Source organism: Onthophagus taurus, chromosome 6 (assembly GCF_036711975.1).
Source record: "Onthophagus taurus isolate NC chromosome 6, IU_Otau_3.0, whole genome shotgun sequence".
NCBI classification, from domain to species: Eukaryota; Metazoa; Arthropoda; class Insecta; order Coleoptera; family Scarabaeidae; genus Onthophagus; species Onthophagus taurus.
Window position 1 is genome coordinate 14226077 of NC_091971.1, and position 227301 is coordinate 14453377.

Below are 227301 nucleotides of genomic sequence, written 5' to 3' on the forward strand. Positions count from 1 at the left end.
GTTAAGATTTACATCTGACGATGTAGATGCAGCGCAGGAAATTTCAACAAAACTTGTCGATTGTGACATCTTTTACATAGGACAAACAGGCAGAAATCTGAAAACAAGCATACTTCAAAATCTAATTCAGCGTTTTTCAGACATATTACCGAAAACAACCATAAAACTAGCTTATATAATATGAAAAGTCTTAAAATATTGACTAAATCGAAAGAAATGGATATGTGAGAGGAAGTCTACATAAAAATAAATGAATAAAATTTATAAAACAATATAACTGATTTTAATAAAAACCGATATTTTTTGAAATTTCGAGTCAGGGTTATTTTGGAAAAACATGTCAGAAAAGGCGAATGTGTCTAAATTTGATGAAACCAGCAAAAGATTGCGTAACATAAGTGATTCCAAGAATACAGAAACTTTATGTCCACCGTACACGTAGACATAACCACAAATGGACAGTTGCCTTTCACAACTCTGAAAAATTATACCTTCACAAATTAATACAAGAGTATTAATACAAGATTAATACAATAAATCAAGCATCACCTGAATGTTGAAAGAATGTCAAAAAGTACATCATCAAGCCAAACCAATTTAATACATGACGATCATTTAAAAATGTTGTACATTTGATTTTGCAAAAAATATACAGGGTGTTCCATTTAAAAAAATTACATTTTTCAAATTTTTTCATAAAGGACACATGCAATGGTTTTTCTGTTTTCACTGCTGTAATCGGCAGAAAAAATGCAACTAGTTTACTTATTTAACCGATTTTGTGCCTCCATTAATAACCAATGGTGCGCACTTAATTTAGAACAGGCTTTGTTGTATATGGATCTAGAAAATCCTTCCGAATGAATCATCCATCCTACTCACTATATCTAATGCGGTTAACAACCTCAGTTTGGATTTGAAAAGTAGCTACTGGAAGATTCCTACAGGACGACTCCTACTGGAATGGACCTAGCCGATTGCAAAACATTGAAAGATTATCATACAATTGATCATACAGTAGATTTTAACAATACAAAAATAGTTGACATGAATAGCAACTATTACCGTTAGATGACCATAGAGGAAATTTCTTAAAAGTCATAAAAAACAGGAAACAAATGATGGGGTTATATTGTATTTTTACTGTTACAGTTTTAAAACATATTTGACAAAAATCTTTTTCTTGTCAAATTTGAGTTCTTCTTTCAGTTCAGGCATTTTTTAAATAATTACTACGTACAGCTAATTAAGCACAAGCATAGATGATACAGATAACAGAACACTTGACAATTAACTAGACATTAGACGATATGGCAGAACAAGAAGTTTAGCTAGACTTCAGGGAATTCGCCATGGAATTACATGACTTATTGCACGGTTGCCGAATTATATCGTAATATACTTAGTTTTGCGTAATTTGTGTAGAAATGAAATATCTCATAGTTGCTTATAAAATTCAGCAATAAGCATAAGGAGTATAAAAATTTATCTTCATATATCGAAGAAATAAGTTTGTCAGTTGAAATAAGTCTGGATGTAAAATATTATTATTATTTGTATTTCGACGATGAATATCCGACAGAAAGATTAAACTAACGCCATTTGAGGTCAAGGGGATTATTACATCTAGGGAACATTAAGTTTTGCAGTCTATATCGGTCCAATGATTTTATTACCAACAATGCCGCACCAGAGATTAACTGACCAAGGTTTTTGATGATCAACTTGTCTTAGCCAACGAGGATTTTCGTGTGACCAGTAGTGCATGTTATGACGATTTACTTCGCCGTGATTGGTGAAACAGGATTCGTCGGAAAATAGTGCATTGAAGAAAAAATTTTCATTCAATCTTAATTTTTTCATAGCCCAAGTACAAAATTGCACACGCTTTTCAAATCATCGCCATGTAATTGTTGGTGTAGAGAGACATGATACGGATGAAACTAATTAAGTTTCAAAATCCAATGTACACTCGTTAACGAAATGCCTGAATCTTTTGACAATTGACGGCAACTTACATGAGGATTTCATGTGAGTGTCATTACTTCATTCGTAACCGATCTTGCACGTGTTCGTTTTTTTTTTTCTCCACGTTACCACATTCCAGAAATTTTGTAACTATTCAATATAAAGTTTTATTACAAGGCGGTCTTTCTCCAGGAAATTTTCGAACATAAATGCGGTGGGCCTCAGTGAAATTTTCACGAGTTTCGCCGTAAGCTAACATATTTTCTGAATTTTCTGTGGAGTAGAGAAGTGCTCAATTTTTGCTTTGATCAGAATGATTTTATCGCTTGAAATTTTTATCCCACGTGCAAGTTAGCGCACATCCAACCAAGGTTTATTAATTAATTTTTTTTAATTGCATTTTGAAACATGTTATTTTGTTTTTGTTGATATCTTCACAACGGAGAGTTTAAGAAAAAAATTTTTTAAGAAAAAAGTAATCAGTTTGTCAAGTTGCTTAAGACTTTGAAAGAAGAAAGTATATGTGCCATTTGAAAAAATAAAAATGACGTCAGAAGGGCCTTTAGGCAACCCTGAAAAAAATTCTGTTCATGTGTACAGGGTGTCCCAATTTCGATGTCCGCATATTCCATCTCCGAAACTAAAAGAGATAGAAAAAAAGTAGCTTACATGTCATGATCTCGTTTTCCGAGAAAATGCTAATGCCGAAAACTCCGAACAGCTATCGTCTTTTGTTTCCACCCTATCGGCAAAAACTGAAAATTTTGCAAATTTTGTTGCAAAATTTTGCAACAATCGCGAATATCTCACTTATTATCAAAGATGGAGTATTAATAAATAAAACATTATATGGGCAACTTTTTACGAAGAATTCAGTGGTGTAGGTAGAATTTTTTTCCCATCTTCTATTTTCGAGATTTTAGACGTAACTTTATTTTTTTAAATGGAAACCATAGTTGGCTATGACTTAAAATAATTTGTTATTTTCTTCTGATAACAAATATATATAGTTTGTGGGGTATATTTCTTATAGTTATTGAATAATTAACAAAAATTCATTTTGTTCCATCTAAATCTAATGTATGTATTTAAAAGTTAATGTTGCTATGGTGATAACCATACATACTATGATGGAATATAATTTATCATTTTGTTTTGTTCTTTCTAAAACTATTGTATGTATTTAAAACTTAATGTTGTTATGGTGATAACCATACCATGAGGGAAAGCATTGTTTCCAATTATTGCCAAAGTTTGTAGCAAGGACAGTAGAATCTAACAGGACTGCTACATCCATTGTATTTTTGTAGTCAACTACGGGTTGGTTGCCCGCACTCTACGTCACACTATTTGCCACGCCTGGTAACTGTCTGTGTTTTTAGAGGTTATATGGTAGACATTAATACGTCTAAAACATAAAACTTCGAAACTAATATGAATACATCTAGGATATAACCTCTAAAAACACACAGCAAACGCATAGACCATAACAACAGCTGGTCGTGGAAAATGGTGTGGCGTAGTTTGCGGGTAGGTTGTCACAACAATGGATGTAGCAGTCCTGTTAGATTCTACTGTCCTTGAGTTTGTAGTAGTATTGCTGGTGCTCCGTCATATTGAAAATATATCATTTGAAACATATTTAGTGGCAAATTGTCGACCAAAGGCTCAATGTGCTGCCTTAATATATTGAGGTATTTCCCTGAGTTTTAGTTTTTATGGTAGATACTATATGCCAAAATTCTATTATCTAAAAGGGCACACCATACATTGAACCCCAATCTTCTTTGAACACTCAGAGACTTCATCGGTCCAGATAACATTTTGAGCAAATTATTTAATATTTCTAAATATCATCTACAAAATTCTAATCTTCGATTTACATCTCCAGCACGTGGGGAGATGTCCAAAGCTTCAGCAAATTGCTGCCGCTTTGTATGGTTTATACTTATTTTTCTTTCATATTCGGGAGCAGCGGCTTTTGGGTTTTCTTGTTGCAATTTCTCTTGCAGGTCATTTTGGTATGTTTTTGCATGTGGTTTGGGGAAGGACCAAATATCTATTAAATTTTCTGCTAACCGACTGAAGGTTCTTACGTGCGGTTGTCTTCTTTCCGGATATCTTGTGAAATAAAATTCCGCGGCTAACGTCGCATTCTTATCTGATAACATATAGCATTCCATCATGTTACATTTTTCATAATTTTCGAAATTCATTGTAAAGTTTTATTCAGTTTTGTTATACTTTGATACTTAACATGCTGGTGCATCGTACCAGCACATAATGCCAGAGTTGTTATCAAATTTTGAAATACAAGCATTGGCAATTATTTGATACATTATGTTCCATCATAGTATGTATGGTTATCACCATAGCAACATTAACTTTTAAATACATACATTAGTTTTAGATAGAACAAAATGAATTTTTGTTAATTATTCAATAACTATAAGAAATATACCCCACAAACTATATATATTTGTTATCAGAAGAAAATACCAAATTATTTTAAATCATAGCCATTTATGGTTTCCGTTTAAAAAAGTAAAGTTACGTCTAAAATCTCGAAAATAAAAGATGGGAAAAAAATTCTACCTACGCCACTGAATTCTTCGTAAAAAGTTGCCCATATAATGTTTTATTTATAATACTCCATCTTTGATAATAAGTGAGATATTCGCGATTGTCGTTTTTGCAAAATTTTCAGTTGTTGCCGATAGGGCGAAAACAAAAGACGATAGCTGTTCGGAGTTTTCGGCATTAGCATTTTCTCGAGAAACGAGATTCTTTTAGTTTCGGAGATAGCCTATGCGGACATCGAAATTGGGACACCCTGTACAATGTGTCAAATTTTTTTGTGAAACTTTTTTCGATTCGAGTTTTTGTTGTTGAGATATAAGCATATGTCGTTTTAAATGAAACACCCGGTGTATTGTATAAATGGCAAATTAAAATTTTTTAGATACGAGTCGTTTCGTTTCGTGTGAATACGAACCGATTCGCAAAGAGAGTTTAAGAGAGAGCGAGTCACGTGGCAAACACGCTCTCGAGCAACAGATTATTATGTTTTTATCGCCACGAGTTACACGTGGCAACGTGGCACGGAATGTATAACACCAAGGTTGGGATAAAAATAGAAAATCTTTATTATAAATAAAACCACTTTTTCGCGCGGGCCCGTTCACAAATAGAGTTCTCGGCCCCCTATATCGGAAAGTAAGCGGTAGTCGTCGTCGGTTCTCGGGTTGGTTCATGAACGACGCGTCGTCGTCGCGACGCCAATTTGAATTTCGCGCTAAGTTCGAGTTAAAAAAAACTTGAACTTATACCGAACGACGAGACGGTTTCGAGGTAGAGATGGTTATTTTTAGATTTATGGTTATGAATCAATTATATTTTGACGGTCACGTAATAATAACCATTTACAAAAAAAAATTTTTTTATCTTATTTTTTAACGTTTATATTTTTGGGTGGGTGCTTAAATTAAAGAAGAAAAAAAAAGAAATTTGTTTTATGTGTATGTATAAAGGAGTCCTGGATTTATTTTTGGTTTAGATTCCAAAATAGAAATTCGTGTTCCTATAGACGGCTCCCTTTTGTGTTTATTTCCGTCGGCCGGTTACGGATTTAGTGGTGTTCTAATTTTGGCCTCCGCGCTCGACGCCGTAACGTATTGACTTTTCGTAAGAGCCGATAAAATCGTTTATTTTCGAGGCGGATGCTATTAATAACGATACCAAGCAAGCGTCGTCGAGTTGTGTCTGGTTTTGCCAAAATAAAAGCTTCCCTGAAACGATACCCGTTTTTGAAAAAACATCATTATCTTTTAAACAATATTACCTAATACCACTTTTTTTTGTAATAATTACAAAAATAATTTAAATTTTAATCATTTCAATGACTTTATTAAGTATTTTCACTTTTTGAGTGCGCAAAAATTAAAAATTAAACGGTAGAAGCGAAAATGGCAGTAGCCGGATAATGTCTATAGTTAAAAGTCTATTATTAGGTCGTTACTAAAATAGAACTCGCCTATCACGTAACGTTATACTGCGAAAAAAAGCGAGAGAACAATAGAACGGTTTAGATTATTTTGTTCCTAAAATAAAATATAATTTCATGTATTAATACTCGCTTACATTGTATCGATAACGATTTATTTTTTATTTTATAGTAATGAGATTATCATATCTTGATATCTAATTGATATAATTAAAGGAATCAATCTTTTATTATAGACGCACTTTGTAATTTGAATTGTTTCGTGGAAATTATAAGCCTGTGTAAAATCAATCAAATAAAATAGCATTAAATTGGATTCGATGAATAAAATGTTTGTATCGCTTCAAAAATAGGTATTTACTATCTTGAATAATTACTAATAAGATAAGTTCAATATCAGCTATGATTCAGTGGAGGTAATATCATAAAAAATATATGTAATAAAAAAGTTGTTTTAAAAGCAACCGGCTCCTTCACCAAATGCTTGCTGAATTTAATATATAATTACGTTATAGGATAGGCAATTCAAACAGCATATGTGTGTAAATTTATTACAACGCGAAATTTATTACACATTTTTTTAAATCTTGAAACTAAATTAGACACTGTCACTCTTATGTCTTTATATAGCTGAAAGAGGTTTTGTTGAAATTATTGTATCATCCTCATCAGATAGAAAGTGAGTATGTGTTAGCTTTGTAGCAGCTGTTATAATTATTATTGATTCTGGTATAAGAAATCGCACTAAATTGAAGATAGAGAACAATGTATAAATAGCAGAGCTGGGCAAAATACTTCCCACAAGTATTTTAAATACAAAATACTAAGTACTAAATTTAAGAAATATTTAAAGTATTAAGTACAAATACTTTCGATAAAAAATATTTTAAATACTAAGTACTCGTGTAAAGTATTTAAATACTTTTCAAAATACTTTTTCAAATACTCTCTAATTCATTTGAAAAATAATAAAATGATTAATAAAAAATAAATTAATCTGTTGTTTGAAATTGGGTCAAAATCAATTATTGTAACTTATTAGTGGTACACTTTATTAGCTTTTAATAACGTCAACATTTCAAAATTATTATCTGATAGTCCGTGTCGTCGCGGCGTATTAATCATCGTGGCAAATGAAAACAAACGCTCCACTGCCGCAGAAGATGGTAATGGGGTATTATATTTTAAAAATATTTTCTTCATTGCTGGATAATCATTCAGCATCTTAATATCACATCTTTTATCTTGCAGATAGTTCAATAATTGGATTTCGTTATGTCCCACATCTTTATTTGTTCCTCGTTTTTCGAATTCAAAAAAATCATCCTCTTCACTGCCAGTTGGAGAAGAGTCCATTATTTCAAAATTTTCTTCATTTATTAAATTTAAAATCTTGGTTTTTATTTTATTGCTTTCTTCTTCCACCTTTTTATCTTCAATCCCACACAGCCATCGCAATTTAAACCTAGGATGTGATACAGCCGCAATAGTGGCAGTATCACATTCTAGGTTATTGAGGGCATCTATGCATCCCCTTAATATCAATCCAACCTGATCCAGTAAAAACAATAAAAATCCATAGAAACAGCACTCTTCCCCCTAAAACATCATAACTTAATAACAAAAATAAATTTACTGAATAACTAAAAAGTTATCAGAACGTTTCTTTGGGTGAATTATAATCTTTAACGTATTTAAATCTATAATTCACATGCCATATTATATTTTTATTCACTTTCGATGAAATTTTTAATATAAAAATGAAAAACATTGCAATTTCATAAACTTATCATTCATAAAATTCATGTATACTGCTTATCTGCTTATGTTGACGTATTGCTAATTCTGCATCCTTAAAACTAGAATTTAAATCCAATTCTTTGAACAAAACCGGCAATTTTTCTTTTTCTTTCAAAATTTGTGTTATAGAGTCATACAAAGAATTCCATCGTGTAACTCCAGGTGTTGAAAGCGCATGTCCCAACACCCCTTTTATAACTTCAGCTGATTTTGGCCTGTTAGCCTTATTCCACAACAAAGAACATTTATTAATGGCGTGAATATTTCTGCTGCGTAATATAGTGTTTTTCTGTAAAATATTTTTCATGTCGGTAGTTGCTATGAGGTTTAAGGTGTGACTAGCACATCGAAGATGACGAGGAAGAATTATATTAATATTATCCTGATCATTCCTATCGCCTTCGGATATATATTCGAACTGGAGAACTTCATCATCTTCAGCACCATCATCTAAAATGTTAGGTCATTCTGTATTCTACTGCATAAAACAGGAATTAACCAACATACCCATATCATCAAGTTCCGGAGTTACATAGCCAAATTCCTTAAACGCCTTGACAAAATGACTTCCATTGTCAGTAATTGTGCTGACAATATTCTTATAATTTAAGTAAAACTTAATATTAATTTCATCTAATGCTTCAGCAATCCGGTTAAATGAGTGGACACCTAAAAAAATAGGAATTATACAACTAGAGAGCACTATCGATACACAAACCTTTAAATCTGCTACACGAAAGAGCAGCTGATCGACGTTCTAAGTTGTCATCAATCCAGTGTACTGTTACACCCAAAAAGCCATTGCAAAAAATTATTTTGAATACTTGTTTATGCATCAAGGGCATAATCTAGGGGCCTTAAAAGACGTTTATGCCCGTGGTACATACAACATTTTATTTTATTTTGGTTCGAAAAAATTTAAAAAATAATCAATTATTTCTAACATAACGTGTGCAGATAACGTAAACGTCTTTTTGCGGTTATTCAAGCCATAAACGTAAAATTCTCAGTATTTACTCGTTAATAAAATCTGTAATAAAAAAAAATCTTACCTATCACTACAGCGATCGTTTATTCAATTTAACAATTTCACTACTGGTGTACACGAACTCGACACAGCAACACACGATTTGTGACTCGTCTCAGTCCACAGTCGTCTCGTCTCAAACTACGATTGCAAATTGCAAGTTGCAAGAGAACAACTAGCAAATGATATTACCGACATAACAAGTAAACCGAATTCTAATTATAGTTTTCGTTTGAACACGTTCAGACTTGCAAATCTAACAAGTATTTTGGAAATGAAAAATACTTAAAATACTTTTCAGATTCTTAAAATACTTGTATGACATTTAAAATACTTTTTTAAGTATAAAATACTAAATATATTGTCGAAGTATTTTAAATACTAAATATAAGTACCAATTTTACAGAGTATTTAGCCCAAAATACTTTTGATACTTAAAATACATATTTTAAATATAAGTATTTTAAGTATGCCCTGCTCTGATAGATAGTAGTAACATTAAGTTTTTGCTACAGATTCACTTTCAGATTATATTGAGGTTATTATTATTCAGCGTATGGCATATACAGGGCGTCCCGCAACGATTGTACAATACTGCATCAAGGTATTCTCTGATCGAAAACAGACAAGAAAAGTCTAATAAACATAGGTCCGAAAATGGACCAATTTCGAGATATTCAAAGTTTTAGTTTCATAAGCTGACCTATTGTAAACATCATTAATTCTAACGATTTAATTCTAATTATATGATTACCATGGTTACGATGGTTAAGATAAAGTTTAATAAATAATAAGATAATATTAAGTTAATTAATACAGTTCATTAATAATTTAACAAAACAAGTAACAAAGATTGTCGAAGAAAATCGTTCAACCAGCATAAAAACAACGAATATTTAAGAAATTGGAAAAGATTCATGTCATAATAAATGTTCAATATGCGCACCATTTACTTCTAAACACAAACGGATACGTTTTCTAAATGCATTTCTAATGCGTTCAAAGATACCAGGAATTTGTTTTACTGTGTCAAATGCGTTACTAATTTTGTTCTTCAAATCCTGCACATTTTGAACGTCTTCAGAATAAACAATTTGTTTTAAATGTCCCCAAAACCAAAAATCTAACGGATTTAAATCTGGTGAACGAGGTGGCCCTCCTCGGCCAATCCACTTATTGCCAAATCTGTTATTTAAGTATGCTCGAGTAGCGCGTGCATAATGTGCTGGTGCTCCATCGTGCATAAAGTAGCAATACTCTAGAATTTGTTGAGGTAATTCATCAAATGCCTCTGTAAGGTCATTTTGTAAAAAATGTATGTCAATCTCTTTGGAAGAAAAAATGGACCTAATAACTCCAGCCCATACATTAACACTGAATCGCCACTGATGATGAGTTTCTAGTATTGCATGGGGATTTTCATCGCTCCAAACGTGCGCATTATGAATATTAAAAATTCCGCTTTGAGTAAATGTTGCTTCATCCGTAAATACAATGTTTATGGGAAAGTCGACGTTTACTACCTCTTCCTGTATGGCCCACCTACAAAAAATCTCTCTTTTTTCGCCATCATTTTCTGTTAGAGCTTGAACGGTGTTGTAATGATAAGGATAAAGCAACTGCTTCCTTAAAATGCGGTGAACGGTTGTTTTGTTAATGTTTTCTTGTGCAGAAATTCTTCTAATGCTGGTTGAGGCATTTTCATCGACTCTTCTCAAAACTGCTTCTTCTAATTCCACCGGCCTTGTGTAATGTCTCTCCGTGGAATGGCTGTGGGTTACGCTTCCCGTTTCTTTTAATCTGAGAAATAGTCTGCTAAAGGTGTGACTATTAGGCAATCCGTAAACAATACACCATATCCGCCATCTCTTCCTTGGAGTAATTAATAGGAGCCATACTTAATAGTTTTATTACATTAAATAGTAAAATAATAATTTCGTGAAGTATTATTATTTTTTTTTGATTAGACAACTTATCGTAATCATAGTAACGACTTAATTATTATAAAAACAAATTTAAATTCATGATGTTAACAATATCAACTTATGAAACTAAATCTTTGAATATCTCGAAAATGGTCCATTTTCGGACCTATGTTTATTAGGTTTTTTTTGTTTATTTTTGATCATAGAATACGCTGATGCAGTTTTGTACAATCGTTGCGGGACACCCTGTATAAAACACACAATACAATTGTAGATAGAACTCAATTTGACTAGCTAACCAAGAGTTCGGGGTTTAGCATCAAAGAAGTCCCTCACAATGTGCTCCGCAGTCACACTGAGATGATGGCAGCACTCCTCATTTGTGGAGGCTACCACCATAGACAGCTTAGGATCAAACTTCTCGACTTTGCAACGACGAGTCAGAAACTGCTGAACACATACTGAGTGGTTGCATCGCCCAAGACACAAAATTTTCGGTAAAGTTCCTACCGACATAAAGAAACAAGACCTTGGAGCAATACTTACGTTCATCATGGACCTTCATTTGCCCTAAACCTTTATATCACAACAGACTCTATGTTCCCTACGTTCTTCGTTGAGCAGGACTTTGGTTTATTCCTGGTAGTGGTTTAGCCATCCAGTCTTTTTCCCACTTAGAAGTGATGTAGTTGTTTCTAGCCAAATGAGCCAGAACAGTTGGCAGTTAGACTAATCTAAGGATCTCCTGACTAAAGACACATGGATCCACTCAAATACTAACTGGACCTGATCAAGGCCATATGAGAAAGGATTTAGGAAACACTCTCCGGATTTGCGGATCTTAAAATATCTTTCAAAAATCCTTCGAGAAAACAACAGAGACGTAGCAGTAATTCAAGAGACCCACACAGATAGCCAGCAATAGCTCGGAACTAGAGGTAAAATAGCATGATATGACATCTTAAGTGCAATATATTATAGTGGTTATAGCTGCTCCGCTTATACAGGTGTCCTACGTAACTATAGAACAGTGTAGTCGTACAGTTTTTATATTTTGATAGGACGGGTAAATCATTCGATTTAAAATACTTTCAAGATGACCGCCACTTCCAGTCCACCGGAAGTAGACCATAAATTTGTTATTTTAAATTATACGCAAAAATATGGTTTTCAAGTTATTTTGATTTTAATTTTTTTTTTTGGAAAATTTAACCAGATTTTTTAAAACCCTATTTCTCCGCCAACATTTATTCAAAAAAGCTCTAAATTGGCACGATTATCAAAGTATCTTATACAGACCGGTCAAAAATTGAATTATCGTTTTTCCACATTCAATGGCAAGAAATTCGAAAATTTTAAATGGCCCCATACTTTATGACGGAATTTAATTCTATACAAATCATCTATAAACATTCTTATATCTATTTATTGTAGTTCTCCTCAAATAGGAAATTTATCAAGACATGCACAGTATGCAGGAAACCATTTGGTTTTTTTTAAGTTTGGCCACGGAATTTTGACAGTTGTTCATTTATGTTTGTATTTTTGTTTTCATTACATTTGACATTGATAATAGGCCTAGGTACAACAAATACACAAAATTTGGACAGAGCTGGTCTAAATTATGGTCTAACGAACATCTAGCAGTAATATTGAGTTTTTTGGTTGCAGGAGGTTCTTATCATTTTCTTATGTACAGTTTTAGGACTACAAAACAACTTTCAATAACTATACCAGAGATTTATGATTGAACGAACAAAATTGCATCAATGTCTTGAATTTCCTTTGTTGAAATTTTTGAGGACTTAGGAGTAGCAGATCGGGTGGTTGAATTACCTAGAGAGATGCATGCTGGTTGTATAGGTGTCCATGATCTCGTTTTTCGAAAAACTGCGAAATATCAAAAACTCCTAACAGCTATCGTCTTTTGTTTTCATACTATCAGCAAAAACTGAAAAATTTGCGAAAACGACTAATGCGAATATCTTCACTTATTACCAAAGATCTAATCATAAATATATCGAACTCAGAATACCATACTATATAGATATGTCTACTTATCTTTTTTCCAATAAGATGTATTTCTCTCCCAAAGAGGGTATGACGGCACCATTGCTTTTTACCTTGCTCATCAATGACTTTTCATTAACTTAAACGAATTAGATATTTTGTTTGCTCATAATCATTCTGTTGCAATAAAGGCAAATTTAATTTCACAATTTTCAATGAAAATTTCAGTAACAATACTAACACTGTGATGTTAATAGGAGGACCTGGGCAATTTAGGAAAATGACTCTCAAACACCCTTCACTCCTGCTTCAACGTGACATAAGACGAGCATGCTGAGGGAGCTATTCGCTTCGTATGGAGGGGCGCACATTTCCTAACCCTCAAAATATGTTATTCTGTGCATAAACTGTCGGGACTCTGGTTATTAGACTTTATTCTCCGTATCGCAATACACCAGTTTAGTCAAATAAACTCTTCTTATTATCGTTCTTAATTAGTAAACAACAGGAGCAGACAGAATAATTGCTTATTGAACTTTGTTTTAGATATATTTTATATTCATTTAGCAAACTGGCAATTTGTAGTTACCTATGTGCTGATTATCTGTTATCTAATTACAATCAAGCAGGTTTATTGCAACCATATCAGCTATAAATTACATATAGATATTTCCACAAGGATCCTTCAAGAAATTAATTTTATAGCGAATTTTAAAATTATCGATGAAAATTGCAACATCGAAAATTTTATCACAACTTCAAATATTGTTTTCTCAAAAACTAAAAGTTATTTTTCAAAAGGTGTTGGTTCATTGGAAAGAGGACACTCTTATTAACACTTTGGAAAATTTTCATAATCATATTCCAAGAAATGGATTTTATACGAATTTTTAAAACTTAATCGGCGGAAATTGCAAAATTCGAAAAAACTGTCGATCATTTCAAAAATTTAATTCTCAAAAACTAAAAATGATTTTTCAAAATGGCTTGTTGCATTAAAAAGAGGATACTTTAATTAATAATTGGTGATATTTCCACAAGGCTCCTTCAAGAAATTAATTTTATAGCGAATTTTGAAAATTATCGATGAAAATTGCAACATCGAAAATTTTATCAAAATTTCAAATATTGTTTTCTCAAAAACTAAGTTATTTTTCAAAACGGGTTGGTTCGTTGGAAAGAGGACATTTTTATTAACACTTTGGGAAATTTTCATAATCATATTCCAAGAAATGGATTTTATACGAATTTTTAAAACTTAATCGGCGGAAATTGCAAAATTCGAAAAAATTGTCGATTATTTCAAAAATTTATTTTTTGAGAACTAAAAGTGATTTTTCAAAAAAGCATTTTGCGTTAAAAAGAGGATACTTTAATTAATAATTGGTGATATTTCCACAAGGATCCTTCAAGAAATTAATTTTATAGCGAATTTTAAAATTATCGATGAAAATTGCAACATCAAAAATTTTTTATCACAACTTCAAAAATTGTTTTCTCAAAAACTAAAAGTTATTTTTCAAAACGGGTTGGTTCATTAGAAAGAAGACACTTTTATTAACACTTTGGGAAATTTTCATACTAATATTCCAAGAGGTGGATTTTATACGAATTTTGAAACTTAATCGGCGAAAATTGCAAGATTCAAAAAACTGTCGATCATTTCAAAAATTTATTTCTCAAAAACTAAAAACGATTTTTCAAAATGGCTTGTTGCATTAAAAAGAGGATACTTTAATTAATAATTGGTGATATTTCCACAAGGCTCCTTCAAGAAATTAATTTTATAGCGAATTTTGAAAATTATCGATGAAAATTGCAACATCGAAAATTTTATCAAAAGTTCAAATATTGTTTTCTCAAAAACTAAAAGTTTTTTTTCAAAACGGGTTGGTTCGTTGGAAAGAGGACACTCTTATTAACACTTTGGCAAATTTTCATGCTCATATTCCAAGAAATGGATTTTATACGAATTTTTAAAACTTAATCGGCGGAAATTACAAAATTTGAAAAAAACGTCGATTATTTCAAAAATTTATTTCTCAAGAACTAAAAGTGATTTTCCAAAACGGTTTTTTTCAAAATAGAATACTTTAATTAATAATTGGTGATATTTCCAAAAGGATCCTTCAAGAAACTAATTTTATAGCGAATTTTGAAAATTATCAGCAAAATATATATTTGCTTTATCAGTCAACTTCAACAATTTCATGACATCTGGCTCAAGATAATGTTGGGATCTGCATGATATCACAGTCACCAATTGTGTTATAGAATGTGTACATCACTACTAGAAGGTTAAAAATACTGAAACATCGATTGAAAAACGTCTATTTACTTACACTTTAAATATCGTATAAACCACAAAATTCCTTAATTTTAAAGTTAAAACTCTTATCACTTAATACTGTTGAAAATATTGTGCTCTGTTTGTCTTTACATTGGAAGTGATGTTACCTGAAAAAAAGAACTTGAAAAATGAATAATAAAAATAATATCTAAATATAACACCAGTTAAATGCAAATATGTGAACTAAGTAGTACTATTACAAGTTTATGTTTTCATGAAATATTACAAAGTACACAAACAATTTAAATTAGTAAAAAGAAAAAAAAAAGAAAAACAAGTTATTATTAAACGTTTATATTAATGAAACTGGTTACAGTATTTTATCGAAAATTTATCCTCATCACTTTTTTTTTAATCTACTTACAATAATAACAATGTATTGGAACAATTTGAATTTTAACACGACCATACAAACATGTAGTGGGCGAAAAAAAACCTTAATTAAGAAAACGGGGACAAACGAATAGCAATCAGAAAAAGAAACGAATTGAAAAATTAAGTTAAAAGAGGACAAGTAAAATTGTAACATTGCTGAATTAAAATTTTACAAGATTCTCTTTCAGTATTGGTTAAAAATAAATTAATTTTATACAGGTGTCTTAAAAACGCATACATCAAAAAAAAAAAAAAAATAAAAAGAAAAACTAAATAATCGTATTCAAATCGAGAGAAACTATCAACTACATCGAAATTTTTATTTCACTTGCGTCGAGGTAGCGTTTACAATATTTTTTTTCAAGTCTTTCGTTTATAACGTCAGTTCAAAAAATTTTTTTGCTCAACAATGTACAATAATTAAATTATATGAACAGTATGTCTTTGATTATTTTTTTTTTGAAGTCATCTGTAATAATTTTTATTAGTCATGTTTAGATGAGACAAAACTTTTAGTCGATACCGTACATATTTTTTTTGTATGTACAAAGCTATACAAAAAAATAAAAACTTAAAAAATTTCTAAATTCTATTTCTAAACGATACACATATTTATTTAAACGAAGTCAATTCCTAAATAAATTTGTAATATAATGTGATGTATTGTTGTAACTCTGTGTTGTTAGATATTTTTTTAAAAAATATTTAACTGTATGAAATTAAAAAATGTGAATGAACACACTGTATATTAATAATTTAATATCAACCACATACTGTTTTTGTTGTAAAAAAATATTTTTTTGCCTATTTCTTAAAAATTAACATAGATTCATGTAATATAAAAGAAAAAATCACATTTATAGGCTAGAGAATATTTTTTTTTTTGTAATTGGGATTAAACACATAACGTATTATTACACACACACTTTTTTTGTTGTTTTTTTAACGAGTAGAGAGCTCAAAATTTGTTCGATATGTTGTATGAGTATCAAAAACAAACAAAAAAATACATACAGAAATAGGGTCATTATCGTTATTAGATATATGATCCATTTAAAAATGTGTTTTTTTTTAATTCTACGACGATTGCACTCTTATGAACTATAAAAACGTTTCATTTTTACCTACACAACGTACGTATGAGTTCATTTCTTAACTTAAAAAGGAAAGAAATAAATTTGTGTTTTGACAGTCGTACTAATTAACACTGGCACACAGATTCTTAGTTTACTTAAAAAAAAATTGTTGCAAAAACGAAAAATAATAATAATTTGCGGTCTGGAAGAAGAACAATTTGTTTCTGATTATATAACAATTTTTTTTGTAGTCGTGAATTATTTAACTTACAGTATAAATAATTCAAAACTATTTTAATATTATTATTAATTTTTTGTTGTTCACGGCGTCTCCACTAGAAGTAATAATTAATAATAATCCTTTTACTAATTATAACTTACTAAAAACTAATATATATTTTTAATATTATATATAGATAATATATAATATGTATCATTTTCTTCTTCATATCTTTATCGTAAAATTGTCACAAAACGTTATGCGTTTTTTTTTGTTTTAAATATTGTGCATATTCTTTTAAATGTTCGCTTGTTATCTTGTTTTTATTTCATTTGTTCAATCTCTTAAACACTCTACACGACGACGACGAAAAAAAACTATAATATAGACGTATATTTTATAATTATATAATATAGATTACTTTTTAAACCTAAAAATAACCGAAAATGAATAAAAAAATCTTCGATCCGAAAGTTTTTTTTTAACTATTTAGCGAAAATGACTCGAATTAAGATCTTAAATGTAATAATTAGAAAGAGAGAGCTGAGTTAGCGGGGCTATCACATGGGCGAACGTTAGTGAGAGACAATTACAATTAAAAATAATTATAAAGAGAGAGTTTACAGCTCTTTGGCTTGATTCCTTGACCGTACCCGGTCCGTACTATTTTTTTTTTTAAATTAGTTTAAATTTACTCATCTCCTTCTTAAAAAAAATCTTTTATACTTCTTTGTGCTACGCATTGTGCATGTTTATCTTCACCTCCATATCTTTTTAAAAATCGACGAATGAGTATTTTTTTCTCTTCTTACTGTGTACGGCATAGGCCGGTGCTTCGAGATATGTTTTTTTATGCTTTTTTTATGTTTAATAAGGTGCGAACCTATTGTAACTACTTCTGTAGACAGCGGCCTAATACAAAAAATTAATCATTAATTGAAATAACTTCGTTTGCGGATTTTTTCTTACCCCATAACCTGCCATGGGACCTATACCATGACCTAAATATGGGTCTGCATAGTCTCTACTGTATCCTGCGACTGTTGCGTATCCCGCCACTGGTTGTGCGGCCCCATAACGAGCCGCCACTGCTGTGTATGTTGCCGCGGCTGCGTAACTTGCTTGTTGTGCGGTCGATAAAGGTGTTTTTAATAAAGGTGCTGCAGCAGCCGCTGCCTATTAAAATTAAATAAATAATAAAAAAATTATTATTTATTATTAAATATAATATGGTTACAGTAGAAAATAATAATAAAAGATGTACAAAAAGAAAACAAAGCAGTTTATAACCATTAGAGAATCATACGAGAATCCAATTCAAAATCAATAATTAAAATTAATAATCAAATACCACAAAAGAAACATTATACACCGTCGCTCCCACTCTATTAGACCTGTTCGCGACTTTACCGGATTGCTGGAAATACCGGTTTATCGAGCGACATCTCTCAGGATTGTAAAATGATAAGACATAGAGCAGTTACATTACCAAGATTACACTTTTGTGGCTAATGAAAAATTAAAAAAGGAGACAAGTCCTGCTTATGATAACTATCGTCCAATAGCACTCATATTGAATCTTGTAAAAATTCATGAGAAGCTTCTACACAAGGGCGTCGCCAGAGAGGGGCAGAGGCCCCCCCCCCTGGAGGTAGATTAAAAAAAAAAAAATATAAACACAATAAATATACATCTCGAGTACTGAACAACTATCGAATGGGATGGCATATTATGATCTGGAAACCAAGGAAGTTCAAGAAGTATTCCTCGGATTCGTCAAACTTGATGCTTTGGATGCGAAATGTATTGCAAAAGCACTAGATGAGTTTTCGGCAGAAGAAGATCTTGATCCGGACAAATGTGTTGAAAAATGTTGTTCGACGATGTCCGGAAAAGATGGTGGTGTGCAAGCAATCCTACGCAGAAAATATAAAAAAGCTTTGTGCTTTCATCAAAGGAAGGTGCCATCAAAGATATTATTACATTTTTTCAAGAATCAGTTTTGAGACGCAAATTGATACCAAATATTTCCAAGCTTTGCGAAACAAGGCGAAGCGAGAAACACAAAAATATTAGTGTTTTTAATGAGAATTTTCCTATTATAATGGAGGCCTTTGAAACCTCGTCACGGAAAGAAAATAAGAATAAATAATGCGACTAGAAAAAATACTTATCAGCTCCATGCAGCAGCTTCTAGACTTTCGTTTATTCTCAGCTTTATTTTGATAGCCAAATACTCGGCTATGATGGAACCTGTGGTAAACGTGCTCCAATCCGTAGCTTTAAATGCAGTTAAGGCATCCCAGCACATTATTCGCCTTTTGGAATTTATAGAAAACCACCGTAAAGGTCCAGAAAACGTCACAAATGGAATTATTAGGGACGCTACTATCGTTGCAGAAAAACTTGGACTAGAAGAAGACAGGAAGTCCTTGCCCCGTATTGCTGAGAGACAACAACATCAGAACAACCACCCAGCAGCAAGCCCTTCAGAATTCTGGCGGAAGTCTTTAATAATACCATACTTAGACTCGATTATTAATTCTTTTGAAGGTCACGTTTCTGAAGAAAACACCCCGCTATTTTCCTTATCTAAATTACACCCAGCTCGTAGAAGCTGGTGAAGTCTTTTCCCAACTTTACAATTTATCAAATATCAACAACGAAATCGAACTATGGAAAAAACTAGGGCAGGATAAACCTGACTCAAAAGACTTAAGTGTTGTGGATGTCATAAAAGATGCCGACATTTTTTTCCCTGAAACGAGAAAGGTTTTATAATTTTGGTCACTTTACCCTGCACGACATATACTGTTGAACTATCTTTTAGCAGCTTGAGGACAATAAAACCTGACTTAGAAGCACTATAGCAGAATGTCGTCTCAATGGTCTTCCCATGATGAATGTGTATAGGAAGCATATTTTTGAAAACTTTGAGGGTTTTATTAATAATCTGGACCAATTCGCGAAGAAGCCACGAAAATTATGTTTTAAATAATTTGGTGTTATTTTTCAATTTTTTTGTCGTGCCCCCCCCCTGGCCCACTGGCTGGCGACGCCCTTGCTTGTACACAATAAAATTATAAATTATTTAAACAAATATAATATATTGTAGGAGAATTAAAATGATTTTCAGAAGAGAAGATCCACCGAACTTGCGATGTTTCAACTGTTGGAAAATATTATCTTGGGATTAAATGGAAAACAGGCCACAACTGCATTGTTCATGGATCTTACAAAAGCCTTTGATAGTGTAAAGGGTGGTTCAAATTCGATGTCCGAATAGGCTAACTTGGAAACTATAAGAGTTAGAAAAAAAAGTAGCTTACATGTCATGATCTCGTTTTTCGAGAAACTGCTAATGCCGAAAATCTCAAAGCTGTATCGTCTTGTGTTTTTCCCCTAGAGGCCAAAATTGAAAATATCGTAAAACCAACAAATGCAATTATATTGGTTATTATTATAGGTGGAGTATTATACCTAAGACATTATATGGCCCCTTTTTTACAGAGAATTTGATGACTTGTGGACTGTGCGCTGAAGAGAGACTTCGCCTACTCTCCTGGAATGAGACATGTTAAGATGTTTATTAACATCGCCACTATCAAACTCGGGAATATCTTAGGTCATGCCCGTAGCAGCAAAAGTTCTAATGGATGTCTTTACTGGGCACTGCCGATTAAAAGCACACCTCAACTTCTTGGGTTTAGCCGACGATGTTGAATGCCGACTATGTGCGTAGGAAGCAAAGACGGTTGAGCATGTTTTATGTCACTGCCCTGCCGTTAACCATATCAGATTCTCGATTTTTGGGTCGCAGTTTGTCTCCCCAACGGATCTGAATGACTTTTCACCGAGGAAGGTATTAATGTTCGTTAAGAGCATTGGACTGCACGTTGAAATTTGATAACGATATCTATAGAGGTACAATAGATCCTTAGGGTCGCGGTGCAAGGTTGGTTTGGTCCGCTTACCCGATATGTAATAGTCTATGTAATGTAATGTAATGTAATGTACTGCTCTTTCTGACAGCTTATATGTGTCTATTACTTTAAGTTTTCTGCGTGTATTTCACTATCATAACTTTAGGTTTAACTAATAACAATGTATTTCCGTTGAGATAATAAAGATTATTATTATGATTATTATTTAAGGTTTCTTCTTCACTGATTTGAGGAGTTCCACGAGTTTCGACGAATGCCATAGCTTCCTCCAACAGCGTTGTAAAGTGTGTTTTTTTACTCGAAAGAGTTCACTAGCTTTATTTATTTATTTATTTCTGTTGAAAGTCAGTCACATCACAATCAGCGTTTAATAAGTCTTGAAGAAAGGAGCTTCTATAAAAACATTTAAAATTTTGAATTACCCCTTGATCCATACGATGGATCAATGAAGCTACATTTAGAGGCAAAAATGTTGCAAACATGTTGCCAGAAACCAACTGTTATTGCTATAAGAGCTTTGCAGTTATGTAAAAGAAGGAGCGCTTTGCTATCTTCTGGCAGCTCATGTTTTTTTAAAGTTATCCTTGACCTGTGGGACAAAGCGGTGTGAAAACCAGTGTTTAAATAATGCGGCAATCATCCAGGCATTTTGTTGGGCATCGTAATTACCAGGCTACATTTTAATATTATACAAAAGCTGTCAGATGCATTAGCATATAGTCACTATCAACCTATCTTTGTTTTTCTTAAAATCCTTAGCTGACTTTGCTTCTCGTCCAGATAAAGTTGAAGTTGGTAAACAACACCAAAGTAGGCCCCATTATACATTTGAACAGCTGTCAATTCGTTGTCTTTGAAAATTTTGTCAAATTCTTCCTTTTAGTGGTTTGGGAATTCTTCATTTGCTGATTTTGTCTCTTTCATGACATTAAATCTTTGAATTCTATGCCGAATATTTACTATTTATTTGCTGTTAAATTTGTACGCAAGAAACTAGTGTTACGCAGGACTTCTACTAGGCCGGCTTGATCAATCTATATGGTCAAAATTACAGTTAGCAAAAATGAAATGCGATAAGACTATGCTATCGCACCATAATCGCTTAGTAATTAGTAACCCCGATTAGAATAAATAAGTGAGCTATAGGTCTCTTCTGTAGGCTTTTATTATTATCCAAATCAAATTTTAAACTTTCAACCAATGTTACAGCGAAATTTTTCGCAGATTTACTAAATACTAATTGCTGTATAAGTGATTTTGGACCGAATAGCATTATTTCTGTCTTATGGCTTGATGTGGAAGCTTGTCCATCAAAAATTGAACCAGCCAAATCGTCATTAATTCTGACACATGCAGTGTACACCTCAGAGTCTGAGGAAGTATAATAAATCTGCGTTCATTATATTTTTAAAATGACTTGTGTAGATGTTATGCAATAGGGGGGATGGATAATATTGATCCCAGCGAGCATCCGACTCTTACCAATACAGGATGTAAAAGGCAACCATCTACTGTTACTTGTCTGATAAATAATTTATCTGGAGACTCAACCCTGTATGATTTAATATTGAATACAACATTTTGTGACTCATTCTATCGAAGGCTTTACCTTTCCTTTATCAGATTCCCATCAGACAAAGCTGTCATATATGACCCGATATGAAGCTAGATTACACCTTACGTAATAAATCATTTCTATAGAAAAATTCACTTAATTGAAAAAAAAAAATGATTAATTCAAAAAAATTAATAAACTAAAAATGCTATAAAGATGGTTAAAAATAAAGTAAATTCAGTTTTTTTATTATTCCTTTTACTATCTTTTATCATCCATCCTCTCAAGCTCGTCAAAAATACCCACGCCCACTCCAATCATCAAATTAATTCCAACCCCAAATGAAAAAGTAAAAAGAGGGTGGCAAAACCAGGATCCAACTACGACAAGATTTACAACCCAACTTCAATTACTGCTCCTCCATAAACCAATAGCCATAACGAACGTCCTTACTCTAATTAACCTTATCCCCAATTAAATCCGAATAATTAACTCCTTAGGCAACAACAACAACTCTCAAACTCCACCTAAAATCCAATTATCTCTCTGTTTCAGCATCGCTGTAGTTCTCTGTCAAACTAAATAGTAAAGGTCGTATCGAATCCTATAAGGTAGGTAGGAAGGTGCTAGAAGGGCGTAGGCGATACGGAATTAAAAATCCATACAACGAGAGGGGGAGAGGAAAGAGAGATGAGAGGTTTGCAGCAGCAAGAGGGTCGAAGGATTGATTTCTGCGGGGGCTGCCGCCGCTTTTGGGCGGATGCTCAACGCTCTCCTCACCTGTAGCCTGTAGTTCGGGTCGGCCGCATGCGCCGCTAGGAACGGGTCGTAATAGACGCTTCCGTCAACAGGTAGCGTGTTCAGCACGGGAGTGTACCCGTGCAGAGCCCCGGCCAGGGGCGTCGGGTGCCTTGCGAACGCCGCGGCTGCAGCCGCCGCAGCGGCAGGGTATGCTGCTCTCGCTCTACCACGTTGAATTGCTGCCACACCCCTTAGTGCCGCATCCGTCCATTGAACGCAAACAGGAACTGTACAAAGAAAATAAAATTTAATTCAAAAATAAAATGGTTAAGGAAAAAGTATTGTGAAATTAGAGCTAATTGTATTTAAAATAAGAAATTAAGAGGGTATTTCATGTTTAATGGAGAAATATTGTAACATCATGTTTTAGTATACCTATCAATAAATTTTCGAAATTGATTATCGCCTTTCAAAGTAAATGATATTAATTCTTTTAAGTATGTTAAAGAATGTCAAAAAAGTGGAATAAATAGTAGATTATTCAACACTTTTAGCATTATCTTTATTGATGTGAGACTTATCATAAGAGTTAATGCTATAATTGCCTGCATTAATTTATGAGCCTCTTAGTTCACACGTTATGTAGTTAGTTATGCAGGAGATGACTTCGCTGACTGTAAAACGTGAGATGAATATTATGGTTTTTGCCTTGGCGGAGGAAAGAGGTGTTAATGAAGATGATTGATAAGGTTGCAATGATATATTTGAACTGAAAGTGTATAGGTTGGGTAACTTAGATTTTATGAAGGCAGTGATATTTATTATCAAAACTGTCGGTACAGACTTTATTTGAAAAGCTGGTTGCTTTCGATGAATGTTTCTAGTATACATAACTACATACTGTGTTAGGTAGTGTAAAAAAAGTCCTAATTAAAGTGCAAGAGATTTGTAGAAATTTGTTTTTTAAATAGTTTCATACATGAAGAACATTTTTCTCTTAAGACCTCATATGCCTTATGTCAATGAAATGATATTAATTATGGGAAATTTTAACATGAAAGTTTTTGATAGAAGTTAATTGTTCGAATAAATATTCTGATAAATGTATTATACAGGTGTTTCACGTGTCAAAGAATGACCATTGAAGAATTTTCTTGTTTCAGTAGTTGAAAAACTGTTGGGTAGCTTACTCGAGTCATTGCTGATAAACGCCGAGTACTTAGTTCAGGATTATCAGCAATTCGTCCTCCTGATCAACAGTCAAATTTTTAGGTCGTCCCACATCATTTTTGGGCTTAAATTGTCCAGTCTCTCATAATCGACAAAAAATGTTACTGAAAGTTTTACGATTAGGTAGAACTCTGTTTGAATACATGTCTTGACATCTTCGAGCAGCAGCAAGGCAGGAATAATTTTCTAGTGCATAAACACAAAGCATATCTCGCATTTCAAGATTAGAAAAATTGTTATGACGTAGCATTTTCACTTAATCAACTTGTTAAATTTGTCAACTATGAGAAACAACCAATGAAAACCAAAATGTGTATTCAGACCAAAGCCTGAACTTATTTTTAATATGTCGTACCCACTTAATATCATGAACGCATTATCATTTATCTAAATGATATCCAGAAATGATTAAAGTGACATTTACTGATCATGATATTGGAAATAAATGTAATATTTAAATTTTGTTCATTATTAATTCCGCCAGTGACGTAGAATTTGAGTGTTGGCCAACCCGGATATCTGTTTAAACTATTTTTAGTCACAAATCCTTCCGAACTTCGGAAAATTCCACCATAAGAAGCATGTAATAATACTATATCGCCATGCCAAATTTTATTTTCATCGTACAAGTAGATTAGAACTTTGAAGATCATCTCAAAAACTGTGCGATTTTGAATAAGGCTATTTTTGGTCAATGGTCATTCTTTGACACGTAGTATCTCCAGTTAAAATATTTCCCATTATTAATGCAACACCCTGTATTATGATTTGGCTGTACCTAATCCTTAGAATCAAGCACCTCAGAATTTACTCTAGGCATAGGCATACCTATTATATATTATGTGATTTTACTTTGGATATTTGAGATATAATTTCAAAAAAAACTATTTTTTTGAGATTGTATCGGTATATATTGATTAGTTACCACTTGAAGCGTATGGATATGACAGTAAGGATATGGTTAATCATTTGTATAAGTTGCTTCTCTCAAAGATGTTGATAACAATAATTCACGGCATAGTTTTTATTTTATCTTATTTTATGCAGTATTATATTTGCAGTGTGATTTAAAATTCATGATCTTACATGATTAACAAGATTAGGCGCCGATAAATTTTTTTTAGTAGTTGTAGTAAGTAATTTTTCTTCTGAGGTCTTACTTTAGTCATTTATCGTGTACAAACGCTATCATCTATCCATCTATTTTGTAGAGCATCCAGGTGGAGGGATGTTATTGATTGGGGCTGTAAACAATTGTACACAATTGGTGCTTTTGCTCAAAGTAGTTAATTAGTTAACGTTGAAGCTATTACTTTATGTAATGGTTCAAAATGCATGTGCATATGTTGCATATATGTTCCCCAAACAATATTTACTATAGAAGCTTACGAAATAGCTGATGCAGTTAGTTAATCAGTATTATCCTGACGATAGTTTCATACAATACAGTAAGGCTAGATACGCATTAAGGTGGGATTAATACGGCGATTTAACCATGCGATGGATCATATTTTCATGGGTGTCATACAAAATATTCTAATAAATCGATGTTGGTTTGAGATATAACGTATAATGATAATCTTTCGGAAAACTCTACCCCTGTTAATTTCAAATATATATGGAGTGTATATAGTATGTATACATAGAAGTATATGCATAAAAGATAGCTGTTTGTGTATTGCAGAGAGATTAACTAATCCTCTCACTTAATATCTTCTCTATGCTGACAATTTGAAAATATTTGTTTTCATAATTGTGTTGAACGTTTGAGCAGCTTCGACGTTAGCACATGATTAAGTTAACAAAACCGTTCCATAAAGCATTGTGTTTTTATGTCCATAAACAGCTTTTTTTTGATATTTTCAGTTTCAATTTTTTGGTATTCAATTACGTAATAGCTTTGCAACAATGCTGGATTTGTGGGAAATTACTACGCCAGTTAATTTGGTTTATAACGAATCGTAAATTAAACCTGCCTTTTTAAAATTTTAACTACACGCAACAACCAATAAAAAGCAGATTAATTCAATCCATAATCAATTAAGTAATCCATCTTCTCCATCATAATCTTTCTCCATCAACTTCAAATGGTTGCTTTGTTAGAAGCCCTACAATTGTTATAGTTGTTTCTACTAATTTATTGTACTATAATTCGTTATTATTTATTATGGTTAAAAAAATGTTCACCGTTTAATTAAACCCATCGACATTGGTTTTAACACTTCAAAAGAAATTTAATACATCAAAGTTTAATTAATTGAATCACAAATCCTATCAATTCCGATTCCTTACTGAAATCAAACACATCTTCTTTAAATACTCTCTCGATTATTCCCATGAAGTCAATCATTCGATTGAACGTAGTTATTACCTGCTCACATCGGTATTTGTAAACCACTCATCCTCCACAGTTACTTCACTCCACACAGCCCCAAGAAAAAAACTTCAATGATTGGCGTCATTGTGGTAACTACACACAATTAAATCTAATTACAGTCCCATATCGTTATCCCTTGTCAGACGTACAAGATATAATCTATCTTCTTAGAACTCAATATGGGAAAAAAATTTTTGAAACCATCAGTTATAGAAATGCAAAATATTTTAGTAAATTACATCTTGTCAGAGATGATAGGTTAATTCTCGTTGCAGATGAAGACATGCACCAACTATTATTGAAAGATATTAGTACTTCATTTGATCTAATTGAATTCTGTTCGAAGAAGAACACGTTATGTTAAGACGTTAAGACACTGTCCTGTCATATTATCTCTGCCATATTATGAATTTTTGTATGGAGTTTGATGTTTTCTCAGATTAAAACATTATTTTAGAAAGTCTAATCGGAAAAATGTTTTACAACTAAACGATGTTCCACCTCTTAAAATTTGGTTTAAACTTTCCAAAAATCTTAGAAAGATTGGATGGTAACATTACCTGCTTTGCTTGATGTAACTAGCAATATCTGAATTTCTCCCTTACACAAGTCTTCCTTCATTTATTCAATAAAATTTTTCTTAATGTCTCTGGCCTGTCAGGAAACCTGAGAGCAACCTTAGGTCCCCTTTGCTGAGGCATAAAACGCTTTGGTTCTTTTTTTGACGGAGTCATCACACTCTTCGCTTGTCTGTGTTCTGGAAATTTTTTCCAGCGCAAAGTTAGCTTTGAGTCCTCATATGTATTAATCTCCTTTGACCAGATTATCTGCCTTTTCATTGCCCACAATGTCTTTCTGACCTGGACCCACCATAGGGCAACTTCATTACCCCTGGAGAGTTTTTTCAGGTTATCGGTACATTCTTTCACCAGTGCGTATTCATATGTGTAGATCTGATTTGCTTTTAGGGTGGCCCGATGTTAAGTGTTACACAAAGCTGTATTCTCGAATAATTGCTTTATTTCACTTCTGTATACGAAGTTTGTCTGTATTTATTACAACACTATAAATGTCATTTGTACATATCGATGATGCCCAGCTTTTCTTTGTGTCAGTTATTATCTATATTGAGATGAAAAAAAAATGCGGCTTGGTAACTTTTACTAGATATGCTGCTCGATTATCCCTCTCTATAAACATCCATAGGTTGTTCTTTTTAGTTGAGAGTGAGATTTGGAGGAGTCTATCTCCAAAGGTATCTTTGAAAAATATAAGGTATGTACAGTGTGTTAATTAATTATTGTATCCGACGTCATCATTGCAAGTATGCAACCAATATCGCAAATCGCGTATTGCAATATGCATACTGTGATACTGGTTGCATACTTGCAATGAAGACATCAGGTACGGTAATTAATTAACACAGTGTAGATCCACTATGATTCAAAGATACCTTTGGAGGTGTCTTAATACATCGAATGATTCACTCCTTAAACCATTATTTTGCTAGAAATAAAATTTCTTCAGGGATCAAATTAATATGTGAATGAAACGCGTTGATGACCTCAATAAGCCGTCTACGCGTCGCTTCGTTACCAATAGTTACCTTAACTTAACCGCCATTTTAATATGAAGATTTGCAACGAAGACATATTGGCGGGAAAATAATCAACTTTAGATTTTTTTTCTATAAACCTTTCTGGTATATCTGATGCAATAAAAATTACAAATTGATGGAATCAGAGTTAAAGTTACGTTATAATCACAACCAAAAACTTGACTTTACTATAATGTTTTGTGTTTTTCATCCAAAAAGTTCAAAAAATCCAACCTCGTCATCCACAAATCCTAATGGATTGATGCAAACTATTAAAGGTGAAGATTTTTGAATTTTGAAACGTTTGAATTGATCAGATAACTCCAAATTTCATCTAAAAATACAATAATTCTTGTGATACTTCGATTTTACGTTTAACAAAAGATATAAGCTTCCAAAACAAAATTAGGATTAATATATTTTGAGTAAATGTTGTTTGAGGTACCACATACACCACAACATTTAACAATTAATGTTGTATGGGATAAGTTGTTGAATCGACTTAATGAAACACCACCATATTTTAGTTCTCAAATACACCAATAAATTTACGCTATATTTGACATCAGAGGAATTTCGTCTTTGGAATAACCGATTACTAGATCGGTCACTGTTAGAATTATTCCTTTGAAGGAACACCAAAGAAAATGTGTATACTGAACCGGTGGACTTGAAGTAATTCTATTGATTTGGACATTCTTATACGAGCAAAAACACTCGCGAGTACAGAAACGTCGGGATCTTGAAGAAGGACGCATTAAAGATTTATAAATCTTATCTTTATTCTATTTTGATACCATTTTTTTGTTGTTATTGCTGTTAATATTACAATTTCTTTTTTTCTCTTTAAGTTGTTTCATTCATATTGATAATCGCATGATGCAAATCGCATTAATTAATAAGGAGATAGAAGTGTTAAAAATGGGTTGGGTTGGGCCATCATTATTTCAATTTCACTTTATGTCAAATATTTAACACAATTTCTGATACTAGATGCTACCCTCAGCAATGGCTTAAATCTATCATATCCGACTACATAACCTAAAGGCCAGAACTTGTAAAGTAAATCGACTCATTAATCTTATGATATTCTAAAAATCTTCATTACTTCAATAATACCTAAATAGGCACAATTTAGGTTATCAAAAACCTGAACATAGACCGGAAGGACATCAGATGCATCGAAATTCTTTTTGGGCATCAGTATTCTGATCAGAATCTTGTTAAATTTCTACTCATGGGTAGCATTTCGAGAAGCACTTGATAATGCTGAGATTTGTATGACACAATCTTGATTGCTGACAACTTGGAAGGGTTACAACGGTTAGTCGATGTAGTGGAAGAAAGTAGCAGATCAATGGGCATGGATGTATATGTTACCGGCAATTTCCTGAAGCATTTTTGACCAAGTCCGAAATAACTTTTAATGTCGGGGTTTGCCTAATATGCCACTAGGCAAACTTAGATGTGCCAAATGAGGCTCAGACAAAGTATGAAAAGTGTAAATTAACTTCGGACTTTGCCTAAAGTGGGTCATGCAAATTTTAGTTTCACGTGCTTTCCTTGTTAGTGATGAGCACGACGCACTCTGCAAATTTCAAATTGTCGACGATCAGTCATTCCCTTACTGCGGTTGAGTGTACTTCGAGCTAAAAGTTTCAAAATGAGAAGTGTAATAAATGCAACCGATTGTGTGCCTTTTAAAAACCAAAACGTCAAAACAGAATTGAGATCTAAATTTATGGAAAAATTGATAAACATGAACAAATACATTTATAATTGAAAGCAAGCAACGCTACCAGGAAATTATTAAAGAAGTAGAAGCTGCAAAGAAAGCAAGTGAGAAATCTACATTACAATATCGTCGCCTTAAACATACGATGTGCTACGTTTAGGTGATAAAAAAGTTAAAGACAAATTACTGACGTAAAATATTTTGTTACAAATGACGATCTTTTTGACGTAATTCACAACGCTCATCGTGAATGTGGGCACGGTGGAAGAGATAGAATGATAAAAGCGCTAGGCTATAAATAAACAATAATTTTCTATTTACACCTCTGAGAAGAAATGCTCATATTGGAATTCCACTTGTGGTCCTAATGCAGAAAGTTTTGGAGGATCAACTCCGTTTCCTGATGCAGAAAATACTAAAAGAACAACTCCTGCCCTTGATGTTGATATGGCAAAATTGGAACCTGTTTGTTGCATATGCGAAAAAGAAACTTCAGGAGTCCACAAGTGTTATAGCTGTGCGCAAAATGTTTATGTCATCTGTGCCCAGAGTACAAGTAATACCAAGGAGGGTTACAGAGCATCAGTTTTATGTCTTCGCTGTGCAACAAGAAAAACGATGACTTCAAATCAAGAGAAAGCTGTTGAAGGATTGAAAGAGCAAGCAGAGAAAATGAAATTTACATCCAGTAAAAAGATTTCTCCGATTGAGGTTGGAACATCAATTACTGTGCCTGTTCCAAGCCTTGATAGGAGCAAAGGAGATGCGCGAAACTTAATTGGCGTAGTTTTGGAGACAACAAATGATGGACTCTATAAAATTGGAACCAAGAAAGGAATTATTGCCCCGCTGTATTCGAGAAATCAAATTCAAGCGTGTAAAGACGCACTTTTGAAAATTCAAGATGTCCCAGAGTTTGAATTCTCTCTGCGTCAGATTATTAGCCAAAACTCTGCCTTCTGGAGTCAACTGTTTTTGAAGTGTAAAAAATGTCAAACAAATTTATGCAAATGTAAGAGGGCTAAAGTGTTTTTCAACTCGAAATGTCACGATTCAAACAAGTAATGGTTTACACAGTTTCCCATATAATCTTAAGTATTTTATTTTTTATATGTATGTTGTTCCTTTTTTTTTTATTAACAAAAATAGAGTTGTATTGATAGACAGCTTGTTGATAACGCTGATAGCAGTAAACAGTGTTTTGAATGTGCGCACCCTTAATTTGCCTAACCCACTTAGGCAAAATCCGAAGTTAATTTACACTTTTCAGACTTTGCCTGAACCTCATTTGGTACACCTAAGTTTGCCTACTTGCATACATTGTGTGAATTGCCTAGTCAATCTTAGGCATGCCGGCGTAACGGAGATTGCCGGTAACATATACATAAAGAAGACCAAATTTATGATAATAAAAATACCTGGAGACATGACTGTTTGAAAATTGGCCCTGGGACATGCATTTTAAAAATTCAGGCTTCGATCTTAACTTGAGATTGAGGTTCGTGAAATATTACGAATGATGATTCTGTACGGAGTGGAAGAGTGGATCTTATAAACAAGTGCAATAAATAAACTGGAAGTATTCAAGATGCTGCAGAATACAGAAAATATAGTCGAAAAGAAGATTTGAAGATACTTCGAGGGTATTATCTCTATGAAAAGTCGCTGATAAGTATAGTATCAAACCTGGAACTCTGCAACAACTTATTGAAAAGTTTAGAAAAGCTCATCTTTTAATTTATATGGGTTGAAGTATGCTGCAGAATATTTGCTGATTTGCAGCAAGATACATTATGAATTATACTTGTAACAATTTATGACATTATAAATACGCAAAATATTTGAGATTCAAAATCATGGAAAAAAATAAACATGTCGGAAAAGATTGATTTTGAAACAGGAATCAAAAAAGCCTAAAAATACAAGTCCAGCAAGAAACTTTGCACCTAATAAAACCGCAATGGCTGAGTTTTTTGACAGAATTGACATAAAGATCATTTTAATCTCCCATATTAATAATTATACTTGTAGCAACTTATGACATTATGAATACGCAAAATATTTGAGATTCAAAATCATGGAAAAAAATAAACGTGTCGGAAAAGATTGGATTTTGAAACAGGAATCAAAAAAGCCTAAAAATACAAGTGCAGCAAGAAGCTTTGCATCTAATAAAACCGCAATGGCCGAGTTTTTTGACAAAATTGACATAAAGATCATTTCAATCTCCCATATTAATAATTATACTTGTAGCAACTTATGACATTATGAATACGCAAAATATTTGAGATTCAAAATCATGGAAAAAAATAAACGTGTCGGAAAAGATTGGATTTTGAAACAGGAATCAAAAAAGCCTAAAAATACAAGTGCAGCAAGAAACTTTGCACCTTATAAAACCGCAATGGCTGAGTTTTTTGACAAAATTGACATAAAGATCATTTTAATCTCCCATATTAATAATTATACTTGTAGCAACTTATGACATTATGAATACGCAAAATATTTGAGATTCAAAATCATGGAAAAAAATAAACGTGTCGCAAAAAATTGTATTTTGAAAGAGGAATCAAAAAAGCCTAAAAATACAAATGCAGCAAAAAGCTTTGCATCTAATAAAACCGAGTTTTTTGACAAAATTGACATAAAGATCATTTCAATCACCCATATTAATAATGCATTATTTCTTGTCCTATCTTTATATTATTCAATTTTAAAATTTAATGCAACAATTCGTTTTAAACTCATCTGCAATCATAATTTGGCATTCTACTTTTAAAGCAACTCATACTTTTCATTTGAAAGACAATAATCATTAATCAAATACAATCTCATTCATTAATTTGATAACACCTACAAATGAATTACTTCGAACAACATTTTTCTCTTAGAATATTTCAAGTTTCAATTGTATGTTAATGAAACAAATAATGTAATTATATAAAAGCGAAGAAAATTGCTCTAACAAATCTACATATAATACCCTTCTCCAAAAACAATACAACCAGTTATTATTTAGCAATTACTTTTTGCTTCCCTCCGTGCAATTACTTACTAGTGCATTGAATAGGTAGAAAATAATGATTACCTGTTGGTAAAGCTGGAGGTTTCTTCGTCTGTACTCGCGCTGTGGCGTTGTTTACCTAAAATGGGCGAAGAAAAAAAGGGGAATGTTAGTTGGTGTTCTTTTTCAATCTAACGCGAGCATTCGTATTTTAATCTTTGATTTATTAACAAATTGATTTAAAAAAATGAACTTTGTAATACAAATACTTTCGTTAGAAGATACTAAACCTAATAAAATAATAATTAAAACGAAAGGTTAATTCTTAACCAACATTTTTTAGTATTTAAAACATTCTAATTTAACATTTAAATCAAACAATCTTGTATATATGCATTAGAAAACATTGTTGATTAGAATTACCAATTCGTTGCGTAAAATCTATTGCACAAGCTAATTAATAAATTAAAAATTTATACAATTCAAATTTCTTAAGTGCTACTTCACAATTTATGTTCTTCTTTAAATTAAGTTACAAATCAAAAAATTACAATAATTGACTTAGAATATTACGTAATATATAAAGAAAGTACATTTTTGTCATTTTTTTTTGATTTTAAAATATATAATAAGTAAAAAAATTTGTATGAAAAAATGTACTTTTAAATCTTATTTTTAAAATATAATTGAATAGTAAATTTGTAAGAGATTTTTGTTTACAAGAAATCTTGATTGTTAATGTTGCTACATATTCACACCCTCCAAGTTGAAATAAATTAAATCAAATAAATAATGCTCTTATAAATTTACATAATCAAAATATCTCCTTAAAAACTAAACTTAAAATCTAAAATATAGGAAATATACTTTCGAGTAAAGGATTTTAGGTAAATATTAAGGTTGAACGTGTAAATTTAGGTATTGTAGTTTTGAGTGTTATGTAAAAGTGGATCTTTAAAAAAAAAATGATATTTGTGTATTAATGTGTTGTAAGTGATAGAGTCGGGGGAAGATCGTGTGAGGACATTAGTTTTAAAAGAGTTAATCGTTAAAAATTACGCATAAAGAGTAACTTGTATATTTTTTGTTTTCTTTAAAAATTAAATTCAATATATTTCGGCACGGCGAGTGGTCGGCGTCCCCCTTATTAAATATATTTTTTCTATTTTAGGGGGGCGCCGGCACCTCGCCCGCTGGCCTCATCCACTTACCTCCTCGGCGTGCCCGTGAGTGCGATTGACAACAACATTTCGAGCGAGGAGGAGGAAGAACTGACTTGTCTGACTGACTATTCGGTTATCCACGAGAGCGAGCGAGTTCGTTTTTCAATTGCATTCAATCACGTGTATGCATTCATTTTAATTCGGCCCGCGGCTCTCTAGAGAATCGCAACAATTGGAGGAACACGGTCAGAACTCAATATAATTATTTATTTTTTTTATAATCAAATAACATTTCTTTTAAACTGTTTTAACCTAATTTTATTTAAACCGGGGGGGACAATTTTATTTAATCGATTTCTTTTTATCGAATATTTGTGTTTTGTGTGTCTTACATTTATCGCCTAAGTAAGGTTCAACTATGTTTTTGGTTTTCTCTTTTTAAGCATGAAATAGAACCGCGTTAAATTTGGTTAAGTTGTACATATTAATCGCATAAAATGTAACATCAACTTATAAAATCATGCATTAAACTTTATTGAATAGAATTATGTAATTTGGGTTATCTATATTAGCTTGCACTACTTTATGTGTTGACTATACATTTTGATTTTTAACAGGGTTCTATTTGCATGTTTGTTTTTCTTTTTGATGAATGAGAGATGTAAGTGGTAAATAAGTTTTTAAATATATATAGTAAAATTATCATTATCATAATAAATATATATATATAGTATGTATAATTGTAGTGTGTGCGGCAAAAGAACGTCAAAACAACACGTGTGAAGCGGGAGGGTGTGCTACCGGTTAGTCACTAAAGCCAAGCCACACGAGGTTTTGACCTTGTTTTACCGGGGAGGAGGGACAGGCCAGTGCTACACGTAGCTAATATAAAGTCATGCACACCTCTATCTTTCTTCCCTCAACCACGGTGCCGTGAAGACGGTCTCGTGCTCGCTCCGCATCAGAACTATTTGCGAACGTTACAAAACCGAACCCCTGCATGCAAAGACAGACAGACATGCATTATAAAAACAGCGAAAACTCGTGCAGTAATAATAATAATAATAAATGACACAATAATAATAATAATAAATAGTAGAGGGCGAACGAATCCCTGTTAAAATCGCTACAAATCCAATTCCAAAACCACCACTTCTCAAAATATTATTTTTTGACAACTTATTTTTAATCAACTACAAAGCCCAAAATGTGCATGAAGTTTTAATGAGTTAGGTTGGAATCAGATGAAGATTTAAAAGGGAAACTTTCGCAACTCAAAAAAGTGTAACCAATTCAAAAAATCGGTCATATCAGTAGAGAGTAAATGATGCCAACTGAACGGCGGGCGGTCAATAAATGGCGGCGATGACGCATTGTCAGTATCGTAAAAAAATTAAAAATAAAAAAATAATGATATGTAGTAAACAATGTGCGGTTCTGAAAAGGGGTCGTATGGGGGGCAGGGTTGATATATGGAAAAAACGTTAGACGACATGCGTCTACAAGCCTTGCTCCGTTAGAGAAATCAACAAATTAACTCAAAAACCACTACGAGGTCGGTTAAAGCCTAATAAATAATGTTACTGGAGGTACTTCTCATTTTTTTGTTTGTATGGTAAAAGGGGTTGTGTGGATCTGACCGCTGAAAACATTCCATTTACAATTTTTTTTAGTCGGATACATTAAATATCAAAAAAAAATCATCAATTTTGATAAATAAATTAAGTATGTGTTAATTAATCATTGCAAGTATGCAACCAATATCACAATGCAATGCGCATCATACGCAAATCGCGTATTGCAATAAAAATCCTGTGATATTGGTTGCATACTTGCAATGATGACGTCGGGTACGATAATTATAATTAATTAACACACTGTACTAGATAGATATTAGAGTTTTTTTTGATACTTAAATGATCTAAACACCCATTAATTTTGTTTGGGTAATTAATATAAAAAACAAAGCATCCATCCATCCAACGTATAAATCCATCTCCTAACTATGTACACTACCACCCAATCAGTCTCATTTCAATTCAATCTTACACGCAAAAAACGAGAATGGGAATTATAACGAGAGAGCTATGAAAAGATTCTCAAAATGAAAATAAAAAATTAAAAAAAATATATATAAACAAATAAGTATACCGGGGGAGGGGAGGAAACGGCGCAGCCCTGTGCAGCCAAAAAAACAAACTTATTAACAACGCACTTTCCAGCGGCTGCCCTGTAAGTATTACTTTTTTTAAGGGACATATCACACACACCAACGCAAGTTCAAGTCGCGAAACGTTCGTTTTCTTCTACAGCGAGCCAATAATAATAATATATATTTAAATGTATGCCAGCCTGACACGAGCACGGATAAGATTTGGAAATAGATACAAAAAAAATTGGGGAAAAAAGAAATTTTGTTAAAAATAATAAGAAAAATAAGTTGCGGAAGGTGTTAAAATAACAAATACTCTTATATTTTTATATGTTTTTTTTAACTATAAAATGCTTCAATAAGTATCCTTATAACTACCTAGTTAAGTTATTAAAGTTCTACTAAAAATGTTGCATAAAATCATAGAAACTTTAAACCAATTCACCATTTCAATTTTTAAGCATTTTACAGTATTGTTCTGCATTTAAAACAAATTTTGAATCTAAAACTAAAAGCAAAGATTTTTTTGTAGTTAAGCAAGGCGAATTAAAGATGTAATCAAAACAAGCTTTAATATTCCTGATACTATTGCAAACTTTGTAAGCTGTACACAATCACAAATGTTAAAAACAATACTTGATGAGTCTAAGCAGCTAAAACAATTAGAAAAAGCCAAAGAATTTTTGACATCTCTGTATATGTTTAGGAAAAATTTCTATGACACATTTGCTTTATAAATAAATTTTATGAATAAAATGCAATTTCCGTTATTTTTGTTTGGAAGTTCCACTTATATGAACTTTTTTCTGTTTAGAATGATGCGTCGAAAAAATGAAGACATTTTCAATACCATTGCTCAATTCCTTTCAAAATATTAACTGGGATAAACTGTCGGAGTTGCAACTTATCGTGTTGGGGTGTTGGTTATAATAGCTGAAGACTATTGAGAGATGATTATAAAAGGACAGTGAGCCCTTATTATATAACATACTGAGATACGATTACGTCCCAAGAAAATGGTCACTTTCTTAACAGATATTTTTGAGCATGTGCTAAAGTTCAGTCCACAAAGACATTATGTGGATATCTTCAGACTCTTCAAGGCTAACAGAAAAGAGGAATTGTAATTGTAGAATCTTTTTTTTGTCTTGATCATAGTAGATATCTTGAGAGTAGAGGCAGATTAAAGCAATAATTACATAATTTGGAATTTGAGTAATCTATCTGGGTAAGGATCTGTATCTAGTTTTTGTGGATCTAACCGCAGCCATTGATAGGGTACCAAAAGAAGAAATATGGCAAGCCTTACACATTAATATGGCTAAATAGAGAAATGTTCGAAAACTTTAATATTTTCTCCATGTAGTGTAGTTTGAAATAAGGGCACAATGTGAGGCCACTACTCAGTTTCGGATCATCTAATAGGCAATTGCCTAGGACCCTGAACTCGGTTGGGGCCCTCGAAGATTCAATTGATCATAACTAATCGTACTTAATAGTCGAACAAGGGGAAACCTAATTCAATTTTTGTCTAGGGTGCTAGTTATCATTATTTGACACTGCCACTACTATTTGCAATATTCTTGGATCAAATAATTAAGAATTGTAAAGTAAAAGCACAATAGGTTATTACAGACTAACACCGATGAAGACGTTTGATCTAGCCTAAGCAGACGATACAATGGTGATATCTGCAAAACCTGCTTAGAAGAAAGGCAAATGCAAATAAATATTGGAAATATAGGATTATGCAGATAATGAAAGGAGAATAAGATTAAAACATAAATATACAAGTAAACGGGGATTGGATTACAAACAAAACTGTATGAGATGATTTAGAACAAATACCTGTAGTGAGCAAAATAGAATACGAACAGATGATGTAATTAGGATAAAGAGAAATGGAAATTTCCCCAGAAGAGAAATGGATAATATAGGAATAATTGCAAAACAGAAAAAAGTCAGGTCAAAAATAAAATGGGAAGATAGTGTAGAAGAAATAGTGCACAACAGACGAAGAAATATACAAGAAGTAAGAAATAGAAACATTTTAGTAGATGGATAAAGGATACCAACAACACTCCAACGCTATAATAGCGCTTGAGGGAAATGATAAAGAAGAAATCTGGGCCAAACGAGCCAAAAAGAATTTTCTGCCATCATCGTCTTTTGAAATCTTGATGACAAATGACCCGAAAAAGTATAGGAATAATTGCAAAACAGAAAAGAGTCAGGTCAAAAATAAAATGGGAAGATGGTGTAGAACAAATAGTGCACAACAGATGAAGAAATATACAAGAAGTAAGGAATAGAAATATTTTAGTAGATGGATAGAGGATATCAACAACACCCCAACGCTATAATAGCACTTGAGGGAAATGATAAAGAAGAAATGTGGGCCAAACGAGTCGAAAAGAATTTTCTGCCATCATCGTCTTTTGAAATCTTGATGACAAATAAACTGAAAAAGTGAAAGCTGTCATTAGTAGTCTCATTGAGAAAGAATTTTCTCTCTCCAGATTTGGGAATTATAGATAACTTTTGACAAGTCTAAAACATATATATTTTTTTTGAAAATATAGCTTATTAATTGTAATGTTGTTCTAAAAGTGACCCAAATCTGGCAAAATTGGTCGTTGTGGTGTTTAGGAAGTGTCCACGAAAATTGTTCTTCTAGATTTTCTATCAACATTTGAGTAGTGCAAAAGAAATAGGTATTTCTGCTAGATATTTTGGCTCTGAATTACAAGATGATTTAAATAAGTTTAGTCAGAAAACACATAAATATTGCTTTGCGTCAGTACAGAATGTTCAAATTTGGAAATCATGTCTAAATTTAATTTTGATCTAAATCCTGAACGGTATCTATGACATTTGTGAAGCCAACCTGCAGTAAGGTTGACTAAATATGACTAATCACGTATACTATATCCAATAGTCTCATACTATAAATTATAAAAAATATTCAAAGCAGATGTGTCTTTTACGAATTGGGTTGGGCCATCTCCATTCAAACCTTTAGCAGCCATAAAGAGATTTGCATTGCCAGATTTATCAAAAACTCTCCTCAAAAATTATTTTTTAAAAGAGATTACTTTGTCTAACCTTCGAATAATTCATATATTTTTATCTTTGTGATCTTTTTATTGACTTCTTGGGCATCTGACCAAGAGGTGTATTTCAAGTCTCACTTAATGTTAAGTTAATTCGTATCTGTTAGGACGCACCTTTAGACGGTAATGATCATGATGCTATGGTTTAGTTCTAGTTGATAGCTTGCTTTCAGTAAACAAGTTGAGGTCTTTTTGGCCAATATTCTTTGCAAAGTCGTCGCGAATGATATGAATTCTGTTTATATCATCAACTTCATATTTTTAAAATATTTTTATACAAAAATATAACATAACGGTTGCTTATAGCTCAATTATTATATTATTTATAGTCGAACGGAAGTTATGAGACAGCTAATAGCTCGTTCTCGTTTAATAGAACCAACCAAGAAGACGTCTTCCAAAGTATAATACCACCCTAATATAAATTTATTCCCTACTAAGAAAAGTGTCACGTTCTCAATATAATTGGAGTACTTCTGAGAAATGTATAATATAAGTTTAAAGTTAGTTACTTTTTCATCGTAATTTTGTTTAAATTTAAAACATATATATACGGTGTGTTAATAAATTATCGTACCCGACGTCATCATTGCAAGTATGCAACCAATATCGCAGCAATGGTATTGGAATACGCAAACTGTGATATTGGTTGTATACTTGCAATGATGATGTCGGATACGATAATTAATTAATACAGTGTACTTTAATGATGAGTTTTAAACTCGAAACAAGTTATATTATTATTTTAACACCTTCTCGCCGGATTTGATGAAAACTAATATGAATAAATATTAAAAAAATAAAAATGACAAGAAAAATAATTCAAAAACAACATATTAGAAAACCCAAAGAAAAAAATAATAAAATTAAATGGAGAAAAGTTAGGGTAAAAACCAACCCGTAAAATAAAATAAAAAGAGTTAAATGTTTCCATGCACGTATGAATCGTGCTGCTCCTACTCAAAAATCGAAAACTCAACGTAATATACAATGTATATAGTAAAACGTGGTTGCACAGCTCCTGATTCGCATTCGCAACGGCTCAATGTATAAAATAGTAATGGTAATCCTTTTTTTCGGATTCATTATTTAATATGCTCTGTCAGTTTTGGTTGCAAGATTACGTTAGGACATGTAGACACTACGCAACAATCCTTTTTAAAATGCCGAACGTACACTTAAACAAACTTATCAACAAGTTACAAGTGAAATTTTCATTATATCACACTAAACAATAAAAGAAATTATCATTAAATTATTTTGTAATCCAATGATATAATTCTAATAATAAAAAAAATTTAATGTAGTTTGTTTAATGTACGTTGGTTCTAATTTTTTTGGTTTAGCTGTCGCACGCCATTCCAGAAACACAAACCACACAAACTCAAATGTTCCAAATATACACATTTTTAGTTGTCTAAAAGAAAAGGGGGGTTGTAATTGTTGGGGCTTGTTTATTTTTTGGGGAGGTGATCACGATCGCGTGGAAAATTCGCCGATGATAATGGCTTAATACGAAGAATTTTTTATCAATTAACCGCGGGAGAGAATATGATGTTTCAAAAAAAATATATTAACCAAAATAAGAAAATATTTCTTTGGTGTATTAATAAAACCGAACGTAGGCGAGAATATGTACAATTGGGAGAAAAAGTAATTAAATAATGAAAATTATAAATTAAAAAAAAAAGAACCCATATTGATAATAATAATAAATGTAATTAAAAAAATGTATGTTTAGCGAGTTAGCCACATTCTCTAATAAATAATGGTAAATTTTATTAGTCACTATTTCGTAATGTATGTATAAAAAAAAATAATAAAATATAAATAAATAGGCGAAGAAAAAAAGGGAGAGAAGAGAAAAAAAAATAAACGAAAAGATTAACTAAAAATAAATTTAAATAAATAAAAAAATAATTAAAATAAAAAAAGGAACTAAAAACAAATTGTTATTTGGTGTGTAAATTCCTACGGTTTTTGAGTGAGAACGATAACGAAATGGTTTGTTTTAAGTGATAATAAATCTTTTTTTACGGGGAATGTTTATAGACACCCTGATAAATAAAACACAGCTTTGTTTTTTCCGCGATAAATAATTCTCTCAGTATGTTTCTAAATCTTTTCAATAATTTTTTTCTTTTTGGGTTAAATTGAAAATAAAAAAAGAAAATGAAAAAATGTTTATATAAATTTCTTTTCGTAAAGAAAATGTATTTAAATAGTAAAAGACACGTACCTTTGATCCTCTCTCATTAAATATTATTTCTACATCTAATATTGGGCCGAATTGCTGCAAAGAAAAAAACAGAAATTACGTTAGTACTTTAAACATTTATAAATTTAAACTTTACAAGCTATAAAAAAAGTTTTTGGCAACCGATAGAATTTTTACTCGTTTTATAATCGCATATTCTCGTCGGTTATTGTATGCAAAGCTTATTGCATGACTTTTAGCTGTTTAATCTTTCAATGTTTATATAAAAAAAAAGATTAATGGGTGGGTCAAATCGATGTACTTGTATGGTTAGTAACATTTAATCGATATTTGGTATAATTTTAAAGGAAAATATCGCTTAAAAGTTATGTTTATACATAATGATAGAATTAGTAGTTGAAATAAATATTGATTTTCATATTTATAGTTAAAAATCTAATATTAGCTTACATATAATATGTAAGTTTAGGTGTAAAACACAAATTTAATTAGAAAATTCGATCAAAGATCTGGAAATTTCTCTGAATGAGCTGAACATCTTTGACGTTTTCTTACAATCATTTTGGAAAACAGTTCTTTTTTTCGCATTATAGTTACAACGGGTTAACTTTCAAAGCATTACCAAAAATGGTATTCGAAACTAAATGATTTTAGTAAATGTCCGTCTTTAGTTTGTTGTTGCCAGGTCTCACTGGTTTGTTTTCTGATGGTCCAATAAAGAGCAAAACAGTATAAACATCTCTTTCATACTACTTTGTAGCTTTTCTCATAAATTCCATGACACTCAAAACCTTATTTATTTCATTAATTTCCCCCCATATTGGTCATCTCATCACCAGTGACACACGTTGGCTTCTTAACTTTTTCGATTTGATTCATATCATTGTAAGTATGTAACCAATATCACAGTATTTTTATTGCAATACGCGATTTGCGCATGATGCGTATTGCACTGTAATATTGGTTGCATACTTGCAATGATGACGTCGGGTACGATAATTAATTAACACACTGTACATAGAGTTCATATATCATACAAATGTGGGCTGGAGTGTTAATTGTGTTACCTCAATATGGTTTTGTCAATGTAAAAACTTTCAACATAGTAACAATAAAGTTGGAAAGTATACAAAGTTGGCAAAATACAGAAACTTTAAGCAATGCGTCATCTTATGAAAAGTAGGAATCAATAAAATCCTTGGTCCAATAAGCATTTTACTAACAATAAGAAAAGAAATCCTCATGGCAACATATTTTTACATCATCTCAACATATTACGGATTATTTGCTACAAAAAGACAAAACATAAAAACGTTTGCAACAAAAACCTCAAAGACTTGTCCTTCAATATTGTCAATTTAGCAATTTTTGTTACTGAAGTCATGTATCTTTAAATCAAGATCTTCTATCTATTTCATTTTCTAGCTTGTATAACTATCTCACTCAACTGATTCTGAAGAGTAATTACCATCTGCGTCATTATGTTGCAATTTTGAAAAAAAAATTAACTGACGTTCAAATCATCACGTGATTAACGCCACTATTCATCTGAACTTTATGAAATCCTTAATAGGTGTAATCAATAAACCGTGTACTATTTGCAAAATAAGCGCGTATGGTGATAGAACGTGCCAGCTGAAAATAAAACGAGGGAAGGGTGCTAAATCTGGGCATTATTGATCATTTTATGTTACACATTTATAAAACGCTTCCCGTTCCAAATATTCCATCCAACCTTTCAACCGAGTTATGTTGCATCTGAGGGATAAAAAATTATACAACTCTACACGGAAGGGTGAAGGTGTGAAAGAAACGTGCATCTAACTTTTATAGAACTAATTAAGTTTAGTCAAAGATTTTAGTTCATCTTTCATTCTCAACTGGCGCTTTCTGAAATCTGTATTTGTTTTTATACGTTCATGAACTTTTTAATTCTAAATCCGTCATTACAATTCCAACATGTGTCTAAAGAAATAATTTTATACACTTCTCACTCTATATCGATTATTGTTGTAAGCTGTGTACTATTAGGCCTGTTTTGGTTTTGTAGTTCTGAACCTTTCTGTGCATACTATTGCATATTATACGTATGTGCAGAAGCGTTCAGAACTATTCAGAACTCTTGAACCAAAACAGACCTATTATGGGTTCATCAAGAAGATTTTTGACAGTCAGTCTCGCATTATGAAATGGATGATGTCGAGGTTGCTAACCAGTTATCGAAAATTTGTGATCTGTTGACCATATCGGCACAAAGTGGCAAAATATGGAACACACTAACGCCTGATCAAATTACTGACGTAAAATATTTGTAATACCAACGAGGGTTACGAAGCATCAGTTTTATGTCTACGGTGTGCAACAAGAAAAACGATGACTTCAAATCAAAAAAAAGCTGTCGAAGGATTGAAAGAGCAGACAAAGAAAATGAAATTTAGATCTAATACAAAATTTCCTCCGGTTGAGGTTGGAACATCAGTTACTATGCCAGTTCCAAGCCTTGAGAGGAGCAAAGGAAATGCGCGAAACTTAATTGGCGTAGTTTTGGAGACAACAAATGATGGACCCTATAAAATTGGAACCAAGAAAGGAATTATTGCCTCGCTGTATTCGAGAAATCAAATTCAAGCGTGTAAAGATACACTTTAGAAAATTCAAGACGTCCCAGAAACCATGAAAAACATTGTTTAATATTGTTTATTTTTAAAGACATGTCTGTTTCCTGAATTGTTTGATAATATTCATTGTATTAGTTCAATATTTATTTTTTTATTCATATGAAGGCACAAAAATGAAAATCCTGTATCTGCAATATTAGAAATATTCGAACAATTTATTTATAATTAGCCAAGTTTGTTATATAAATAGATCATAATATGCATGTGTCCACGAAATGCTAATTAGTTTTAAGGTCGATGTCCATTCAAAATCTACATACTTAACAAACTCGTCTATTTAAAATAATATACCTTACGGATGCCAGAACATGGCATTAGACTTTTACCTGAGGAGAAAAGGTTTTTGAATGGAACAAATTTTAGTATTGCTAAACCTTTACTCAACAACAGGCTCAACATAATATTGATTGCCATTTTCATTAAAATAAGCTAGTTGAAGAATATATGAACAAACCAGCATCTAAGAAATATGTATCTGGAAAAATATGGCGCAATTCATCGAATTATTAGAATTCGTATAGAAAGTTATATTATCTCGATGCTGCCAAGCCAAAAGGGCATAAACCCCAAAATGGTTACCTTTTTAACATGATTTTTAAATCTGCATCCAACAGTTATCAAGAAATATCAAGTAAATGTTGTTTATGCCGTTTTGGCTTGGAAGCGTCGATTTATGTTCAAGAAAAAAAAACATGACAAATAGCTATGCTGAGAATGCAAAAGAACTTTATGAGTTCAGTGAAACCATCTGTTTTATGTCTCAATATCACAATAGTCTGTCAGATAAGATCTCAGAGTTTACTTACGCAACATTTAAATTTGTGTCATAAAAGGATATACTGGATTAAATTGCGTCTAATTATTTCTTAATGGTAAGCCAATTAAGACATTTCAAACTGTCAATAACATTATTTTATCTGATACTGATCGTGAGTGAGATTATATCTATTCACAATAAGTTCGCTATCACTTAATGACATTTCAATCGTTAATATCAACATTTGAACCTTAATTATTGACACTTCTGAACTGCCAAAGATAATATTTGAACTTTCAAGTAATGACATTGAAATTGTAAATCAATAATATGTCAATAATCCACTATCACTGTCACTTACGTTCAAATATTATAAGGAGAATATTTATAAGATGGTAACGATGTTAAATATATAAGTCTGGCAAAGATTAGATACTTTGAATGAGTTTAATATTTGTCAACTTAACTAAATATAAACACAAACCAACTCACAATTAGTGGTAAATTGTTGTTAATGATAGCGATATAAGCGACATCTAACGGTAGAAAGGAGAAACTGTTACACTGTTAAGTTAGGTATAAGACGAAATAAAAAACTTGTCAACTTGGTAAAAACAAATTGTTGTATGTTTTATAAAATAAGTTGTAATAAAACCCTTTAAACAAAACAGTTCAGTGAAACAGTAGTTTCTTGTGTATTTGAGGACCATAAAAGAATCCCAGAAGAACAGGTTATGGACCAGAACGTAACTAGTGGGTGTTTATGGATAAACAAATAACTGAAGAAACGGAAGAGGTTAAAACAGAAATGGTTGCAGAGAATTTTTTTAGTAACGTGCCAAAATTAAAAGGTAGAATAAACTACGACGAATAGACATTTGATATACAATATTTTTTAATATTAGATGGATTGGATAAATGCATATTAGGTACAGCAACTGACGAAGAAAAAATTTAAAAAGCACAAGCTAAACTCATTTTATTCATTGATGGAAGCAGGAGTGTTTATAGAATTAATACTAGGCAGCCAATGGATTAGAGGCAATATATTTGAAAAATTTATTAGGTGAATTTCAAGATAAAAAGACTGTTGTTCTGTATAATGATTGTCAAAGTGCTCAAAAATTGATAATTAATCCTATATTTCATAAACGTACTAAACATATTGATATCAGACATCATTTTGTTAGAGAAGCAATCTCAAACAGGTTGATCAAAATATTGTATATGCCAACTGAAAAAATACTTGCTGATGTTTTAAAGAAGGGAAATTTATCTCAAATGGTTAAAAGTTATCGAAAAACTGTCAATATGGTATTTGATCAAAAAAATCAACTCAAAATATAATTTAAAATTTGACTTTTTTCACAGACCTAATTCTGATAGCAGGATGAATGATACATACATCAGCAAGGTCACAATTTTTAATAGAAATATCACTAATATATATTAATAGAAATTTTCTTACCCCAAACATGGCTCTTAAATCTGGATCCCTAAATCGAAACGGAATGTTAGAGACATGAAGCCTCTTTGGTTGATTTTTGGCGGGATCGGCAGTGGTCGGTGCCGAAGCGGAAACGGCGACGACTCCTGCGGCTGCTGCTGCTGCCGCAGCTGCTGCGACGGCGGCATCAGCCGCATCTTGTGTCTGCGTTTGAGAGGGCGGCGCGGACGCCTGTTCTGGTTCCTGGGGTGGCTGTTGTTGGTCAACCGTGTACGGCCTCGCCGGACTGTTGACCTGCTGCTGATCGGCTGTTGCTGCTGCTGCTGCTGCGGCGGCCGCTGCCACTGCTACAGCCGCCTGCGGCTGTGGAGGAGGACTAAACGGCGCTCCCGTGGCTGGAGGCGGCAACAGAGGTGCATCTTTTACTTCGGCCGGCTTAATCTCGCCATTTTGTGCGGGGAAGCCTGCCGGCGCGGCTGCCCCGAACGGCGCACTCATCCCCGTTTGCACCATGTGCTAAAAAAAAAAGAAAAAATAATAAATTTTCCATATATAAAGTAAAAAAGGATCAAATGAATACAGATAACACCATTAAGACAAATAATTTTCAGGAACAAGAAGTATATTCCAAAAGGAAGATAGAAAACCAAACACCACATAAACACAAGTTTTCTTTTCAAACACTCCAACGGGAATCGCACCCGAGACCCCTCACTGGCAAGCTATCGAGTATCATCCACCAAGACTATCCCAGCGGGGTTTCCAATGTAAGAATAAATTAAACATTTTTCATCAAGTTAGTTGGCTCGCAATACATTCAACTTGAAAATTCATGCAAAAACACTTTCGTATAGACAACTTTCTTCACGAATAATATTTCATATGCGAAAAGGTTCTTAAATCATGAATCACTGCGCTTTTATTTTAATCTGATTCCAATTTAAACAAAAAACTCTCAATCCTCAAGTATGTGCTACATATTTCATATTCATCATCATACATTATTCATTACTTTTCATTTTAGGCTTAATGGTGAAAGCTAAGATGAAGTGTAAAAGGAATTTTTCAAATTGAGCGATGAAAAATGCAACTTTATGAATAAATTCAGTTTAAATTTATTATGTACACAACCATTCTTTTCATACTAGAACGAAAATTTATTCGAATCTTCATTCAACTTAACTCAAGTTTACGATGTACGAAGTATTTCTTAACGTATCAATATTTGTGGTTTTAAATACCACTACTTTTCTTCACTCTATTTTATTATTTATTTTTATTTGAACATAGAAGTTTTTTTGAAACATCCTCAACGTAATGCACTTAATATAGTAGACGTTTCCTGTAGCAAAAACGTATAAAGCAATCATTTACCGACGACCTTTAACATCAAAAGACCGGTGTCAAATTGGATTTTGGTGACGGTACAATCGATGGAACTGGTCCAAGTACTTTAATAAATGCATGGCTCCTTCCTCTTTCCCGTAACGATCTTGGCACTGGGTTTAGAGCAATTCGTGTTTTTCCCGTGTACGTGTCCAAGTAACATAATATGAACGATCGACCAAAGAGAAAATTTAATTCAACTCGGTATTATCAACATATAAACAATTTTAGCGCTTTAATAATTTAGATAAAGTTTTTTAATTCCCTTTGTTTTTTATGTGGCGAGTAAATTAAAAGACAAGGTCTAACCAATTAATTTTAATTTACTCCTCGAAATGAAATGAAGTAGTTCGGATGAGATGAGTCGTTTCCTGGTTGCACGTGCGGTCGGAACCTCGAAACGTTTCAAATAACTCATTTATAAACAAAGTCATCAATTGTGCAGGTGTGTACTTAAGATAAAAATAAAAAAAATCTTTTGATACAAACCAAAATTTCCTTTTTTGTTTATTTTTTAATCCGCCTTGATACTTTTATTGGAGCGTTTTACTGGAAATAAACTGAACACCACACACTCATCACGCTACTAGTGGAAAGCGCCGTTTTCCGGTCGAGTTAGCGGTTCGTTTGGCCGAGAAATTCGCCTTCTAACACCGGTTCACTCTCGGACACTAAATTCCGAAGAGTTTTACCTCAACCGTTAACAACGATCTGGAAAACACCTTTATAAAACGTATTTTATTCGAATTATAGGACGATGAACGATTATATGACCAAGCGCTCAGCTTCTGCAAATATTTACTTCTTTGAGATATGAATAGAAAACGATATTGATTACGTTTTTATACACAACGTTTTTAAAAGATGGCCAATTTTATTATGAAAGTTGAAATTTTAGTTTTTTTTTAAGTCATAGTACTAAAATAACTTCAAAATTAAAAGTTTTCATTACTTTCATTTCAAATCATGATTTTACTTTACTAACGACCAATTTAAATTAATCTGGAAAAACAATAACCAATTCAGGTTGCTATCGAATAATGAGAATACACTGAATGTCAAACTTAAAGTCGAGGTACAAAATTTTAGATTTATGTGACATTTATCGATTTAGTTAGGTTCCTTCCATCGGGGTAATACTGTTGAAATAAACAAAGTATATGAGTTTGAAAACCGAGCTTTAAATTGCCCTTGAATTATTAAATGAAAAATCAATTATACTAGAATTTGTGTTATGTTCATAAAATAAAATTCGTAAAAAAGTAAATTGGTAATATTTGTTATAACATTTCTAATGCTTTTGTACTTGAAAGTGTCATAAACAATAATCTTTGGCAAAATGGATGGTTGAATTAAATTCACTTTAATAGTCCACCTTGAAAACACTTGGTACAAAAAAAACTGTATTTGAAATTAGCTGCCTATTTCAATTGCATACCAATTCTTACATTCCGTAATGAAACATAATAGCCTTATACAATAAAAAGTTAACAAAGCAACTAAATTACTTTTTAATTTAATTAAGAACCAAATAGATCTAATTGCGTTTATAAAAGTTTATTTTTCCCGCTTCGATGTGACGTCATTCCGCCGAATCCCCTTCACTAAGAATATCCCTGATCATTCGTATTTGTTCTTTATGTCCACTGTGGCAGCTAACGAACAGTAACTAATGCCCGGTTAATTTATTCCAGAAGTGTTCCAGTTCAGTGATCGCAACCAGTCCTGAAATTCCACTGGAATAATGTGAACCAGCACTACACTGCACTGAAATGCACTCATTCCAGTGACTGGATTGAACGGTCTACTTTTTCTCCCCAGCTTGCCCATTCCATAGTCAATCCAGTGTTGAATACGTTGAACAGTGATCACGCAGCATTATTATTTTTTTAGAAACACGCATTGTTGTGATTTCATAATTTCATGATGAAGTTAACTGAAAACATCAGTTACTTCTTCTAACAGTAGTAATAGCTGGAATAATGTAAACAATATGGTCTAGTCCAGTAATGGACTGGTTTAACTCGCTGGATTACTTGATTGGAATAATGTAAACCGGGCATAACAGTAACCAACCCTTAACTAAGCAACACATAGCCACCTAAACAAAGTTATCAATCAGTATGTTTAAAATTTGCAATATGCAACAACACCTTTTCATTTGTTTCCTTGAAACAATGCCATACAAACAGACATAATAAGGTTATTTTAAACTATTCTTATCACTAAAGAAATAATTTCATGTGAAAAAGCTCTTCTTTCATTGATGACTTAATTACAATGAAGTTATATTTTAGTGCTAATAAACGTTTTGAAATTAATTTAGTATTAATTTCGTAATCTAGGCATTTGGTACTAAACATAGGGAAATTTTGCTTAGGTTCAAGGAAATTTTTCCATCAAAAATTAGCAATTCTAACTAATGGCATCAGTTGTTGGCACCGGTTTGATCAACTATAGGATTGGTGATGAACTCATCAAATTTAATTCTTGGTGCATCTGATGAAAATACAGAGAGACAGGGGGGGGGGGTACACATCATGTATTATAGGCCCCATACATCTGCAAAGAAATTGCGCAACAATCGCTGTTTTTACGTCTTGTTTTTGTCCAAGACCAATAATTCACCAAAAGTAGTGGGATCCATTCGTAAATAATTTTTATAGTCTAATGGTCAACTCAACTTAAATTCTTTGAGATTTGCGTGGCTAAAAAGTGATCTTTTCTTTAACCACTCTTTTCTAACACCATTTTCTGACGCAACAGCAATTATTATAGCTAAACATACTGCTTCGTCAGACGGCATGTTTCCATACCTACACAACAAAAGCAACCGAAGTATGTATAAAATTGTGTACCCATATACTGGTAACCTTGTTTGCAGAATAACCTGTTGTGCAACGTCAGTTTGCGCACTTTTTGCAGGTGTATTAGAACCAAATGCGTCAATACAAGTTGTGGAAAAGTCGACAACAGTTGACAAGATCAACAGGGAATTTTGTTATGTCATGTTTTGAGATGAATTTGTGTCACACTGAGTTTTTTTGAAGTTGTTGAATGGAAGACTACATGTAGAAAAGCTCACGCTGCCAACAAGTTGGCAGCTTATAACATGTAGAATTGATGTTTCAAGACAAGACAGCTCATGCTGCCAACAAGTTGACAGCTTATAAGATGGTGAATTGATGTCACAACATAAGACAGCTCATGCTGCCAACAAGTTGGTAGCTTATAAAATGCTGAATTGATGTCTCAAGATAAGACAGCTCACGCTACCAACAAGTTGGCAGCTTATAAGGTGTAGAATTGATGTCACAAGATAAGACAGTAACAAGTTGGCAACCTCTAGATTGCAGAATGAAAGTCTAGATATAGTTTTCTTTAACCACTTTTTCATCTATACTCTCTGCGCCCTGTTTCTTTTTCTCACATAATCTTCTGACGCAACAGCAATAAAATTGTTACAGCAACACAAGCAACTGAAGTTTGTATAAAATTGTGTACATTATATGGATAACCTTGTTTGCAGAATAACCTGTTGTGCAACGTCAGTTTGCGCAATTTTTTTGCAGGTGTCTTAGAACCAAATGCGTCAATGCAAGTTGTGGAAAAGCCGACAACAGTTGACAAGATTACCAAGGAATCTTGTTATGTCATGTTTTGAGAGGAATTTGTGTCACACTTAGGTTTTTTGAAGTTTTTACTTCTATATTTATACACAAAAAATTGAAATAAGATATTCGCAAGAAAAATAAACGCAATATTTGGCAGTTACTGAAAATGTTACTAGAAATTAGAAAACCAACATAAATTTTATAAGAACCCTGGGTTGTAAACATCAACAGAAACCCTAAAAATTTGACTTGACAAAACTTTTAGAAAAAAAACCGTTGTTTGTCAACGGTTAAAGATAACGGTTGTTATTCATTTTAATTTATATACTGTTATTTGCATCTGTTTTATTGATTTGTTGGATATAATTCTTTGACATTAATAGAAAAATTCTTTTCCTTAGATATTCAATGTAAACGAAAAACTTTTACGTTTTTAATTCCTATAGTATTTACCTACCTAAATATAGCCTATATTTATTGTAAAATTTTTGCAATATGTAAGTCATGCATATCTATTCCACCATCATTAAAGTCACCAGAAAATTGCTGGTGAATAAGCGGGCTCTCGATTTATGTTAGAATCGTGGTTCCGAAAATACACCACGAATCTGACACAAACCAATAAAAAGATGAAAAATATTCAAATGTATTCTCGCGTGACTTTACGCGTACCTCACTGACAGATCGTATAAGCAGAAGAAAATGTATGTGATATAAAATAAATTTGAAACAAATTTTGTCTATACCAAGGTAATTTTTAATATTTGATCCAATTAGTAAATTTTTGCCGCTCGCCCTTGTTACTGAATCCATACACCAACTAATTCACTAAATTAATTAATTTCAAAATCAGATTTAAGGATGCAGACTTAATGCACAGGAAATTACAAAAAAAACAATTTCTTTCAGAAACTTATTGATGGAACTATTCTAAGCACAGATTAAAATTCTGTATATGTATCAGAACAGTTTAAGACAAGGTTTCAAATTTAGTTCTAATGTGTAAGAAATTTATAAAGTATTTTTGACATATTCCATGCTACATAATACCTGACAAAAATATCTTTCATTTCTTTATTGTAGATAATGTCCTCAGGTTATCAACCACTTCTTGTTGATATTGACTGTGGAGAGTACGCAGCCAATATTTTTGAAAATTTGTGCAAAGGAAAATAATATCAAACGTGTGATAATAAATGCAATGTAGAATGGTATCTACAGAAAGCAGAAAAAATTATTATAATCGTAAGCTAAAGTTTTAAAGTAGTAGGTAGGACTACCCCAAGACGTTAGGTGTTTATGGCCATTTCAAAAATCTTTTTTGTAATTCGCTACGGTAATGGAAGCTATAACAGTACTCAAACGGGTACTGTAATGAGACTCCTTACAACATCCGATGCTGTAATGAGATTTTAGTAACATTTTATGGAACCAGTTCAAGTTGGTGACATTGGGTCATATATTTTTCTAGTTATCAATGTGACAATTTTTGTCTATGGATGTTGAAACGCGTTCTTAGCATCGAATACAAGGTCCACAATGATGAGGACATTGACTCTGAGCAATTTCTCTTATTTTGGGAAGTGTACATCAAACATTTTTTTCAGGTGAACATATTTTGTGTTTTGACAGTTTCTAATTGTCAATTCAAAGTTTCTGTTTTCAAGTGTTCCAGTGTTACCAACTACTACATACCTATTTCCCTACATTGCCAAAATTTACTTTATTTTTGTTAAAAAAAAGTATAAAAACGCGAATTACAAAAAATAGCATAAAAAACACGTTTCATAAGACTTAAAGCACTCATTCATTAAAAAACTCGTGGCTTCGCCACTCGTTTTTCAACTTGAATTCGTGCATTTCAAGCGTGTCTTACGAAACTTGTTTTTTAATATACTATTATAGGAACTTTATCATAAATTTATTAAGTTCTTAAGTGCAAATTAAATGATATTAAATAATAACTCTTGTATAATTGTTGAAATTTGATAGATAACTATAAGGTCAAATCGTGAATCTGGATCAAATTTAGATATTAATCTAATACTTTAACTATATTCTGCCACTTGTAATTTGTTTTACAGATTCCGGAAGTATAGACAAGTACGCGCAACTTACTCACGACCATAATTTTATTTGTAGAGTAAAACTGTAACTTTTATGAATTGTGTAAGGATGGAAAACTGCGTCAAAAAGTGGATAATAGCAAAATTGTCACCAGCAACATTGGCAAGTGTGATATAGGACAGATTTGGTATTTTTGCATAACAAGTCATCAAGAGGAGTTGTGTACTGAGAATGGTCTGAAATTAACTTTACTTAAGTTAAATACCTAGGGGTAATATTAGACAGTAAACTAAACTGGAACTCACACTTAGACAAGGTGAAGAAAAAGGCCATCATGGCAAACCAGAGCTGCCACAGGCTCCTAGGTAAGAACTGGGATCTCAAACCACGAATTGGGCCTACCTAGCAATAATCAGACCATGATCGCCTACGCCTCATTGGTTTGGCGTCCAAAAGCAAAACATAAAACAGCACAATAACAACTGGCACAAATCACTCAACTTGATGCAGGGTAACCTCAGAAGACACCTCGAAATCCTCAAGGACCCATGTCTAAATCACCTGATTGAAATTAAAACGGACATTATACCGACAGATTACAATTTCAACCAGCCGTTTAAGGTCATATTTAGAAGCAGGGATGATTGGGCGAAGGGTGGGCCTCAACTAAAAAGAGGACCCCTAGCCTGGTACACTAATGCTTCAAAGACAGTTAGATCCGGAGTATGTATGGGCATCAGTGGACCAAATAGCCACATTAAACTACCCCTCAGCTCGGACATAACAATTTTCCAAGCAGAAGTTCTTGCTATAAACTTCTGCACCGCTTTGAACCTACAGAAAGGTGCATCCATAAACATTTTCACAGGCAATCGGACTGCTTTAAAGGCAATTCAAGCCTGTGTGACTCCGCACTAATCAGAGAGTGTACCAGCAACCTGAGAAAACTCGCTAGGGGCAATAATGTTACCCTATGGTGGGTTCCAGGTCACAGCAACATTGAGGGCAACGAGAAGGTAGCGAATACACCCTTCATTGGACCCCAACCTAGTTGTGGACTACAAAAAAGCCACCTAAAACAAATATTCAACAGTTGGGAGGTCTCAAAGGTAGCCTCCTTACGCTGGAAAAAACTTCCAAGTCACAGACAAGCGAAGAGTATGATAATTCCGTCGCAAAACAAAACCAAAGAGGTTTTATGCCTCAGCATACGCCCCTAAAATGCCACCTCTTCCGCATTAAACAAGCTGAGGATCAAACTTGTCGACTTTGACAAGTAAGAAACAACAACATGTACTGTGCAATTGCGTCGCCAGAGGCCGTCTAAGACACAACATTTTCGGTAAAACTCTCCTGACACCTACCGACATAAAGGTTCAAGACCTCAGGGCAATACTAAGGTTCATCATGGACCTACATTTGCCCTAAACTTTTGGAGGGCTAAAGTTACAATAGATCTAATAGGTCGAGAGGGGCCCTCAGTCCCGCAGCAATAATAATAATAATGGTCTGAAATTGGTTTTAGGTTAGAATAGAATAGGTTAGATTTTTCTCCGAATAATTTCCTAAGCAAACACGAATTAATTCGTATTGCTGAAAAACTGTGGCGTCTTTCAATTTGACCGGTTAAATTCAGTTAAATTCTGAAAATAATAAAAACAAAGGCTATATCCTCACTCAGTTCGTTGGAACGTTTAATACTTTTACAATCTTTTCACAATCAAATGCGTGTATGCCGGATTAAGTTAAAGGTGAAACAAGCAGCAAAATTTTTTTAAATAAATATTTCTTTTTATAATAACATTGCGTGTAAACACAACTATGGGCCAAACTATGGATAATTCACTGTACTTATCTTAAACATACAGATGTTTGACTTTATAACTACTTAAAGCGATGGCTTAAGAGATCAGTTTTAACACATAGTGTAATAAAAAAGAAAACTATCATGTCTAACAGATGCGGTAACTAACTCTGCATTTGATAGCACTCCGTGTTTCAATTTCTAAAATCATTTTTATTGTTGTAATTATTTGTGATTTTTATTTTTTATTGTTAAAAATAAATTGTAACAATAAACTTCAACAATGCAGTTTCACCAAGAAAATTAGGAAGTAATAGAAAAAAGAATTATGAGAAAATATATAAACTTCTAAATCAGGATGTTTTTAGGTCTACAACTAAAACTAGAACTAACGTTAGACCTAGAACTAGAAAGTTTCGGATTTAGCCTTGCGTCTTCAGACGCTTTCAATTTTTTTTTTGATCCAAATGGTTTTAATAATAATAATAATAATTTAGATTAAAAATTTCATTTTAATTAAATGTGAATCGAAAATAGTAGATTAAAACCTGTCTCATTTCCATTTTAATGTCATTCTAGTTCTAAACTTAAGTAGATATTTAAATTATGTTGAAGATTTTCTTTAAATTTTTTATCTTTAGAGCTATTCTCGTATCTATTATAGTTTTCAAGATATCTAGTAATATTAGATAAATTAATCCTGCTTTCTAATACTATTAACAAAACCGATTTAATATGGGTGTCGTAAACTCTAACATTTAACATTTTAATTAAGTTTAAAAGTTTTTGAACTCCCAAAATCTTAAAGTTAGTTTAAAAACAAAGTTAGCATTAAATTTTCATTAACTTGTAAAAGAGTCCTAATTGAAACCTTAATTATATAATTCGTTTACGAACTTTTCAAAGGCTTTTTACACCAAGTAACCATCTTTTGGCGACGTCATAGACGTCTGGTTCATCAATTAATTCGTTCCCACGGCTCCCGAACTCCCTGGACATATAAACGGGGCCGTTGTTGTTGTAGGAAATCTTCCAGATCTCCTCCTCCCGTTTCTCTTGCGTATTCGAGTAAACGAGAGAGGATCCTCCAATCGAGAAAGACACCAAAATAAGCACCGGTTTTTTTATTTCACTCCCTGTGGGTGCCGTTCGCGTAAATATTTTCGTTAAAATCCAGCTGTACGCGGCATTTTAATATAATTTAAGTCTAATTTCCTGCGTCTTAAAGTTTCTTTCAACTTTTTTTTTATATATAAAACATATTTTTTCAATTTTACTACTTCTTATATAATTTTCCGATTTGAATAATTAAATATCGATCGGAAGAAGCTTTTCATGTCATTGAAACTCACCTAAAAATAGTTAACACGTTTTGAAAATGAGGTTAAGTCGATCATGATTAAAATATTTTTAAGAAAATTCATTTTTTTACTCGATTTGAATAATTAAATATCGATCGAAAGAATAAAACGTTTCATGCTAAAAGGCTATTTTATAAGCGTAAGCGTTTTGAATTCATTAAACGAATTAATCCTTTTCATAAAAGGCGATGTATATAAATGGTTTCTCATTGAAATTGAAATTCTTCTTAAACTCAACAACTCAACGCCCTTGAGTAAGTAGTAAGTTTATCATTCGAAGGTTTTTATAATTGAATTATTTCCCCCCCATCCCGCATCGTTGTGATGCTTATAGAATACGTATAATAAATTTGCTTTTTTCCTTTTCGTACTTTTTTAGTGGGTTAAGGTCGACAGATGCGATGAAACTTGTTAAAGTCGTTGAAACATTTATTGTTTTTGTATGGTAGGTTAAAAACCTTGAATATTAAAAATAAAATTATTGATACAATTGGATTCTTTGTTTAATTTTTTTTGGTGTGGAAGTGGATTAAGTAAATGTTTGTGTAAAATGTAAGAACGATATTTAAGTTTTAAGAGAGTTGTTGAGAAAATGCACACGTTTAACACTCGTCGTGTTGGCTTGCACACACTGGAGGGCTAAATACAGTTATTCTATTTCGGGAAAGTACCTCCTTCGAATGCCGTCCGTTCATTGGACGCTCTAAATACGGATTCTGGAATTTCCAGGGGTGAATCACCCTTTAGGTTTAACACAAAGAAGTACTAAATATAATTTGCAAAAAATATATATAAAAAGAAATTTTTAGACGCCTAGTTATCACAATGTTTGTTTTTATTGCTAAATTATCACAAATCGTTTTATTTGCCTATCTAAGCAATTATCCACTAAAAAGGAAAAAGCACTCTGTTAAGATTTTTAAAATAGCATGTTCCTATTTTTGGAACTTTGTCAGTTTTAGTAGGAAAGTACGGGATATTAATTTGTATCTTAATGTAATTATGTTGGAGCGATTCCATAGAAAGTTAAAAACTGCTATTTTATCAAGAGGAAACAGCAAATGTTGGAACATTCGTTTTGATTGGTTTTAGGTCTTCCTTAAAAGAGGACTTAGGTTGTTCCTCAGCTGAACTTGCTTTTGGTCAACGATTACGTCTTCCAGGAGAATTTTTAGTATCATCTCATGATCTAACTGACATAGATCCTTTATTAACTTCTGTCTTCACGTACTGTCGTACTCATTATTTTGGGAAAAATCGGAACATTCTGTTGTTGACAACTAACCATTTTCTTTAGGAAGACTGTAATAGCCGCTGATCAACAACTATCCAAGAATTTGTTATGGGCAAACAATCTCTCCTGTATAAAACAATCGAAAAATGTGATATTCTGATTTTCCAACATGCTCAATTTCCACCTTTTCCGGTTGAACTGCATCTGTAGAGATATCTACATCCAAGGCTAGGCAAAATACGTAACAAAGTATTTGAATAATAAAATACAACTTATCACACAAAACAGAATTTGAAATACAATATACCTGATCACCATTGTGGTATTGGAATTACTAATACATGAAGTATATGTATATAAAACCTGCAGAAGAAAAATAAATGTACCACTGGAGCAGGCGAGCAAAGGCTTGTGTTGAATCTTACAATTATTGATTTTACTAACTGATAGTTATTCAAAGAGTCTATGTAACTCAGTATTTGACTGCTTTTTGTCAAATTTATTCTTTACTTCCAGCTACTCCTTGGTTCTTGGATTTGATCAGCTGCAGTTCCCATTGCATAAATACACAAATTTTGAATTCTCTTTCTCTCTAATTCTGATTCGTCAGGTAACTGCAGCAATGGGTTTCTTGACCATATAAAATTCTGTTAATATTCAAATTCTATCTCTTCAAAAGTAGATAAATTAAACTTATTGTTTAAATCATTTAATAGATTTGTGTGTTAAAAGCTAAAAAAAAGCAAAAAAAGATCTCGAAAAGAAAACAACAACTATATTCCACTATCTTCATCCCCGTGGTGCTGTACGGGTGCGAACCTGGCAATTAAATAAACAAATTGAGAACCGGCTGCTGGCAGTTGAAATGGATTCCTGGAGAAGAACAGATGGCAAGACTAAACAAGATCGAGTGTGAAATACCGATATACGAGAGATGAACAACGATTGTCGACAAAGTCTAAAGAGGACAGCTCCAATGAACGGCCACGTTCAAAGAATGGGTCCATGAAGAATCCCGAAGAAAGCGATGCAATGGAGTCCAACAGAAAGAAGAAGTAGGGGATGCCTAAAAACGACATGGCCATCGGGGATAAAGAGATGGGGCCGGAAATTTTAAAGGCGTAAAGCTGGGATGATGAAATCGATTGTTGCTAACATGTTTAAAGTATGGCTTACACAGTGTAAGTGATTTGGCAACGAAATAGAGTTTTGCAAATTATTATCTTCAACATCAGATATACTGATAAACTGAAAATCTTGAGCAGCACTTTCTGTTTATTTTGTATCTGCATCTACGTTCAAATCAAGTAAAATAAAAATTTTACTTAAAATAATGACGACCAAATCAAAAATCTGAAGCGGTACTCCAAACTCAGCAAATACCTTTACAAAATTAGAACCATTATCTGTTATTATTGACACTAATTGTTCATGTTTAATACCATAATTCGAAAAAATATTAAATAAGATTTCAGCAATCTGTCATAGGAGTGCTGCAACGTTTCGTTCGAATTACAAAATACTTGATAATATATATTTGTAATACTAAATATAAAATACGGGTTAATTGTATTTGAAATCCATGTAATTCAAATACTGCCCAGCCCTAGCTACACCTTCATTCTTTTTCCACTGTAATAATTGTTTTTTTGTAAACGGTTCTGTTTCATCAGATTCTTCCTCACTGGTATCACTTTCATGTAATTCTACTTCACCAGCTATTTCTTGTGGTGAACCCAATATCCTGAAATTTTCATCGTCAATTTTTTCCTCATTGCTTTGAATTCCTTGAATCTGGTGGAAGTAGCACACTATCTCGCAAATTGTTTGATGTACACTAGTGGTGGAACGGATATCCGGCAACTATCCGACCGGATACCTTCGTTATTAATTAAAGTATTCTCCCGTTAATGCAAAAAACCGTTTTGAAAAATCGCTTTTAGTTTTTGAGAAATAAATTTTTGAAATTATCCACAATTTTTTTGAATTTTGCAATTTTCGCCGACTAAGTTTTAAAAATTCGTATAAAATCCATTTCTTGGAATATCAGTATGAAAATTTCCCAAAGTGTTAATAAAAGCGTCCTCTTTCTAATGAACGAACCCGTTTTGAAAAATTACTTTTAGTTTTTGAGAAAACGATATTTGCAATTTTTATAAAGTTTCGATGTTGCAGTTTTCATCGATAATTTTCAAAATTCGCTATAAAATTAATTTCTTGAAGGATCCTTGTGGAAATATCACCAATTATTGATTAAAGTATTCTCTTTTTAATGCAACAAACCGTTTTGAAAAATCACTTTTAGTTGTTGAGAAATAGATTTTTGAAATAACCGAAATTTTTTTCGAAATTTGTAATTTTCGCCGATTAAGTTTTAAAAATTCGTATAAAATCCATTTCTTGGAATATCAGTATGAAAATTTCCCAAAGTGTTAATAAAAGCGTCCTCTTTCTAATGAACGAACCCGTTTTGAAAAATTACTTTTAGTTTTTGAGAAAACGATATTTGCAATTTTTATAAAGTTTCGATGTTGCAGTTTTCATCGATAATTTTCAAAATTCGCTATAAAATTAATTTCTTGAAGGATCCTTGTGGAAATATCACCAATTATTAATTAAAGTATCCTCTTTTTAATGCAAAAAGCCGTTTTGAAAAATCACTTTTAGTTCTTGAGAAATAAATTTTTGAAATTATCGACAATTTTTTCGAATTTTGCAATTTTCGCCGATTAAGTTTTAAAAATTCGTATAAAATCCACTTCTTGGAATATGAGTATGAAAATTTACCAAATAATAATGTGTAATGTGTTAATAAGAGTGTCCTCTTTCCAATGAACCAACCCGTTTTGAAAAATAACTTTTAGTTTTTGAGAAAACACTATTTGAAGTTTTGATAAAATTTTCGATGTTGCAATTTTCATGAATAATTTTCAAAATTCGCTATAAAATTAATTTCTTGAAGGATCCTTGTGGAAATTATTAATTAAAGTATCCTCTTTTTAGAGTTGCTTCGTGAGTTAAATCAGCATTAAAAGTTCATTTTGTATCTTGGATCCAAATAAGTTAACATATCTTATCAGCTTTCTTATTCATTTCATTTTTATTCAAATATTGCAATAATGTGGCAATGTAGGGTATCACACCAGAAATGGGACGCTTCAATTTTCTAAAGAGCTGGTGAGTTCTAAGAAGGTAATATCCCCAAATCACTATTTACACTTTTAGTAACATGTAATCCATGCAAAAGTCAACAGAAACAAAGAAATTTCAAAACGTTGGCCTATAAAAGGTTAATCACTTTGTTTTACATTAATTGGCGTTGAATGCGTAAATTTATAAACAAGATATCTATACGAGATAGTAAATAAACTTAAATTAAGACATGTATAATATTTTCCTTTTTTTCTACTTAAAGTTGAATCAAGATATTTATTTATTTTTAATTTCCGGTGTTCATCTTTGAATGTTAAATAATTTATATTCAAAACATAAACCATGAAAGACTTATCCGGGATATTGAATACACAAAAAGAATTATAATTAAGTATGCTATTAAAATAAAGAAAATGTACAACGCAATAAACCTATGAGGTCGTGTTAAAAAAAAAAAGAAATAAACGAGAGAGTATAAATTGAACATGTGAAATATTTAATGTTGATGTAGTTTGTTATAGTTTTAATCGTGTGAAATTGGATTCTAATCGCATATGTTTTGCGGTACATCTGGCGAATTATCGTCACAGTTAAACGAAGCGTAAGGTCACATAGCGAAATTATAACGTAACTGTCGCTGCCGTCGTTGAAAAGGGTCTCGTTTGGGAATCAAGTGTAACCAGACCGAAACCAATCACACTAAATTTATCACTCTATTTCTAGAACGTTCCACCATACACATTTTATTACAGGCGTTTTATTACATACAATTTATTATACACACTTTTCATTATACACTAAGTATTCAAATCAAACGGAAATTACACACCAAAGAAAATAATAAAGCTCTTAAAATATTCCACCTAACACAAAACAAGTTTATACATCTTTTATTTTTGTTTTTTAAAATTTTTGTTGTAAACATTTTATTTATTTCGTTTTTTAAAGTTTGGTCAGAATAAAATTAACATAATCCTCGATGGAAATAAGACGGCCTTGGGTATGGGACAATGCCAACAAAGATCGCGAGAAACCATCGTCGTGAGTTTGTGGATCTCGAGAAAAGATTGTCGAAGATGACTACTACTTAGAATCTTTTTCTCAACAACTTGCCAAATACGTTTGACTGATGCGTTTTGTGTATCGTGTTAAAACTCAAGGCGAAACAGACTCAGACAACAATAACGAGCAAAACTGAACAATGAACTATTTGTAACAGGAAGGATATAACAGTTCCAATAATAATAGGTTAAAGTTAATTTGCCACTACCTGAGATTTCTAAAAAAAATATTATTTCTTGTTAAAGGTAAATATTTGTTACCATAGATGCAATTGTGATTATTTATTTAGGGGAGGTGGTGGTGAAAACTAATAAAGAAAGGTGAAAAAATCAGGTAAATTCTAAATCAACAAAATAATACAAATATTTCAACATCAAAATAATGTTAACATAAAGAACTGTTATCATTTTTCCTGATAACAACTAGAACCCATATTTCTTTAAAAGTATTATATATTACATTATAAACAACAAGAACGTTTTGAAAATGATTCATTGAAGATATAAAATAAAATGATTCATTTAAACTTTTAACGAAATATTTCAAACCAAAACAAAAATTCCGTTAGTGTTAATTATTCGAACATTTGTATACCATGTCTTCAATTAAATTTGCAATGATAATTTTCATGCAAATAAATAAAAGACGAGAAGCACAGCCTTTCTAATTCCGAAATTAATGGTTGATTTCAACCGATTGAATCCCATTGATTTGATTAAAATTGTTTTAAAGACATAACTTTTAATCGTTGCTTAATGTGACTTGGACTACGGTCAAATCTACAAGAGAGCTTCAAATAAAATACAATCTAAGTCACGAATTGGTGAAGTAATAATGTTAACAGGTAATTATCTTGCACCTTCGGTCCATTAGCTAAGATTTATTTAAGTTATAAATATGTTTGAAGCGGTAATCTAAGAATAGGGGTTTTTATACGCACATATATCATTATTTGAGTATTGTTCAATATATCTGCAGCTTCTGCAGTTAAAATTGATCCAGTCACTTGGCAATTTTCCCACTTTTCCATTCTTAAATTTTTCGAAATTAATAAAGATTTACACATTATACATCATAAACTATAAATCAAAAATATCTAGGTTAAGAATTTGTGGGAGCTCATCAATTTCAACCTCTAATTTAATCTGATTTGCAACAAGTGCATAAATATTTATTTGAACGTATTGAAAGCTTTATTTTTTAGTTAAATTGGTATTTGGACCGCGTTATACATCACTTGACTAAGCGACATTTTATCGTTTTTAGAGATTTTCATGCTTTACTGGTAGGTAAATCTTAGAAAAAATTCAGAATACCGAAAGATCTAAAATACTATTTGTTTTAAAGGATAAAGCTAAGCGCTAATCACGTTATACGATTTCAAGTCCGACTTGCATATTATTATTGCACTAAAACTAGAACTAACACTAGACCTAACAGTAGAACTAGAATCATTCGGGTTTAGCCGTCTTGAGAGACGTAGGACTAAATCCGAATGTTTCTAGTTCTCGGTCTAGTGTTAGTTCTAGTGGCAGTGGTAGGTAGCACTAGTTAGCATAAGATATTACTATGTTGTATATTTTTATTGAACTAAGACTAGAACGAGAACTACAAACATTCGAGTTTAGTCGTGAAAAAAACTTTCACTTGTCAATGTCTACTTTAATTTTATTATATTCGTAATCTTCATAAAATAACCTTTAAAGTGAGTCCAAACTTGACGCATTTATCTCAAAAAACCAAAAAGTTCAAACTTTCAACTTTATTTTAACATATTTGTCAACTTCATAAAAAATCCTTTAAAATGAGTCCAAACTCGGCATATTTAACTTTAATATTAACGGAAATACAATCACTTCCGGTTTGAAACGTCAACGTCAATTTTGACATATTTGTCATCTTTATTAAAAAACCTTTAAAATGAGTCCAAAGATGACACATTTATCTCAAAAAACAAAAAAGTTTGAATTAAAAAACATTAAACCCTAAGTTAGCAACAATGAAGGTAGCAATTTAATATTTAAATATTAATACCAACCTTAATTTTTTTTATTTAATTTTTGTTTTTAAAAAATTAAGAATATATCAATATAACATTGACATTTCAAACCGGAAGTTTCTTATATCTCGAGTAATATTGAAATTAAATGTATCATGTTTGGACTCATTTTAAAGGATTTTTCACGACGATTACAAATATGTCAAAATTGACGTTGACGTTCTTAACCGGAAGTTGACCATAACTTCATTAATATTGAAGATTAATATGTCGTGTTTGTACTCATTTTCAATAATTTTTGATGAAGATTACAAATATGCCAAAATTGAGGTTGACAATTTAAACCTGAAGTTAGTTATCATATAATAAAAGTTTTATAACTGAAGTTAATCTAGTGTTAGTCACTTTTCCGTACTTCATTTTTATTTTTAACGTGTTTTTTAGGTCGTTTCACGTTGATTTAAAAAAAATGGTCGATTTTTAAGCCACATGATGATTCTTGAATTTTTCCCAAATTTCTTAATATTTCTTTTGTTAAAAAAGAGTGTGCTTAAATTTTAACCTGCAAACTTGTAACACTTTGTCCTTAATTTCATTTTACAACTTTTTAAACTTTAATTTTGTAAATTAGTAACTAATAATCTGATTTCGACTTTCATATGTAAACTTTTTTAACAAAACAAAAAGAAATATTAAGAAACTTGTTTGTAAAATGGATAAGATGAGAGATGTTAATCTATTTTTAGAGTCTCTGAAGATGGCCAAGGGCCGAAACTGGTTAGGCTTAAATTCCATATAAAATAAAAACCAGTTTAAAAGTACAAAATCAAACTCTAGAATATTTTCTTCAAAAATTTTTACACGAATCGTTATCATTTTGTCTCTAGTTTTAGTGATTAAATTTATGCCACGACTTACAGAAACACTCTCTATAATCGTAAAACGTAACGAGTGACCAAGCGGCTTCTGTGCTTGTGATAGTGATGTGATAACAATTTTCAATAGTTTGAGCCAGTCTATTCTGAGAAGTATTATATTTTTAGAGAGATGAAAACGAAAATCTCGTTTTTCTCAACATTATTTATTTGTCGCTTAGCCAAGAGATGCATAACGCGGTCCATTTCATATGTTTTCATTCCATTTTTTGTGGATTACCAATTAAAGTTAATAACAATTTCATTATTCATATTCGTATACCTACTTAAAAATAACTGTATTATCCGATTGAACAAAACACCACATTGAATTTCCTACCTTCAGTTATTACGAAATTTATTATAGCATAATTGTTAATAATTATGAAAATTATAGATGATTAAAGTTAATAATATAGAAATCCTTGTTGCTGTATAAATACATTAAATACAAGAAAAATAAAATCGCTTTTATTATCAAAAATCCCGCGGAATTCAAATAAAAGAAAAAGATGGACCAGTTCAATCCAAAAAGAATGTTTCGATTATATTTTATATTGGTTACTGATTATTTTTTATTTCCAGCTTTCCTTGTACATCAGACGAGGAAATTGAGCATTTACTGCGTACTATTGAAACTGAATGGATGGGTAGTTATAAAATTATTTCCCTACTTATGTCATTCCATTACTTGATGTTACTTTGATATCTGGATAATAGACTTTTCCGATCGAAAAGATATTAGGCGACCAGTATCTTTTCCATTCTATCGAAAATTACCATGAAACCGAACAACCTGAGAATGTGTCAGAAAAATTCACTCTTCTACTTGATGCCAACATCGTCATATCCAATTTAGTGGAATCAAATTGTTGGTCTTCGTGGTATTAGTATTTAATTTTTTCCTTTTCTGTTATAGAGTCGTTGAGTATCTTATGAAAAACTCACTTTTTCGTCTATGCCTGGCTAAATCACTCTGGTGAAAATCATGGATTTCGTGCGAAGAGCAATGGATGATTCAAAACTAACTGTTGTTGTACTCCTTAATGTTAATAAAGTTTCTGAGTATACGCGTTTTATTAGTCACCTGATTTAAATAATATCTAATCTATCTTGCAGGATGTATAAACAGGAGTTTATCCTTCTTCTAGTTTGGTGTGCATATTATGGTGTTAATAAGGAGAGTTGCACCATTTTGTAGTACAATGGGCTAACTTGACGTTAATCTAAACAAAACTTCCCAGAGGTCGAGGTGCAGAACTGAACAACATTTTGTACCGAACCCGATGACAACCAAGTTTATTGTTTTTGGTTCTAATTTTCTTCTAAACAGATCATATTTGGGTGATAAAGCTGCTGTATTGAATGGTGTCCAAAGACATTTCTCAGTCTACCTGGAACCTATACGTCATTCTGAATTATGTTTTGACAAGACATTTGCTAATGTGCCCTATTTATTATGATTTATTACAATCTTACTGCTTTATAAGATATTAACTCACAATCTCATCACTTAAGTGATCATTTCTAACCCAGGGGAGCCTAAGATATCTCAGATTCATTCTTCTGAAGCTTTGGACAGATGGTATTTACTCAAATGTGTATTCCACTGGAGTGCTTATCCATTTTTTTGCTAACCCATACTCCCAGTTGGTTTAATATGAATATTGAACAAAAATAATCCTGAACATTGGCATAGTTAATCGATGTTGCTTGTATTGATGCAATTTCTTTTAATTCAAAAACGTTTAGTAATTATTTCCTGAAAATATCTTGATATGAATACATATCTTTTAAAGGTTACTTTCCCTTAGCGTTGGAAGGACATTCCATTAACGGATCTATTTTGAAGACTAACGCTCTTGGGTGTTATGCAAATTTGTTCCCTATTGTATCACAACGACACATTATTTAAAAGCATTTAATATGATGAATCAATCTTTTGTTGACCACTCTGTACTTCATTGGTCTTCAGTATGCGACAATAGAATTTCTGTTACATTAAACAAAAAAAAAAAAACAACGAACTCGTTCTTAACCAACCCAAAGTCGTAGATCTTTCAAATAAAAATAATAGGTTATAGAACACATAATTATATACCTACTTCTCTTTCTGTCAATTATAGATTTGAATTCATAAGACGACCTTGGATTCGCTTAATGCGAGAGATAAAAGACGGAAAAAAATAAGTACTTCTTCCACAAAGATACAATTAATTTACTAGCGTTAATTTACGTCTTGTACTATAAATTATATATTCATTATAAATCATAAATTTAATTAGAATAAATTCGATGTTCATCCATTTTATTATCCATCCATCAACAATATTTTTCTAGCAACAATATAATATGTAGAATTTAGATACTGTGAGATCAATATACAAATCGTAATGTTGAAGCATTCATTTGCATTATCAATGTGGTCTCTAAACATGTGACTAAAATCTTGCCTTGACATAGATCTTCATCAATTACTAATGTATGGTTTTGTATATTTGGGCAAAATGATGTAAGATGCTGCACTAAGTAATCTGATCCAGTACATGTGGCTTTTTTAATACTCGTTAGCTTCTAGGAAGCAGTATTGATGATTTAGATGTTCTTTGGTGGAATACGTGTGATAATAGGTAGGAATTATCGCCAGTTTTATATCGTATGTTTGTTCTATAACACATTCTTCAATATTTTCTATATTCAAGTAATTTTCTTCCAAGAGCCGTTACCAGTCACTTTTAAATTGTAGATTCTTTTTTCACCTTACGTTTTACTTCTTCATCTTTAATAGCATTTTTACATCAAAACATCTATTTGATCACAACAATGATCCCAATCCCAACGATAACCCAAGACTTTAAGTTCCATCATCTGCAAATTATGTGATGTCTTTACATTTACGATAAACAATATTAGCTAGTACTGTATCCTTTCTCATATTTCACGTTCAAAACATAACATTTTTCGACCTAACCTTCTACATTTCAAATACAAAGCTATTTTGAATATTAAGAGTTATATTTAGTATTCCCAGTAAATAAACTCAAACCTGACCACGTGAAAGACAAAGACTTATGCCAAATACCTGCGAAACAAAACCCGATAACGGACGGGTCAAGATAAAAACAATAAGTAAAAATATTAAAAAATACAATTTCAGGTAAAAAAATGTTCCCAGATATTCTTGAAATATGGTCACTTTAAAAGTTTGGTGTCACATTCTTAAGATGATAAACATCTTATTTAAAGTGAAAATATATGAAATAAAATGATTAATAGTTTTTAAATGTGTTTAACGCTAAATGGAGATATAATGTTGTATAAAGAGAGTTCTTGGAACTACTCGAATGGAATAAGTGTGGTTGATCAACAGATTGCGCCAAGCTCTTTCAATCACATACTTGAGTTTTTTCAATGACTCAATTTGTAATTCAAGAAATCATAACAAACCTGATGATCAACCTGATGCAACTGTTTTGTCGCGGCATTATTGAGTAACAAATGTTCTACAATCACTCAAGGATATACTTGAAATTGATTTTGCTAAGAATTCAACTTCAACGTTATCATTAGGAACAATAGTTGATGGTCCATTATCAATCTAAATGCTGATTCATTCGGTGTCATTCATCCATTTGAATGGAGGAATACATGTTTGTAATTGAAAGATCCCTGAGCTTAGTTCGGTTAAATACCATGATGAAATAAATTCACCTATTAATCATCGAGTGTTCCTCTGTGCTCTAAAATCCTCTTATCCTAGAGTTAGGTTCATTCAAGAATTCAAAAGGGTTACAGCTCTATTATCACCATATGCTTTTCATTCATGAAAACATTTTAGATATTAACTTTTGGTATTATTTTGAAACACCCCGATAATTCTTTGACTAATATAATTAAAATTTCTCTGTTAATATATCTCGGGAAGAATAATCCAATGTAAAATGTTTACACAAAATATTTATCTTGATTTTGTTATTTGTGAACTACTAAATTATTCAGTTAATAATGGTTTGCGGGTTGAAATACGAATTCTTGCGTGAAAAATTTATGACGTCTGATTATTTTGTTGCTTTAAATGATGTTAAATGATTTAAGTCAAAACTGTAAGGGCTGGTAATACTGTAAAATTTTAGTAATGTTAATGTTAAATAATTGTGAAATTCAAAAGTATTCATCTAAAATGGTGCAGAAAAATTTGTTATGAATGATTAAACTAAAACTAGAATTAGAAACTTTCAGGTTAAGCCGTGCGTCTTTTGAAAAAGTGTTTAACATTTCAGATACCATGTTGTAAGTTACAATTTGTAACTTTCTTCAGAAACAAGTTCGAAGTCTCTAGTTTCAGTTTAATTAACACCGCCCGTGAAAGCCTTCGTACTTGTTATGAATGAATTTGCAAAACTTAAGCCGTTGGTTAAAACGACCATTCCTAAAACAGTTTGTTTAAAAATTAAGCAATGATTAGCACTTAACTAGTCGTATGGGATCAAATAGACGCGAGCATATAAAGAGCTCGTATTAACTTGCACTTGAGATTATATAAATTTCAAAAAATTTGAAAAAATGTATCCGCTCCATATACACTTATAAAAAGATTTGAAGGCATTTTTGAATCTTTTTCCTTTGGCACACTGATGAAAAGAACAGGGGATTCCCGGAGTTGTAAAATATATACATTTACACAACAGTAATGCTATTTGGTTCATAGTGCGAATCATTTTATTAGCAAAGCTTATATTATTGTGCGTTCCGCCAAAATCAATCAGCTAGTGGTAATAAAGTAGCGAAAAGTCGTGTAACAGTTCTTTTCTGTTGCAACAAATCAAAACCACGCTCATTCAAAGGAATAAAGACCAAATACCTTGGCATTTATTGGATGGCTAATAAAAAACCATGGATCACTGCCGTAGCTTTTAATGAATGGCTCCATAACTGCTTTGTTCCTGATGTCAAAAATTATTTAACTAATTAAAGGGATTGCCGTTTAAGGTTCTTCTATTAATTGATCATGCTCCATGTCATCCTCCAATTTACAACACGAAAATGTAAAGATTGTTTTTTTACCGAAGAATACAACTTCCTTATTACAGTTGTTAGATCAAGGAATCATTTCAAGTTTTAAAGCACTGTACATTAAGCTAACTGTCAGGTTTGTCTTATTAGAACAAATGGAGAATGATGAACCTCTTACTCTGATGGATGCTTGGAAGAAATTTACAATTTTAGATTGTGTTAAGCATGTTAGACTTTTATACACTCAGATCACACAATCAACAATCAACACCTGCTGGAAATCAGTATGGCCGGATGTTGTTGAAAGTGAAAATGATGAATCACCAATAGAGCATGAATATTCGCAGATTACTGAGTTGGCTCATACCATAGGAGGAGAAAAGTTTTAAGATTTAGCTGAGGCAGATATTGAAGAAATAATAGTTGATGAAGAACTGAATGAAGATGATTTAATTAACATGATTCGTGAAGCAAGCAAACATGATGAACACAATGATTCAGATGAAGAGCAATCTGAACCAGTTGTGTTCACAGCAAGAATCATAAAAAAATTAGTAGGACTTAAATTGGGAAAAAAATTGGGCAACCATTTCATACAATTTGACACAAATGTTGATCGAGCTCTCCAAAATGCTTAAATCAATATGAAGAAAGTATAAAGATTTAGCAAAAGAAAGCCTACACTATTGTGAATTACGGGTTTCATGACAAAGTCTTGTCAACCTGAGACCTTACCTAATTCGTCAATAATTGAGCCAGAATCGCATCAAGAAAACTCAAGTAATGAGAGTGACATCATACCTACCAGAAAGAAAAAATTGATAGTTCATGAAAGTGATGATTTTTTGTTCCTAATGTAAAATAAATATGTTGTTGAATTTTGTTCCTCATTCCTTAATTTCAATAAGCACGGCTTCCTGGAATTTTTAAATTAGCATCTATTTTGACACATTTAGGTTATACGAAAATGTAAGTTTTGTTTCAACATTTTTTTCTCAATATTTTTCCCATCTAACCCAACAATTATTATACATTATTTTAAAGAGAAAGCTTTGAGCTTTAATTTAGAATAAGTCTCATTCCTTAATTTCGATAAATAGGGCTTCCAGGAATTTTTAAATTAGCATCTTTTTTGACACTTTTAGGTTATACGAAAACGTAAGTTTTATTTCAACATTTTTTTTCTCAATATTATTCTAATTCAACCCAACGATTATTATACAGCGATTTAAGCAGAAAGCTTTAAACTTCAATTTAAAATAAGTTTAATTTCTTAATTTCAATAAATACGGCATCCAGGAATTTTTAAAAAAGCATCTTTTTTGGTTATACGAAAATGTAAGTTTTGTTTCAACATTTTTTTTCTCCATATTTTTCCAATCCAACCCAACAATTATTATACATCATTTTAAAGAGAAAGCTTTGAGCTTCAATTTAGAATAAATCTCATTCCTTAATTTCAATAAATACGGCTTCCACGAATTTTTAAATTAGCGTCTTTTTTGACACTTTTAGGTTATACGAAAATGGAACTTTAATTTCAACATCTTTTTCCTCCATATTTTTGTGATCCAACATAACCATTATTATACATCATTTTAAAGAGAAAGCTTTAAGCTTCAATTCATTTCTTAATTACAATAAACACGGCTTCCAGGAATTTTTGAATTAGCATCTTTTTGACAATTAGATTATTTCTCAATGTTCTATCAGATTTTCGTCGTTCTGTAGCTACAGTTCTGATAAATATATATTCAAATTTACTGCGTCCACCAAAATGTCGTAGTGCAAGTTCAAAAGAAGGAAGTGAAAATTGTTCTCCCAAAGCTAGACCCCACTCAAAATCAAAGAAAGAACTGTTTTTTTGAATATCATAATGTGATTTAGCAAAAGCAACTGTTACTTATTTTCTAACGTAATAAAAACTGAATACATTGTTATATTAGCAATAAAAGTTTTTGTATACTGCAACATCAATATAATATATTTTAATGCTTGATGGTACTCTCAAGTACCATTATCCTCCTGGAATGAGGGGATTGCATATTTTGCTAAAATCGACTCCAAAGGCCTTTACTGACAATGAGTGTATTTTGATAGCGGTTTAATTCTGTCACAAAGTTTCAAAATTATTGACTTCTTGGGACACAAAGGGTTAAAACATCACTGTAATGTCAAAATGACGTTTCCTTACTAAAAATGACAGGTTTAAACATTAAAATGAGTCAAAGTGACATTATACGTCAAAATATCCTAACCTCTAATTTAAACGTCAAATTACAAGTTTATTTCCAGATTAGAATTTTGACTGATTTTCTTTTTATTTTAAGATAAAAACTGTAGTATAGAAAATTCTGATCTTTGTTTCACCAAATTTTTAAGAAGAAATTTATATTTCCAAGGTTTTTGGATTCAAAAATAAACATTATCTCTTTTCAAAGATATTATTTAAGCAACGTTAATATTTTTTGCAAATAACATTTAGAAAAAAACATCAAGCTAGTACTATAACAATTTCTTTTACCGAAACGAAACCGATAAAAAAATTGTTAATCTCCCGAGGGGTTATCGTCTTCTCAATCCGACCTTTGATTATTTATTTCTGCATTTATCATTATTGGTTGTTCCAGTTCAACATACCCATCCCGTACGTACACACAATCAAACAACAAATATTTTCTCTTTCTTTTAACCTTAAAATTATTAACGTGAACAAACAAAAAATAACGTTTACTAAAGAATTAAGCACACACATTAATGGATCCGAAGTTGAAATCGTAAATATAAATTAATTATTGCGACGTGTTCATAATAGAAATACCGACCTCGCCCTCATCATGCGCAAAAAGGGTAACACCCCGTGAAGGGCCACGACAACGAGATCTTGAGGGTGAGCGAGATGGTGAGGAAAGTAGGGAGATGGCGAGAATTTCAAGGGAGAAAAAAAGAGACAAATTTCGAGCGAGCGAGAAGAAACGATTTTGTCTTCTAAGAATTTGGGCTTCCAGACGAAAACAGACCAAAAAAAGTATTCTCTCTCTCAGGCGGTATTAAAACGAGATGGGAGTAGCGAGAGAAAAACGTAGGGTCGACGGACCAAACTCACCGGGCCCAGGTCCCTTTTATTATGAAAAAAGGAGAATATTTTTTGACAGGCATACGGGCGGCAGATGCGTTTTTCTTTTTGTTTTCTTAAACGTTTTTGAGAGATGAGATGAAGATTCTCGATTGTTTCAAGAGGAATTAGTTTATAATGAAAATAACGTTCGGTATAGAAAGGACGCAACGAGTTAACCAATTAAACGGGTCTACAATTGGTCACGTTATAAATAAAACACGGGGGGAGTAACGATGATGTTGATCTCTCCCAAGCTGTGCGGGAGGCGGCATTGTTATAAACGTTAAAAAAAAACGGTTTGAAATTGGCTTGGATCCAAAAATATTTTAGTGACAGCTCATCCGAAATAAAATTTTTGAAAAGTCTATAGTTTTTGTTATTAACTAAATTTTACATACCGGATAGTACATTCCCTGGGGAGGAAGAAAAAAAGCCCCGGCGCCCCACAGTTTGCTGGCTTTTGTCTCCGCGGCTACAAGAACAGCATAAAACGGGCACTACGACGTTGTTGGCTGCACTGGCGTCGGAACGCGCTTGCTTGCCTCGTGCTTCTGCTGCTGCTAATCTAAACCGTTTGATGCCCGTTGGCTGGGTGTTAACCGTCGATGATGAGATTCGGTACTTTATAAATGTGGTGAGTATACGTTTTGTACGACGTACGACATACAATTGTGGTTCGTAGGGTAAGAGAAAAGATATACGTCTGCGAAGCGACGCGGGGTGCGCTCGGTCAACTACCACCCCGGCGTCGGACGTCGCCCGCCGAGGGAGGGCCGACGCCGGATCAAAGGCGCCGGTACCTGGTGGTGGGGACACCGAAAAACGGTGGGGGATTAGGATCGATGTTCTCTCGGTGAGGATGCGTACGCAATGGGCTCTCTTTTTAAAACAATAATAACACATACTTGTACGCCACTGCGCTTTTAAACATATTAAATAAATAAAACATAGTACTTTTTTAAGTGTTTTACAAAAAGTTAGAGTTAACTTTAGTTAAAATAAATTGTAATTGCAAAACTTTTTTTTGGTCAGAAAGGATATCAGCTTCAAAATAATTTGATGGAAAATTATGATTTATACCAACAGCTATCATTTATAACAATTAGGATCAACATAACGAACGATCTCCCAGACTCCCCTTTATAAAATGGACATCGAGATATAGTTTATGATGAGAGCAGAGTAGCCATAGCTTCATTATTTACATCCAACGCTATAAATACAAAATGATATGAAAATGGTTCTAATAAAAGAGAACACAAATTTGGTTGTTTAACATTGAATTGGGATCATTAGTGTAAATCGTTTTGACACAAAAAGTAAGTTTCGTACCAAACATATTAGTTTTAAAAGATAATTTAGATTTGGATCAACTAATTTCCGTAACTTAACTTATAAAACTAATTTTAAAAAAAGTTTCTATAGGGGCGCCATCTATTTACTCAAATTTCAACAAAAAAAATACGTAAGTACATACAATCTCTGTATCTAGCGGCGCCATCTGTTTAAATCTATTACCACTAAAACTTCTCTAATAAGATGACTGACCCTATGGGTGGTAGTAAGTTTGTGAATTCTATAGAATAAATTTTAGTTGAAGATGTTACGGTTGGATTTGGCTTTGATCCAGGTATCCAACAAAAGTTTGAGTATTTTATCTAGGAAGTGTTTTATTAGAATTTTTGTCAGGTTGTATATCCTGATCTTTTAGACAACTATAGACCATAACTTTGTTAACTTAAATGGAATACAGTTTTTATTACATATTCTGATCTTCTATACTCCGATTCTAACATCAACATAATGAACATCCGTTCTGAACGAGAAATTGTTACACAAATAAAAGTTTGGCATACTTAACTAATCCGTATCTAATAGTTTATGTGACATACATGCATCAATCAGCTCACCATCATCACCAAAATGTAGCTAAGTACCAGATAAGACAATGCGTGCTTAATTCTGTAAATAAGTCCCAAAACAAGTCATACATTCTTACACAGACCACCAACCTTCTTACTAAAATAAAGAGAATGCAGAGCACATAATCGCCTATCAAAAAATCATGAGTAGAAGACATCTTCATTAAAGTATCAATTGAATGCGTTAATCTAGTTTCAATATTATGGTGCAACTTACTTATGTATTAAAAAGTTTGTCCTGAAACTAGTAGCATAAATCTAAAAAATGTAGAATGAAATTAAAAAGATAGCTTTTGGCAAAAACTACTTAAAAGACTTTTTAACAGTGCAGTAATCGCGCCTTCAGTTATTACAAGAGTGCGCACATGTAATCTCTAAGATGCCTATTCAATGCATGCAAATATTAACTGGTTAGTCCAGACTGTCTACGTCATCTCTTAGATGACATGCGACTATTGGAGTGTTAAAGTCGATTTTTATGATGTTTCAAGGTGGTATTTTCACCAAAATCCCTTCCTCCCTACCTTTAGTTTTCCAGAAATGCTTCCATCACAACTTTAACACAACTTTCTACACTGAATAACAAGGAACAACTTGAAAATCTGAGAGTGGTATATTATTGAATTGTAATCGGAGTTATATTCCATTTTACCAGTGATTATGAATTAAAAAATAATTAAAAAACTTTGGTCTTTGTTCTATATTTGTTGTGTAACTTCGGCTATTGCCGGAATGTCAATTTAGTTTGTAGTTTGATTTTAACGAGTTTTTAAGATATAATTTTTGTTTTTGAATTTAATTTTAATGTAAATGTTTTGAAATATTCAATCAAAAATAAAATATGTTGATATTTTAATTTTTTAAAATTGATTCTTTTGTTTGTGACGATTGAAGTAAATGAAACTATTTACAGAACAAATATAGAATAAAAACAGTTAAGAATCATTTTCTTAATATTTTCATCAAATAAGTCTGACAGGCCAGGATGGGTTTGTTAGTTGGTTATCGCTCCATCTGAAGTTGCATAGCTAAGTGTAATGTTAACTGTAATGTAATGTAATCTGCCAACTTTACAAACAGAGAAGTGGCCTAGGTGCCAACTGTGGCATAATAACGAACTGTTGATGATAATGATGAGTTATGTGGACAACATTTTGAACTTTGGAGCATTCTACGATTACCTTTCAAACTAAGCTTTAAAATGCTTCTAAGTTCATGTTTTGGTGTGTTGTCTTTTGGCATTAATCACCATAGCCATAAAAATGCTTCCATGACGAAAGATATTATCTTTCCGTTGAATAAGTGGTTTAATATTTTTTGACTATTGTCTTAAATTTTTAAAATCTATTTCTGAGTATGGGTTTCGAGCTTGTCGTAATTTATGATATTCAAATGTTCACATTTTTCTAGTTTTTTGTATAATCTTATCCATCTAATTAGCAACAGATTACTTTTAAATTTGAATCGTTGATTTCATTATTTTTCGTAGATAAGTTAGAATCTCACTTATAATATACTTAGCTGAAGATCTTAACGAAATATATTTCAATTACGCTTCTTCCAGCAATACCACTTCAATAAATTTTATTTCTTTTTTCTTATTTATTATGTTCGTTAGACCTTCCTTTTCGTCTATCAAAATATAATCATTCTATAATAAAATATTTTCAGCTTTCCCATTATTTCAAATTTCGTATCGCTTTTACAGTTTGCCTTCTGAGACTCATTCGATCTAATAGCTTCCCTTATCTTTGTTGTAAATAAGACCCATGTCTTTTAAAGTAGTGTTTGCTATTATAGTTGCAGTTCTATACGATACTGTATATATTAACTCCATCTGCGACATATTTTACAACAATCCGTTCTAGATTCCAGTTGGACGATTTTAAATCTAACTGTAACACTATAACAACACTTCAGGCACCAGCGCCATCTATTGAAATATATTAAAACTAACGCACGCTTAAAACATGTTATTCAACGTATAGCAGTTTGGTTATATCATCTATATCACGAGTAATGATCTCATCGTATAAAAACGAACTAAAAAATCTATGTAATGGAAGGCATTATTGTTAGTTTATAAGCAAGACCTATATACCATGTGAAAAATAAGTAAATAAATTGATTAGTAAGTTGCATTACCCGTGGTAATTAGTTTATTTCAAATAGCTACTATATATATTAGTTATATCCGGATGTATTTTAATTATTTTTAAAGATAACCTTGTCGGATTTGGAGTCATTTTAAAATACATTTATAGTGAGTAAAATTTTTAGCAAATTTTTTAAAATACAATCATTTTTTGTAACATTTTATATAAAATAATAAAGTGATTCAGAGAAAACTTGCAAAGTCACTCAAATTTAGAAATAAGTAGTCATCCTCCAGACTTAATATATACGGAGGGAAGGGGACTGAAACAGATGCATAATATATAGCAGTTTAAACGCATTTCCTTTATAATAATTGATTCTCCGTTCATTGCGGCAAATTTGTAGAAAGTTATTTTCTACTTACACTTATACAGAGTGATTCAAAAAACCGCTGACAGACTTCTAGGGCAGGTAATACATCAAAAATTGGCCATGGGATTGCAAATGCCACCTTAACGAGATATATGGGTGTTAAAGTTTCTTTAAAATTAAACATTATCTGCAATAAAAAACCCTTTTTTAAAAATATTTTCAACACCACTGCTAATTTTGTCAAACGAGCAGTATTTTCGTGTAAAGTGATCAATTATCTATCAATTGGTCTTTTACAAAACTTTGATTAAAACAACAGTTTTTGGATTAGATTAACAAATTTTCTACAAACGTGTTTTTCTTAAAAAGAAAATTTTGTATAGTTCATTTTTTTTCTATAATACCTGTCAAATTGTTGTAAAGTTGGCAAAATTAACAGGGAGTTTTGTTTTATCATGTTTTGAAATAGATATGTCACACTAACGTTTGAGCTTTCGTTATTCAAAAAGAAAACGTGCATAAAAAACGCTTTTACAATAAATATGTACTTCGTTAAAATCGTATTTATCTAAAAATTTATTAGTATTTTAACCTCAACTATTTAGCTATTGAAAATGTTACTAAAAATCAGGAAAACAACATAAATTTTATAAGGGTCCTAGATAATACCAACAGAAACCCTAAAAAATTTACATTGACAAGTATTATAGAAAAAAAACGAACTATACACGAAAATACTGCCCGTTTGAGAAAATTAGCAATGGCGTGGAAAATATTTTTAAAAAAGGGCTTTTTATTGCAGATAATGTTGGTAATAATGGTTTTTTGAATCGCCCTGTATATTTATTTTGTATATTTTCCCGTTAATACTTGTTGTCAAGTATTCATGTCGTTAGGGTTGATTATTGCTGTAGACTTCCATGGTAAATAAAGCTAAGAGGTTTACTTTTAGAGTTGTTTACAGCCACCTACATTCATTAGTTCTAATTTTATTGATCAGTTTCAAACTCAATCGTTGAATTTTCATTCAAGTTACGATTTTGTTGTTTGTGCCAATGACAAACAATATTAATTTAGTGTACGTGGAAATGGCTGATGTCATTAGGTTAACTGATGTTTCTCTTGTCATTGGTAGGACGCAATTCATATCTGACCTACTAGAATTATATCGACTTTATTAGATATTATTGCAGCCTTGAATGAGCTGGTTTTAAGTGATTCTGGTATGATTGATTTAGTTGTTTCAGATCATAATTGAGGGTGAAAATATATTCGTGGGCTCGACGCCACCCTGTAGACATTCCATACAAATAATTCATCAAAGTAGTAAAAAAAAACTCTCTTTAAGTATTTCAAAGTTATCTAAAACAAAAAAAATCTCCTTATCAACTTTCAAAGTAGTTTCTATTCCAAATAAAACCAAATAAGATTGTTAACTTAAAACCTTCTTTTTCTATTTCCATTAAAAACATAAATGGTAAGAAAATGGCAAGAAGAAAGTCTAAAAACCCGTATACCACGTTATCCGCGACAAGTTCAACGTACGAATAAGACCGTACTGGATCTTATAATTGCCTTCACGGTCGCTTAATGCTCGTAAATCAAAACCATGCGCAACGATTAAAGTGCCTTTACTTTATTAATACATATCTGAAATGCCAAAAAATTTAAATAATTAATCGCAATACTAAACTACAGAGACAAATTTATGAAAAGTATGTTGAAATCATTTATTTTATATTCAAAACGTGGTCGTAAGTAATCTTCACGCAACAGGTGATGATCACGAAATAAATCCAAAGAAAAGTCGGTTCTAAATTCATTAACATAACCTATAAATAGTGGTGTGATGTTATGTTTATGATTTTTTATGTAAATTATTTCTTTTTCCTTTATGATTAGAAGAATTATTAATTTATTGTTGATTGTATGCAGATGTGTTGTGTTTTAACAAAGGAAAATACCAAAAACTTTAAGTTAAGTTAACTAAAAGTTGGATGTTTTTTTTTTTGATATTTAAAAAATTGATTAATAAATTAAATAAATGTAATGTAATAAAATTATTTACCCATATTTCACGATTAATACCTTCCCATTCCGAATTTAATTCCAAATTCATAATAGCACGAAAATTTGGAGACATTTTCTCAATTTTTTGAAAGATTTTGTTTTTCAATCGAGTTTTTTGTTTTTTAGTGCTACCAACCATTTAAAGTCATATGATTTTAATTCAATTTTAAGTTATTTATTATTTATAATAAACAAATTCATTAAAAACATCATCGTATTTAATGTATTGTTTGATATTATCGTTAAATAAATAAAAAATTCTTCTTTATGAATTTTATAAAGAATTTTTATATTTAAATTTATAGCACCATCTATCAAATTAAACTTCAACTATACAAACACATTAAAGAGGTGAATTTCCAACAATTTCCCAGAAATGAAAATTTTCTCTTTGAATTAAAACGTTTTTATCCACCTGAGTTGAATCCACAGGTAGCAGGTAGGGTAACATCTCTCCCTAAATAAAACGTTTCAAATTCCTGATTGAAACCCGCTACAACAGACCGGTTTATCTAGCCTTGAAAAATCAACGAAAATCGCTTCGAAAAAGCCTTCATTAATCTATCCTTCTGATAAAATCGTAATAAAATCAACAAACGGTCACTTACCTCTAACATTAATGAATCGTCCTTGATTTTCCTCTTTGAATTTCCGGTCACTTTTCTAACTGGAAGAGTCACTTTAGAAGAAAATCATTCGAATAAACCGGACATCATCGCGTAAACACCGCGTAACAATGGCTTGATGCTTGAGGAATACACAAGAACAGTTTTGTGTGCGTGTTTGGATAGCGGTGGTGGTGAGTGTGTGTGTGTAAGTTAGGAGGGGAAAAGGCAGAAGGGGGCCCACAGACTATCAAAAGATTCGCTGTTTTCTTTTTTCCCGCTTGTAAAGAAAGAGATAGATTAATAATAACGTTGTGCGTGCGCATTATAAAAAAATAAACTATCCATTTACACCAATCGATGAAGAAGTGGTTTTATTAAAAACAGAATAATTCGATTTGAAAAAGAAATGAATCTTTTGATAATTAAAGTGGTTTTTTGGTTGATGGGGTGTTGCTTGGTTGTAGGTCAACAAGTTACTTATACGTTTAAAGAATTTCCTTATAAAGAACATCCTAAAAATGTAAAAAGAATTATATTTTTGCGAGACATAACTTTGACATAACCTCACTTTTTATTTTTGACGTTCAGGAAGCTTTGTTTCGCGAATATGAATCAGCATGCGAACAAGGATGTAATGGGAGTGGAGTTTCAAAGGTTTTGTGTGTTCGACAATGTATTTCACCCTCTTGTTATCGAGATTTATATAGTTATGATCCGGTAAATAATTTAACCTATAAAATATGTTTTTCATAGTTTTATGTAGATGGCGACACTAATTAATGATTTAAATTTAATTTTCAAATATTAAAATATATAGGTGTCCCGCAATTATTGTACAATACTTTACGAGCGTATTCCCTGATCGAAAATAAACAAAAAAAATAACAAACATAGGTCCGGAAATAGATCATTGTTGAGATATTCAAAGTTTTATTGTGAACATCATTAATTCAAAGAACTTCAAAATGTGCAGGATACAATTACTACATCTAAATTGTTACAACTAATGATGTTAACTTATTGGACCATTTTCGGACGTATTAAGCCGTTTATTAGGCTTTTTTCTCTATTTTCAACCAGAGAATACGCTGGTGAAGGATTGTACAACAATCATTGTGGGACACCTCTGTATAAATATACCTTTTATATAAAGAGTGTTCATAAAGATTAAATTTGTTATTCTTGTTTCAGTTAGAAGAGGGTGAGGTAGATGTAAGACTAAACAGTTTCAAGGGATGTTTTATTCAACGTTACAATAAATTTCGACCTTAAACTATTAAACACCGACTCAACAATACTGTACAAAACACCTATAGTTTAGCACAAATGGTAGTATACAATAAATTTTTAAGAAAAGTTTAGAGTTTTGAGGCCGATTGTTGTTCCTCTTTTTATTTATCATTTATCATAATAATACACACATCTATTTTATTCTTTTATAGGATTTATATACAATATAGTGTAAATAGGAAATATTAATTTATTGTTTATGTTATTGTTGCTTTTTATTAGCTAAGTTTCAATAAATACATTTAGTATTTACAATATAGTTGTAAATTCTTTTTGTTTATTTATGGTGATTGTTAATTTTATTGTTGATTGAGCTTGAAATTATTAAAGAAATAAAATATGTGTAGTATTTCATTAATTTAATCATTAATGACCTATAAGGACAAAGACGGTAGAATCTAAAACGACTGCTACATCCTTTCTTCTTTTATAATCCAGAAAATGACGTCAGTATCGAGCCGATACGTCATACTAGCGCCATCTTTTGTTGACTAGCTGTTTCAAGTGACCATATTTAAATGAATACAAATATTTGATATTGTTGATATTGAGTAACAACAATTCTAATATTAATATTTGTGAAATGTTGTGCACACAAAACAGATAAATAAAAACTTGTCTGAAGATGCAATGCTAAACTCGAAATCTTCTAGGTCTAGTGTTAGTTCTAGATTTAATTATAATTCAGCGTTAGATTGTTGTATATTTTTATTGATCTAACGCTAGACCTACTACTAGAAAGTTTTTGGTTTAACTGTGCATCTTCAAAGTGTGAAATAGTAGTTGCCTACCTATACATGACGTCACGAACGGGTCGTCGAGCTGTGCACCTGTTCCCAGAATGCAGCAATCCTCTTAGATTCTACTGTCCTTAGTATAACGATTAAAATTTAACCCTTGTATGACCAAAACGGGGTCAATGCTACAAACAATAATATTTTACATAGCATTCGAAATCGAAGATTGATCTTGTTGTGCTTTCATATACATGTCGATTCATTGGAAATGATGATATTTTTGGCATTCTTCTTATTACAGGTAGGTTTCGTGAGTTGAGAGAAGGTCCAAGATATATTTGGAATCACAATAATGCATTCAACCATCATAATTACCGCACGACAATCAGCGAAATAGATTTATAGACATTTTTCGTTTTATAAGATAACCTGGATACCAGGCCTGAGAGAAAAATAAGTTGATAAGCTTGCACTTCTGTGAGAAGGTACTGGCATTTTTTCAAAAAATTGCAGAAAAACTTGTAAATCATCTGAGTACAGAACAATTGACGATCAATTAGTTTCTTTCACGAGACTATAGTGTAACTGTACTTTAAATTTTAAAGCATATTTTCTTGACTACTGTGTTATAGTACTAATTTCGAGGTTTATTTAAGAAAAGTTGGGAACAAATCTGAGAAAAACCAAGACAATCGTTATTAAAATTTTGGCATGATAGTGGACGAAATATTACTACAAACAATTTCTTTAACGCACTAGAAATATAAAATAAGTAATTGCGAAATAAACTACAAACCAAATATTGTCTTGGAATGCAGCCAAAAGAAGAGTGGAGTTGACGTTTTGGACGAACTCATTCGAGAACACAGTTGCCGTATAACTACTAGAAGATTATTTGAACATTGCAACATACAATGCATTTGTAATTTGAGAAAGAAAAAGTCATAATTGGGCGGGAAGTGTTTTTTCCAAAATATGAAGGATGTTCTTACAGGAACTAGTATAAAAACAATAAATATAATTTGTACACGCTGTAAACAAAATGAAGACAAAGAATAACAAGAAGCATTTTTGTAATATGACTTAGAGTAATGTCACCTTGAGTGGACCGGCTGAAACATTTGTATGATGTGACAGTCGAAGTATGAAACCAACAGCAGTGCCACACCTGAAAACCATAAGCTAATAAGTGTCGAGATGAACAGACGTGTTTCTGTGTACAAGCGAGCATGTTTGATAAATGTTGACTAGTTCTTTGAAAATCTGCAGAAAATGTTGAAGGCCACAAAATATGAACAAGGCTCCATTTAGAACATGGATGAGACGGGATTCTCTATAGTTCCAAATAATAATTTAATGGTTATTTCATTAAAAGGAACCAGACGTGTTGTAAAATTAACAGTTGTTGAGCGTGGTAGCATAATCACCACTTCGCTGTCAGTGCTAGTGGGAACTCGATGCCACCTTACTTCTTGCTCAATAAAGTTAGAATACCTCAAGTTACCTCATGGTGAGGGTGGATTTGTCAATGGATCTGGTTGGATAATGCAGAATGAATTTTTAAAATTTATGAAGCACTTCATTTATCACTCTAAGTCTTTTCCTGTTCGATAATCATTCGTCGCATCTATCAATTGAATTGTTTCTATTCTCTATTTCTGCCATGGACAAAGCAGAACGGAGTGGTGTTACTATTCTTTCATTCCCATCTTACTGCAGCCTAACTGCAACTAGTGAAGAGATACTACGAGAAACAGTACAATGCGTGGAAACTCAATCATGATATTAAGACATTTGTAGTACGTCATATATCCGGTCCCGTTGGACAAGCATTGGATTTTGCACTCACTCATATAATACAAACGTTTTCACCGATTCTGATTTTGTACAAGCCATAATCAGTGGCGAGAGATTTTCCAGAAGTTACTGCGTAGGAAGAGGTGGTTACGTCAGCGGTACCGTCAACATGAAGGTCTAGTGTTTCAAGCTTATCATTTCTGTTAATTGAAGCTTGTCCTTTCAAATCCCTGAAAACAAAAAGGTGCAACTCGAGGCCATAAAGCACTAAAAAATACGATACTGACATCACCTGTAAGCATTGCTGAAGTGCACGAAAAAAAAAAAGGAAAACGCAATGAGATAAGCAAAGCGAAAGAAGCGCAGGCAGCACATCCTACAAAAAGAGGTAGAAAGACAGCCATCTAAATAAATAAAGAAGGTTGAAGATAAAAAATGGCAAACAAAATAAAAAATAGAATTAATCATCTTCGTCAGAGAACACCCATTTCTGCATCATCTGTATGGAAGATTCGCCTGCGTTTGTAACAATTTAATTTCATGCAACAAGTATCAGAGTCCTGTGTACCTCAAATGTGCTAAAATGGATAAAAATTCACACATTGTGATACAGATTCTGCATAAGTATGAATTTTGTTTCGGTATATAAAAGAAATCATTTACAATAAAAAATCTTCAATAACTTTAGCTCTTCTTTAGCTTCTAAATTTTTTAGCAGGGTAGATATTTTTTTTGCTAAATAACAAATCGAAGATGTTACACCATAAAAAGTTATCTAGTGATATAAACTAAATATTGACATATAAAAAGTTATAGATAGTAAAAAAGTTTTTTGAACTTGTCCTTAGGCGGTCCACTCAAGGTGATTATTAACTATTATTAAGAATATTTGAGTTCTTTTTTATATGTAGTTTTAATATGGCTATAATTTAATAAAATATAGGGTGACCGGTCATTAGACGTTTCTTATACATAAAACAAAATGTTATACAGGGTGATTCTCAACCTATACGCATAAACTTATGGATTTATTCCTCATGACAAATAATGGCTAATAGATGAAAAAGATTGTAGTAAAAGATTTTTGGTTTACTAGATATTCGATGTATGCAGCGACATCTAGGTAAGGTGAATTCTGCCTGAATTTTGAATTCTCAAATTTTTATTTTGGCCAGAACCCCAGAAACGTCTAATGACCGGTCTCATTGACACACCTGTATATCTAATACAATATCTAGTTTTAATACTTTTAAAAAAATCTTAGATGGTTCACCATGTATGGGTTTAGACTGACTCCTGTTCGTCCAAATTCGTTAAAATATTTTGGTCGTACAAGGGATAACATTTAAGAAAAAAATAGAAAAAATATTTTAAATAATTATTGCAATCCTTTTAGATAAATTAAAATACATTTCTTATTGCTACTATAACCTAAAACAAAATTTAATTTAATGACTTGAATCAATATGTGTATACTGTATATATATTACACTTTACAACTTTTTACATTTAATTATAAACTCTTACATGTTTTTTTCTAGCTACTATTTTTATATCCACCTATTAACTTTTTTTAAACCATTATTATTATCACAAAAAATACTTATTTCCCCCTCACTTATAAAAATAAACCACTACAATCTTTTATTATAATTTCCTTATTTTAATTATTTCTTTTTTTTTTTGGTTCTAAATGTTCTAAATAAATGCTACTCTTGAGGCAGTTTTTCATTTAAATCCCAAACAAAAAATAATTTAAAAAAAAATACAAAAAAATCTCCAAATTTTACTTTTTACACAGTACTAACAACCTGTACCCCTTCATTATTGACATTATTTTCTTGGAAATTCCCCGAAATTAAACTAACCTGTTCCCCACCACCTGCAACCGCAGCCACAGCTTGAACCGGAAGTTCCATCACAGGAGGCTCATTTTCTATGCTGTGTCGATGGGGAGTTGGACTACTTTTCATCCGCTGTTTTTTCAAACCGGATAGTTTCGGGAGATGTTTGAGAGCACTTCCAGAACGGCCTCTCAATTTAATTCGATCGGATCCAGTTTCTGGTCCTTCTTCTACTATCGAATCTAAACTGGCATCAGCTGTAGCTTCTTCATCTCTTTGTATTGGAATGTCATCTGAGAAGGAGAAGCATAGAAGATGTCCATCTCTCAAACTTAACTCTTCTTTTTACCTTGTTTTCAAATAGGAAAGGAAAAAGAAAAAAAGGAAAGTTCTTTTTGGGGAAGGACTTTTTTTTGAATCTCATGAAACGAATATTTTTTTAAATTTAAATTTTTAAATTCGAATTCGTTGGATGATGAGAATTAATTGAAAATTTTTTAAATTTGAGATTAAATTTGGAATTTTTTGGAGATCTTTTTTGACAGTTTTAAAAGTTTCAAGGTATCTTTTTATCTTAATTAATTAAAACGTCACTTGTGTGAATAAATTTATAAACAAAGCACCTTGCAAAACTTTCAAAACATTCCAGGAAAGTTTGTTTAAGAATAAAACAAAATTTTGAAAAATAATTTTGAATCTACCTGGAAGTTTTTTCGTTCTAAATGAAGCATTGGTGATCATCGATTTTGAAACGTGCGGTTTACTTGGTGGTTTCAAATGTAAATTAGCTGTGGGGGTTTGATGAACGAGACTTTGAAGGGCGTGAGTTGCTAAAAGAACATCTAAAAACATCGAAAATTAATTACTTTCTTTAATTATAATTTTAATAAATAAAACTAATTGGTGTGAAGTTATCCATAAATCTCAGCCATAAACTTGAAACATTAATAATTCCGTAACCAATACGATTTGGGTCACCAAATTTCACACACAGGTCAGTCTTACCTTCAAAAACAACTTACAACCACCATTTGTACCATCAATTTTCAAAACACCCCTAACGGTTTTCGAGAAAAAAAATTTGTTGTTAGACTGTATACGTATATTACGAGACGGCGGTGAATTTGACCCCGATGGGCACTTCTGAAATTGATGAAATTTTAGGATGATTCAGTGTTTTTGTAATGAAGCACACTAAAACAAGTAACACAAATCCAAATGGCACGCTGAGTGATCTACCCTTTAAAAGATCCAATTTTTAAATGTATTACTGCGATCTGTCTCCTAAAATCTTTGATAGAAATTGACTTCTTGCCATGAATTCGTCTGTATAGCAAAAAGGAGTTTACAGTCGTATCAATTATCCGTGTGAATATACACCAGTACCATTTCTTACCCCTTACTGCTATAGAATGTTTTTCAAGGAGCCAATCATGATGGTCTACCCCACCCATTTATGGATTATAATGGTGAATCTTGGCTGAGCAACTTACTCTTTTAATTTTTGTTCTCTGCTCCATCTTGCAACTGATGTTACTGGTTCTATGGTATCAAAATTTGTGGCCATACACATTTGTTACTATTCCATTTTACCAGCAATATTTTGTTTTAGCTATCAAATCTTTGATCATAGGATTCTGGAGCTAACTTTTCTAGGTCTATGATTAGTCGCAACAGATATTTTGCATTTTCCTATTTTCACTGATAGTACTTATTACTTATTACATGTACTTGCATTTCTTTTAATTGACGAAATTGGCGAAAAAATTATCAAAATATAAGCAACAGCTTTTTGGACCACTTACAGCAGATAGCAATTAGTTAGCAAAAGTAACAACAGTGTTTGTAACCAAATTGTATTGGCTTACCGTTTATGAACTGTTTTAGTAAGTGGTGAGTTGTGATCGTAATATCTTACAATCATTTCATTTTTGGACAGATTTTCTTAAAAAATGCAAAAATTTTGAAAACTTGCATTTACTATATCTAACAACGGTCTAATCTTAAACGATTTATCGCCCTTACTTTAATTAGCTTTGGAAGATAGGCATTTTTGCTCATAGCATTTTTCATAACAGGTTTTCCCAAATCGTCATCGTCTGACCAATAATCGCACTCAGATGGTAAACTGTGGTACTCGTTAAATACAAAAAAAAAAGTCAATAAAAATTTTGTTCTCATCTTTTGTGAACAATCAAAACGGAAAAGCAACGGAAAATATTTCCTCAACTTAGCAATAGCGGGTCAAGCAATATTAATATGTTCCCCTTGGTTTTGTGGAGATATTGTTGAACGACATATCTTTATAATGATAGGGACTAACGATATATTCCAAAAAACTTCACTATCCCAACTGAAATCCCAATATTCTCACCTCTTCCGCTCCCTTCTGTCCTTAAATCCTAAAGGAATATAAATAGGCACAATTCCTCCCTGCAAAAACTTCGAATCTGTCAACGTAACGTTTGTTAAATATTTAATACAAAATTCCACACAGGGACGGCATTCACTTAAATGAGCAAGGGTTGGAAACGGTGTGGATCGCGATAGCAAGTACTATAGTATTCTCCATTCGTTACATAATTTTGTTATATGCAATACAGACAATTGATATAATCAATTTCTTTCTCTATCAAACGTTTTTTTTTCTATCAAAAACCCACCTTCTAAATCAAGGGTGGTTCAAATTCGATGTCCGAATAGGCTATCTCGGAAACTATAAAAGTTAGAAAAAAAGTAGCCTGTGACATGTCTCGATCTCTTTTTTCAAATAAATTCCAATGTCGAAAATCTCAAAGCGTAAATTTATCTTACCTACATAAAGAAATAAGGCGCGACGTCCTGTCTGGGACGAACTATCTGTTCCGATTGGACGGAACCCCCGTCACCCCGCAGAGCTTGCTTTGTCGCAATTTTTTTTATCGAATGGTTGCGAAGATATCGATCTCTAAAGTGTGGGGGCTTGACTTTTTGCACTTTGATAGTAGTGTCGTCGAAGAAATGAAATTTACAGTTTCCTGTAAATTACGTTAACTTTTTAGATTTTACCTACCGCCCGGTAAAATCTAAAAAGTTAACAATTAAATAAGAAGATAACTTCTGGTATTAATAAGTAATTTAATAAGCGAATTATCACTGATTGTTTCTATTTAAAGAAAAGGAAAATTGATATATCTCAAAATCTAAAACCGACAAAATTTTTTTGACTACGTCATTAAATTCTCTGTAAAAAAGTGTCCATATAATGTCGTAGTTATAATACTCCACCTATAATAATAACCAAGATAATTGCACCTGCTGGTTTTACGAGATTTTCAATTTTGGCCTCTAGGATAAAAACAAAAGACGATAGCACTTTGAGGTTTTCGACATTGGAATTTTTTAAAAAAAAAAGAGATCGACACATGTAAGCTACTTTTTTTCTAACTCTTATAGTTTCCAAAATAGCCTATTCGGACATCGAATTTGAACCACCTGTACGTATAAATATAACGTACAGAATATAACAAGAAATTTTTTTTCTCGAAAACCGTTAAGGGTTATGGTGTTCAAAGTCCGCGTCGCGCTATTCAGGTGTCCGGAAATTGCGTTTATATATTTAAAGAGATGATTCTACACCAAAAATCATAAAGAAGAGTATTATATAAAGTCCGGTTCGAAAATGCTTCCTAAGGGCGCTAGAGCCCTTTAAAGATGGTACTCAAGAAGTATTTTTTAGCGTAATCTCAAAAACGATAAGGTCTAGAATGCCGAAATTTAGTGTACAGGGATATTTTTACGTGACAAATATGATAATCAAAAGAAAAAAATAACTTATGTGGTCTAACATAATAGGTAGAGGACGCGATTAAGGTACCACGTTTATTTTATCTTTATTTTTTTTACCATTTTCAATGCATCAATCAATTCTGCGGAAAGAATTGTCTAAAACCAGTCGTTTCCAAGAAAAATTGCATTAAACAATTTGTGGCATAAATTAAAGGTACAACTTTTTTTTTTAAATATCCTAGTTCTTTCACATTAAAGGTTCTAAAAAGGAAGTTGTATGTTCGGAAACACTTCTGCATACAACCTCCGAGCTTCCCGAGCATTTTCATCGCCCTTACCATACATAAAATGGATATTGGTATACTCTTCGAATGAATATTCAACTATTTTGAGAGTTTTAATAGCAATTTGAATTCAAAAATAGGTTATAAGTGCTTTTTATTCATCGTGTGACAGTAATAGGATATACAAGGTGTATCTGAATGACTGCAACAAACTTTAAGGGGTGATTCTTTAGTGAATTTTAAGGGTACTTTGATATATGAACCATGGGCGACTTCGGCTCCCCTAAGGAGCTACACCCCTCCAAAAATAGAGGAAAATTTTGGTTTAATTTCTTTTTCTCAAAAACCATAAACGATAGGAAAATGAAATTTGGGGAATATGTTTAACTCATAATAGAGCACGTTTTGACCCTATTTGTACTTTCAATCTACCCTTCTAAACTACTAAACGTAACCACCCCCGTTCAATTTATGCCTAGATTTTTTTATGAAGATGATAAATATATTGGAAAAATTTCAGTTAGATAGATAAAACTATTCTAAACCTTTTTTGTCTCTCTGATATTCTTCTAAAAATTAATAATTTCTGAGAAAAAAAATAATTAAGCAAACACTAACTGTTAAGCTGTAGGGTTGTTAATCGAAAGTTGGAATGAATTTTTAATGAAAAAAATCTAAGTAGGCTTTGCAATCTTTGTCAGAAATATTTTTGACGTTTAAATATTAGTGGTTTTCTTACTTTATTATTGTTTTATTTAAAATTTTGAAACGTCGAGTGAACGAGCGTAAATGCGATAGAATCTTTATTCAAAAATTAATTTGAAAAACAATAATAATAGTAAGAAAAACTGACATTTAAACGTCAAAAATATTTCTGACAAAGATTGTAAAGCCTACTAAGATTTTTATATTCAAAATTCATTCCATCTTTTGATCGACAACCCCGTTGTTTAACGGGCAGTGTTTGCTTTACTATTTTTTTTCTCAAAAATTAGTCGTTTTTAGAAAAATTTCAGAGAGATAAAAAAGTTTTAGAATACTTTCATCTATCTATGTAAAATTTTTCTAATGTATTTATCATCTGCATAAAAAAAATTTTCGCAAAAATGCAAAGGGGGTGGTTACGTTTAGTAGTTTAGAAGGGTAGGTTGAAAGTACAAATAGGGTCAAAACGTGCCCTATTATGAGTTAAACATATTCCCCAAATTTCATTTTCCTAGCGTTTATGGTTTTTGAGAAAAAAAAATTAAACCAAAATTTTCCGCCATTTTTGAAGGGGTGTAGGAGAGCCGAAGTCGCCCATGGTTCATACATCAAAGTACCCTTAAAATTCACTAAAGAATCACCCCTTGAAGTTTGTTGCAGTCATTCAGATACACCTGTATACTAGGATATTTAGAAAAATATTTTAAGATTGATTTTAATGCCATAAATCGTATAATGCAATTTTTCTTGAAAACGACTGGTTTTAGATAATTTTTTAAGTAGTACCTTTTTTATGTATTCTTTTTCGCAAAATTGGTTGATGCAGTTAAAATGGGAGGAAAAATAAAGATAAAAAAAGTATAGTACCGTAAACGCGCCCCCTACGCGTTATGTTGAACCCCAAAAATTATTTTTTTTTTCCTTTTAGTTATCATATTTGTTACGTTAAAATATCCCTGTACACCAAATATCGGTATTCTAAACCTTGTCGTTTTGAGATAACGCTAAAAAAGAGTTTACGTTACTTTTTGAGTGCCATCTTTAAAGGGCTCTAGCGCCCTTAGGAAGCATTTTCAGACCGGACTTTATATAAAGATTTTGTCATGATTTTTGATGTAGAATCACCTCTTTCAATATATAGACGCAATTTCCGGACACCCTGTATATTGACTGAGGTGATTAAAAAAGTTTTACAAAATCTTTTCTACGCAAGGGTCGGTTGAAAGTACAAATAGAGTCAAAACGTGCCCTATTATGAGTTAAACATATTTCCCAAATTTCATTTTCCTAGCGTTTATGGTTTTTGAGAAAAAAAAATTAAACCAAAATTTTCCGCCATTTTTGGAGGGGTGTAGCTCCTTAGGAGAGCCGAAGTTGCCCATGGTTCATATATCAAAGTACCCTTAAAATTCACTAAAGAATCACCCTTGAAGTTTGTTGCAGTCATTCAGATACACCTGTATACGTATAGTCTAACAAATTTTTTTTCTCAAAAACCGTTAGGGGTTACGGTGTGTTGACAGTCGATTTAAATCGCTAATGTCACCCTCTAAATCATCCTAAAATTTCATCAATTTCAGAAGTGCCCATCGGGGTCAAATTCACCCCTAAAGACCCATCCGCGGTTTATAAGAATGATTTTTTTTCTCAAAAACCGTTAGGGTTATCAAAATTGATAAAAATACTTAGAACTGTGTTCTATTATGTGGTAGAATTTGGCTTAATTCGAAGGTGCACATCAGGGTGAAAACATCCCTTTTACAGGGGTGGGGGTTGAAAAAAAAATTTTTTTTCGAAATGGGGATTGTAAGCTGTTCTTGAGGGTAAGAGTGACCTGTGTGTGAAATTTGGTGACCCAAATCGTATTGGTTACAGAATTATTAATGTTTTAAGTTTATGGCTGGGATTTATGGATAACTTCACACCAGTATAAAACTAACCTGCATAAGTTTCATAAGTAGCTCTTTGATAAATATCTCTTAATGTTTGTGATGCTCCATTAATACCTCTTTGTAAAGCGTTATAAACGATGTGAAGTAATTCTAAAAGTAGAGTGTTTGAGACAATGAGTCGTGGTAATGAGTTTGTTTGACTATTTTCGCTATCCGTTGAAGTTCTATTTCCACCCATTTGGAAGCCCTGATTAATTATTTTAGAAATAACCCTACATATGCATTCAACATTCGTTGCAGGTACACTACTAGCATCTTGATTATATAAAAACACCAAAGCTGTAACAACTCTTTGTCTATTTTGGGCATTTAAAGACTCAACTTGTGGCAATGGGCCCCAATTAACCAACTTTGTGTTGCATTCTTCGTATCTTCTTAAAGAATTTTCAGCTATAAAAGCTGGCTCAAGGGTTGATGAGTCATGATAAATTGAGTTTTGGGCAAGACTTGGCACTCGAAACGATATTATCTTTGATTGGCCATTTCCATCTACTACTTCTAAGTTGTAGAGGCTTAATAATAATGTTTCAATTTCTGGATATACTTCCTTTGCTGATAAATGGAGCCAAACAAAACTCGGAATGTATTGCATTACAAACCTTCGTAAAGATTTTTCGCCAGAGCGATAAAAATTAAGAAATTGTTTACATATTCTTTCTATTAACTAAAAACAAAATAAATTTAGTAATAATTCACAATTTTAACGTTAACTTACATCCGTTTTTCGACTTTGTTGGGGTTCTTCTAATAAAGCAAATAAAGCCAACATAACCTCTTGATTATGTTCTTGTTCGGTAGCGTAAGTGTGAATTTCGCTTTCTGTTAATGAATCGTACTCCTCCATCCAATCCAAAACTAGGATATCAGCCATTATTGCTTCCTTCAAAATTCGCAAAGCACGAAAAGAAAATCGTACGAATTAAATTCGATGACAAGTGGTTATTGGAAAATTAGAGGTTATCTCCGATCGTGAACGAACGACATAAAATTAGATAAACGGTACGCGGTGCTGTTTAAACACAAGGTCGTAATAAAAAAAATTATAAAAACATATTAAATATATTTGCAGGTGATGCAGTTTTAGTTCTTTTTTTGCTATTCGAAGCCTTAACGCCTAAAATATAAAATTAAAACGTCAAATTTGCGTTAAACACGCTTGCCAACTGTTTAAATTTTAAATTACTACATTTTTTTTTAGTGATTTTTAGACTTTTTTAGTGCCTAATGTAAATAATGAAATATTACCAAATATCTTGACATTTCAAATTAAAAAAATTTTATAAATATAAATTAATATTTTAAAACTGATATGAATAAACGTTAACCGCTTGATAACCACTTATTAAACTGTGGGGTTGAACTCGGTTTTATTAGTTTTGGTTCGATTTCACTTAACTTTTTAATGCTCCAATACCTAGTAATCTTCACATGAATTATTTACAAGTGTCTTCTGCCTTTCGTGACCTTAAAATTTCGTTTGTCAATAGGTTTTTAGATATTTATAAAGTAAACGTCACGAATAACCCATATATGACGTTTTTTGAAAGCTTTATTAAATAAAGAATTAAAAGAAATGTAAGGGATCCTTAGAAGCAGGAAAAAGGTATTTAAGCCCCTTCGTTTCTCTTAATTATTTTATTCTTTTAATGTAACGTTTAAAAAACAATATAAAGTAATAAAACTTATCCATAAAGATTACCAGGAAATTCTGTATCAGAATCATTATCATCTCTATCTTGATCTTCATCAATATCTTTTCTTTTCCTACTATAAGCTCTTTTACTGGTTGTTGGAAACACATCAGTTTCACCATGAACCAAAGAATTTCTATATACAAGTAAAGGTTGCCAATCTTCGCCACGACTACTCGGCATTCCCGTTGCTATTCTTCGATCCAAAAAGGATAAAACGACTTTTTTATCTTGTTTTAAAAGTTTATTAGTAAATTCCGACATGATCTCCAAAAAAGGAAGATTCGGTGGAGGTCCAGTGGGATCTTCAACAGTTTCAGCTCCGCTTACAGCGAATAAAATCCCCGCTCGATGTAATGCGGTAATTGCTTCGCGATTTTTAACAGCATCCAAACCAAAAGATAGCGCAAATCTTTTCGCTAATTCTTTTAACGCGAAAAATTCTTCGTGATTTCTCGTAACCCTTTCACCGTTTGTGCTTAAGCTTTGATACATCATACTTAAACTTAAACACATCGTTAAAGCGCAATTAACTTTATTAATTTCTCTTGCTTTACTTAAAGTTGCTTTGATTATGTCGCCGTAATCGTTATAATATTTAACGTAATGTTTAAAAACATCGGCTCCTGCTTTTGTAGGCATTATGTTATAAACAATTAATTTACTGTAGGCGGCTAAAAAGTTTCTTTTTTTATGTAACTCTTCAATACGATGTTCATCTTGATCGCCTTCTTGTTCGGGGGTAAAAACGTATGTTTGAACAAATTCATTTAAAAGTAATTGAAGATTTCGGTCTGGTTCACAAATTAATTCATGCAAAAACGGCGCTGTACTGTGTAGTTGTTCGCTGAAAACTATTAATAAATCGCAAAGGGCTACATAGGCTTCCTCGCGAAGGATTTGGTGAGGGGAAGAACGGATTATATCTTGAGCAGCTTCTATGAATGTGTCTAAATTTTCACGAAGTTCTTGAACACCTTGGTTTGTTAAGCCTCCACCTTCGTGAATTATTTCAAGACTTTTTAATGCCCAAAGTAAATAATAAAAACATGCACTTAAACAATATTTTAAAGCCTCTGGTGGTAAAGAACTATCTAATTCCTAAAAATAATAATAATCAAGTATCATTACTTATATTACGATTTGACATATAAGTTAAGAAGGAATACTATCTTGTAACTTTTTTCTTATTGGTTTAACTCTTTCAATATTGCCGTTTTGAGAGACGTGCGGCTAAACCCGAATGTTTATAGTTGTAGGTCTAATGTTAGTTCTAGTGACAGCGTAAGTGTAAAACTAGAACGTAAACTAGACCTAGAAACTTTCTAGTTCTAGGTCTAGTATTAAGTGTAAGGAGAAACATTTGGGTTCAGCCATCTTAATGCTTCCTTTACTATTCAACAATGATATCCAAAAGTGTTTATGTGGAGAAAAATTTTTTAAATAGTCCAAGAAGATCGAGTTTTTGAGTAGCCACTATGCCGATTTGCAGCTTCTATAGCCGAGATGTATACAGTTGTAATTCCACATTTTCACACAATAACAAAGCAAAAAATGTTTAATTTAAAGGTAATATTAACTCCATACAAGTAATAAGTGGAGTTAGGACTGTTTACCTGTCGGCTATAAATTTGAAAATAGGCTGTAGTTGATCGTTGATAACTGGCAGTTCTGTGAGTAATACGGAAAAAGGCATTTGTCGTCATTTACTTAATCAGTGTTTCTAAGAATTTATTGTGAAAATGAGTGCAACTCAATACCAAGCACGAAAAGGAGTAAAAGGTGGTAAAAACAAGGCGTTTAAAAAAGGTACCAAAAGCTGCAAAGCTCAAAATCGTTATACGCTAGAACAGCCAGTTGAGAACGTAGGAATATCAGCAAAAAAATTGAAGCTATCGGAGGATAGTTATGACTACTGTATACTTTGATCTTCAACACTATTCATAACCTTACCTGAAGTGTGTCGCAAATGCCACAAGCTAGTGAAATTCACCGAAGGCAGTAAACAAGGGTTGGGTTTCAAAATTATGGTTAGTTGTGATGAATATATATATATATAGGGGCACACTATACAGGTGTCCGGTATCTTCCGCATCAGAGCCTTATACGGTTGTAGGATACATTATTCTGCAGCGATCTTTCTAATAAATTTTTTTCGAAATGTTTATAATAACCGCACGGAAACTGTTTTTCGACGTCCAATGGCCAATCGTAAATTAGATTCAGGTAATCGGCCCAACCCTCGGCCGGACCGATAGATAACCTAATAGATTCGACACGGGAAGAGAAATAAACTTTTTCGGTGAATCAAAGTCGTCCGCTTGATTGGACAATAGCGGATGACTTCAAACAGTTCCCGTGCGGTTATTATAAACATTTCAAAAAAAATTTATTAGAAAGATCGCTTCAGAATAATGTATCCTACAACCGTATAATGCTCTCATGCGGAAGATACCGGACATCCTGTATATACACAGTGTCTCAGCGAGACCGGTCATTAGACGATTCTGGGCAAAATAAAAACTTGAGAATTCAGATTTAAGTATTATCAATTGCGTTCTCTTCGACTAAAATATTTTCAGATTTCTAACACTTCCGGTTATACTGGAAGTCGCCACCTACTTTATTTTTTAAATGGAACACCCTGCATATTTTTACAAGTTTGGATTTGTCTGTTTTCAAGGCTTATGAATAACTTTACATTCTGCAATTTGATTCAGCCGTTCTCGAGTTATTCGAATTTTTCTAGAAAAATTGCAAAAAGTAAAGTTATTTATAAACCATGAAAACAGAAATCCAAATATATAGTGTTCAATTTAAAAAAATTAAGTAGGTGGCGACTTCTGGTATAACCGGAAGTGTTAGATATCTGAAAATATTTTAGTCAAAGAGTTATTTTCGCCAGAACCCCAGAAACTTACCAAAAATTTACATTTTGTTTTGTATTTCCGTGTAAAAAAATAAAATATCGTGTCATGTACCGCTATGTGCCGCCATGTGTAGCTAAAATTATTCTAAATGTAGACTCTGAGAACTTGTAAGTTTGATTTATGGTGTATCCTCGTAATAGACAACGTAAGCCTTGACGTCATAGAGATGGGCGGAGCTTATAACGACTCCAAACATTTTTGTTGTTAACTGTGTTGCTAAACAATAAATCACCATATGCAATTTTTCATTAGTGTTAAAATAAAATAAACTATTTTTTTTCTAAATGATAACATTTCAAATTACATTTTTTGGCGATTTATCGTTAGCAACGAAATTGTTTGGAGTCAGTATAAGCTCCGCTCATCTCTGTGACGTCAGACTTAGGCAGTCTATTGTTGATGATTATTAATAATTTTTGACTGTTATTAAGAAGCAAGAGTATCAATTTTTTAATGTTGTTTACAACAACGTAATTTGTTCAGACAGACATTCATCTTATTTATGGTTTTTCTTATAAAAATCACAATTAATTGGTGTTATTTAATTAGTACTAGATCCTAGTAAGTGCACAATTTCCATAGCCAGCCATAAAGAAAAATTTGTTTTTAATAATAGCAGCGCTTTACAGTACAATGTAGCATATTTTATTTTTTTACGCTAAAACTATTATCTTTAAGGAAAAAACTAAAGAGACTACTAAAGACAAAATGTAAATTTTTGGCTCAACTTTGACAGCTCATAACTCTAAAACAAAAGAGTTGCGACCCTATGTTTATAAAAAAAACTTGTGTTATTTTGGAAAGTACTACGTCCTAGTAAAGTTTCCTGATTAAAAACTGAACCACCCTATATATAAAAAGCTGTCCAAAAATTAATAATAAGGCATAAGAAATTAACAAACGGCTGATTTTTGTCATGCATTTATTAGACATTGGAATAAATTAATTTTTTGCTTTTTTGGATTTGTCACTCGCGTTTCAAAAGAGTTATGATCAAATTATCAACACTATTCGCGAGGTATCTGAAACTATTTGTGAAGTCGATGAAAAATGCTGCCCAGCAAGAAAAAGAGAAGACATAGAGTTGATAATGGCGAAAATAATGGAATCACCGTCTCAGGTGATGAATCCTGGCGCAAAAGAGGATTTTCATCATTTTTCGAAATTGTTTCGTTGATAGGATGGTACACTGGAAAATTAGTTGATGTTGTGGTGAAAAGTAAATGTTGTAAGGCAAGCTTGACATGGAAAAGTAAGGAAGATACACCTGAGTACATGGAATGGAAAAAATCTCATGAAACAGTGTGCGAGGCGAATCACGAGGACTCGGCTGGAAAGATGGAAGAAGTTGACGGAGCGACTGAAATGTTTTCTTGCACAAATGAAAAAAATGGTGTTACTTATATTAATATGTGGGTGACGATAATAATGCTTCAATCACGTTCAGAAAAGAATGGGAGCACGGCTCCAGAATCTAGGTGAAGACTAAAAAATTGGGCGGCAGAGATAAATTAACAGGCAAGTTGATTGTTGAACTTACAATTTATTATGGATTGGCCGTACATAGACACTGCAACTCTATCGAGGAAGTGAAAAAAGCTATTTGGGCCAGTTTATATCATAAAATTTCGACCAATGAAAAGTCTCAACATCACTTATACCCGCAGGGCCCAAGATCGTGGTGTGCTTGGCAATTACGAAAAGTAGTTACAGGAGATTAAAATTAATCACGAGCATGATCCAGCAATGGTAACTGAAGTTTTTGAGAGTATAAAACCTATTTACACAGAGTTGAGCAGCGATGAGTTGATAACGCGTTGCTTAGGTGGGTTTACTTAAAACTCTAACGAAAGTTTAACGCAATGATTACTCATTGACCATTGTCTTCAATAACTGTTTCCACTGGGAAAGTTATCGTCAGCTGTATCGTCGAAAAAGGATCAGGAATAGAAGTATGTTAATGTTGAAGGTCAACTGTATGGCCCAGGTATTGCAGTAATAAAATTTAACAGTTGAATACTTGGATCATTTAAGATGTTTTTCGAAATGAGCGACCAACTAGCGCCTTCAATTTTCAACCCATCAATTTCAAATTTCAACTGCAGATTTCTAATGATATTCTCAAGTGAAGTATTTAGAATTTTTTCATTGAAAATATTTTTTTTTCTTCATATTAACACCATTTGTGTAATAATTAATATTTCTTAAAAATCCTACATACTTCTCTACATTTAGGCATGCTCTTCCATTTTGGCTTTTTCTTCTAGATGAAAAATTGCGACCAGTAGGTGGTCGCCCATGCAGATCAACATGTTCCATTCGTTAACAATAATTGTACTGCCGTTTTGTTTAAAATAAAATAAAAATAAATATGTTTTCTTTGAATAAAATTGTTCTCTGTGACTTTACATACACATGTCTTACCCATGACTTTGTACACACAAGTTAGTATTACCCCTTAATTAAATTTATAAACTAATTTCTTTTTACCTTTACATCTTGAAATAAAGAATCCCATAAACTCCACTGATTCAAATTATGCGAAGCATAAAACAACGCAACCTTTTTTAAAGAACTGACCACACTAAAAATTTCATCAGTATTCGGGGTTTCTTCCCCCAATAATAAATTTCTCCAATCATCAATAGCTTCTTTATAAGCCGCGACGATCATATCGATTATTGTCGATCGGGAAACATCGCATCTTGTATAAATTGAATGACCCTCAGTGCAAAGTATTTCTAAAGTTTTCGCACAAGTTTCTAACACCTAAATATAAGGAATAAAATTTTAAAAAAAAAATCCACAAATATCAACAAAAGATTAATTAATTTTACCTCTGGTTCATGATGTACTTGTGCGATGTGTTTTAACTTAGCTAATAAAGCTTGGAGCGATCCTTCTTGTCTTCCACTGGTGTAAAGATCTAAATCAAAATATTGTGGAATTGCTAAAAGATTCGCTAATTTTTCTGGATCTGCTGAATATTTATCAAGTAAAGGTGGAAGAGTTACAATAAAATGTTCCGTTAATTTTTGTTTATCTTCTCCAGCCTAACAAAAAATGAAAATTAAAAAATTATATATTTATTTTTATTTTTAATCAAACCAGTTTAATTTCTCTCAAAGAAGTAATTTTTCTTGTTGGCCCTCTTCCAACCGGTGCTTCCCCCGTAGCGGCTTGTTTCACACAACAAACCATAATTTCAATTAAACTTGTTTCTTGTCGATTATCTAAAGGTTCCTCCAACGGTCCAGGTTCTTCCAACAACAAATCAGTCATACACTCCCAATCTTTCATCATTGTATTTGATTCAATTAATGAATCAACTAAATATGCAGCATGCTCATGCAATTCCGATTCAATAAAAAATTGAACCAAATCCCTTATAAACGGCGTGTTCGGTAATCGTCTTTTACCCCGTTTTGTTTTCCCTGCGTCCATATCGGTTGGTTGAAACAACCTTTCATTTAAAAACTCTCCAGCAGCTTGAGCGACAGCGCGATGAGAAGAATAAACCAACTCATAGACATGTTCGCAATCCTTGTCAGTTAAAATTTCATGATGATGTTTTAGAATTGAAATAACCAATTTAACAGCTTGAACGGCGACGTCGTATTCTTTATCTAAAGTCATCGCGACAATTCGATCTTTGAATTTGTTTGTGAAAAGTTCTAATTTTCCTTTGAGTTCTTCGCTAGCGTAAAGTGGTTGTAAAGCTTGAAGACATCTCAATCGAACCTCACCGACTTTATCGTGTAAAGTCCAACCAATATATTTTAAATACGAATCATCTAAGAAATTCGCGTGGAATTTGTGCATCCAAACCCCAATTTCCGACATCGCAATAGCTCGAATTTCAGGTAAAGTATCGCGATAACGATGCACAAATACTGATTTAAACATGTACGTTAACATGTTTTTAATTTCATCCATATTTTCTTCAAGTTCTTGACGTTTTTGTAACAGTGATTCTAAACGATCACTCGCACGTTTCTCGCGGGTTTTTTGCCTTTCCGCTTCGTATTGTCTTTGAGTGTTATCTAAGTTTATTGAGACTGTTAAAGCTACATCTACTAATGCTGTCATTAGTTTCATTGCACCTAATGTTGCTGTATGCCGAAATGCGCGAACCTAAATTACAAAGAATTTTAATTGGAAAAATTCAAGAATCATCATGTTGCTTAAAAATCGACGAGTCTTTTTTTAATCGATGTGAAATGATTAAAAAAAACACGTTAAAAATAAAAAGACAGTGTGGAAAAGTGTAAAACATATCGAAGAACCACACTAAAGTTTCGATCACAAAACGTGACGTCACAAGCAATGTTAACCATGCATTTTCCTATTAAACCGGTCAACACCTAACCTACAAAATGTTTATTTTATTGCCACGTACAAAATCAATCTGATAAACTTAAAAGTAAAGTTATTTTCACTAAACTAGGTGAGATTACAATGTATCTTTTCGGATGAAATACCTTTGTTTTACTTAGGTTTCAATGCATAACGACTGACTACCTGTCGTTAGATTGACTATGTATCAATAGATTGTGCATCAATAGACTGTTTATCAATAGACTCTGTATCAATAGACTCTTGTGTTAATACTAGAACTAACACTACACCGACAATTAGAAACATTCCTATTTAACCACACGTCTCTCAAGACGGCTAAACCCGAATGATTCTAGTACTAGGTCTTGTGTTAGTTGTAGTGATAGTGCTAGTGTAAAATTGGAACTAACACTAGACGTAAAACTAGAAAGTATCGTTTAGCCGTGCGTCTTCAGAATGTTTCCAGTTCTAGGTCTAGTGTTACTTCTAAAAATATGCAACATAGTGATATCTTATGCTAACTAGCGCTACCTACCACTGTCTTCACTAGAACTAACATTAGACCTAGAAACATTCGGGTTTAGCCGTCTTTAGAGACGTGCGGCTAAACCCGAATGTTTCTAGTGAAGACAGTGGTAGGTAGCGCTAGTTAGCCGTCTTTAGAGACGTGCGGCTAAACCCGAATGTTTCTAGGTCTAATGGTAATGCTAGTGCAATATTACGATGGTGGGCAAAGTTGGTTTGATGAGCCGCATGCGGCTCTTTCTTTGTTTAACTGACTGTGTTAATAGATTGTGTGTCAATTGATTCAAAAAGCCACACCGACTGAAATGGCTTTATTTACTATCTACTTACTCGCGTGGATCTGAATGTTAACGTAACAAACCCACCCTTTGCTCCATGCCCAACCCGACATTTGGGAAATTTGCACTAGTTTAAATGTTAATTAACTTGACTTAAGGTCGTATTTCTATACAAAATTCTAAAATAGATCAGTAAACTAGGTGGATCCGAATGTAAGATTTTTTTTCAACAAACCCAAGCCAACCCAGAATTTACAACCCACCCTCTGCTCCATGCCCAACCCGATATTTGGGGAATTCGCACTAGTTTAAATGTTAATTAACCTAACTCAAAGTTGAATTTTTGCACAAAATTCTAACATAAAGAGGTAGGGGTGTGAGGCATCAGGTATAGATTTTAGTTTATAGATGGTAAACAATGACATTTTAGTCGTTGTACGTCGAAAACCTAAGAAAGTACCGTATTTATACAGTTTATTACCGTATTTCACCCGAAAATATGCGTTTTAACCAAATGTGCTGCGAAAATACACTGCCTCAATAAATTATAAAACTTCTACAAAAAAAATTAAAGAAAATACAGTAATGAAAAACTTGTTAGGATTGATAAAGAAACGTAAGGAATTCGAACTGTAACATTTATATCCAAATTGAACGTTTATGGGATTTATAAAAAAATAAATACAAGAAAAAGCGTAAATTATACGCACAACAAGTCTCCATACACCGGCTACCTTAGATTATTCTCCCACTAGTCTTAATTCCCTAGATGCGTATGTACTCGCAAAGAGACTGAGACTACTGTAGTTTGATATCGTATTCGTGCCATTCAATTTTTGGATATTTATTAAAAATGAGTACAAGAAACCGCCAAATTTCACAAAGCATTCGAGATTTGATTGTTAGTTTACGAAAAGATGGGAAATCACTAGGTGAAATTAGCAAAACTGTAAAAAAAAAGCGCGTTCGTCAGTGCAGTATATTATAGAAAATTACAATAGGACCGGGTCCGCAAAAATAAAACTTCGTGAAGGTGTCCTAGAGTATTGATTGAGTGATCGAAATGAAGGCGCACTATTAAATAAAGTGCGTGAAAATCCTAAGATAAGTGCTTCCAAAATCGCTAACGAACTAAATTCTGTATCTCAAAGGACAGTAAATGCACAAACAATTCGAAATATTCTCCACAGAAATGGATATCATGGCCGCATACCTAGGAAGAACCTTTATATTACAAAAGAACCGTAAAAACCAGCTGGAATTTGCAAAAAAATACATTTCTAATGACGATGAATTTTGGAAATCAGTAATTTTTAGTGATGAAACAAAAATTAATTTATTCCATTGCGATTCGCGCACAAAAGTTTGGCGAAAACGTAACGAAGCATTCAAACGAGAAAATTTGAGCCCAACAGTTACATGTAAATTGAAGGAGAAGATTGTTATCGTTAACTAAGAGATTACATTTTGATATAGAAATAAATGATTTGTTAATTATTTGACATGTCTTCTGATGATGGTTAATACCGAAACCGGTAATTTTCAGGTAAGCTATTGGACGTCAGCTTTGGAGCACTCTAGAGTCTCGCCCGCAAGCGACCTCGGCGATTTGAGGCAAAATCGTTCATTTTATATCTTGATAAAGATATAAAATCTCTTATAAGAAAACTTTTACCCTCAAACCGCCGAGGTCGCTTGCGCGAGAGACGCTGGATCTGATGAATCAATACAAAATCCTCAGATTTGGAAGATGCGAGCGCCTCGCCCGCAAGCTACCTCGGCGAATGAGGCAAAATCGTTCATTTCATATCTGGGTAAAGATATAGAGTCGCTTATAAGAAGACTTTTATCTTCAAACCGCCGAGGTGGCTTGCGGGCGAGACGCTGGATCTGATATATCAATGCAAAATCCTCAGATTTGGAAGATGCTAGCGCCTCGCCCGCAAACGACCTCGGCGATTTGAGGTACTATCGCTCATTTCATCGTTGACGTTATTTCAATAGTTGACCAAGCAAGTATGCAAGTTCCAGAAAATAAGGAAGAAAATAGAACAACCTTGAAGAACCAACCCTAGCAGAAAAACCGTTTCCATTAATTTAATCTTATACGCATATCAATCTATAAAAGAATGGTTAAGATAACAAAAGAAACACTTTGTGTCAGAGTTTCTTTACGTGCTTCTTTATTGTGGGCAAATACTAAGGTACAAGTACAAGTTTAAGACTTGGTATAGAAATTAAGTTTGAAATGTTTCTGGTCTATTGCAAGCAACATCTAGTTTATGTAGAGAGTAGATGTGTTCTTCAAGCACTTTTTAGCCCTCTGGCAGCAGTTACTACTCTATTTCAAACAATATTTAGCCTTTTAAGGTAAGTATCAAAATATGGAGGTGGTAGTGTTATGTTATGGTGGTGTATGTCAGCTGCTGGTGCAAGCAATTTGACATTAATAAATGGTATCATGGATAAACGATATTACCTTGATATTTTAAAAAATAATTTATTAGAAAGTGCTAGAAATTTTGGGATGCGAGATTATTTACTTTTCAACAAGACAATGATCCCAAGCACACGGCAGAAATTGTGCGCTTATGGCTGCTGTATAAAGTTCCTCAGCAATTACATATCCCTCCACAATCCCCAGATCTCAATCCCACAGAACATTTATGGGATGAAATACAGCGCAAAATACGACAACACCCCATAACAAATTTAAACGAATTAAAAGCGAAAATAAGTGAGGAACGGGGCAAAAAAGATCCCGCTGTTACAAAAAATTGGTGGCTTCAATGCCAAGGAGATTAGAAGCAGTTACCAAGAGTAACCAAACTAATTATTAAGTGTTTTTTTTTTAAGGCTGTACGGACTTGTTGTGCCTAGAATTTACGCTTTTTCTTGTATTTATTTTTTTATAAATCCCAAAAATGTTCAATTTGGAAATAAATGTTAGTTAGAATTCCTTAGGCAACCAATATCACAGTACTGTGATATTGGTTGCATACTTTCAATGATGACGTCAGGCCGAAACTTTAAAGTGATTTTTCAGTAAGTTTTACACTTAAAAAAAAATCGATTTTTAAGCAACATAATGATTCTTGAATTATACCATTAAAATTATGATAGGAATTTTATGAAATATTTTTTTACCTGTGAATCTGATAATCCAGTTAACAAAGAAATAACGTTATCCATTAAATACTGATCATAAATAATAGAATATTGACATTGTTTAACCAAAGTTTGCACAAAATCGCAAAAATTTTGTCTAAATTTTTTCCAACTTTGACCAGCCATAATCAAAGGGTACTCTCCACTTTCTTCATCAAATTCCTCGGTCATTTTGCGAATGATACTGGCATGTTCCATAGTACTCTGCATCTGCGGCGTTATCCTACCTTTACACCCGGCAGCATTAATAAAAAATTGCATTAATGAATTCAAAGCTTGCTCCCTATTGGTTTTATAACTTTCAATCCAATCATCAACGATACTTGTTAAACTAGATTTACTTGTCCGAATAATATGATACAAAGCAGTTTCATCTTCGCCTGAACCAGGATGTTCAACATGCTGATTTTTACGACCCGGTGGTCGTCCACGGCCTCTTCCACGTCCCGTTGTTGTTGGATGAGGTGGTGAATGCATGGCGCTCATTATCGGGGGAGGCGCAGTGATACCTTTTGCTTTCGAACGAGTTATTCGGCGTAATCCAGGTGTTGGAGGGGACTCGAACATGCCATCTGAGGAAGAATTACCACCTTGGTCACCATAATTTTCCGTATACATACTGTTATGACCATAATTATCTTGATCTACCGCTGGAGTCATGGGGCTGTCGTACTCGGGGGGCGGCTCGTCCATCCGAATCCGTTTTCCACCTCTTCTATGCATTTTTGGACGCGTTTTTAACAACTTTTTAGACAATATGGTATTTTTTTAGATAATTGTTTAGGTGTAAATACATAAATTGTAAATTTTGACAGATACAGTTAGGTTTTGTTTGGGAGTGAAGTTTCAGTGAAATACTACCAACCTATTTTCTCAGTTTCTTTTATTTAAATAAATTTGATTTAAATTCATATTTTTATAAAAACATCAACTTATAATGTTTAAATTAAAGCCAATTTTTGATTTAAGAATATTAAAACTTAATTAGGAATCGATTCTTAAAAGAAAATTTAACATCTAGGGATTTTTAAAAATAAATCAAGATTGTCACTTTAACACATAACCTATAAAAAGAAAACACATTTTTATGTTCGATAAGCATGGCAAGTTCAATGTTGAGTGAGGCCCAATTACAAGTTAAATTCATTACAAAACAAGAACAGTAAATATTCAAATTATCTAATTAAATTTAAAAACTAATTGTGTCAAATTAACTTGTAGGTATGCTGTTCCGGATGTTCCATTCTCTGTTCCAACAAACATCGACGTTAAATCACTAAACAATTTAATAAATAAATTACTAAAAGAACATTCAGATTTCCTAAAACGACTAGATTTTGATTTTTTGGTTTGTGGAGAGCTCTTAAGAACCCCTTTAAATGAGCATTTACAAGAAAGAAATGTATCCATCGAAACGACTGTTGAAATTGAATATTTATTGCGTACGCCTGCTCCTCAACCAGAAGATGCTTTATTACATGAAGATTGGGTATCTGGGATACATGTAGCAGATAAATGGTAAATTTCTATAACAAATAATATAATTAAACTAAAAAAATAACAAATTTGATTTTGCAGGGTGTTAACTGGTTGTTATGATAGTACAATAAATTTATGGACTGTGAAAGGAAATCATACTGTTTCATTAAAAGATCACACAAATATAGTTAAAGCTGTGTCTTGGGTTAAAGAAAATGATCCCACTGGTGGGTTTGTAAGTGTTTCCCATGATTTAACTGGAATTTTATGGCATTGGGAACCTGGTGCAACTCCTGAAATTGTTTCTGTCCTCCGTGGGCATGAAAGAGGGATAGATACTGTAGGAATTAGTCCTGACACTAACAGAATAGCTACAGGAGGTTGGGATACTCATTTAAAAATATGGTCAACATTGCAACATGATAGAAATGAACTTAGAATGGAAGATGAACCACCTAGCAAAAAAACTAAAGGAAATTCTATTAACCAGACACCTCTACATACTTTAACTGGTCATAAAGAAAGTATTTCTAAAGCTCTTTGGTTAGATAATGAAAATATTTGCACAGTTTCTATGGATCATACAATTAAAATTTGGGATGCAACGTTGTGTGGTTTAAAACGTGAAATGATTGGTCAAAAAGCAAATCTAAGTGCAAGTTGGTCTACATTATCAAACTCTTTATTAGTAACATCAGCGGATCGTCATATTAGATTGTATGATCCTCGAAATGCTGAAGGTTCTGTTTGTAAAGTGACTTATACTTCACATAAATCATGGGTCACCTGCGTGGCTTGGTCTCAATATGATCAAAATTTGTTTATGTCTGGAGGACATGATGAATGTGTTAAAGTTTGGGATACAAGAAGTCCTAATGCACCTCTTTATGATTTAACAGGGCATGAAGGAAAAGTTTTATGTGTTGATTGGTCAAATCCAAAACATTTAGTTTCTGGTGGAACTGATAATAGTGTCCATATATTTAAAAATGTACATTTTAATGGTTGATGAAATTATGATATGTTTAAATAAAAGTGTACCTCTATATAATAATTAGTTTTATTTGTATACACACAAACCCTGAAAACATTAATGTTGTATCTCAAAGAGGGTTGTATAACAAATGTTTGGTTTAAGATTTAAGAAAGTTATCTATGTATCAATTTATTAAGAACACTGCTGGTGTAAAATAAAACAACAACAAAAGAATTGACGTAATTTCCTAAGAACTATACAGTATAAAGTTACAATTGACGTAAATTCATAAATGACATCATTTGAAAGTGTACAATACAGCATTATTAAATCCCTAACCCATAAAGTACTCTGCCTACCAACATTTCTTTTTCTTAATTAAGTATTAGTACTTGTTTATTTAAAATATAGTATATTTTATTGCAACAAACTGTTGAAATATTAATAACAATCTTATATTATTGCAAATTCATGTTTGTGCATCTGTTTCAAATAGAAATAACAAATACCCCAGATTTATATTTAGTAGACCGCCCCGTTTGTGGTGCGAGTTCCCGGCAGCTTTTCTTCTTGCTGCCGAGGCAATTATGTCTTTTAACATCGCGTCCATCACAGCCATTCTGAATCGTTACGACACTCGACGCCGCGCACGGAGATACGCGTAAATTGCTCTAGAACGACGTTACCCGCACCCATCTCTCACCCAAAACTCACACTCATCTCTCGTGTACTGGATCTCTTTGCCGGCAAGTCCTCGTTACAAACGAATTTATTACTTTCAAACGACATGCGAAAACGTTATGGGGTGGATAAAAAATAGTATTTTTAGGAAAAAGGAAAAAAACGAATTGCAAGATAAACGGATATGAGTTTTGGTTAATGGTTTGTTTGATCGTTTCCGGTGCTAGTTGATGTGATATGACATGAAAACGACGTTTTGAATCATCATCCATCTTTGTTGAGGGTTTAAAAATAAAGTTGATCCATTCTCATTCATTATCTCTTTTTTTAGACATGTTTGTTTAATGTAGAAACTGTTAATTTCCAGTTCGTGGGATAATGTTTATTTTCTTTTTTTCGTGAGAGTCAATTTAAAGAAGATAATTAATTATAATTAATATGACTACAGTTTTTTAATTATTTTTTGATACCGGTTTGGGTTGAAGGGGACTTATGCAACAATGTATATCTTTATTGATAACGATGCAACGAGCTATAAAAGCTCTGGCAAAGCATACATTTTTAAGGTATTTCCAAGATAGGTTCTCTCCAAGATTGAAATTCGTTTCAATAATGTGTTACTAATTTGTTTGTAATTGTACCATCGTTCATGAATAATTTATAACGTTTAGGCACTATTTAGGCAGTTCAGTTAAATTTGGTGCAACATATTACCATATACAGTAACAGATCATTTCATTTTGATTATTACCATTCTTCATCTGATTCTGAGGGAGTAAATACATTCTAAAAACTGATCGTTGTATAATGAGGTGAAACGCATTTACCAAAATTTAATAACTATTAAGGTCAATATGTAAAAAGAGCTTTGTGCTTGCCAAACTTGTGGATCTTGGATTTGATGATTGTGTAGCAATGGCTGAAAAAGAATCAGATGTCCACTAAAGAATAAACTGAAGTACCCAAAAGCAAACTTCTTCCATAATGCATAACAGAGACTGAATTTAGTTGTTAATGAGTTATGGTCAATTCGGGAAATTCAAAATTGTTCTTCAATTGTTAATAAAATCATTGTCAAAATACATAAGGCCCTTGAAGATCGTGCTACGAATCCAGATAGTAAACAAGAATGAAAACTGAACTATAATTGACAGCCTGGTATTCAAGCTACATTGTTGTCATGGTCATAATAGCAAATAATAATTTATTAACAGAGCCTGTGGTCAATGGTTTAGGACAAAAGTTGTAGTAAATTTTATTCTTAACAATATTACTCTCGTTCACTTTTGCTCTCAGATGCATCAATCTCAAAAAAATACGAAAATATGAAAATTTGATGAATTTTTTGCTTTTTCATGCTATTAATGGCAATACTCGGCAAATGGACCATATTGCAAAACTTTTAAAACAAAAGTTATAGCAAATTGTATTTTTAATAGTTTTACTCTCTTGTACTTTTGCTCTCGGATGCATAGATAGTGAGAAAATATGTAAATATGAAAATTTGATGAATTTCATTATTTTAATAGTTATTAATTATATGATTTAAGAATCGGAGCATATTACAAATAAACTTTTAGAAGTAAAGTTGTAGCAAATTTTATTCTTAACAATATTGCTCTCTTGCACTTTTGCTCTCAAGCGCATAGATATCGAGAAAATATGAAAATATACAAATTTGATGAATTTCATGGTATTACTAGTTGTTAATGATAATACTCGAAAATCGGAGCATGTTACAAAAAACTGTTTAGAACAAAAGTTGTACAAAAATTTTTTCTTAACAATATTGCTCTATTCCTATATAAATATTGCTCTAAGATGCCTCAATATCGAAAAAATACGAAAATATGAAAATTTGATGATTTTTTTGCTATTTCAAGCTATTAATGGTAATATTTAGGAATCAGAGTATATAATAAAAAAAACTTTTAAAACAAGTTATAGCAAATTTTATTTTAAACAATATTACTCTCTTGTACTTTTGCTCTCAGACGCATAGATAGTGAAAAAATATGCAAACATGAAAATTTGATGAATTTCGTTATTTTACTAGCTATTAATTATAAGACTTAGGAATCGGAGCATATTACAAATAAACTTTTAGAAGTAAAGTTGTAGCAAGTTTTATTCTTAACAAGATTGCTCTCTTGTATTTTTGCTCTCAAGCGTATAGATATCGAGAAAATATGAAAATATACAAATTTGATGAATTTCATGGTATTACTAGTTGTTAATGGTAATACTCGAAAATCGGAGCATGTTACAAAAAACTGTTTAGAACAAAAGTTGTACAAAATTTTTTTCTTAACAATATTGCTCTATTCCTATATAAATATTGCTCTAAGATGCCTCAATATCGAAAAAAATACGAAAATATGAAAATTTGATGATTTTTTTGTCATTTCAAGCTATTAATGGTAATATTTAGGAATCAGAGTATATAACAAAAAAAAAACTTTTAAAACAAGTTATAGCAAATTTTATTTTAAACAATATTACTCTCTTGTACTTTTGCTCTCAGACGCATAGATAGTGAAAAAATATGCAAACATGAAAATTTGATGAATTTCGTTATTTTACTAGCTATTAATTATAAGACTTAGGAATCGGAGCATATTACAAATAAACTTTTAGAAGTAAAGTTGTAGCAAGTTTTATTCTTAACAAGATTGCTCTCTTGTATTTTTGCTCTCAGACGCATAGATATCGAGAAAATACGAAAAAATACAAATTTGATGAATTTCATTGATTTACTAGTTGTTAATGGTAACACTCGGAAATCGCAGCATGTTACAAAAAAATTTTTACAACAAAAGTTGTAGAAAATTTTATTCTTAACAATGTTGCTCTCTTTCACTGTTCCTCTCAGATGCATCAATATCGGGAAAAATATGAAAATTTGATCAATTTTTTGCTTTTTCAAGCTATTAATGGTAATACTCGGGAATCGGATCATATTACAAAAAAACTTATAAGAGAAAAGTTGTAGTAAATTTTATTGTTAACAATACTACTTTGTTTCAGTTTTGCTATCAGATGCGTCAATATCGAGAGAAATACGAAAATAAGAAAATTTCATGATTTTTTGCTTTTTTAAGCTATTAATGGTAATACTCGGGAATCGAATCATATTACAAAAAAACTTATAAGAGAAAAGTTGTAGTAAATTTTATTGTTAACAATAACTTTTGCTCCAGATGCGTCAATATCGAGAGAAATACGAAAATATGAAAATTTGATGAAATTCATTGTTTTACTAGTTGTCAATTGGCAAATTAGCATGTTACAAAAAACTTTCAGAACAATAGTTGTAGAAAATTTAATTTTTAACAATATTTGTCTCTTGTACTTTTGATCTCAGATGCATAGATATCAATAAAAGAGGAAAACATGAATATTTGGCGAATTTCATTGTTTTACTAGTTTTTAATGGTAACTCTCGGGAATCAGAGTATATTACAAAAAAAACGTTTACAACAAAAGTTGTAGAAAATTTTGTTTTGAACAATATTACTCTCTGGTACTTTTCCTCTCAGACACATAGATATCGAGAAAAATACGAAAATATAAACATTTGATGAATTTCAGTTAGATTTCTTTTAATTATTTTACTTGAAACATTATCTTTAGTGTAATTGAATCCGCATACACTTTAATATAAGTACTTGAATATACTTTAATAACAAAATGAAGTCCTGTTTATTCAAAAAAGAAGTTGGTAGAAAATCATACCAACAACTTTTTTGGATGCTGTTTACAATAACTTAATCGCCGAGACAAAATTTAGATTAGGCCAAAAAAATTGTAGTTCTCCTTGATGAGTAAAAATATAGATGAAGTAACTCAAAAATTGTCTTTTATATATGTATATATATTTATTTTTAAATGTGCAATAAAACTTTTGATGTTAAACACAATTTCTAAATGATTGGGATGTAACAGGACATGCTTAAAATGCCCATATCAATGTAACATTTATGCTATTATATCCAATAATGCAATGAAGGCAACGTATAATCGAGGTTCATCGAGAAAATATAGTAATAATAAGAAACTTCGGATACAATCAAAGTTATTTATTTATATTTGGTATCGGTGCTACATATGTTTCGAGTGGAAAAAAGTCAAGTTTTTTAAGTGAGAAGTTATCAAGAATTGTTTCTTCGAAAAATATTGTTGAGGTTAAGAAACCAAAAACCACTCTATTTAAAAAATATACAACGTTGTTCAAACAAAGCTTAAGAAACCATCAAAACTGAAATATATTATTAAAATAAAAAAGGAAAACTGTTTTACTTTTAGTAAAACATGCCCCGGATTGGATTTAATAACCAAAAAACTACTGAGACAACTAAACCAAGAAGTACATAAGTTAATCCGTAAAATTTTGAATTTCTGCATGCAAAACCTTATGTTCCCATCAACATGGAAAAAGCTACCTATATCCCAATTCGGCTTCAAACAGAAACAATTAACAATTCATCACGAACCTACATCATCGAAAAAGCGCGATCTTGTATGTATGTATGTAGAGAGGAGTGCGTAATTTTTACGCGCACTTAGGCCCCAGTGGGCCCCTTCAAGCGCGATCTTATTTCTAGACATAAATAAAGCCTTTGACACAGTCTGGCACCAGGGCCTTCTATACAAGATGGATAAATTAAGAATACCTACATCCTACCTGAAAATTATAGATGAATATCTTCGTGACAATCCCCAATCTCACCTACCAACTCATCGAGACACCAACTATATTGATCCGGATAGCTACATACTTCAATATGCAGATGACACAACACTAATATCGTATGGCAAAAACGTTCAAATAGCAATAGAATCACTCCAGACGCTATACAACAACATATCATCATGGTTCCACAAATGGAGAGGCACCCCCAATCCGGACAAATTCGAACTATTGATATCAGAATCACCGATCAACCCCAGCACATCAATTACAAAACCTACAAACTTGGTCAAATATTTGGGCATAACCCTCGACAATAAGTTGAAATTCAAAGCACACTACAAAACAATACAAACAGAGGTAACAAGATGAGCAAAACATTTAGATAATTGACCTACAAAGACGTAAAATCGGTGACGCAGATTTATAAAAGTATATGCCGACCACTCCTCGATTATGGACGTCTCACAACTATATGTTCCGATGCTATATGTATAAAATGTTTACGAATTCTGACAAAAATTAGACACCCGAACAATCCATTCCACAACATAAACGATGAGGATCTATATTCAAGGACGGAAATAAAACCAATCTCAGAGAGGTATAAAATACTGAAAGAAAAATTCTCTAAAAATGCCGAGCAAGACACCCTACATCAATCAGATGTGCAGATGTACATTATACGAAGTACTCAACATAAATTCACAAACATAAATATACTGACCGGCGAGACGATAGCAACAAACCGCTCAGCAACAAACTTTTTCCTTTATATTTCCACCTACTTCTAGGGCCCATATCTTTGTTATCTAGAAAGATAGCGAAAAACTAAGCACACGGTTGGAAAATGGATTGTGCAAACGTGTGATCACGGTGAGTCACACATCGTTGGAAAGAGCAGGAAATTTCTCATAAGCTGAATATAATTGTAGAGTTTTCTCCCTGTCAAATAGGAAAGTTATTAATGCCAGAAATATTTGCGTGTTTTCATCGGTAGGGGCTTTTTCAGGTGCGTTTTTCTTACAGACGCCGGCAGATATTGCCGGACGAAAACTCGAAATAAGACAGGCCAAGGTTAGCTCTTTTCGAATATGTAATAGTAAACCATTTGTTGAATTTCCTTCTGATAACGGCTGCACAAAGCCTTGAAGTGGGGCAATTTTGAGGTGATTTAAATGTAGTGTGTCGTTTCTTATTTTTTTCTACTCTTATTATTAATATATCGGCGGACGAAAACATGGTTTAAGATATAGAAAAGACCAAGCTTTCCAACCGTGTGCTTAGTTTTTCGCTATCTTTCTAGATAACGAAAATATTGGCCCGAAAAGTAGACCGAAATACTAGGGAAAAGTTTGTTGCTGGGCTGATAAACGATTGTGCAAACGTGTGATTGAGATGTGTTATATACCGATGAAAAGAGCAGAAAATTTCCCATAAGATGAATATAGTTCTAGAGTTTTCTCCCCGTCATATAATAGAGTTATTGACCCAAGCGTGGTTTAGCTGCGGCAAAAATTCGTGGCAGTGCGACGTTTCTTATTTTTTCTTGCTCTCATTATCAACATATCGGCGGACGAAAACTCGGTTTAAGATAGAGAAACGACCAAGCTTTCCAACCGTGTGCTTAGTTTTTCGCTAGCGTTATAAATAAGAAAGATATCCGTCCGAAAAGTACATAGATGGAAATATAAAAGTAAAGTTTGTTGCCAACTGTAGGCTCCTTTTCAGGAGCGTTTTTTTTTACGGACGCCGACAGATATTGACGGACGAAAACTCGGAATAAGATAGTCCAAGGTCAGCTCTTTCCGAATATGTAAACCATTTGTTGAATTTCCATCTGGTAACGGCTGCACAAGGCCGTGAAGTTTGGTAATTCTGAGGTAAATTGAATGCAGCGCGACGTTTCTTATTTTTTCTTGCTCTTATTCAACATATCGGCGGACGAAATCTCAGTTTAAGATAGAGAAAAGGTCAAGCTTTCCAACCGTGTTTTTCGCTATCTTACTAGATAACAAAGATATGGGCCCTAGAAGTAGGTGGAAATATAAAGGAAAAAGTTTGTTGCTGAGCGGTTTATTGCTATCGTCTCGCCAGTAATATACTGTTATTTTATAATTAATGTAAGCGGAAAGACCCTATAACGGTCGATAGCTGAATAAAGTTATTATTTCTCTTTTTAGTAAAACTGTTGACGTGTATTACAAAGAATGTACAGTGATGCAGATAGAACCAAGATAAACGTTATGGACAGAGTAAGAAAATAATTTAGCTTTGCCATGCGGCAGATTTATGGTTTCAATTAATTTTCAATAACAAATTTCTTGCGAAGAAATAGGCTTCAAATGTACAGGGTGGGCAAATTTGGGTGTTATTATAGGCTATCTCAGAAACTATAAGAGATACGAAAAAAGTAGGTGCCATGTCCCGGTCTCTTTTTTCGAGACTAAGCCAATCCCGCAAACACCAAACCTCTATCTTCTTTTGTTTTTAAGTTATAGCCAAAAAGTCAAATTTTCGTGATTTTAAAAAATGCTCATATTTCGTTTATTTTTGAAATTAGAGAAATGGGGTTGATACGTTCTTAAGACACTTTTTTAAGTAGAATATATTGCCGTTGAAAAGTTTTAAATATACTTGATGATTTTTGAGATATAACACAAAGTTGTGTTTTTTTAAATACAAACTATACTTGATTATGATGTTAAAGAAAAGAGCATATTTTTAGCTTTCCAATGATGTATCGCACGCATGATGTTTCTGCGGAAAATAAGCGTTAATTTTCAATTCGAAAATAGTAAGCGCGAATGTTCAAAATTTTGATTATAGTAGGCGTGTCCGGACAGTAAATACTACCTAGTGGCTACAATATATGGTTTTGCACGAATATGACAGAATAAAGTTGGTTTTGTACCATTATTCAGGATAAGTTGGTTTTGTACCAACGAATAAAAACTTTGAATAGTTAATTTAAATTTCTCAGCATCTTATCGCTGACTTTGTTCACCAATAAAAAATGATTAGCATTTAAAGTTTGTTTATTAAAAATACAAGAAATGTATTAATTAATGAATAATTAAATATGGACAACTTCAGGAACTAAACAGTCATAAACTGTCACCTTCTTCTACTCAACTGCAACTGCAACAAATGAATGAAATCTTCGGTAGTATTTTCCCAGTTTTCCCCAAACATAAGATGTAGAAGTTTTTTGATATCAGCAATCTTTTCTTTTGAAATTGGGTGAGATAGAGGAAAATTAGGAATCATAAACTGGGAGCGGACTTTCCATTGAAACACCGTTTGAATGGGGATATGAAGACTTATGTATCATCTTCAAAGCGGACTCCAATATATTCTATATTTAATTTTATCGTTTTATTTAAAGATAATGCGGAACTTCTTAAACGGGAAACTCGTTTCGCAAAATTCATGAATGAAATGACAAGTAAACTCACGTTGCTATAGTAACTAAGTAGTATTTAGCGTTTTCCTCGCCTACTATAATTAAAAATTTGAATTTTAATCTTTAATATTTTAAAAATTGAAAAATAACGCTTATTTTCCGCAGAAACATCATGCGTGCGATACATCATTGGAAAACTAAAAATATGCTCTTTTCAGTAATATCATAATAAAGTATAGTTTGTATTTAAAAAAATACAACTTTATGTTATATCTCAAAAATTATCAGCTATGTTAAAAATTTTTCAACGACAGTATATTCTACTCAAAAAAGTGTCTTAAGAATGCATTAACCCCATTTCTCTAATTTCAAAAATAAACGAAATATGAGCATTTTTTGAAATCACTAAAATTTGACTTTTTGGCTATAACTTAAAAACAAAAGAAGATAGAGATTTGGTCTTTACGGGATTGGATTAGTCTCGGAAAAAGAGACCGGGACATGGCACCTACTTTTTTTGTATCTCTTATAGTTTCTGAGATAGCCTATAATAACACCCAAATTTGCCCACCCTGTACATGGATTGATTAAATATTATTTACATCTTATACATTCAATAAGGTAATAAAAGAACTCGATTATAAATATTAAGTACAGAAACGTTGTCTTCATAAATGTTAAAAAAGGAAGAATTGCAATTGAAAGAAACAATAATCAGGATTCCTGCATTAAATCCTTGTTATTATAAAAAATCGCCGAAATAGTTGACTGCAGAAAGTTAGCCCCCCATTTTTGGATTTTTAAATTTTTTATTGTTGTTCTAGATTGTTCTAGAGTTGTTCTACATTGTTCCAAAGCGGCAAATCAAAAAAATAAAAATTCGCGAGAAAACCGAAAAAACAGGTTTGTTTACTAGCCCCCCATTTTTGGAAAAATCAAATTTTCTTTGTTGTTCTGGGTTGTTCTAGTTGTTCTAGTTATTGTTCCAGAAAATCAAAATTATGGGATACAGCATTACGAATTTATAACTAAAAATAGGTTTGGCCGCCGAAATGTCTAGTTGATTGCTGTGACGATAGTTTTTCTATTATCAATTCCATATTACAAATATATACTTATTATAGCTAACGCAATTTGGAACAGCTATTATTTTCACTAGAACAATTCTCTAAAGGGCACTTTACTCTTTGAAAGTTAAAATTTTGGAAATTTCAATCAGTAATTCTTGTGTCAGCGGTTTTATATTACACAATAAGGATTAAAAAGCATAGAACAATCTAAAACAACTCAATTAAATATTATTTAATGACTTACGAAAAAAATCCGTACAAGTTGAAGAAGCTACTGAAATAAATGTACAAATATGCATATACACTCAGCAGCAGAAGTCTGCGTACAACGAACGTAGTATGCTTTACGCGGTAAAAAATAGTGATAATCTAATGCGATAAACTTCAACTCATATTTTTTCTGTATTATCTAATTTATTAACAAACTATAAATCAATAAAATATAAACATTACTTAATAAAAAAAATTTAAACTAAAAATACTTCAAATAATGCCTATGCAAAAATCTGCGTACAGATCAAGGCGACTTCTATAAAAAATATATTAGTAGGAGGTCGGATAACCCTTACGTTTAATGACCTCCCTTAAACGTTTCGGCATGGATTGGACTAATTTCTTCGTGTCTTCCCTAGTGATTTTTGCCCATTCGTCAATCATAACACTTTTTAGCACTTCCTTCGATGTTATATTATGTTGACGAATCCTGCGTTCCAATAAATCCCACGAGTCTTCAATCGGATTTAAGTCCGGTGACTGTGGGGTTGTTTTCAATTGTTTTGGGGTGTTATATAGCAGCCAAAGTTTGGTATTGTGGGCACAACGTTTAGGGTCGTTGTTTTGTTGAAAAATGTATTCGGACCCCAAACACAAGTTGTCGGTGCTTGGCTTCAAATTTTCCTTTAAAATGTCTATATATAGTTTATGGTCCATTGTGGATGTTATAAATGCCAATTTTCCTACTCCTTTGGCGCACATACATCCCCAAACCATCACTACACCACCTCCATGTTTTACAGCAGCTTTTAAGTTTTGAGGATCAAGAGCAGTACCGGGTTTTCTCCACACAAGTTGTTTTCCTTTAATGCCGAAGATGCAAAATTTACTCTCATCTGTAAAAAGAACCTTCTCCCAGAACTCTATAGGCTTATTTAGGTGTGCTTTAGCAAAGGCGATCCGCTTCTTTCGGTTGACATCTGATACAAATGGTTTTTTTCGTGCAACGTGACTGGTAGTTGGCCTTTCATAATATTCTTCTCACTGTATCTTTGCTGATTGTCTTATGAAACTGCTGTTGTACATTTTCTGCTATTTTTGTTGCTGTCAGCCTAGGTTCTTTTCGTACCTACTGCACAATGCTTCGCTCCTCTCGGTATGTTAGAAGGGATGGTCAACCCGTTCGCGGTCATGAGACGTAGTCTCCAGTGTTTTTGTAGTTATTAATGACTCTCTGAATAGAGGAATGTGATCTGCCTACAGTTGCTCCTATTTCTCGTAGAGTTTTTCCCTCTTTCCATAGCTTTACAATAATCTTTTTTTCTCCTACTTCAATTTCTTTTCCTTTCGTCTCCATTCTAACTTTTAGCTTCCAATTCTTTACTAATGCAATTGAAATCAACTATTTTGTTGTTAAAACCGGAAACACCTATTTACAAAACCGGTTTACACTAGTCTATTTTTCCATAGGCATTATTTGAAGTATTTTTAGTTTAAGTTTTTTTTATTAAGTAGTGTTAATATTTTATTGATTTATATTTTGTTAATAAATTTATATATTGTTAACATGCAGAAAAAATATGAGTTGAAGTTTATCGCATTAGATTATCACTATTTTTTACCGCTTAAAGCATTCTACGTTCGTTGTACGCAGACTTCTGCTGCTGACTGTATGTTTATAAATGAGCAAAGTGATGTAACCATATTATTCTATGATATTAGTTTATTTACATAATTTAGTTTATTTAGTTATAGGTTACCTTAGAATAAGTTATTGTACTGATATAGTAATACTGATCGAATAGTTATTGTATTATTTGTTAGTTTAGTTTATTTATTAATTTATTACTTAGTTTATACACTTTAAATCGCAACTTATGTTTTACTATTATAAGTTTAAAGAGAAAGGTGAGAAAGGGAGAAACTTGTGATTTTTAGAAAATTAGGATGGTCAGATTATTCCATATTTTTTTAGTTTTTTAAAACTATTATTACATTAAAGGTTGGGTTCACTGATTCAACAAAATCTGTCCGATATCACAATAACTGAAATTTAAGGTTTTTCTAGTGAAAATAACAGCTGTTCTGAATTGTTTTAATTGTTGTAAGTACTAATTTTTAATATGAAACTTTAAAAGAACAGTGATTAAATAAACATTTTAAGTGCCTAGAACAACAAGAACAATTTAGAGCAACAAAAAATATGTGATTTTGCAAAATTAATATCCATGTTAAACGTAAAACACATCTAGTACAATTTGAATCGACAAAGATTGAGTTATTTTAGATTGTTCTATATTTTTTAATTCTTGTTGTGTAATATAAAACCGCTGACACAAGAATTACTGACTGAAACTTCGAAAAACTTTAATTTTCAAAGAGTAAAGTGCCCTTTAGAGAGTTGTTCTAGTGAAAATAATAGCTGTTCCAGATTGCGTTAGCTATAATAAGTATATATTTGTAATATGGAATTGATAATAGAAAAACTATCGTCACAGCAATCAACTAGACATTTCGGCGGCCAAACCTATTTTTAGTTATAACTTCGTAATGCTGTATCCCATAATTTTGATTTTCTAGAGCAATAACTAGAACAACTAGAACAACCCAGAACAACAAAGAAAATTTGATATTTCCAAAAATGGGGGGCTAGCCAAAAAACCCGTTTTTTCGGTTTTCTCGTGGAGTTCTTATTTTTTCGATTTGCCGCTTTGGAACAATGTAGAACAACTCTAGAACAATCTAGAACAACAATAAAAAATTTAAAAATCAAAAAATGGGGGGCTAACTTCCCGCACTCGAAATAGTTGCCAGATAATTCAGAGAACGTAGAGAACGAAATAAATCGGTTAATTGAAAAATAAAAATATGTAATTTAATAGTTTTAAAATTTTTGTTTGATTGTTATTGAAAATTTAATTATTATTTCAAGTTAATTAACCCGTCGCTGGTTTCGTCTCGCGTTTCGAAACGCATCTGCCGATGACGGGGCCCTTCCTGTTTCACACAGTTTCTTCCCAAGTCGTCTTACGCCCCCTCACTCCGCGTCCGCGGCTCTCGTTTATTATTCCACCGGCAACACAAATCTTCTTCATCGCGAGTGCAAAGCCTTTTCATCTCCGTCCACACCGATAATTGCCGTACAGATCATGGCCTGTCCGCGGGAAATCGTCTGAAAACTAACGGCTTACGGCCACTTTAACAAACACTACATTTATTATAACCCAAGAGTCTTTAATTGTATCCCGACTAACAATCGGAAGAAAAAAAACTTCTCTTCCGACAAAAAGGAATCCGTCCGTTCCGAGTAGGTGAGAAAGTGTCGCAACAACCTGTTCGGGGATGTCACATCTGGTGTCCAGATGAAGATCTTCAAGTTCCGCGTTTGAGACATTTTTCGTATTTCCGCACGTTCCCCACGTTTCAATTCGAAAACCGAAGCCAGATGTCGAAATAAACCGACGAAGAAAACCCCATTGTTTCTCTCGGGGGACGTTTTCAAAATAATAAAATGTTGAATGACTTTTACTGGAGTACGTGTCATATCCTTTAAAAAAATTTAGTCATAAAACTTTTCTGAAGGGTTTTTAAAAACGGTTGGGATTGAAAATTATTTAAGAAAACGCACGATTTGCTGTTCATCAAAATTATTTTTGTACTACGAAAACTACTGGTATTCCATGAACGTTTTTTCTCGGGAATTCATAGTTTAACGTTTTATAGATGTCACGTTTCGGGGTTTTTGGGGATAATAAAAATAAAATTGGAAAAACCCTATTCAATACTATTTTCTATATTACCTAATTGTTAATTAATGTTAATTGTTGAACATTTTTCAAGTATTTTTAATCTACTTAGGTCCACTTTTACTATCCTCTTTAATTTACTTATTTTTTTTAAGACCGCCAATTTATCTATCAGATAAATTAGTCAAGAAGTAGTAAAAGTAGGCCTTAATGTTAATTAAATAAATTTATTTAAGTTGTATTATTATAAAGGTGAATTTGTGCTCCTCCTCTTTCACCTGATTGGAAGAACACCTGGTGCGCGTCCTCCATTCTTTACCCCCTGCTGTGCTCTAAGCCCCCATCCGGTTAAAAGCTTAAAAGCTCGAATTGCATACCACCACACGATTGGACAGTTCGTGATGAAAGACACTTTTTCTTGAACTTCTTTTTGAAACAAAGAATTTGGTTGAGGATAAATACTTTTAGCTCTTAAACCCAAAAATTGATGACCTAATTCTTAGAAATGGTTAATTTGTCTTACTTGTTTAAGGATCACCAAAAAAAATAAGGATGATGAGTTAACCAGATATGTTAAAATTTCTTTTGTAATAAGTGAGAAAAACTTGGTTCAAGTGGGGTTTGAAAAAAGATTTATTAACATCGAAATGAAGTAAAACGAGAAGAAATCTATCTATAGGTTTCGGTTTTTAATGAGAATTCGAGACCGGATGTAAGTCTCGAAAAATTTAAGACATCGTTATGATTTTTTCCCTTCTCGTTACGGGCGTAGGTGACCCGTGAATCCCCCATTCGCAGGGTGAACACGGCCTTCGGATCTCCGAATTCGATGCGGCAGCATCCATTTTATGTCCCCGACAAAGAAAAAGAGGATGGGATTTCTTTCTGTGGGAGGGATGCGCTGTCGACCGCGGCTCATATATCAAAAGAAACGTCACTTCATCCGTTAATTACCATACGAAAAAATACATACGTATCACGGAGGTATACAAGAAAACATATAAGAAGGGGAACTTTTCTTTTTCAACCCTCCGGTTTTAGATTCTACTTTTTAAATGATGCATTCTTTTTCTGTAATGAACAAGGAACAGATTTTTGTTGTTAAAAAGATCTAAAAAAATTAATCAATGCAAGATGGTGTGTATTATTCTATGTGCAGTTTTCGTTTAGGTAGGTCATCATCAGACGATTTGTCATAATATTATGATTGAGGTATCGAGTTAAAATAATTCGTTTTTAGTAGATTTTAGAAAATTCTCTTCAGCAGTAATTTCTTTTTGTTATAAAACAAGTTTTTTTGTACACTTTGCATATTATTATTAGATTAGTGTCAGTTTTAAACGATAAAATAACATAACAAACGACATAACCTTTCCATATTAAGTGACTCGTAATATCTCTGTGAGTGTAGCTAATAACGCAGAAGAGATTCAAAAATATTACTCAAACTTTTTCGTTAGTGGTTATGCTCACCTGTCATGATCGTGATTTTGCAATAATCGAAACTAGGCATAGGAAATATGCTTTTTTGGCGAATAGCTTTGTATTGCCAAAAGGGTTATAAAGTAATCCAAGAAAGTAGCAGTAAATATCCATTTGTACTCACAACTATGCAACGAGATTGCTTTCTTAGTGTAGAATCGATTGGAAGAATTAAAAAGAAGAAAAGACCAGTTAGTATAATGATATGATGCTTATATTACTTTTTCCAGGATATATAGGACATCACAGAATAACTATTCTTAATTTTCAGAAATGACCGAGAGAGAAATGACTTAAATAAACATTTTTTAAAATCGGATAGTTATCAAATATTCGGATATTAAAAACGTATTACTTAGTACTCCACCATTCATAGGAATTAGTATCTCTTTTAGCTATTGGACACTACAGGTAATAATCAAGTTCAACCCAAATAGGACTGTTTTAATTGAATACAACTTTATTTATATCAGGTTTGTCTTTAGCAATCTCATTGTAACAATCCCAATACGATATATAAAATCTCTTGTTGCAGTTTCGTCTAGTTTTCTTCTCTTCGCTTGTAATTCATCATCACATTCATTACTAACAGAACTGTCACTGTTATCACTTTCGATTATTAATTAAAGTATCCTCTTCTTAATGCAAATAGCCGTTTTGAAAAATCACTTTCAGTTCTTGAGAAATATTTTTTCAAACTTGAAGCGGAAATTCAATCAATTTAACAAGGTTATTCATAAACTGATCATAGAGTATAAAGCAAATATATACATTGAAGCGTGTAATGAAATTAACTTCTCAAAGGGGAAAAAATTAAAAAGCTAGCCAATTACAACAGAAGTAATTTCTCTCATTTCCATTTCCAATACTCTTCAAACTTCAGAAGAAGACATAGCCCGAATACATGCTGAATATTTACAAAAATGTTTTGACTTTTTAAATGATGCAAACTTTGACCATGACAAACTTCAAGAGGTGGAGCACTGGTATGATGATTTTCAACATAATGCAGTGGAAGCCAACAATGACCTAGTGATCAACGAAGAAGATTACTGGGAAGTAATATCAAAGGGTAAAATCTCTGCGCCCGGTTATGATAATATCAATAAGAAGATGTTGAGACAGTTGGATGGAAAGGTTCATGAATTTATTATTAAGATGTATAACTTTTGTATTTCTAATCATCTCTTTCCACACTAATGGAAAACGGGTATTGTAATTTGTATACCCAAGAAAGGTGGAAATTTAATGACTCCTAGCGGTTGTAGACCGATTCCACTCTTACCTGTAATTGGGGAAAACTTTGAAACACTGTTAAAAAAAATGTTATGGGATTTTGTGGATAGATACATTCCTGATCATCGATTTGGCTTCAAACCAAAAACATCCACGATTAATCCATTATCAATATTAACTTCCAACATATCTACGAGCAAGCTTAAAAAAGAAAAAAACTGCAATTCTTTGCTTGAATGTTAAAAAGACTTTTGATTCGGTATGACACAAAGGGTTATTGTATAAGCTCTCAGCAATGAATGTTCCCAGAGTCATGGTGGCACTAATTGACAGTTTTTTAATCAATCGAACTCTGTGTGTTAAGGTAAATGATACAACCTCCAATGCGTTTTATCCACAACAAGGAGTGCCGCAGGGTTCTCCGCTTTCTCCAACTTTGTTTAATGTTTTCGTACATGATATGATGCCCATAGTATACCTACAAACTCTGCTTATATGCTGCAGTATGCAGATGATACAGCGTTAGTCACTCACGATACGACCTTAAAAAAGCATTAAATAGACTTCAAACATTGACTGTGGATGTAGAAAAATGGTTCAAAATTTGACGAATTCACATAAACCCTCAGAAATCATAACTGCTTCTGCCTTTTCATCGGACTTCTGAATATTCTCCGACTATCAGATTAGCGAACATCTTGGTCCAGCCAAAGAAGACATGCAAATATTTAGGGATAACCATTGACAATAAATACCTACAAAAAAAGTTAAAAAGGAAAGTAATAGCACGTGCAATTTAGAAGCCTGACATTCAAGAACAACGGTGTTAACATTAGAGAGCCGTTGTTGTTTAAAATTGGAAATAAGTCATTGAAAAATATTCAAGTGGCAGAGACATCAGCTATTAGAATCATCACCAAATTAAGAAATAATAGAAATCCTCTGTACAATCCCTCTAATAAATCCCTGTATGAGAAAGTACAAATTATTCCAATCATTGAACGCTTATCCATCCTAGCACAAAAGTCATACAAGAAAATGTCCTCAAACCTTTCCCCTCTCTTCCAACGCTCTGATTTTGACACCATTTTTAAAACCATCAACGAATTTAAACAATGATCAGCGATCTTTACATGGGTAGGAGGACCACGGTCGGCAGCTCGTTTCAGTACTATAGCTAATGAGTGTTATATAATTGATTGTATGATATGTTTCAATATTTAATTGTACATTTACTGAAATAAATATCTTCTCTCTCTCTCCACTTCTTGGAATATGAGTATGAAAATTTCCCAAAGTGTTAATAAGGACACTCTTATTAACACTTTAGTTTTGAGAAAACAATATATGAAGTTTTGATAAAATTTTCTTTGTTGCAATTTTCATCGATAATTTTCAAAATTCTCTATAAAATTCATTTGTTGAAGGATCCTTGTGGAAATATCACCAATTATTAATTAAAGTATCCTCTTTTTAATGCAAAAAGCCGTTTTGAAAAATCACTTTTGGTTCTTGGGAAATAAATTTTTGAAATAATCGATAATTTTTTCGAATTTTTCAATTTTCGCCGATTAAGTTTTAAAAATTTATATAAAATAAAGTTCTTGGAATATGAGTATGAAAATTACCCAAAATGTTAATAAGAGTGTCCTCTTTCCAATGAACCAACACGTATTGAAAAATAACTTTTAGTTTTTAAGAAAACAATATTTGATGTTTTGGTAAAATTTTCAATGTTGCAATTTTCTTAGATAATTTTCAAAATTCGCTATAAAATTAATTTCTTGAAGGATCCTTGTGGAAATATCACCAATTATTAATTAAAGTATCCTCTTTTTCATGCAACAAGCCGTTTTGAAAAATCGCGTTTAGTTTTTGAGAAATAATTTTTTGAAATGTTCGACAATTTTTTCGAATTTTGCAATTTTCGCCGATCAAGTTTTAAAAATTCGTATAAAATCCATTTTTTGGAATATGAGTATGAAAATTTACCAAAGTGTAAATAAGAGTGTCCTCTTTTCAATGAACGAACACGTTTTGAAAAATAACTTTTAGTTTTTGAGAAAACAATATTTGAAGTTTCTAAATTCATTTCTTGAAGGATCCTTGTGGAAATATCACCAATTATTAATTAAAGTATCGTCTTTTTAGAGTTGCTTCGTTAGTTAAATCAGCATCAAAAAAGTTCATTTTGTATCTTGGATCCAAATAATTTGACATATCTTATCAGCTTTCTTATTAATTTCATTTTTATTCAAATATCGCAATAATGTGGCAATGTAGAGTATCACTTCAGAAATATACCAGAAATTATAACCATAATGGCCTGATAGATATGCCGGATAACTTGGCTGTTCGCCAGATATGACTCCAATTGATTTTTGTATTTGGAGTCATATTATACCACTGGTTTATGAAACACCTGTTAACACAAAAAAAGAGTTACCTCGTATTATTTTAGCGTTTGATGATGTTTATCAACGTCCTCGGCTATTTCGCAAAATTCTGCTGATTTTTATAAAGTTTAATGCAGTATTATTTGTAATAAAAAGTATCTGAAAAAGTGAAAAATGATAAATTATAGTTAAAGTTTTACAAAAGAAATCTGAAATTCGTGCATTTTAAGATTAAAAAAAACAGAAGGAAGTGTCTGGGCAGAATGTGAAAAAACTGTGGAGAGAGTAATAACAGAAGAAAGAGATTAAACAAAGATTCCAAAGAGAAAAAAGATGTTGGGCGAAATTGATGAGACTAGAATGTCATTGTAAAGGTCACTATAGGTACAAATAAAAGGAATACATGGAAGAGAGAAGCTGTGAAAGAACCTGAATGAAAATCTGTAATCTGAAATTCGTGCATTTTTGAGATTAAAACTGCAAAAGATGTTGAATTTAAAAAAACAATGTCCATTTGCTAATTTGATAGACTTAGGCATTGTTACTCAACATATTTTTTTTTACGGATGTAAAGATGTCCTAAAATTTTTTATAATAAAACACAAGATTCTGTTAATACCAAATTATTCACAACAAATACAAATAAAAAATGAAGTCCGAACAAAAAAAATGTTATGATCTAAGAACTATTCTGACGTCATTTACTACGGAAACGGGACACATTTCTAAATTCCAGGACACAGAGGAGTTTCCAGCCTTCAAAAAGCTAGCAGCTGTCGTGCGGACGGCGCCAAAGAAACTAATCGACTTTCGAGAGAGAATTCGCGTTAAGAAACGAAGCGAAACCGAGTTCTATGTCAAAAGTCATCCGCGGCTTCACGTTCAAAAAGAACAAAAAGTACTCTTGACACATCCAAGAAAAGAAAAGTTTAGTTTTCTTACGAAGATTCCAAGAACAAAGAATCGTTGAACACGATTCGCCATTGGCGCCCTGGGTATAAACAAGGACGAAAAGAGGCCCCTACACCGTCCGTTTGACGAGACTTCAATGGGAGACAAAATAAGACCGGCTCGTCGCTGGTGGGGACTTCGAGACGGCCCATTGGCTACGACAAGACTTTGCACGTTCGTTCTAAAGCTAAGAATCAGTGCGACGATAACCGTGTTCGCGTTTAGATGAAAAAAATTGAATTTAATTAAAAAAAAAATAAATAAAATGTTTAGAAGTGCTGATTCTTCACCTGCTTACCGTGAATTATCACCAACAAGTCCAGGTTCTTATCAAAGTTGTTCACCAAATCGTCTTATGGACTTAACAAACGCAAACGAAGTTATGGTTGACACAAGACACGATTTACAATATTCTTATGGTTATAACACTTACCAAGAAATTTATCAAAACCAGTACCACCATCAACCCGAAGCATTTCGAATAAAAGTCGAGTTGGATGATGAACCCATCATGAAAACGAGGGCCGTCGGTGGTAGGAAAAGAAAGTCGCAAACGTTTTCATCCGATGACGAAAATTCTTGCCAAAGCGTAAAATCGAAGACGCGAAGGAAATCTCCCCAAAGTTTCGAAGAAATACAAAATCAGAGGTTAATGGCGAACGTAAGGGAACGACAACGCACGCAAAGTTTAAACGAAGCTTTCGCTAGTTTAAGAAAGTGCATTCCAACTTTGCCTTCAGATAAATTATCAAAAATTCAAACATTAAAGCTCGCCGCCCGTTACATTGATTTTTTGTACCATATTTTATCAAATTCAACCCCGGATAATCAAGGTGAAGGTGACACGATCGGCAATGTTTGTTCTTACACCGCACACGAAAAATTAAGCAGGGCTTTTAGTGTGTGGAGGATGGAAGGTGATTGGAATACACATGCGTGAAATATAGATAATTTGTATACAATAAATAAAAGAGACAATAATATTATTTAAAGAGCAAAAAAGAATGTGGTTTAGTTGATGATACTGGAAGTTATTTGTTACTGTGATACAATTTTCGTTAATATTTCCATTATGTATATTATTTGTACGTATAAGTTTAGTTTTTTTTCTTTGGTATTATTATTATTATTATAGTTATTGTATAATTATTTTGTTGTTTGTTTTAATTTTTACAATCCTTTTTTACTTTTCTGCACGTGATATAATACTGCACCTTGAGATGTGCTAAATAATAATACGGTAAACATTGCTTTCAAAATAATTGAAACAAATCGACTTAAATAAAGCACATTGAAAATTAAAGCTGAAAACGCAGCTGGAAGATTTTATTGTAAATGTTCAGAATAGAATCTTATTGTTACATAATTGATGCAAAAGTATCCATCTAAATAATTACTATATTGATAATTTTCTTTGTTGAATTTCAAAATGTGTTCAAAGAGGTATAATTGCAGTGTTGAAACCTAAATTTTAATCTTCAGGTCTTTAAGGATCCAACAAAGAAAGGTGTCATAATTCTAATGAAATAAAAGACTTAATTTCTGCACTTTTTAATGGATTTATTTTTATTTGTAAGTTCAACTTACTGTAACTTGATGATGATGATTGAATAGATCGAAACCGGTCGAACTTAAAAATAAAAATAAATCTTTCCATCTCATTGCAAGATGGAAAGGAAAAACGATAAGTGATATAATTTTAATGTTCCCGACTAGTGATGGAACGGATAGTGCCAAAAGAACTTTTTTGATGCTAATTTAACTCACGAAGCAACTCTAAAAAGAGGATACTTTAATTCATAACAAGGATTCTTCAAGAAATGAATTTTATAGCAAATTTTGAAAGTTATCAATGAAAATTGCAACTTCAAATATTGTTTTCTCAAAAACTGAAAGCTATTTTTCAAAACGGGTTGGTTCATTCGAAAGAGGGCACTCTTATTAATACTTTGGGAAATTTTCATACTCATATTCCAAGAAGTGGATTTTATACGAATTCTTAAAACTTAATCGGCGAAAATTACAAAATTCGTAAAAATAGTCGATTATTTTAAAAATTTATTACTCAAGAACTAAAAGTGATTTTTCAAAACGGCTTGTTGCATTAAAAAGAGGATACTTTAATTAATAATTGGTGATATTTCCACAAGGATCCTTCAAGAAATTAATTTTATAGCTAATTTTGAAAATTATCGATGAAAATTGCAACATTGAAAATTTTATGAAAACTTCAAATATTGTTTTCTCAAAAACTAAAAGCTATTTTACAAAACGGGTTGGTTCATTGGAAAGAGGACACTCTTATTAACACTTTGGGAAATTTTCATAGTCATTTTCCAAGAACTGGATTTTATACGAATTTTTAAATGTTAATCGGCGAAAATTGTAAAATTCTGAATTATAAGCGAAGAGAGAAAAACTAGACGAAACTGCAACAAGAGATTTTATATATCGTATTGGGATTGTTAAAATGAGGTTGTTAATGACATAAATAAAGTTGTATTCAATGAAAAAAGACCTATGGGGTTGAACCTGATTATTATCTGCAGTGTCCAACACCTAAACGAGATACTAATTCCTGTGAATGGTGGAGTACTAAGTAATAGGTTGTTACTATCCGGCTTTGGCCTAATTATCTGGTATCGGATAGTTGCCGGATATCCGTTCCACCACTAATTTCGACTATTTCTGCAACTGAAAATTCAGCAAAACTGGCATCAAAGTTAAATGATGAAATTCATGTAACATTTATCGATTTTATCTGATACAAATTTGAGTAGCATTAGACAGCAAGTAGTGTAAAATCACATAAAAGTAATCACCACTTTCAATGGAATCATCAAAACAAGCAAGAGTTAATTTTTGGCAATCAACATATTCGTGAATTTCAGCAAGAATCCACTCTTATAAAAATCTATAATATCAAATAATATAAATCCTTGTGTTCCTCATTATATATTCTTACATATTCATCCTCTTAGTTTCATTTAATTGAATGAACGTGATATAATCATTATTAGTTGAATGATTGTAGTTTTTGAGATGTTTACAAAAGACGGACTTCAATTTAGTTAAGTATTCTTTATCAGTTATATTTATTCTAATTTATAACAATCGTTGCATTCGATTTATGAACTCCACTTACAAGGTAAGACCCCAACTGCCAAATTGAGAAAAATTTTAAATTTGGTGTAAGCAAAAAGGGCATTGACACATTTTTTTCTATGGAAAAACACTTTAAGGGGGCGAAACAGCCCTTTAAAACAGAGTGTTATATAATAACCGTTTTAAAAGTTTGTTACAAATAAACTGCTTTTTCATGTTTATAGAACGAACATAATTTAATGTCCGTTATCAAAAGATTTTAAAACATGTGTAAATCATGTCAGTATGGTTGTGTTGGACTTGGTACAAAATCCTATAATTTTGCCTTTGTTAGCTTAACATTACCTTCTCTAGTAGCTGGACATGGTATAATTTAATACAATAAAAAGAGGTGGCGATAAAAGGTGGCTTATGATTGCATACAACACATTTTCATGTATTTTATGTTCTAAACCTTTTTGACATTGTTGATAAAATTCCTGACGCTTCTGGTAAGAAAAATTTTTTAAAAGTGATATCAAAAACAACTATGTTTTATTTTTAGGAATTGCAAAATCCACAGTTTACCATGTGATTAAAGAATATAAGCACATCGGTAAGATTATGAGTCTCAAGAAGAGAAGGCAACCTGAGATTACTGCGGAGATTGATGATTTTATCATGGTTTTTACAACCCTTCAGTTTTGGGAGGGGTAAACTTTAGAACAGAGTGGAGATGGTTCTCATTAAGGAAGCCTGACAGGTAACAGCCCAACATACAGGCCCACGACCTATGTGTTGAGGTTTCAAACTTTCGGAACTTAGGCAAAATTTTACCATTTTTTAGGGAACAAAGGTCATATAAATTATGACTAATGATACATTATTTAGACATTGTGGTTTATTAAACTAAGATCAAGGAGCGTATTAGAAAAGCGTAACCTAGTTTGGTTACATCTTATAATTTTATATACAGGTCGCTGATATGTATGGTAACGAACATTTATTTTCTAAAGTAAGATAGTTAGTGAAATATGTTAGGATACAAAAGTTTTAGTGTTTTTTAAAATCTATTATAATAAAGATAAATTAAGTATACAAGGGTAATGTGCACAAAAGTTATGACGAAACAAATTTACGTTTTCTGTAATGGAACATCATAAACATAAACTTAATTAAAAAAATAAAAACCATATAAAAACTTCTAAATTGCGTTTATTTATATAAAGTCGTACTAGTTTCGGGTTACCCCATCATCAGCGACAAAGTCAATGAAGCTATAAAAGGTGCAGACTGGAAATCAAGAGAAAGTAAAGCATTTTGCTATCTGATGGATAAACAAAATGAAGATAAAGTTAAAAAAACAAATGGCGACGTTAAAAAATGTGGAATGTTAAAAAATTAGAAATTCGAATAAATCTTTAATACGATAAAGATTGCTTCATTGACTTTGTCGCTGATGATGGGGTAACCCGAAACTAGTACGACTTTATATAAATAAACGCAAGTTAGAAGTTTTTATATGGTTTTTATATGATCATTAATTGTTTTCCAGATATCAAACTTTATTGTAATAGATTTTAAAAAACACTAAAACTTTTGTATCTTAACATTGTTCGTTAACTATCTTACTTCAGGAGATAAACGGTTGCTTATTTATTATTAATGGTTATTTCCATACATATCAGCGACCTGTATATTTTAATCGAATAATCTTATTATTTCTTATCCATTTTGTATCGATTTTCGTTGCCATTAATATTCTCTTTATGTTCTTATAAAATATGTTATGTCTAACGTTATAGTTTCTATAAACCACAGTTTTAATCAATTCAAGCGTAAAATTTCGAATTTGTACAAAAATTTGTGTTATTCAATATTACGTGTTATGAAAACCAAAAACGATTAAGAGAAATTATAGATAAAGGTAATTCTGTAACTAGGTGTTTCAGCACTATAACTTTTTTAATTCGTAATAATGAATTATTATACAGGGTGATTCTCAACCTATACGCATAAACTTGGGAATTTTTTCCTCATGTGGCAAAAGTTTTTTAGTTTTCTAAATATTTGAGAAATTTACTTTCAAATCAAGAATACATAAAATATTTAAAACTAACGTCATATTAATAATAATGACGTACCACAAAAACTCAAAAACCTTGTATCCTACTAAAGTGTGACCAAAGAGATATTAAATAAATTTGATGGACCATATAATGTAACTTCTTACAAGAATTCTATAAATATGTTAAGGCATCAGTATTAGTTAACATATCAAAGATCAAAGATAGTCAAAGTACGGCATATCTTCTTCATTAGCAACTATTAGGGTGCCCAGAACATTTTTGCTTTTGTTATATTTGATGTTCTTTTTGTTTTTTGCTGCTACTTTTTCATCTTTGTTATTATTTTTATTAAAAATTTCTTAACGAAATATAACACAATTACTTTAAAAATAAAAAAAATCTAACTAAAAGATAAAATCGAAAAAGATATAATCGTTAGACAGTAAACAATAACAAGTTAGTATTAAAAACAACCACTATCAAAGAGAAAATCCATCGGGAGACGACATTTTAAAGTTGGCCCCCCGGCGGTTGGCGACGTGTTTATAAATATTTAGTTTTCAGGCTCCAAAAAACCGAGACGACACCGACAAAAAAAGAACGGCTTGTCCGCCGCATAGAGGCGATGAGAAACCACGGGACAGCTGCGTCTTTTTTCATCTATGTCTTTCAGTTCATCGTCGTTCCTCTCTCGCTTGGCCGCGGAGGGCGCGCACACTGAAAACCGTGTAACCGTAAAAAAGACCCCTCCGGCGTGGTCCCCATCGTCCACCGCCCCCCTTTCGCTGCCCGACCCCTCTGTTTCCACGCCCCGTAGTATTAAAAATTTTTAATGTGCCATTTGCGACTGTCTGTCACCGAGTGTTCGTTTCAGGTTTCAGAGGCATTTCAGAAGAAATACCGTTTATTTCTTTTTTATTCTTTTCATTCTTGTTATTGTCTAATATCTTCTCACACAATTTATACGAAAAATTAAGCTGAAGAGTGTAGATTATTTTTTTTTTCATATATAGGGACGTGTTAATGGGGATGGTGAACGAGTTTTCTGGCGGATAAGTTAAATTAAGGGGCGTTTGCTGTAGGTCTGAAGTTATAAGAGACTTCGCGCAGGTTTAAACATAATTTATTACGGTCGGTGTTTTACTAGGTGATTTTGAATTACTCTAATGTCGGCTCGTTGACACACGAAATAGAGCTCACTTCATCGCACTTAAAGATATCTTTAACAACATCTAGGAAGAAAATATTAGAATAAATTAGTCAAAATTTTCTTTAATCTACTCTGAATGTTATTGTTATTCATTACTATTCAAAAAATATTGCACTAAAGTAAATATTGATCATGTATTGATTATTACCACTAGAAAGCTGACAAATTGGAAGACAAAACAGAATCATAATATCACGTCTAAATTCCTTATCAGTAGAAGAACCAGAAAATAATTTAAGTATGTTGATGATGCAAAGTCTAGATAAAGAAAATAAAAGAAATTGTTATAAACGAAGAAAGAAGGCAATGAAGTTGGTGATTGGGTTGTAGTTAAACAAACACGGTTGGGAATTGGACTAAAGTTTCGCATAAAGTTGTTAGGACCAAATGAGTAGCTTAGGATCTAAAGCTCTAGATGTTTCTTTGCATGTTTTTAGTTTCTCATTTGTGTTAAAACAGACTATATCCCATGAAAATTGTTGCCTAAATTTTGATCTGAGTTTCAAAATCGGCCAAATCCATCACTGCTTGTGAATCAGAAGAGGACCACATGTTCGGCAGCGGTGGTTGACGGTACCTCCTTAAGTATCTTATAGAAAAGCAAAATTTTTGTTCATTACGGTTCATTATAATAATAATAATAATTTATTTAATCACCTGGCTACAAATAGTAGATGTGACAAGTTCAAACCACATACAATATATAATACACAACATACACAATTCAACAAAGAAAGAGAGAAATTAAATTATGAAGTATGACCTATGCTAGTTGACTAGAACTAATACTAAAATTAAATGACAAGTATTCCTGGCGGTCGTAAAACGCCCTTTCTACAAGCATCATTTTTACTTTATGTTTAAATGAGCTAAGCGTATCAGCTTTTTTAATTGCAGATGGCAAATTATTATAGAGCTTTGGGAAATCATACTGTGGACTCTTTTCAAAGAAAGCCGTCTTATGATGACCCAAGCACACCAAACTATCAGATCTAGTTTCGTAATTGTGTTTCATGGCAGGGTATCTATCGACATGCTCCCGCACATGAACAACTGATTTATATATATATATATATACTTTGAAGAGTAAGAAGCGAATTGGCCTTGAATGTATCTCTACACGAATCTCTGCAGTTTAGGTCGAAGATTAATCTTATAATGCGCTTCTGTGCTACAAAGGCACGCCGCCACTCCGTCGATCTTCCCTACAATAATATATTGTATGAGAGATGCGAATAACAGAGAGCATAATACGCATCTAATAATCCCGATAGTGGGAGGCATCCCTTCAACTTCAGAATTGCATAAAAGGACAAGTTCAATTCCGAAAAAGATGATCAACATGTTTGTCAAAACTTAGCTGCTCGTCTAGATAAACACCCAAAAACTTGCAGCTATTTGATAGAATGATATCATCGGCCTGCGGAAGCCTTCTCCTCTTATGAAAATTTACACGGTCTTTTTTAGATTAAGAACAATACGATTTTGTTTGCACCAAGCATCAAATGATTCAACGGTATGCTTGACTTTAGAAAAAAGCATATCAGCATCATTCGACGCCAGGGCAATTGACGTGTCATCGGCATACATGACTATGTGGACATCGCAAAGATACTCAGGAAGGTCATTTATATACAATAGAAAAATTAATGGGCCCAAGATTGAGCCCTGGGGAACTCCCAGTAAAACATTTGATTCCGATGACTCCTGACCAGAGAGGACCACTTTTATTTTTCGTTTCTCCAGAAATGATTGAAGCCAATTTAAAATCGTGCCTCGCAAACCCAAAGCATACAATTTCTGCATGATGTACACTAGTGGCAGCAAATCAAACGCACGCGACATGTCGAAGAACAGACCCACAGCAAAATTACCTTTATCCAGGTTATCGTAGATGAACTCAATAAAATTCAGTGACGCAGTCTCTGTAGACAGGCCCCGCCTAAAACCATGCTGAGCATTACTAACAACATTGAACCTGTCCAGAAAACTCAAAATTCGCTCCGAGACGATGCTTTCAAATATCTTTGAAAAAACGCTAGTTATCGCTATTGGTCTGAAATTGTTGACATTTGTAGGATCACCAGCCTTGAAAACTGGAATGACCCGAGAAATTTTCAGCGCCCCGGGAAAGATTCCAGAACAAACAGAAAAATTAAATACATGCTTAAGGGGCTCGACCTACATACTTAATTACACTCACACCGATGCCATCGCAACCCGTCGAACGTACGTTTTTTAAGCGCTTGATGGCCGCTAGAATTTCTGCGGAGGATATAGTATACAAAAATATGCTATTGGGTACAGAGCTACCAACGGTGCAAGATACATCCCTCATCGGGCCATAAATCAACTCTACCTTCTCCTCAACAGATGTTGTGAAAAACTTTGAAAATGTTGAGCAGATCTGCGCAGTGTCGCTAATCATATGACCATCATCCGAACGCAACAGAAAACTAGTTTGCTTCCTTCCTTTACCTAATTGGTTATTTACACAATGCCACACTGCGCGACTTCTATTCGATGACTCTATTATTTGTTTCATAGTATGTTTCTTTTTAGTTTCATTAATTAGTTTTCTATATGAACCCTTCTTAACATTATATAAGTTACGCAACTCCGGATAACCGTTGCTCATAATCCAAAACATGTCTTTAAGTTCCCTGCCAGCACTTATTATATCATTTGTAATCCAGGGAGCTCTATTACAACCACCAGGACGACCAGAAACTATAGGGCAACACAATTATTATATATATATATTACATTGTGTAATATGGAAATTAACATTGAAGAAGAAACTGATAAACCACGCAAACGCCAAAAACGTTCAGCATCATGGAAAAAAACCGTGATAAAATAATGAGATGTGTAATGGCGGTAAATTTTAGAGAGCATGTACTCAAATATTTATTTACAAATATTCATCTGCTACTCTTTTGGAGATGCCTACATGTAGTCATAATACAAAGTCCTTCAGATGCTCTACAATCAGTAAATAAGGTATTTTTGGTTTCTATAGGCGATACTTCAGTACCCCGGAAAAACTGAAACATCTTTGAAAATTTTTTTATATTAAAACATATTGAATTTATCCAGACGATAACAGCAGGACAGGAATATCATTTTCCTTAACTTTTTTGATTTCGGATATTAAGAAAAAAGCTACAAAACCTGTCTGCCGTGCAACATTTCTTAAAGTTCTGGGTATTACTAAACACACACTCAGAAAAATGGATTGTATTAAAAATATACTATAAAGTATAATACGTTTACTACGAAAATTGACAGCGAGACGAGATTGTATTCAGTACAATAAATATAATGAATATAATACAATGAATTGCTGCATGTATAATATTTTTTCTATAATACGATTCGTACAATCTATTTTTCTCAGTGCAGGGTAAGATTCCACAAGAAAAGAGGGGCGGTGATTCAAAGCAATTCAAATGCACAGATTCCCATTACTGCAGGGAGTCGAAGACACTATCTCAGAACTGAAATCTCTATTTCAAAAATGTGGAGAATTTACGAAAAGCAGTTTCAAGATCCAGTTCTTAGTGCTATTTCCGTTAGGTTACTGTGACTTTTTTAATATTGTGTTTGGAACACCACCAAGAGAAAATAAAGAAAGAAACCGACAAAACTAAAAAGACAGAATTTTTGTGAAGGGTTTTTAGCCTGCTGAAGGAAAAAAGGGATGGATTATTCACTATAAGCTTTGACTGCCAAAAGAATTTTGCTATTCCAAGACTTCCTGATCAGGCGACATACTACAGTAGGCAGTTGTAATTATATAACTTTTCTATTGTCTAAGATAGTTCCCAGGATCCTTTAAAAGGCAACACTTTTATACACCTGCGGAGAACATAAGTTACCAAAAGAATCTAATGAAATAGCGTCTTGTGTTTATCACAGACTAAAATATCTATTTTACAAGAATTTCTACACTACAATGCGTTGCAGATAGCTGTGGACGCCAAAACAAAAATTCGATTCTCATGTTAATGCTTGGAAAGTAGATCCTACACAAGGCACCTTCAACTCTTGAAAAAATAGAATAATAATAATAAACTGCCTTTATTTCCAGAGTAAAGAGAACAAAACAATAATAATAGTCACTATAATGCAAAATAAAGATAACCAAAAAAGAAAAGAAAACAATATTTAAGAAGAAAAAAAATAACTTAAATACAAAACAGCTGGAAATCCTAAGGTGAAGTTCAGAATACGCCATAACATGGCACGCTTCTGCTCTTCCTTCACATTAAAATAATTGGACTTTTATTCGTTCCTGCTACATGCCTACTCCTAAAACTAAAACTATTAATTGTATTATTGTATGCATTATTCCTGTTCTTCGGCATTCATTTATTCCACTATCGGGCGGTGTTTGCAGGGATAGAAAAAGTTATCAGATAGAAGGAGATACTTTTCCAACCAGAGGAATTTTACACAATTTTGCAAAGCTATGGCCAGGTATTTCAGGATCTTGATTGGAAGGTGAAGTTAATGCTATTATGAAGCTACCAGGGCGTAGCATTTCAAGTTTGCACCTTCCAAGCGTTTTTTTATTCAAAGGAATCAAAAAAAGAATAACATTCTTGTTATTCCTGTAAACACAGCAAGTCCTAAACAAATTTCTACCGAAAGAATCCTAAATGCTTCTAAAGTTCACGATATTGATAAGCATTATGGCGATAATTGGCAGCAGATCGACTCCTTTGAGATTTACAACCCCAAAAGAAACTGAAACAAGAATTTAGTGGATCCTTTAGCAATGTATTTCTGGTTTATCATTTAAGTGTTCTCTCTTATCATTTGGGTTAAATAAAGTTTATTTTGCATAATGGAGTTGTTATTGAACACAAATAAAGTAAAAGTTAAAAATAAAATCGATAAAGTTGTCAAAACCGGCCAAATTGCAACCTAAATTCAAAATTTTGAAAAAAATGCTTGAAATATTTCATTTTAACACATACAATAATGACAATCTTATATCTTAAGCCACAACTAAAACAGCGGTAAAGTGTTTGAACTCTTATTTTTGCAGCTACAGTTTTTATGCTTTCCAGAAAAAAAGTGTTTTTTGGACTTTAAATATTAATGTACTCATATAAAACAATTTTCTCAGCAACAAACTTTTACCCGTATGTATGTAGTTTCACGTGGGGGTGAGTTACTCACAGCACTTAGGCCCCAGCGGACCCTTTGTACGTCCCCACAATTTACTGTTCATTCAAGGGTCAGAAAACCAGCTCAATCTTTTCATGAACGTTAATATAGAACAGAAAGGTATGTTCCTTATATCCGAAATTTGGAGCCATGGTACTCCGAAAATAGATTTCCTTAAGTATACGAGGTTTGGACAGTCACAAACAATATGACTTACCGTCTCGTCTTCCATTTCACACCCTCTACAGAGGGGTGTATTCGCCAGCTTCATGTAAAACATGTGCTTACGTAACCTGCAGTGTCCGGTCAGGAAGTGGGTGAGAAGCCTCAAGTCACTTTTCGATTTTCCCAGAAACTGAGTGGATGTCTTCCGGTCAGGGTAGAGCAGAGTTTTCTTAGCAAAGGCACCTACTGCTGTCCCATCCCATCTATCGCAAAAAGCTCGGTGGGAGATGGAGTTTATCAGTTTTGATGCTGTATTAACAGCTAGTGGTACAAACGGTTCAGGGGAGATCGGTGACTTGTTAGCCGCCCGTTTCGCCAACCTGTCCGCATGATCATGTCCTTTAATTCCGATGTGTCCTTTTCGCCATTTTATCGTGACGTTGTTGTATACGTTTGCCTCTTCGAGTGATTGCCGACAGGACTTCACCAACGATGATGCAGTATGATGCCTGCCAACCGCCAGCATAGCCTGTCTGCTATCAGTACAGATTACAACGTTTCTGCCGACTTTTTTGGAGTCGATAATCGCATCGGCTGCTATGTTTATAGCAATTAATTCGGCTTGAGCAGTCGTGCAATACGATCCTAACGAAGTGGAAAGGTGCAGCTGGAGATCGTGCGAGAAGATTCCCGCTCCGGAACCTCCAGCCTTCTTTGATCCATCAGTGTAGATGGTCAGCGTTTTGCCCGAGCTTGAGTTGCTCTGGGGTATCATTTCAATGCCAAAGTGTGGCTTGCCTAAGAAAGTAGGTGTAATGTAGTCTGTGCGAGCTTTAAGGAGGGGTTGTTTACTAACAGCCTCACTCCAGAGCTTGCTCCGGACTATTCCCATTTTAACAACCTGCTTTTCATTTACTGATCGCAACCGAAGCAATGCCATCACGGCCACCTCCCTGATAAAAATATCTAGGGGCAGCACGTTTAACATAGTCTCCATTGCAATCGTAGGTGTAGATCTCATAGCGCCTGTGATTAGCAGGCAGGCCAGTCGTTGCAAATGATGCAGCAATGTAGCTTTATATGCATGTTTTAGTGCTGAGCACCAGACTATGGCTCCGTGAGCTACCATGGGTCTTATCACAGAAGTGTAGATCCACATTGTAACTTTCGGATTTAATCCCCAAGTATTCCCAATAGCCCTTCGGCATTGGGTCAGTACAATCGTTGCTTTTTTGATTTTGCAACTAATGTGTGATGTCCAAGTTAGTCCTTTGTCCAAGATAACACCCAGATATTTCACCTCTGGAGCAAAGGTTAATGGATTATTGCAGAAATTGGGTGGCGTTAAGTGTCCCAGTTTCTTCTGTTTAGTGAAGAGAACAGTCTCTGTCTTTTTAGGATTGACAGAGAGGGTATGTTATTCACACCATCGTTCAACGAGTTTAAGTGCCTGCTGCATTCTGTAACAAAGAAAATTGTCAGGTTTACCTCTTAACAAGATAGCCACGTCGTCTGCGTAACCAACTGTGAAGAGATATTTATTATTTAACTCACGAATGAGATCATCAACTATTAAGCACCAGAGAAGCGGTGAGAGTACCCCACCTTGTGGGCAACCCTTAACCACAGCTCTCTGTACTATGTGTCCTTTCGCCTTAGTCTGAACAACTCTGCTTGCTAGCATTGTTTTAATCCAGCCCGCGATGACCGATGGCACGCTTCGAGATTCCAGTGCCAGGTTAATGCTACTAAAGGTGGTTTTGTCAAACGGTCCCTCTATGTCAAGGAAAGTTCCCAGGATGGACTCTTTCGAATCAAATGCTTGTTCGATGCGCCCCACTACCATGTGTAGGGCGCTATCCACAGATTTACCTTTGATATATGCATGTTGGTTGAAATGCAAAGGAAACGCTTTAAGTACATTCTCTCTAATGTAATGTTCACATAGTCTTTCAAGCGTCTTGAAAACTTTTACCCGTAATTTCCTATCTACTTTCTTAGCTGATATCTTCCTTATTATTAGAGATAGCGAAAAACTAAATGCATCACTTGAAAGCTTGAATCTTTCTTTATCTAAAACCGTCTAGAAACCTTATCGTCTAGAAAGAGCAGGAAATTTTCGATAAGATAGATATGGGTTCGAGAGTTTTCTCCTGGTCATATAAGAAAGTTATCGACCCGAGCAAGGTTTAAGAATGGCTAAAACGTATGAATTTAGCAGTTTTTGGCCAAAAACGTACTTGTGCAAGCACGTGATTATACACCATTAGAAAGAGCAGAAAATTTTCGATTAGATAGATATACTTCTATAGTTTTCCCCCTATCAAATAAGAAAGTTGTTTAGAGGAAGAGTATTTAAGCGTTTTTGCGTGTAGGGATGGATATTAAGGGTGATTTAAGCATGGCGCCGATAGATATTGACCGAGTTGAAGGAGCGCTCTTTCTGACTGTGATAACAGTTTTTTTAAATTCGGTTTTATAACAATTACAGAAGGCCTTGAAGTTTAGTAATTTTGAGCTATTTTAAATGCAGAGCGGTGTTCTTCATTTTTTATTGATCTTGACGAAAATTTCTTGCTATTTCTAGTCGATCGGTTTTAGATAGAGAAAGATTCAAGCTTTCAAGTGGTGCATTTAGTTTTTCGCTATCTCTAATAATAAGGAAGACATCAGCTAAGAAAGTAGATAGGAAATTACGGGTAAAAGTTTGTTGCTGGGTGGTTTGTTGCTATCGTCGCACGGGTAATTGAAAGAATGTTTAATGAGCAGATAATTTAATCAGCAGATTATATAAAGCTGTGACCAAAAAGTTTGTTTATCGTCCGTGTCGGATGAAGATCAGAATGGCCGAAATGTAGGAATGAAATAGGGAAAGCAGTCATTAGGTAGAAAGCATGCAAAAAAAGTAAATTTTTATCATCGTCTGATTTGCTTAGTCGATCTTGTTTTGGCACCTTAAAATTTTTTACCGATTCTTGCATCTAAATATAATTTAAAACAATTAGGTTGAAAGAACAAAGAATTAAGTTCATTTAAAATCTTTTAACTTCTCATCTTTAGAGATGCATTTCGTCGAAATGTCGGAAAGGGGATTTAATTATTTATAATAATGGGTAGACGAGGAGCAACGGTGTCAAAACGGTTACGTAAATAAATATAAAGGGCATTTTTTTCTCTAATCTTTTACGGGAGCGTACATTGAACGAACCACCGACATAAACAAACCGTCTTAATGCCGTAACACGATACCAGGGTACAAGTAAAGGATAACAAACAGACGAAAATGCTCTCGTACAATTTGGAATATGCTCTGTATAAATCTTAAAAGATAAATGCGTGAGCCATATCGGTAGGTTAATAAACAACTAAAACCAGTTTGAATAAATTTAATCTAAATTCGAAGGCACTTCACTCGATGGCTTTCGCGTAAATCGAGTCACTTTATTATAATGTTCGGGCCAAAGCGAATTATTAGATGATATCATCGGTCCTCGTAAAGTTTCAAGTTGTATTTATATCGAATGCGTATATTAGATACTCAACGAGTGCACTGAAAACGAAGAATTCGCAATTTAATACTTTGTGTGACACAAAATTTGTTGAAAATTTTTACTAAAAAGAATAAGTTAAAGATTTTTTTTTAAAGAAAATTTAATAATAAACGATTATGACGACGGATATATATGACGGGATATCGTTTTATTTTGTTGCGCTTTTTTTAAATGCCTTTGAATTTCTTTTTATTTTTTGAGGTTTCTACCCGTCAGCTTTAATATATCATTTTATTTTTGGTAATTTTACTTTTTCATTGGTGGGACGAAAACTTCAAAAGTCTTACGTCGTCGGAAGCATTTCTCAGTTGAACTTAATAAATATTTAAAACAAAAATAAATTCTTTTAACACTCCCCAAATCATAACTAACAAATAATGAAATTATTTCAGTTTTTTTTCTGAATTTAAATCGGGGTGAACTCTATTATTTATAAATGACGTTAACTTTTAGCCTTTTAATTTATCGCTTCTAAACCGAATTGTACCAAGCCTTAGAAGTTTATTATCCACGATAAATTTCATTTTGTGACGTTCCAAGATTACAAGTGTCTATTAAAATGTTATACTTGTTAATTTAAAATTTAGGAAATTCTCTCAATTCATTTCTTAATCATGCCTATTAATATAAAAGGAAGGAGGAAGTCGTTTTTTATCAGTTTGAATGGATTGTTTTTAACACGTGAAATAGGAAGGTTAATATTTTGAGTCGATTGTCAAAGCAACACCGTTAACTGTCCACCAAGACGCACAAACACTCCAATTATGTAGTGTTTACGACCGGGTTAAATTCGGAGTTCGTTATACCACGTCCTGAAATCAACATTTACCGAAACTCCAAAGGAACTGCTGGTTACCACAAGGAAGCATAGAAGAAGGGAGTTTATGTTATTACTAAGAATTACCTAGGCGATAAGTTTTGCTGGAAAAGTAATATGATTTATTGGTAAAATTTATTAGTATGGAAAGTTGGCAGTACATCGACCGGGAATATAAAATTCTTAGAACTGTAGCAAAATCCTAACCCAAATTCGAATATAAATAGAGTTTTGTTGCCGTCTGATGTGTCTAATGTCTATTTTCGTAGATTATCCACCGTAAATCGTAGATAATAAAATGCTCCCCAAAGTCTATTTATACCAGTTCAAAATTTTTAAACACTTTTTTTTCTTAATTAAAAAAATTTCGAGAACATTTATTTCGTTAATCATGGACGAGCGGACATCAAACGACCAACGTTCTGGCGATTATGAAGATTAACTGGCACTGAAACGACTTTTTTTTATTGATTCGTTACCCGTTTTTTTCCTTCCGAGATCGTAAACACGATTTTAGTCTATTTTCTCATTTATATTGTGTTATTTAAAGATTTCATTTGAACGTTTCGCATCTTCTAAACTTTTATTGACTAATTAATTAAAAGCTTTGGAATGTTTTGGGAAAGACAAATGGGAAAAATAGTTTACAAAAATAATAAAGTATTAAAAAACGAAATGTTAGAATTATAAATTATGATGTTCTATTTGGAAAAAAAATGAGAGTTAAATTTGTATTAGCAAATACTATAAAAAGTTACAATATTTTATGTGAAATAAGGATGTAGAGATGTTATAAACTAGTATTTTTGTGGAACAGCTGCAATATGTTTCTGTTCCTAAAAAGTAATAGTTCTAAATACTGTAACAACTGTTTTACTGTTCCTTGTGATATAGCATAAATCACAAAATGTCAAAATTGGATGATTGTTCTTAATAAAATCAACTGTAATATAACTACTACAACTGATGGAGAAAAACGTTATTAATAAAAAATATTCTTAATGCATCAAGAAATGATAATCCATACTTATTTCACATTTATCTATTATCAGTTTCTAGTTATATAGTATAAATCACAAAATGTCAAAATTGGACGATTTTTCTAATGCAGCAAGAAATCATAATCCACTCTTATAGTGTATGTGTTAAGTTGGCAATCTATTTCTTCAAAAAATCTGTCATAACTATCACGCCATTAGTCTTAATATCTAGTTTTTCAGCAGAGAAAATAGCCAATTTTTCTACCAAAGTATTTGTATGCGTTTTTCTAGAATAAGTATAAGGTCTCTGTCGCAAAAATGATTTCTGTTTTAACACTGAGGTTGTAGTTTGAGAAAGAGTTGCTATGATTTGATAAGAACAAATGGTCCACTCAACGATAAAAATCTAAACATAGCAGAATTCTTACCAAATTGCCAGGATCAGAAGAAATAGTACTATATGTTGCTATTCTCTTTAACTTGCATCGTCAACACATTGCCATTCTGATCTGTCAGATTTTTGATCATCCGTTCTACAATTCTCTTTACTCCTCCGTCTCTCTGCATCCCTTGTAGATGTTCCATGCTATTTTCAGTGCTTTTATGTGTCGTATTATATCTGCAGCATCAATGAGATAGTCCAATTCATGGGTCATTATTATTCTCCACATTCCAACATTATCTTGTTTCGGTCCATACATCGTAAAATCCTTCTTTCAAACGGTTTTAATTGGCTTGTAATTTGTTTAATCTCCAGTCGATCTGGTTCATGCCCCACATCCAGAGAAGATCTTGAGTTTCGATTATCTGCCTAGTATTTTACTCATCATTAGGTGTTTGTAGGCAAAGCAGCACCTATTGCCGCTATGTATTCTAGCCTCGATGTCTCTTCTTTGGATTTTTCTAGTCTCCATATACGAGGGCGAATCAAATATGAATCGGAGTTTTGCTCTTTTATTCACACATTTTTCCCACCGAATTGGAGGTTTTTTAATTCCGTCATTAAAGAATGAATCTGGTCGAACGTTTCTACATCTTCGTCACCATCAAAGTGATGACCTCCCAGTTCTTCTTTGAGTAGCTTAAACATGTGGTGGTCACACGGCGATAGATAACAACTGTAGGCCGGATGTTCCCGTGTTTTCCAATGAATTTTGTACAATTTTCTTTGGGTTAATGTAGCTGTGTATGGTCAAGCGTTATCATGGAGCTGAATCGCAATTCAAATAGGCATGTCTCTCCTTTTTCGTCGATAGGCCAATTTCACTTCATCAAGCAGTTGGCAGTAGTACGCATCAATGAGCAATATGCAATCCCAAAAAATCGTTACAAGAACTTTACTAGCAGAACGACGAGTCTTGGCTTTCCGTGGTGCTTCTTCTCCAGGTTTTCGCCATTCCATGCTTGTCTACTTAACTCCGGGGTGTAATGATACACCAAAAAGTCTGACCTTACATGATCTTTTGTCAAAATACGTGAAACCCGCCTTGCCGACACTTTTCAGTAACCCAAATCATCTGAAATGATTTAATATTCATTTGATATATTATTTGATTTTATTAATATTCCGACGTATGCAGCAATTTCTCATATTGTAAGTAGACGGTTTCCTTCAGTCATCTCAAGGATTGCAAGAAAATTCGTCTCATTGGTGTTTGTTCGCGGTTGGTGTGCATGGGTCTCATTTGGCACTGACTTTCGGTCATCGGGAAATTTTATGTGTCAGTCGTAGATTTGTGTCCTTGAAAGCGTTATTTCAGCGAACTGAGTTAGTCGATGCAAAATTTAGGCAGGTTCTACTCCCTCCTGCGACAAAAATTTAATAATAATGCGTTGCTCAATAGATGTGTGAATGAGAGCGTTAAAAAAAGGCCGGAAAATATTTGATTTGCCTTCTTTTTTGAGGTTTCTTTTGTGAGTTGAGTAAAATGTTTCTTCTGTTCTTCCTTAGTACGACTTAGAATTACTATATCATTTGCGTAGTGCATCTAATTATGTTTTTAGTTATATCTGCAATTTTTTCATAGCTTAATTCTCCACTAATGCAGAATAATCATAATTAACACTGAATATATAAATTCATTTAAACGTCCTTTTTGCTGATCTTCTGACGGTATATTTTTGCTTTTGCACTTTTTTGTATATCCTTTTTGTTTAATTTTATATTATACATTTGCTATTGATTAAAGTTTTGTGAATTATTATTGTTTATTTTGTTTTTCAAAAAAACCCATTCAAAATTATTCTAACCGTCTAAAAAGATTTAATTAAAGATAAATTTTTTAACCCAAAAACAAATGTATGTTACGCAAAGTTACGTTTTCTTTATGTCTGCAACGTCTTCGAAGACTTGGAGTTTATGTCCGAGGTCGTAAAAGAAGTACTAAAACACTGAAGAAGATAAAATATGAACTGTTTTGTGACTTCCTCTATGTCTTTTGGTGTTTCCTTTTTGAAGCTTTAACATTTAATTTTAACGATCGAAATCTTGTATCTTTTGTTATTCTTTAACTTTTATTTTTTTTTATTGACATACATTTTATTTTAGCAAACCGGTTTTCTTGGACTACCTGGTGCGGCGGGAATTTTGTTATAATATTTAAAGTTAGTCAAATTTCTCGGATAAGTGAATTCATCTTCGATGATATTCCGTTTAATTTTAAGTTCAACCGCACACCCATGATCCATAACCCCGTAATAGCGATGCTTATAGTGATCTTCAGGGACGTAAGCGTGATATAAGAGTCCATCAACTTCGTAAATTCTCACGTCAAGTCGTTCAGGATCAAATGCGCCTACCTTTATTAATCTATCCAGTTCCTAAAAATAACGAGTTTTATTTTTATTTTTATAAATGAATAGGTATTAAGAACTTACACATAACGCTTCTTTTCCAATGTTATTTCCCCACATATAAAGCATTCTCATTTGATACGGTTTCTTAATTGTATACAATAAATCTCTTATAGAAATATCATCGATGCAATTTCTTGAAATATCCAAAAGGCGTATTTTCGAAAATGGAAGATGTTTAGATAATGCTTTACATCCAGTTCCTTTTATGCTGTTTCCACAAACATTTAACCCTAAAAGTGGTGGTCTCGTTCGTAACCATCTCGCGATTAATTCTACTCCATGATCACCAAATTGATTGTTACCTAAATCCAACATTATAAGAGTTGTATTAAATTTCATTCCATAAAGCATTCTTTCAATGTCATGACCATCAAATCCACATTTTTGCATATGAAGTTCATATAATGTTGTATTCATTTTTAACATATTTCCAAGATGTTCTGCTAAATCTCCGCTATCATAGGTATAATATAAACTACTTGGAATTATTCTAGACATATCAAAAATTCTTATACTTGTATTCGTTGAATAATCTGATCTTAAAATTGTCATAAGAAAAGGGACGCTAGCCATGGTTTGATCTGTATCGCCTAAATCAAGATGAGTTATAGTATTATTTTTTTGCAATAACATTCCAATGAAACGCCCGCCTTCCTTTCCTAATTTATTTCCTGTTAATTTTAAAGTTTTTAATTTTAAAGTATCCACTACCATATAAAGTTGTTCGATCGATTTCCATGTTAAACTACACGAAGCCATATTTAAATGTCTCATGTTGTTCTCATTTTTAAGATACATCGTTTTGAAAAGGTACATTCCTTTATCACCAATGTTGTTGTAACATATATCTAAATCGACTACATCTGGATTATCATTTAAAAAGTCGCAAATTGGCATCATATCCGAACAATCTAAACGTACCCTTTATAAAACAAAGATTTTTAAAAAATGAAGGGTTTTTAATTTTTGCAACTAACCCCTTTCTTTGGTCTAATTCCCTGCCTTTTAATCTCAAAGATTTTGTTCCGTCTGAGTTCTTCTCGCAGAACAATTGTAAAAAAATTGGCGTTAATAAGTTTTCCATAATAATATGAAAACGTTTTAAAATAAAACAGTCAAGTTTTGAAATGTCAAAATGAATATTACAGAGTAAAAATGTTAACGTCAACTATATTAATGGTATTCATCTATACTTTTTTAATTAATTAAAATTCGTATAACAATACATCTCTTTCACTTATACATTATAGATACATTGTACAAGGCGCATTTTTATAATTTTAAAATAAAAATATCTGCGTTTAAATAAAAATAACACAGATACAGGAATGTTAAATTTACCCAAATCCATTTGAGATGTAAAACAATGTGGTTCAGTTTAAAGTAGGTTTAGGTAATAACTGCAGTTTCCTTTTTTTTGTCACTCTTCCTGTTACTAGTACTGAATGTCTTTGTTGTGGCTCTGCGAAAATCGTTGAATTGAAACCATTAATGTTATTGTTATTGCTGCCGGGCTGATCTATTACAACTTAAGCCGTTGAAAAGTTCAGGGCAAATGTAGGTTCTTGATCAATCTTAGTATTGCTCCAAGGTCTTGTTCCTTTATGTCGGTAGGTGTACTTTACTGAAAATTTTGTGTCTTAGACGACCTCTGGCGACGTATTCACACAGTATATGTTCAGCAATCTCTGACTCGTCTTTGCAAAGTCGACTAGTTTCATCCTCAGCTTGTCCAATATGGAAGAGGTGGTATTTTAGGTACGCATCACGAAGTTTAAGAGCGATCTTAGATCACCTTTGCTGAGGTATAAAACCGCTTTGGTTTAGTTTTGCTGCGGAGTTATCATACTCTTCGCCTGTCTGTGACCTGGAAGTTTTTTCCAGCGTAACCTTTGAGGCCTCCAAACTATTGATTGCCTGATTTAAGTGGCATTTTTGTAGTCCACAGCCGGGTTAGGGTCCAATAAAGGGGGTTTTCGTTTCTCTTTAGCTAGATTCTCCTCCTTTTCATTGTCCTCAATGTCTTTGTGACCTGGAACCCATCATAAAGTATCATCATTTTCGGGATTTCTCACGTTACTGGAATACTGAAAATGTTTATCGATGTACCTTTCTGTTTCTTCCCGAGTTTCTAGAAGTTTATGGCAAGAACATCTGCTTAAAAAATGATTATGTCCGAGCTAAGGGACAATTTAATAATGCCCATATCCAACTCCGGATCCAACAGTCTTTGAAACATCGGTGTACCAGACAATGGCTCCTCTTTTAAGTTAAGGCTTGCCCTTCGTGCAATCATTCCTGCTTCTGAATATGACCTTATACGACTAGACCAAATTATATTCTGTCGTTATAAGGTGCGTTTTAATTTCAATCCAGTGGTTTAGACGTGGATCCTTGAGGATTTCGTGGTGTCCTCTGAAGTTACCCTGCATCAACTTGAGTAAAGAGCATGTTTTCAGTGATAAGGCAATCAAAGCTGTCTCCTTTAGTATGTATAAATGAAGTGGTGTGAAACCTAGTAGTGTTTCAGGAGCAGCCATTGGACGAGATCTCATTATTATGTTAAGACATTTGGATTGAAATAAACCGTCGCGCGTCGTATATTTTTTAAATACATTTATCGTCCTAATCATAGTAACAGCTTATATAAATGTTTTACCATTTATATAAGCTTTAAGAGAGACTCCTAATCTTGATATATGCTAAGTACGTTTAGAACAGCGTTTTTCATTTGTTCCTCCACCAACTAACTCTGTGTGTTTTGCGAATCTAATTCTGTACCATTCTGACATATAATACTATATTATATGTCAGAATAACATTAATTTTTGAGATAATCTGATATCATGCTTCATTGGACACTTTTACAAATAAAAATAAAATTATACACTTAAAACAGACAGTTGTATGAAATTATCACATCGTTTAATCTTCGTGGTCATCATTATTATCTACTTGCAAACTTACTTAGGTTCCTGCCTAAGTTATCTTATCTTGGCTAAGTAACTTAACTTACCTTAGCTTTCTGCACATACACGTTTTCCAGTTTAGTCCTCCAACATCCATTCACAGTGCTTCAGTTTACAAAGAGAAGAATATATTTTCAATCACTCTTTCCAAAATATAACAGTAGTTGACTGAGACTATCTCCATATTATTATCTACTTTTCGAAGCCTCCTTATAGCAATAGTTATTCCGCGAGCACTACAAGAATTCACATAATAATAGTCTTTCAGCTTTTACTGCAACATACATAATTACAGTTGATGGGGAATTCGGCCCTGTATTCCTATAGTTGATGTTCTACTCGCAGTTAATAGCAGGTACATTAAAACATTTTACGATACAAAAACGGGAAAACTGATAAAACAATGTTAATAGATATACAAACTCCAATAAAACTCTACGTTCTTTCAGTTTCAAAATTCTTAAAAATTATTATTTTTGACAGTTACAAATGGTGGTGTCGCTATCTATTGTTAAGTTACACAACTTTTATTTTATTTATTTTTTAATATTGCAGATTTTGTTAAAATTTGTATCTTATAAACATTATTTAAAACATAATGAGAAAATAAAGAGAGTTTTATTGTAAATTATAAATAATTTATTAATATAAATTTATAAAATTTAACAGTTTAAGGTGTCGCCATCTTTTGTACACTAACCCTATTTTATACAAACCAAAAGAAATTAAGTTTATAGGTTATGTTGCACGTGTTTAGAGGTTATGTTAACTCTCTCTGTTAAAACATCGAAGTGAAATTAAAAAAATCAAGATGAGTACTTCGTTAAAAGAACAATTACGAAAATTAGCGGTGCCTCAATCGTCCGCGATAGTAAGAAGTAAAAAGCGGGCATCGATTCTGTTTACTCCCGAAGAAGCGGCAGAAAAATCAAGAGAAACCGTTTTTGAAATTGGTACTTATGGCTTAGAAGAGTTGATAAAAAGAAATTCAATCTTTGAAGAATTTAGAAATAACCTGTTCCATGAAACTTACAAAAATTTTGAAAGATCTGTTCATGATACATCAATGAATGAAAAATTGGATAAAAACATACAAAAATTTTTTTTGTATTTGTCTCCGTATTTCGTACTTAAAGACGCTTGTATGGCTTTGGAATGGTTAATATATAGATATAGTATACAAGAATATAATAGAAATGATTTTTTAATGATGATGTTGCCTTATCATGAGACAAACATGTTTATACGAGCTTTGCAAGTAATCCCAATTAAAAATGAAAACGATAATTTTGGATGGTTGAAAAAGCTACAAAAATCAAGGTTACCTTTATCAAAAAATATGCTGTATAATCACGCATCTTCAAACCCAGCATTTTTAAAATCAATTTCTACTTATTTATTAGCCGCTGTTAAGCTTCATAATGAACCAGAACGGCTAAATGTATTCTTCAATTTTTATTGCTTAACATTTTGCGGTGCCATTCAACATACACAAGTTATTGATGATCGTCATGTTACATCAATAATCCCCGCTTTATTAAAAGGATTAAAAAGTGACATATCCGATTTTTTAGCTGGATCAATTATAATCACATCTACATTAATATCAAAAACCGGGCTAACAGAAAAATTATTGAACAAATTCATCGAATCAATTTCTAATTTTAATGTTACAAATTTAAATGAATCTTGTGTTATGTTGTTGGTGAAGATTTATCAGACTCAAAGCGATTTTAAAGAGATTAGTTCAAATGCTGTTGAAAAATTGGCTAATCAAAAATGGATTTGTAAAGTTTTGGAAGATATTAACCAAAAATTTTTGATTGATGTATTTTTGAAGGTTCTTTTTAAAGGGATTTTGAATAATTTGGTTGATAATGGTGAGAATGTTGATGGTAAATGTGGATTTTTGGTTGAAATATTAAATGGTGTTGAATTAAAAGAAGATATTGTGATTTATTTAATTGGGTAAATTTAATACTATATTACTTTAATACAAAAACATAAGAATATAGGAATGATATTTCAGCAAAAATTAACCTTCCTCACAAAGTTACACAGCACTTTAAAGTTAGGGGAAAGAAATTGTTTTTATTTAATAAATCCACTATGGAGGAATTTAGAAGAATGAAATTTGGCAGACAACTGTTGCTAATAAAATGACACTTTTTATAATCCTAAAATGAACTAAACTTTTCATCAGAACTTTTTAATGCGTCTACATTTGTCTTTTTAAAAACTTGATTCAAATAGAGGGATTCAATACGCAACTTTTTTGTCTCTTGGCATTTTCTCCTAAAATTGTTAGTTTAATCACAAAAAAATAAAATAATCACAGGCTCAAGTGAATTAATTTAAAGATTGGTTATTATTAGTCAAAAAAATGAAGTTATTTCAAATTGATCTCAGCATTATTTTATTTTTTGTGATCAAACAAACAATTTATTAGTTGTAAAATGTCAAGAGATGAGAAAGTTGCAGATTTTTTCCCTTAACTTTAGAGGGCTAATTTGGAGGAGAAGGGGATTTGAACAAAAAGTTATATCAAAGACACCCCTTAATTTTCGCTGAAAAATCACCCCTTGCTACTTGATCAACTACTTTATCGCCCCTAAATCATTATCTTAACTAAACCACCCGCTAGATGGCGTTACCATATTATTAATAAATGTACAGGTTTTCCCACTTAAGCGACAAAGTACATGAAGGGCATTAAGGAGTCAAGATACGCAGTTCTTCCTTAGACAAAAGTTGTAGGAAATTTATCACACTATAAACGGAAAATATTTTTATACATACAGGTGTTCCATAACGACGTACTGAAATAAACAAATATTATGTTATTTTACATGGAATGACATAGTTTTTATTGCGTATTCTGATTCTACACACAAAACTAAGTTGACTTCGATAAGACATGTTGATACCTGAGATATTTTAATTAGAAGCTTTTTTTGCGACTGATCTTGCTAGAAAGTTAAAATTTGTGACAGTTGCTGCTGTCACAAATTTTAATCAGTCTATCTTATATAGGGTGTTCAAAAATGTAACTACTGTTTTACTACATTCAATTACAAAAAAGTCGAAAGTTTTAAATGGAACACCCCATATTTGATTAGCTTATCAGATAGAGAATTTAATTCTCTCCAAATCTTCAGTACATGTCCCTATACCTATCTGTTGCAGTTGTTGAGATAGAGCGAAATGAATCAAAATCATGCAAAGAATGGCAGATTTTATTTATTTTTTCTATTAGTAGGCCATGAAATATATGCATTTGACAGGTTTCCAGTGATGCCGCCATAATTGTTTGTAATTTCACAGGATTTTGGTTGACTAAACCCAATCCAACGTTTCTCTTAGTTTCACAAATTTATCTTTGCTCATTGATTTTGTAAAAAAATCTGCTGGTTTCTATTTGAATCTACTTTAATTATATTTATGATTCCTTCCATATAACATTCATTTACAAAATAATGAATGCACTTCAATATACTTTGAATTCTTAGTGAAATTTCCATATTTAGCAATACTCAAAGTTCCCGAATTATCGTCGTATATCTTAGGTGCCGCTTCTGATAAGGCTACATATTCGGCAAAGGTTGATGATTTAGTTGCACTACTCTGTTTTCTAGATTTCCAATGTACAACATTTCCAAACAATTTCATTACATAGCCTAACTAAGATTTTCTATCTAAATTGTCTTCTGCCCAATCTGCGTCTACATCGCAATCAAGAATTTCACAAGTATCTTTCCTATTGTTAGTTAACTTTATGTCTTTTGTCAAATATAAATACTTCAAAACTGTCAAGGCATATTTAAAATGAGTTTCATTATAACAATTTTGAAATCGACTTAAGTAATTAACGCTATAGCTTAAATTTGGTCTAGTCGCGGAACTTATATACAGAAGTACCCCTTTCAGATTTCTATACATAATATTATTAGATATCTCTTGTGCAGGTTCCTATTTTAAATTCACTTCCATTGGCGTTTTAAACAATTTTGAGCTTTTAATTTTGTATTTCTCAGCTAAAGATTTAATGTATTCTTCCTGACTAAGAGTCATTACATTTTTTGTGCAATCATAATCAATATTAATTCCAAGATAGTTTTTCACTTCACCCATATCGTTCTTTTTCTTATATTTACAACATATTAATAGATGTATATTGTTGTTAATGCGTAATGCTTCATGGATGGAGAAGTATGTGTTGCTGTGGTACTGGCAGGAGACTACGCCAACGCACTGAATATGCCACGTGAGATCTTGGCGAAACGTCTGCCCCTTTCCAAAGGGAACCAACAAGAAGAACGGATGAAATCACGGACCGACCACAGCAACACATGTATATTGTTGTATAAACAATAGTCACATTTATTCTCTTGTCTGAGTCATCCTCAAATTCTTTAGCTTGATTTAAATATATTTCTGAAAAAATCTTACCATTCAAGAAAGCGGTCTCTACGTCCATTTGATCTATAATTAATTTCTCCTGGCAGCAATATTATAACAATATTTTTAAAATTTGCATTTTAACTACTGGTGAATAAATATCATCCACAATTTCAGATTGTTGAAAACCTTTTACAACTAATTTCGCTTTATCAATGTTATTTGACTTTTTTGTATTAACCCATTTAACATCTAAACTTTTTTTATTCTCTGGCTTTTTGACAAATTTCCAAGTTTTATTTTTCTTTGAAAATTCCTTATTCATTGCTTGATTACTATTTATCGCCTCCTCAAAATTATTTGGATTTTCGACATTGCAAAAGTTCACATAAAGATAACTATCATCATATCTAGCCGGCATTTTCCTTTCTCTCTTTAATCTTCTCGAGTTTTGATACGTTCTTTGTTCTTGTTTAATTGTTTTATTTTCGAATTCAATTTCTGTACTTTCATCTTGTATTTCTGAATCACTAGAATTTGAATCACTATCAAATTAATTGTCAGTTCTTTTTGTATCTAAACCTATGCATTCTTCTCCACAACATCAACATGTCTAGCTACAATGATTCTGTTATTTACTAAAATTCTATACCCAACCTCAGTATAACCCAGCAAAATTCCCAAATCAGTTTAGGTATCTTTTTTATCCCGTTTAGACCTTTTTAACTGTTTTGGTCTTCGAACAAAAATTGTACTTTCATATAGACATAAATATTTAATGGTAGGCTTTCTTCCAAACATTATTTTGTAAGGCGAAAATTTTCGATCTATTTTTGCTTCTTCTAATAAACATCTAGGCATGTCCATAGTTGATCTGTTATATCTTTCTGCTATACTATTTATAGTAACACCTTTCTCTCTAATTAAATGTTTAATACTTGAATTTAAATATTCTTTTCCATAATCGCATCTTAGTATTTTAATAGGTTTGCCAATCAGATTTTCTATTTCATGTATATATTCTACAAAGCAATTATAAACTTTATGTTTTGATTTAATGGTATACACTTTAGCTATCATCAATAAATGTCAAAAAATATTTTTCACCATTAAGGCCCACTTTTACCATCCTCCTGATAAACTATCTAGAGGATAGTTGCCATGGTTACGGCGGTTTTAAGCGCTCTCATTGGCTAAGAACTGGATTTATCTATCGGATAAATTTATCAGGAGGTGGTAAAAGTGGGCCTAAATCCGATAGTCATATGAGGCCCATTCAAATCAGTGTGAACTAAAATTGCTTTAGCTTTACTTCTGTTATTATCAAAAGGTAAATTACGCATCTTATTTTCAATACAAGTTTTACATTTCATATACTCAGTTTCTAAATGTTCAGGTATTCCATCTAATAATTGGTTTTTACACAAAGTGGTTAAATCAGAAAAATTTACATGTTAATGTCCTTATTTTTAATCATACTTGGCATTTTATATAATCTACCCTCTTTCCTAGCAATACATTAATAAATGTATATAATTTAATAAATTTAATTTTTTTTAGATTAATTTATGAATTAAATACAAAGACAACCTCGAAGTCGATACAATCTTGGATGAAAAAATTAATTTTAAATGTCGAAACGAAATACCCCAACATTTTCGACAAAGAAATTAATAAACTCTTAAAAATCATCCCTGGTGAAGCGTTGTCGAAGGAACAAAAACGTTTTCAAAACGTTTTATCTTCAAGTGATAACAACGAAATTCTTCAACAACTTTATCATCCAGCGGCAAGCGTTCGTAAAGAAAGTATAAAAAATTTAATGGCGAATTCTTCTAATCTCAAAGAAAGAGAACAAACTTTCTTAAAAGACGCACTTTTGGATCGATTAAACGATGATAATCAAGACGTTGTGTTTGAAGCGTTAAAATGTTCAAAGAAATTTATTTCCGATTTAATAGACGACGAGGTATTGGTGAATATTTTAGTTAAAGTTTTATATAAATGCCAAGAAAATGGAGATGAATGGAAATCTGTTGCAAAATTATCTTTGCAAATACTTTGCGGAATCGGTAAAGAAGACGATATGAATGTTTTTATTGCTATTTTTTTGTACTTATTACCAGTTGATGATACCGAGATGATTTTGGCTAAATTAATTGTTGAAAGTGATTATTTTTGTAAGTCAAAAACGTTTTGTAACGCTCAGAAAGATTTGATTGGATGCCAAACATCCGAAACGTTTGTTTCGATCGTTTTGGGTTGCATCAAATCGTGTCAGATTAATATTTCCGAGCTTATTGTAGCTTTACAAAAAATTTCGTCCGAAAATAATAGTACTTTGCATAAATACGTAACAAGTTTGTTACTTTGTAGCGTATCACAAGATGATTACTCGCCAAACATAGCTTATTTAATCTTAAAAATAATAATGAGCTTTTTGAGCGGGGTAAAATTAAAATATCAAAGCAAATTTAAATCGGTTGCAAGCGGAATTATTTTAGCCCGCAAAAACAAATTTTCTTTACAAGGATTTTTATACTTTTTAGAAACTTTATGTGTTAAATGCGTTAAGGTCGATTTATGCTTATTCGATTTTGGGGCAAATTCGGATTCATCTAATTTTTTTATAACAATCTTTGGCGTGTTATTGCAAGGTTGTTGCACTATTATGAAACAAAAAATATCTAATATTTACGCGATTACACTCAAAAACATTTTAAACCTTTTTTGTTGCGATTTAAAATCAAAATTGGGCACGTTTTTAAACATTTCAATCGCCGATAATCCCGAAATTGATAACGGCTTAAAATTGAGGTGTTTGCGAACAATTAATTCGATGTTAGAATCGACAGAAGATGTTAAAATTGGAGATAATTTCTTAATTGGGGTTTTAATATGTTTCGGAAACGAAGAAAAAGAAATTCGGGAAGCTGCGTTTAATGTAATTGAGACTTTATTAAGATTTAGTTTAAATGGGGTACATTTAAGTTTAATTAAGGGGGTTAAGCGATATAAAGATGAGATATTGTCGGATTATAATCAAATCCCTGTTGTGATTAATACTATTACGGAAGGAAATGGAATTTTAAATCTTTTATTAAATGTAATGATTAAAAGTGACCAATTATACGTGAGAATCGGTTTAGGTAAATTGTTGATGCTTCATAGTGATTTAAATGTTTATAATAAAATCTCCCAGGTTTGTTTAGACATGATTAAAAGTGTTGATGATGATTATAAATTTAAATCATCTGAATCGCAATTCATTAAGAACGTTATAGAGAAATTAGATCAAAATGTTGCTTCAAAACTAACATTAGAAATGAACGTATTAAATTTAATTTCTTTATCGCTCGAAAAAGAAAATATAAAATTATTCTTAAACACCTCCGACGTTGTATTACCTTTCATTACTTTATCGATAATTGATCGCGAAACGTTCGAAAATTTCCCAAAAAATTTAAAATCGTTTATATTACAAAAATTAATCGCGATAAAAACGAAATCGCAAAATCCCGATGTTGTAGCATCGGCCAATAAAACGTTTAAACACATCGATTTAGATTCGAAATTAATCTTGGAGTATTTCATAAAAATGCGTGATGTTCAATCGCAAAAGATTTCGGCTCAAAAACGTAAAAGGAGAATAAGCATAATTCCAAGTGTTGATATATTAGATATGGTTGAGTGGAGACAAGGTTTGACCGTGTTAGAATCGATTCATGATAAGAAAAAGATTCAAAATCCTTCAATTTTATTACCCGTTTTATTTGAAATATTAAATAAGTGTCTCCAATTCGATGAACAATCAAACGTTGAGTACCCAAAGCAATTAATATTATCTTGCATTCTAAATAGTTGCAAACGCGCGGAAGATCTCCCAGAAAACGTTTTTAGCGTAGAAATAATCGTACAATGTATAAGAGCGTCTCAAAACCCCCAAACGCATCATGAAGCACTTTCAGTTTTAGCCCACACTGCTCATTTAATTCCCAACCAAGTTTTGCATCACATTATGGCTATTTTTACGTTTATGGGGTCGTCTGTGTTACGATATGATGACGCTTATAGTTTTCAAATCATTAATAAAATCGTTGATACGATTCTTCCAATTTTGGTTAAAAATGATTCGACGGAAAATATCGTTAAAGTTCTTCGCGTTTTTGTCGATGCCATTTTAGACGTGCCAGAACACCGTCGAATGCCATTATATAAAAACCTCCTCGAAAAAGTCGATGTTAACCAAAATTTGTACGTTTTCTTGTTGTTAATGTTCGAAGCCCACGTAATTCACGCAAATAGCGAAAAACAAAAAGCCAAAGAAACAACAAGAGGCGAATTAATCGTCCCGAAACGTTTAGATATCGCGGCAGATATAGCTAGGTTATTTACAACGGAAATTGTTATCTGTAGTTGCACAAAATTGTTGCAATACTTACAAAATTTGCCTGAAGAAAAGGAGGATTTACCCGAAAAGTTATTGATTGATATTAATCATTACTCACCAAAACAATTTAGACACTACAAATATATAACGGTAACTTTTATTTCATCTTTGTTATCATCGAAAGAATTTGTCCATAAAGTCGCTAACTTATCAGATGGAGCTTTATTAAATTTAGAACCGATTTATAAAAATATGATTATAAATATCTTAACTTATATTCAAAATGTGGCTAAAACCGTCGATAAAAATATCGATACCCCACAAAGCCAATATTGGAAAATTATGTTACATCATAATTATGATGTTTTAGATAGTATTAATGCGCTGTTAACACCTCAAATGTTTTTATTGGTAGTGCGAGGTCTCTCAACGCACAATTTATCAACAGTGAGAAGGAGAGCTTTAGAATTAATGAATGCTAAATTACAACACGATTCAAACTTTTTCAAAAACGCACCAGAAAATGAACTCCACGCCATAATCCCATGCTTAATTAACATCGTAAAACAAACCGAAGAAAATCTTCCAAGCGAAAACGAAGTAATCATTCAAACATCTTTATTATCACTAAAATTATTAGTAAAGTTATTAGCCCCCGAAAATCCCGAAAAATTCATCCCCGTTTTAGACTTTATTAGTATCCTCATTAAATCGGGAAATGCAAAAGGAAATATTTTAGCATCGACGGTTTTGTGTTTAGCAGAACTTTGTAATCAACTTCGCGCACATTCAATTTCAAATTTACCCAAATTTATGCCAGCTTTAATTAAATTGTTGAAATCTCACAAACACCAAGACGAACCCGATCTCTTATTATTAAGCACAACAACCGCGCTACAAAAAATAATCGAAAGCGTACCTTTATTTCTTAGTTCTTACTTAGAAAAGCTCCTTTTTGAGTTATCTTTAATTTCGGCTAAGTGGAATAAATCCGAAAAAATACAACCGTTCGTCACAAAATTAATTAACATTAAAATTAAAATCGGTACAACAATTCCAGCAAGGGTTTTAATCCCAATTATAGAAACAACATACAAAAAATTAATCAGTAAAAATTCGTACAAAGGAATATCTCCTTTAATGGAAGTTTTAAATCAAAAATTATCAAACATAGATAACATCGAAATCCAATCGAATTTAAATGATTTAACTTCATTTTTTATGAATGCCTTACAATTTCGTTCGGAACAATTAACACAATTAGAAGAAACGAATGAAATCGAGACTTATATAATAAAAACTTTCGTGACGCTTATTTTAAAACTTTCTGAAACGAGTTTTAGGCCGCTTTATTATAAAATTTACGATTGGGCGATTCGAAGTGATACAAAAACCGAAAGAATAATAACTTTTTATTCACTTTCAAGTGAAGTGGCTTCATGTTTAAAGGGACTTTTCGTGTTATTCGCTGGGCATTTCTTAAATAACGCAGCAACAATCTTAGATTCATGCAATTTATTGAAACAAACTGAAATTTATTTTGAAGACGAACAAAAATCTTTATTATTATTAGATTACGTTTTAAAAACTTTGTATGTTATATTTCTTCATGATTCGCGAAGATTTATCAATAAAGAGCGATTTGATGTTTTGATGCAACCGATTGTTGATCAACTTGAAAATAATCTCGGTGGTGAAAATCGCCTTGTTGATAGAGTTAAAGATTTGGTTATTCCGACTATTGTTCAATTTGCCGTTGCGACTGGCGATGACGCTTTGTGGAAACAACTTAATTATCAAGTTTTGTTAAAAATGCGTCATACGTCTGCGAAAATAAGACTTGGTTCGCTTAAATGCGTATTGGAGTTATCTAGAAAACTTGGAGAAGAATTTTTGCCTTTATTACCGGAAACTATTCCATTCCTTGCTGAGTTATTAGAAGATGAAGAAGAGGAAGTGGAAAAAACTTGTCAAAAAACAGTACAAGAAATGGAAAAGATTTTGGGAGAACCATTACAAAAATATTTTTAGGATTAAAACTAGTTTTTTTTAAATATTAAATAAAACTTTGTATTTTTTATCGTTTATTTTATTACCAAGAAATAATAAGTATAAAAGAAAGAAAAATCGTTACAATTCCTTTGTCATGAACATAGCATATTATAATTTATTAACTTAAATATAAAGGTCATTATTAATCAGGCCAATGATCCAGGTGAAGTCACTGAGAAAGTTTTCAATTCCTCTTCATTGCACACAGGGGAAGAGTTTTTCCTAAAAATCAAATCAATATTTAATTTTATTTAAAATTGGCTTATTTCTGTTCTCTAATCGAGTTTTATCTCTGTTACAATCAAAATTTTAGGTAAAAAAGACATTTTTAGTTAACTTCTAACTTACCTTTTCCTGTATTGGAAGATGATAAAAAGTATTATAGCGTTGATTGTAAACAACAAAGCAATTAATACAATTGGAGCAATTAATTCTATAAAAAAAATATTTTTAATGAAGGAAGGTTACGAAAATAGGAATTTTTACCTTGCATGTTGGATTGATGTGAAATTTTTCTAGAAGAATATTCCGGGATGTCAGTTATTAATCGTTTGTCTATAAATAAAAAATATTTTAATAATTTATTTACATATTTAAAAAAAATTAATTCGTATTATTTAAAAACCCCGCTTTTATTTTAATCACATGACCCCTCTTTATATATTTAATATGTAATCTAATTAATTTTAATTTATGAATTTTTTCTTAGAATTTTGCAGCTACATCTGGCGGAAAAATTTTGAACTAATACGTTATTTTAAAAATTTGAAATTTTATTTTGCTTAAGACATTTTTTATGCACAAACAGTATTGTTAAATACCCCGATATTTATTTTTAAGGGAAAATTCAATTAACTCATTAAATTTATAAAATTTAATTTAAATTGAGTTGACAGCAGTTTTACAAGCATTTCAGGAAGGCAGAGTCGATTATTGATACATCAAACTTATTTTTGTAATTCGCGACGGTAATGAAAGCTATAAAAGTACTCAAACGGGTGCTGTAATGAGACTCCTTACAGCATCCGATGCTGTAATGAGATTTTAGTAACATTTTATGAAACCAGTTCATGTTGGTGACATTGGGTCATTAATTTTTCTAGTTGTCAATGTGCCAATGTTTGTCTATGGATGTTTAAATACGTTCTTAGCATCGAATACAAGGTCCACAATGATGAGGACATTGAACTCTGAGCAATTTCTCTTATTTTGTGAGGTGTACATGAAACATGTTCATCAGGTGAGAATACATTTTGTGTTTTTTTCAACTTGAATTCGTGCATTTCAAACGTGTCTTCCGAAACTTGTTTTTTAATATACTATTATAACATCAACAAAAATGCTACAATGACGGTAAAATTGCATGAACTGTATACTGACTGGGCGTGGGGTAAGACAAGGTGATACAATGTTCCCCAAATTGTTCATCAGTGCATTTAAACAACTGGATTGGACCCAAAAAGACATAAACATTGATCATCAATGTTTATGCCTAAGTAATTTGCGCTACGCGGACAATATAATCCTTATTTGTGATAGCCTTGGAGAGATGAAACTGACTTACAGTAGGTGTGTGCATGAATCGAGCTAAATATCAACACGTGGAGAAATAAAATTTATGACAAATCTTGTTCTCAGCTCTAACATCAACATTAGGTATAATGAGATTGAGAGGGTTAACAGCTATGTTTATCTTGGCCATGAGGTTCGTGTATCGAGAGATAGTCAAACAAGCGAAAGGGTCACACTCAAACTTACAGACATATTCAAGAGCGATATATTTGAAAAGAACGGCTTTTAATTAATGCGTGCTTCCGGTTATGACATATCTACTGCCAGGAGGCTCAAAGTAACGCAAAGAAATATGGAGAAGTCGATGCTGGGTGTAACCTTGAGGGACCACATACGAAATGAAGACTTACGCAGAAGAACTGGCGAAAATGATGTAGCCAACATTGTGGCAAAGTTCAAGTAGAACTGAATATGCAGTGGATAAAACGGTTGCTTGAGTAAAGATCGCGAGCGGACAGACGAAGTAGAGAAACACGCTGGACGGACGACGTCAGAAGAATTACCAATAAATGGATTCAGACAACACAGAATAGAATCGAATGAAACAGAATAAGGGATGCCTATGTCCAACAATGGACGCAGAGGGTTGCTTATGATAATGATGATCAGATCGATTTAAAAACAGTACAAAGACCACTACAAAAATAAATAAGTTTAATTCAAAAATAAAAGTTCTTCTTTAATAAAAAGCAATAACAATGGTTGTTTATACAAGAACTCATACAAATAAAAAATTAAACGCTAAATAATATATTAAGTTTTAATCCTAATAACTTGATCATCGATATTTCACTTTTTTTTTCTGAAAAGCTTTGAAACCGGATACTGTGTAGATTTATCCAACACGAAGATGTGGACTAAAATATCTTAAAATAGACACTATCGCAACTGCTCAAGCTAGGAATATTCCAGCACTTGAACTCAACATATTGTTTATATTCAAACGGCACCATACAGTCCAGCATTGAATTAAACTTATTGAATCCAGCGATGGGAATAATAATCTAAATTGTGTATTATTTGCATTTTATCACCAGTTTAGTTGCATGTGGAAATAGCAAAAATCAATTGGTCCCAATAAACTGGCGTCAGTAATCATACCGCCAATAAAGTTGACCAAAAGCTAAGTTTCCACATGCATGGATTACTGGCGCCAGTTCATTTGCATGTGCAAATAGCAAAAAACCACATGTCCCCAATAAATTAATGCCAGTAATCATAGCGGCAATAAAGTTGACGCTACTTCTACTTTTTGGAGCCAGTAATAGCATTTATAAAGAAAACGTGTAACTATTAACGTGTTCGTCCAACTAAAATGAACAAATTCGCTAAGCAGTACTGTTTCTAGAAACGTACGAACAATGTCCTTGTTTGTGGAATCAGAAAATTCCACAATATAAAGACCGACTAGCACTAAATGAAGCTGTCAGAATGACAATTGAAATTCTGATGAAAACAGTTCCTAATTTTGACGAAACCTCGGCAAAAGCTTCGTAAATAGCATCAAGTACTTCACACGTTTTGGCAAATGATACATATATTGCAAGGATGTAAAAGAATCTCCAGAGGCTAAAAATCTTAAAGTTGTTTGCAGTTTTACGTGAGCTGAAATGACACCTCCCATATGCGTATGTTGTTTTTGTCAACAAAAACATGAAACTCTCTTCAGTCATTCTTAAATGATTAAAAAATGCTTCCTGATCTTCATGGCATAATTCTCTAATTAAAGTACTAGACGCACCTAGGTTATTTCTACGTGCAATCCACGATCTAACCCAGCAACTATGTTTTCGCTTTTTTTTTGTTAATAACGTGTGCAGTTCCAAGGAGCACATTTGGTCTACCACTTGACGCCATTTTTATTACTGTGCCAGTACACAATTATAACATTTATGTGGAAACAACTTCTAGCGCCAGCTAATTGGCTTCGTACTGGCGTCAGTAATCCATGCATGTGGAAACTTAGCTTAATGCACCTAGGTAAGTTCCACGATCGAACCCAGCAGCTTTGTTTTCTTTTTTTTTTGTTAATAACATGCGTAGTTCCAAGGAGCACATTTGCATTATTACATTGATGCCAGCACGTAATTACATCACTTGACGCCATTTTTATTATTATGCCAGTACACAATAATCACATTTATGTGGAAACAACTTCTGGCGCCACTAAACTAGCTTCTTACTGCCGCCAGTCCGGCATGTGTAAACTTAGCTTAAGAAATTCTGGGAAGATTTTATTGGTTTATGTGGATAAAACGACTTAAAAATCTAAATATTTTCTACATAAAATTGGGTTATGATGAATGAATTAACCTACTGTCGTTCGTTCTTTTACACATCCAAAGAGCTAAGCTTGTTTTATACGATGTCTTATAATCAATCATGGCAGATATTCGAAATTTGAGTAGTAATTTATTTTCTCTAGATATGTGAATAAGTCTTCTCTGGACATGGATGAACCGCAGACATTCCATGTTATTTATTATTCTTTCTGTTTAGCATTGAAAGTGACAAATTCGTTTTTAAATTCAAAGAAATAATTTCAAATCACATTGATATGTAACTGGCTTAACGTTTTTAGTTTTTTTTGTAGTTCTTGCGATTATGTGTTATTTATTTGAATGTCTAGATTATTACTTAGGAAGTGGTTTCCTTGCGGTAGATATCTTTATTTTGCTATATTTGGTGATATGCTATGTCATTACGCTTTTTATATAAAGGAATACCTAATAAATAGAATTTATTGTTGGTAAAGTTCTCAGAGTTAGTCAAATATTTCATCGTAGTTGCTAATGGTTGTTCATTTATTGCAACATTTATTACACTAGCGCTGTTACACACGTTTTTACTATACCCAAAATGGCCAAAATTATTCTGATCTATTAACATCCAAGAGAAAATCCAAACAAAAGCAATTTATGCTCTATTGTTATTGACTGCAAAACCGAAGATCTAATTATGCCCACATTTCAGATATATTTTCAACTTTCTGGGATGGATCTTTTATGGATTAACCATAAAAACTAAGCTATCACACCTTAATAATGTACTAACCAAGTGTAGTGTTTATCACTGTCCTAAGTTGTACTTATTTAATTTTTTCAGAATCGATGTTAATTTTTGGAATATATAGTAAATAAATTACTTCATTATAGCATATCTGTCACAAAAGTCGTTCGCCCAACATAAACACAACATGCAAATAGCTTACATATTTGTTTCACTGTAATTTTATTTGCATTTATAGAGAAATATTTAAAACGTTATTTAAGAATTTTTTTATTTAGAATTTCTCTTCATATTTTTCCATTGAACATATTTCAAACACTTAAGCCTCGGTACAGATAACACTATTACTGAACGCATTTCGAGAAATAATATTGGCATGAGCTAAACATCCTGAATAAACTGGAGAAATTCTTGCTTCTATTCTTGAGTTAACTTAATCTTGTGAACCAAGATATTTATGCAAAATTCGCTGTAATGTGGTTTGAGGGATTCCTAATTCCTGTAAATGGCTTAATTGACTGATTTAGCTTATTTTGAACTGAAGCACTTATAGCTGCGATATTTTTTGCGCTTTTTATCATCTTATTAGCGCAGCAACGTACAATAGTGAACACCTCCACTCAAATTTATCCACAACAGTACGCACAGCTTGTTTAGTAGGATAATTATTATAACCAAAAATTGGAGTAAGCACTCTTAAAACTACTTTTCTTATCAAACTCAGAATTGCGGTATTAATTTTTAACCATTTCCAAACGTTGCTCATTGTAATCTTCACCGTGATAAAAATATTAACCTACGTTTTGGCGTTGAGGTCATAAAAAACATTCAAGAGTTTTTGATGTTTGATATCATGCTGAATATCAAGCTGTGCGTGATAAATTTATATAAAACTGTCAGTCTTCTGACTCATGTAGAGTAAAGGTACGTGCTTTACGGTGTGGGTTGGGTTAGGTTGCGAATTATAAGTAAAAACAACATATGTGCCACCAGCTTTTCTATAATAAATGAAATTTAGGAGGAATTAATTCTCCTATATTTGAGTAACAATAGTACCTCGTTTTGAGTAACAGCCATTATTGACCTTTAACTATGGCCACCATGGATAATAGCAATGTTATCAAAATGGCAGGAAGATTTTTTCTGAACAAGCTTGGTCTTCAGTTTGTGGGAGAGTATCAAAGAAACAAAATGCCGAGTCCTAGACGTTAGAGGAAGCATTAGAAAACGTTTAGGAGAAAGTTCTCAGCTACTACTCAATAAGAGAAATTCAAACCAACAAGGGCTGTGTTTAGAGTGTTAAAGATAGAAAGCTATGTTGTATAAATCAAATTGACTTGTTGGCTGCTGGGTTAATATTACGCTCGTATTATGAAAAAGCTTTTAAGCTGAGGTGCATATTATACTATATTTTCTAAAATCACGCTTGACAGAAACATGTAAAGAGAAAGCTTTATCGATTAGAATAAGTTGGAGAAGTCATATCCAGCTAACCAGACTTCTCCCTACTAATATTTTAATAAAATATGATTTTAATGATCCATATGGAAGTATGTTATTGGTCACACGGCGACCAGTTGACTACCATGTAAGACACAAAGTGTTAATCTATTAAGTTCTTTTTCTTCCATCATAACCTATACTGTATGTATTTTGTTTCAATGTATTGCATAGCGAAAAAAAATTAATTACTCTAAAAATCGATTTAAAAATCTCGAATCCGTTGAGTAAAATTATCATGGCGTCATTTTATAGAAAAGGTTGATTTAATACAGAAGTAATTTGCTTTGGGCTTAAAGTTTCATTCACTTTATAATACATTCATTGTCAAATATTATTTTATTTAGTTTATAAATTAAAAAAAAAATAATAAGATTAAAGTATTTTAGTATTAATTTGAAACCTTGAAATTGCAAAGAAAATAATTTACACAAAGTTATTTTTTAATAAACGTCCCACACCATTGTTAGGTTTTTAACGATATAACGAGTTCAACTACCTTTTTATTAAATAATTGCATTCATTGAACCTATGGGCGATATATTTTTGTGTTTAATTTTGTTTTATGATCGCAAAATGCGTTTAATCTTGTTTATAGAAATTTATCTTATCCATTTTTATATCTCACTAATGATTCAAATAATTAAGTTAATGATACAAAACTATAACAAAAACAAACTAATAATCATCTAAGTTCATTACATATTATTTAAAATATTTCCCAAATGATTATAATTAAATATATAATCAAACTCAAGTTCTGTTTTAACTTACATTTTTTGTTTTGAACCAACCTACTGTTTTGACGTACAAACACTTACTGACCACATTATTATAGATAAGAACGACTTTTTATGGCGCATTTAAGGACGCTTCGATGTCGAACAAACTCTTTATACGCATAATAGCTACGTCACTATTCTATTTACGTTTGTGCATTATTTTCGCTTCTCAAGCACGTACTGTTTTCGTTAACGACTTCCTGTCGGATATTGAATGGCTTTAAAGCGTCAATTGGAAACGATTTGTACAAAAAAATTATAATTTAAATTAATAAAAAGATAATACTTACTATCACAAGATGGAAGCGGTAGTATAAAATCCCATTTGTAACCTATACACTTAATAACTTTAGTTTTTTGATTAGTATCACTAAAAGTAAAATCTGCACAACACCCAAAAATTGTAACACTTTCATTTTTAGACACCAAATATCCGTTATTTGGTATATTTAATGGTTTACATCCCACAGGGGCATAATGAAATAGCACTCCTCTTCGAGGTGTTAAAATTTCAGTTGAAGATAAAATTATTTCAATTGAATCTGAGACGGAAGTCATTTGTGTTAGAGATTGATTTTGATTGCAAGATGAGTAGATAGTTTGACCGGAGTCTTTTATCAATAATTGATCGTTGCAGTTTTCGGTGTTACCTAAAAAAATTAAATTGGATGGTTTTGTTAAAAATAAGGATTTAATTATTTTTTACCGAATAGAGATAAATCTAAAATAGTAACTTTAATCCTTTGGTAATGGGGAGCGGTAATCCTCCAGGTGCACCTTTCCTGTCCTAAATAGAATTTTGGGTAACCTGGGCTATGGACGTAAGCCTCAGATGAACCTGGATTATCGTTATCTGGCAGTGTTATATCTTGGTTGCAATATTTTTTTATTTCTGTATCTAAAAAAAAATTTTTTGATTTGGTGTTTTTAATTAGATTTTTTCATACCTGATATGCAAGCATATGTTACAGATAAATTTCCTGATCCCCATCGAGAAGCAATAGGGCTGTCTTGATTGACTATAAAGCTGCAATGACTAACACCTGAGCATCTAAAAAAACAAATTAAAATAGTTAAAAAAATATATATTTGGGGAGGTGTTGGATACATATGTCTATAGAATAGTGATGGAACGGATAGTGATTTTCCGGCCATTATGGTTATAATTTCTGGTGCATTTCTGAAGTGATACCCTATATTGCCACATTATTGCGATATTTCAATAAAAATGAAATTAATAAGAAAGCTGATAAGATATGTCAACTTATTTGGATCCTAGATGAAGCAACTGTAAAAAAAAAGGATACTTTAATTAATAAGTGGCGATATTTTCACAAGTATCCTTCAAGAAATTAGTTTTGTAGCGAATTTTGAAAATTATCGATGAAAATTGCAACATTGAAAATTTTATCAAAACTTCAAATATTGTTTTCTCGAAAACGAAAAGTTATTTTTCAAAACGTATTGGTTCATTGAAAAGAGAGCACTTTTATTAACATTTTGGGAAATTTTCATACTCATATTCCAAGAAATCGATTTTATACGAATTATTAAAATTTAATCGGTGAAAATTGCAAAATTCGAAAAAATTGTCGATTATTTCAAAAATTTATTTCTCAAGAACTAAAAGTGATTTTTCAAAACGGCTTTTTGCATTAAAAAGAGGATACTTTAATTAATAATTGGTGATGTTTCCACAAGGATCCTTAAAGAAATTAATTTTATAGCGAATTTTGTAATTTATCGATGAAAATTGCAACATCTAAAATTTGATAAAAACTTCAAATATTATTTTCTCAAAAACTAAAAGTTGTTTTTCAAAACGGGTTGGTTCATTGAAAAGAGGACACTTTTGTTGACACTTTGGGAAATTTTCATACTCATATTCCAAGAAATCGATTTTATACGAATTATTAAAATTTAATCGGCGAAAATTGCAAAATTCGACAAAATTGTCGATTATTTCAAAAATTTATTTCTCAAGAACTAAAAGTGATTTTTCAAAACGGCTTTTTGCATTAAAAAGAAGATACTTTAATTAATAATTGGTGATATCTCCACAAGGATCCTTCAAGAAATTAATTTTATAGCGAAGTTTGCAAGTTATCGATGAAAATTGCAACATCGAAAATTTTATCAAAACTTCAAATATAGCTTTCTCAAAAACGAGAAGTTATTTTTCAAAACGTGTTGGTTTATTGGAAAGAGGACACTCTTATTAACATTTTGGGAAATTTTCATACTCATATTCCAAGAAATCGATTTTATACGAATTATTAAAATTTAATCGGCGAAAATTGCAAAATTCGACAAAATTGTCGATTATTTCAAAAATTTATTTCTCAAGAACTAAAAGCGATTTTTCAAAACGGCTTGTTGCATTAAAAAGAGGATACTTTAATTAATAATTGGTGATATTTCCACAAGGATCCTTCAAGAAATTAATTTTATAGCGAATTTTGTAATTTATCGATGAAAATTGCAACATCGAAAATTTTATCAAAATTTCAAATATAGCTTTCTCAAAAACGAGAAGTTATTTTTCAAAACGTGTTGGTGTATTGGAAAGAGGACACTTTTATTAACATTTTGGGAAATTTTCTTACTCATATTCTAAGAGATCGATTTTATACGAATTATTAAAATTTAATCGGCTTAAATTGCAAAATTCGAAAAAATTTTCGATTATTTCAAAAATTTATTTCTCAAGAACTAAAAGCGATTTTTCAAAACGGCTTGTTGCATTAAAAAGAGGATACTTTAATTAATAATTGGTGATATTTCCACAAGGATCCTTCAAGAAATTAATTTTATGGCGAATTTTGAAAATTATCGATGAAAATTGCAACATCGAAAATTTTATCAAAAGGCAGGAACAAGCCTATCTATTACAAGATGATGCCATCAAACATTTATGGGTCATTCTCAGAAAGGGTGGAAAAAGGGTTTAGAAGAAAAAAATTCGTGTAATTACTTTTCTAGGTTATATATTTATAGAAGAAAACATATTAGTATAACAAAAGTTTTGTACTTTGAGAATATAATTAAATAATGAAAATAATGTTAAATTTAGAGGTAACGGTGTTGACAAATAATAATTTAATTTCAAATTTTGTTCCTAACATCTTAACTTATTGCGCAGTAAACTCCATGACATATCATCCTCCAATGATGATGAATCTGCATATACAACGCTATAATGTAGAGCTGTTCTATACTTCACAGATCCAAGTTATAGTTTGAGCAAAGCTGGCCGAGTTCACAACATAGACATGTCAGTTCGCTGAAAGTAAATTTATTGATCCAGGCTACTTTCATCGTACCATTAAACGTAGCAATATTTTCTGGGATCAATTCGTTGATAATAGGGATTAGTTTTTACAGAATTCAATACCATCAGGTGTTCCTTTTCCATGGCCACTTTCATTGTAATGCCATCGAATTGTCTTTGCTTGCAATTTTTTGTGCAGGTGTGTGATCTTTCTGTTCTTATATTGGGTGGATGGTCCATCCGATAAGAAATTAATATGTCTTACCCTGGGAACAATCATTTTAATATCTTCAAAAATATATCCTAAGTGCACGTATATGGCGATTTGATACTGTACTGTATGAGATATGGTCTGTTGAGTTATTGTGCGGATGCTTTTAATATACAACTAAAGTATGAAGAGATATCTGAAGCTTTGAAGAGCCAAAGTGTGCATATTGTACTTCTTCAGTATATTTACAGAAGTAATTTTTAGAAAATTGTACTGATTTGTTAATTCATTTCATGTATGTTATTAATTCCTTTTTATTGTAGTGCAGAACGGTCATTGTATATTTGTTGCATTTGCGTTCAAGGCATTTTTCATTTTTACATTATATTACCAGTTGAACAGCAAATTTTTTGGACCACTTGAGATGGGGTGTTTTCTTTGATAATGTTTAAGGTCCCTAGGTTATGCACCAAAAGATTCATGTTAGTGTGCCAAAATCTTTAAGAAATTGCAAACCATTCTCAAATCTATTTGTTAATTACCCCAAATATAAATAATATAATACTATTTTATTTCCGATTTAGAAATAGTTTTAGTTGTAACTTTACCAGAGGGACATCTGAATGTTTAATGAAGTGCAAACCAACTTTTAAAAACTTTTGAATTTTGTGTACATAAAATATTTGTTGAGTCTCACCACATAGCTTTTTGCTTGAATAAATGTAATTATCTCAGTTTATAAGATTTGATATTACAGGGACTTTTTTTAGCCCTTCTGAGAATTACCCTTATATCAAACAAGATTACCTAACTAGTTGGAAGCAGATGAAATCGAAGCTGAATGGGAAAACTTGAAAAAGATAATCCACAATGCCGCAAACGAAGTCTTAAGAAAAAGGAAAAAGTACGTGGTGTCTGTAAATGGTACACTAACATTGGTTTAGGTTTTAAAGTTCCTGAAACATTCGCTCCCAGCAAAAAAGTTATTCTATCTTTCGCAACTTTAAAACCTGGAGCAGCTCTTCACCAGAAATAAAAGTTCGTGCTGGCAACTTCTTCCAATAAAGACCTATCTCATCAACGTTGAAGATTATCTTTGGAGAATACTTGCCTTGTTCTACACAACCCTGAAATTCTTTAGGAAAAGCAGCCCCCGCCCCAAAATCTGCACTTGCTTCTTCACCACGACACACTACGACAGTTACTTCAGGATTTAAATCTTATGAACCAACCCTTGCTTGAAGATAAGCTTGAAATTGATGAAGATAACCACCAATCAAACATTTTAAATTATTGGATTTATCCATTCCTTTATTATTTTGTTTATGTTTTTACAAGATCAATTAATCAAAATCGACTTTTGTGATTTCAGTATTAATTCACTTTGAGTACACAAAGTTTAGAATTTCAAATGAATACGTGCATCTGGCACAAAGTGTATCAGTGACGTGATGCAAATTAGGATCGTAACTCGTTCCGACAGGTGAGTGGCGCACATCCAAATTGCATTATTAGTCTATAACCCAATTTGTAACTAAAAGCTTTTAGCGAAAATTTTCAATTTTCCCCTTATTCCCAAAAAATCCTCTCCAGAGACATATTGAGAATAATAATTGTGAATCGAACGCGTTGAATTCTCAACAATAGAAACGTGACAAATCAATATATTGAAGTTTCACCCTCTAGTATAATATCTTTTGTTAGAAATTTGCAATAAATTTTGCAGAGGGGGAAATTGCATAGGAAATAATTGAACCAAAAGAGAATTAATTAACTCGCAGCGTTAAAGGTGGTTCGATTTCGAGATTTTACGATCGAAATCGTTGATTACTTCCAGAGTTTTCGTTCTTTCTAATAATAAAGTCCGTTCCGCCTCGATCGGAACCAAGTTTCGATCAAACATCGTGTTTTCCATTGTAAACAATCCTTCTTCAAGACGGAAAGTGGCTTTTCTATTTTGACCGCAATCGATATTCCTTCGTTACAAGGACAATCCAATCTTATTTTACGACGACTAAAGATAAACCAAATTTAATTATAACAAACAACACGTTTCTTCAAGAATCGTTTTAAGTAGGCAGGTTTTTGTACTTGAGATAAAAATTTAAAAATAACTTTTTGATTAAAGCGGGTTTGTATTTACAAAAGGGCTTTCTCAAAGTTTAGGACAATACGTTCAAACTGAATTGTGACTAAAAACTGTTTTTTTTTGTAGTTTTTTAAATGGAATAATTACATCAAAATAAATAGTATGTAAGAAAATCAATATTGGAATATTGGCCATATGGGAGTTTTGAGATAAAGCTTAGTTCTTTCTCCCCCGCTTAATTTTGGCAGTTTTTGGGCACCCCATTCTCTCTAGTACATTTATACTTTTCGTCCCTTACCCTAGTCAACTTGATAAAGAAAATCATCCCCTGTTCGTGCACGTGGCTTAAAATGAATCCACCGAGATAATGCCCATATAATAGATTCGAATTCGTTAAATTCGGAGATTAAAGTTGGTACCCAACTTATTTATTGATGATTTTTTTTAACAAATAAGAATTTTTGTTTTAGTTAGAAGAGGAAGGTATCGAAAATGTTCTGGAAGACCGAAACCTTTCAAAACTTTATCGTCTTTATACTTAAATACACCCCTTAAGGTACTATTACTTCAGGTTCTATAGTTTCAAGATTACGGATTATGTAATTTAATATATAGAGTGTGTCAAAAGAAGTATTACAAACGAAAATAGTGTTAATTGAGTTGTAACATAAAATTATTATAAATTATATTGTATTATAAGTCTTATAAGTGCTTAATTAAGCAAAGTTTAACTGAAATATTCAGTTCTCTTTATCATTTGATTTGTGAGCATTTATAATTAAATTGTGGTTTCGACATTTATAGATCTCATCAATTCGTAGTCTCATTATTAATGGTATTGAATGTAGTTGAACGGAAATTGATCAATGTAGAGCTCCCTGTTATGGTTGGTCATAAAATAGTTTACGTAGAATGTTGGTAATCGAATTGGATTAAGGATGCCGTCCTGGATTTCACATCTTTACACATGGAATTTTCATAACTTATAAGCTAAAAAATGTAGACTTATGAAACTACATGTTTGATAAGTGGGAAACCTTTATAACCGGAATCTAAACGTCATCTCTGTTAATTATTAAAAATAAAAGTAAACTAGAAACTTCTGGAATATGGTAGGCATCTAACTATTTTAAGATACATACAAGAACAACCTAGAAGAAAGAGAGCATAAAAAAGAAGGAGAGAAGTAAAACGAGGACATTGAAGAACGGATAGAGTCTCGAGAGAAACAAGGGGAAATGGCACAAGAAGTGGTAAGTGTGGAAGAAATGCGAGAAGCCCTAAAGGAACCTCGAAACGTAACGTAGCAGGCGAAAATAATACTTATATCGCAAGAACTACTAAAAAAAGGGAAACCAACAGTAGAACGGTGACTGAATACTTCAAGATTGGGAGAAGAACATAATCGTGTTAATCCACAAAAAAGGAGAAACAACTAGATACCAAAAACTTCATTCGAAAGCTGTAGAAAAACGAGGAAGAGCTCAGATAGAGGACAGACTTGAAAAAGAGCAAAAGGCGTTCCAACCAAACAATTAAACACAGGAATTATTATGGAAGAGATAAAGGTTGGATAAAGATCGTGGCTGGAAATGAAACAGATAGCTCAAAACCGAACACAATGGCGTTAATTTGTCGGGGCTCTAGGTTCCAACCCGAGAGTTTGAAGATTATTGTTGGAGTTTGTGTATATACACTCTCAGAGTATAATAAAGAGAACAGTAGACAAAAATAAGGATACCTAACCTTCCTAGACCTAAAACCAGCTTTGGACCAGACACCAAAACAACGTTTATGGAATACATTAAGCGAACTGGGGACAAGTTTAAAACTACGAAAAGTAATCAAAAGTATGTACACAGTATCATCAAATATGTATCAGTTTAGAATGTAAAATGGGGTTAAAGAATGCGGTAGTTTAAGCCCACTATTATTCATAGCCTATGGATACAATAATAAAAGATGTCAAAAATCGAACAAAAAAACGAGATTGTGATACCACAACTTAACTCCGATCTACACGCGAGATTTAGTATGTGTAAATACAAAATAATATCCAAATATGGAAAATCTGTCTGCAAGAAAAAGGAATGATCATAAATAAGGAAAAAGAAAAAAAGCAATATACTACAAAAAACAGGAAAAGTATAGTAGTAAAATTTGAACATCTGGGACCATGATTAGTAAAGATGGCAAGATAAATCAAAAGATACGTAATTGAATAACAAAATGAAGTGCAGTTTATTACCAGATAAATAATATCCTGGTAGATAAGAAAAAACTGAGAACTAAAATTAACTTGGATAATATTAGAGAGATACAAACCAAAAAAGCAGAAAGTGATGAAACATTTTTCGAGAAATAATACGAAAAACCAGAAGAGGCATAGTTTGAAATAAGAGCTTGAGATAAGAAGATAATATTAGAGAGATACAAACCAAAAAAGCAGAAAGTGATGAAACATTTTTCGAGAAATAATACGAAAAACCAGAAGAGGCAGAGTTTGAAATAAGAGCTTGAGATAAGAATTAAGCTTGAGAGCTCTAATAGTAGAGATACAAAAGAAATAGCTGAAATGGCATCGCCACCTAGTTTGAAACGATGAGGAATGAATACCAAAGAAAATGTTCAATGTGAAACCAGAAGGAGGACGAAGATGGCATAGACCATAAATGCAGTGGGAAGAATTAATAAAAAAAGTGGCAAAAGGGGGAATGTAGAAAGATACATACATTTCAGCAGAAAATTACAACTTTTAACATTTAAACAATGTTTTCTTCTTAGAGATAAATGAAATACAAGGTTAACTTTTTTGAATAAACATTATCTATCATTGAGTTGGCCACCATATTTATCTTCATATGTACTCCATGCAACCTTCGAATTCCAAATATTGTTTTTGCTATTATCGATTTTCTATAATACTATATCTACTGTTTCCACAAACAAACAAACAAATTTCGAAGTACTAATCCTATAATCAATTACTTTGCGTTAGATGGTGTTGTGGGGCTTCTATATGGAGATTTTAATTTCTCATTGAATTCAATGTTGCTGTTCTTGATTTTCTTCTAGTGTCAATCCTGTTACAAGCTTTCCCTTGTTATTGTTCTTATTTGTGAACGTTTGTTTTCCACTTTTCTGTTCTATTCCTCCTGCTCACATGTGGCCTGAGTAGCTTTGTAATTCGTCATCACATTCATTACTAACAAAACTGTCGCTATTATCACATTCGATTATTAATTAAAGTATCCTCTTTTTAATACAAAAAGCCGTTTTGAAAAATCACTTTCAGTTCTTGAGAAAAAAATTTTTGAAATGATCGAAAATGTTGTCAAATTTTACAATTTTCGCCGATTAAGTTTTAAAAATTCGTATAAAATCTAGTTCTTGGAATAGGAGTATGAAAATTTCCCAAAGTGTTAATAAAAATGACCTCTTTCTAATGAACCAACCCGTTTTGAAAAATAACATTTAGTTTTTGAGAAAACAATATTTGAAGTTTTGATAAAATTTTCGATGTCGCAATTTGCATCGATAACTTTCAAAATTTGCTATAAAATTAATTTCTTGAAGGATCCTTTTGGAAGTATCACCAATTATTAATTAAGGTATCGTCTTTTTAATGCAAAAAGCCGTTTTGAAAAATCACTTTCAGTTCTTGAGAAATACATTTTTGAAATGATCGAAAATTTTTTCGAATTTTACAATTTTCGCCGATTAAATTTTAAACATTCCTATTTAATCCAGTTCTTGGAGTATGAGTATGAAAATTTTCCAAAGTGTTAATAAAAGTGTCCTATTTCCAATGAACCAACCCATTTTAAAAAATAACTTTTAGTTTTTGAAAAAACAATATTTGAAGTTTTGATAAAATTTTTGATAATGCAATTTTCATCGATAACATTCAAAATTCGCTATAAAATTAATTTCTTGAAGGATCCTTGTGGAAATATCACCAATTATTAATTAAGGTATCCTCTTTTTAATGCAACAAGCCGTTTTGAAAAATCACTTTCAGTTCTTGAGAAAAAAATTTTTGAAATGATCGACAATTTTTTCGAATTTTACAATTTTCGCCGATTAAATTTTAAAAATTCCTATTTAATCCAGTTCTTGGAGTATGAGTATGAAAATTTTCCAAAGTGTTAATAAAAGTGTCCTATTACCAATGAACCAACCCATTTTGAAAAATAACATTTAGTTTTTGAGAAAACAATATTTGAAGAAAACTATATTATTTCTGTTAAGAGTTGCTGCGTTAGTTGAGTTGTATCTTGGATCCAAATAAGTTGACATTTTTATTCAAATATCGCAATAATATAGCAAAAAAAATCACTATCCGTTCCAACACTATATCTAGATATTTGGGTTTTGAGTTGTTCATTTATAGATACACTTGTAAGCATCTCTACTACTCTCTTCACGATGTTGGAGGTGTACACGATGGCCACCTTCCGTAAGTATAGCTTGTCTTGTAAATTTAACAGTTTTATACTTTGCTTTATAATTTTCTGGCTGATATTATATTTACCATTTCAAAACTTTACACTTATTTTCTATCGCTGGCCAACGGAAAGTATTTTCAGGGTTTGTACAATGTCAGGTACCTACGTTATGTTGTACTTGACAGTCGGTTATAATGTTGGATTCCAGCAAAACTTTACCCGATTGTTCTTTTTGACCGGATTAAGCATGTACATATGGGTGGGTACCTCCCGATCTTCCCCAGTTTCTTGCTTCCCTTTAAGGTGGTTCAACCTTTCTTAGGTCTTGTTATTATTATAAGCTATGATTGACATTGATTCATTCAGGATCCGCTTTTTGTAACACCTTGTTGGAACTGCTTGATCTGGTATTACCAACAGAAATTCGCCTGTCGATCTGAAATTATTCTGCCGTCTATTGCAACAATCTTCGCGTCTTCGTCAATATTTTAATTCTCCTACTTGGCTCCATATTTTTCGTGGAGAGGTTTTTGTGTTTAGTAGAAATTCTCCTACTTCTGATTATCTTTAATGTATTGTTACAGAAACTATAAAATCGATATGTTTCCTTAAAGTTTAGTTAATAAATAACACAGTTCAGGCATACATTATTCCTTGAGTAAAGCCACTTTGCATCTTTTTAAGAGGTAATTTTCTGGTTATTGAGTTTTTATCATAATCGTTGCGAATGGTATGGTAAGGAATGCAGCTTTATGTGTGATAGAATCAAACCATAACTTTTTGTCACGTTTAATGTTTAACAAAATGAATATAGTCGGAACTCCGTTTTGTGCTTTTGAGGCAAAATGAAATGATGCAAAGAAATTTTATCAAATCTCCATAACATCAACAGGAGCAAATGAAATTACGCGTGATTATGGTTAATTAAGATATGACTTAATACTTTGAAATAGATTTACTTTGAAATAAAAAAATGAAAAACGAAATAAATCTTACCTATGATTTAAAGCTCGCCTTACTTCAACCAATCCTTCTTCATAATCATTTTTATTAACATTACTCACAGGCATAAATGTAGCGTTATGAATAACAATGATAGAGTCAAAATGTCTGCAAGTTAATCTCATCGTGGTATTTTCAAACGCAGCTTCTTCGACGATTTCTAAAAAGAAAAAATAAATTTATAGCGATTTTTTTCCAATTTCCGGTTGTAAAAGGATCGACTCGAAAGATAAATATTTGCAGCTAGCCTTAATTAAAATCGTTAACGAGATAGAAACTTGGTTTGTGGTTCGAACAAATATATATGAAACCGTTTTTAGATTCAAATTTGTTTTTGAAACATTTCTTTTTAAATAACTAACATTGTAGTAGTGAAAATAACCAGAACAAAACTACCGGAAAATCACTTAGCCAGTGCATATTATTTTACGATCTCATTTCGCGCATTCGTGATTTTACGATCCCATAAAAACTTATAACGGACGTTTTTCCGTTATAATTTTCGTGTATTAGACAAAACAAGTTCTCACTTTCCGTGATTTATTGGAAACGAATCGATAAAGTCGATTTAGTACATACTAGTAAATTTTACATTAAAGAAAAAGTAAAACTAAATATTTGCGGCAATAAAAAACGTTCGCAGAAACAGTATTTACCCAAAGGCATAATATTAGAACGATTTATTTATCTAAGCTTTAAAGCGTTTACTCACACTCACCTACGTAAGAAGTGGCCGATTTAAACACAAACGATATCAGTATCCAAAAAGTGAACATTTCAGGTTTTTTTCTCAACACTCTTTTTACTCTTCTCATTTATCAATTTATTTTTATTAATCAAACTAAGATTAATCATTGGGAACATTACGATTGCAAGTTCGATAGCACTTTGATGCAAAAATGATAATCAGCTTTACTTTCTACAAAAAAAAATAAATAAAAAAATGTTAGAATCAAGGATTGGTTCCTAATTTACATTCAATTTTCATGTGCAACAGACCGAAAATTAATTTCCTTTTTGTTTACACTAAACCAAATGAATAACAATTATCTTAACTTTTAAAATATAAACAAATAATACTTACATCATTATTGATAAAGAGGTGGCACGATTAATTTTTACATTTTTTTTTGATACACAGATTTTAAGGTGAAAAAAAATATCTATTTTGGATTGAAAAAAAAATATTTGCCGCCAAACTAAAACACTTTCATGTGTAGAAAAGGTTTACTAACACCAATGTAAGTTTCTAGATCGACGCTGGACGTCGGTGTGGCACTGACGTCGCGACGCTCGGGCATATTTCGAACCGCCCCCACCCCATACAAGGTCACGTTACGTCATCGTCATCCCTTGAACCCCAAAAATCTCACCAGATTAAATTTGCTCCAGGCAAATTTCAACTTTTAAATCAAAAGAGAAAGAATTACTCACCTATGAAATTAATGAATTAATTAAAAATGTCTTTTATTTACTCATATATTTATCGTTGGTGTTATTCCCCGATTGATTTATTGAATAAAATATAAACCTACTTTCTTTTTTCGATTTTTATGCTTTTAACCTCGACCGAGCAAAAGGGGAAACAGAAACGGTTAAATTTTTATCAGGCTACTAAAATCTTCACGGTTTGCCACTGAGTGAATACATATTATCATGGGTTAATTAAAATGTACACCTGCTTTTTTGTGTTTTTTTAATTCAATTTAAAATCAGAGGAACATCAAAAAAATATTTTGTTTTTATTTGGTTTTGTTACAATAATTCTTTTACGTTAATACATCAGTGATGTTATAATCCCCTGTATCTTCTGGAATACTAATTTGGAATTGTAGTAAAACTACTAAATAAGTCACCATTGTTGCTAATAACTAAAACAAAAAAGATAATAAAAGCATATATTAGACGATGCCATGTAGCAAATAACACAAATTTTACAATTATTATAATTGTTGTGTGGCTGATGAAGCCAGTCCAAGTAAAGACAAAATTCATTACAAATGAATTATTGAATGAAATTAATCAGATATAAAAAGTCTCCTGAAATTCACAAACTTATTAACCCTTCAGACAGCTTCTTTTTACTCCATCAATAAAACCATGAGAGATGATTGGTTATCGATGAAAATTGCAACATTAAAAATTCTATCATACCTTCAAATATTGTTTTCCCACAAAATAAAAGTTATTTTTCAAAACGTGTTGGTTCATTGGAAAGAGGACGCTTTTATTATCATTTTGGGAAATTTTCATACTTATATTCCAAGAAATTAATTTTATACGAATTTTTAAAACTTAATCGGCGAAAATTGCAAAATTCGACAAAATTGTCGATTATTTCCAAAATTTTTTTCTTAAGAACTAAAAGTGATTTTTCAAAACGGCTTGTTGCATTAAAAAGAAGATACTTTAATTAATAATTAGTGATATTTCTACAAAGATCCTTCAAGAAATGAATTTTATAGCGAATTTTGAAAGTTATCGATGAAAATTACAACATCGAAAATTTTATCAAAACTTCAAATATTATTTTCTCAAAAACTAAACGTTGTTTCTCAAAACGTGTTGGTTCATTCGAAAGAGGACACTTTTATTAACACTTTGGGAAATTTTCATACTCATATTCCAAGAAATGGATTTTATACGAATTTTTAAAACTTAATCGGCAAAAATTGCAAAATTCGAAAAATTGTCGATTATTACAAAAATTTATTTCTCAAGAACTGAAAGTGATTTTTCAAAACGGCTTGTTGCATTAAAAAGCGCATACTTTAATTAGTAATTGGCGATATTTCCACAAGGATCCTTCAAGAAATTAATTGTATAGCGAATTTTGAAAATTATCGATGAAAATTGCAACATCGAAAATTTTATCAAAACTTCAAATATTGTTTTCTCAAAAACTAAAGGTTATTCTTCAAAACGTATTGGTTCATTCGAAAGAGGACACTTTTATTAACACTTTGGGAAATTTTCATACTCATATTCCAAGAAATGGATTTTATACGAATTTTTAAAACTTAATCGGCAAAAATTGCAAAATTCGAAAAATTGTCGATTATTACAAAAATTTATTTCTCAAGAACTGAAAGTGATTTTTCAAAACGGCTTGTTGCATTAAAAAGGGGATACTTTAATTAATAATTGGCGATATTTCCACAAGGATCCTTCAAGAAATGAATTTTATAGCGAATTTTGAAAGTTATTGATGAAAATTGCAACATCGAAAATTTTATCAAAACTTCAAATATTGTTTTTTCAAAAACTAAACGTTGTTTCTCAAAACGTGTTGGTTCATTGGAAAGAGGACACTTTTATTAACATTTTGGGAAATTTTCTTACTCATATTCCAAGAAATGGATTTTATACGAATTTTTAAAACTTAATCGGCAAAAATTGCAAAATTCGAAAAATTGTCGATTATTTCAAAAATTTTTTTCTCAAGAACTAAAAGTGATTTTTCAAAACGGCTTGTTGCATTAAAAAGGGGATACTTTAATTAATAATTGGCGATATTTCCACAAGGATCCTTCAAGAAATTAATTTTATAGCGAATTTTGAAAGTTATCGATGAAAATTGACACATCGAAAATTTTATCAAAACTTCAAATATTGTTTTCTCAAAAACTAAAGGTTATTCTTCAAAACGTATTGGTTCATTGGAAAGAGGACACTTTTATTAACACTTTAAGAAATTTTCATACTTATATTCCAAGAAATTGATTTTATACGAATTTTTAAAACTTAATCGGCAAAAATTGCAAAATTCGAAAAATTGTCGATTATTACAAAAATTTATTTCTCAAGAACTGAAAGTGATTTTTCAAAACGGCTTGTTGCATTAAAAAGGGGATACTTTAATTAATAATTGGCGGTATTTCCACAAGGATCCTTCAAGAAATTAATTTTATAGCGAATTTTGAAAGTTATCGATGAAAATTGCAACATCGAAAATTTTATCAAAACTTCAAATATTGTTTTCTCAAAAACTAAAGGTTATTCTTCAAAACGTATTGGTTCATTGGAAAGAGGACACTTTTATTAACACTTTAAGAAATTTTCATACTTATATTCCAAGAAATTGATTTTATACGAATTTTTAAAACTTAATCGACAAAAATTGCAAAATTCGACAAAATTGTCGATTATTTCAAAAATTTTTTTCTCAAGAACTGAAAGTGATTTTTCAAAACGGCTTTTTGCATTAAGAAGAGCATACTCTAATTAATAATCGAAAGTGATAACAGCGACAGTTCTGTTAGTAATGAATGTGATGATGAATTACAAGCGAAGAGAAGGAAACTAGACGAAACTGCAACAAGAGATTTTATACAGGGTGCCCATACATTACATATAAGGGTACAAAAACTTTACATTATCGTAAAGAGAAAAGTAATCTCTATCAAATGAGCCTAACGAAGGGATACATTGCCATTTAAAAAAATTCAAATGTTATTCGTTACTCATTTGTTTTCTGAATTAAAAACAATTGAATGCAGTCTTATTATGGCAAATACAATATTAAACAACTTTTGTACAAAATGTTTTTTTATAAAGTCAATATTTACCAAGATATATACTATATTCCATACATAATGGGCACCCTGTATATCTCATACATACCCTACATATCTCAGCCCATTGTGATTAAACTAGTATTTCTCACTACTCAAAGTTAGACCAACGCCTGTTTCAAGACATGTTTCAAATACAGAAAATTATAATTCAGGTCTTAATACTTGCCCAATAAAACGTTGTCTTATTAGTGCAGTATGCAAATCAAAAGATATTCTAAGAATTTGATACAAGCCTCGGCCACACTAAATGCTTTTGTGTATGTCAGCAAGCAGAGTTAATCAAGACTTGCCAAATATAGCATATCTGTCCACCAATTTAGTATATTGCTAACAAATCGCAATGTTATCTAAAGATCTACTGCAAGAATTACTGCTAGTGGCAGTTAGGGATTGACTTGAATATCCATAACTTACTCAGTTGGTACACGAATATTTGACACTTACAAACTGAAATGAACACCAGCACGAACTAATATCGATCTGAATATTTTTAAAATAGTCTTATATCCAAAATGGATGTATGACAGAGCATAATCAAGAAGATGGAATAAATTTGTAATACTTATTGAAAGTAAGAGTTAAGTTAGATCAACATACTTTAGCGGGAAGATTGACATTTGTAAACAAAACTAACCTTACTCAACACAATCCACGGTTTAATTGCTATTTCAAAAGAAAACTAACCTTTCCTAACAATCTTTATTCTTTAGACAAAAGAGCTGCCTAAGGAACTGTTTTCTACTGCAAATTATTATTTAATGAACGCGTTTATGTGGTTATATACAAGGCGAAAGCTAAAATTTACGCATTTTTAACAATCAACGCTTTCTTTTTCCAACATTGTAGCAATACCTAAATAAATTCTCATGTATCAGGTTCTCACTGTTCTCAATCTTCCACACAATACACTAATAATGACTCCTACACTTTTCATCATCTAACTTTCTGCCATTGCGGTTTTTTTTTTGTATAGCGATGTGTTTATTCCTATAAGATTTTGATCAACAAGTATATACACGTTGATTTTTCTTCTTAATCTTCACGTTCCAGTTACTATAATTTAATTCGATTTGTTTTATATGTACACCTAGAAATAATATTCAGCAAAACTCTGAAAATTTGTTGTGCTCTGTTTTTGCACATCTGACAAATGAGATGCATCTCATTTACTATTCCTTTGTATATAAATAAATAATTAAAATATCTGTATACACAACTTACTGATTTAAACAAATTTCGATTTACATCAAAAAATCCTCCAAGACTTATATCAGTTTGATTCATTTCAGTCGCTCTTAAAAACATATTTATCTAAAAAAAATTAATAATAATAATACATTTAAAAAAACAACTTTATGTTCATACTTCTTGTTGTGCGTCATCATTCATCCAAGATAACTCAACAAGCAACAATTTTTTTTGAAAATAAACCCGAACCTAATTTCCAATTAAATAAATCAAAACACATTTTAATTCAACATTTTGTTTCTTACACAATTTGATGCATAATGCGCTTCATCGCAAACAAAATATAACAATCCAGTAGCGAATACGGCCGAAACGGTAAGCCCAACGTCTTTAATCCCCAAACCACCTTGTATTTGTGATAATAATCCATAAACAGTTAATGTTATGACAAGGAAAAGATAAAGACATAAAAAAGTGACCATATAACAAACTGAGTCGCCGAGATTTCTTGTTAATTTGCTTAACATCATCCAAAGTGATCGATATTCCGCCACTCTAACTGATGGACCAACATGGTGAAGAGCTTGTTGAAAATCATCCGCTATTAAAGTGGCTATTCTTCCGATAACGTTGCATTGCAAATACCACATCCCACCAACAAGATAAGTTATTGTATTTATGTAACAATAAGGAACAACCTATAAAAAAGTGTTTAAAAATATAATTTAATGACAGAAATTACTTTTTATTTACTTGTAAAAATCTAAAATGAGCCATCGTAATATGAGTAACAACCATAATAGCACAAGAAAGTATTGGTAAACCCAACGTAACTAAAAGTGGTTTATTTCCCATAAATAGCGCTAACCTTTTTCCCGATATCTTAAGATAAATCCGTTCAAAAGTGGACCATTCGCAATAAATCGATGCGATATTTCTACTTTCATACCATGTCAATGGTAAAATTATAATAGGTACTAAATAAACCGTAAAAAGGTAATCGATAACCGCCTCTTCAAATTTCCCCTCTGTAGATTTTACCATTTCCACGTGATCCCACTTGATATATCCAATATAACCACTCATAACCAGTAATAAAAATATTGAATATATTATCATTGGTAAAGACACTTGCGCCATTCCATAAGAAGAACCTCTTATTGGAAAAATACCCATAGCACATCCCAACATATTAATAGGTGTTAAACATTCAAAAACAACCCCGTTATCTTTTTTGTTGAAAGGTAAAGGAGGACCATTCGGAGCTGGGCCAACTTTAATTTTATGCGGTTGATAATAAGTTTGAGCCCCTTCTAAATAAACACTTCGTTTTCTTCTCGTCCCACCTCCAGTATTGTCCATATCGCCGAAAACACTCAAACTATTCAAATTGGGCACGTGCATTTCGCCCTTTCAGTAAAGAAACTAATCCCAGGACATGTGGAGGTCGATTTTTATAAAGCGACATGTTTGCAGTACAATTAATCATGACCTTAGCTTACTGAAGCCCAAGGTATAATTGACATGAATTATTTCTCATATTTTCAAAGAGGTCAAGTTTGAAGGTAATGAAATTCGTGGAACAAATAATTTAATTATTTATAAAATGAATCAAAATGTTATTTAAGAGGTACTTTTAAGAAAAGAAATATATAAAAATACTTAAAATTTTATCATTTTGGATGTATAACCAAAAGCAACTTTGCTGTCTTGTAAGAATCTTTCAAAAAATATGCTTTATACCATGTGTATCTATAAACAAGGCTTTATGTCTGTATCTTAATGTATTTTAACATCATTCAGGTTCTTCTGCACTCCACGCCATCCTTTTTGTTAGTCTTAATCTTATAACAATAAAGTTCTATTGCTTTTCTGATCAATATTTGGTAGTAGTGGTTGTTCCTGGTAAGTATTTTTTGGTTCCCAGCTCGACAATTAGAATATGTTACATCATGATATGAAGCGTAAATGGAATTCCATTCTCAAATTCATCTAGCAATGTAAGTAGTAATTGAAGCATGCTTCAAAGTGTAGGAAGAAAACACGCATTAGCGTTATTCACCATTGCTTAAATTGAAGAGTGCCAAAACAGAAATATTGGCAAAGGGAAGACCTTTTAAATAAAAAAAATCTTATTCAAATCGAGCAATACGTTCAAAAGTTATTGCAGTTTCAAACTGGTCATTATTTTAGGTGATTTTTAAATGTTTCGTTGTATGTATATAGGCAACCCAACTAACATATCTGTATTATAACTTTTAAGCAATGTACTGCAATGTAGATAACATTTACATTCCCAAAATGTTATTAATTAATATTTCCCATAATAATTAATTTCAAAATACTTTCATAAAACGATAACCAAATTATTTCGATGCGCATGCTTAGTCATATATTCGCGTGATGAAAAAGGATGCGCGGAAAAACATCAAGCGTTACCAACCGTTTTTGATAGTTACTAAAATTCGCTCAATATATTCTGAAACATTTTAATTAATCTTGGTCCAATATTCGAGTGTAAAATTGACTTAAATACATTTGTCGAACTGATGAATTGAAATAACGATCGCTTTTGAGCGGCATTTAAGTTTTTTTAACAACATATTCAAATGTTCCGCCGTAAGTTATATGACGTCACGTCACTTGTACCAAGATGGCCACAAAATCATTCTGAGTACTTTTGACAGTTTGTTTTTTGTGAGTTTTTTAGTGTTATATACCACTGAAAGTTTGAAAATTATAACAGTTCCTTTACGGTAAGCATAAATCTTATCACGCAGAATTCATTCTGTACTTGTTAACAAAAATATTAAAAATTCACCTTTTAAATCACTTTTGTTATATAGCTCTTAATTCAAGAGTTTTCATATTGGTATAGGCGAGCTAAAGGATATGTGATACTATTATTTATTACTTGAATTGATTCTAAAAGCTGTACTAAACGTAGTTTTAGAGACGAACAATAAAAAATCCGAATTAAAACGGCTTTGGCCGAACGAAAGCGTTGCACACCGTTCTGTGTTACGTTAACTACTATCGCCATCTATTGCCCAACTGACTAATCACACGGAGAAGCTTAAAAACATAAATTTAAAGATGTACTGTAATAATTCGTTCGCTATTCCCTCTAACATAATCTTTTGGTTTGACATGACACGTTTTCATTCATAGGTGTCTCCCCAAATGATATCTAAAAGAAGTAAAGAAACAGTTTTATGGGCGGTGTAATAACATGTTCATATACAATTTTTATATCTCATTTTCGACAACAGGTGCCGCTAGTATCTCTGTTTTACAATTTATAGTACAGTGAAGACCGGTTATAACGAGCACTCTCTTTATAACGAGCATGTCTTCTTATTTTACAACATATTTTATAACATTATTTTACAAAAAAGTGAATATGAGCTCAAAATGTGTGTTTTGAAAAACCAAAATAGAGAATGCAGAATCGATTATCGATACACCAAACTTATTTATAACATCTACAAGACGGTAAAATTGCATGAAAGTACTGACCGAATACCCATTGGATCCAGCTGGATTGGATCCAAAAAGGCATAAACATTGATGGCAAATACAGTAATTTGCACTACGTGGACGATATGGTCCTTATTTCGGATAGCCTTGGAGAGATGAAACTGATGCTGAACGACTTACAGGAGGTGTGTGCCCCTGCAAGAATCGGGCTAAATATCAACAAAAGTTATGACAAATCTAGTTCCCAGCTCTAACATCAACATTGGGGATAATGAGATTGAGAGAGTCGACAGCTATGTATATTTTGTAACAAACTAATAAACAAACAAATGAGGTTCGTGTATCGAGAGATAATCAAGCAAACTAACTAAATAGAAGCATGACATTCGCATGGGCAGCTTACGGGAAACTTAGAGTTATCTTCAAGAGCGATATTCCTATATATTTGAAAATAAAAAATTTCAATCAATGCCTGCGTGCTCCCGGTTATGACATATGGCCCCGAAACTTTAACATTAACGGTGCCACTGCCAGGAGGTTCAAAGTAACGCAAAAAAAGATGGAGAGGTCGATGCTGGGTGTAACTACCCAGCGCCCATCACTGTATGTATAAGAAAGATACTACAAAATATATTGTACTGCCGAGTATTCTGAACATGTCCTTGCCTGTTTTCTACGTCACAACATTTAATTCCAGAATCCATTTGTGCTCTAGAGCCAATGAAATTAGAAATTTGTAGATTTCTGGTTCGTTAGATTTAATTTAACTCTGTTTGTGATAACTGAACGTTTTTTTGTTTCATAATGTTCCGTGTCTGTACAAATAATACCAACAGCTTCTGTTATGTGTGTGGAGAATTCACTTCCAAACGACATAAACGTATTATTTCGCCTTTAATAGAGAATTTATATTTCCTCAATTTTAAAAATTAAAAATCAAGATAAGGAATGGTCTTCTCGCATTTGCTGCGTACGGTCAAGCGATTTGGCGTGATCGAACGGATCATTTGTCTGATTGCTACTTTTGCTACACGAAAACTTTTGGATTCTCCAACAAAAATAAGAACAAGATTAGTTACGCTAGTGTCTCTTCTGCTACTCGTCCAGTACTTCATTCAGAAGCCTTGCCAGTACCAAGACCTCTAGGTGTTTCGAGTGAAGAATATGCCATTGCAGGAATACAAGAACAAATTTCCGAGTTATCGACCAGCGATGATGATTATTTACCATTTCAAGAGGACGAACCTCACTTAGTATATCAGTCAGAATGAAATGACCTTATCCGAGATCTGAATTTGTCAAAATTTCAAGCAGAAATACTAGGATCTAGACTTTAAGGATGGAACTTAGCTCCAGGCACACATATTTCTGTGTATCGTAATCGCCAAAAAGAACTGTTACAGTATTTCTCAACCAAAGAAGGTCTTTCATTCTGCAATAATGTCGATGACTCGAATGCTAACATTAGGTCATCAACATAACCCAGAAGACTGGCGTTAAATCGAATTTTGACACTTGGAAATGTCAAATCAAAACAATTGGTTGCCATGGTTACGCACTGCTACTGCTATTTTCTATATCAAATAAATGTGTATCTAAATCAAAAAATAAATAAACATTTTCTTATGTAACCGATATTAATATTTATTGTACATAATTCAGAAAAAAATCCTCTTTCAAATTCCGAAATAAAAAATGGGGTTTTCCATTTAAAAAAAAATTCGATGACGTCATAACTCGTTTAAAAATGGCGGAAAAATGTAAACATACACCAAAAAATTTAAATCTTTAGACCCGTTTCAGCGATTTTTTCATACATTGTTTATAATAATTTTATCGAATGTATTGTATGTATTGAAAAACAATATTTCTTTTGAAGGATGATACTTTATTTTTAATAGGGCCGTTAAGGTCAATCAATTAGAAAGACCGTCTTTCAAAAAATCGCTAATCTAAATGTAAATTTAATTTTTGCAATAATTAATGTAAAAGTTTAAAATTCCCCACCCCCGACTCCAGATGACGTTTTAAGTAAGAAGAAAGAAATCACAGACGTTCTATGTTTTTTAGTTAGTTACATGTGGCGACCTCTGTGTTGTTGTGATATTTTTGAGTCTCACGTTAACCTCCAAACGTAATATCGTCGACTATTTCGTGTTAACAATAGGGCCGTTAAGGTCAATCGATTAGAAAGACCGTCTTTCAAAAAATCGATAATGTAATAGTTATTTATGTACCAAGCCGGCAAAGTGATGCTTTATCGAACGAGTCTGAATTTGCGAGGCGAGTGAGCGAAGCGAGCGAGGCGAGTAAACAGGCGAGTTTACGATACAGAAGGTACCGGGTTCAAATCCAGCTGTTCAACGGCATTTTTTTCAAATTGACAGCAATTAGCGGCAGGTAAATGGAAGCTATAAAAGTACTCAAACGGGTGGTGTAATGAGACTCCTTACAGCATCCGATGCTGTAATGAGATTTTAGTAACATTTTATGGAACCAGTTCACGTTGGTGACATTGGGTCATTAATTTTTCTAGTTGTCAATGTGACAATTTTTGTCTATGGATGTTTAAACACGTTCTTAGCATCGAATACAAAGTCCACAATGATGAAGACACATTCAACTCTGAGCAATTTCTCTTATTTTGGGAGGTGTACATCAAAAAATTTTTTTCAGGTGAATATATTTGGTGTTTTGACAGTTTCTAATTGTCAATTCAAAGTTTCTATTTTCAAGTGTTCCGGTGTTACCAACTGCTACATACCTATTTCCCTACATTGCCAAAATTTACTTTATTTTTGTTAAAAAAAAAGTATAAAAACGCGAATTACAAAAATGTTTTTTAATATACTATTGTCTGCCGCTAAATGCACAGTTTACTAGATAGTAGCATAAAGTGTCACTTTACTGCCGCAAATGGATAGCATAAAGTATGGTTTTGCTGCCGGTTGGCGATAAATTAAATTAGACGGATTAGTAACGTTTTCACGTTCGAAAATTGTTTAATTTTTGCAATAATTAATGTAAAACTTTAAAATTCCCCACCCCTGATTCATTGTGACGTTTTAAGTAAGAAGAAAGAAATCACAGACGTTCTATGTTTTGTAGTTAGTTACATGTGGCGACCTCTGTGTTGTTATGATATTTTCGAGTCTCGCGTTAACCTCCAAACGCACCCCAAATATCAAACGTATAGTATCGTCGACTGTTTACGTGTTAAGAATAAGTAAAGTTAAGATGAGTTTTAGAAATAGTTGCTTTGTGCCAACTTGTGACAGTGATAAAAATAAAAATCCAAAACTATATTTTGTACCAGTTCCACTAAATGTAGACCGTCGAAAACGATGGTTTGAGGCAGTAGGTTTAGATAAAAATCCCAACATTACAACACGTTTTGTCTGCTGTGAACAACACTTTGATGTAAGTTTAAATTATATATTTGTAAATAGGGCCGTTAAGTTTTTTTTTTATTGGCTCATTCGAAAGTTTTTTAAAATTGATTGACCCCATATTTTTTAATTTTTGATTCTGAGGCTTAGTTTTTCCAAAAAAAAATAATAAAGTTAGAAATTACAGGCCGCGAATTCAGTAGCGCGTCACTCAGATTTGAGCGTACGATTGGAGCGTATAAAAATCAATAAAATTCCTGGAGAGAGACAATGCTACGAATCTTATGCGCTAGAAGAAAACGGGAGAGAAATCACGTCTGTGATTTCTTTCTTCTTACTTAAAACGTCACAATGAATCAGGGGTGGGGAATTTTAAAGTTTTACATTAATTATTGCAAAAATTAAACAATTTTCGAACGTGAAAATGTTACTAATCCGTCTAATTTAATTTACATTATCGATTTTTTGAAAGACGGTCTTTCTAATCGATTGACCTTAACGGCCCTATTGATTATCTTATTTAATTATTTTTCTTTTAGTTTAAAAATGACGCTGAAAATTTGATGTTTTTCAAAACATTTAAGGACCAAGGTGACTTAAATATTAAGTTACGATTAAAACCAGAAGTTGTACCACATAAGAATTTATCACCGGACGTTATACAGTCCCCGAAACGAACTAAAGTGGAATTAGAAGAAAGTGATTCTTCTCCTTCTAAAAGTTCAAGCCCATTTACAGCCTCTGATGAGTTGATGGATCTACAAACAAGTACATCTTCTGAAGAGGATGTGAAGAGGAGAGAAGCTCAAGTGACATTGTAAATGTTATTTACTTTGGTTTCCTCAAGCTTAGGACTTGCAACACAAAAATTCCCTTCTTTCTTCCACAAAAGTACAGGGTGTCCCAATTTTGTTGTCCACATAGGCTATCTCTGAAACTAAAAGAGATAGAAAAAATGTAGCTTACATGTCATGATCTCGTTTTTCAAGAAAATGCTAACAAATATATATAGTTTGTTATCAGAAGAAAATAACTTAAAATAACAAATTATTTTAGGTCATAGCCAACTATGGTTTCCATTTAAAAAAATAAAGTTACTGCTAAAATCTCAAAAATAAAAGATGGGAAAAAAAATTCTATCCACGCCACTGAATTCTTCGTAAAAAGTTGCCCCTATAATGTTTTATTTATAATACTCCATCTTTGATAATAAGTGGTTGATAATAAGTCAATTTTTGCCGATAGGGCGAAAACAAAATACGATAGGTGTTCGCAATTTTCGGCATTAGCATTTTTTCGAAAAACGAGATCATGACATGTGAGCTACTTTTTTTTCTATCTCTTTTAGTTTCGGAGATAGTCTATGCGGACAACGAAATTGGGACACCTGTACAGGGTGGTTCAAAAAAGATCTTAGAGGTTCTAAGATTTTGCCTCTAGTAATGGCTGAAGTGGTTATTTTTTTTTACTAGCTCCCATTATTGTTTCAATCAAGCGATCGACGGTTTTGCAACGGGCTGCTTCATACAGTTTTGATGCTGTGACGCGACCAAAACGAATTTCATGCCAAATTTCATTCTGTACAGGGTGTCCAAATTTCGATGGATTTGCAGGGTATCTCAGTTATTATAAAGGATAAAGTTGCGGATTTCGTGAACCTGAGCTTTTTTTTTGTGAAACTTAAAAAACTTTTTGGCGCGCACCAAATGTTCATAACCCTCTTCGTTTTTAGAAGATTCTATGTAAAACGGTTTATGTTTGCTTCAGAAAAGTTTCTATACCTTGGATTGCTTTTGTTTGCAGCTTTCTCTTGTTTTATTTCTATTAATTGGTAATCTTTAGAATTACCTTATATTACTAGTTGGTCTTACCGTCTGATTGTCAATAACAAATTTCGATAATGTAGGTGGCAAAACATATCAAGACAAACCAACAATTTCACACAGCTAGTGTAGATCCATTGAGGATTTTTAGATAAGTTGAGTTAAATCATCATATTTTTGGTCTTGCGTTGTACAGGTGGGTTGGGTTGGGTGTTATTACTGGCTATCTCAGATACTATAAGAGATACGAAAAAAGTAGGTGCCATGTCCGGTCTCTTTTTTCGAGACTAATCCAATCCCGCAAACATCAAACCTCTATCTTCTTTTGTTTTTAAGTTATAGCCAAAAAGTCAAATTTTCGTGATTTTAAAAAATGCTCATATTCCACTTATTTTTCATTTTCGTTTTAGTTAATTAGAGAAATGGGGTTGATACGTTCTTAAGACACTTTTTTAAGTAGAATATACTGCCGTTGAAAAATTTTAAACATACTTGATGATTTGAAAGAGCATACTTTTAGTTTTCCAATGATGTATCGCACGCATGATGTATCTGCAGAAAATAAGCGTTATTTTTCAATTTTTTTTCGGTTGATCTGCATTTGGGTATATCGCTATCGCTATTTAGTGTTGGAACCACATCTTCCTGTCAGATTTTCATTAAAAAAATGAAACTTTTCTTGGAAACTGTGTATGAGTCTCCACCTGGGATTCCCTAAGACCCAATATCTGCAATTTTGTCGGTTTACGGTTCCACTCAAAGAAAAGGTAGCTTCGTCTAAAAAAAAACAATATTCGCAAAGATTGTGTCATTATTACACAAAATTTGCATTTGTTCGCAGAATTGCAGTCGACGGTCAAAATCATTATCTACTAGTTCTTGAATTAGTGAAATTTTATAAGTATGGAATTTATGTCGGTGTAATACTTTGACTCAAATTTATTTCTAAACCTACTTCACGAGAAGCTGTATGAGGATTATCAGCAACTCTTAACAAAATTTCAAGTTGTACATCTTCATCGATTGTGGGACGACCAGATCTTGACAAGTCGCGCACATGCCCATGATCTCGTATTTAGCAAGAATTTTACCCACCGTGGATCGTGATATTGCTGAGACTTCCACAGTGGTTCTTCTCATATCTCCGTAACCACACATCATGAGGATTTCAATTCTATCTTTTTCAGAAAGAGACATTTTTTGGAATATTTCTTGAAATTAACAGTAGAATAAGTACGAAGGCTTTCACGGCCGGTGTGAATTAAACTAAAATTAGAACTAAAACTAGAACTAACACTAGAAACTTTCGGGTTTTGCCGTGCGTCTTCGAGTTCGAAGTATCACTTCGAACCAGTTTCTGAAGAAGGTTGCAACATGGCATCCGAAACGTCAAACCTTTTATTAAAAGACGCACGGCAAAACCCGAAAGTTTCTAGTGTTAGTTCTAATTTTAGTTTAATTAACAGTAGAATTATGTATTTTCGAAGTAAATTTGAATGTTCAAAATTACCAAACAACTATTCATTTATTTGTTTGTAAAAATATCATTCAATGTAACCATAGCTATGAACAAAACCCACTTGGATTATTTCGATAAGTTCATACCATCGCGATAGTTTGAAAGCATTTTCAATTAGTTTTAGCGCCTACTAGAAATTTTTCCAAATCATATAAATAATAAAAAAAAATTTTCTTATACAACCTAACTCAAAATTTGCTCTAAGATACTCAAAAAAAAGGATTCTTTCAGATTATCGAATAAAAAATTGGGGTTGCCATTTAAAAAAATGTTGCCCCCTTTGACACCGAAAATCTACGCCACTAAAAAAAATTTTGTCATAAGAAAAGACGACAAATTTATTATAGTTTTTGACACATGAAAAGATTTTTTCAAAAAGAAACTCGTTTTGAAGATATTTCAGGTATTCCAGACTTTTTATTCACCCTGTATAATTAATAATATAAAGATGAACCTGGACGTAAATATTGCTAAGGTATGTAGCAGTTGGTAACACCGTAACAATTGAAAATAGAAATTTGAATTGACCTGAAAGAAATGTTTCATGTACACCTCCCAAAATAAGAGAAATTGCTCAGAGTTCAACGTGTCTTCATCATTGTGGACCTTGTATTTGATGTTAAGAACGTGTTTAAACATTCATGGACAAAAATTATCACCTTGACAACTAGACATATTAATGACCCAATATCACCAACTTGAATTGGTTCCATAAAATGTTACTAAAATCTCATTACAGCACCCGTTTTAGTACTGTAATTACAGAATTACAAAAAATACATTTTTTACACTCACACCTAGATTTCTTTCCCTCGAAATGTAAAAATTAACTGAAATTAAAACTGTACATAGTTATTAAAGAAAAATTAAAAAAGTCTAAATTTGTTGTCTAGTGTAATTTTTCTAATCATTTTCTCAACCCATTTTAAGACATTGCAACATAGAATTAATCAAAAAATTTTAACAAAATCTATTTTTATCGTTCAAAATATACACGAGTCAATGGGGTCATACACGATTTTTTTTTTATTATATTTTCTGAAAGTTTATATAAAAATATAGTTACCGTTATTTTTTTTTTTTTATTTTCGAACAAAGTCATTGTTAAAAAAATTATTGAAAATTTATATACCCATTTGCGCTTTTAAAATTCCCGCGTTGATGACGTACGATTCTCACTTTTGCGTCCCCTGCTCCCCGCTCAAATGCGAGAAAGAGATGAACGTCATTTAGGTTGTATTGAAAAGAGATAGAGTGTTTGTAGGTTATGTTTATTATGTTTTGTTCATGGATATAATAGAGACACTCTATTACATCCATGGTTTTATTTTGACACTGTCACACCGCAAGCGCTATCTAACGGACAATTTAACTTGTTTTAGGCAGTGCGGTTCCTACGTCACAGAAAAGCCGCGAAATTATTTCGTTTGAATATTTGCTATTTTTCACTTCAAATTACGTAAAATATAAAATTGATTAAAATATTTCTTTTCCTTTGTGTTCATGCATATACTTGCATATATCGTTTGACATAAAAATTTTCTCTAAATTTAATAAGTGTGTATGACCCCATTGCCAGCAGTAATCAAACTGTTTAACATTACAATCGAAAATCCCGCCATAACCTGGTTTGGCGTCACCTCAACTGTTCAAAGATGGCCGCTTAAGCATTCTGAGTAGTTTTGACAGGTTGAAGTTTGTGACTTTTTAAACATTCTAAAAGCCGGAAAATACGAAATTCATAACAGTTTCTTAACGAAAAAACATAAAACCTATTATGCAGAATTGTTCCGGCAATTGTTGACGACTATTTTACAAACCGTGTAAGTACGCTTTTCGCATTGCTCGTAATGGTGTTTATCGCACATAACTTAACACCCCGTAACTAGACACGGCACCTAAACATCCTTAAATTCTTTATTTTCCAACAGTTTTTTCGGATATTTACATTCGATTTTAACGTAAACTTTAAGTGTGACCTTCAAGGTACACCTTTTAGGATTGTGATTTGAACTTAACGATTTTGAATCATTTAAAAAAGAAAAATATGTTTATGTAAATACCGGAAGTTGATTTTTTTTATTTTTCAAAATTGAAATTTTTTTATTGTAGTGTTACAATGCCTAAGAAGAAGGAGATGACCCTTGATACTCCCACAAGGGTTCCACGACGAGCTGCCAGTAAAGAAGCACTTAAACAAATGCAAAAAATTACAGCTCAAGTTGATTCTGGCCCTGAAACATTGGAGATACATTCGGATGATGATGAGGTACTTTTTTTACAATTATTATGAACTGTTTTTTTTTAAATTAATCTTGTGTAGGTAGTAACAATTGATCCAACTCCAAAAAAGAAATACAAACTGAGTCATAGAAAATCAGCAGATGGTAATGATGCTTAAATAACTTAAAAAAATCCTGCTTTATTCAATAATTACTTTATAGATCGAGATGTAATAGTTTTAAAAACAATATCATATGAGGATGATTCTTTAATGTTAGATTCATGGACTGATGATTTATCTCCGGCTCAAATAGCAATGAAGAATGCTACCAAAAAAGAAATTGATGAGATCAACAGCCGGCTAGAGTTTTTGTTAAAAGAAACATCTTCACAGGTTATCCATACAGGGGATAATATAGCTTTATATGAACTCGAATTAGAAGTGAAAAATGCACAAAGTAATTTTCAAAATATAATTTTTTATGTTATTATATTAAAATCTCGATATAACGGATTAATATGGGGAAGGAAGTGTCTCTTATAGCCAAAAATTTTTAGGTGATTAAGCCAAATATGCCTTATACAAAGTTAAATAGTTTAGAAATTATTTCAATTTTTTGGTTTTGGTACATTTTTAGTATATACTAATACAAATATTGGAATTTAGAGATTAATAATACTTTCTTTGACATCATATTGACTTCTCTAGATAAATTACACTCTAATACACATTTTAAGTTGAAAAATATTTTAAATATTTCGATTGTTTAAAAATACAGGGAAAAAATATTACGTGAATTAAGTTAATTATTAAACTAATCTTTTATGAGCGTCTATTTCAAAATTTTAATAACACATTTGGGGTTACAAATTATGTTAAAAAATTCTCTGTTTCATAACCTTTCAAATGAGATATTAACCAGGGGTAAATGTCTCTCCAATTAGCTAATAATAAAATAAGCATTGGCGAATGTATAATTTAAAGTCGATTACGCCTACTATTTATTTTAACTTATAGGAACTAAAAAACGTTAATTCATGAAGTCAATAAATGAAATTTAATTCGTTAATAATTATAAATCATCAATTATACAAATGTTTTACATTTAGCCAGTGCTAGAATGATTGAGAAGTGTATGAAGCAGGAATGATTGCAGGAAGGTTGAGCCTTAACTTAAAGGAGGAGCCCTAGCCTGAGTAGCATAGGCATCAGTGGACCAAATACCCACATTACATTGCCCCTCAGCTCGGACATAACCATTTTTCAAGCAGAAATTCTTGCTATAAACTTCTGCACCGCTTTAAACCTACAAAAGGGACAGAAAGATGCAACCAGAAATATTTTTACAGACAGTCGGGCACTGATCAGAGAGTGTACCAGCAAGCTGAGAGAACTCGCTAGGGGCTGTGATGTTACTCTATGGTGGGTTCCAGGTCACAGAAACATTGAGGGCAATGAGAAGGCGGACAAGCTGGCCAGAGAGGCGGCGAAAACGACCTTGGGAATAGTTGGGAGGCCTCAAAGGTAGCCTTACGCTGGAAAGAACTTCCAGGTTACAGACGAGCGAAGAGTAGGTTTACGCCTCAGCAAAGGGGATCTAAGGACCTAAAATACCACCTCTTCCACATTGGACAAGTTGAGGATCAAACTTGTCGATTCGCAGTCGTATAGTTGCAATTTGGAAAGTAGTAAAATAAAATCACATTATAACAATAACACTTTATTAAGGGTTTAGAACGATATTTACTATTACTATTATTTTTATGTATAATTTTTTCCCATATTACGTCATCTTCGGATCTGTCCAAAGCGAAGTTTTTAACATAATTTGTAATGTATTTTTGAAATAGCCGCTCATAAAAAGTAATTTAAGTCACGAAACATATTTTCCCTGTATTTTTAAACAATCGAAATATTTAAAATATTTTTCAACTTAAAATGTGTATTAGAGTGTAGTCTATCCAGAGAAGTCAAAATGTTGCCAAAGAAATTTTTATTAAACTCTAAATTCCAGTATTAGTAGAAATATACAGGGTCCTTCAGCTCAGCTCTCCTCTTCTGTAGCTCAATTATTAATTATGTTAGGAGTTTAATATTTTGCAGGCTTATACTGTATTTCAGGTCGCATTTCAGGAAATTATAATTGAGTATACAGAGTGTCCCAAAAAGGTGTGACGCCATGATGATATATTTTTTTAAATGGCACGATATATCTTTTCTCACCTTTTATGGGTGCCTACATAGTTCCAAAATTTTATTGAAATCGGCTGAATGACAGCAGGACAAAAAAATAAAAACGAAAAAAAATCGTACTTGCGTCGCTGGTTTTAAAAATTAATTATAATTACAAACAGCGCCTCATTAATAAAGTTTCATGTCAAACTTATTATGTAAGGTCTAGTGGATTTGTTAACCAAGTTCCATTGATTCAACATTATACAGAGTGGCCAAAATCTAGCGTCAAAACTTTCAAACTTTAAAGCATTTTATCTTTCTTATTATAAATTGGACCCCCCTACATATTTTGATGTAAATCGATGCAGAATTAAAAAACTAAAATATTTTGTAATAATAACCCCATCACTATTCCTGACATTTGAAATGTTATTCGTCGAAAACTCGTATTTCATCTATTCCAACGGCAATTTTAACTAATAAAAATTGAACGAATGAAAAACAATTTAGTTCATAAAAAATATAACATAAATAAACAATAATTCACGTTTGAGCGAACAGCTACTGAAATTGATTTTCGACATGTCTGCCGTTTTCTTCAATGCACAAACATAGACGAGTATAAAATGATCTTGCCACTTTTCTTAATAGGTCGGGTTAATGCTTAGAAATGCTTCCCGGATTCTATGCTGCATATTTTCTGGCATTGTTGGAGGTTGTTTATAAACGATTTCCTTAACATAGCTCCACAGAAAGAAATCGAGTTTAGTTAAGTCGGGTGATCGAGGTCCTCCTCTACCAACCCACCAATTTGGGAAGGTTGCGTTAAGATGGTCTCTGACTTGCAAAGAACAATGTGCTGGAGGTCCATCACGTTGCAGCCTCATTTCTGCCCTTACAGCTATTGGTAAATTTTGAAATAAATTAGGCACCTGATTTTGCAAGAAATCCAGGTACATAGGTCCATCGAAATGTCCGTTAAAAAAGTAAGGACCAATAACATGATCGCCAATAATCCCTCCTCAAACATTAATTGACCATCTGTGTTGTCTATCAATTTGATGAAAAATCTTTGGTTTGTTGTCCGAGTAATAATGGAAGTTATGACGATTAATAAATCCGTTTTTATGAAAGGTGGGCCTCATTGGTAAATAAAACTTTATCAAAAAAGTCAAAGTTTATCCTCAGTTTGGCTTGAGCCCAATTACAAAATTCGAAACGTTTCTCGAAACCTGTTTCAAGTAGTTCTTGATGAAACTGGATGCGATAAGCATGAAACCGGTTATCCTTTAAAATTTGGTGAACGGTTGTTTCACCGACACCCACAGCATCAGCGACTGCTTGTTGACTTTTTAATTACCGATAATAAAACTGCCGTTTCATTTTCTTTGAGCTGGCCTATTTCTAACTGGCTTTTTATAATTCACATTTCCCGTTTCTACAAATCTTTCTAATAAATTTTGCAGACTTATTTATCGAGATGCCGTCGTTTCGGATAACGCTGTGCGTAAACTCGACTTGTCAAAAAACAGTTCTTTTCACATTCCCCTAATATAAAAATCATGTCTACGAGCTCTTCTTTGTTGTACTCCATAGCAAAAAATAATATTGGCGTGTAAATAGCTTAAACAATTAGTACTGCGAAGGTAACAATATCGTCAAAATATGATTTCTTAGTCAATTGTTTATCATAGCACCACGATGGATTTTTATTAATTAAAATTGCCGTTGGAATAGATGAAATACGAGTTTTCGGCGAATAACATTTTAAATGTCAGGAATAGTGATGGGGTATTATTACAAAATATTTTTGTTTTTTAATTCTGCATCGATTTACATAAAAATATGTAGGTCCAATTTATAATAAGAAAGATAAAATGCTTTAAAGTTTGAAAGTTTTGACACTAGATTGTGGCCACCCTCCTGTATAGCGCCTGTAACAATCTAGCGCTGAATAACACTTAAAACTTGAACTACCGTCCTTGATTTATATATCATATAGACAACTCGGGGAATACCGCTAGTTTATCTATGAGCATGGAATATAGTAACTTGGGGAATAACCCAAGGTGGATTTTATCCATAAGCGCCTACATTTATATATAAATATCAGAGCTGTTCAAACTACTTGAAAAAGTAGTGGAGTATAACTACTAACTAGTTTCATCAAAAAGTAGTTAAACTACTTTCACCAAAAAGTAGTTTAACTACTTGGTACTTTAAAAATATGGTACTTAGATTACTAACTACCAAGTAGTTAGTACTTAAATGTCTAACTACATAATAAAATGCACTTTTGAGGGCTAGAAACCCAATGTCGTATCTATAACTGCAAAAATGCATAATATAACAACTGTTATACATAAATTATGCTTAAAAGTCAGATTCTTTTGGTACTTCTAAAGCAAGGGCGTACTTTACAGAATGAAAACTACAGACTTGTTCTAACCATAGGTTCTAACGCGGCTTGTGTATACCGGGTGTCCCTCAAAAGTGGCTCACCCCCATATTTTTTTTATTATTAGTGATAAAGAAAACCATTTGGAATGCATAGTTAGGTCGCTAAAACGGATTATTACGACATGAAATCATTCTTTTTGTACTTCCGGTTACACCGGATGTGAGTACTAATTTCGTTATTGTTTTAAATCTATAATTTTTTTTTCTTCAGTTGGGTAGACAGTATAATTTCACATAACTTTTATTTGAAAACATTTAATTTAAGTTTATTGCTACCAAATCAGCAATACATTCCACAAACAATTAAATTTTAACCATACTACAATTACATATATCACATTACAATACAATACATTTTATTTCCTATCCTACCCCTCCCCATCTCCTCCCCGCATCACCCTACGCTGCCTCTTCGCCACCACCTCCCTCATCCATTCTCTTCCCTCTGCCCCCTCCCCCAGCACCTGCTTCCAGCCGATCACCTCCTCTCTTAGCTCGTCACACTCCCTCAGTAGGTGCTCCAACGACTCCCACTCCCCCCCACATAGCCTACAACCCCTCTCATCATCTCTCATCTAATACCTATTCGCTCTCTCCTCATTGCCGCATCTGAATCTTGCCACCATTCTCATCCCCCTCCACCGACAGGTACTTCGGCAGTCCCTCCGTTATTATTTCCTCGTACTTAGGGTTGTACCTGCTCTCCCTTATCTGCCCCCTTCTTTCTTGCCTCTGTACATCTCTGTCCCTGCTCTCCAGCTCTTTCCACATCTCAATCCCTTCCCTCCTTCTATCATCTACCGCTTTCACTGAGTACCCCACCCTTCTGAAATATTCCTCCCTCCCTCGTTGCCCGTAACCCCCTTTCCCTGCCTTAATCTCTTTCCAGCACTCCCCCAAAATTTTACATTGAGACCTCCCTTCAACCCTCTCCTCAAAACGTACCGCCCTTTTACCCGCCTCCACTCTTAACTTATTAACCTTCACCTCTTCTCTGACTATGTACTCCGGCGTCTCTTTTGCCAACCCCAAAACCCATCTCCAATACCTAGCCTGTACGCCTTCCAACAGCCTTTGCTCTTTCCACCCCCAAAGCTCCGCCCCGTACATCATAACACTTCTAATCAAGCACTCGAATATCATCTTCCTTTTTCCCATATCCCTTCCAAATAATCTCTCTCCCCACTCCCAGACCTGCCCCATCACCTTATTCGCCTTCTTTGCCATTGCCCTCACATGCGCGCCTTCCTTGTTGTCCTCTCTAAATCTGTACCCCAAATATGTGTACTCCCTCACCTCCTCTATCTCCTTCCCTTCCCACCTCCAGTCTTCGCTCTTCCTTCTACCCCCTTTACAGAACTTCATAACCTTTGTCTTTCCTACATTCACCTCCAGAGCCTTCCCCCTAAAATAACTCTCCAAACTCCGCATCATCGCCTTCATCTCCTTCGCCTCTCTCGCCACTACCACCAAATCGTCCGCGTAAGCCAGTGAATGCACCTTCTTCCTCCCTACAACCACACCTCCCATCTGCCCACCGGTCAATCTGTCTTCCATGTCTGCGGTATACAAGGCAAACAGAGCGGGACTAAGTGGACTTCCCTGCCTCAAACCCCTCGTTGTCCAGAATCTATCCGTTAACTCGTCCCCCACCTTTACCCTAGCTATCGTCTCTGCGTATATCTCCCTCATCCTGTTTATTGTCCCACCAGTAATCCCTCTCCTCCTCATCTCCTCCCATAACTTCCCTCTATTCACCTTATTAAACGCTGCCTTTAGATCTATGAATAGGGCGTAAAGCTTCCCTTCCAGCTCTTTATCCACCAAGTGCTTCAATATGTACACGTTATCTATCGCGCCCCTTCCCTTTCTAAATCCTGCCTGTCCGTCCGGTAAGATCCCTTTCTCTTCCATCTCTTCCTCCAACCTCTGCAGCAGCACCTTCGCATATATCTTGTACGCCGAGTCCATTAAGCTAATTCCCCTATAACTTTCCACTACTCCCTTCACTCCCTTCTTGTACACGGGGCTTATTATCGCCTCCATCCAATCGGAAACCCTTCCCCTTCCCAAACTTTGTTCAGCTCTTCCAACAACTTTCCCCTCACTTCTCCCGTTGCCTCCAGCCATGCCTCATTCTGGACACCGTCCCCCCCTGGAGCCTTCCCCCCAACGCCGCCTCCATTTGTTCCCCGGCCATCTCCTCTCCTTTCCGTCCCCCTGTATCTACTTCCTCTACCCGCCTCTCCTCTTCCCCCTCCAGCAGACCCTTGAAGTAATCTCTCCACTCCGTCATTTGTATTTCACTGGTAATTTCCTCTCGTACTTTCCTTATTTTGTTTATATATTTCCAAACTTCACCCTCTTGTCTCACCCTTCTAATCTCTTCCGCCTCCCTCTCCCTCTCCCTCAATTCTTTCTTTTTTCTTTTGCATATCTCTTTATATCCCCTCAATGCTTCCCTATATTCTTCCACCCCCACCAACCCTCTCCGCCACTGTCTCAACTTCCTTCTCGGAATCCTTCTCGAATTTGAAAACATTTTCACGATCGCTTATAACTTTTGAATTATTTTCGTTTTTTTTAACGTTTTAGTACCTTCGGAAAATGTATTACAACTTTTGACACAGAGTAGCTAGGTTAATAGTACAAACTACGTTATGTCCCTCTTGATTTGCTATTCCTCGAGCAGTGATCACTGCTATACTTTAGTTAGTGGTTCTTTTTTAATAATGGTGTAAATTAACAGTTGTATTAAATTAGTTTTAGAAGAAAAACGCTATCCAACAATTAAATTTAATTCAATCGTAAGTTCAAAAAAATTAATTTTCTAAATTTTCAAAATGCTCCCGCTCGATTTTGACATAATTGTATTTTGCGTATTGTCGATCTAACAACCCGACGTTATTCCTGCGGAGATATTTAGGTAATACAATTTCTAACTCGATTTATTTTCTAATACCTCACGAGACCTTACTGGTGTATTATACAGCTCATTTTTGATTTTGCCCCATAAAAAAGAATCTAAAGGTGTGAGGTCAGGTGATCGGAGAGGTTTTAACCAAAATAAAGTAAACAATCCAAATTATAATGTACAATGGACATTGTAAGTAACTATCAGCTACAGAACATTTAGTGTAAAAGAACAAAAAACAAAGAAAAAAATCAAAAATAATTGAATTAAACTTAATTGTTTGATCGCGTTTTTCTTTTAAAACTAATTTAATACAACTGTTAATTTACACCATTATTAAAAAAGAACCACTGACTAAAGCGTAGCAGTGATCACTGCTCAAGAAATAGCAAATCAAGAGGGACATAACGTAGTTTATACTATTAACCTAGCTACTATGCGTCAAAAGTTGTAATACATTTTCCGAAGGTACTAAAACGTTATAAAATAACGAAAATAATTTTTTTTTCAAAAACTATAAGCGATCGTGAAAATTATTTCAAGTAAAAGTTATGTGAAATTATACTATCAACCCAATTGAAGAAAAAAAAAATTATAGATTTAAAAAAATAGCGAAATTAGTACTCACATCCGGTATAACCGGAAGTACAAAAAGAATGATTTCATGTCGTAATAATCCATTTTAGCGACCTAACTATGCATTCCAAATGGTTTTCTTATATCACCAATAATAAAGAAAAATATGGGGGTGAGCCACTTTTGAGGGACACCCGGTATAAGTACATACTAGATATTTGGAAGTACTTAAACTGTCTTAAAAGTAGTTAAATTACTTAAAAGGAATTAAAATAAACAAAAATAGTTAGAATACGTAAAGTAGTTAACAATGAGGAGTTAACTACTTTCTGCGAATATTTTATGCCAGCATAAAATAATCGAGTATAACTACTAATAGAATAAAAGTAGTTAGAATACAACTATTTTTACACAAAAAGTAGTTGACTACGTAGTTAGTTAACTACTGCCTAGCTCTGATAAATATACTGATGTATTAAATAGATAATATTAATAGTATGCCTTAAAAATATTTGTCCGTTCTAACGAGGTTCGTTATATCGAGATTTTACTATACTTAAATCTAAATATTTTTTATTTAGAATCCAACCCAACTTCGACACCACCGGCAACTGTTGTGCAACCACAAGCTGTTAAAAATAATCAAGCTTTTCAATTAGTAATGGACGCGCGATCAGGAGTTGTTGTAGGAACTATGACGCCTGCAACATCAGCAACTTTAGCGGCAGTTTCTAGCGTTAATAGTGTTTCTAATGTAAAAGCTCCTCAAACCAGAAAAAGAACGCGCGCAGCCGCTAATCTCCCTACGACTTCTGCACCTCCAATAAAAGTGACGAAATCTACGATCCCACCACCGATTGTATCTGTTACGACACCCGCTGCTACTACTCAAAGAGCTACTGAAGCAACAGCTGTAGGGGGTTTAAGTCACGGTAATCTTCAACAAAAACAAACTGCTATTGTCGATCTTACGTCAGATGAAAGTCGAACCGCCACTGCCCCCGATTCTCGAGAGGTCTCTTTTAATAAATTACAAGGTAAAACTTTTCCTTCCTTAGTTGTCGTCGCTAGGCCTCATCTCCGCGCTAAGGATAATGTAACTACCGATCGACAAATATTAGATTCCAAAGTTAAAGCGGTTTTGATGCATATTCCAACAAAATTCACAGAATGGTAAATTATTTTTTTAAGAATAAAATAATTTTATAAAACTATTTATCTTTAGGTTAATTCAGGTCGGATTGATTCGTTCCGAACAAACTTGTACTCATGGTAATAAACTCAAACTTGGAATGTACAGTGACGTCACAAAATTTCCTTTTTCGGGAGGTTACGTGTGGATTTCAGACTGTTGTCCTCAAAAATTCGTTTCTGTCTTTAGTAATTCGGTGTTCGAAGGATCTCCACATCCACCCACCGTTATTCTTAAATTAATATATCATTGGGCCTGTCAGACAAACGTTCAAAACGTTGTGCAATGGGTTAAAGTTGATAATCTCTATGTGAAAGGAATGAATACATGGTTGAGAGCGATTTGTACTGTTGCAATTCACACACACCTTGGATTATTGGGTAATCCATCAATGAAAGTAGAAGTAGGTGTAATCTCTTTGGGGACGACATCCCAAGACGGTAATCAAAGACAAGTTAAAGTTGAGGTATTAGGAGTTTTGGATGTTGCAACAAATTTGGTGCGATTAAAAGCTGTTGAACCGATGGTTGATGGCGATAGGAATTATAGAAGGAGGTTTTCAAAGATTTTGGAACCTTTAGTTAAGTGGGTACACCCGGGAAGTATTATTATAACTGATTTAACTGTTGATAAAAGTACGTTACACGCTTTGGGTTTTAAAAATGTTGTGCAAGCGTCTGTTAATGATTCATTAAGTAATCTGACGATTATGAATTATTTACGAAGAATTGTACCGAGAATGTTCCAAAATACGCTTTCACTACTTTCGCGGCAAATCATACAACAATTTTTAGATGAATTAGTGTGGAGAGAACGTTATGGAACTACTCCAGCTTTAGCTTTTGATAATATCATTACTCATTTGTCGGAACAGACGAAGGTTGATGGTATTAATTTAGTGCATAGATTAACGAAAATCTCGAGTAATCCGTTCAAAAATTGGAGTTTAAATAATATTCATTCACAAACAACCCCATCGCCACCTCCTCCAATTAGTAAACCTCAAAATATACCCCCATTAGCACCACTTATGTTAACCACAGAGAGCACTATGAGACCGTATAAAAATAAACGAATTAAAGATAATTCAGTACCAGAATCATCAAAATCGCGGAAGTCTCCCGATATTCCGGAACAAATGGTTCCATTAGAACATTATTATTACGGTACAATCGATGCTCCAGAAGGTAGAGCACCAAAGATTACAAACGTTGTTTATAAATGTGGAATGTGCAAATCTCAGTTTACCAACAACATTAAATTAATGCTCCATCTATTCCACCACATCAGTTCAAGCAACATTAAATTTTTATGTAAATATTGTTTAGTACAATTCAATTCGGCCGAACTACTTGAAAAACACATACAAAAATCACACCCGAACGACACAAAAGTAGACGAAATCTTCGTGTGTGTTATATGTGAAGGAAAATTTTACAATCCTTACAGTCTCGGAAAACATATGTCGCGAGAGCACGTCCCTTCCGAGTTACCCTATCAATGTTTAACATGTCGTATGCGTTGCTCTAGTCATAGACAAGCAGTCGATCATTTTTATGAAAAACACGACGGAGGAACCTCAATACAATGCCCTTTGTGTTTAAAATGCATGTCTGTATATTCGAACACACGGGTTCTTACGCAAAACATGAGTTATTTCGTGCAACATTTACAAAAACACAGCAAGAAAATAGGTGCAAAAAAATGTCCAAAATGCGCACTTTGGTTTGTCCAAAAAGATTTATTAAAAGACCATATTATAAAAATGCATACTTCAATGAGAAGAAAAGCAGGATTAGTTCCTTGGCCTGTTCCTCGAGCTATTATCATGGTTCCAAAATCGCGACAAGATGAACCAGGAGAACAAATCAACGTTGACATTAGCAATGTAATATTAAATTTCAATTTGGATAAACACGTTTGTAAAGAGTGTGGGGGACATTTAAGTATAAAAGATCATTATCCGTAAGTGATTTTATACAAATTTATTTTAATCTTAATAATATTTATTTATCTACGACTGCTTGGATAACTCATCATTACCGCACTCATTTGAGTTACGTAATGAAGTTCATTACCGCACTGGTTTCATTACGTAACGCATTTTTAGCCTAATCAGAACAGACTTAATTTATTGAAACGAGCAACAATACAAAAGAAAAAGCGATCTATTTACAGAGAAACAATATTTATTATAAACATTAATTGTTATGTTTTTACATTTCAAAACACTTATTCCAGATGAGTAAACATGTTGAAACTGACAGTTCAAAATTGTCAACAATCATTTCAAAATATTTTTATAAATGTCAAATAGACTTTTTTAAAGAAATTGATTTTTTCGTAATTTTTAGCAGTCGTAGATAAAGTGCTGTATATCACACGTGGGCTAGAGCACAATTACAGTACTCGTATGATTACACGACTCGGTCTACGACCTCGTCGTGCAATTCTCCACACTCCTACAGTAATTATGCTTCTAGCCCACTTGTAATATAAATAACTATTATCTACGACTGCTTGGATAAGTCATCATTACCGCACTCATTTGAGGTGATTTGAGTTACGTAATGAAGTTCATTACCGCACTGGTTTCATTACGTAACGCTTTTTTAGCCTAATCAGAACAGACTTAATTTATTGAAACGAGCAACAATACAAAAGAAAAAGCTATCTACTTACAGAGAAACAATACTATTTATTATAAACATTAATTGTTATGTTTTTACATTTCAAAACACTTATTCCAGATGAGTAAACATGTTGAAACTGACAGTTCAAAATTGTCAACAATCATTTCAGAATATTTTTATAAATGTCAAATAGACTGTTTTAAAGAAATTGATTTTTTCGTAATTTTTAGCAGTCGTAGATAAAGTGCTGTATATCACACGTGGGCTAGAGCATAATTACAGTACTCGTATGATTACACGACTCGGTCTACGACCTCGTCGTGCAATTAACCACACTCGTATTGTAATTATGTTCCTAGCCCACTTGTAATATAAATAACTATTATCTACGACTGCTTGGATAAGTCATCATTACCGCACTCATTTGAGGTGATTTGAGTTACGTAATGAAGTTCATTACCGCACTGGTTTCATTACGTAACGCATTTTTAGCCTAATCAGAACAGACTTAATTTATTGAAACGAGCAACAATACAAAAGAAAAAGCGATCTACTTACAGAGAAACAATATTATTTATTATAAACATTAATTGTTATGTTTTTACATTTCAAAACACTTATTCCAGATGAGTAAACATGTTGAATCTGACAATTCAAAATTGTCAACAATCATTTCAAAATATTTTTATAAATGTCAAATAGACTTTTTCAAGAAATTTATTTTTTCGTAATTTTTAGCAGTCGTAGATAAAGTGCTGTATATCACACGTGGGCTAGAGCATAATTACAGTACTCGTGTGATTACACGACTCGGTCTACGACCTCGTCGTGGAATTCTCCACACTCGTACAGTAATTATGCTTCTAGCCCACTTGTAATATAAATAACTATTATCTACGACTACTTGGATAAGTCATCATTACCGCACTCATTTGAGGTGATTTGAGTTACGTAATGAAGTTCATTACCGCGCTGGTTCCATTACGTAACGCATTTTTAGCCTAATCAGAACAGACTCAATTTATTGAAACGAGCAACAATACAAAAGAAAAAGTGCTATCTACTTACAGAGAAACAATACTATTTATTATAAACATTAATTGTTATGTTTTTACATTTCAAAACACTTATTCCAGATGAGTAAACATGTTAAAACTGACAGTTCAAACTTGTCAACAATCATTTCAAAATATTTTTATAAATGTCAAATAGACTTTTTTAAAGAAATTGATTTTTTCGTAATTTTTAGCAGTCGTAAATAAAGTGCTGTATATCACACGTGGGCTAGAGCATAATTACAGTACTCGTGTGATTACACGACTCGGTCTACGACCTCGTCGTGGAATTCTCCACACTCGTACAGTAATTATGCTTCTAGCCGACTTGTAATATAAATAACTATTATCTACGACTGCTTGGATAAGTCATCATTACCGCACTCATTTGAGGTGATTTGAGTTACGTAATGAAGTTCATTACCGCACTGGTTTCATTACGTAACGCATTTTTAGCCTAATCAGAACAGACTTAATTTATTGAAACGAGCAACAATACAAAAGAAAAAGTGCTATCTACTTACAGAGAAACAATAGTATTTATTATAAACATTAATTGTTATGTTTTTACATTTCAAAACACTTATTCCAGATGAGTAAACATGTTGAAACTGACAGTTCAAAATTGTCAACAATCATTTCAAAATATTTTTATAAATGTCAAATAGACTTTTTTAAAGAAATTGATTTTTTCGTAATTTTTAGCAGTCGTAGGTAAAGTGCTGTATATCACACGTGGGCTAGAGCATAATTACAGTACTCGTATGATTACACGACTTGGTCTACGACCTCGTCGTGGAATTCTCCACACTCATACAGTAATTATGCTTCTAGCCCACTTGTAATATAAATAACTATTATCTACGACTGCTTGGATAAGTCATCATTACCGCACTCATTTGAGGTGATTTGAGTTACGTAATGAAGTTCATTACCGCACTGGTTTCATTACGTAACGCATTTTTAGCCTAATCAGAACAGACTTAATTTATTGAAACGAGCAACAATACAAAAGAAAAAGTGCTATCTACTTACAGAGAAACAATACTATTTATTATAAACATTAATTGTTATGTTTTTACATTTCAAAACACTTATTCCAGATGAGTAAACATGTTGAAACTGACAATTCAAAATTGTCAACAATCATTTCAAAATATTTTTATAAATGTCAAATAGACTTTTTAAAGAAATTTATTTTTTCGTAATTTTTAGCAGTCGTAGATAAAGTGCTGTATATCACACGTGGGCTAGAGCATAATTACAGTACTCGTATGATTACACTCGTATTGTAATTATGTTCCTAGCTCACTTATAATATAAATAACTATTACAGGTCGATACAAAATTGTTCTAACGACAACTGCCAATATACAACATGCTGTAAACGAGCAATGTTAAAACACACATTAATATGTAAAGATTTAAAAACAACAATTCCCATACAAAGTTTACCATTCAAAATGTATTGCGTTTGTGGTCACAATGATAAGGACGGTACGAATCAAAAAAAAATTCAATAAATAAAAAGTTATTTATTTATTTGTTTTTAGGGAATTCTATGGCGAAACATTTAACAGTTTGTGAACGAAAATCAGCATATCCTTCAGAAGCAGAAGCTAAAGCAGCTACGGTAACGCACAGTATGTTAGATGTTTTAGGTTTAATGAGACGAACAGAAGAACCCAGTTCTTCTTCAGTTGATATATCAAAAGATGAAATAAAAATCGAAGAACCAATAATAACGAAATCATCGGATAAAGAACTTGACGATGTAGAAATAAAAATGACGGTGGATTTGTGTGAAGATGATTCTACATCTGAAGAGGTTACAAAAAATAATGGTGATTCATCAACTTTAGATGGTGATGAAAAATTGTTGGAACCAGACGAGAATGGTTTATTAAATGAGAATATAATGGATATTACGGAATGTGTAAGTGTTGAGGATGATGTGGTGCAAAAGAAATTGGGGGAACCAATGGATGAGTAAAAAAAGACTTATTAACTTACTCGTTTAAGAATCGGTTTTTATTTGTTTATTTAATCGTTTAAAGAGTTGACAAAGTGAAAATGCAACATAATGTTTAAGCGAAGTTTTTTGTACAAAATGATTCTTTTTAAGCTTTATGTATTAGAGTTTTAAAATTTCAGTTTATAAATAAAACACTATGATTTATTATCCTGTAAAATTTCAGTCAAAAATGTTTTCTTCATTTGGTCTTAGAAAAACTTGATGCGGTCAATTTTTTCAAAAACAAATCGTGTTCTTTAAAAACATTATTCTCAGAAACATTTCGTTTTTGAGATATTCGCATGTTTCAGATTTTTCTAACACCTTTTTTCTTGTACATCTTTTTGATATATAAAATACACTTCTGTTATTGAAAATTATTTATTTTTATCCAATAAACCTACAAATAACATAGTTTTTTAGTCATTTAAATTAAATTTGCGTCTATACCTTTGCAGAATCTACGCCAAGTTTATCTTTTCGGCTTTTAGAATGGCCAAGATATATTCCGTTAGGCCTCCTATAGGGATCCCATGTACATTTACATAAATTACATATTAGGTAGATAACGTTATCAGATGTCTCTGTGCGTCCAATGTTCTTAACGAAAATTAAGGCTCAACAAGTTGTGGTGTATCTTGAATCGGCAGTGTTCAGTAAAGACACCCATTAGAACCTTAATGCTGCTACGAGTTAGTCCTAAAATATTCCCGGGTTTGACAGTGGCGATGTCATAAACAATTGGTCCACAATATTCGATGTCTCTCTTCAGCCGACAGTCCAATCTTATGCTGGCTCTGGCCCCACAAACGCTTTAGCGCTGCCCTCTCGTGCTAGCTCATCTGCCAGCAACCCCACTGACCTGGGACCCAGATTAGAGAAATTCTGTTATCTCAACTCAGTGTATTTAAAGTTCTCTTACAGTCTATTAATCAGAACACCGTTTTCACGGCCTGCAGTGCCTGGAGAGCGGCTTGACTGTCACCCCTCTTTCACGAAAGATTTTAGCACCCATGTCAATAGTAAATACTTCCTCTTGAAATACAGTACAGTACATACCCAGACTGTAAGCTTGCTTAATTCGAAGTGTCTGGCAGTATACTCCTGCCCCGGTCCCTTCTGACGATTTTGATCCATCTATGACAGGGATGGCGAACCTTTACGTATCAACTTGCCATTTTTCTAAAGAAATTTTTAATGTGGTCATAGACGTGCCATAAAAAATTTTGACTTTGTGATTATTGGGAATATAATAGTAATAAATACTATCAACACAAAACTCTTTATTTACTACAAAAAAATAGGAACATTTTGCAATGTTTCAATTATACGCGTAATTTAAATTAAAGTAAAATTAGTGTGACTTCTGTTGTTGCAGATTAGATGACAAATAACATATGTTAGGGTTGTAAGACATTTTTTTAGCAGAATGCATGTTGGACTGGAGTCATCTGTCAAACGGTTTCTAACCGAGTCTTTAATGTTAATTGTGTCTGGTCTCCATGTTTCCAGAATTTTGTTATTATTAATTTTTTATTATTATCTTTCTGTTTCAACTAATTCTAACTCTTTCCTTGTTTCAATAAATTTTTGAATCCATATTGAACTAGACTGGAAATCAATCAGCTGCATTTCAAATTCTTCAATTTCCAACCAATTCAATTGGGACAAATTCAGTTTATCCAATGACGTCTCATCAGGGTACATAATAAGATTGAGTATTTCCGATAATTCTTTGAACTGAGAAAATCTCGCTGATTGAGGAATCAATCACAGAAATAAATTCTACAGTAACTTGGTCTTCGTCTGGTTTCTCATGTATTTCCAAATCGTTGATATATTTTTTCAAGTTTGGAAAATACTTGTAGTTTCTTCTGATAATATCGTTCCTGAAAACTTGCAGTTTGGTCTCAAACGCGCGGATGAGATCTACCATGACGATAATTGTTTTATTTATGCCTTGAAGCTTCATGTTTAACTTATTTAAATGTTGTAAAAAATATCAATTTTGAAAGCCACATAACATCCAACAACTGTGGGTATTCTTCAACTTTTCCCTCATTTTGCAGAAACTGTCTGATTTCTTCCAAGCAATCAACAAATCGTTGAAGTACGTTCCCGCGACTCAACCACCGAACATTATTGTACAGTAAGTCATTGTACACCGAGTTGACTTCATCTAACAAAGCATCGAACTTTCGCCTCTTTAAAGCCTGCGACGAGATGAGTTTGATTATTTTTGTGACTACCGCCATTACATTACCAAGAGATGTTAAACCACTCTTAGCATACAAGGCTTGTTGGTGAATGATGCAGTGGAATTGAAGAATCGAATGCTACGTCTGTTTAAAGTAAACTTATGAAACCATTTTTTTTACCCACCATACTTGGAGCAACATCAGTTGTTACGGAAACAATTTTTCTTCCTTAATGACGTTTCCAACGTAATATTGAGCAAAAACAGCTAAATGAGCAGATTTAGCGACGTCAGTGCTTTCGTCAAGACATACCGATATAAAAGAAGCAGAGCTAATGTCAATTTTTTGTTGATCTGTTACATTTTCGGTCAGTTTTAAGATTCTTTCTTTTATTGTGTTTCTGGACAGAGGAGTATCTTTGATGCGCTGAATTATCTTATCTATATTATCGAAATCATAAAAAAGAGGGGGCGCGCATGCTAACCAGACTTCCTGCAAAAACTCTCCCTCTTGAAAAGATTTACTATGCCGAACAATGACATTTGTAGCCGCGCAACTAACTTGCCGTGGTTCGCTTTTTTGACTAACGGATTTATGATTTGTTTCAAAATGCTGTTTCACAGACGATGTTCCAGAACATAAAACCGCGTTGTCACCTTTACTAACCATGCCATATTTCTCTGTCCACCAAGTTTGAAATTCTCTGATACTCTTTCTATCTTGCACTTTTGGTTTTTTTGCTGAACTAGCCATATTAAATAACAGTTAAAATCGTAGATAAAACTCAAATAAACTTCAAATCAAATATTCACTGTTATGTTATGCATAAACAAACTATGCGTCTTTAGCAATAAAAACTCGTGATGTAGATTGTAGGGATCACTCGCATTCGCTCGTCATATAATACCTACTTCACACTTTTTCGTAGTGCATCATAATGAATTTTGTGATCAGTGACGTGCCCAAAATATTGCGTTCCGTGCCATCCCTGCCCTAGGATGCATTTAGTTACTATAGTTATTTTATTGGTTAAGTATTCTAGGGTTAATATCGTTTGACGTAACAAACCTCTACCCAAATGTCCCAGTTGAATACACTCTTGAAATAATTTCAAAAATGTTTGATTCACATTTTGACAACAAAATCAATGCAGCTGAAGGAGAATCTTGAAGGCGAGCTTGAAGGAGAATTTTATTTGGTTACCGAAGGTTTACCCATGGGGATGCCATTATCTGGATTGCTGGCGGATATATTTTTGGATCATATTGAAAAGAATTTCATCATGAATGAAGCTAATCCTTACGTGAACAATATTGGCTGTTGGGCTAGATATGTGGATCACGTCTTTTGTGTATGGAAGGGGAATGAGGAATCTTTACATAACTTTCACAATTACATCAATTACACACTGGAAATGGAAAAAAAAGGAAAACTAAATTTCTTGGATTTGAGCTTGACGAGAACCAAAGATTATTTAATTGAAGATGGGATTTTTAGAAAAACTTCAGCTATAGCCACTACCATACCATACAATTCAGAACACCTTTGTCCCAAAAATTAGCTAATTTTAGATTTTTAATTAATAGAATTTTTAGCTACCCATTAAGACAGAGGAAATTAATTACATATTTGATTAGCCCACAATAATAGCTTTCCTAAAAATATCATTTGTAGGTTGTTTTCTAAAGCTCAAACACAAAAGGATCCATTGTTTATTAGAGAAGTTCAGCAAAATAAATATAGGCACATAACATTTAATGACATCACTTTAAAGGCACAACATATTTTTTCTAAATATGGAATTTCATTAGCATTTTCAAATAGCAACACCATTTTAAGACTTCTATCAAATTATCACAAAAACGATAAAGATATAATGAAAGAAAGCGGCGTGTATAGCATTAGCAAGGAGCAATTCAAAAGTTTTTAAACATCATATTTATGGAAAAGGACATAATATCAACTATAAAGAAACAAAATTACTTTATAAATGTGAGGAGAGTGGATCTTCTCGAAATCCTGGAAGTTATGAAACATGAAAAAGATAATAAAAATCGTTACAAAAAATAATGGAGACTCATCAACTTTAGATGGTGATGAAAAATTGTTGCAGCGGATGTACCAGACGAGAATGGTTTATTAAATAAAAATATAATGGATATTAAAAAATGTGTGTGTTGAGGATGATGTGATGCAAAAGAAATTGGGGGAACCAATAGTACCAAATCTTTTTGATATATAAAATACACTTCTGTTATTGAAAATTATTTATTTATATCTCATAAACCTACAAATAACATTGTTTTTGATTCAAGCGGATGGGAGTCCATCAAAAACGGCAATAGCTAAAAGTAAATTTCTTCTTGTAAAGTGCAAAGAAACAATCGGCGAATTTTTCGTTCCAATACTACGCATTAAATAAGCCTCGCCATTTTTAACTTCCGGATTATGCGAAATATTAACATCCTCCGAATTAGTATCTTCAGCTAATTTATTAAAATCCCATAACTTCACCGTACAATCCAACGAGCCGGATGCTAAAATATTTCCACATCGGCTAAAAATCAAGGAATGTATCGTTTTCTCGTGCGCTCCAAGTTCCGCTACGAGATGTCCATGAGCTAAATCCCACACCAAAACTTTCGTATCCGAACCACCCGATGCTAAAAATCTCCCACAAACGCTAAATGCCAAAGCATAAATCGGCGATTTATGCCCGGTCATCAACCGGACGTGATTTCCAGTTAAAACATCCCACAAACAAACCCGACGATCGCTCGAACCAGTCGCGACATAATTCGAATTTGGATGAAATTGAACAACATCAACATCCGAAAAATGTCCCGCGAAAATTCTTAATGGTTGATATTGATCTGTAGCCCATAATCTCGCTGTTCTATCATTAGAACACGTTGCAAAATAATAACCCATCGGTGAAAATCGAACGTTCCAAACCGGATACATATGACCTTTATAAACAACAACACAATTCCAAATTTGAAGACTCCACAAACGGATTGTGGTATCCTCGGAACAACTCAATAAAAGAGAACGATCTGGTGAAAACGCCAGGGAATATACAGCGCCGGAATGGCCAAACATCGTTCTGGAAGATTCCCCAGATCTTTGATCCATCATTCGAACGAGAACATCATCCGCGTCGATATTGATATCTTGAAGTTGATCGGCGCTTTTCATCGATCTTAATTTTTGTGGAATTAATGTGTATACTTTTATTGATGCATCCGCCATTCCAACAGCTAACATACTGGAATCTTCGGCCACTTCAGCACTGGATACACTACATTAAAAACGTTATTAAATGTTTAAAAATTAAAAAAAAAATCTTACTTATGATTTGCATTTAATAACGTATAACTGCATATTGATGGTAAAGTTTCAGCTCCCAAATTAACTCTTCTGGACGATTCTCTAAGCAGTTTTATCCTTTCTATTTTATCGTTGTCTTTCCTAAATATAAATAATGTATAAGGTTTTAATAAATAAATTATATTAACGCCTGGTTTTATAATCAACTTTTACCAACCTTCTGATAAAGTATCTAGGTGATAACAGCCGATTTTAGCAAAGATCATAAAATCTAAAGACTGTCACATCTTTTGTAATCTAGAAAATGATGTCAGAGAATGAAAATGATGTTATACATATAAATCAAGTTTTCCAATAAAACACAAAAGAGCCCGATTCAATGTACCTTAGTGGACTAACTAAGGATCTTGAACAAATCGGGCATTCCAAACTCTAGCGTTCCCATGTAACTATAAAAGGTGAAGAAATTCCTTTCTCAAAGGAAGTCAAATATCTAGGAGTAATCCTAGACAAAACCTTGTCATGGAAAGGAGATTTGTAAGGAATTTTGCACAAAGCTAGACTATCCTTGTGGACTTGTCGCAGTCTTTGTGGAAAAAATTGGGGTCTTACCCCTGAAAGACTGTACTGGCTCTATGTGACTTTCTGTAGCTGGATTGGCAATCTCTGGTGCAATAAGCACAACGCTAACTCTAGCAAATTGATGTTCTGCTTGGCTTATCTCTTTGAATTTCCATATAGAGAAATTGACTAGAACTACCATTTACTTAGGTTTACTACTATTTATTTAGGTTGACTGCCATGTGTTCCGTTTCTGGTACACATACGTTGGTTTATGCAAGCGACTGTATTTTGTTTTAAGTATTGTCCTTGAGGCCATGATGTATATTTATACGCCGGGAAAGAAGCAATGCAAGGAATATCCGTGTCTAACAAAGTTGTTATGAAATTAACCTGTACAATAAAGTCTACATACACCCCAGAAAATCATAATATCTCAGAACTGAACTGTATGAAATTTGAACTCAATGAAATTTTTAAACGAAGGATATTAGAAGTGTATATTATTATAATATTTTACATAAAAATGTATAACTCATTATTTATAATGAAAAACACAAAACATAATCACATTTATAACTCAAAAAAGACTACATACGTAGTTTCCTGTTACATTCACAATTAAAACAACTCAAAATTTACATACTAATTAATATTTGGTAGGTCCTCCCTTGGCAGCAAGAACTGCTGCTAATCGTCGAGGCATAAAATCAACTAAATTAGCTGTAATTTCTGGTGAAATACTCTGCCATTCCCGTAATAGTGCAGCTTTTAAGTTGTTTTTATTTTTAATACCTAGCTTCCGAATTTTGCGGTCAAGAAGACTGCGGTGGTGACTGTAGCTGTTTAGGGATATTATAATAATACCCATTCCTTCACAATGTGTGCGTTGTGCATGGGATCATTATCGCGTTGGAATATCCACTCTGTTCCCAAGCCTAATTTATTGACGATTCCTTTAAATTAGTTCGCAATATGTTCAGATAAACATAGCGGTCCATAATTGTTTAATTTGGCAAAATCGACTCTTTTTTTCGCATTTATTTCGGATATAAACGGCTTTCTTCTTGGAGCACTACTATTATAGCCTTCACTTCATAACACCTTTATAGAGCCGGTTATAGAGCTTGATGCCGCGAGTGATTTGGTTATATCAACCGCAGTTGTTGTCGGCTGATCGTTGATCATTTTTAAAATTGACCGATTATCTCTAGGTGTCAGTATACGTGGTCGGCCACTTCTTGGTTTGTTTTTGATTGACTGACGTTTCTTATAATTTCGAATTACTATCTGGACCGAAGAACGCTTTTACTAACTATTTTTGCGATTTCAGTTAATGAACGACCATTATTATGATTGTGAATTATGATATTTCGCACTGCATAAGGTATTCCTTTCCGTTTAGCTTCCATTGTATTACTAATTACACTAATTTATGTTAGTATACTGCTATAGCAACAACGTTGGTACGAAATAAAATGAAACTACATCAACTATGATGTTTACAAATAAAAAGTAATGTCGTGTTATAGCTGTATGTAGACTTTTTTGAGTTACAAATATGGTTATGTTTTGTGTTTTTCAATATAAATAATAAGTTATACATTTTTATGTAAAATATTCTAATAACATACACTTCTAATATCATTCGTTTAAAAATTTCAGGAGCTGAGATTATGATTTTCTAGGGTGTATGTAGACTTTATTGTACCACTGTACAATGGTACTCATTAATTCGAAAAAGAAATTGAAACATGTACCACGGACGATCCCAAAATAATTTTGGCAATGCAATAAAAAAAGCTGTGGCAGTCAACCTGTTAAGCTATTTGCTCAATTTTGTTATTTGTTCCAACATATGTCACCAATAGACTGTGAAAGACATTATAAGCACTGATATTGTGCTATCAATGTCGTCAGATTTGGCAGGATCACTATAGTCTGTTTTTAAACTAGGAGGAGTGAATCCGAAAGTCAGATTTACACTAGGAAATATCACCAGAAAATATCACTAGATATTTTTAGCGGTAAATTTAAAGTAACCATTCATTTAAAACAACCATCATTGTTATTTGTTTAATAAATTCAAAATCGTTGTCAACAAGAAATAAAAATTGCCTGTGTATAAACTTTAAAATGCTCCTCTCTGGTTCAGGCAGATATTTGCATTTTCATAGATGGATCAAAATCGTCAGAAGGGACCGGAGCAAGAGTATACTGCCAGACACTTCGAATTAAGCAAGCTTACAGTCTAGGTATGTACTGTACTGTATTCCAAGAGGGAGTATTTGCTATTGACGTGGGTGCTAAAATCCATCTTGAAAGAGGGGTGACAGTCAAGCCGCTCTCTAGGCACTGCAGACCGTGAAAACGGTGTCGGTTCTGGTTAATGACTGTAAGAAAACTTTAAACACACTGAGTTGGGATAACAGAATTTCTCTGATCTGGGTCCCAGGTCAATGGGGTTGATGGCAATGAAGCGGCAGATGAGCTAGCACATGAAGCGTTTGTGGGGCCAGAGCCAGCATAGAATTGGACTGTGGGCTGAAGAGAGTCGTACATCGCCTACTGTGGACCAGTTGGTTATGACAGCGCCACTGTCAAATTCGGGAATATTTTAGGACTAGCTCGTAGCAGCATTAAAGTTCTAATGGGTGTCTTTACTGGACACTGCCGATTAAAGACACACCACAACTTATTGAGCCTTAATGTTCGTTAAGAACATTGGACGTACAGAGACATTTGATAAGGTTATCTATCGGGGTATAATAGACCCTTAGGTTCATGGTGCAAGGTTGGTTGCTTCGCCTACCTAATATGTACTTTATGTAAATGTACATGGGATCCCTATAGGAGGCCTATAAAAGCCGAAAAGACAAACATGGCGTAGATTCTGCATAGGTATAGACGCGCATGCATAAGGTCTTGGCAAAATATCACAACACTTATCTAGGCATTCAAAGAAAATGGGCTGAAGATGCTTCAAAAGTCTTTTCCATCCGTTCATCTGGCAGGATTTGCAGCTTATCTGGGAAAATTTTTACATCCAGTAGAGTTAGGTAGGCTATTTCTAATTTTAAGCCATTAAAATCACCTGGAGGAGATGAAATTCTGCCTATCTCTCTGCAAATAGGCAAAGAAGATCTACTTCCAGTGTTTATATCCATAAACATAACTAACTAAAGCGTTAGTTATACATTTAGATTATGGAGTAAAGGTAAAGGAAAGTAAAGGTAGTCTTTATGCCCAAAGGTGGAAAGCGTTTTAAGGTTGATCGCAAGACATACAGGCCAATTAGTTTAACTTCCTTTCTCCTCAAAGGGATGGAAAAGGTCAACTCCATCCAAACATGCTTATCAGAAAACAAAAGCATCAATTATTGCCCTCCATGCTTTGACGAGAAATTTAGAGGAGACAATTGCAGTCAAAGAGATAGCCCTGTATATATTCATAGACAGAAAAGGATAACACTTCCTATGAATTTATAGAGAAAGCTCTAAATGTGAGACATGCTGAGAAGTCAGCAGATCACAGCCAGTTTAGGTTGCAAGACAACATGGACACCTATTCATAGAAAATGGGCTGAAGATGCTTCAAAAGTCTTTCCTAATGCAGACGCAGATCCTGCAGTAATGGATATCATCGAGTTAGGTAGGCTATTTCTAATTTTAAGCCATTAAAATCACCTGGAGGAGATGAAATTCTGCCTATCTCTCCGCAAATAGGCAAAGAAGATCTACTTCCAGTGTTTATATCCATAAACATAACTAACTAAAGCGTTAGTTATACATTTAGATTATGGAGTAAAGGTAAAGGAAAGTAAAGGTAGTCGTTATGCCCAAAGGTGGAAAGCGTTTTAAGGCTGATCGCAAGACATACAGGCCAATTAGTTTAACTTCCTTTCTCCTCAAAGACAATTGCAGTCAAAGAGATAGCTCTATATATATACATAGACAGAAAAGGGTAACACTTCCTATGAATTTATAGAGAAAGCTCTAAATGTGAGACATGCTGAGAAGTCAGCAGATCACAGCCAGTTTAGGTGGAGAATGCCCCAAAGCCTCTCCTATGGTGCCTAGTAGTTGACATAATGTTGAACATTCTAACAGAGAATGGATTCAAAGATATGGAGATGATCACAATTTGAAATAAATATGATACAATAACCCAATTAGTGCAGAAAACCTTAAAACAGAACGACATTACATAACACAAATAGAATAAATTAAGCATTTTAATCATTCCCAAGATGTATCAGTCTTCTTAGATTTTACCATCCTATTTTATCATTGCGAATTTTTATTCATTACATATCAGCATAATTAGTAATTTTAATTATACTTTATCTAAAGTGTTTGTTCAAGTTGATTATGTAACAAGGCATAAAGATAATTACAAATCTGGAAATGGGATTCTATCTGATGGTGGTGCATTTGGATCAGATTTTGTCTTCTTTGAATACAAAGGATCCTTTTTAGCCTTTTTCTTCTTTGGTTTATCAGACCCATCTTGTTCATTAGCTTCTTCTTCATCTTCAGCTGGTGGGACTGAAGTTAAAGTAGCCAAATCTGGCGCTTTTGGGATTCCATAAAGCACTTTTGTTTTGTTATCTAAATAAATTAAAAATTAAAAATAATGTAATTAACAAAAAAAATTATTACCTTGTCTAGTTGCTTCCCCAATTAAAGCTCCTGATGTAGCATCAATTTGAGTTTTATTCCTAGCGACTCCTTCGTACATATCAAAATATAAATGTTCGTGAATAATATTTAAAGTAATCGAAGCTTTTTTCTCGTTTAAATGCCTTTTTAATAAGGATAAAGTATCTCTTGACATCCGAATTATAAATTGATTTGATTTAAAAGTATCAGCAAGTTCATTTCCGTTCATGTGATCCCTTTTTATAATTAACGCAAGTTTTTTTAAATCATCTTGATAGTATAAATCTTGTTCTGGCCCAAATTTTCGCATTAAATCAATAGCTTTCTCTGTATGACCATTATACACCAGTTCTAGATACATGTGCACCAAAACGGGGTATAAAATCATCCCTAATTCATGCTTATAAATATCGAGGGTGTTATCAACAAAACGTCTTAATTCAACGTAACTATCCTCATAAGCTTCTGGGTCCCCATCACTTTTATAACCGGTTAAAACACTGTTCACATCCGATTCTTGTTGCAAAGAAGACGAGTCAAGATCCACTTCAATGTTCGCTTCTTTCTTGAGGGATTCTTCAGTTGATTTCAAGTTGTATTTTTTTAATATTTGAAGCACCGCAATAAGCTGATTCTTATCGGGGGCGTCTGATTGCATTTTATTTGGTTTATGTATTACTACTTATTCAAAAAGATTTATTTTACTGGAATAAAATGTAAATAAACCCAGTTTGTTTATTATTTTTTTTAAGGTTATGTTCATAGATAATGTATAGATGTGACATTAGCGTTGAATTTTTGTCGCTCAGCACTAGCGCCACCAAATGCTTGATTCCATACTAATATCAAATACCGCCAATTTCAACTGTGACATATTTTTTATTCTAAAAAAACTTTTCAGATAATTTTTTGATTTTGGGGCAATTAAGAAGTGTATGTTGTATACTTAAAAATTTTATTTAAATATTGAATGTTGTAAAACAAAAGTACAGTTTTGAACAGTAAAAAACTTAAAACTTAGACAATAAATCAATCTTAGATAATAAAGAAAAAGTTTTCTAGTTATAAAGTTTTAAACAGAAATAATAATAAATAAAATAATTGAAATTTACAATTACAATAGTTGGAAATGTTAACAATATCAGAAAAATTCACATTAATTCAGATATGTGCACTGTAATTTGGAATAGACACTTTATGTTCTATTTTGCATTATAATTTATGTTGAATAAAGACGTTTATTATTAGTATTAACAGTATTCAATACTGTTATTTTAGTTTTTTGTTATTTTTCCTAATTCGTTTCCAATTTGAAACCTTTATCACATTCTGACTATCGGTTCATCCTAAAACGTTCATAAAATAAAAATTTAATGTATAAGTACAATTGTTACAACAGTCATATTAAAATTTTAACATTGATTTGATGTTACACAAAGGTTAATTGCTGTATATATAAAGATCCAACAAAATTGCTTACAATATGTTACTATGGTATTTTATCTAACACAGAAATTAAATAAATAAAAAGTTATAAGTATAATAAGTATTATAATTATGGTATATTATTATATTATAACATTTATTTAATTATATATAATATATAACATGCATGTATAAGCCTGTAGGTACAGACCTATGTATAATGTTTATAATATATAAAATATATATATAAACTCATAATCTCTTGTCATACCATCGGCAAAACTAGAACATACTATTATTCCTTATTACTATTCCATCCAACATGTTTTTCTTAGAGAAATGCTTTCCACCATGAACATTTCTGTAAATTCTCATGTCTTCATATTGCCATAATTCTTCCCATCCACTTAGTTAAAATATTTGTGGATAGTTTTGGGTTTGGAAATCGGTAAAAAGTTCCACACCGTTCTCTGCATTCATCCGTAGCGTAATTCCTTCCACTAATTTTCTATTAAAAAAGATGTACCTACAGATTTGTCATTTTTAAGTTACATTTATAAAAAAAGAAAACTCTTAAATTAAATGTACTTACCATAAGTAAAACTTCGGAAAATAACATCCTTAATAAAATACATAGTAACAAATTACTTAAAAAACACCGAAAACTTACAAAATTCTTAAACATCAACTTACACCAACAAACTGTCATTGTCAACAAAACAAAGCTTTCCTAAGTCGCCCCTGAAGTTGGTAACGATATAATGAACACTAGCGCCATCAATGCGTCGGTTCTATACTAACAATAACATTCGTGACTATGTTCACAATGGTTAACCTAGCTCCTATTAAGTGCCAGGGGTATGGTTATGTTGGTTATGTTCTAATTAGCGCCATCTTTCGATGTATGATTAATGAATAATAAATTTTTGTATTTTAATTATAAATTGGTTAGCTAAATTAGAAATTGAAGAAATGATTGAAATAATTTCGGCAATATTCAAAGTTTAATTTTAAAATAAAAAGAAAAATTATTAAAAAAAAGACATTAATTTTTTGATGAAAATCGAATCAATCAATAGATGTCGCTGTTACTATAAATTTATTAAAAAATATTTTAATTAATTCGTAATTATGCTATTTTATTAATTTAAAGAATGTTGTTAATGTAACTTAGATGTTTAAACTTAATTATTATAATATTTTAAGTTTAAATTTTTAATTTTTATGTAATAACCGTTATTTTCTTATGGATTGGCCGAAATTGTACAGATTTTGTAATTAGCGCCATCTTTCGACGTATGATTAATGAATAATACATTTTTATATTTTAATTACAAATTAGTAAGAAAATTAAGAATTATTCACTAATTTAAATGATTGAAATAATTTCGGCAATATTCAAAGTTTAATTCTAAAATAAAAAGAAAAATCATTAAAAAAGACATTAATTTTTTGATGAAAATCGAATCAATCAATAGATGTCGCTGTTACTATAAATTTATTAAAAAACAAGGACAGTAGAATCTAACAGGACTGCTACATCCATTGTTGTGACAACCTGCCCGCAAACTACGTCATACCATTTTCCACGCCCAGCTGTTGTTATGGTCCATGTTTGGTGTGAATTATTAGAGGTTATATCCTAGACGTATTCATTATATTTTTGAAGTTTTATGTTTTTAGACGTATTAATGTCTATCATATAACCTCTAAAAACACAGACAGTTACCAGGCGTGGCAAATAGTGTGACGTAGAGTGCGGGCAACCAACCCCTAGTGGACTACAAAAATACAATGGATGTAGCAGTCCTGTTAGATTCTACTGTCCTTGATTAAAAAATATATTAATTAATTTGTAATTATGTTGTTTTATTAAATTAATGAATGTTGTTAATGTAACTTACATGTTTAAACTTAATTATTGTGATATTTAAAGTTTAATTTTTAAATTTTTATGTAATAACCGTAATTTTCTTATGGATTGGCCGAAATTCAACAGACATCGTTGGTGTGAAGGCTTAAGATTTTGTAATTAGCGCCATCTTTTGATGTATGATTAATGAATAATAAATTTTTATATTTTTTTACAAATTAGTGAAATAAATTAGAAATTATTTACTAATTTAAATGATTGAAATAATTTCAGCAATATTCAAAGTTCAATTTTAAAATAAAAAGAAAAATTATTAAAAAAGTCATTAATTTTTTGATGAAAATCAAATCAATCAATAGATGTCGCTGTTACTATAAATTTATTAAAAAATATTTTAATTAATTGGTAATTGTGCTATTTTATTAAATTAAAGAATGTTGTTGATGTAACTTAGATGTTTAAACTTAATTATTGTGATATTTAAAGTTTAATTTTTCAGTTTTTATGTGGATTGGTCAAAATTCAACAGACGTCGTTGG

At 32.5% G+C, this 227301-nt stretch overlaps 14 protein-coding genes and 1 long non-coding RNA gene across 20 annotated transcripts; 6 read left to right on the forward strand and 9 right to left on the reverse strand.

Annotated features, from left to right (window-relative positions):
- Positions 1-7685: 7685 nt before the first annotated feature.
- LOC139430212 (uncharacterized) lies at positions 7686-8839 on the reverse strand. Its single transcript, XM_071196877.1, has 4 exons — positions 8824-8839; positions 8490-8552; positions 8279-8440; positions 7686-8221 (listed from the first exon to the last, which is right to left on the reverse strand). Exons 3-4 carry the CDS (start codon positions 8280-8282, stop codon positions 7761-7763), a joined length of 465 nt encoding a protein of 154 aa, XP_071052978.1. The 5' UTR covers positions 8283-8440; positions 8490-8552; positions 8824-8839; the 3' UTR covers positions 7686-7760.
- Positions 8840-15048: 6209 nt separating this feature from the next.
- On the reverse strand, positions 15049-80352 carry LOC111417475 (RNA-binding Fox protein 1). Of its 2 annotated transcripts, none has more exons than XM_023049762.2 (8): positions 80260-80352; positions 46487-46981; positions 41605-41658; positions 35004-35096; positions 33022-33076; positions 23034-23281; positions 17724-17930; positions 15049-17666 (listed from the first exon to the last, which is right to left on the reverse strand). In XM_023049762.2, the coding sequence occupies exons 1-8, from the start codon at positions 80266-80268 to the stop codon at positions 17622-17624; spliced, it is 1206 nt and encodes a 401-aa protein (XP_022905530.1). In that variant the 5' UTR covers positions 80269-80352; the 3' UTR covers positions 15049-17621. The 2 variants fall into 2 exon arrangements, with proteins under 2 accessions (XP_022905530.1, XP_022905529.1); XM_023049761.2 differs by lacking the exon at positions 80260-80352 and adding an exon at positions 73589-73926.
- Positions 80353-80665: 313 nt separating this feature from the next.
- Positions 80666-81891, forward strand: LOC111417476 (uncharacterized). Its single transcript, XM_023049763.2, has 3 exons — positions 80666-80779; positions 80848-80976; positions 81451-81891. The coding sequence occupies exons 1-3, from the start codon at positions 80666-80668 to the stop codon at positions 81529-81531; spliced, it is 324 nt and encodes a 107-aa protein (XP_022905531.1). The 3' UTR covers positions 81532-81891.
- LOC111416542 (PI4KA lipid kinase complex subunit hyccin) lies at positions 81486-93787 on the reverse strand. Of its 2 annotated transcripts, none has more exons than XM_071196418.1 (4): positions 93352-93787; positions 92625-93300; positions 86629-86769; positions 81486-86220 (listed from the first exon to the last, which is right to left on the reverse strand). In XM_071196418.1, exons 1-4 carry the CDS (start codon positions 93505-93507, stop codon positions 85877-85879), a joined length of 1317 nt encoding a protein of 438 aa, XP_071052519.1. In that variant the 5' UTR covers positions 93508-93787; the 3' UTR covers positions 81486-85876. The 2 variants fall into 2 exon arrangements, with proteins under 2 accessions (XP_071052519.1, XP_071052520.1); XM_071196419.1 differs by having other exon boundaries at positions 86197-86276.
- A 469-nt stretch (positions 93788-94256) lies between these two features.
- LOC111416536 (stromal antigen) lies at positions 94257-106404 on the reverse strand. 2 transcript variants are annotated; one of them, XM_023048590.2, is made up of 6 exons: positions 106196-106404; positions 105546-106138; positions 100366-101391; positions 100095-100310; positions 99748-100026; positions 94257-95428 (listed from the first exon to the last, which is right to left on the reverse strand). In XM_023048590.2, exons 1-6 carry the CDS (start codon positions 106287-106289, stop codon positions 94319-94321), a joined length of 3318 nt encoding a protein of 1105 aa, XP_022904358.1. In that variant the 5' UTR covers positions 106290-106404; the 3' UTR covers positions 94257-94318. The 2 variants fall into 2 exon arrangements, with proteins under 2 accessions (XP_022904358.1, XP_022904357.1); XM_023048589.2 differs by having other exon boundaries at positions 105546-106404.
- Positions 106405-106610: 206 nt separating this feature from the next.
- LOC111416545 (ribosome biogenesis protein WDR12 homolog) lies at positions 106611-108099 on the forward strand. The gene is made up of 3 exons (XM_023048600.2): positions 106611-106728; positions 106788-107084; positions 107145-108099. Exons 1-3 carry the CDS (start codon positions 106667-106669, stop codon positions 108052-108054), a joined length of 1269 nt encoding a protein of 422 aa, XP_022904368.2. The 5' UTR covers positions 106611-106666; the 3' UTR covers positions 108055-108099.
- A 19807-nt stretch (positions 108100-127906) lies between these two features.
- On the forward strand, positions 127907-129039 carry LOC111416544 (twist-related protein 2-like). Its single transcript, XM_023048598.2, has one exon. The coding sequence runs from the start codon at positions 128158-128160 to the stop codon at positions 128830-128832; it is 675 nt and encodes a 224-aa protein (XP_022904366.1). The 5' UTR covers positions 127907-128157; the 3' UTR covers positions 128833-129039.
- Positions 129040-147316: 18277 nt separating this feature from the next.
- LOC111416543 (leucine-rich repeat-containing protein 34-like) lies at positions 147317-148937 on the reverse strand. Its single transcript, XM_023048597.2, has 3 exons — positions 148780-148937; positions 147824-148724; positions 147317-147766 (listed from the first exon to the last, which is right to left on the reverse strand). Exons 1-3 carry the CDS (start codon positions 148884-148886, stop codon positions 147491-147493), a joined length of 1284 nt encoding a protein of 427 aa, XP_022904365.2. The 5' UTR covers positions 148887-148937; the 3' UTR covers positions 147317-147490.
- A 2573-nt stretch (positions 148938-151510) lies between these two features.
- Positions 151511-161637, forward strand: LOC111416537 (HEAT repeat containing 1 homolog l(2)k09022). Its single transcript, XM_023048591.2, has 2 exons — positions 151511-152739; positions 156730-161637. Exons 1-2 carry the CDS (start codon positions 151583-151585, stop codon positions 161588-161590), a joined length of 6018 nt encoding a protein of 2005 aa, XP_022904359.2. The 5' UTR covers positions 151511-151582; the 3' UTR covers positions 161591-161637.
- LOC111416538 (uncharacterized) lies at positions 161627-180722 on the reverse strand. Its single transcript, XM_023048592.2, has 9 exons — positions 180580-180722; positions 180214-180414; positions 179490-179655; positions 169422-169525; positions 169181-169372; positions 168765-169124; positions 162098-162166; positions 161960-162044; positions 161627-161833 (listed from the first exon to the last, which is right to left on the reverse strand). The coding sequence occupies exons 2-9, from the start codon at positions 180308-180310 to the stop codon at positions 161758-161760; spliced, it is 1149 nt and encodes a 382-aa protein (XP_022904360.2). The 5' UTR covers positions 180311-180414; positions 180580-180722; the 3' UTR covers positions 161627-161757.
- Positions 180723-181238: 516 nt separating this feature from the next.
- Positions 181239-186821, reverse strand: LOC111416548 (Gustatory receptor 63a). The gene is made up of 5 exons (XM_023048602.2): positions 186014-186821; positions 185566-185958; positions 185438-185509; positions 185294-185383; positions 181239-181366 (listed from the first exon to the last, which is right to left on the reverse strand). The coding sequence occupies exons 1-5, from the start codon at positions 186662-186664 to the stop codon at positions 181265-181267; spliced, it is 1308 nt and encodes a 435-aa protein (XP_022904370.1). The 5' UTR covers positions 186665-186821; the 3' UTR covers positions 181239-181264.
- Positions 186822-187873: 1052 nt separating this feature from the next.
- LOC111416550 (relative of woc) lies at positions 187874-213091 on the forward strand. 3 transcript variants are annotated; one of them, XM_023048605.2, is made up of 9 exons: positions 191886-192160; positions 192669-192946; positions 197584-197740; positions 197795-197858; positions 197916-198152; positions 206402-206993; positions 207046-208977; positions 212037-212197; positions 212254-213091. In XM_023048605.2, exons 1-9 carry the CDS (start codon positions 191978-191980, stop codon positions 212691-212693), a joined length of 4044 nt encoding a protein of 1347 aa, XP_022904373.2. In that variant the 5' UTR covers positions 191886-191977; the 3' UTR covers positions 212694-213091. The 3 variants fall into 3 exon arrangements, with proteins under 3 accessions (XP_022904374.2, XP_022904373.2, XP_022904375.2); XM_023048606.2 differs by lacking the exons at positions 191886-192160; positions 192669-192946 and adding an exon at positions 187874-188016; XM_023048607.2 differs by lacking the exons at positions 191886-192160; positions 192669-192946 and adding an exon at positions 197088-197294.
- LOC139430012 (uncharacterized) lies at positions 208984-210726 on the forward strand. Its single transcript, XR_011640579.1, has 2 exons — positions 208984-209565; positions 210085-210726. It is a non-coding gene; the product is annotated as an uncharacterized lncRNA (long non-coding RNA).
- Positions 213092-215119: 2028 nt separating the features above from the next.
- Positions 215120-215665, reverse strand: LOC139429978 (SCAN domain-containing protein 3-like). The gene has a single exon (XM_071196497.1). The coding sequence runs from the start codon at positions 215663-215665 to the stop codon at positions 215120-215122; it is 546 nt and encodes a 181-aa protein (XP_071052598.1).
- A 1496-nt stretch (positions 215666-217161) lies between these two features.
- Positions 217162-224272, reverse strand: LOC111416540 (TATA-box binding protein associated factor 5). The gene is made up of 4 exons (XM_023048595.2): positions 223465-224272; positions 223200-223413; positions 218264-218383; positions 217162-218213 (listed from the first exon to the last, which is right to left on the reverse strand). Exons 1-4 carry the CDS (start codon positions 224120-224122, stop codon positions 217223-217225), a joined length of 1983 nt encoding a protein of 660 aa, XP_022904363.2. The 5' UTR covers positions 224123-224272; the 3' UTR covers positions 217162-217222.
- Between the last annotated feature and the right edge of the window lie 3029 nt (positions 224273-227301).

Excerpts from the sequence above, each read along its gene's own strand:
- LOC111417475 (XM_023049761.2), bottom strand. Across the intron at positions 23,282-33,021 it reads ACCTCCAGCTTTACCAACAG|TTCCTGTTTGCGTTCAATGG; the intron begins GTAATCATTATT and ends TTCTTTGTACAG. Across the intron at positions 17,667-17,723 it reads GTCCCATGGCAGGTTATGGG|GCCGCTGTCTACAGAAGTAG; the intron begins GTAAGAAAAAAT and ends TTTTTGTATTAG.
- LOC111417476 (XM_023049763.2), top strand. The coding sequence starts at position 80,666 with ATGAATCTTTTGATAATTAAAGTGGTTTTTTGGTTGATGGGGTGTTGC. Across the intron at positions 80,780-80,847 it reads ATAAAGAACATCCTAAAAAT|GAAGCTTTGTTTCGCGAATA; the intron begins GTAAAAAGAATT and ends TTTGACGTTCAG. Across the intron at positions 80,977-81,450 it reads ATTTATATAGTTATGATCCG|TTAGAAGAGGGTGAGGTAGA; the intron begins GTAAATAATTTA and ends TTCTTGTTTCAG.
- LOC111416542 (XM_071196418.1), bottom strand. The coding sequence starts at position 93,507 with ATGGCTGATATCCTAGTTTTGGATTGGATGGAGGAGTACGATTCATTA. Across the intron at positions 93,301-93,351 it reads AACAAAGTCGAAAAACGGAT|TTAATAGAAAGAATATGTAA; the intron begins GTAAGTTAACGT and ends TTTTGTTTTTAG. Across the intron at positions 86,221-86,628 it reads TAGAACGAAAAAACTTCCAG|ATGACATTCCAATACAAAGA; the intron begins GTAGATTCAAAA and ends TCTCCTTCTCAG.
- LOC111416536 (XM_023048589.2), bottom strand. The coding sequence starts at position 106,289 with ATGCATAGAAGAGGTGGAAAACGGATTCGGATGGACGAGCCGCCCCCC. Across the intron at positions 101,392-105,545 it reads CTGGATTATCAGATTCACAG|GTTCGCGCATTTCGGCATAC; the intron begins GTAAAAAAATAT and ends TTTGTAATTTAG. Across the intron at positions 95,429-99,747 it reads CTTTATTTCAAGATGTAAAG|GAATTAGATAGTTCTTTACC; the intron begins GTAAAAAGAAAT and ends TATTATTTTTAG.
- LOC111416545 (XM_023048600.2), top strand. The coding sequence starts at position 106,667 with ATGGCAAGTTCAATGTTGAGTGAGGCCCAATTACAAGTTAAATTCATT. Across the intron at positions 106,729-106,787 it reads TTCATTACAAAACAAGAACA|GTATGCTGTTCCGGATGTTC; the intron begins GTAAATATTCAA and ends ATTAACTTGTAG. Across the intron at positions 107,085-107,144 it reads ATACATGTAGCAGATAAATG|GGTGTTAACTGGTTGTTATG; the intron begins GTAAATTTCTAT and ends TTGATTTTGCAG.
- LOC111416544 (XM_023048598.2), top strand. The coding sequence starts at position 128,158 with ATGTTTAGAAGTGCTGATTCTTCACCTGCTTACCGTGAATTATCACCA.
- LOC111416543 (XM_023048597.2), bottom strand. The coding sequence starts at position 148,886 with ATGGAAAACTTATTAACGCCAATTTTTTTACAATTGTTCTGCGAGAAG. Across the intron at positions 148,725-148,779 it reads GAATTAGACCAAAGAAAGGG|GGTACGTTTAGATTGTTCGG; the intron begins GTTAGTTGCAAA and ends TGTTTTATAAAG. Across the intron at positions 147,767-147,823 it reads TTGGAAAAGAAGCGTTATGT|GAACTGGATAGATTAATAAA; the intron begins GTAAGTTCTTAA and ends CGTTATTTTTAG.
- LOC111416537 (XM_023048591.2), top strand. The coding sequence starts at position 151,583 with ATGAGTACTTCGTTAAAAGAACAATTACGAAAATTAGCGGTGCCTCAA. Across the intron at positions 152,740-156,729 it reads ATTGTGATTTATTTAATTGG|ATTAATTTATGAATTAAATA; the intron begins GTAAATTTAATA and ends AATTTTTTTTAG.
- LOC111416538 (XM_023048592.2), bottom strand. The coding sequence starts at position 180,310 with ATGAGAAGAGTAAAAAGAGTGTTGAGAAAAAAACCTGAAATGTTCACT. Across the intron at positions 169,125-169,180 it reads TTTAGATTTATCTCTATTCG|GTAACACCGAAAACTGCAAC; the intron begins GTAAAAAATAAT and ends TAATTTTTTTAG. Across the intron at positions 161,834-161,959 it reads ATCTTCCAATACAGGAAAAG|GAAAAACTCTTCCCCTGTGT; the intron begins GTAAGTTAGAAG and ends TTTGATTTTTAG.
- LOC111416548 (XM_023048602.2), bottom strand. The coding sequence starts at position 186,664 with ATGCACGTGCCCAATTTGAATAGTTTGAGTGTTTTCGGCGATATGGAC. Across the intron at positions 185,510-185,565 it reads CGCATTATGCATCAAATTGT|GTTCGGGTTTATTTTCAAAA; the intron begins GTAAGAAACAAA and ends ATTGGAAATTAG. Across the intron at positions 181,367-185,293 it reads ATCGAAATTTGTTTAAATCA|TTATTAGCAACAATGGTGAC; the intron begins GTAAGTTGTGTA and ends TTTTTGTTTTAG.
- LOC111416550 (XM_023048605.2), top strand. The coding sequence starts at position 191,978 with ATGAGTTTTAGAAATAGTTGCTTTGTGCCAACTTGTGACAGTGATAAA. Across the intron at positions 197,741-197,794 it reads TACATTCGGATGATGATGAG|GTAGTAACAATTGATCCAAC; the intron begins GTACTTTTTTTA and ends AATCTTGTGTAG. Across the intron at positions 206,994-207,045 it reads CCAACAAAATTCACAGAATG|GTTAATTCAGGTCGGATTGA; the intron begins GTAAATTATTTT and ends ATTTATCTTTAG.
- LOC139429978 (XM_071196497.1), bottom strand. The coding sequence starts at position 215,665 with ATGGCTAGTTCAGCAAAAAAACCAAAAGTGCAAGATAGAAAGAGTATC.
- LOC111416540 (XM_023048595.2), bottom strand. The coding sequence starts at position 224,122 with ATGCAATCAGACGCCCCCGATAAGAATCAGCTTATTGCGGTGCTTCAA. Across the intron at positions 218,384-223,199 it reads AGAATCCCATTTCCAGATTT|GAAAGACAACGATAAAATAG; the intron begins GTAATTATCTTT and ends ATTTATATTTAG. Across the intron at positions 218,214-218,263 it reads TTATTAAATGCAAATCATAA|TGTATCCAGTGCTGAAGTGG; the intron begins GTAAGATTTTTT and ends TTTTTAATGTAG.